Raw genomic sequence first — 288,358 nt, forward strand, 5'->3', positions numbered from 1 at the left:
TTTCTTTTCTAGCAACAAGCTTCACATTCCTAATCTATTTCTGCAGATTTTGCTACTCTCTACCAAACTTCTGACAGGTCTTAAAGACTAACACTTACCATGCTGCAAGCTGTTCCTCTAAAGTCTATTTTATCACCGTTTGTAACCACCTGGCTGGATTCCCTTGGTGGTATTTTTCACTCTTTCTCATAGACCCTAAGAGTATCCATATTGCCTGCAACACAGCCTTTATCTTCACCTTTTTCCTTCCCTCCAGCATCATCTCAGCTGTTTTTAACTGGGCTCCCTTTATCTCCTCCTGAGAGCTCCCACCCTTTCTGATTCCCATTCAAATCATTATATTAGTGAGACAGACCGACTGTGGCTTTCACCTGTTTCCTAAGCAGGATTGCATCCTCACCCTCTCCCTTAGCTTCAGTAAAACTTTCTTCTGTAAGAGCTTTAAAAATATATTTCTGTCCCTGATAAAATGATATTAGGTAAGGATATAAGGGGAGGTCTGTGAAAGGAGGGAAGTAGCAGTGACAATGAGTCGTCTTTCCCAAATTGCCTTTCTGAAAGCTCCAAATGGCTTTCTAACAGCATGAAAGTGCTTCTTGATTATTGCCTAGCTGAGGCTTAGGAAAGCCCTAAGGGTGGACAGGAGAGGGGTAAGGAATATATCAAAAATCTGCAGGAAGAAGGGATGTGGTAGAAATGCTGTGGCCCCTTACAGGCTCCCAGGGATGTTAGAGCTGCCCCTGCAGAAAAGTTTCAAGGAGAACTCAGGGCTCCATTTCTCCCCTGACACTAAAACCTTCAAGCTATTCCCCATGCAGGAGCAGTCTAGTGGTCTCTAGGTCCCTGTGGACATCCCCCTCATGATTTTCAGCAAGATTTCACCGCAGAAGTTTCCACCAGTATTCATCAATTTCCCACCCAACAGTCAGACAGATCTTCCTAATTTCCAGTGACTTGTCACTTCAGACCTGCCTCTCATAACACAAGGGGGGCTGACCCCCAAACCCAGCCTCCTGGGAGAGCATGTGGGCAAGATCTGGCCAGGTGCCACCAGGCCTGGTCACAGCCATCTCTGGAGCCAGTAGCTCTGGCTGCAGGAAGGAGCACAGTAACACAAACATCATGCTGTGTTCCCATGGCAACCAAAGTGTCATGTTCATCATCGTCTCATTTCAGGAAGAAAAAAGACATAGGTCCAATGAAGAAAAATCCAGGAGTCCCAACGGGCTGTGCTGAGCTTGGGCAGGTTTTTAACATCATTGCTGGCACCACCCACCCCAGGCCTGCTGGGAAGTGCAGCACCCAGCCCTGTGATGGCCCATGGGTCTGAACAGGAGGATGAGTGGGACTCAAACACATCCAGCCAGACACAGGCAGCTCATGTCTCACCTGCTCTGTCACTCTGAAGCCACGGATACACAATCCACTTACCACAGCTACAGAAGTTACTAGATGTTAGCAGGAGAGGTTCACCCATCCTATCTCCCATTTGACATGACCTGGGGACGAAGGTCCTTTTCAGTTATCTTTGCTCAGTGACTTATTAAACCCCAGTAATTTAAGAAGATGGCTGAATTTGGAATTGCTCTTCCCAAGAGAACAGAGATCTTTGTGTGCATCAAGTCCCCTCCTGGACTGGGTGAGCTGCCACCATCTCACTGTCCCATGCTTTTCTGTGCTGACATCTGTGCCCCAGAAACCAGATCCAGCTGGGATCCAACATTGGCATGGATCTGTATGAGCTTCTGTGCTGTGACTACAGACCAACAATTAAAGCATTGCACATAGATTTGTACGTGGAAATCTCTACCTTCCAGTTCCAAGACAAACATGCTAGAGACACATCACTGGACAGCTTTGGAGCTCTCTGATGGGTTCTTGCTTGAGGCATGAGAAGATGTAAGGCTGAAGGATTCATTTCAATCACTTTAAAATCAGTTCCACCAATTAGTAGTTCTTTTTTATGGGGAATAGAGGAACTTCCAGCCTGAAGAACACAGAAGGAAGACCCCAAAAATTATGCTTGGGAGAAAGCATCTTCCTGTAAAAGAAAATCATGCCTGTGCTTGAGGGGAAAAGGGAAAAGGGAAACTAGGAAGAGAACGACAGCATTCTAGAGAGTGCTTGGAAAAGGCAGGAAAAAGTTCTTGGAACACTCCAAATCCCAATGCTGAAGCCAAACTCCAGCAAGGTGCAATATTTGGATGGTTTAGTATCCTAAATCGCTGCAGATCAGGGGAAATATCCCTGGATGCTCAGGGGCAAGATATCTCTAAACAACACTGAAATCTAAAACATTAGTTAACTTGCTACTAATCCTTAGTTTTAACCTTTGATTTTATTTTTATTTTGCTTTTTTTCCCTCCCTGAGCAGTTTTGCTGGCCCAGCAGTGAAGGGTTCAAGTCAGATTTGTACCTGTAACTGGGGCAAACACCTTAGCTAAGAGATTGTCCATATCTGGAGCAACTTCTTCCTCCTTAAAGACAGACAGAAACCTCATGCAGGCAGTCTTTCATGAGAGGGATAAAGAGAAGCTACTTATAGGCATTCACTTGTGCTTTTATGGGAGAAGAAACTAGAGATTAAGTATGACAAAGGTTAAGGCAGATGGTTTCAGGAATGTGATGAAATTTCATTCTCTGCATGGCTGAAGGGCACCTAGGAAGGACAACCTACAGCAAAGTGCTCATTGTTGTCCCATGGGCCCTGGGCTTTCGTCCAGGGGAGCTGGGTTTTCTCCAGCTGATCTGGAGCACCTCCTTCCTCAAGGCACTTGGCCATTTTACACCTTTTCTCAACTTTTGGGAATCAACCTAAAGATGAACATTCCAGTCATTTCCAGTTCCCAGACCACAACTCTGAGCAGAGGAGAAAGCACCAAGTTTTAAAGTTTATTATTTCCTCTTTGGACCCACCCAAACTAGCATCAAGCAATCATCTCTTGTTAATACAGGTGGAAATACCTGAGGGGACATAAATGTTCAGCCTGGTGTCCTTTTATTCCACTCTGGCTGGGAAACAAAAGGAGTCCATCAGCCTATAAAGGCCTGAGGTTACAAATAAAGTAATTCTGGATCTCCTCAGTAAAACCCAGTGGAGTATTTAGTTGTGCCTTGCTAAGTGGTGTTCCTGCAAAGGGGATGAGCCATTCTGGCAAGGTAAGTGTACAATTCCCTCCTCTTCCCCACTGGAGCAGCCAAGCAGGGTCAAGGCAGCCCAGGAGAGAGATGTGCTGCCCATTTGCTTGCTCCTGTGACTGGCTGCCCATGCAGAAGCTGGCAGGGAGCTGGAGTGTGCCAGCCAGGTTTTTGCAAGCATGTGAAAATTAACAAATCTCACCCTGAGCTGGTAAGGGCAGATAATTGAGAGAATTGAAATTAAGAGAGGAAAAAAAAAAAAAAAAAAGGGAAAAATGAGAGAAAAAGAGAAAGAACATGGAGATGAGCCAAGAGGAAACACTTCAAAGGCCCATAGCCTGCAGCCCACATTAATGACAACAAAAAGATGGGACCCTTACATTTTAATCAAAGGCAATTTTTTTTAAAAAAGGTATAATAACTCTGCCATGCTGGCCCCCTTGTCCCCAGAGGTGCTGGCCAGGAAAGCTGGCAAAAAGAAGCTGTGGCTTCCTCAGCTGCCTTCCTTCTGCACTGCCTGTGAGCATCAGTGAAAGGAAAGCAAGAGCGAGCGGAGCCTTCAGGAGAAATGCCTCGAGGGGAGAAGCTACAGGAAACCAAAGGAATTAGAAACATGACTGAAATCTAAATCCCAGCTTCCTCTGGCTGGTCTCTATGAGTGCTGCATGTAGGATGTGAACTCGAAGCTGAAGGCCAGCTGAATCAGCAGCAGGAGGCAGCAGAATGGCAACCACAGGGCACTGGGGCACCTGCCTGGGTAGATCCGAGTGGAGCTGTCAGGGACAGAGATCATGGAGTGGCACATCTATAGAGATACACACACGTCTGAGAGAGGGTAAGTGTGACCTCAAATGCCTAAGGAAGATGATTTTCTGTAATCCCTGCCCTCCATTCAATAGAAACATCCTTGTCTCCTCTCCTCAGGCAGGACCCTGCAATCCGTGGGGCAAGTGTTCTGCACAAGAGACCAAAACAGAGCTTTTCTTTTTCTGGGGTGCTGGTATTGGGGTCTTTGCTCCTGGTACATCTTTGTGAAGGAAGGGGGAAAATGGAAAATAGGAAAAGGAAGCAGAGCAGCACAAAACCTGAGGAAGACCAGAATAAGGCTGAATGTGCCACAGGGTGAAGAAACTCTCCTCAGGAAACAACATGTAATTGTTTCCATTAGTCTGAAAGAAGAGACAGCGAAAAAATGAAAAAGGTTTACAAAAAAAACCCAAAAAGCCAAAAACCAACAACAAAAAAAGCCCAGAATAAAACCAGAGAGAAAGAATAATTCATGAAACACTCCTTATTTACATAAAATGAAGACAAACAATGGTGTATTTAGTTGTAGTCGGAAGCTGAAATTCTCCATGGGTTTTTAAGGCAGTGCCACATGTAGCCACAAGCAGCAATAGCCTGTGATTCAGCAAAATTTGCGTAACAGCATGAAAAAATGAAGGCCAGAAGGAGTCACACCTGGATTAAACTGCTCAGCCTACTAAAGCTTGTGCCTGGGTACCAAGACAATGAGGAGACATCATATTTGGGTAGAAGAGCTGTAACTTGAAGAAAAAAATAAACAGCCCTTCCAAAAATTAAGGGCTATTCCACCTATTCCAGCAGATGGCAAGGTGCAGTAAACTGTTTGAAAAAGAAAAACTGCAGTTTTTAATACACATTAGAAATTGTTAGCTTCTTTTACTTACAAACATCCAAGACATTATGCTACTCAAAAAACCCCCTCTAACGCTGAACAACAGAGGATATTTCACATGTGCTGTCTACACAGGTTGTTCAAAACTTTCAAAGGCACGTAGTGATTTTTGATAACACCTGCAGTGTTACTACAGTCTGGGCACTTTCCATAAACAAAGCTCTTGGATTGTTGCAATTGCAGGCTGTTAGGAAAAGCCAGCTCTCTGCAAACATCCCTTCTCAGTCCAAAATTTTAGGGCTTGCTGGAAAGTCTTATACAGCACGAAGTCAGAGTAAAGTGAGCACTTTATTCTCCCCAGAATCATACTGTGGGAAGCAGAACTTCAAGCTTCAAACAGAATATTCTTTTAGCACCCAAAATCCCATTTCTACTAAACTCCCTACGAAGTCTGCTAAGGATCTTTTGATCCTGGTGCCAGCATTAGGCCTGATAAAGCAAACAGTGCTCTCTGTGTAGGTACACAAAGGGAGGTGTTTCTGGAGTTGCAGCTGAAAGCAGCTCAGATTTTGGCAGAGTGTGCTAACATATGAGCCACAGGGGGTTTGCTTTGCAAGACCAATCTAATTCCATTTAATTTATGATCCTTCAACAGTGACAAAACTTGATGAAGGACTACTGTGCCTGAAAACTCGGCTGCCCAGTTTTAACAACCAGCCTGGTTGCAAATTTGAGTTCTCTGGCACCCTCAGACTGTCAGAGCTGCACCATCACTGCCCCCTGACACTTGTGACAGGTGGCAAAGTAGCTGTGTGATGCTGCAAAGGACAATAGGCTTTTTTTGGTTCTCTGTAGGTGTTTAACCAAGCAGCAGTGCCTCTGAGCCACTTTAAGGTTTGCTCACAGCTAGCTAAACTGGGAAGAATTCCGTGACCTTCAGTATATTAATAGATCCAAAGCCCCTTTGTGCCTGGGGAGTGGGCAGGGGACACTTCAGCATTTATGACCTGCAGTTACTCTCCCACCCAACAGAACAGGCTTTGTTGTCCGTGGTCTGCAGCAATTACCAGGGCATGAGTGGTGTCACTTCTACCAGGGCCAGACACAAACAAGCATCCTGGTGTGCCTCTGTCTCACTCTCCCTCAGTCCCTCTGCCATGCTCAGCCTGCAGAGCTCTTCCCATCAGTGGCGTGGAGTTGCCAAGCAACATTTGTCCTGTCCCTCCATGGGCCCTGCTCATGGCTCTGTGGCAGCGCAGGCTTTCAGGAAAAGGGGTTGTTGTGCAGAGGGAAATAACTTTCCCTCTCTCTTCCATCTTCCTACTTGATGAGGTGAAAAATTAATCATTCTGAATATGACAGATCAAATCCTGCATTCAGTTCCTCTGGAGTAAATCCCATTGAAAATTGTCTTTGGGGAATAAATTCACTGCCAGATACCAAGGACCAGTGCACCATACCCAGCACACACATCCAGGATACAGCAAATATTTTTTTGCATCATACACATTAGAAAAAGCAGCTAAAAGAAGTAAAATCATTATTGGCAAATAATTTATTCAGCCATAGTCACGAAGGAATTAATCTTATCCATTATTCTCAAACATGACTCAACCAATTCCTGGAAATAACACAGCTAAAGCTTCTAGCTCTGAGCTGCAAACCCTAAGATTTAAATTCTTATTTAATTCCACAGCTCTTTCCCTCTTGTTATTATGTTCAACAGTGTGCTGCTGCTGTTCGTGTGCCAATGATACAAGGTTAGAAGGCTTAGACAGTTCAAAATGTTCTCTCTGCATCAGTAAAGCTAAAAAGTACAAAGCAGCTCTTACAAGGGAGAGCACTCAGGCCATCTGGCACAGTGGCTTCAGTGTGAGCTCCCTGCTCCAGGGCCCTTGGCACCTACCTGGACGTCAGCCACCAGTGAGGGTGCCTGGTGTGATCCCAGCTCCCTCTGGGATGCAGCCCCCCAGATCACCAGAGTTCTCTGTATTCCCTCTGGGGCAGCCAGAGCGAAGGATGGGGTCACAGAGATGGGTGTGGGCAGCTCTGAAGCAGAGCCCTGTGCTGGAAGGCTGAAGGTGAGGTTGGCAGATGTGTTGACATAAATAAAGGTGTGAGAACATGGAGCTGAACAAGGAAAAGATACGGGATTTTTCTGTAAAAAGCAAATGGGTTTTCCATTGTATTGTCTCAGTTTTTAAAGTAAAATAATGCCCTGCAAGCATGACTGTGGGATTTTGTCTTGGGATGGGTTTAAAGCTAGGAGTCCTGTCTGATTTGGTAGTTTAACTTCATTCAGAAGTTAACAAGGCAAGGAATTAGCTCAACAAATGTTCCTTTCCCAATATCTTCGGATGTAGATCCTGTGGAGTGCCCATTTCTCTCCATTTACCCTGTACAGAATCATTTAGACTAAATCACAGAATCACAGGATGGGTAAGGTTGGAAGGGACCACTGCAGGTCATCTGGCCCAACCTCCCTGCTCAAGCATGTCACACAGGATTGTGTCCAGAGGGCTTTTGAATATCTCCAGAGAAGGAGAATTTGCAACCTTTCTGGACAAACTCTCCCTCACAGGAAACAAATTCTTCCTCCTGTTCAGGTGGAACTTCCTGTGTTCCAGTTTCTGCCCACTGCCTTTCATGCTATTTCTTGGCACCAGGAAGAAGAGCCTGGCTCCATCTCTGTGATCCTCCCTTCAGACACTGATAGACATTGACAAGGTCCTCTCTCAGATGCCTAACTTCTAGAAAGCTAAAGTTCATGGAGATGAAATCTGTCTCTCCTAAGTAATTCTTCAGCTAATGTGCACCTTCCTTACAAATACTTCATATAAAACATATTACTTTCATTCTTTATGAAAAGAAAGTATTCAAAGCTTTCCTAAAGCAAAGACATATGTTATCCTCTAAGCCAATTATCCAATAAAATAAAGGAATTAGATCAGCTTGACAAATCCATGTTGATTCTCTTTTACCACCTTCTTATCCTATAGCAGCTAATGAATTGTTTGTTTCATAATTTGTTGAGGTTTCTCTGTAGTGACTCAGCTTAGCTGGCTGGTTTAAATTTCCTGGCTCTTATTTTTTTTTCTATCTACACAAACAAATACCCTATTTTCCCTTTTCAACTCTAAAGAACCCTCTCGATATAGGAGAAGTTCTTGAAGTCCATTCCTAACTATTCACAGACTGTTTTCACTGGACAACCCGCAGGGGAATTCCCTCAGGTCAAGCAGTTTGAATTCACTCACTCAGTGTAAGGGTTCTTTAATTTACACCCCTTTGCTCTGGCCCATTCCCATACCCCAATCAATGTGACTTCTGCTATATTTATCTAGCACTGACTGTTTTGTGATAAGGGGAGTCAAATAGGCAATGATGACTCCAACCCTTTATATGTGCTCTCCTTCTGTGGTACATAGTTTTACAGTTTTATTCCTTCTAGCATATTTACAGAATATTTGTAGGATTTCTTTTTCTTCCCTTGTGTGTTTGTAGCCACCTCTAGTTCATTCTTTGCCAGGACCCTTCTGATTTCATCCACACGTGCTTTGGTATCATTCTCTTCTCATTCCTAGTTTGCTGCTGTTTGAACTTTCAAAAAACAATTAATTTCTCATTTTAAGGCATTAATGAGGTCCTCACACACTTTTAGTGTTTTTCTTTTGTTCTATTCTTCTCCCTGCCTTAGGAGATCTCGTCATTGCACCTCTGCTCTAATCTCTAAATCAGTGCTTGCTGGCCTGTATTCTTTTTCCTTGACTCAACCTACCAATTCCCTGATGTTTCACAGCCAATTAATCCTTCTTCTGCTGTTCCTACTTTCTCTTTTCCATGTGTCTGGGAAGCTGATTAACTCATATCTTGGTATATGTACTAAGGCTTTATATTCTTCCTGTTTAGCCCTTACACTCCTAGCCCTTGGGCAGAGACATTTCAGATGTTTACCAGATTGCTCCATTCTTCTCCCAAGTGCCTCATTTTCACCTCTATTAAATTTCCCATTTTCCTAACTCACTAACCAGCATGCTGCCTGGTTCTTGGAAGACTGCTGCGCTGTAAAATATCCAAAGTTTTTGTCGACACTGTCCGTGCTTTCACCTCAAGGATTTGTCTGGCCCACCTGTGCCACCTTCCCCAGAGACCAAAGGAAACAAGTCAGCCCCTGGAAAGGAGTTAGTGGTGATCCCAATAACGGGCAGGATTTTTATTTCAGTGATGGCAGATATATGAAGGAAGCCACAATTAATCCTTCCTGTTTCCCTTCTCAAATGGTGTTGTAAACACTGGAGATTTAAACCTCTCTGTGACCCCTTTCACCGAAAATAAATATTAATAACCCCACTTCACAGACAGGGAAACAAACACAGAAAAGCCAAATGACTTTTTATGGAAATGCCGAGGCAAAGGCAGGAGCTGCCAGAGCATGCACTGGAAACCATTCAGGGAAAGCCGTCAGTCAGGCCTTAAGGAGCAAGGGGGCAGAAAACAGGGTTGTGATTGCAATTACATCAGCTGGTGAGGAGCCAGCCCCTCAGAGCCCAGAGCTCAGCTAGCCAAAGGCTAGGGCAGTTTACTGACACTGGACTTAGTGCCAGAGCATCCAAATGATGATTGTTTTTAGCGGTAGATTTGTCTTCCCTCTCACTGGTCCATGCATGAGCTACAAGCAGCTTAATTAAAGGCTAAAAAAGCCCCTGATGCTAAAATAGCTGCCTTGCCATCTTTCTGGAGATCGTGCTAGACTCATAGCAGGGCACTTCATTCTGTTTTCTCCTTTCTCTCTCACTCCCTCCTGATCTCTCACTTTCTAAAAGTGAAATAATAAAAGAAGCAGGAAAAAGAACAGATGAAGAAAGCAGCCACAAACTGCTCCACCGACAATAATGTGCCAAGGATCTTCCAGGAGCTGTCTGAGGATGTGATTCCCTGGAGAGAAAGCCCAAGGCCAGGGATGATACAGGCTCAAGCGTCATGAAAAGCACTCACAGACCCCAGCGCCGAGCGCACAATGCAGCGCTGAGGATACGGACTTGGCTGCCGTTTATGGAGTGGGGAATACAGTGGCAGATTTATTCTACAGTAAAGAGGGTTGTTTCTTGGTAGCACTAATACTGACACATTATCTGGGACGGAAGAGGATGCACAAATAGGAACAATTATCCCATTTCTTTGCCTGTGTCTCCCCCAAATGCCCCCTACTCCTATTCCCTCCTGTTCTCTTCATTCCTCTCCTTGCACCGGGTCCTCTCCTTCCTCTTTGATTTATACCTTATTTCTTTAGCCTCGTCCTTCATCTTTTCCCAATGGGTTGTAAATAACATGGGTTTTTAGTTCTCCAAGATTTTGCATATTATCTTCAACTGGAGCCTTGTGTCCAGCCCTCTGCCTGGAAAACCATACAAGTGTTTTCAAACAGAGGGTCAAATCCTGCTCTCACTAAAACAGGAGTGAAAATTTTCCCACTGTAAGGGCCAGGCCAAGGGACAGATCTGCTGGTAACAAGCTGACAGAAGAGGATTTTAAAATTATCTAGCACAGCTTAAAGAGAGATGTCCTAACAAATCATCACTGCCCATCACTGAAGTGGAAACCAGTGATGGGAAGTACCACCACACTCCTGCACAAATTCCAACTCCCTGCTCATCAGCTGAAATCAGTATAGAGCAAACACCTGGGCACTTCTACATCTCTATTCTCCCCTCCTTATTCCAAAAACACATCTACTTTCACTACTACATTTGTGGTTCTACCTCACAATGGAACAGGAACTGGGAGCACAAACAAATTGGTCACATAAGAGATCTGTGGAAAAAAAATAAATATAGGTGTCCCAAATTTCTGCCAAACACTCTCTGACTCGGGCTTTGCATCTCTGAGGGATGGATGGGGGCAGTGGATCTTGTCCAAGGACAGATAAGACAGGAGATAGCTCTATCACCCACATCTCTGCTGTTTGGCAGGAGAGGAGTAGGGATGCTGTCTTTCCCCCTCCTTAATCTGCTTCCTGCCTGCTTCAAAAACAACCCAGTGCACGGTTGTTTATTATTATTATCACTGCTATTTTCCAGAGTGCTGTAAAACTAGGGGATAGAGCACTCTGACAGCCTCATAACAAACAGCAGATAAAGCTAATTAGATTTTGTTCTTCCTTCAGTTTGCTGACTTGATTCTTTTTTTTTCTTTTTATTGTTTAATTATTTATTTTTTAGCCCAGAGGTTTACACACACACACACATGTATTTCACTAGACACAGGCAAAGCATCCTTGGGATCACCTCTGACAGGAAAGGGCTATTGTGGCCAGGAGACCCAAGAGCTGGTGAGGGGCTGAGACAGAGGGTGCAGTGTAGTGCAGGGCTCAGCACAGCATCTTCCACCCACGTCATGTAAACTGCTGGGGGGAGGAAGGAGAGCACAGCCTTTCACAGCCTCTAAGAGAGTCAGTGTGAGACAAAAGGCATCAGTAAAAAAAGTTCATGTGCCTGGCAGGAGCCCAAAACTGCTGCAGCAGTAGGGACCAGACGAGTGCCTCTAAGACACCATCTCTTCTGGCCATTATGGGAATATTTGGCTTGAGTCTCAACCTGACAGCCTTGCTGACTCTTGAGGAACGACAAAACGGTGGGGAGCAGGGCGACTTCCCTCCCTCCCTCCCTTTCTCCATCGGCTGTTTCCAAATTCTTTGGGATTAGCTAGCAGCAGCAAGAAAAGGCGCTGCTCTCAGTGCTCAGCACTTAGCAGCCTGAAGTGAGGTGACGGGCCCGGCGCAGGGGACAAGGGCTTCATTCACTGGGGGATACCAAACCAGAATTACAAGTGTGCAAGAATAAACAAGGCTGGAGTTAATCTAAAGTTGTTTTACACTCTGTTTTATTACAGTCAATGCACTTCCGTTCCTCTGTGCAGAGCCTAGCTCTGCTTAATTACCATGACTCAGGGAGAATTTTAATAGCGCGGAGCGCGCACGGAGGCATTCTCCTGACCTCTAGAGGTCTGTCAAAAGAAGAGAAGCATCTGCTCCCTCTACAAGTTCCTGGAGGAAAAGGAGGCAGCCCACAAAACTGCTTGTCCTGAAGTTATCCGGGAGTCATTCCCAAGGGATTGGCCGCCCACCTCTCCGGCTGCGCTTCCTCAGCAGCAGCGGAGCATCCCGGGGCTGGGGGCTCCTCCTGCCCGCTGCTCCTGCAGCACCTCACTGACACCTTCCTGGGCACAGCCATGCCGTGCTGCCAGGGAGAGAAGATTTAACAGGTTTTCCACGCCACACAGCAGCATTCACACGGCTGTGGTTGATGTCCAGGGACACTGCTCCCAGCCCAGCTGCTGCCTTTGGATCCCGGACACTGCAAACACCCTGAGAGCCTTTGCCATCTCCCCACCTCCTGCAGCTCCCAGCACAGGGATCTCTGAACTGGTGGCACTGCTCATACATTTGGCTCTGAACACACATGGAAGATACATCTTTTATTACATTTTGACAACTCTTGCACAGTTTAGTGACCGGGGCAGAATTTTCCCACTGAACTGAATTCCCCCTATCTTAAAAAAATCATAATGAAACAGCTAGAAAGCCAAATATTATAGCCAAAATATTTGCATCTCATCAAGGAAAATGCTGATTTAAGAAGATGTTATTTTCTTTGCAATAGGGTTTACCACTGGCAAGCCTCCAGCTACAGTTGTGGCAGTGTTGGTATAGAAGGCAAAGTGGGTACAGACATGCACATTTACAGACACAGATATTTACAACAGTATTTTTTAACCTGTGTTCTGGGGATGTAAATGGTGAATATCCCACAGCCTGGCTTTTCTATGCTGCAGCCAGGACCTAGCTGAGTGTCAAGTTTTTGTCATGCCTTACAAGCACGGGATTTTTAAGCTAATTATGCACATACATTGTTTCTTTATTAATAAGCATTGAAGCAGTATTATACAAACTATTATTATGGGAACACCTGTTTCACCTCTTTTGTGTCCCTTCCTGTGAGCCACCCTTTTATTAAAATTCAGTATTGTGTGCAACAAGGTGCATGCTAAACCAAGCAGAACAGGACATCTGTACAGAGGCACACACCACACCTAATGCATTAGTCTGGGCTAAGAAGCTCAACTTCTAAGGACCCAAGCTGCCTGTCTTTTGAGCAGCATCATTGAGAGACAGAGACACAGGGAGCTCTTATGTGCTAGTGAAGACTTTAAAATACGTGGATACTGAAAACCGAGCAGGACAGGAAGAAGCTTTTTATCTAAAGAGCAGCCTCCTGCTGGAAAATATTGTCTAGGTAGTCTGAGGAAAGGTGCTCAGAAACACATCAGAGCATTTCTTGTTCTGCACTGGGAATCCTCTTCACAACCAGCATAAGAACCAGGAAGATGGCACAGTACTTTTAATAATGTATCAATATTAATAATAATCATCACTGGCAATCACTGGAGTCCTTGCAGGCTGTAATGCTACAACACATTGCACATTCATCCTGTCCTTGAGCCTCACAAAGTAGTGACAGAGTTGGGAGCCTCTTGCATCTTAAAATTAGCTCTGGATTCAGGGCAATTCCCCATTTACAGCAGCAGAGTCTAAGACACATGGCAAGATCAGGCAATATGAAATGTAAGCTAAAACGACACGGCTTCATGCTTTAGGGATACATAACATGTGTGGGTTCTCTGTCTGTGCTGGATTCTCAGGAACTGGGGGGCAATTTTAGGAGAAATTTAATTTTTCTCCATTTAGGGATTAAAGAAACTGTTCTGATTAATGCTTGGGCTAAATTCACTCCTGGATTTTGCCACAATCACTAATTTATTGGTGAATTTAGCCCAGGTTTCCAGAGGATCACTATGACTTGTCACTGCTCCTTTCCTTACTGTAGCACACTGGATTTCCCATGCTGCTGCTGAGATAGAACCAGCTTGGAAATATGCACAGCCTGACCCAACCTGTTGGTCTTGCACTGTAAAAATTCTGATCAGACAGAAATCAGACATGCTCTACAGCTCAGGAGAGAATGGCAATAGAGAGCTCTGGTGAAAGGCATCAATAACTGTCTCTTCTCCAGGCAAAGGCTGCCTAAAGTCAGAAAAAGAGAATCATCTCTGATTCCTTGGTCTCAAAATACTATTCCTTAGGTCAACTTGTATGAAACAATGTACTAGAGGCAGCCATGAAACTGGGGATTATGTTTAGGAATGGATGATTTCACACAGTACCACCAGGGCTAGTGGCCCCTCGCTCTGCCTCGTGTACAAGGTGTAAGGAATCATTCTCAGCAGATGTATGTATACAAATTACACAATCATACAGTCAACTATCCATTCAGATCCAGGAGCAACACATCTGGGAAGGGTGCTGAAGCTGGCAAACAGGCAAACATGAGCAGTGACCCACTTTCTTGCTGCTCTGCAAGTCACAGCCTTGCTCACACAGGACTGCTCTCAAACCCACTGTACAGCCCAAGTGCTTTTGAACCCAGAGGAAGAGCTGTGCTGTTGGGTGCTGGCTGGCTGGAAATGTAGAGGCCCCTCAGAGCCCTGGAGCTGCATGTTTCTCCTGTGGTCACTCCTTCATCTTCTGTCTTGCCTTCCACACACGAGAGGTACTCCTGGATCTCATGGTCTAGCTCCAAGAATTCCTCTTCACCATCAGAGCTACTGGCAGTGTCATAATCAATCTCTTCTGCACAAGGAGGTTCATCATCAGACTCCAGGCTGCTGTTACTGCACCTTCTGCAGAAAAACCACAAGAGAGACTGGACGTCACCAAAGGAGGGGGTGTTCTCAGGGGGAAGAGCAAGCAACAGGGAAATGCTTTTTCTGGGTTCAACCTTGGCTCTGTTAATAAGGAATGATGTGATACAAAGCAAGCCCTGGTGTGTCTTTGTGTCTGTCTCACCAATGAGAGTGATGAAATGAAGAGTGATACTCACTGACCTCTCAGGAGTAAAGTGTTATTATTCCCATCACTATTACTGCTATTGCTTATACAGAAACAGAGTGGTTTACATACAGACAATACCATTCTTGCCTTGAGGCACTTACAAATGTTACAGAAGCTGAAATATAGCAGAGAAGAAGGTATTCAGTTTCCAGAAGTTTGCTGATCCTCCCCCTTGCTGTAGTTCCACATTTAGTGTAAGACCTAATTAATGCAGGTGGTTGAAGTGTTTTGGCATCTTTTCCTTCTGTTCTATGCAAGCTCAGAGCACTGCTAACAAGAGGCAGCACAAACAAAAAACTGAGCCTCTTGGATCTTCAAGCACACTGGCTCCAGGGAGGGCAGAACACCAGGAGAGGCTGTGCTTTGTGAAGAACATGGAAAGGCTTTGATAGCATCACTTCCTGGGGAAGGGCCAAATTCAGTCAAGCCTGAATGGCTGAGGAAAAACTCTAAGTGGATGTCACAGCCACATCACCTGGCTCTCAGAAAGGTGGTTTACCCCACCTTGGCCCCCTGACATTTACTCCAAGGAATGGCCACAGGGGCTTTCCTTACATGCCCACTTTCAATGCACACTGCATGAGGTTTTCCTGGTGCAATTATTTATGGCAGGAAGTGACCACTAGATTAGATGGTTCTGGGGTTCCTTCTTCTCCCAAGCTGCTCACATCCCATAAGGCCCTCAGCCCATGAGGGCAACTGGATAATTTTTTGAGACCAGAAAGAAGCCTGTGATTTCAGTGCTGTCTGGGTCACAGTCTGGATGAATCAGGTGAAGAGATACTTCATTTTTCACCTCCAGGTCAATGTTTTCGATCAGACTCAGAGCAGGGGAATGTATTGCTTTGGGGGATGGGGAAAGGAATAATAATATTCCACCTCTGAGCCAGAGTTTCTAATTTGTCCCGAGCTGGGAAGAATGAATGGCTTGGCAGATGGAGCATACACAGCTTTAATGTGTGGTCTGCTCACTTACATGTCAGTAACCAGAATAATCTTCCAGCTTTCAGCTGTTTCACAGCAGTTCCAGCAAGTGAGGTTTCAGAACATACCAAAGGTGTAAAGTATTGCTTTTGGATGTATTGATGATCCCTCCCCTCTTCTGCACTCCAAGAAAGGTGTAAGATTTTCCTAGGATTGAGACTCAGATCTTAACTGCATACAGACTATTCTGCAGCAGAAACAAGCAGTGTCAGCCCACATCTCCTTCTCAGGCTGATCTCTGGCTTAGTTTACTTCAAAGGCTGGGTATAAAGGATTTTCTGAAAGCTTAATAGAGCTGTACAGCTTAAAAATAAATAAAAGAATAATTATGCACTTTTACAGTTTCTGGCTCTACTTCAGTCTGCTCAGAAATCTGGGTCAGGAAGAACTCATACTGAAAATGAGGATGTGACATGAAACAAAACAAACAAACCAGGACAATCCTCCCAGCACAAACAGCAACAGCAACAGTCCCAGCTGAGTCTGACCAGTGGGTTTGATTTCTTCCTTTATTTTTCATATGCAGGCACGGTATGAATTACCATGGTACTGAGTACCTATGATAATGTTCAAAGCTGACTAAACCCAGGGGAACCAGAATTTTCTTTTATCAGCCCTGCTCTTGCAGATTTGCAATCAAAAAGAACCAAAGCATACCTACTTCCAATATTTCACTTGTACATTTTGAAGGAGCTGCTAATGCCATTGGGACAGAACATAGCTGGTGCCCAACTCACTGATATTTTACAGATGGAACAGCTTGCAGCCTAGGAACTAAAGGTCAAACATTTGCATTAACAGGATAATTGGGGGGAAAAAAGGTTCCTATTATTACTTAAATCTGGAAAACAAAATAACAGGATCTTCTGAATTTTTCAATAATTTAAGTGATTTTAGGACTGCATTTCTGACAAAAAAGGGAAAATGCCTCCTACCACAAAAACATTTTGCTAATGAAGGGAAGTCTGGAAGACAACAAACAGAGAATGAAAGACAAAAAAAAATAAAAATACCCTGCCTTTTCTTTATATTGAAGACTGAAGGGATATTCCTTAGGAAGCAATCATTTATTCATAAAACATTTGTAATGGACTTCCGAAGCTCCCCCTTGTTGTTTGCCTGAACAGCACACAAAACACCAAGACCATGAGAGCTCAATGCAGGGGGGCAGTTGTGCTGCAGAAAGAGGCTCCCCAAGAGTGAGGATGTGCTTAGACCCTGTTTGGTGGTCAGGAAAGAAGATTTTCTTCCTCATTATTTTTGCCCTTTGCTCCTTTGCTGTGGCAGTGATGAGCAAGGCAGTCAGCACTGATCTTAGCAGTGGCTGACACCCCCTGGACCAGAGCCACCACCACCAGCCTCACACTGAGCTAGCAAAGAGATGGTACCAACCTTCTCCTGCTGCCAACACGGGCTGCAGTCACTGCTGACTTCAAAGTTGAGAGTTTATCACACTAACAGACTCTACAAACCAGTTACATCTTTGCGTAAATGGAACTTTACGTCTCAATAATTCACTTTCTGTTGCAGGGAGATTTAAAACACATTACAAAGCAACAGAAATAGGCTGGCTCCAAGCAGCAGGTTCTTCTGGAAGAGGAGAAGTGGCAGCATGTGGCACGTGGAGGAGCCAGCCAGTTCCACCAACCAAGTGCCAGTCCTTGCATGTGCTTCCCTACATCACAGAGAACATCTCCTTCCATGCAAATGGTGAAACATGGTAAGGAACAGGATTGCCTACATCTATTGACTACTGCATTCTTTCCCAACAGAGTTTTGGGGGTTTGATTGTTTATTTTTAATCTGATCTTTAAAAGCTGGAAAATAATTCACCTGACAAGAAATGAAACAAAAACCAAAAGCAAAACAACAACAACAAAAAACCTACCCAGGAGACATGAAACATATTTATCAAAGAATAATGATGTTGTCTTACAGAAGGTAAACAAAGAGGAAAACCAATGACAGTACATTATAGAAATCCAAGACAAATATAGACTGTGAATACCACTAAACATGAACACAGTGCAGCAGAGAAGGGGGAAGGCTGGTAATATATTCTACAGCCAGCAGTCCCCCAGCTTTCACAATAAAACATATACACATTTGGTTGATCTTCAAAACCTGTGGCCTCGTAGTCCCCATCTATTCCAGCTGATGGGAGCCACTGCAGCAATTTGCAACTTCATGATGTGATAAATAGAATTTCTTTGTTTTGATTTTTAATTTGCATATTTACTCAGATATGACTTAATCTTAATTAGTTCTCCTTTTCTATGTGGGTGTGTTTTTTTGTTTGTTCAGTTTTGGAAAGCAAGCAAGACTTGGTTCCCTGTAAAATAATTCTGGGGTTTTTGCTGGCTTAATGGGAGGAGAAGGAGAAGGGAGCCCAGGGCCTCTTTATGTGTCAGCATAACTGGAACTTTGTGATATGACTGGAAAACACTTCTTTCAGGTGCCTACTGTTGACTCCTCATTCAGAGTCAGCCTGCTAGGTCACAGCTGGACATAAACCTCTCCTGTCAGCTGTCCTGCTGAGCCACACCTCGGAACACACACTCTGGAGCTGTGGTGATAAACTATAGCTACACACTGCACATGGGGATGAGTGGCGAGCTCTCTTCCATACTTAATTTTCATCTACTTGTACATGCACTTCCAGGGAATGGAGAAAACTAGAGAATACCTAAGTAATTTCCTGAGATTTTTCCCTCACACTTTGCTTGTGTGGCAGGTCACTCACTCTCTGTGTGTTCTGCTGGCTGGCTGAAAATAGAACATTTCATTTTTTCTGCTGGAAAGAGCAGGCACTGACAACTGCCCCTCTTAAGGAATCTGTGACTACTGCTCAGGGTTTCTGGGTGACCTTCCCTTGACAGGCCTCACACTTGCAATGCATTACAGAAAGAAGTGGAGCATTTCCTTTTTTTTTTTTCATATTGCTCCTCTCACTGTTGAAATTTGTTGCAGCCTTGTCAGAGAGAAACTGGAAGTGGGAGGGTTTAAATGCATCACATTAAAAGGAGGAAAAAGCTAAGGCTGGAGACCACTGCTGGTCATGGACACACCAATGATTCTGAGGGATGTATCAACAAACAAACAAACATCCTCAGCCTTTCTCTGCAGTGAAAAAATAACCTGCCAGCATAATCACCCTGTCTGTAACCCTATTTTCTCCTTGTGTTAAACCTTCTCTCCTTCATGGTATGTCACAATTCTTTGGAAGCTGCCCAAAGCAGGCATGTGGCTGTGTATAATGAGCCAAGCACAACTCTGATACAGTTCATAGACTAAATAAGGCAGGAAATAGCTTTACTGATTTTTTTTCAAGAGATGAGACATTCTTGTGCATGAACAGAAAAGAGAAAAAAATACTTATAAGTGATTAAATAGGCCAACTTCTCTGCAGTTACATCATTCACCTGAAAGAAGGGTGTGGTTTTTCCTCATTCAGGCAGGGACTGGAGACCCCAGAAAGTTCCCTGACCACAATTATCACCTGCACAGGTGACAGAACAGAAGGGGAATTGCCCCTTCTTTTCCAAAGAAGTTTTACCTATGGTATGAACAGTTACCAGTGCTGGTAAATAAAGTGTCCTGAAGCTTTAAATATATGTTGCTCTCTCCATAGAATTGGAATTACCTCGCCCTTCTGGCTTTTTGACATTAAAATTCCATCTACATCACCAAATCTAAAAGGGATGTGTGGTCTTGCACAGTTTTGCTTTTGAGGAAACCATATGTTTTATTAAAAGAAAGAACACTGCTTCTGAAGGCTTGTAATGAATCTAAAATGAACCTTAAGCAGACACATTTGCAGTAATCCCAAAGTACAATTCTGCCTTTAATTGCTTCATAAAGTAGTATTTTAGGACATAAATGAAACAACTATGATGCTTGCAGGTAATTACACCTGTAAGAAATACACTACAGCAACAAGATGCCAGCAAAGAAGGGCTTTAATCTGCCCTTTGTGTCTGGATTCAGTTGCTACAAGATGCCTTGCACACCTTGTAATGACTTTCTAATTTCTTCTCTGCTGTTCAGCAGCTCCCCAGACAGCAGCCTGGCACCCTCCTGCCTGAGGAATGCCAGACAAGGATCTGTTTAATCCCTGACCCCACCAAGGGAGGGGATCAGCTCTGTTCTGATGCAAGATGACTCCAGCTTTAGGAGCTATTGCTTTCCCCTGCGTTGCTGCTACACAGCAAACATTAATGATGTTAACTCTGTAGACTCCCGGGGGATTTCCCTTCCCAAAGATTCTTTGACAAGGACTTTTACATCACACAACCTCTCCTGTGAAAATGTGTGCTCAGCCCAAGGCAGTGCCAGGTGCCCTGGCTCTCAGCCCACCATAACCCATCCTTTCACCAGCAATATGAACGTAATTAAACGTGGCCTTGAATTTTGTTTGCTATGGCTGAGAGATGTTTGGTCTTGTTTTCAATGTAGGTTGGGTTTTTTTTTTTCCTCCTTTTTTTCTTCCTGCTGCAAATAGCCAAGAGAAAGGTGTAATTCATCGCTAAGGCTCAAACTAATTAGTTTTTCAGAAGTTCCCAGGCTAATTGTAGACTGAAATATTTATAATTGATTTGGCCAGATTAGAAATGGGTGTCTGGTGCACCAGTTAGATAAGTAAAGGGCAAATGGGTTTTATTTAGAGGAAGAGGGAAGACAGCCTGTAAATAAAAGGAGAACATGAAGAAACAGTCTGACTCCTGGCCAATACTGTCCCCTAATGTTCATTCAGGCTTGCAACAATTTAGCCCTGGGTCAGCATTTCACTTGCATCTACCATAAGCTGTTCTTGTCCCCAGGAATGGCTGGCTCCACAGTGGTGGAAGGTGGCTGATGCTGCTGCAGGGGCAGGGCAGGTGCTGGGCACACACCTCCCATCACACGTGGTTAGGACATGGAAAAGCCTTGTATGAACACGGGGAGCTGCATTTAATTGAATTACACCATGCCATTGGGACAGCTTTGATCTGTCTGTGAAAGATGAGTTTGCAGAGAGGACAAGAAGCCATTTTTCTCCCATTTGATGGGCAGCTGACATTGCATGGCATTCCTGGATTCCAGGTAACTCAGCTCAGATCCCAGCATGCTTCTAATGCTAACCAACAAAATTCACACAAGCTGGTCCTCAGACATGCAGGATGGAAAAGCTGTTGAGGAGCCAGAGGCTGTGGATTCAGTCTTATGAACAATCATTAATTTCCTCCTAATGGAGGACCAATCTATATATCAGAGTAGGGCAAACACTGCATCTTTAGCATTCTTATAGCTGTAGGCTTGTAAGCATTAATAAAACCCAGTGACTTGAACAGATACAAGTCAGCCACGAAATGAAGCTCTGGCAGTTGCTGCAGACCCCAGACATAATGAGTTTTTCTTCTCTCACCCTTAGACTGTTCTTAGGTCTTGTATATTTATTTCTTTAAGTACACTTACATTTCAGCACAGGAAAGCACCATCCTGCAAGTACTTTATGAAAGATTTGTGAGCTGACATATTCACTTTGGTTTGTGATGATGTTTTCTTTCACATCCTACAATACCTGGCTTGGACAAAACATTAATAATTCTACTAATCTGCTGCTTGCAAGGGCAGATATGAACAGAACAGCTGCATCCCCATCACCACTGACAGGCTAAACCAGGGTACTGAGTAAAATTTCCACTTACTATGGTGTGAAGTTAATTATAAAAGAACCTAAGCATGGAAAACTCTGATTTTACCTCCACAGCCATAGCAAGAAAACCTGTTAAATTTCAGTCAAACAAGTTCAGCCACTCCACCCAAGCTGGGGGAACAGCTCATTCACCCAAAACTGGCACCCAGCACCAGCCTCTATGTTAATTCCTTGGCAATATGAGATATGTCTGAAGAAATCTGCCCATATCTGTACAGCTCTGTATTCCTGACGTTTGGGCCAAAATCCCAAGCACCAGGGCTCAAGCCCTGGAACACAAATTTTAAGCAAGTTGAAGATGTTTTTAAGAAGTATATGTGATATATTTGTGTGATATATTCAGGCCCTGTTGAGAAACAAAATTTTGGAGTGCCTCGGGAAAGCATAGGCCACATCTTGCTTTTTAGATCCACACTGCACTAAAACTTGGTGTTTATTTAAGGGATGGTTTAATATCAGGTCCACTGTGGTCTTGTTATACTCATTAAAAATGAGATATAAGCACAGGAAATAGAAGATGAGTGATGTAAAATAGATGGAATAATACCCATCCACCAGGCAGCACAATCAGTGGCTTGGATTTAGAGTTTAAGGATCAAAGGAAATGCTTCCAAAACAGGTAAATTTAGGCTTTCTACAGCCTAAGCTTCCTATGGATATATGAGCAGTCAAGGCCCCTTGTATGGGAAGATACTTAGTGAGACTGCCAGAACTCATTAGGATACTAAATAATGAAAGAGTTGCTGAAAATATGATTTTGAAAGTGTTTGGGAGCTTTTCTCACAGTGTCTCTATCTCAAGCAATTTCTTCTCGAAAAAGATAATCATGTTATTGATGATACTTAGCAGTCCAGCCAAAGTAATACAGGAAGATTATTGGAATCCTTGTAATTGCTTTTAGATGCTTCCAGTAGTTGAGATATTGGCACTGTGTGGGGGAAAGAAATGTGGAAAGATTTTGGCTTAGATGCTAAAAAATTGTACTGCTGAGGATAAAGAATGTAAAGGCAGGCAGGTTCTCCTGAGTTCTTCTTTCCCTTGGTGCTCTTTCACATAATGCCACTGACTCTATCCAAGTTGTATAATTGGTTCTATATTATTTAATTTCAAAAGTCCAGGTTTCATGTGTATATATCCCTTAGTTCTCTCTGAGCGACTTAAAGGATTTGGGATTTTGAAAGCAAAACGTTTTAAGATGGCCAAGACATGTCTAGACTGTGCCTTAGTTACTTATCTGTCCTATATACAAGGTATTTTTGGGTCAGATAAATACACATGTAAATATTTGTTCATATAGTAGAAGAGAAATAGATATCTAATTAATTGACTGAACTAATAATTGCTGAAAATTACTGACTTCCAACCACTACACCCTGTGAAAGAGAAAGAAACCTCTTGGTTGCTAGTTTGTCTTCATGAAAATGTATTTTTAGCTGATACCCACTCTGATGTTTCAGAGAATCTGTGGCAGAGGTGTATACACGTGTCTGTGTATGTAAATAAGTTTAAACAAGTGCATAAATACATCACCATCCCTTTTCTACCTTTCCTTAAAGACAGATAAATAATAGATATATACACACACCCAGACACCCACACATGCACACAATTTTGTGGTTTTCTCTGTATTCAGAGCACGATTTTCATTACAAGACATGGGAGGTCTCAGGAGATGCTCCTGCAGCTCCCTGAGAAACAACAATGGGTGATCACTGAACCTTGATGCTGCTGCATTCAAGAGGAAGCAACCTGAGGGAAAGAGCTGGCTGTGACCAGAGCAAAGCAATTCCTTGACTCCAGTCCCCAGGTGAGTGTTGACAAAGCAGGAGTTCACCTGAAAGGGAGATTAGACCATCTGGGCAGGACAGGCAGCAGCTGACAGAACCAGAGGACACAGCCTTAAACTGTGCCTAGGGAAATACAGGTTGGATATTAGGAAAAGGTTTTTTTTACAGAAAGAGTAATAAAGTACTGGAATGGTGTGCCTGGGGAGGTGGTGGAGTCACCATCCCTGGATGTGTTTAAAAGAAGATTGGATGTGGCACTTGGTGCCATGGTTTAGTTGAGGTGTCAGGGCATGGGTTAGACTCAATGATCTTGAAGTTCTCTTCCAATTCAGTGATTCTGTGACTTGAGATATGTTAGGATGGTCAAGAGGCAGTCAGAAATGGTTATTCTAAAACATCCAGTGTTGTCATCAGCTATTCAGGAGCTTAAAGTAAGACTGTGGCTAAAGTTAAGATCTTGGATTCTCAGTAAGGAAATCAGGACATTCTTATTCCACATGGACTTGACTCATTCTTGTACCTCTTAAAGTAAGGAATACCCATTTCAGAAACCCCTCTTCACAGATCTTTTTCTTTCACAATCTTGTTCTTCAAATGGGTAAAGAACAGGTAGGACTAAAAATACTCAAGTCTGGTAAAAAGAATGATTCTTGTTCTGAAGCACCCAGAGAGAGGACAGGGTATGGCAACACATGGAGGTTCAACAGCTGTTTTTACACTGAATTCTGCTTTTAAGGGAAGGCTTCAGACAAATATCAGATTAAGGGCTACAGAAAACAGTTCTTGGAGTAAACTGAAGGCAGTTAAGGTCGACATGATGGCAAAGCCCTGAAGCCTAAGAGGTTCCAGGTGATGAATATCAGTCAACACAGCCACCTCTCAAAGTAATTTTACCTCTGCAAGGTCCTATGTTATCACAGTCTTATTGGAAAGGATTCAATACAAATCTGCAAAGTCATAATCCTCCTAAAAGTTATACATCTCATTCAGAGATGCTAATCATAACTGATCTGAGAAACCTCCTGTATCATAAAAAATCTGAAACTAATGTGGAACTTTAGTTCTCTCATCCTTTCCTGAGGAGAACTAATATATTTAATCAATATTGTAGTTAGGGGGAGAGAGAGAGAGAGAGACTCTGTGTGTACCCATAAGAATGAAAGAAAACAAGGGCAAGGTCAATGAAATCTATTGTGCCTTTAAAGCAGATTGAAGTGGGGCTTATAGCAGAAACATCTGATAAAGTATGTGTGATCATAAATAATCAACAATAGATCCAGCTTAAAACTTCAGCCTCTGCCCTCATCCTAAATCTCTTCTCAGACATAATGAGATTCAGATAAAACACATCTGAATACCCATGTTCAATATATTTCAAAACATTCTGATCAATTATGTTTTTAACACCATATGGAACCAAATTCAAAACCTTGCTTAACCTCACTCATTACACAGCTGATTTGCATATGCTTTGGACTCCATTAAGGACAACAAAAAATGTCATCTATTGCATATAAAAGTGGCAACACTTGCTAATTCCCTGATCTTGCCAAAGCCCTGCCAGATGTTTCATGAGGAATAGCAAATATTTCATTATGTTCTCCCTGCTTCCTAAAATTTGTCTGTCAGGAACTGCAAGGATGAACAAGAAAAACAGGCATGGAGAGCTGACAAAAACATGAAGCATCAGTTTCAACCTGTTTCAAAGCTCAAACAGGGTTTTAAAGGGATTCTTTGTGCCAGAAGGACCTTCCAGCCAGGAACATATGACTCCCAGTAAACAGAGGAAAGGAAAAACAACGACCATTCACTCTGATCTAAGGAGACAGCATTGCCTTGCAAAATGAACAGAGTAAAGCACATAGAAGTTTCCATTGCTGTTTGTTGTACAAGAGATCTCCAAACTCTCTTCTGTGTTCCTGTTGTAGGTATTTAGTAATGTTTCACCTGTGTAACAGGAAGATGTAGTTTTCATATGAATCCATTTGTAGCTTGTAGCATCTATCAACTCCCAGCAGGGAACAATTTTTTAAATCGCTGTTAACGTAAGTATTTTCTGAATATTTTATAAAAATCAATTTTCAAATGCCTGCCAAAATATTCTATGTGTTTTACCTGAAAGTTGCAATTATATTTTTTTTTTCTTTTTTCTGTATGTGAATATATATGTCTATATTTATATATGCTTACATAAATTCTTAAAAGAATACTAGCTCACCATGGAAGCAAGCATACTCTGAGTGAAAGCTGAAGCAACATAAACTGACAAAAGTATTCATTTAATTATGATAAGACATGTATTTGGATGGATGGGGCAAATTATAGCACAGCTTGCAGAGCAGTGAAACAATCACTTTATAGAGAACCACCCTGAGCATTTAACGTCACTCTCTGATTTACAACTAAAAATGATAAAAGGTCAGTTCTTGTGTGCAGAGTAAGTGACTGAAAAAATATGTCAGGCTGTACATCAAACAAAAATTAAATCATGAGGTTAAAACACTTGGTTTTCAAAGATCCAGGTTCTGTACTCGGTGGGCTTGGAGTCACTGTGAGCAAACTGCTTTTCTCTCTTGCCTCAATTCCCCAGTTCTGTGGGCACAGAAGGCTCCATCCCTCCACCTGTCTGCATGGCAGAGCCAAGGGGTGGCTGAAGCCTTCCACCACCTGCCTAGTCCAAATGAGGGTGCAGAGCTCTTTAGTTTCCTCTTCTGTGTATGTGCCCTTCTCTCCTCTGAAAGCAGTGACAAAAAGGGTGCTTAACCTTGCTGAGCAAGGTCCAAAAAGGAGCTAAACCTTACTGAGTTTAGTCCAAAAGCTCCTCTCAGCAAACCATGACTTCAATAAAATAGCAAGTTTCCAGATCCATTAGGGACAGAAGTCAGTGTTCTTGATTCTGCCAGACAGGAATGAAGAGTTCAGCTGGAGGAATGATGAGGATGTAGGACTCCTGTTGACATCAAGAGTGGGCAGGGTTCTCAGTGACACCAAGGATTAGCTGCCAGATTGTATTTGGAAAGAGAAATACTGTAATTCTTGCAGCCCTGAAAACAAGTAATGTCATAAAAGTGAAGGGGAGATTATTTAGAAGGGAAAGAAACAGCCAAAAGCTGCCAGATTTTCTGTATCCAGGGTGGCCCTTGATTTTAAACTTTGCAGCAATCCTGGCTGCCAGATCCAGCTGAAGCACAGACTTGTGCACACTGGTTCCCCTGGACCTGAAAACCTCATTAGTCACTAAATCTTGTATTTCCTGGCATTTGCCTTGGTAGTTATCTTCTCCTAGCTCCTCATTTTGTCCCTGCTTCAGAAAGCTGCTTATTGCACCAAAATTAAGTGACATCTGCTCTTCTCATGGTAGATTCTGTCTTCCAGGAACTGAAACACCAGTTAAAGACCAGGTCCTGAGTTTTCTGACTCTTGAATTGTCACCAAGGCATGAAAAGAGCCCACAGAAATTATATTCTCCAGTGCAATCAGTGATCCAAGAATATACAAACATGCTTCACAGAGGGGATGCCTTTAGGAAGGTTATATTCATGGATATATCCAGGGTTCTTGATTGATGTGCTCTGTGACAGAATCTCTTCCTTCCCCACCAAATCATGATGGCCTCATTTTCTCCACAGACATTTCTGCTGCACTAGCAATAGCTAGGTACCCTCACAGTAACATTTCAAGTGCCAGTAACATACAACTCCTTAAAAACCCCTGTGTGCTGCTGAGGGACCCAGGCTCTTGGAATGATGGAGATAACAGAATGGTGGAGTAGCTGCAGCCAAGTCAGGCTGCTGCTGGCTTTACCCTGAGTTTCCCAGGTATACACTGGACTTTCTCCTTTTCTGCACAGCCAACCCAGAGATAAACTGTGTCAGATTTAATGGTGCATGATACAGGCAATTCAGTATCAAGGAAAGGGGAGGGGGGAAAGCATTTCTGAGGCAAGATGGGTTATCAGCTCAGCTCAAAAAGCAACCTATCAAGAAACACTGCCAAGGCAACTTCAGAAATCTATAATTTAGGTGTTACTTTAAGCCTGAAACTTTGTTTGAAAAACTTCATACTTCTCACAAGCAGACTGGCAAAGCCCAGGAGGATCAGACCAGCTATCAGTCCAGATGACAAAGTAATACACTTAGTGTATATCAAGTGCTGTGCACATGAAAGATACAGGAAAGATGGCAACATTATACAGTTTTATCCTGCAAGGAATCAAAGCTGTTATTACACAGCAGTTTTCCAAGGGCTATTACACTCCATTGCTTACCCACCAATCAGCTCACCTTACTGGGCTTCCCAACAGTATGAATCACTTTTAAATAACAATGCATTTACTTTACATACAAGCTTTGCAGCCTGAAACACCCCATACTGCTTTCTGAAAAGGGAAGCAGCCTGAAGATTTATCAGGAACAGGGCTGTTGATGTGCAGGAAGCTGCACCAGCATGTCCCAGCTGAGCTCCTGAACACCATCATTCACCACTAATTTTGCAGCCATTTCTAAGGCAAGGAGTGACACTTGACTTTAAATCTTGTCATTTTTAGAACAGAAGGCAAAGAAATCTAAAGTCAGTCAACAACCGGTACAAAAATTTTAAGGAATTGAAGGTAAGAGAAATATGCCCTGTGTCAAAACTTGGCGAAGGTGTAAGCCCTAGATCCCTAATTCTTAATACTCAGAGTATTTCTTGGTTTGCAAGTGAATAAGGATTTCTGTGAAGGACAATCATTTCATGGAATCACAAAATGATCTGGGTTGGAAGGGACCTTAAAGATAATCTTGTTCCAACACTCCTTTCATAGCCTGGAACAATTTCCACTAGATCAGGTTGCTCAAAGCCCCTTTCAGCCTGAGCTTCAACACTTCCAGGGAAGTTAGCTGATAATTCCAAGAGCAGTGAGAGCCTGTGAAACTTTTCATCCAGCCTCACACCCTTCCTGCACAGATGGGCACAGGGTGCGAGCTGCAGGCACTCCTGGGAGAGCTGTGCCTGCTCCTGTAGCTCTGGGGAAACCTGGGGCTTGGCAAGTGGCAGAGCCAGGTCAGGGATGCTGTGTACACTGATCCAGGGCACTCTTAGGCAGACTTTTTCAGCCATGCTCCAGGTTTCAATGGAAGACAGCACAAATCCTGCCAGCTGCCTTTCTCTGACACACAAGTATTTGCTGGAACTGTCCCCTGTGAGTTTAGGAGGAAAAGGCTCAGAATTAAATACACTTACTCAATTAGGGTCATATTAACCTAAGCTGCTAAGGGTGAATTTGGTAAGCAAAATGTGTAAATTATGTGTCCAAAGATCTGTGACTATGGAGAAGCCCAGCCAAGCACTCCAGAACAATAGTCTCACCTTCTGGAGATGCTTCCTGTTGTATACATCCCCTGTGCCAGAGAGGTCCATGAGGAGACAATCCAAAGAAAAGAAAATTTCCTGAGCTGTCTCTACTCCCTTGCTGCTTTCAAGGTCTCCCCATCCCAGAAGTTTCACGTATCCTTCTCCCACACTACTCCCTATAGTCAGGAAATGCCTAATATTTCTCTTCTTACAGAGGGTCTCCTTTGAGATGGATTAAACTAAAACTCCTTAAACTCAGACCTTTCAATTTCCTCTGTTGGAGTCTTTGTATTTAGATATCTTTGCTCTACTGGAAAAATATCCACTGATAAAAAGCAATTATTATTATGAGATACATCCTTAGAGGTAGAAACTGGCTGCTAGGAAAGTTTGAAATGAAAGGAAGAGGAGAAAAGTAAAAAATTCCCACTTACCCTGACAGGGATTTAATCACCTTCCCAGCATGTCATACCAAGAGTCCTTGGACAGCCTCCTGAACAAGACTGAATTGACACTTATAATGTAAAGCACTTGATTTTCTCACGATAGCATTAAGCATCATTACTAGAAATGGATGATACAGTTCAAAGCTAATTTCAAACTTAATTTGAAACCATTAAATATATATGTAATTGCCTCTGCCCAAAAACCAGCATTTGGGCCCCGAAGGCAGCATCCATAGTAAGCTAAAAGACAGTATGTGGAGTTCTTTCTGTGAGAATTTACAAGTGTGCACGAGATTAAATGATCTATAAAATACATACATGATGCATCTAATAGGAAGAATTGAAATAAACATTTTGTGATTAGGGCTGTTTTAAAGCAATAACTGCAGTGGGGAGGAGGTGCTGTAGGAGAGGAACAGAGGGTTAATGTGCTCCTCTTGCCAATGCTGTGGACCTGAATGTTCAAGTCATGGTGGAAAAAACTGAGCAAATCCACTGTGGTGTACTCCAGAAGGACTTTGGGGTGCACCATGAATCCTCAGAGTTCAGGGCACAAGAAAACTGTGCTGGACTAGCAGCAGTGGCTGCTGCCCCTGAGCATGAACCTGTCTGCTTTAAGGGCAGTGCTGAGACTGAAAGCCTCAAGATGAGCATCCCTGGCACAGAGCTGAGCAACCAACAAAAGGAGAGATCCTGCCAAAGCACAGATTAGAAAATTAGTTTTGGAGGGCAACACAACAGTAGCTGCTACAGAATTTCAGTGGGGGTACTAAAGTTCTCTAGAACACAGCAAGGAAATGAGCTCTCTGTAAAGCTCAGGAGAGGTGTGAGAGTGAGGCAGGAGACACAAGGAGGGTGGAAAGATGTAAAGTATTAAAGCACCTGCACTGCTCAGATGATCTGGACTCCAGCAATGCCCAGGACTGCTGACCACAGGAACTACAGCAGTGCCTGCCCCCTTGGAAAGGCCCTCAATCTGCCAGGTGTAGGAGTAAGCTGACAGGCTTGGGAGATGACAGCTCTTGCCCAAAGCCTGTTGCAGGATGTTCCATGCTCCTGCCAGGACACTCAGTAGCAGGACCTTGGATTGACCAAGGTCAGTCAGGCAGCTGAGGACAGATGGGGATGGGACCACCTACAGGGGCTTGTGGGGCTGCAGCAGCAGCATGGAACAGACACACCTGTAAATTCAGGCTTTGTCCAGGACAACACAGTGGTGGAAATCATTCTGAAATGTGTTATCCCTTGGTAAGCCTGGATACAAAATGGGGAGTTCATATCCGGATTGTGGCCTAATTCCAGTTCTGAAATCCAAACATTATATATTGCTATTTCCTTATCCAGTGTTGCTTCAGCACTTAATTATCTACCTGCTGGCCTGGCCTTTCGTGCCATACTGGTGCCAGACTATCATTGATGTGTCTATCAGGGTGAAATGAGCACTGAACTGGGTGATAAATTGTTGTTTTTGCTGCAGCTGCTCACATCTTGTAAATGTTTAAACAGTATAATCACACACATATCTAGTAGATGCTTGGTTATGTTTATTTTGGATGAGGTGCTATGAAGTTTCTTAGATGTGTGTGTCAAATATTCATAGATGGCAGGCTACTGAAATATTTTTCTTTAGTATTTATTTATAGACTTTATTTATCAACAGGATCAATCTTTACGTTCCCAGCTGCAGCATTACTTCTTGCCTTACCCATTTTTCCCAGACAGTGCCTGTCTATCTAACAATATCCCTCTTCCTGCAACATCTATTCACAGAATATCTGTGCAAGGTATCTTCCCATGGGTGCTCACAGCATCCATCTCTTTAATTCCAGCTATATATCCACTCCATCTAATGCTCGTCATCTCTCTGAAGCACTTGCTGTCTCTCTCTCCTCACCATCTTTAGCTAGGCAATGGTATCTGTCTCTCTGTTGGGATTCTCTATCCCTTTCTCTCAGTCACTCAGCACCAGGGCATAATTATGGATTTTGGACCACAAGAGTTTTCCTTGGGGTCTTCTTTTTTTGGTTTTGGTTTTTGTTTTTTTTTTTCTTCTTCCCCAAATTGGGCTCACAAATCACCAGTTAATTTATTTGTTTTTACACAGAGGCTGGATGTGAGAAATGAACCCTGGAAGGGTACAAGTGCCTTTGGGTCAAAGACTCTTTCCCAGTCTTATTTGCTTCCCTGCTGTGTATGAACTGCTCACTGCTGCGAGAGCTGCTGTTATCTGAGAAACTCATCTCCAAAAAAGATGCTGCAGTGACTACTGCCTCCCTGTTCTCTTCCCTTTTTCCCTTTTCAACTCCTTTATTCTCCTCTCATATTTCCTCTCTTCCCTTTCCCCAGTACTTTGCATCCACTACTCTCAGTTTTCCCCTTCCCTTCCTTTGCCTGCTTGGCATTCTGAGGATGACAAGTGAAAGTCCCTCCCTATTAAAAATTCACTGTCAAATAAATATTAAAGCAGGCAGGAAAATCCAGTTGGGCTCTGTGTGATTTATCATGATCTGCAACATAAGACCCAGGTTTCATGGCCTATTTACCCACTTCACAGGGGTATGAGGAACTTGGTGTCCCTCTGCTCTTAGAAACCCCACGATGGGGAGAGATTCCCTCCTCACCATCATGTGGTGGGTAGTGCAGGAGAGGAAGGATGTGAAAACTAAAACCTCTCCTTGCTTTTTTCCTCCTGCTTTTTTTCTCTTACAGAAAAATTGACACAAGAACAGTACAGAAAGTTATCAGGCTATGTCGCCCTGGAAATTGAAGCCTTCTGATAATGTTTTCATAGTTTTAGTTACCTTCTCATGAAAGTTCTACAAACATAAGTTGTTTATCACATTCCTTCTAAGAAACATTATTTGATGGATGTTTCTCATGACCAGTGTGCTTGGGAAGGTGGTAACTTAATTATCCAATCCCTGGTCATTGTTGAGAATCTATAAATACTGGAGTCAGAGAATAAAGGCACTGCTTTTTCTGTTCTGACACTGAGAGGTGTTTGTGTGAATCATTTCATGTCCTCTAGTGACAAGGCCACATGGAAATTATTGGAGAGGAGAGGACAGGAAAAAAAAGGAAAGAAAAAGAAAGCAAGCAGAGCAAAATCTGACAGGAAAAGAGGGAAAGAAAAGCTTCCACGTCTCTGGTTTTGGTTCCCTGTGCAAAGACCCCAGCAGTTCATAATTTTTCTTCAGGCAGGGCCAGTATGGTTCAGCAGCAGAATAAAAAACACAGTAATTAATTAATAGCTTCACAGTTTTATGGATAGGTTTAACACTTTCCCTTATTTAGAGCTGCTGGAAAAGACTGAGACAGATGCAAAACACAACATGAATTAACTGCTATTGATATGGAAGGAAAAAATAATATTTTCGCTGAAGTGAGAAAATTTGCTAATAGCTTATGGACTTCAGAGGGGAACCAGATTTAATTTGAAGAGTAAAGACATTTCCCCTCCCACCACAGTCTGCCATGTCTATGTAGGCTACCAGCTATGATTACTAGAGTGTGTCATAGTTCCTTCATGGCAGGGATGGGAATATCTGTGCTCCCAGGAGTGGCAATCTGCCAAATGATGACTAACCCTTAGGGAAGAGGAGTCAATACAGCTTTCAGAGGAGAAGGCAGAAGAATAACCCATCATTCCCTTTCCCTGTACTGGTTGGGACTGCTTAACAGCGTTTTAAACATGTAACATCCGTGAAGGAGACAAGAAGTGTGAGTGGGGAAAGCTCCCACACAGGAGCAGCCCATGAACACATCAACAGGTCCACAAGAGAGGCCTGCTGTGAGTGCTGGGCTCATCAAGAAGCAGCTACTGCCATGCCCACACCCATGCAAGGAGCAGGGCCAGAGGCAGCAGTGGGAGAGGGAAAATGGAGAATGATGAGATCAGGGGTCAGCTGCTCAAGAGGTTTTGTTCTCTCTCGTGTTCACCCTTATCATGGTGTGAAGACACAGTATGAACCATTGGAACAGGATGTGGAGGCACTCCAAAGGTAGAGCAGAAAGAACAATCCATCTTGTCTGACTTGCCTAATTTACTTATTGTGAGCAGATGGGTTATGAGGTCTGCCATCAGTGATTAATTATATTCATGATAAGTCATTCCCAGCTAATGAGGATCCATTATCATTATCTGCTAAGGAAGAGTAACGGCTTGCCAAGACAGAGTGGGGGTTTCACAGTTTCCAGGGAGAACATTCTGGGCTGGTAGCCACCTGGCTATTGAATTTTCAGGAAACTGAAAACTTTCCAAGATAGATACCTTCTACTTGTTTCAAATCTTGGCTTTTAATTTCTTTGGGCAAGTTCAGGAGAGGGAATGTAAAAGGAGGTGGAGGAGGAGGAGGAGGAGGAAGTGAGGGAAAATAGTAGTAACTGTGTCTGATAAGACTGTGATTAAATCAAGGTCTCACTCTAATTACACTGCATTTAAATAAATTTTGCCTAGTAAGTAATTGTAATTAAACTGCAATTAAACATGTATTTATATCACCATTTCCTCCCCTGCACAGCTGTCTGTTTCTACCTCCTGTTGTTGCTGTCTACCTGCCAAAACCTCTGAATTATCACAAGGGACTTTACATTTCCTTGGACATCCTGGAGGAGATGTTGTGGGGGGCAAGGTCTGAGGCTCCACAAAAGAAGCAAAAAGGAACTTCTGTTTCCAAGCTGTGTTGGAAGAATGGAGCAGCTGATTCTGTGACAAACTAGACCTGAGGAAAAGGTTGTGAGGGGCAAAAGTACGAATGAAAGGAAGTAAATGTCTTTTTGCCTGACAGAGGAATTTGGAAAGGGACACATTTTCACCTCTTTGAAACTTCTTCACATTTGGGACTAGAAATGCAGGTATCCTCCTTGCCTTCTTCAGAGCACCCTTGTTATGAGTTTCTTTCCTAAAGCCCCAAATCTCTGTTTACAACATCAAGTTTGTGCATTCTTTTACATGATCTGGAAGAAAAGAGCTCACTTACCCACACAGCAGCACCCGCAGGTGAGAGTCCAGACCTTGGAATACAACTCTTGAGCTTTGTTTTCAGCTTTTTAGGAGTATTCACTAACTCTAACTGTCTCAGTTTCCTTTATTTGCTGCTCTGAGCTCCCTATACATAACAACCCTACAGATGGTCTTTAAAGTTTACTGCAGTTCCCAGCAATTGGGTTAGGAAAGCCTGTTACGGAAAACCAGGAGGTTCTAGCATTTAAAATGAAAGTTAGTTCCTGTTAGGAACCTGAAGGTGGTAAGGAAAGGAGAAACAGAAGAAGAAATAAACAGCTAAAGGGAGAGTGATAAAAATGGGAAGGTGAACGCACATCACAGCAGGAAGAATGCCCAGGGCTAACAAAAGCAAACTGGTTTCTCTGCCTTACCTCCCTCCTCATCAGAGATGATGGAAAACATCTCCATTTGTGCCTCTGCTCTCACAAAGCTCTAATTAAGGGACTGGAGAAATACCAGCGTCACCCTCATCTGTTTGTGCTCAGTTGCTGAAAGGACACCATGCATCTCCCTGACAGGTAGTCATTACAGCTTGGTATGGGCAGCCCTCCTCCCAGCAGAGCTTGAGCCCTCAGTTAAATACCTCACACGAGATCCTCCACGTGTTTCTGGTGCTCCAGGGAGGTGAGTGAGCCCTACCATGGAAATCACTGCTGGCAGGGAAAGGGCAGCTGATGGAGCAGAAATTGGATTCTGGACATGTCGCTTCAAAAGACACACAGCAAATAGGAGAATCCATATATACAAATGTTTGGTATCCAGGAGTGCACATGGGTGAAAGGTATACAGTAATAATAATAAAAAATCATTATTATCCAAAATTAGTTAAACAAATCTATCTAGTTACTGACAATTCCCACGTGACTGCTGTTACATGCTGTGTTCATTCCCTCTCTTACTTCAAACATTTCTCTCTGATTAACTGGTCTCAGGAAGGTCTTTATGGCAGTGTTTGGTGAAAAAAAAAAACAGAACAAGCATCTCAAGCTTGATTTTCTGATGTGACCAATAGTCATATCAGAAATAGCCTGATCTGGAGTAATCTGTCACGTCAAAGAATAGAGATCCCCATTCTGTGACTCTCAATTTCTTTTCAAACCTTTCTTTAACCTATAAACCTCAGTTCTACTCTCATAAATAGGAGACAAAAGCAGTGTCTTTTTGAGCAAAAAGACAAAGCAGAATCACTGGAGTGACATTTATCAGAGGAATGATTGGACATTACTTTCCCTGCAGGCTCACCCTGGAATCATTGTTTATTTATTGTTTGTCAACAGCATCTTTCACTCATAAACTATCTGATCTAAATGGTATCCTTTCCACTTTCTAAATCAAAATGGGAGGAAACCCCCAAGGCTGTCTTCACCCACAGTCTCCCCACGTAGCATCCTTTTAAATCAGGAGCCAGGGAAAGAAACAGCACCATTTTAGGGTACATGAACTGGTGCCCTCTCCCTCTGGCAAAGCACTGCACACAAACACAAACCATCCAGTACATGACCACTTTCAGTTTGATCCAGCTCAACTTAGAGGTGCAGTCAAAGGAGGAAAATGACTGTCATAGGTCAAAGCCCAAACCTTCCTTTCTTTTTAATGGCTCTGTGACTGCTTCAGGCTTTTTGTTTTCACTTGCAGTAAACTCCATCCTGCCAGCAATTTTGTTCTGCTATTAGACAGATGGAATAATGTGAACAATTATCACTTCTGTGTGCATTCTGTCTTTCTCTTTTGATGTAAATACATTTATTTGCAATCATGGATGGCCTTCAACCCCTTTAAAAGAGACCTAAGACAGATCTTTTAGAAAGGAGGCTTAGACAAGAGTCTCCTGAACATTTGGGATCCAATGGAGATATTCAAGAACCATCTGGATGCAATCCTTTGCAACGTGCTCTTAGCACGACCCTGCTCGAGCAGGGAGGTGGACAGATGACCCACTGTGGTCTCTTCCAATCTCACCCATCCTGTGTCCAGCAGCATGGACTTCAAGAGAAAACCTTCCCACTTCTGCCTGTGCCTGCCTGTCACATCCATCAGCACTGGATCCAGGCTGTGCTGCCCATGCTGAGTGCACAACTTCAGACTCAGGCACTTCCACAACTGAACATTCACCATGAATCCTCACCTTGGCTGACTTATTAAAAATGGGCAGATTAAAAATGGGATCAGTGTCCCTTCCCTTGTGGATTAGTTGCTCTGGAGGGGTAGGCAGCACTATCAAAAATGTTTCAGTGCAGGGGCTATTTTCTTCTCACTAGACCACTGGACTGGTCATTTTTACACACTAGAGCACAATCAACATTCCTAGTCCTAGGAAATAAATGTTTTGCTGATTTAGCCATGGTAGGAAGAAGGATCTAGCTTTGAGCAAAATTCAGATATTCAGTCTGAAATCTAAGAGAGGAAAGCTGTGAAAGGAGGGGGAAAAGCAGAAGAGAAATCCTCAAAAGGTAGAGGCAGAATGCTGTGAGACATTATTCTTCATTCAGCATGCAGATGAGTTTGCCAGGCAGGAAGCAAAATGGAGAAAAGGTGTCTGAGACATCAGATGCCATCTCTGCTGTCACTCACACACTTTAATTACCCTAAATCAAGTGCAATATCTTTCCCAGCCCTGAAATGCACGCTGCCTGTCTCCTTATACACATAATAAGGCCTGCAGGGATTTCAGAGACTTTAGCCTTGCGCGTCTCATTGCTCTGATCCTCAGGTTTCTTTCCGCATAAAATCAGCAGAAAAACATTGAGAGGCACAACATTATTTTAACAAATCCCTATCCTGCTTGCCAAACCTATCTGAGTCATTGAATGTCCAGGACTGTGATTTGGGTTCTCTTGCACGGGGTATATTTGTGTACTGCTGTTTCCATATGCCATCCTCTACTTGTTATGCTGCTTGTAACTCCACTGGTACCTACACAGGGAAGGAGCCCCAGCAGAAAATCTGAAATATTTCTTATTTACATGAGGTTTCTAGGAATGGGCAAGACCTTTTGGAAGGGAAAAAAACCAAAAAAAACCTCTCCAAACACCTGTCCCCTTCCCAGATACAAATCAAAATTGGTTCCTCCTCGGGAAATGAAGGTCATGAAAATTTAGCTGAGCTCTTTTTTTTTATTTCCTATTTCTATCTCTGATTCTTGGCCTTCAATTTGTTAATTACTGTGGGTGATATCCAAGGAGGCATGTACAAAATGAAGTATTAAACCACCCTAAGAGGGGAATTAGCCTCAGGTAGTGCAGCTACTACAGTGGCATCTGGTCTAAACTAAATTTTGTGGCTACCCCTCAAATCTAAAAAGGGAGACAAAAGATACATTGCAACCATAGGTAAATAAAGTTAATAATTTGATCATCTTTCAGCATCCACTTCCTCTCTTCATGAACTACAGAGCAAAGCAGGTAACCAGCTCTGTTTAAACACCCAAATTTTACAGCCAAAGTCTATATTTTGCAAAGGTTTCTTCTGCTGAGAAAACATGCCCCAAGGAAAAGTTTTAGCAGAGAGAGATGAAGGATATTAAAATGGTCAATGAAGAAAGAGATGAGCCTAAACTATTAGATCCACATATTCCTGCAAAGTTCAGCACCAGGTCTGTGTGAATATTCTGTGTCCTGAAATTTGTGTATATATCACTGAAATGGGGCAGGTGTAGGACAGGTAAAAGATAAACAGAAAAAAAAACTGTGCAAAAACAATGAAAGCATCACACACAATGAAGAGTGAGAGCAATCCTTCCCCAAAAAACTTGCATGGGAGTGGGCTGGAATATAAAAGCAGTATGATAACATATTAAGTGGCAATGTAGTGTTATCCTGACAATTTCATACTGTTAGCAAATTATGGTCCTCCTAAGAACCATGATCTGTGGTTTGCTGGCTCAGCCTAGCAGGATATTTGTTGTCCCATCTGAATATAAGGAGATGATCCAGAGTCCAGGTTGAGCAGTCCTTGAGGAGGACACCTGGGATAAACATAGTTCAGTGGAAGGTGTGGCCTGGAGTTTTGAGTTTGTTTTGTGAATAAATGAAACCAGAAAGCTGCCACCTGCTTGGGATGCATTTGAAAGTAGGGAGAAAGATAAACATTGCAAGAGCTTATGATATTATAAATAACATATTCTGTAACTTAATTCCCATCTTGGAGACACCCACAGGAAACTCATTTACAGGAGGGATCTGAGAAAGGAAAGGGCAAGGAATTAGGGAATCTTTTCTACAACCACTAGAAAATAAAGTGCATTAGAAAGTGGGGAGTGTAAAATGGTCTTGAAAAAACTGCTTTTTAAAAAAATTAAGATTGTAGCAGCTCTATTGGTACCTGGCTTTTCTCTGTTGAACAAAACATCAGCCCCTTCCTATTCTAAATGTAGTTTAAAACTCTCCAGCCAGCTTGTTGACCAAAACACCCTCTTGCACACTTGGTCATTTTGTGCCCATGCCTGAAAGCTGAAGAGGAAGAGGCATGTTGGTGGAGGCTGACAGTTCTCTCACAGCAGTGGGGACAAAGTTACCACATTCACAGGCCACATCCTCATCACATCTATCTGGTGCTACCACCTGATAGCACCCCTCTGACCACGTTCTATCCACATTAAAATAAATGTTACTGTAATGATGAACAACTGCTGAGTGTGACATGTGACTGCTGACCTCACACATGCACCCACAACAGGGAGCAGAAGAGATTTCCATGAAATATAGGAAATAAGAAACATAGGAATAAAATGGGTAGCTCATGATGTGGAAAGTGGTCTGGTGTGGCTTGCAAGAACTCACTGAACCTACAGGCAGAATCCATCACCTGCAGTTGTGTGCTCAGTTCTGGTTCTGCACGTGCCCCCTGTGTGTTTCAGATCCACTGGTACATGACTCAAATATTTCCCTTCTTGTTTGTCTCACTTCTCAGAAATGCTGAGCACAGTGCAAAAAAAAATCAGCAAGAGCAAGGAATTCCCAGCAAATCTGAAAACAATGCCACAGGCAGGTAAACATCTGAGGCAGGAATGAGCTGTCAAACATCAGCTCCTTGACTCCTTTGAATATTTTGTTTCTTATTTTTACATATGCACATGCTGTAAAGCCTGCTTATCTGTTTGCTGTTTGCCCAATGAATCTCCCCAGCCTCCTGTGTCCCAGCTATGATTCATTTCTGAACGAATTCATGAAAGGCAAATAGCATGTTTCCAGATCCACACACTTGTCTGATATTACGGGGCACTTCATCATTTGGAGGAAATTTTTTCCCACTTGTCTCAATCTTCCCTTTCCCCCCATGCATGCAAAACCATTGCCCCTGTATTCTGACCGCTCAGAGATTACAAATCATTTTAAGTGGAGGAGAGGTTGAGCTCCAGCTTTGTGCTTGATGCATTTTGTTTAAGTTGCTCGTGCTGTTCCAACATCTGTCATACCCTGCACAGCAGTGCAATCAAACTGTCAGGGCTGAGTGAAGTTTTGCTGATCCAATCTGCTCCTTCTGTGATTCCTGTCAAAAGCATCAGGAGGTGGCAGATACAGTTGTGTGCTCTTTAAACAACAGATCTTTATTTTTGCACCTTAAAGGAGCTGTTATTGTTTGTTTCTCTTGGGCTCACAAGGCGTGCTCAGATGTGGCTGCTCTTCCCAGATTCTTCTGCATTCCTATGGCTCCCCAGTTTTACCTCCCACCTTCTTCTCACAGAACATATTTAAGTATCTCTCAGTCTTGCTGGTCTCTGTAATTCCACAACACACCTTGGGAGCACCCAGTAGGAAGTAACTTTGTGGATCCTGCATTATTATTAATGAGGTAATTAAACCAAAGGGTTGCATGAAAAGGGGAAGAGTCATATTTTAATATTTTAATAAGCTCCCTTCTGGATGCTGCACTGTGAGTTGCCAGATAAATGTTATTCCCTGTTAACTGTACCAAAAATGATCTGATACTAATTGATATTATTGATAATAATATAACTAATCACCTTGACTAAAAGGACAGGATGTTCTTTCATCATTTAAAAAGGATGTACCTTTGATGTACTTTAATAACCAAAAGAATCTGGAAAAAAAAAAATTATTCCATTTGGGCTCTGTTAATATGCAGCATGTATTTTTAATCAGCTTTCCAGCATGATGCACCTTTTCACATTCTGACTGAAGCCTTAAAGTCATGCTGTGAAATGGAAACTTATGGTTTTATCATTTAATAAAAGGAGCCTGAATCTGAGGTGAATCGTATGGTCCTGCCCCATTTCTGTGCTGGCCTCACAGCCTATGGCTTTCCCATCAGGGCAGAAAGTCTTCTAATTACAGCAAAGCACCAATGGAAAATGAAACCTAGGATGCCACTGTGCCCTCTTCTCTAATACTTATATTGGCTGGTGACTCCTGCTGGGATGAAAAATCAGTCTCAGAAATGCTTTGATTCATTAAAGAAAAAATGTTAAAAAAAAAGGAAAAAAAAGAGAAAAACTCTAACAGACTTTGTTCCCTAATACATTTGCTTCTTAAAAAATCTCAGTTTCCAAACCTGACAGGAAAACATATTCAACTGTCCATGATCTGTTTTTACCCCCTTCCAAAGCATCCCAGGCAGGGACTGGATTATTCTGCCTTGAACAAAGAATAAATCTGAAATTCCATATTTCTGGCAGAGAGGGATCCTGTGCTGCCTATAGGCATGAAAAAAGATTGTTTCCATCTTCAAGCTTGGATACAGAATTTCAAAATAGATACCAAAGTGTGATTAATGACAAATTAAACTCATGACAAATGCACAAGGTTCAGGGCTCTGAAAATCCCACATGGTATGTGGTTGTCATCACTAGGACCTGTTCTCTTCTACCTTCTTCAGTGGCTGCTCTGTAACCCACCTATCCCAGTTAAAGTTCACAACAGATCCCAAGGAGAGTGTCCCAAGGAAATGCAATTAAAGGAATGGGCACTCGGAGCATGCTTCTGAAAATCTATTTTACCTGAACAAATACTGCAAAATAATATTTCCAAGGTAACAGAAAAGTGAATGGCAGCACTTCCATGAGCTCCAAGCTTAGCAGGCTGGTTCTGCCTGGGAGGGCTTTTGCAGCTACTGATTGCACATCTTCTCACACAGCCTTAACAACTCAGCCTGACTCCAGTTGTTGATGAAATTTCTTTTAGATCACATCTGTGTTGTATGATGGAGTCCAATTGTGAGCTTTTTGGCAGCTGTATAGACTACTAAGTCTCCACTAATTTGATTTCTTGTCTGAGAGTATACATCTTTAGGGAATTTACTGCTTGCTCATCTCTGAGTTCCAGTAATATGGCACAAACAAAAACAAAATCCAAGGATGACTTATAACAAGAATTTTGCTGGTCACAGGACTTCTCCTTATAAACAGGATCCATTAGACCAGATTAAATGAAAAAGTAGTCAGGGACAAAAAATTGCAGTGTCTGAGAAGTAGCCACTCTCTGAGGAAAACTGTATTAACAATTTTGACTAAAAATTGCTTATCTCATGCAGAACTTTTAGCAGTGCACCCATCTTGCACTGTAAAGAAAATGGAGTTTGGAAAATGAAATAGAGAATGGGAATCTGTGGTTGACAAGGAAAGGGAAACAAAAACATCCTCAAACCTTTTTTTTTCTTTTTTTTTTTCCCCATATTGGAAAAAGAGGAAATTAAATCTGAGTTGGCCAATTAGCCCCCACAGTCCCCAAAGGCAAGACAAGATCTTTTTGAAGGAAAGCCTTGAGGTGAAGCCAATTCAATTAGTTTCCACAGCAAAACTGTCAAGATCCAAAAAACTAGGTGGAATAATGAACTGATTAAAACTTGTAATTGCAATTCAATGGATGAAACCATTAATCACAGAGATGGCAACATTCTCTCATTTCAACACTGTGCTTGGATGAGTTGCCAGCAAAAGGGGTTGTAGGAATAAAGGACTAAACTAAACTGGAAAAGGAGCATCCTGGACAGAAAATTGTGTGGTTCCATGACTGATCTGAGGAAAAGAACAACCTTCCCTAGACAATAAAAGATTATTAAAAAAAAAGTTTAGGTGTATTTTATTCTTAGTTCCTCAGATCTCAGTGGTTTATGCCACTCACAGTCTGAGTGTCAATGATGTACTGAACAACATCCAAATCAAACTCATTTCTTCCACCTTTAATTTCATGTGTTTCTAATACATTTCTCCTCTTTTTTCTCTTACCCAGCCCTCCACTGCAGGTGCCTTGGTCAAACTGCACAGCAGAGACAACCAGGAAAACAAAATCCACTTCTACTCAAAAAAACCCCCTGATTTTAATCAAAGGCATTATTTTTATCTAAGCTTTTGGAGATAACTCCCCAGCTCAGATGAGTCATGCCATGACTTTTCATCATCGAAACTTTAACCCAACTTCTTTCTCTCCTGCTACTCCTTCAAGATTAAGCCACCCCAAGCTCAAGAGGTCAGCAAAGTCCCTCACCCTGTCTTTTGTCAGCCTGGGTTTTTGCCTTGGCTGACACCTCTCTCTGAAGGGAAGAAGATTGGGGTATAAGTGTCAGCCAGGCTGGACTGAGAGCTGACAGGATGATAAAGGGAAGTGGGTGGTACCAGAGAGGGTGAGAAGAGGTTTAAAAATCCTGTATTATACCAAGTGTACATTGCATATAAAACGGATCAATAAATTAAATAAAAACCATGATAAGAAGGTACCACTGCATTAACGCCAAACCAGAATGGAAATTAGCAGAAGAGGGAAAAAATTGGATGTCACTTCATTTTGGTAATTCATTCGTCAGTGTGTAATATTTCCTGATGGTTGGATACAATTTAACTGGAAATTCCAATGAAGTCTACAGGTTTGGAATGATCAATGGTACTACTAAGTGGCTATTTTACAAGCAAGGAAGATTCAAACCAGGGACATGAAAATATTTCTGCTGGGAAGAAGGAATGTGAAGAAATAGGGTGAGAGTGTGAGTGAAAGCTCCTCTTAGCTGAGCAGATTCTTCCCCTGGAGAGCTCTGGAGAAGCAAAGCTTAATTAATTGTAGCACCATTGAAGCTCTGCAAAGAAAAAAGCCTGTTAAGTCAAGAGCCCCAGACCACAGCCAAATTCCCACTGAGTTATCCAGAGCGGTGCTCAGTTTCTCTGGGAATCCTAACTCACTGAAGCTCTTGAGCACTCAAAGCAAAAGAACCCTATCAACTTTGGGAAGGAAAAGGCCAAACTGCAGATCTCATGGTCTGCAACAGCCTCTCAAGAGCTGGGTCTTTGCTTAAGAAATAAAGTAGAAGACATGAGAAGAGTACAAGGTGAGAGAAGGAAATTGGTTTTTCACCTTCTCTTTGGCTTTAACCAAATTTATTCTTCCTTCCAAAAATATGTTTCCAATCAGAAGACTGCTCTCCACTTCAGATGTGAGAGCTGGAGGGAGTGGTTACAGATTTTCTGTCTCTCATGAATTATTGCAGCCAGCAGAAATGCAGCTTACTACAAACAAGCAAGATCTGAGCTGTTTGCAGTTTTTTGAACTCACCAGAGAGTACCAAGCAACTGCAACCCACAACACTTTAAAAGCAAATAAATGAAGCCTTGAATTAAGTGATGCTTTAATAGACTGCCTTTCTCCTTCTGCCTTTTTTAATTTTTTTTTTTATCTTGGAAGCCAGCTGCAACTTCCAAATCTTGCTCTTAATATGTAAAAAATCCATTATTAATTTATTATTAGCTTATTTTGCCACTAATGATCCAAATGAAGACTTGCCTGTCAATTAACCCATGTCAACAGAGATAAAAAAAATAACTTGATTTAAAGGCTACAGCTTCTAAGCTGTGGGACTAATGTGGGAGTTCAAAAGTTTTAAAACCTCCAGGCACAGTTTAGAGAAATGGGTGATTTTAGGTACCCATTGAATGAATGGTGGGTGAATTTATTCCTTTGCCATAGGGAAATGAAGAGCTGCATTGAGCAATTCACATTCTGGAGGACACAACAATGCTTCCTGGAACACCAGATGTGACAAAAAAACCCAAAAACCAGAAAACAAAACAAAACAAAACAAAACAAAAGTTTCACTGATTTCCATCTGGAAATAGCCTCCTTGGCACTTATCAGAGTGGGAAGCTCCCTGCCTCCAGCCTGCCTTGAGAAGCCACAGTTTTCAAGGTGTTCTGTGAATTCTTTATCCTGTTGTACTGAATAACACAAATAACTCAAAGCAAGCTCCCTCCCAACAGCAACAAAACTCATCTGACCTCATTTCTGCACAGGAACCTCTTTCAAGCCTTCATTTTTTCCCATGGTAAGGGTAGATGGGAACAAGCTACCTTGTGTTCATCAAGGACATGGAGATGATGCACTTTGACAGACTTGAGCTGAAAATCCAGTGTCCCCTCCACTTGCCAAAAACTTGTCACAGAGCCAGATCACCAAGGGTACAAGTCAAGGGACTGGTGATACTGGACAGGCACTGGGATGATTCTAAGATAGCTGGGGAGTGCATATTGAGTACTAAATGTGAAACTGTAGTGCTGAGATAGAGCTCTGAGGCTTCCACACCATTTACACACCCTGGACTCTCCCTGGCTTCACTATTTTAGGGTCCTGGAAAATCAACCAATTTGGAAGACAGCCAATGCCAAGATCCCTTTTTAGAGTCTCCAAACTCTGCTGTTCCCTTCCAGGTGACCTCTCCAGTCTTTCTGAAATCTCCCACACTCCTGCAGGTCCCCCAGAGATCATACTGAGATATGTTTACACTGCCTTTCACTTTTCTTTTCGAGACCTTGGCCATGTTTATTGATTTATGCTTTGTTTTCCAGCACTGTGCTTCTGCTGAAGGTGACCCTGTGCCTTCCCAGGGTGGAGTGTTACTCTTTGGAGGTCATGCTCTAATGCCTGCCTGGCTCCTGTAAAACATCACTCTCTGAACAGCTCCTGATGGATGTTTTGGTCAAGAGTTCTGCTTACTGCATGTCAAACATGGCTCTAAAATGAGCACAGACTGAGTGTCTTGATGAGGTGAAGCCAGGATCACATCCAAAGTTCTTTTTGTTCTAAAGGTCAACACATCAACTGCTCCAACAGGCTTTCCTATGGCTGTAATTCCAAATCTTTTGCTCAATGTAGTCAAACAAATATGTTTTGGAAAATCATGAGCTGGTGTAAAAAGGTCTACTAAATTAGCATGGGGGAAATAGAAATTTCTGCCTTCAGATCATAAGGGGAAATCAACTTTTGTCTTTAGAAACCAACTGATCTTGCCATTTCTCAGTTTTTCCACTGCCTATGGGCAACTGATAGAGCTCCACTGGAGCCAAGTTTTCGGAGAATGAGTCCCTACAGATGTCACCTTTACGTTTATTTAAAATTGAGAGAATAACCAAAGTTTTTTCATCTGAGTTCAAGATTGTCAGTGTCTCCCAGCAGACTCCACACCACTGTTACAGTGAGCTGTACGTACACCCTCTCCACACAGCTAACATCCTAATTCTCACTACTGAAAAGCTTCTCAAACCAGCTCAGACTCTTCCTTCACTCATCCAAACCACTGCTGCTTGTGCTACTACATTTAGAGAGAAAATAATTCCATTCCCCTAATAACTTGCATTGTTTTCCAAAGGTGTTTACAGACATCGATGAAATCTCCCCCAAGCTCTTTCTTTACTACACTACAGAGCTTTGGTTCCTCCCTCTGTTTCTCCTATCCCTCCAAGGCATGGAATTATATGTGGAGGACAAGAATCACACCACAAAGTGCTGCAAAGGAGAGTAAAGTAGCTGTGCTAACAGTGCCAGTGTTTGGGATGGTCTGAATAACAACACACAAGGTATTCCTGTGATACAAAACAGCACAGCCCTACAAACATGATAAAAACTGTCTTGATATATATCAGCAGAAAATCTCATCATAAACACATTTTTATACATCCTCACAATGTGTCATCCTATGCTTTGTTAAGGATTGGGAGGTGAAATTTATGAAGAATGACACTATTGTATTTATAAATTAAGGTAGAGAGGGCAGACAGAAGAACAGGAAAATCCAACCTAGATTTTTCTCCCAGGGAAAAAGAAAAAAAAAAGTATAATGGAGTCAGTGTGTTTGAGTGTATTTTCAGAGAGTAACATAACACTGCAAAATGGGATTAGATTATTCACAACAACACAATTTCTGCCATGAGGTAGAGCCATCCCCCTGCAATGCTGAGTCACACAGGCCATCATGAACGAGATCTGTGAGGTTCTCCACCTGATGAACTCAAAGATGGATCCATAAAAACAGCACTGCTTCATGACTTAGCTGGCAGCCCTTGTCTGTGTCCAGGGGAGGAGGCCAGGCTGACATTCAGGGGGGACAGAGCTGCATGGATCACCAATTCCCAACATTGTCCATTCCAGTCCTCCTCAGCTGCCTATGCTTTTCCTCATAAATGAAAACAACAAACTTCAATCCCCTCCCATCACCAGAAAAGCTTTCAAGTTTTACTTCTACAGGATTAAGAGCTGTTTAATCACCAAAGAAGATAAAGTTTAATGCTTTCCTATATTTAGTAACATCCTTAAACTTTCAGCGTATTTTGGAGTTTTGCATCTTTTGCATAAACTGACCAGATTCTGACTCTGCTCTGAAAGCATTTCATTTTGCCATATAGACCACAAATCAGCTCCAGTGTCTTTGCAGTCCCCTGAAAGTCTACCAAAAGTGTTTCCTGAAGACCCATGACACCTGAGAACCCAGACATCACTTTCCCAGCTTCCCTGGGACTGTCTCTACACCTCTCTCCTTTCCACAGAAAACGCTCCTGGTTTTCAGTATCTGCTGAAGTTTGAAACACAAAACAAGCCCCAAACAAGAATATCAAAATGAGACAAGTCAGTAATGCAGATAAAATCCTGCCATTCTGTGTAAAAGTAGGTTTCATCCTCTGCTGGAATAATGTGCTCAGGCTTAGTCACTAAAAAGGCCAAGCAGAAAGAGACAGCGGAGGCAGCAAAAGTAGGTTGGATTATTATGCATTATTATAGAGGGGGAAGAAAGTAATCCATTAGAAGGAAAATGAAAAGCTTCAGAATTATGAGGGGTAAAAAGTAAAAGAGGGAGAGTAGACATATGAGAGAGCACTGCTGATAATGTCTGGAAGGGCAATTACTGGATCCCTTTCTCTCTGCTCTTTCCCATAACACAAGACCTGGAGGGCAACATGCAATTAAGGGCCACCCATTGAAAACATACCAAAATGAAACAATATTTAGTGTGTAATTAACCTGTGGAACTCAGTCCCACATGGCATTCTGGGGACAAAGAACTCAGAGCCCAGGAAAGATTAGACACTACTAAGAAGTGGTAAGATAGCATTTCCCATTCCACCAGCTGGATAAAAATAAAATACAAAGAATATCAATCCTCCAGCTTCAGGGCCTAAGTTGTTCATTGTGATCAGCAGCAGGTAAAGCTCAGCAGGATGTGAAAGATGCAGTTCTGCCAGTGAAAGCTTTAGTGCACAGCCCTTTCCTGTGTGCCGCTTGTCACTTATCTCAGATGCTTATATGGCTCCTACAGCTCCAGTACGAGTTCATTACAATCAGTAACATATTCATCATCACAATAGCCTGAGAAGGTACAGAAGAACTTTTTTCCCTATTGTACAGACTGTGAACAAAAAGGTTAGGGACATGCTGGAGGTCACACAGGAGAGGAGAGCAGAGCACTGCGCTGGTCCCTGCATCCATCCTGATCACTGGACTCTACAGCAAGGGAGACCAAGGAGCCAGCTGGGAAAGGAGACAGCAGCTCCATTTCCAGGCCTCTTTCAAACACAGATGTCCCAACACTAAGCACAGCAGCAATTTAATTGCACAGCATCCCTAACAATCAACACAACATCCACATCAGCCAAACCATGACCACAGCTCCAGGCACCCAGCCCTCAGCTGGGGCCTCCCAGCAGGTTCCTCTGACCTTGCTGATACACAGCACTAGCTCAGAAGCTGGTTTCTCCTGTGGGATGAATTCCAGCTGGCCATGCTGATGGCACAGTGTCTCTCAGCATGCAGTATTTCCATCCTGCTGGGACTTATCTGTAGGGGTTTAGTGCATGCATCCCACTCAGGGTCAGCCCATGAAGCTGCTGCATTTTATTTACCTAAGCAGTGCCAGCCAGTCCAATGCAACCCCTCCCATGGGTTGCATGATCTACCAACCTTTTAAAGGGATGTTCAGAAACCAGGGCTTTCCTCCATGTGGAAACGTGTCACTTTCTGGTTTTTGTTTTTGTTTTTTTTTTACAAATGGCTATGTATATGCACTCTGTATAATTTTTAATATTAACATGTATTTTTAATATACTTAACTGAATGATTTATCAACCATTCTCTGATGATAACTACAACACTCCTTTAACATTCATATTTATTTTCTCTTTTCTTCTTTAACGTTTTCTTTTCCTGGAGCAGCTTTGCCCTGAGGTGGAAATGTAGAGGTCCACCACAATCTTTACTGGAGAAAAGAGTCCCATTTGAAGCTAATTCAGTGATACAATGAATGCACAGGTCATTCTGAGAATAAAACATAAAGACACACTAACCATGAAAGTTTTATTTCCTTCACAAGTGATAAGCATGTATGAAGGAAAGTCTTTTCTTTTTGCTACCTTTGGCCTGCAGTGGAACACTTGTTAAAAAATGTTCCTTGATACTAATCTCCAACTGGTGCTTGACTTATCTTGAACTCTCAAATGTCACCAGCTTTCAGGTGCTGTGAAAAGACCTAACTTACATATCTATAAAAGAACTCTATTTTAACCAAGTCTCATTCTTTCTTCCTTCCTCCCTGCCTTTTTTCTTTCCCTCCTTTCTTTCTATCTTTATTCTGCCATGACATTTCTGCTTTGATTTTGAGTTTTAATCCAAAAAAAAAGGGCAAGAGGAGAAGCTATAAATTATACAGAATAAAACTACTCTTAATTTGTCTAAGCCCCCTTTAAATTAAGAAATTTTTCCTTACTCTGACCTAGCACAAAATTTTTAACTAAATTTGCCTTTTAAGAGGTTGTTCTACTTCACCAGGGCAACAGCCAACCTTTCTGAGCTGGAGTGGATCCTGAAGAGATGCCAAGAGCACCCTGCAAAGGTGAGGAAGGTGCTTCTTCAGAAATACAGAGACATGGGATGGGAAGGGAAAAGCGGCTGCTCACAAAGATTAGGAATGGACAAATTTATTGTCACTTGTTCCAATCTATACAGCTGTATACTGAAGTGTTACCATAACCCAAAAATCTCTGTCAATTTGCTTGTATGTCCATGAAAATGGTAGATCTTCATTGCCCAGTAGATTTCCATGGGCCCCCCTTCCAAAGTCAAGTGATGCAGGTGATTGGGACACTCCTCAACAAGGGAAGCATCAAACAATCAAGGATGCAGCTCAGGATGTTACTGACAAAGATCAGGAGAAAATTGCTTCCTTAATGGGATCTTGTTGTGAATCAGTAGATCAAAAATCTAATCAAGCACATTCCACCACACAAATCACAGGGAGATCACAGGCAAGAGCAAGTCACAGATTCCTTGATCATTGGCTTGATGGGCGCAAAGATGATGCAAAGCTGAGTCATGCAGCTGAATAATGATGGTATTGACCCTTTGAGGAAAGGAAGGACTCAAATTCCATGTTCAGAAGCACTGCCAGAAATTGTCAGTGCTCCACATTATTCCTTAATCTGAAGCATCATTAGATTATTGGTTCTGAAGTTCACACTCTGAAAAGTAATTTGGTTCTCTAATAAGGCACCGAGGCACCAATGAGCCAACATGCCACAAGAGGATAATGATATGGGTAGTTCTCTCCTTTCTGGTGGTGTCTTATCCCTCAGATCTAAACACTGGACACACTTTCCATAGTACTGCTCATCTGAGCACATCAAAATGCTTTATAGATGTTCATTATAAGTAATTACCAGCCAGCACGTGTGAATAATTTACAGGACGGTAGAAGTACAATTTCTACCTCTCTCACCCTTTTTTTCTCTTTGCAGTTTTGACACATTTAAGTTTTGTTCTCCCTCTTTTTTTTGGTCAGTGTCAGTAATTTGAATATCTTCCTAAATCAGATCTCTAGGTGCCTATAGTTACAAATATCTAGCCCTAAATTTGGAATCAAATCTAAAGCAGCAGACTAAGACAGAGGTGCCTTCTAGAACCAGCTGTGCCAATGGAAGGGGTTTTGCCTCCAGCTGGATTTTTTTTAACTTACATGAGCTGCTCCATCAGCACTAACTTAGCTTTTTATCCAGGTAAAACACAATAGTAATCAGTAAGGAGGTGTGAGCTACAAGGCAGTAAGTGGGAGAGAATCTGACTCTAAAGCACACCCCACTAATATCTTGAGAAAGTCTGAGAAATTAACAGACCTGAACTCATTAAATTCAGTCAGAGTCACTTCTCACAGTTTCTCATTAAGACAAATACAGTTTAAGCATTTGAAGATCCTTTATTGATCAACAGGGGAAAAGAAGCCTTTTCTTTTCAGATTTGCTGGGGTTTTCTCCTCCATTTTCTGCAGAGATTTTACACAATTCTCTTAATTCATTCTCTGCCTTTCATTTTTCCCAGTCAGCTTTGGGATTCCATCTCCCAGGGCAGTCTACATTTAACAGTCACAAGCATTTAAAACATAACTGTGAATTGTCATAATTGTCATTTTGAGCAGAGGCTGGGATTTCTGGGGTTTGTTTCCTTTTTTCTTCTTTTTTTTTTCGCTACAGGATCTTAATTGCCTTTTTCATCAGAGATTTTCAAATAGAGTTGATGCTTGGGAGAGTTTAATACTTGAAAAAGAGAAGAATGGTGCCCACCTCAGACACTCAGAAGGGAAAGTGATTCAAAGAAGCAGAAGTAGAAAGGTGTGTCAAATGGCTAAAGGTGTGATACAAAGCCCAGCAAAGTACAAAGCTGAACACAAAGGAGGAAGGAAAAATACAGCAGCTGTCTACCAAGCCAACATGATAATGTTGAAAAGTTAAATAACCAGAAAGGAAAAAAAGGGGAGAGCTTTAATGGCAGGAAAAAAGAAAGGGCAAAAGAGAAAGAAACAGCACAAAGACAACAGTCTTATACACACAGAGGAAAAAAGACATGTCCAATGACAGAACATATGGACAAAGAAAAATAACCCCAACCACAGATGGATTTCCAAGGCAACCCACAGAAACCAAACAAAAATGAGACGCAAGAAATTAATTTAAAATTTCCACAAAATAATTAAAACCCCAAAGTATTTTTGAAAAAAAGAAAGAAAATAACCTTTTCCAGCTTAATAAAAATGTTCATTTTCTAAAAAGGCCATTTTCCAACACAAGTTTTTCCATTCAGCTAATGTCACCCAGCTCCAGTTATATATTCCAGGCCCCCAGGGCTAAACATAATCTATCTGTGTTTGAAGCAAGAACATCTTTGTTCAAAACTTTAGGCCAACAGCAACCAAAGGATGTATCAGTGCTCTGGTGAAAAGAAACAGGAAGGGAACAGTAGGGATAGATTTAAGCATGCTTTGAACATCAGACAGTGTCCAAGCAGTCAAGGATACCTGAGCCAAACTGTCACTTTTAATACTCATAACTCATTATGACATAACAATAAAAACATTTCAGAATGACTCCTACCATACAACAGCTTCTCCAGTGTGCAACCCTGTAGGAACTGCAGTGTGCTGTTTGTAGAGACCTTCCAGGATTTCCAGGTCTCTGGGAAGCTGTTCTTTAGAAGATCAGCCAACTCACTGCAGTGAGGAGCATGAACACAGGCCAGTAAATGTTCATTGCTGTGGAAACCAGTGCACTCATATCCTTCACTACTGCAGACCTCTGAGCCCAGCCAGGGCTCTTTTTCCGAGGTGCCACAGCTGTGGCTGACGGGGGCACGGCTCTGCAGGAGCTGCAGGACGGACGGATCAGTGGAGCCAGCAGTGGCTAGCACCGCTGGAACTGCCTGCCACAGCTGCTTCTGTGCCAGGGGGCAAGCCAGGATTCCTGGGGAATAAGCAGTCTCTGGCATGGGGACACTGATGGACACAGGGGAAAAAGACTGTTCACGTTGGAACATGAACCCCTTTTGCCTCCCGTTGCTGGTGTCACGGCCTGGAGTGACATCAGGTATCACTGCAGAAACATCTGATCCACAGCAGAGCCTGGGTGGCACAGCAGGCTAATGCATCTCTCCTTCATCTCTGGAGTTAGAGGTGGACCAAATTCGACAGTCCCAGGGTATTCCTACGTGGATTTCCATTTACTTCAGACCTCTGTGCTCACTTTCTTCACCCAAAGCAGATTTCATCACCAAAAGTCATGGCAATGTCCCGGGCCAGGATTTAGTAGAAAGGAAAATTGCTTGAGGGGCAAAACTGGAGAAAACAGATGTAAATCAAAGACTTGGATGCATTAGCAGAGCTACATGAAAAGGCTGTGATGAGAATGGCTGGAAATATCCAAGTTAAGAAGAAGATCTGAGGAGAGTTCTGTGGAGACTTGGGACCAGCACAAGTTGCCATTCAGAATGGCAAAGGTAGAAAATTGCTGTGGCCTCTGTCCAGCAGCACTACAACTTCTGTTCACCCTCACAGAAATCAGGAAACACACCCAGTGTTTCAATAATGAAACAAAACACCTTACAGCAAATGCAGATATTTAAAAGAGGGTTCTAGCTGTATGTTCTATCCCAGTTGGTTTCGATCCACTGGTTTTAGCTGTTTCCTGAGGCATAATTGCTTCCAGTTTTGGAATGCATTAGTGCTCAGCTCAGCTCCAGGCATCATTCTAAAGGAGAGAGGCAGGGTGAATTTTTAAAAGAGCCAGATAGCAGTATTATTTTTACACAAGCCGTTACTGTTCTTTCTCACTGGAACACCTCCCTGCTGGTACTGCTGATCCGAGCCAGCCCTCACCCTGAAGGGCACTTTACTTTCAGTCCTCACTTCACTTAGGGCTGTAAGAGCTCAGCCATGAAAGGAAGCAGTAGGCACATCCTACATCCCAGCTGCAGCGCTCCGCCTCTCCGCTCCTTCACCCAGCTGGAGAAGCCGGGCTCCACTGTGCCCTGACTGAACTAACCCAAGTTCAGGCAAGCTCAGCAGCAGCCATCTCAGTCCCAATAATGAGGCCACTGGGAATCATTTAGGACGATGTCATTAGTGCAACCACATAACCTTTGAGTTCCTGGAGGTAATTTCATTTCTGTTTCCATGGCTGATAGAGTCTGTTGTGCACAGGCTTGAGGAAACTGGAGCAGGATATTTCAAGTCAATCTCAGCTAAGCCTGGTAACTCCCCCCACTTCCACCTCCCTTATTTATAGCCAACAACTGGACACTGCAAGTCAATGACCATCGACAATATGACATGTGGATCTACAGACCCAGCAAGTCTGATATCAACTGAGCTGACACTGCTGGATCCTGGCTATCATCAGAGGAGAGACAAATATTCCAGCTGCCAATAGACATGCCCTTGCATGGACCTTATGTGAAGCACCCTTGGCCTGAGGGAGCAATAGAAATCAATTAAAATTCTTTGTTGTGCCAAATTCTGCATACCTTTCAGCAGCTCCCTCTCCTCCTTCCTCTGCTACAGGTGGACCACTAATCAGAAACCCTTTTTTGTGCAGCAAACAGCTAAAGCTTTAAAGAACTAACAAGATGGCAGGGGTTTTTTTGTTTGCTGATATAATCAGGGATCTCACCTCCTTTTCAAAGCCCACAGGACCAAATGTGTGAAATCTTTCATTGATTCTGCAGCTTCCCTTTCCAATCTTGTTTGCAAAAAGCTCTTGAAATTTATCCTGCACTTGAAGATGGCATTTATAGTTGTCACTTTTGCCTACTCTCAGCATCCATCCTCCACACAAACAGCTTCTCCCTGGAGTCAAAGAGGACATCTGATAATTTCCAAGAAGCAGGTTTGCAGCAAGGATCTGCTCACAGGGGAGAAGAGACTCTGAAAGAGTGCTCCAGCTGCTCTGCTTAAATGTCCCTTCAGGACACACTCCAGCCGAGTGAGAGGAGCTCTGGCCAGACCCTGGTTAACCCCAGGATCCAGTGCTACCATATACAGGGGAACAGCACAGCTGAGAATCAAGCCTGAGGTCCCAAAACAGCTCAGCCCTGTTACTTTTTAAACCCACATGTGAATTAGTAGTGAATGAAGACTGCTCGAAGTGATCAGAAAACAACAGATCATTTCCTACAGCCCACCCAAGAGCTGTACAACAGCAACAACAAATTCTGCATTAATGAGGGCCTGGGCTGCAGCTGGGACAGATGTCTTGAAGCACAAGGATCCCAGCTTTAGCTCCAGTGTTTCAAACCATGAAACCTCCCATAATTCTCTGTGTGGACTCACAAATTACTTGTTCAGACATTGGAAAGCACTGTCTTACTTCCTTGAGCTTCCAAGAGTCAGACTCAAAGTAAGGAAAAGAATGTGGGAGAAACACGAGTGTGGATGGGACAATGGGACAAAAGGCAAGGGGAGAAGAAATCTCTTCAAAATAACAGTAATAAATCAGGAAAGAACTGATTCTCTGTCCACACAGGTGGTGGTATTGACAAACATATCTCCTTTGCTTTTCCCACAATTACACTATCAACCAGGCTTCTGGAAGCAATAAAAACTCTTTATCTACCATCAGTGTACACTGAGATTTGAAATTACTTTCAATGACAAAATGCAGGCTTAAGTGCTCTCACTGGCATATAGTAGGTCTGAGACATTAGCATCAAGAGATGCTGTGAATGAGTCCTGCTCCTTCATTGCTCTCAGAATAGCAGATGATCTCTGCTGAAAAGTCACTGTGATTTGCTGGGCAGAACCTCAGCTTAATAGGGACAAAGTACCCCCAAGTTTGAGAATAGCTTCTGTCCTCATTACAAGCTCTTCACCCACCTTCACAGACACGGTCCTGTAACTAATGACTGCAAGAGGCTCACCACAGAGCAGAGCAGTGCTTCAGCATAACAGCAACTGCTCATCGCTGAGTGCTGATTATCTTGTCACACCAGCACTTCCTTCTCCTAGGCACACACGGTGAAGTTATCTGGAGAATGCCTAAAACACACATTTCTGAGAGGGAACTGTGGGGTGATGGATTATAGGAGGCTGCCAACACAGACACCAGAGCCATTAGGACTGACTGAGGTCTGATTACAGTTTTGCATAGTGTAAGGGCACATCTGAAGACGTGTAATTTAATGGCTCATTACTCGCTTCCTACTCAGAATTGTGCAAGAAGGAAAAACTGCCAGAGTCTGGTCAGTTTGAAATCACCTGTTTGTGTTCTACTAGGAAATAGTCTACAAAATCTCATGAAATACTAAGCAAGGAAAATGCTTGACTCCCTCTGAATTGCTTCAAAGTGATCAGCCAGCAATTGAAAAGTAGAGCTGGAATTGCTGGAACATTTCCTGATATTTGATTTTTGTAACTCCCTTGAAGTAGGAAGCCTCCATTTCATTACTCTCACTTTCCTGGAGAGAACTAGCTATTTTCTTATGCATTTCCTTATGTCATTTATTTCTTGCCCCATAAAGCTACTGCTGGTTCACGCATGCATTGCAATACAGGACCTCTATAAAGCAAGAGCTGCTGTAGGAAAATGAGTGTCACTCTGCTGCTGAGAGATAGAGGCTGGGAAGAAGCAGGTTTTCAATGACCTTTGTTTCTGGCTCTGCTCTCTTACTCCCATTCAGCCACAGCAGTCAGGGCTGGCAGAGCATGTTAGTCCTGTTAACTCAGATGCTGTCCCTGCTCTGACTCAGGTGAAGAGCTGAACACTGATTTAGACTTTCTCAGTTCTCACATGTGTCAGCCACCAGGCCCTTTACTTTAGCAATATATCATGAATATTTGTCTTCTGCCTTGAAAATGCAGCTCTTCACCAAGTTGTGATGAGGCCTTGGAGTGGCTTTGAGATGTCTACTTTATGTTTTTACTGGTGAAGCTCTTGTTTAAGAGAGACAATTTTTATTCTGGCTAGCTTCCACATTCCAGTGCCAAACAACACCCACTCTGACAGCATCACTTTCTTTTTTTTCCTGCCAGCCTCTGTCATGTTGCTGTTCATATTCTTGTTTTTCTAATCCCCGAGTCCCTTCTTTCATTCACCACTGTCAGACACCTTGATCAGGCAGCAACATACCTCCAAAAAGACCTCAAGGCTTAAACACATCCACAGTCAGGCCATCAGGAACACTACTGCACCAAATAAAAGAAAACTGACTTTGGGCATGAGGAGCAGGCTGAGAGCTACAGCCATCAATTAAAAAGGTGCACTAATTACCCTGAGCCAGGGAATTTCACATTTAGGCACACAGTATCATACACAGAGAAGAGCATACTAGAGAAAATCTGTGTTTGCATGAGCAGAGCAGGAAAAGCCCCAAATTTTGTGACAGTCTGCATATCAGTGAGCACTTTAAATCCTCTTTAGGGTGATTAGAGGTGCTCAGGAGCTGGCAGAGCCTGGCTCTCAGCAGAGGTGCTGCAAAGCTGGTCCTGCAGTGGCAGCCTTGGGAATACACGGTCTGTTCCTGGTGAGCACATTCCAGCAAGCAGGATATGCTCCAGCACTCACAAAATGGGGCAAAAATGACTATTGGATTTAGAGGAAGAGTTTAGGTTTAGGCTTTGGGGGTTTTTGGCTGTTTTGTTGGGGTTTTTCTCTTAATTTTGGGTGGTTGGTTGGGTTTTGTGTATGTGTATGGCTTGTTTGTTTTGGGTTTTTTTCTCATGAAACTGTTGGCTCTTTATTCTTTTAAAACTCTAGACTTCTTGCCTGCTGGAGGTGGCTCAGGTGATGAGAAAGATGAAGTAAGCAGATATTTTAAGGGTGCCATTAAAAAAAACAACTGAACTTTTAAAAATTCACTGTGTTTTGAATCATGCAAGTCCTGCTGAGATCAAGTGGAACATGCATCTAAAGAAACTGCAAGAAGGGGAGGGAGGCATAATAAAATAAAAATTATTTCATATAGGGGAACATATTCCTTAGGGAAAAAATAAAAACACCCAAAAAACCCCAAAAGCCAAACAGAAAGTCTGAGAGACACAGAGGAAACACCAAGCAATTTCACAGCAATTCCCTTGAGAACTGGTTGCTTTCCTGAGACTCCTAATTAATTATACATGCTAGTGAAGAAATATAATGTGGCTTTGAATAAAATAAAACTCAAAATTTAAAATGAAAGAGATAGGGAGAGGGAAGACAAAATGATTTTGTTAATTCAAGTTTGAACTAATTTAACTTTAATCAGAAGCTGACAGGAAAATGGTAAGCTCAGCTGCTTGTCACATTCAGCAGAGATGTCCCCACTGTCTTTAACAGATAAAACACTTCACTACTGACCTCCAGTGGGAGCAGAACATTGCCTTTAATGCTGTTGAGTGCAGTTTCAATAGATCTCAGTACTTATAATGTGCTCCATGGTCATCTCTCCATCAGCCCGAACAAATGGGATTTTTTTTTGAGTCTAAAAACGTTGGGGTTTTTTCAGGCAGTAGAAATATCTGGCTTCTATAAGCTGCAATGACCTCCATGACTCCATGACAAGGCAAGTCAGGGCAAATCTGAGTTAGAAAAAAAGACTTTGGGCTCACCAAAACAAAGGTGAAAAATCTTGTCAGTAACAGTAATTTCAAGTGTTATCAGATTTAGGCTTTACAAATCTCAAGTGTCCTGATCCCTCACCCTGAGTCATGTAGAGAGTTCCCAGAAACCATATTCATCCTCTCTGTGGCCTCTTCCCCTTCTTTAGACTTTCTAGAATGTAGCCATCTGGGGTTCATTTATTGAGTTTTATTTGGACTTCTCCAATTATAAAAAAAACAAAACAAAACCAAAACCAAACAGATCCTGGTTGTCCTTGACTCCAGTTATCAAAACAGAAATAAACCAGCAGCATATCCCAAGAGCCAAAAGGGTCCTCCAAGAAAAGCACGAGAGTTGTTGTGTGAGCAAACTCTGCCTGTCGACACGAGCAGATGTGCTCTGTGCCTCTCCTTGTGACATGATCCCAGCTGGTTTTGGCCAGGGTGGGAATTCCTGTCACTGCCAAGCACCCTGAGTAGACAAGGCTTCTCACAGAAGCTCAAATCCCTCCCCAGAGCAGAGCTCAGGCAGTAAAGCACCTCTCTCTTTTCCCAAGTAGGACATTTTCAAACAAAAGGCTTCAGGTGAGAATCAACTGAATGTGAATATTAACAGGCAGGGAGCTTGGGTCCTGCAGCACACACAGTGCCATGGAAAGGGATACCTTCTGCACAGTGCTGGACATACTCCTTGCCCACACATTGATGAGGGAGAGCCCTCAGCAAGGTCTCACTGCAGGGGGAAAAACCCAAATTCATTCCAAATCATCTTTACAAAAACAAAACAAAAAGGGTATAGAACCTCTCAACATGCTGCTACAGGTTCATGTGCTAACAACACAGGACCCAACACTCTTGTCAGACTGATCAATCGTTGTTTTAGGTGTCAAAGGCACCATGGCTTCAAATCCTTCCCACTTACACCAGGGCATTCTATAATCTGCCTTTATACTATCAGACATTTCTTACTTAGAGGCAATAGGTCAGTTGTTTTCTCACACAATGCCAGCCCCATCACAGGCTTGCTGGATTTTCAAGCAAACCTCTCTGAGACTCATCTCAGACTCACAAGGATATTACTGATATCCTTCAAATTCCTCATTAACCTCCTATTTTCTCTGATGCCTGTAAGAACATGGAAATGACAGGCCATAATTTTAAAGTATTCTCCTGATTAGTACTGGCAAATCTCCTCTCTCTTCTTTTTGGATGCCCCCCCATCTGTGCTCTTGTGCTGTACCCAGAAGTTGTGAATTCCTTGGGGAAGGAACAGCCCCTTCTGTTTCAAGTTTGCACATTGCCTAACACAGCAGGGCCCCAGTTCACAGCTCCAAGATGCTGCAAATTCCACTGCAAACAACAGCAACAGCAAACACCACCCATTTCTGTTCCTGCCCACTTGAATCTGGACTGAGCACGTAGCTGGCATGTTTGTCTACATCTCATTTTACAGGAATCCTGGGGGCAAGAGTCACGTCTCATCTGCAGAGATGAGATTCCTCTGCTCCCTGCCCATCTCCCCACGGCAGCAGACCCCAGCTGTTTCTCACCAGTTGAAGACCAGATGTGCCCCTGGTCTGATGCCAGTTGGCAACTATTATGTCTCTGTAAAATAAGGGCACTGAAACAAGCCAGGTTAAAACAACAGTGATTCTCTGGGACCAGCTAGAAATAGGGCAGTTGGATATGAGCAGCCACACAAGCAGGGATGGATTGAAACCACCAATTAACCTCAAGTAGGTCAAAGAGCCACTGCAGGCAAACACATCCCAGTCACAGATGACAGGGGCTGAATTTAAAGCAATGGCCTAAAAGAAGAAATCATTATATCACATATAGCCTAAACTCCTGTATCAATCTGCCTTCAGAATTAGGTGGTTTAGAGTCTCTGTTTTTATCCAGATCCATTTCCAGGCACAGCACTATGGCTCTTGCTCTGGCAGGACAGATCTGACATCAGTTAAATTTCACTTTCAAACACATACAAAGTTACGTGTTGCAGAGTAGAAACTCCACTTCACTTTCATCAGTTATTAAGAATGTTTCTGCTTTAATTTCTTCTGACCCTCCAAATAAACTTATTGTCTGGAGTATTGCTGCTTAGCAAAATTTTGTAATATTTAACGTTCTGTCTTAATTAATATCCCTGAATTTGGATTTTGGTAGGTACATCTCCAATTCTCCTGACCAGATTTGGGTTGGCAAAGTCATTTCCTCTTACAAAAACACTTGAATCTTCTTGTTTTAGAATGACTTTTCACTCTCCCATTTATGATTTTCTCATTTACGTGCTATAGCCTGGAGCTCTCTAAGTCTTTGTTACTACCAGCTCTTTAATCAATGATATACCAATGCTTTCCTCCTTTGTATTTTGCTCAATAGAGCAACATTTAAATTCACACCATGGGGTTTTTCTCCCTGTCATTTGTGATATGTAAATTGCAACAGAAGGATTTTGCTACATGACCCCATATATCTGCCAGGAGCAGCACTGCAAACAATGTCTAACTAGAGACACTTCCATTCTCCTGTTATCTCTGCACAGATTACACTGCTACTTTAATTTTATAAACACCAACTCCTCTGTACTTTTCATCATTTCCCATCCACCCAGCACAATTTCAAGAGCATGTCTACCAAGGTGTAGTTTCAGCCAAAGAAACAAAATCCTATAAAACAGAGCAGCTGTATTATACTCAAAAATAATGTCACATCCCATTCTTCCAAAACACAAATCAACCTCATGTTCACAGTGTTGAGAACACATTAATGGCTGGAACAGAAAAGAGCCAACAGGACAATGCAGAGTAACCTGTAGAGTGCACAGATTCACACAGATTTCCTCAAGGCTCCTTCTGCCTCTGCTTCTCATTCTGCCATCCTTCTCCCTAGCTGTCCCCAGAATTGTAAACCTGTCAGTAAGCATTTCTGCTCTTCTTTGCATGGCCCCATCTCATGGCCCTGTCAGGAGAAAGAGGTAAGAAGTTCAAAGTCTCATACAGACTCTGATGCACAAGATCTGTGCTTTGCTTCTTGCAGCTCAAGATAGGTAAAAAAAAAATCGAGGAAATCTCGAGGCAGACTGGTCTGTTGGAGAACCAGAAGTGCAGCAGGGATTTACAGACACTTTTACTCCAGAATCCCACATTTCCAGCACTGGACCAAGATGTGGATAATTGGGCAAGAGGTTCCTGAGGACAGAAGCACTCTTGCAACAGCTGATAAAAGTCAGGTGTAGGCTGCCATTACTTTCTCTTGCTCAAAGAACTCCTTTCAGTTCACCAAAGCAAAATAGCACCAGGACTAACACAGAGACACATTTTGATCATTCTCTTCTGTATTTCTTTCACTGTCTGACAAACGAGATGTTACTTCAAGTGTATTCTCTACTTATCAGCCCAGGCTCTTGTTTCACATTGGGCTTTGCAGACACTGTACCTGAGGTGTCAGGGTATGATGGAGTGCCAGCTAATGCTTGAATAAAACAGTTTCTGAATTCTAAAGATGAAATGGAGAAAAAGAAAGATATGTCTTGTAGAGATATGTCAAACTTTATTCTCAAAGTGGCACACTTCCTTCTGGGAAGCAGCTACAATCCATTTGAAAAAACCTTCAATCCGTGCTGCTCACAAGAGGAAGGAGCTGCTGCTCCATCTTTTCTCTACAGGCATTAGGTCACATACAGGGAAGCAAGGGAAATTTATGTCACTTGGTACTTAGAGCCAACTCTCCACATTTTCACTGCCTTCTCCCTGCAGAGGCTCCCCTAAACCACCACCTGTTGATATGTCCAGATTAGGATGGGAAAGTGGCAAAGAAAACTCACGAGGATGTATGAAAAGGAGCTGGACACACTTGTCAAATGTGGACTGGACCCATTATCCAGCAGTTTGAGCCAATGATGTTCCAGTTTTTCAGAAGCACAGAGCAGGGATTGAGCTGGTCCCTCTACATGGGATCAGAGTGCTCAAAGACATTTTCAGTAAAACACAGCACTGTGGACCTGCTGGCTTTCAAGAACATATGATTTTATCTTGAGCTAAACCTGTGTTATTTCATGGAAACCCACATCACTTCCACCTCGATCAGTGCATAGCTCACAACTTTACAGACACTTCTTTCCCCTGCTAGTTTTCTGTGGGAAATCCCATGCCAGAGGGAGTCATGCTGACCACCAGTTAATGTGATTAACTGTACAGGCAGCAAGTGACAGATGTTGTGTCTAAAAAGCAACAGGAGTTTGGCATGGGAACATCTCTTACAAGCTGCAAATACACATGTGAGCAGCTCCTGTGAGTATAAAAGAAATAAAAAATACCCCACTGACCTATAATTTGTTTTACAGTTACCCCAGAAGTTACATAAAAACAACAAAACCCAAAATTAATTAAAAAGACATTACATATAATTCTGGGAAATGCACTGGAACTCTAAATTTTTAAAATTTGCTCTTGCTTTTCAAGCCATAGCAACAGTGGGGAATCTGTGCAGAAGCTTGGATTACACAGAGCTTTTGTGGACTGGTGGGCAAGGGACAACTGATGGGGTGAGAAATGCTGGGAGGTTCATCACAGAGCTCTGCAAGTTATCACATGGCCAGCACACACCCACAGAAGAACCCAATCTCCCTGGCTGGCAGTCTGCAGGAGATACCACACCAATACATCAGTTAATGAAGTTAAAGATACTGGATTAGCAACACAGAGCAGAGACCGTGGCACCACTGCAGTCTCAGGGGGAAAAAAATATCACACTGACTCCTTAGGGTGAGGTTTTCTTCTCACTCAGGGCTGTGAGGGAGTTTGTTTCAGATCAAATGAAGACTGGCAGTGGAAGATGAAGTTTTGCCTTAGTCTTTGCCAGTGAGACACAGAGTTGAGTTATGGGTCCCTTATGAGCCATGCTGTGCTGGCTGAGCAGCACCACTTCTGTTTGACCTGAATTTTTAGCAAATAAATGTGACCTAATTTTTTTTTTTTCCTTTTTGGTGCCACTTAAGTGAAAAGCCTAATCTCTGATCAGTTTCGCAGAAATTAGATTACAATGGTAGATTGTGTGAAAGGCCATGAAATCGACAAAACCATAAATGAGAACATACAGGAGATCTAATAAAAAAAATCTTATTCTTGTCCATATTACCACTAAATCTTTTGCCTCTTTTTATTTGGTGGAGGGCACAGAAGTCTTCCAAGCCAGAGGTCATTTGTCATTTACCTTGGTACATTTCTAATTGAGAGGAAAAAAAGAGTACAGGCATGAAGAAAAGAAAGGAAAAAAAAAAGAAAACAAACAAAAGACAGGCACATCCTTCAGCCCTTTGTTTTCATAGCATCCACTGGTATTTCACCACTTCTGTGGGTTTTCACTGCATTTAGAAAGCCATTGAAAAATGTTAATGGTCTGGTGGCAAAGCAGCCATTGGGAATGAAGAATGAGCCAGGGATGGAATGAGGGTGTGCAGCTAATGATTTCCTACATGAGCTGATTAAACATTGCACTTCCATCTCTTGCCACCTAATTCCCTCCACCGCTGATTTATGGAAAAAGCCCCACCATCTATGGCTCCTGCAGTTTTATTAGCCAGTAACAATTTAGCACCACAAGAGGCTTTCCCAAGCTTCTAATTTTCTTATAATGAAGAAGGAAACGGGATGAATAGAAAGAAAAAAACAAAACCAAAAAACCAACATTACAGTGTCTTTGCTTAAAGGTGAGGGGAAAGGAAGTGAGGAAAGTTAGTCCAAAAAACTAAATAGAAATATCAGGGAAGGCACCAGGATCAGCACTCGGGATCCTGTTTATGATGAGAGGATCATTACTTCACAGAAATCATCATCTTTTTCAAGCCACAGAAGAAGACAAGTACAAGTTCCTATAAATGGAATTTGTCTGGTACTATTTTAGTGGGTTTAAAAATAGCTCTTCACCTCATTTTCTCTAATTCAGCCCTGCCTGCTGCTGGGTCCTTTCCAGTAAAAGATTCACGACATTTCTTGAAAATCTAAGCAGAGAGGATAGGGGGAATTTGCCTTATTTTTTTTTATGATTTTGACATCTGTATTTTTCACCAGCAGGCTCGATCCTAGAATCAGAAGTGCAAGAGCAGGATGCTTTACCTAGCTAGCTGTGCTCCTTGGAAGAGGAGGAGGAGAAGAGGTGTGGGACAACCTTTGCACAAGATGCTGTATCATTGCTCATGAGTGACCTGGGGAAAAGCTGCAGTCAAACAACATCATGATCACCCTCCAATTCCAGCCTGGGGGACGAGAATTTTTCACAGTGGGACTCAGAAAAGAAGTCACCATGGGTTTCAACCCTCTGGGAGGAACTATCTATGTATTAGCTATGAGTGTACAGCAGTTCAGATGCTATTTGCTCCATCTGGCACCTTAAAGCCAGATGTTTAATCTAAGCCAGTCAGTTTGGCATCCTGTATTTTAAACAGGAAGCTTGATCCCATCCCAGACTGGTCCTCCTGCTGTTGTCAGTGAATCCAGCACTCGGACATGTCAGTGCACTCAGCTGCTGGATGACTCTTCTCCTTCCTTTGTCTGGGTGAGTTTTCTGCTGGCCTGACAAGCTAAAGTGGTTGTGACAGCAAGACAAAATCCAGAGCCAGTAAAAGAGCAGAGTCAGAGATGTGCAGCCAGGAGTGGGCAGCAGTTTAGATTGGAAAGTATCTAGGTAGGAGTTATAATGTCTCAGGAATGCAGGAAATGACATACTATATCAAACCCATACATATCCTATCTCTGACATCAATCAGACAGGCATTTTAAAGGAAAATACAAGATATTGCCTTTAGTAAAAGATTATTTAACCTGCCTTGCTGCTTTTTTTTTTTTCTTCTAACTCCATCACAGGCAGGCTTGGTTTGCACCAAAAAAAAAAGAAAAAAAAAAGGGGGATTATTTAAGCTCCTTCCTAAATCAGTGCAATTTTAATACAAATTATTAAAGTTATATGTACTGCCTTAGAATTCTTATGCAAATCTTTCTGTTCACTGTGTGAAAATTTTAAAGGCACCACGGCAAAATTGACAGTGAAGAATTATTCCTCAAAAGTGAAAGATGTATTTTGCTTAGGTCCCTCTATTGCTACTGTAATGGAACAGATTTCAATCAAGTTGGTTTGGACTCAAGCTCTGTATTATATTACTGGTATGATGGACTTGTGACAAGAACTGATGGCAAGGTTCTCAGAAATTGGTTTAATATTCAGCTGTGGTACCTGAGGAGGGATCAGAGGCAGAGCTGGTGAGAGCATGGACTGCAAAGTGCTGGCTGCACTCACTGGTGCCAAGAAGACATAAGGGACAGGCTTTTCCTGCCTTCTGTGAGGGCAAGGCACATCCCAAGTCCTTCCTTGGCTGCAGAAACCTCAGCACTGCAAGGAGCACAGAGGCCAAGCCAGCTTTTCCCAGCAACCTCCCAAAAAACTGCTGTGCCTAAAGCTGCTCTCTGATTTCCTGACACTCATTTAAAGAGATGGATTTTTGACTCTGTGGCATCTGAAACATAAAGTCTTCAGAAACCAATCAAACTTTTTGTTACATTCCAGTAAAACAAAAAATAATAAGCACTCACACACAAGCAAATCTCCAGGATCAAACTGAGTCTCTGTCAGATTTGACCAGAAGCCCAACAACAGTGATGACTGTGCCAGCTGAGGAATTTTTTTCCTAAGCCTCCTGGTTTCTTGGAGAAAGCCTTTGTATCTGGATCACAGCCACAACAATGACTTCATCTTGGACAGGGCTTTAGCTACCCCAGCTACAACAATGAACCAGATCATCAACAGGAAGAAATCAGGGAATTCCATGAAAACTCATGGAGCTGCATCTATTTAAACCAGACATGAGACCAATAATTCCATAAGATCAATATAGAGCTGTAACTGAAAACTAAGATTCAGGAAGATGAGAGTTCAACTTTTCTTCTGACTTCCCTCTTGAGATTATCCATTTGGATTTCAAAAGCAAGAGAAACAAATTTGGCTGAACTGTCTCCTTAATTATGGATGCCAAAGAGTAATCATCTATACCTACATTCGTTTTTTAATTCTTCTAACTCTCCACGCACACATTTTTTATTTCCTTGGAACAGACACTGACACCAGAGTCCATCATTCTGCAGAAATATTTCCCAGTCTGCTTCCTCTTCCCCAGACAGATATACTGATGATGCAATTTCCCCTGACATCGTTTTGGAATGAAAATATTTTGATAAATCAAAGATCTTAAAGGCATTTGTCCATCTCATTCTCCCTGATTCGTGCACTGAGAATATGCTACAGGAGATTGAAATCCAAGAGAGAAAAGAGTGGATATGTGCAGAGGAGGGAGAATGATTTAAACAAAAGAAAGGACACAGACAGATTTCCCTGGAGATCAAAAATTCACATTGACCAAAAGGTCATCTTGGCATTGAAGGAGAGCTGACAAGTTCTAGAAGGAAGGCAACAAAGAAACTGTTTTGCATGAAGATACTAATTCCATTAGTAATTATGCATTGAAATAAAAGGTGCAAAACTGTTCTTCAACAAAAGGCTTGTGCTTCCTGCAGAGTATGCACACAGCTTCAGGGAATCGTGAGTTCAGAGAGACACGTTTCCCTTTGTAATTATACAATGTCAAACTATGATGTCCCCAAGTCTTAATTGGGGTCTGCAGGCCCTATCATCATCATAATAATAAAAGCAGCTATTTAAGTCACTGCAAATAACACACGTCAGTGTAAGTCAATCAAAAGTCTTCTCAGCTCTCTATCAGCAGGCTGTGTGCAAAGGTAAAATGAGGAAATACATGATCTACTTGCCTGGATTCAGTCTTGCTCCCACTGAGGCCAGCAGCAGAGCTCTTGTTGACTTCACTTACGGCATAATAGTGTTTATAAGAAAGAAGTATTATTTCCCTGTTGACAGTTCAGTCTTTGGGCAATGCCATAAATACAGACTCTGTATTCTCTTCTGTGCTTTTTACCCTGCTGCCCAGAAAATGCAATTTTTGGATTTACAGTCTGTACAAGACAGGTGAAACAGTTCTGACACAGAATGGCACAAGCCCACAATTCAGATTATTTACAAGTGACAGGCCAAATGACAGGAGAATGATTTGCACCAGCAAAATTTCACAGGGAAAGCAAGTAAGGAAACTGTATTTTGGCACCTATAATTATTGGAAGGCTTAAGAGAGCCAGTGAAAACTCCAAATTTACAGAATTGCACCAAACTAGAACATACAACTACTGTGATTTTCGCCCCCCTTGAAAAAAAGGTATTTTATAACAAAGGATGTATTTTGTATTAGTAGTACTAAAATAGTATGGAAAATTGAGACAAATGCTAGAAGGAATAGAAAATGAAATTAACTATTTTTCCAAAAAGAAAAAACAAAAAAAACCCACAAAGTAAAAAAAAAATAAAAGAAGAGGCAATTTCAAAAAGGATTTGTGTCAAGAAAACATGCTACAGGCAGATTCTTGGAAACTTTGATTTCTGAAAAAAAACCTATTTTGCTAAAGCTGTGTTTTCTCATGGAAAATGGTTTCAATTAAGTTTTCCTGAACAGCAATATGTCACATCCCATATGCAAGTTACAGCTGAGCAGTAGTGATTCCCATGTTTGCTTAGATATTTATGGCATCATTTATAGCTACTCCATTATGGTGAGAAATATTTTGATTTCATTCTCTGGGCACAGAATGATGGGGCCTAGACAGCTGACAAATGACAAATGAGAGCTGGTCTGTGCTCACATCCAGCATCTTTTTAGGATGCATTTCAATCACCTGGCTGCATTGCTTCCTCTGGCCTGCTGCACAGGGTTGCCAGTAATCACTAAAACCACAGGGCTAATTTGTAAACCAGGAAATCTCTCTTGACAAAGATGACAAATATCAATTGTATTAAAAAAAAAAGAAAAAAAAAGTAACAGGCTCAATGTAAATTCTGATTTAGATTTCCAACATGTCCTTGGAAAGTATTTTATCATCATATATCCTTCATATTGTAGGAAAAGAAAGATTGTGCAATTGTTCCCATAAATTGTTCATGGATGTCAGTTTACAGAACGTGCAGAGCTGTTTTCCTGTGGACCAGGTGTTCTTGAAGCCTAAGGTTATACAGCTAAAAGCCTACAAGACATCCAGATTCCAGATTCGTCCTTGAGTAAGATTCCCACAAAGCAGTGTGATAATGCAAATTACTGTGGTTTCAGCAAACATCATACTCAAAAGTGGCTGCTGCCCTTCCTTCTGTGTGTGCCTTCCAAGGGTAAGAAAAGTCTTTGTAGCAGTCAGCAGGTTCCTGCTGGCCTGGTGAGTGATGCTCTGACAGTCAGGTTCTCCAGCACAGTCATCCTGTGTGGCCTATTTCTCTTTCAAACATTACCTGTGGAACAGATCTTTCTTCTCCCCTTTCTCCTCCTTTATCTCAGCACAGCACTCCTTAATCACTTGGCTCCTGGGAATGTTTCAGACCAAGTCTGTACAGCAAAGCCAGGTGTGGCTGGAGCTGAGCAGATGCAAACTGTGCACTGTGCTGTTATCTCTTTGGAGGGAAGTTTTAAAAGGCTTCGCTGTGGAGACCAGGATTTATTGTTCCCATTTCTACAGACAACAAAACCAAAGCACAAAGTGTAAGAGACAGTACTTTAGGCACTTTATGAAAAATGCAGGAGCTGCTGGCTCCCAGCTACTGGATGTGGGGGACATTCAGCCTAGAACAGCCCATTAGTTTCACAAATGGTCATTGTTGAGTGGTTTCAAAAGCATTTTTAGAATGGCTAAGATTTAAAAAAAAAATTTCCAAAGAAGCACAAGTTCCTATTGATTCAACCAAACAACTTCTCCACTCTGCAGCATCCCAAATTCCCCAACAAAGTCCTCCATGAATACCAAAGCACTGAAACAAGTCCACATCAGTTTATACTGGATATGCCAACTAGCCAGGCCTTCTGCAGCCAGGAAAACTTACCAGCTAAGTTCTGCCTGCCCTCATCAGTGGGGCTGCAATCAGGACTTTCTCTGCTCTATCTTAATACCCATTTTAAATATACCTTTATACCCTTACTAAGATTTTTACTCCCTCTTCCACATTTGTTTGCAATTGGGTAACACATTCAACTGCTATCAGAGAAGGCAAACACAACTGTAACTAAGATTTTTCAAGCAAGTCATTTTCAAGCAATACTCTGGCATTTGCTCACCTGTACCTCTCATGGCTACTGAAGAGTCAGTGTATAACAGAGATCCAGCTGCATTCTGGTCTCTGATTAATAAAAATCTGATCTAAAGATAAAGATGATGCTGTCCTGATGTGCCTCTTTTGTACCAAGAATTTAGACTGTGGTGTCTTCAGCCTCTACTTTTGTTAACACTTGTTTAACCATTAACAATAAATTCATCAACATTTCCCTTAGTTTACAGAAACACACAACTCCAAACAACTGCTTCATTTATGCAGGAGAACATGTCTGACAAAATATGGCAGGAAAAAGAGATCCTGGGAAAAACACAAGAGGAAGCAAGGGATGAAGTGGAATGAAGATGACAACCTGATGTTTTCAGCTGTCTTCTTACCACCACACAACCAGCCCAAGGCCTTACTGCTTTTAGATTTGGCACTTGGGTTTTCTTGTCTCTATCCAGCCTTCATCTACAGTTTGAGATATTAAAACCAAAGCAGAATGATTGATGTTCTTGTGTTCTACCATAATTTATAGCTTAGTTTTTTCTCAAATGGTCCCCTCATTTATTTGTTCTGTAGTTGTGACCCTCAACTGCTCATTAGTCAGGAAGGTCACTTAGAAAGAAAATTTTTCTACTGGTTTTCACTATGTGTCAGCTCTCAGTTCTCCTACTGCTCAAAGGGAAAGCCAGCTTAGACCTCAGTTACTTGTTTCTGATAGCTACTGGATAAAGACATGCATGGATAGATAAATAATAGCATTTTTCTTAGTACTATTTTGCAGCAGATCTTAGCAGCCTGAGAAAGCAATGAAGACCACTCAGATAAATCACGTGCAAATATGAGAAACTTGATTTAAGAGCAACATTCTGCAGGGAAACCCTCCTGGTTCTGTGTGCATGCTCATGATTTCCACTCACTCGATGGTACCAACAAGATACTGTCCCTTTTTCACCCTCCAGCAGCTTCTCACATGATCCCACCTGCACTAACACAGCACTGGTCATGGTGGAGCAGCAGGTGTGCTCCAACCATCTGTGCTGTGCTCTTGTCATGTAATAACACACAGGACCTCTCCTCGAGCTCCCAAAGACATCTGATCTTCATACACCTAGTGCAGCTTTTGGCAAGGCAAAAAAAAGGCAAAGGTAATCCAGTTTCCTTTGAGAGTAGCAAATTAATACCTGCAACTCCTAAAGAGCATGATCTCATGATTTCTTATTAATCAGGCAAGTCTGAACCTGGATGATGGAACAGCCTCAAAGGAAAACCCAGATGCTGTAAAGATCTAGTAATTAATACAAGATGGTTTTGCTTGTTATTCTGTGCTGAACTAGTGCCCAACACATAGCTGTTTTTTGGATAAGATATAAAATCAAGGTCATGATAACCCATCCTTTTTTTTCCTTTGTTTGGGGTTTCTATGTTTTTTGTTTTGGTGGGTTTTTTGTTTGTTTCTGCAAGCACAAAACTTTTAAAATCCAAGATTCTGGACAAATTCCAGTTAAGAAGATTACATTCTGTCTACAAAAAAATACTACCGTTGTTTCTCTCTTTACCTGTTAACAAATTTTATGTAGTTCTTGATGGAGTAGAGTAGTTGCTGTGTTCCACCCCAGAAGTGTTGCAATTCAGCAGGGAGTGAGCAATCTTTTTGTATGCTGTGAGAAAAGCCCTCCGGGATTCTTTCAAATGAAAGGAGTTAAATAAATCTCAGTTATTGCTATTATGACTTTCTCCGGCATTTATCCACAGAATAAATGGATAGGTAAGTTGATTTTCAGGCTGCTCTTCATTATTTCCTGAGCAGAACTACCTGAAAGTGGTTCACTATTACTTATACAAAATTTAATTTGGTGACTAATAGAGCCAGGCAACTAAAGCAGGCAGAACTCTATAATCAACACAAGGAGACTTGAATTTATTAGGTGGTGACTGGTGAATCCCAGGGACACAAAGGTTCTGTGAACTTTCCAAATTACATACTGGGCTTTTATAAGTTTCCCAGAACTTATTTAAATTCACTGAACTTTTCTTCTTCTGTAACACATTCACAGAACCAGATCCTAGTCCTTACTTTGGCTGTTTTCAAATACAGGAAGAAATCCACTGCTGGCTTCTCTCCTACCTGTCTGCCCACTCTCACAGCTCTCCCATTGGGAAAAAAGCCTGAAGATATAGCTCATGTGGCCTGGATGTCTTTATGGCCTCTGTTGCTTAGCTACCAGAAAGGTCCTACATGGTTACTGAGCTGGCACAAATATGAGCAGCTTGACACTGCTTTTCTTTACACTGGGAACTTGCTGGATCCATTCTTCATCCTGCTGGTGTTTTATTTATATTTTCTGGGCTTACTCCTCTCCCTGGCTCTATTACTCAAATGAAAGCCAGTACAAAATCAAAGCACAAATAGCCCAGGTCTAGCTGCAGAAGTTTTGATCTTTGAGATCATCCAGAGGCAAATGAACACAATCCTCCTGCTTAACAGGAGAGGATCTGAGAGCAGCACAACTCAGGGAAGAGACATGTTCACAGTATTTCTCACACCTCGTTGTAGAAAAGTCTACAAGAGGAACATTCTGAAAGCAGAACAATAAGGATTTAATGTAGCAGGATCACATTACTGGAGTTTCAACACTGGCCTTAGGCCAGGCCATAGGTAGTCATCTTCCCAAACTCATTCATATCCCCACTATATTCCTTTCACTGATGCAGCAGGATGCAGCTGACCACAATAACAGGGAAATTGGACTCTTCCAGGCAGGAAGAGGTATATTCTAAACCAAAGGGAAAGGGTGGTAAGGGCAGCTGCTCAGGAGAGATGCTCTCACATCAGGGTACCTGCGGCATAATCACAAGGTGAACTTCTAAGGAAAAGAGTGTTTCTACTAAATGATAATTCATTAAATAAATTCCTAATTCCTGAAGAAAAAAATCCCTGCAGACTGATCCTGGGTCTGCAGATACTCATTCTAGCATCTTTTGGTGATTCAGAGGTCCCAAGCAAGTGCATGTTAATAATCCATGGACACCCTGCCTTTCTGTGTTAGATCCTCAGGTTACCTGGCATGGGGATGGATGAAGGTACACCAGGGCAGCCCTTGTGTATTCATTATGAACAGGCTTTGGACCACTGAAATGCCAGAAAGATTCTCAAAGGCCTGGTAGCCTCCTGCACTATAAAGGCTTATACTGCCTCACATAAATCCTTGCCAAGGAAGCAGCACACTCATATTACAACTCTTACTCTGCAGAGTCTGCCTGCAGCACAGTTACTGACTCAGCTCAGGTAGTTACCTATATTGATTAAAGAGTCTGTGCAAGTTCACTAATTAATTTTCATAATTAGCAGCTACCTTTTTAAAGTTTAACTTTATGGCTATGCATCTCCCTAAACAGGTAATGGGGGGTGGAGGTATCAAGCTTCTACGGAATAGGGCATCTTTTAAAACCTTATCTAGACTAAGCAGGTGGCAACAGACTGTAAAAGACCCATGTGAAACTTCCCCTTAAGTGTGGTGATAAATTATTTGCTGCTTAAAGCTCTTTTGTCATACAGTCAACCATAATTCTTCACATAACTAAACTTTTGAAGACATCTTCCCCTAGGACTGGGAGGTCAGAAGTGCCCAGAGCATCCCTCCTCCCTGTAGAATTTGATGTTGAGCTGTTCAGGAGAAATGAGGACTTGTGCTGCCAGGATCAGGTAGAGATCTAGATCCAGACACAAGAGTAAGAGAACATGGGCCAGAAGAGAAAGAGGTGGGAGCCTTGGCACAGGGATCCACCGTGACTCTGTGGCAGGTGGGCAACTGAGCCCAGAGGGGATGTGTGCACAGAGGGGAGCTTCCTCTGTGTGTACTGAGCCAGGCACAGGGAAAAAAATCACACAATATGAACTATTAATCTACTGCTCAAAACTGAAATGGAGAAGTCTGTGCATTTAATGACTAGACACCAGCTTCTATCACAGGTACTAAAATGACAGCCAGTAGATGGAAGAGGTCATAGTTTAATCAATTCTCCCTCTTTTTGTTTTACATAACTGAGGGTGATAGGCAGCTAATACATTTCACAGCCATGTGATAAATTGCACTGTCACCTGCACTTTGCCTGGTACTCCTTCTTTGTCAAGGCTGTTTCCACCATCCCTACTCCCACTCCAACGCAACTGCACTAAAAGTCAGAAGTGTGTCAACTTTTCCTCTGACAAGAAGATTTTTTTGCATCAGTCTTTCTAGTGCACAAGTTCTAGGATGGGGAACCTGTAGGGTTAAAACAGTGAGAATTTCCATGGCCCCAATCAGAAGCTCTATGGTGCTGCATAAAAAAATGTCTCAACTTTGCCATGTGGCTGACTCTGTTTCTTGCTGCAGAAGGGACAAAGAAGCAGAGTTTACAGTCATGAAATTTTCAAGTGAAAGTAAAAATATTTGTGTCTTTTCAGTGGTTATTTTCTCATTTCCAAAATCTTGTCTAAGCCAGACTCTTGGTGACCAAATCATTCATTTTTACAGGCTATGTGACAAAAGAGCTCCCTGGCATTTGGAAGAATGACTTTCCACACTCATTCATGTCTTTGCCATGCACTATAAAGCAGCTACCCCAAAAGCAGAAGTGAAATAATTTCAGATTATTGATACTCTCCTTTAAGCCCTAACAGCATAAGCTGTAGGGAGTTGTATGGCTGGTGCACTGCCTGTAGTCCATCCATCACTCTTGAGGGACATGGCTCCTTTCTGGCCATTACTCATGGATTTATGGAAACACAAGAGTGTGGTACATGCAAGCACTGAACTGGTACATTGCCAGGGTCCTGAAATTTAGACATATCCATATACAACAGGATGCAAACAGGACCAAATTCTCATTCCACTAAGGGCAATATTCTACTTATGTACTTGGCCAAATCATTACCTTTGGCACTGAAGTAATAAATCTCAACTGCCTCCATAAAATAAAATTCCCAGGCACTGAATTGAGCTTGGTTGAAATTGTGGATGAGTGCTGCACTATTTTTCTGCTCTCTGGATTCAGCTATCCTGAGTAAATATAGCAGCAGCATGATTGGAAAATTGCCCTCAAAAGTGATAAAATACAGGAATCATCAGATTTTGATATGTCCCTGAAAATGGATAGTTGTCCTTTCTCACTTGACAGCCTGGGAGAATCAGAACTTGGAAAAACACGGCAGGAAGGAGAATGCATTCCTGGAAGAGCCAGACTTCACCCCTACTTTCCCACAGCCATCTTTCTCTGACTTCCTATTTATCTCTTTCCTTCTCTGATGTGACACTTCCCTTTTTTGCTTTTTGCTGCTCCAAAGAGGACTCCAAAGGAGGTGTTTTGAATTGCAGCTTTGATCTAGTTAGAAGCCAAGGTCCCATGACCTCATCTCACACCAATATGTTCAGAGTGAGAGCAAAATGCAGAGCCAGAGAAGGCCTCCATCAGTCTAGGGCAATGCTGTGTAGGGTGAAGGCAAGCAGTTCCTATGTCTTTGCTTCTGTTTTCACAGTTTTGGTATCTCAGAGCAGCAAATCCCTTCCCCCTTCACCTTCCGTGGGAAATAATGGCAGAAAGGGAAAAAAAAAAAGGTTTTTTACTGTACTTGGATTTTACTTTAGTGAAGTTCCATGTGGTGGGAAGAAGAAAGCTCCAGGATGGCTGAGTAGGAGATGTCAAGTGCTTGCTACTTCAGAGTGGTATTCAGACTAACTTTAACAAATTGTTTCACTTCACTTTTTTTTTCCTAGAAAAACACATATTTTTAATGCTTCTGGATCTGACTCTTTGCTGAAAGAAAAGACATTAACAAATATGATGGCAGATGGATGTAGGGGACGGTCCCTTTCATTAGTCTGCTTCTCCTAATTGCACTAATCTTTCACCTGTGAAGATCAGGTTAGAAACATTCCTGATCTTCATTCATCCCAGCCCATCTGCACACAAGAGGATGTCCCTCCCCAGCATTCTCCAAGAGAGCCCAGCTATCAACACTGAACCTGCTGCCTGAGATGTGCTGAGTTATTTCAGTGCACTTGCACATGCAAACACTCTACTGGAATAAAGTCTGATTTAGCAAAATTGGAACATCAATTAATTAGCTAATTTAGTTTGCATCACTGCTATTGATGAACCCAAATTGTGCCAAAATCCCCAAATGGGCTATAAACCAAAGAGCTATTTTGTTGTTGTTGTTTCTTTTTTTTTAACTTCTGACTTAGGGCATGGACATACTTCTGTAAAGATGTAACTAAACTTTATGACAGGTTAAGGTAAAGAAAATTAAATAGCACTTTCAGAACCTCAGGAAAGGCAGGAAATCATAGTTTCATTTGTGACTCAGAGATGGGAACAATTCATTAATACATCATTTCTCAGGACACCGGACACAGGCTGTTATCAAGTCCTATCACCATTTGACACTTAAATAATTCCTTCTGAAACGATTATTTCTATACCTAGAAAAATTACAATGAGTAAGTTTATTTTGCAACCTTTGCCTCTCTTCCATTTGTGAAAATCTGGACACAAAACTATGATTTATCTCCACTGTTTTGCCATATGCACTGAAGTCATGGACTGTGCTTCTGTTTTGTTGCTGGAAAAGCTCAACTTTCAAATCAACAATACACACCACTGCAAACTCTGCATGTCCTTTCCAGGACTGTTTTATAATCTGTTCTTCCACCTCCCCTTGTCCCAGATCACCCCTAGCCCCAGGATGCTGGCAGAAAGCAACACAGAAGGAATGCAACTGAGATCAAAACAAGCACAAAACCTCACATTTGTTGGAGACATTTTGTATTATTTAGCTGTCTTTTCTCTCATGACACAAAGCCCTGGACACTGGGCAGATAAATACTAGGCATGATGACATTAACAGCATCAAAATAGTGGAGAAATATTCTTTGGTTGTAGTTCTTTACACCAAAAGCTCCAAGGCATATTCTGTTTCCTTTGTGTCATGCAGTAAAGAAGAAGGAAAAAGATAATTAGACATTGAATTTTGTTGGAGCTACCACAATGCTGTTATATAAGTAAAACAGTTACTTCACAAAAACAGACAGTTCTGTTCAGAGGTTTTTGTTTCCACATTCTCTGCCAGTGCAGCAGCTAAGAAGACAGCCAGTTTGTCTGGGAGATCTCAGGTAGTACATCTGGTGCCAGCATGCTCATGTGACAGGGGTGGGATAAAATATCCTTTGATTGGACTTGGACATCACTGACAGAGATTGAACATGACACCCAAAAGCTACTCTTTGCTGCCACTTTTCTGAACTGTAACTGCATTTCAGTGCTGGAGTAAAAGGGAAGCAGAAGTCAATGGAATAACCAGGACTCCGAAGAGTACAGCACTGTTCTGGCTTTGTCTCAGGCTTATCTGAGGCAGCCAGGTACCATTTTCTAGTCTCATTTTGAAACTAATCTCCTCTTGGATATGTGTTACAAATGCAGATTAGAAAGCCTTGGCTTCATATAAATATGGCTGGAACAGAGAGAAAAGCAAAGGCCAAAACCATAAATGATGAAACCATTAGAAATAGGAAGTTGTTTATATGGGATAAAGGAAGCAAAAGAAAACAGAAACAAATGGTCTAGGAACTTCCAAGTCATGTTCTCCAGGGTTTTCAAAAAATTTTTGTTTCAGAATTTTTCAAAAATACATGTGCTGGGTAAAGGCAGGTTCTCACACACACAGTAATTCAGCTCAACAATTAAGGCCTTGTTTCTCAGCACTGTTGGATTTATTCTTTGCTTTACAACACTGTACTTGCAAATGTGTCTACTCCTTCCCTGAAGGTGTAAAGAATAAGAATAAGAACCCAAGATTTTTTTTTGTCTTTCCCCTGTTATCTTTCCTTCCCTCTTAACATTCAGCTAAAAGGCTGAATAATTATTATTCTCCAGATTGCAAGCAGGACATCAGAGCACATTTTGCTCAAAAAAAAACCCCAAAAAACAAAAACATGATTAGAAACAAATGTGCTGAAAAAAATAAATGAAAAGATTGAAATTTTCTTGCAGACTGCATTCTCTCACACACTGACTGGGGTCTAATTCAAAGCTCACTTAGTTCAATAGGAGAACTCACTGTATGTATGGTGCTCTGACTCAGCCTCCTTCACCTCATGTCCACCTCAGACTAAGGCCATATTCAGAGAACAGTTTTCATCTCTTCAGAAGCATAATGGCATTTAGAAATGATGGAAGCTCATATTTTCATTCTTTCCACCACTGCAGGTTAGGTGCAGTTCCACTGAACACAGGTAAACTCACCTGGAATGGACAATTCCCTGAGTGACACCACTCCATACCCTCCAAGTGAAGGTTATTTAGCAAACAGTTGGTCCTTTAAACCCTCCTCTGAAAACCTCTGGTCTAGAAGACCAAAATACTTCAGAGCAAAGGGAAAGAGGTATGGTCAACATATATTGTCACATTTCCTTTTCTTTTCAATTTCTTCCTTTGGTTCCTCTGTATTTTTTCCAGCTCAGATAAAGTTGGTCTTCATTTTTCATTGGTATCTGTCCTGCCATATAAAACTGCACATCATGCTTTCTATCCTATGGGATACATGCTTTTCAGCAAGCTATAAATCAGGATGAGGTAGAAGACACTGCAATTAGAGGAGACACAAACCCAACAGAGTGCAGCTACAGATTTCAATCTTCAGATAATAAGCACTGGGGAAAATTGATAATACACTCCAAATCACTGAGGGAAGCACATTCTAGCACCTAAACCCACCCACCCCCATATATACACTCAGAAATGCTGTCTGTTCTATCCCAGTAAGCCTACAGCCTTTGTAAATGAAGTTATAGAAGTTTAATATTCTGGAGTGCTCTGTGAAACAGAGGATTATCACAGGGAGCCAAGAAGCCTTTACTGGAGAGAATAAACCTGCTTCATGAACATGAAGACTCTCGTATCAAAACAGGCTGGGGCTGTTCAGCCTGGAGAGGAGAAGGCTTCATGGACACTTCATTGTGGCCTTCCAGAATCCTCACTCCAGCACAAAGTAGGAGATGGCCAGTAACAAATGAAACAGAGAATTACATACACTTAAGCCAGAAGGAGAAAAAAAAAAGTGAAAATTGCTGACCCTGACCAGTGTCAAGGCTATCAAACTTCCTGGATTTCCCCTCATTCCACAAGGTAGACCAAGGGTACCCAGCGAGAGCTGAAAGCAAATCTCCCTGGGTTTACATTCATCAGGCACCCAGCCAATATAATCAGATGATTTGTAGGCCACTTCTGGGCTATTATAGAGCATCACCCAGACTAAAGGAGTAGCAATACACTGGAGTCTAACTCCAATCTACTTTTAACACCTTCAATCGATCAAAAACTCCTGACAATCCCTTCAAAGAATGAAGGGACCTTGGGAAACACAACTAGCAGAATAAGAGATAAAGCCAAGGTCTTTAGATAAAATGAGCAAAGGTTTTGCGTGTCGCTTTGCAACAACAAGCCTGTGATGAAATTTGCAATCTTTGTTTGAGCTACACTTTAACAGAATAATGTGGGTTTATTCATCTTGTAACTTTGTCTGACTGTGAATATGATTTCCAGGCAAAGGTGACTCTGAACATAGTTTCCTTCACAAGCAATGAACCCTGATATTGAGCAGATTTTCTCACTTTTAAAGACCTTGTCAACCCAGCATAAAACATGAAGTTCTCTAGCATTAAAGCACAAACTTACATTTTCCTTGCAAGCAGTGCTGTAAGAGAAAGACAACAAAAGCCCCAGAACCATGAAAGGTTCTTCCATGAAAGAACTCCACCAAAGCTTAGTGAAAGAGTAAGATCAAGCAGCCAAGGTTTTATGTAAATCTTTCACAGCCAACAATTCAATGGAGGTGGGTGGATGCATGGGGGAGGATCCTTAAGAATTTTCTTTCTATAAGAGACTGAAAAAACCCTGTACATTTCTGAGAAAAAGGACAAAGTTAAGCTATTTTACTACAAAAAAGGTAGTCAGACCAGCTTGGTTATACCAAAAGGTCTTAACTGGCTTCAAATACATGGCAAAAGTACAAAGTTAAAAAAAAAAAGCCTAATGAGTGTAAATGTACAAAAAGAACAGCTAAGAAAAGCATGAAAAATGGAAGTACAAAGTGAGGTGAGACTAGCAAAAACATCTCACAGCAAAGGATAGAATTCTTTAAGTTTCTTACTAGTAAAATGCAGCATAATTATTAGTCCACTTTTCATAGAAGGAAAACTTATTGACAATAAGGCTGAGAAGAGTGATTTTTACATCACAGCTTTCATAAAAGATCAGCTATGGTGAATTAACATTGCTAAGAACTAACAAAGGAGGCCCAGAAGACAAAAGGGATTGGTTAGAGAAGTTAAATTGCTCAGATTTTCCAAATGATCTGAATTTACTGTATTCCTTCTGCAGCTCTGAGGAACTGTCTCAATCAAGCTCAAAGCTGTTAATGATTACTTTTTTTTGAATTTAGGAAGGACTGGTGATGAACCAGATAACTGACACAATAGAGAAGCTGTCTTTTGAAGACAGGAAAAAGGAGAAGACAGCAAACGATAGACCTGTCAGGTTAGCTCCAGTTCCTCAGAGCAAAGAAACAATTTGGAAGCACTTAGAAGAAAAGAAGTGGGAATCAGTCAACACAGCTTTGTCAGGAAAAAATTATGATGGCCTGTTCTAATTTGCTTCTCTGAGAAGGTACCAGGGGAATACCCCATGGACAAGATATCACATTGGAAAGTTTTCTGAAATATTTTCAAGTTCTTGCAGAAAATAAGCAGCAGGGTCTAGGTGAACCACAGCAGAGTAACTATATGAACTGTATAGAAAATTGTACTCAGGGCAGTTCTCAGCATTTTATTCTCAAAATGAGTGTGTTGAATGAGCTTCTGCAGGACTCGGACATGTATTTGGCACAATTCAATATTTTCATTAAAGATTTAGACAAAATGCAAAGTATGTTAATTCAATTTGAAGATGAAACCAAAGTAAGACAAAAATTGCATTAAAATTCAAAGTAATTTTGACAAACTAGAGATGTAACCTGAAAAAAAAGTTGCAATTCAATAGGGTCAAGTACAAGTTACTTCAATTAGACAGGAATAATCAATGGTACAAACACAGAAAATGAGGAGCAATGACAAGGTAGTATTTCTACTGAGAAAAAAAATACTGATTTGCCTTATTGAAAACTACAAGCTGAACATGAGCCACCCATTCCTTTCTTTTACAAAAATGCAAACAGAATACTGTGTGCGTATAAAGAATTTAGGCTAACACATAAACTAATCTGCTCTTTCTTGATCCAGCACTACTAAGATCTCTGCTACAGATCTGTTTCCCATTTGGGAAAACCAGGGAGGACTTGGTTCAACTGAAAATGGTGCAGAAGACACATGGAAATAATTAATTCTCTATGTCTAGGCTGGATAGGCAAGAAAATGACTGTCCAGGGCTTCCTGTGGCAAGACAGGGCTCAAGCTAGATACCTGGAAAATATCAGGGTGGTAAGAGCTAAAATACATTATTTGGAGAAAGTCTGGTAATTCCATTATTAAAACTCTCCTAGAAAAGATTAAATTAATACAGCAAGAGTGGTACAGGTAAAGTTGATCCTCGCTGCAGGAAGCTGATGACCTGTGGAGATCTCTGCCAGCCCTTAACTCCTCCAACTTTATACAAACACAAATGAAGTTCAAAGTTCATTCCCCACAACGATAATATAGGAGGAATAATTTCCATACCAGCTGTCAGAGCAGAGGTAAAGGAGCAGCAGGGCTGTAAGAGCTCAGGCTGGGCAGAGCATTGCAGGGTGACTGCCATCCTTTTCCACCAACCACAGCAGGCATTGGTGCATATCAGAAATGGGAGGCAGGGAAAAGACTGCACATGGCTCACAACCAGGAAAATCAGTCTCTACTGGAGACAACACTATCAAAAGCCAATCACTGTCAGGTCAAAAGACAGGAAGATGAGCAGGTACAAGTCTACATCAACATGCCCTGATTAAACTGTGTGGTGTTAAAGGAAAGCTTGAATAAAATTTGCTCAAGCTACACCAAGAGAGCATCACAGGTCACTCCTCTCTTCCAACCTCACTCCTGCTCCTCCAAAGTCCATAGCAGATCAGAAGGAGGGGAATTAGAAGGAGCTTTCACTGATGAGCTTCTGGGCACAAATAGATTAATGAAAGCTGTGTACAATACATCAGCAGCAACCAAGCTTGGCAGGGCTGTTATCACTGGGTATTAGTTTACAGCAGCAGAGATGAAGGAGAGAGGCCACTCTGAGCAGAGCTGCCAAGTGAATCATGAGCAAAGGGCTTCCCTTCAGAAGACAGCTGGGGACATGGCACTGGGAATTCTTTTTCCTACAAATTTCATCTAATCTCTTCTCTCTAAATCCCTTTCCTTTTCTAGGCTTTGTTCCTCTGGAGCCACTTCCAATATTCCTTTGTTGTGCCTGAAGGAAAGAAACCAAAGAGGCAGCAAAGCATTTTGCTGTATTAAAAGCACAAAGAAGAAATATTTTGCTCCCTAAATGTGTATTCTGCATTCTTAACTGTTCCAAAAGCACAGAGAAGTCTTCAACTGCCTTGTGTCACATCCACAGAACAAGCTGGTATTTTATCAGCCTGGTGTGGATTACACACTGAACTATCACAGTGTAAACTCTGGATTGAATTCTGTACAATTGTATAATCCATGGACCTCATATTTATTTTCCCACCTGCATTTTAGCAGGGACTGATAGAGTGTGTTTTTTGACTGGGTCTGAGGAGGTGCATTTCCAGCCTTCACACTCTGATATGAAGAGGTTTAGACTTCAAAACAGAAAGGAAAAGAGACTTCAACCCAAGACTATGCCTTCTCTTTTAATTTTTTTCCTCTCCTGCTGGTGAGACAGCATTCCCCAGTTAGTCACTCTGCTATTACTGGAACTTATGAAAGGTGTGTAAGACAGATGGGATGGATTGCAAAGAAAGTGCTTGAAAACTGGCATTGTCAGACACAAGACTTTTAGATGGTTAATAAAGTTAATGAATCCATTTGGTGGGCCTGAAGGACTTGGGTATTTGGGTTTTTCTTTGTGTAAATGTATTTGCCCCTCTTCCATCAATTCCTGTATTAAGTGGAATAAACTTTACTGTGACAAGCTGCAGGTTGGCATAAAAATCCAAAACCCTGTGCCTCATCTTTTCTAAAACTGAATTAGTTTTGATGCTATAAAATCTTTATCATGTTGATTTCAAAGGCAAACTCCTCTAACAGTTTATGCACTGCTGCTGCTGCTGGGAGATTTATTCACATCACAACCAAAGTACTTCACGTGTCCAGGAAGACTAAGTCCTTTGGCTTTTACCTCTTGTGACATCCTCAATGCATTAGTTTTCCCATCCACGGGCAAGAGTATATTACGGATTAATACGGCTCAGCAACTCAAAACACACAGATTGTCAGTCTCAGTAATCAGCCTCAAGAATTTTGAGGACAGTTGTTATTTACAGAAGGTGAGAAGAGACCCAGCAGAACGCTTAGCTCTAAATAAACAATGTGGAAACTTCACTACCCAGGAAGTCCTAAGTGGCAAATAGGCAGCTCAGATGTTCCCAGCGCGGTTTGATTGCGTTCCTGCTGAGACTCAGCGAAAGCAGGAGACAGGAAAGGGTAAATGAGAAAGCAGGGGGCCTTTCTCACATGGATTCACTCCCATTTCAACCAGTGTTTAGCTCTGGTTTGTTAGCTCAGTAAGAAGGTGCTGCAGAAACCAACCTCAACACACCAATCCCAGCTGTGCAGCAGGGCCTCGCTCCAGCCCAGGGACAGCGACCTTGTGGCATGTGGCAGCAGCAGGTCTGACCACAAGGGCTGGCACACATTCTGCAGCACAGAGCAGAGAGCAACAGCAGAGTTCTGATCCTTTCTCCTGCGTTCCCCTCACCAGAGTATCCCTACTTGGCAACACAAAAGGAGACTTTCACCTGCACAGCAAGCAGGCTGGTGCTAAAGTGCAGCAAGCAAGACAGGCAGCATAAATCTTGATTCAACAAGAACAGGGCTGTGTGGGTCCTAAATTAACCCCGAGTTCAAGCTACAGCCTAAGATTCATGGGGACAACCTTCCCATTAGAACAATTAGAATTAGAGTCCAGCCAAACCCCATCTTCTTGGAAACAAGGCAGGAATTTACCTCCATCCTACCCTGCCACTGAGAACTGGAACAAAGAGGGTGTGCTGGGGGTCCTGGGAAGTGCCACAAGGAGGATGGTGTTGGAGCATGTTTTTACCTCACTTAAATCTGCATGTGGTTTCTGCTCACCCTCATGCTGGCAAGAAAACTCACCAGCAAGCAGCTGCTATTCACTGGAGGATTTGCAATCAAGCTCTAAATTTAGCAAGGTGCCATAACAGAGAGGGCTCCCACACTGCTCTTAACACCAGGAACCAGAGTTTAGTGATGTGAAGGGCTGATAATAGCTTCTGTCCTCACACTTTGTGGTTAGATGATGCCAGCTGCTGAATGCCTTCCTGCAGCTTTTCTGATATACCATTATAACCAGCCAAATGCTGGGCTAAAATAAAACCTTGGCAGAGTTCTGATATAAAATTTTGTGTACCCCAAGATCAACTCTTGCTGAACTTTGAACTCGGTTGTTATCTTGAAGAAAACCCTTTTCTGAGTTTTGGTATGAACTTAATTAATGAGTTAATTCCCTGATAATCTGTTCTCTTCTTTGTGCCTGTTTCATGATTAATTTAGATCCAGTGAATTTCCTTTACCGACTGCAGAGTAGAAATAAATTTCCTGTCTTATTAATTTCCACTTTTGACCCGTCATCAGGGACTAAACAAGGGCATATGTCCCCATGTCTTAATTTTCTTAATTGTTACAGAGCACAGGGAAGTTCTAGAAAAGCAAGGTGCAAAAAAGGGAAATTCTCCAGCTTTTGCTATGACCACAGAGAAGATGGAGGTAGGCTGAACACTCAGAAGGTGTAGAGGCTGTGAAGTAGTTGAAAACCCTGCCTGATTACATTACTCACAGATCCAGCTGAGAGGACAGTCCTGTAAGGCTGCAGAGTGCACAGGAGCATAATTCAGTGACAACTCCCCCTCAAACTAAACAACAGAAATCCCAAAACAAAGTAATAAAAAAGCCCACCAGAAACTACAGGGATGGAAAGGTCACCTTCCTGGGATCACAGCCCTACCCTCACAGCTGTCATATGCCCTTTGGGGAAACTCTAAAAAAAAAAAAAAAGAAAAAAGTAGCAAAACCAAGCCAGCCTCCCTCTCTCAATATTAAAACAAAATGTACTAGAGGATGTCTGTGTAACATCCATGCTAGAACAGTGCTGCCAGCAATTAGCATCACAAGCCTTCCTCCTGATGCCACAGTGTGTTAAGGACATTTTTAATGACAGATCAAGGGCACTGCTCTCTGTGAGGTGTTTGAGCTGTGTGAACAGCAGCCTCCTTGGCACACAAATCCAGTGTCCCACAAGGGAGGCAGTAAAGGCAGGAAGGGATCTCAGGGCAGGAGAGATCTCCATGCTAACAGGTATGCTGCTTTCATGGCTGTTCCTGTCATACCTGCAGGGTTGCAGCTCTGAGGTTTCACTGAACATCCTTCTGTTGCTTCTTTCCCAATAGCTGGTTGCTATTAGAGTCTCTCCATGAGTGGATGGAAATGCCAGAAACGAGACATGAGGAAAAATACACTGAAAAGGGCAAAGACCTCAACTGTTCCTATCCATTATCCCTTCTCAGATAAATTCCAGCCTCCACACCAGAGTATTCAATTCCTGAGAAAATTCAGGAAATCAGATGTTGTGTTATAGAAGAGCCTTACAGAAAACCTGAGCCTGGTGAGGCCAAACTCCTGAGGGCCCATGGCCTCCAGAGGGAGCTGGGCTGGCAAAGGATGAAAAGTCAGGGAAGGACATGGGGTACACTGCTCCCACTTCGCTGGATCAGTAGGTGCTGGGTCATGCATGACTGGATTTCCCAAACAGACTGAGATACAGCCAGCTGCACTGCAGGCTTAGCCTTCAGGCCTTGCTCTCCAGGGACTTTCTCTGCTCCGAGATAAGGCTTTGATCATGAGCAGCACATTTGCACAATAAGAGTTTGGATATGATTTGAAAACGTGAGGGAGAAAAGTGAACAAAAGCCATGTTTCTGCATCTCATGTCTCCAATCTGTTTCTCCTTGAAAGGGGCAAAGACACCTCAGAGACATTGTCAAAGTGCCTAAACCAATTTTTCAGCCTAATCCATTATTTATATTTCCACTCAACCCTTTTTTTAATCCTGAGCTCCTGAAATTAGGTTCTGTAATATTGAGAATCACTCCCATGAGCTGAGGGGAAGGCAGGGACAGGGCTTAAGTCTTGTCCTGCCCTTACCCTTCCAAATCCACCTCTGACAGGGACTGTCCATCTTTTTCTCTCTGTCCTGTACCTCTCACAAACTACCAGCATCACATCCTCATCCGCTTCTTTGTCTATTTTCTGCTCAGTCCTTTCTCTCAGGGATATTTAGGTAAGAATGAGCACTATCTTCAGGCCAGACACATTAACACTGAGATCTGAAAGGTCTAAAAAAAGGCATCACTTTTTATGGGTATGCACATCAGAGACTCTGATGTCCTTCAACCCCATTTGTGGCCAGTAATCCTCCAAGAAAACTGCTTAACAGTAAAAGGGTTTCTCCAACACAGTTCATCAGACCAAGTGAGGATAGAGCTGATTAATCCAGGAAAACACCATCCCTCTTGAAAATAATAAACCTCAATGGCAAGGCCATAGACAACACTAAAAATACTACAAAACTGTTACTTTAAAAAATGCTACACTTTTCCTAGAAAACCCATTCTGAATTCTTGGTTTTCTATATCTTAAATATACTACATAAATAAGCAGGGTCCATAGTAGGTGATAAAAGTAGTTAGAGGCATAAGATTTAAAAAAAAAAAAATTATCCTCTTTGATGACTAGATGCATGAGAAGGAAGGTGATAGTTGTTTACAAAATGCCTGGCAATTTAGGCACTCCCAATTATTCTGTTACAGTGGAGGAAAAAGGTGCGTTTGCAAAGGTGAAAGAGCAGCAGATGAAAGGAAATATTTTCTTTCCTCACAACATGCAGCTAATCTATAAAACTCAGAAGATAGCAGGGTGCAGCGAGGAGCAATGCAAAATTCAAAAAGCATCAGTAACTTATACAGAAAATGAGAGCACTGGAACATTTCATTAGATAAAATTATTGTTATTACAATTATTCAGAAATGTTACAAATTCTCGTGTTCCCAGGTATAAATAAATCACTGTCTGAAGATAGAGAATCATTCCCCCAGGGGATAGTGGCATTCTGTACTTGTCCACTATGGCAAGTGGTTGCATCCCACTTTGAAATCTGCAATGCTGAGCACTGTCAGGAAGGACACTTAACTACATTAAAGTACTAAAGTGCATCCTCTCTTATGATTCACTTTTTCATAGATGGAAACACAAGTTGTGTACTAGAACAAAAAGTAAGTATTAATTCCAGGAAAAAGCCTGACAAGATAAATCCGGGTGGCAACACTTTACCCAAATTCTTGGCTGCCCCCTGCAGCTCAATGAAGATGAGGCACAGCTCTATAACTTGGGAATGGGTATTTGCTTTTGCTTTGAATTGCATGGGACTTTTATCTTTTAATGAGATGCTGGTGCTTTTTTGGAGAGTGCTATAAAATGGCATCTTCAGAAAAAAAATTCTCAAGTACAGAGTGTGATGTAAAAACATGTTGGGTAGACTAGACAGAACAAACAGATTAGACAGAGAAAGAAAGAACAGATGCTTTCTATTCTTCCCCTTATTCCTAATTTCTGATCATACTAGCCTGATAGCAGAATCTTGTTCTGGCATTCAGCTGCTTTTATTGCTTATTCTTCCTTCCAAATCCTCAAATTCATGTTTAAATAGGGATTTAAGGTAGTAAGTAACTGTTAACGCTTAAAAGGAAGCCATTATGGATTAAATGGTGAATAATGGGCCATAGATAAAGCTGCTGATTAAGTATTTTTAAATGGTTAGGGGTATATTTGAAAGTCTAACCAGAAATCAAGATACCATTACTTTGAAAATGAAATCAGACCTTCCAGAAATTTAATTTTTCCTCCAGTTAAAAACAGGTTTTAACAGGAACAAATAGAAATAGGAATGGAAGATGGCCCAGGAGGTGGAAACAGAGAAAATACCCCCAGAGACAAAGGGAATGCTTCTTCTCTCCTGTTACACTGTTCTGAGTCAGTCTCTCCCTGCTGCTCTGACAGCAGCCCTTGCCCTGGCTTGATGATTCCTCTAGCAGTCATGGTCCAGGCAGCAGCAGCCTACAGCCTCAGCATCTTCCCAGAGACACAAGAGCAGAAGGAAGTGACAATCTTTCCTTGAGAAAGGAAAGTTCACAAGAAACAAGTGTGGTTTCCACTTGGAAAATTTCCACTTTTGGCCATTATATCCCAGTGCAATTCTTGTGGAGTCACAATTTTCCAAAGAGTTCTGCTGATGAATCTTGGCTTCCTTTCCCACTATCCCCATCATCCCCATGTGCACACTGAGCCCTTCCAGCACATCACAGGTCCAGTAAGAATGTGGCAGTGCTCTGTCCTGGACTTGTGGAGATCCCTTCAGCTGGGCTGCATTGCTGAGTGCTGAGTGACCAGAGCCAGAGCCAGAGCCAGATGGGGCTCCATGCTGAACCTGAAAGACAATTTTCCCTACATTCATAAGAATGGGATCTGGGATGTTAAGCTTGAGTACATTTCTGCTCTGCAGACAAAAAAAAAAAGCAAAAAAAAAGCTAAGTATTAATTTCATGTGCATCTTCCCTCTCACATCCTTCTACTCTCAACTCCAGTCTAATTCTCCTAAGTTCTTTTTACCAACATCACGTTAAACATACACATCCTAATAAATCTATATGGTTTCTGAGAGAATACAATGAATTATCAGGGGCTAGAGGGATTGGCTTTCACACTTGCACCTCTGTGCATAAGCACTCACCCACTCTGGTGCACGTGTGTGCTGGGGCCTGGAACAACAACCTGCACTATTTATCTCCTGTCTCACACAATACCCCTGCCTGTCTCTCTGCACAGTATCTAGTGAGGCAGCAAGAGGCAGGCTCTGTGTGTGAGTCACAGCCACAATACACTGAGCAGCCAGAGCCTCTGAGAGAATACATAGAGCAGCTGAGATGTCAGTGGAGGTGGCTTTGGAGTGCTTTAAAACGCTGTTCAAGTGCCAGCTTTCACCTGCAAATATGACACTTTGCTCGCCCACCCGCTTTCCTTCCAGGCTATGCGCTCCTTTTACTGCAACTTGACAGCTTTAATTATGAATTTCTCTGCCTTCTCTATCCCTTTAATCGTTTAGTCACATTTGTCTTGCTAAGTTTTTGATATGCTCCTAGATAGCAGCTGCACACTGTCACCACAGTAGAGGAGACCTGGTCAGACTCTCATTTGCAGGCTGGGCACCAGACCAAAAGGACTTGCAACACGGCATTTACCTCGAAAGCAGAAATCTCTGCTCCTGTTTTCTCTCTGCAGAGAAAGGATGCAGCAATGGGGACACAGTGAGACTGTGAGCGCTGTTAAATCAAATCCATTTGGGACTCTGTAGCTATTATTGTCTGAATAATTTATACAGGTACAAACTTCTGGTGAAGAACTGGATCCCACTGGTGGTTTTACAGGGGATTTGGCTCCTTCTAGCCCTGTATTTCACCCATGACAGGAAAACCTACTTCAGACAGTGGCAATATATACACTGCTACTGTCAGCACCACATCCTGCTCTGCAGGACTGGAGCCTCTGATGCTGCTGGTGGCTGGGGAGACATTCTGCTCCACAGAGGCTCACAGACCACTGGCATTCATTCTGGTTTGCCTCTAAGTTCTGTGATACTTGGACATCTGAGCCACTGTGCTGGATTCAAGGGGTGAGAACACCACATGGTGAAGCCTTTGATCCAGATAATCCAGATCAGATCTAAGTCTCTTGTTCCTGTGTTCTATGCCACATGATTAACTCTCCAACACATGGGATAGAAAAGTCTATTTTGATCCTCAGCCAGTCTAATTTTCACCTACATGACTGTGTTCCTCAAAAAGCTCTGGTGAGAGCTGTGGACAGATTAGGTAGAGGTCAGCTGAAGTGACAATTTCAATGAAAAGGGGAAAAATACACAACTTCCCAAACAACATGCTTACTTCTAAAGGGTTGGAAGTGCATTTCTACAACCATCCTACTCGCTCCTTCCGTTGCTTTGCCTGCCTGAAAGAAACTACTGTAGCATGTACTGGTGTGAAAAATCTGACTGTTCTCTGGTTTTCACAAGTCTCAAGTTATTTTGGGACTCTGGGAACACCATTTGGAAAAGTTCCACAAGGAAACACTAAATAACCAAGGTCCTTGAAACAACCTTAATTTAAATTTAATTTAAACCTTAATTTAAATTTTCATTTAAACACCACAGTGTTTATCTATGGTTCACCCCCACATGAAGACACCAGGACTCCCACTACAGTTATGCCTTGTGCATCCACACCCTCTGAGTAATGTCAAGCAGATGAAAACAAAGGACAGGGATCACCAGCAGAGTTGCACTGACAAAGTTTTCTCCTCCTGATCTTGTGCCAGAGCTCTAAATCTAATGCAACTGGTGTTCAGCTGCTGCTGCAGTATAGATATATTCCATATAAAGGCTACACATACTGCTCTGAACCTGCTCTTCAGCACTAGACCTGTGACACATTCAACCTGAAATCCCACCTCTGCCTGCATTCAAAATGATCAATAGTCTAAACAGACTGATTCTCCCATTACCCTTTGCATCCTCTTAGAAAAAAACAACAATGAAACATCTATTCTGCTCTGGTGTCAGCAGTGTCCTGGGGCCACCTCAGAGAAAAGAGTGCACCCCTCCCAATGCATTGCTTTGGAGAACACTCCATAAATGGGAACCTCAGAGCCCCTGATAGCCCTCAGGTTTATTTTTCTATCTCAGCATGTGAAGGGCCCCAGTGGCTTTCATATTTCAAGTTACATCTTCAGGGAGAAAGACTGCAGCAGAGAAATACAGATGCTCCTAATCAATACCAAAATGTCTAATGCCAGACAGCACCATAGCAATATGCCTCACAGAAAGGGCACTGCAGAGCCCATTTGTTCTGCTGGGTATATACAAGTTCATTATCTGTAGTCCAGTCAGATCTGTGTGAGTATGGTAATTTGAATAACCTCAGACAGATACAATAGCAAGCAGTGCTTCTGTGCATGTTTGAAGTTCTTTCTATGATCTCTTTCTCTTCCCATTTGCTCTTTTCCTCTCCTTCCTTTCTGCATCTATTTAAATTGCTATTATTAGCTAAAAAAGGATAAATTAATTACCTCTGAAATGAGCATGAATACTTATACCCAGCCTGGCATAACTGGAGCTGGCATTTGATAACAGTCAACAGAAGCTGAGCAGCTTGCAAGGCATTTCAGAATAATAATAATAATAAAAATCAATAGGAGGAAAATAGGGACAGCTCTAGAAAGTGTTAATGAAAAGTTGCTGAATTCCAACGGCTCACCTGTGAACAGCTACATGAAAGCCTTCTGAATACCAAATATATTCATTATAGGATGCATTGCTTGGCTGAGCCTCCAAAGAATTCTCTGGGCTTCTATTCTCTCAATAACAAAGGAGAAGCACAGAAGAGAGAAGGATAAGAAGGATGAAGGGGTTGACAAAAGAAGGTTCACATTTTTATTTTGAAAACAAGATTATCGACACATATAAAAACAATAAAATCTAAAATCTGTAATAGATCCAAACTTGATATCTGAGTTTCTTCCTCTCAAAGCAGAGGCAGCAATTCTTTAGGTCAGACCCTGGGAGTACAAGGAGGTACCACTTTTGGAACACCAGTGTGAAACATTGCTGTAGAGTGTTATAAAACAGTCAGGAGTTAAAGCATTTCCTGAACTGATCCTAAATGGTTACAGCAACATAAGACTGCTCTGAAGCCAAAGCCCAGCTTCAGCCACTCTCACACCTGTCATACTGAATTAATGTTAGACTGTGCTCTCACAAGTGTTTTATGAAATGCATTATAGAAACCCCTTTTGCCCTGTGTTCTGCACCAAAGTGACAAAGTAGTTTGGCTTACTTAGGTAAATGCATTCCCACAGCACTTTTCTCTCCAGCATCCAAATACAAAAATACCTCACCCAGAAATGCTCATATAACAGTAGAATTTTCAAATTCCTTTACCAGCAATAAAATTTGTGACTAAGCAAAAAACAGAATCAATAAACACCCTCCTCTTCTGAAAGCTGCCACAAGGTATTTAATGTCTACAGATGATCAAGGTTAAAAATGCACCAAATCTTTACTCACAGGAAAATGGAACTCCAGTCAAATAAAAACCTGAATTAAGTCTGGTCAAATAATTCCTGCTGTGGTTAGATTCTCTAAGTGATGAAAGAGCATTTTCACCTTGAGCCCTATGTCAGAGGGCTCCCCAGAGTGCAGCTGTCCAGTCTGCCTCGGGATGGGCACTGTGACTGCTGCTACACCCGAGCTGGGAGGGGATGGTGCAGGGTCTGTCTTGCACCAAAACCCTGTGCTGTGATTTGTTTCAGTATGTATAACCAAAACAATGTAACACTGGCACCCACACTCACCTGTAGGAATACATCCCACGGGGCAGGGGAACCATTTTCCATCACTGCACGTGGGTGTAACAACACATTTCTGCTGTTCAGAGATGCACTAAGGATGCCCCAAATGAAGTGAGCATGCTTTGCTTCAGCTGCCTTTTTTGTTGCTTGAACTTTCCCTTTTTTTGTTTGCTTCATTTTCACAAAATCACTTTCATTTGATCTGAATCACCTTTCGGCCACACAGTTTAAAAGATGGGTGAAATTGCTTGCATAGCTATAATCAGGGGAAAGTGCATTATAGAAAAGATGGGAGATTCAACAGTTCAATACTATCCAGGATCATGATGGTGCATCAATGTGGTGTAGAAGAACAGCACAACATTTCCAAATGATCTGCAAATCCCTCTTGTCAATTCCTGGTTTTGCCATCCATACACTGACCCATCCAAGTCTGCTCCCTGTATGGAAGATGAAGAGATTACATCTGGACAAAGAAACAGAGCAATGATTAAGCCTTCTGTTTTTGATTAATAGCACAGCTAGGCATATTTACCATCTGGGGTGGAAAGAGATTTGGCTCTGCTCAAGAAAGGTAAGAAATGATGAAGAAACACAGGAGATAAATAATGTCTGAGTCAGCAGAAAATGACTGCACGAAAATCTGCCTCAACACCGGAGATGTCTCACAACAAATGCCTGCAATTGCTGCAGTGTATGCAAAACATTTCCTAGCACAACTTGGAGGCCTGGGGAAAAAAAGAAAATTAAGAAATGTGCCATCAGTTTAAATCACAAGAAAGAAGGGGAGGATGCTGGAGAGGGACAGGATTGCTCCTTGTCTCTCTCAAACCTGCTTTATGTCAACAGTCACTTCCCATTCTCATTGTGGTCATGACAAATGTGAAGCTACCTGGACAGCAGTCACTTAAAACTTAATTACTTTTATAGGAAATGAGGCATGAAAACTATTATCAAAAAACACGATGTCTGAAGTACAAGCCACATTTTGCTTTCCCCACAGAAAGCTTCTGAATGCCAGAATTGACTGTAAGGCACGGTGGGATGCTGGAAACATCAGTAATTCTTTCTAGGGCATGGCAATACAAAATGTCTTATGAGGCCAAGTTTGAGAAAGAGCAGAATAAATTGCTTGTATGAGCACCTGACACATGGCTTTGTTTGCTGAAAGTGGTTGCAAAGCCCAGAAAATTCTCCACATACGTGGCCTTTGATCTTGGCAGAGTGGTCCCTAAGATCAAACCCATTCAATGCTGGTGGAAAAAAAGGCTATTTCTTCAATACAGAAAACAACCCAAATATCACTGGTGAAAAGAAAAGGCACAACAACTGAGTCCCTACAGAGATCTTGTGTAACAGGAGGGTGATAGTGCCTGAATTGAGTCAATATGATGTGTCCCAGAAGCACAAGTTGATAATTAAAAGAACAACTACTGCCTGGAGCAATTTAACCTTTCTTCCTCACCATCACACATTGTAGCTCTAATGCATCTTCTGTGCTGTACCTTGTACTTTCTCCATTTTTGGCAAGTTCCTGAGATAGCTGCCACGTGTTGAAAACAGAGACACAGAGCTGTTAGGCCAACTTCATGGTATCCTGGGACATCCTGTGTTCAGGGGAAATACTCTATTTATGTGTCCCATTAACCACACAGCCCCACTGGTGGAAGCTCTCTAGTTTATTCTCAGAGGTAGCGCTGCCTCTGCTGTGAACTTACTCCAGATGTTGCCCCACTCATGTCTGTGAATGATTCCTTTTGCAGTAGACAGTTAAGGGGAAAGACAGACTGTGAAGTAGGAACAGGAAGAAATTCTTGTCTGTGCACCAAACCGTGTTTATTTAGGTCTGCTAAAGGTTTCTTTCACCTTTCCTGGGCTCATTAGAGACAGCACACTGAGCACAATGGATTTGATCTGGTGTGAGAAATCCCCCAGTCTCCCAGGATGCCTCCATCAGAGCAGGCACTTCCCTGACAGCTATTACTGCTCCAATTTACTGACCACTGGCTCTGACAGAGCTCCATAAAGTGCACAGCAAATAGTTTATTCCAGGGAAGCAGGGTCCAGCCTGCTCCTTTATCCCTCTCACAGCAGTGGTGAGAGAATAAGGCTGCAGCACACCCAGAGCACAGAGAGCCTGAAGAGGAAAATTAAAGGACACAAACAATTATGAACCTTGACAGGTGAAAATGTTTGCTGTCGCAGGGAGATGCTGAGATGCCAAGTCAATGCCACGCACACCAGACACCAGGGCAAAGAGAGACAAATGCAGGACATGAACTGCAGGGATTTCACAACAGAAGAGATCTCTGGTTCCACAGCTTTTGATCTCTGTACCTTTGCAATGAGACATTTCATCTGGGAGTCAGCTTTATCCAGTGCTGGATTAACTTCTTGTTCCACAGCTTGACCTGTCACCCAGAGTATTACAGAGATGGGCACTCAGAAACCCTCACACAGAAAACACATTAGATTGAGATAGATGTATTTAACATCAGCACTGTGCAATACTTCAGACTGCTCACAGCTTAATTTCAGCTTGATTTCCACAAAACAAAACCGTAACAACTAAGAAAAGCTTGCCTTTTCATCCAGGCTGAACAATACTAATCTTTTCTTTTAATATTGGTGAATACTGCTATATAGAAAGCTTCACTCATATTTGTATCTTTTTCTAGACACATCAGCAAGACAGTCTTTTGGGACACATTTTACTGTGAAAACATTAGCTACAGTAAAAGCTATTGCCTCCCACTTAAATATCTGTCATGCATATCATTTCCTGGGACCAGGACACTGCAGACTTCTGGAACAGGGATAGCTTGTACGCTGTTAAAAAGTCACTGCTGTTCACTATTTAAAGCTTTTAAGAAAAAAAAAAAAATCACCAATTGACGACCCAGAACTTTTCCTGTGTTACACCTGAATAATCCCCAAATCTGATTTTGCTTTGGCAAAGGTACACAGAAATGTGGGTATTTTTATCCACACCTACTCACGCTTTCTGAGGTAAAGTATAGAAAGCATGTAAGGATACTGTGCATTTCTGGTAACCACACAGGAAAACACAGCTAATTTTAAACTACAAACATTTCACTCAAACCCACAAAGGTGGGTCTATCCTAGGAAGCAGTGGAGTATAATTTCCATTGATGTCATGATATGCAGTGAAGCTGCAAGATTTTGGTGCTACCTCGCAGAACTTGATTAGACTTAATATGTACAGACTAATATTAAACTGTCACCCTCAGCTTCCTCCAGAGAAATGTTTTGATAAAGAATAATATTTTTTTTATATTTTTTTTTCTAAACCTGTGAGGAGAAAGAGGGATGTAGGAATAGTTGCCCTCCTGTCTGTATCAGTGAGCCCTCTGCATTCTTCCATTGGTTCCAATATTCCCACTAAAACCAAACCATGGTATTCTCTTGGCTAAGCTCAGAGAAACATGGGAGGAAAGTATTAACTTTCTGAATCAGAATCAATATGCTGCACAAGCATTTTCCATGAATTCTTTTTTCTTAAAGAGAATATGCTAGCGAACACTTTGGTCCCTGTCTCTTCCTTCACCCAGCCTTTTGCAAGCAGCTCCTGCAGTATGACACCTCTGGGTGGGTTTATCAGTTCAGCTGCTTACCTGGTCTGCAAATGGTAACAAATTACATCCAAGCTAGTAAAATTTCACAAACCTGCAATTACACCCAGTGAAGTGAAAATTAACAACAACCTATCAATTGCCTTTTAACAATGACATTCATTCCTGGATGCCATGGAGGTGCTCACCACCATGAGCACCTGAAGAGGTAGAAGACTTTGTTTTCAGCTACTGAGAACACATGGGAGTTTTATAAAGTAAGAGAACTTTTATCTTTTTTAACTTCTTTAAAAATATTTGTCACTAGAGATCTTCCTTCTGTACTGATCAACTACCACACAGTATTGGATAAATAGCATGAATTCCCATTAATATGAAGTCAGGGAAAGGAAAAAGTAACAGAAGGCTACAGAGATCAGAGAAAATGCTCACTGAGTTACTGTGACCAGATGGCTTTTTGTCAGTGTGTGAGGGAAGTCAGGTTTGATGTTTTTCTTCCCATACAATATTTTCATGTAAAGGCCCTTCTAGCTGCAGTTCAAAAGTAAGAGTTTGATTTATATCCCCAAACCATCCACCTATCTAGGCTCCAGCAGCTCTCTCTAATGACACAGCAATGATTTTTTGGATGGCTATCCACAACATGGTGTTTAGCATCCACCTTAATTGTTTCATTTATATGTTCACACTAGAAGTGAGCACAGATAATCCAAAGGAATGTCTCCACATTTTATCCCTCTTTTTAAACTGTTCCTCATAAACATTTAAAACTGTGAACAAGCTTGCAAGAATGGGTTTTGGCATGAGGAACAGGTGGTGCTAATGTTGGGTAAATGTTCCTGCAGGGGAGAGACTAGAAGTCTGCTATAAATTACAGGGGTATTTCTGCAACTAAAAAACTTGATGTTCATTGATGAAGCTGAGAGAGCTCTTTGATAGCAAAGCCATCGGGGAGCTTCAAATCATGTCACTTCACTAAATCTTCTTTCTCCATTTGTCTTGGAAAAACATTCTTGCAAACATATGTGATGCACATAGCACTATCAAGAGAGGATGGCCTAGAGAAATTATGTATTTCTGCTTCATCACAAATTCAAGCTGAATAATCTCCTACTCAGACACTTTTCCAGGTCAAATTCCTCTTGTATTTATAATGGGGAAAACTCTCTTAAATACCCCCCACTGAACATAGGAAGCAAATAAATTAATTTTGAAATTTGGAAAAGCATGTCCTAAATAAGCAGTGGGACCAAAACTTATTTCTGTCCATCAGAAAGTCATAAATCTATGCTCTAAAGGATTCCATGCAGTGAGGAAAGAATTTATAGGAACATACCTGCAGTATGAGGCCCACAATTTCCTAATCATGCTATCAGTGTCATTTTATAATCTGCAATACTTGTTCCCTACTGTGCAGCACTTAGATGATGCCTTTCTTATAAGAGATCCTCTCCGTGGAGGACAGAATCCCATGTCACAGTGCACAGGAAAGTGTTTCCTGCTGATGAGTTTTTCTGGGGCAGTACCATCCCCATGTTCCAGTAAGCAGTTTTGATAGGAAAATGGAAAATCACTGGAAAATAAAGAAGAGGTACTTCTCTTTCACCTTTTTTCTCCACATGGGTGGCTGCAGGGCATGGACCCACCTTTTCAGTAGTTTCTTTGGGAGACAATTACATCAAAATTCCAATTACTCTCCATACACTGCAGCTTTCAAGATGCAAATCTCAGCCATAGGGAGAGTACATTTCTGCAGTTTTAAGCCCAAAACATACACCCACCAACTCAATTCCCACAGCAGAGCCCTCTGGACACGACAGTCACTGACCTTTGTGCCCGGTCTGTGATCTCCTCCTCCAGATCCAGCAGGAGCGCTGCCTGAGCCATCAGCTCCTTGCTGCAGGGCAGGGATTTGAGGTGCAGAATCAGCAAACCAAGGCAAAACTTGCTTCCCATCTCCTCCAGCTCCTGTGTCCCCAGCTGCAGGCCCTGATGGAGAGAGGAACAAGGTTCCATGATTCCAACACGTGGAAGTTTCCCCAAAGAATCATCTGTAAATTAACTAACAGCACATGGTCCACAGAAGCTATCCTAAAATAGCCTCTGTTTTACAGCAGGGCAAACAGAGGCAAATAGTTTAAATGTCTCAAATAAATTTTCAGAAGTCATTGTAAGAATTAGACTTGGACCCCAGGAGAATCTGACTGCAAATCCACTTTTACAAATCATCCAGTTTTTTTCTTTTTCTCTGTAGAGGAGCTGTCTACCTAAGTAATGGAAAAAAATAAAGTCCTGTGATTATAAACATTAGGTAGTGGCAAAGATAGAAAAGGGAACTGGACACGGGGAGAAAAGAGAGGAAGAGATCTTTAACAAGTTATGAATTGTTTTTTAAGAAAATCAATTGCAAAGTAATTGCAAAATAACAAACACCTCTAAGGAATTTCTCAGTCTGTTAAAAGCTGGTGGCACAAACAGGTTTTAGATTATCAACTCCATCTTTTAAGAGAGGAATTCTCCAAGCTGTGGATCCTTGCTGATTGTGAATAGTCTGTGTTTGGTTTTACACCAAGGGCCTGCATCAGAGTAAGTCAGTGTTGTAACTGATGGCTTTTCATGCATCTGGTGAGAGGAGGGCAGGAGACAAACAAAGCTCAGATGTAGCAAAAAGAAACTAAAACTGCAGACTCCCTTATCTTTGGCACTTAGAGACCCCATCACCCATCGGGGCTGGACCATCTGCCTCTGCCAATAACAGTCCTGTGTGTTTTTGCATCAAAAATCATCTCTGCAGCCAAGCTTCTGTGAGATTTCCAGCTCCATTCCCAGGCTGTTTCCTTAGCAACTCTCAGGAGTCCAGAATAAGCCCTGGCCTTAAGCATGGTGTGAGCTCCACATCAGCACAGCCTGCACATCTCTCTCCTCTAGATATTTGTTAGTGAGCAGCTCATGGGTACTGAACACATTATAATTTATATTATAAAATATAATGTGTTCAGTAATCCATGACAGGGGACAGAGCTCTGCCCTTTCCCTATATAAAGTTATATTTGTAAAATGCTTTGGGATACTCGGGTCTGAGCACCTCTGAATAACTGGAAGATTATTTCTGAGCCAAAACCACACAGGTGGATGGAAGGAAGAAGAGATTTCACACATAAATGTCTGCAGCTCTCCTGAGGAGTTGTTTGGTACATTTTTGTAAGAAGACAGAAACTATTGCACAGCAGCACCATAACTTCCTTCCTAGCAGGTCCAGCATATGCAAATATCATCTGGCATTAAAAACTCCCTCTCTGATCACAAGTGCATTTTCCTATGGACAAGATATTGTAATTCAGTTTCTTTCCTGAGGCCCTATGAGCAAAGCAAGAATCCAGAGTTATGATGAACATAATCCAGAACTCAAACATGTTCTGAGCATCTGGACAGGCAAGGACCTGCTCAGAAGAGCACACACAGTCTGAGGAAACAGCCTCAGTGCTAGGCAGGCTCTAGGGCTGCAGGAAAATTGACTTTTGCCCTCTGAACAGTCTCTTAAGGGTTTTTATCACAGTGGGAAAATGTCTTACATCATTTCGACTCTACTCCTATTCACTTCTACACAAGCTTTGTCACACAAAGTTGCAGCAATAATTTATAAGAAAAACAAAAATGGAGGGAAAAGTTTATGGGAACTGAGGGTCATTAACACAAAACAATGTGAATATTCAGTTATGAAAAAACTCAGATGTGAGAATCTCTAAATAGATTCCTAAATGTTTTATTATTTTACTTTAAAAGACTTAAGATATTTTAGTGTGGCAGAGTTACAACCGGCAGGCAGAAGTGGTGACATTTCAGAGAAAAAAGTTGTCATTTCCACAGCAAGACAGTAATTTTCTTAGGGGCAAAAAATACAAAGAACATCTCAAGGCTTTCCCTGGGGTGCATCTCAAGGTCTTGCTTCTAAGATAAAGGCAACATACTAAACAGCTATCAAGGAGATGCAAACAGTGCCTGAGCTGAAACTCAGACTGTGGCTTTATGACTCCCTAGAGCTTTAGTCAGAATATGGAGAGGTCTTAAGAAATTATGAGCAAAAACTAATAATAATATTAACACTGCAACACACCTCAGAAGGCTGAGACAGTAACTGCTCATGCACTGAACCCAGCTGCTGTACAATGGACCCGTATTACTTTGATATTAGACAGCTCAGGAGTAACAGCAAGAAACTCAGCCAGAGGACTGCCTGTTAGCATACTTTATTCACTTCAAACACAGACATTTATTTATTTTAACTCAGGCAATTTTCTCTCTCCTTCCTCCCTCCTCAGTTCTCAGCAGAGGGAGAAGCTGGAGGTGCAGAACAGGACTGCTATTAAACCAAAGCTGGGACAGGGCTGACACGTTGAGCTAATGTAATTGATGGCATCTGCCAGCAATGCCAGGACCTGGTGTAGTGCTTAATAATCAGTCCTGCATTACTGAAAGGGAAGCCTGACCTCCAGGCATTCCCATGTGGCGCAGCCAGCTGCAAAAATTTTGAGATTGTGCTTATAACTCTATGAAAATATCCTGTAAGAAACAAAGAAAGAAGAAAGGCAGAAGCGATGCACTCAGCTTTGGTTGAGAAGCTGGTAGGAAGCACAGCTCCATGGCAGGGAAGCTGTCTGGGTGTTACCAAGTGACAATACATGGTCTGTTTGTCACAGCTGTGCAGGAGGAAGCTGCTCTGCCTGCCAGCACCTCCCCTGCAGTGTCCTGCCAGCCTGCATTCTCAGTGACCCCATCTTCTCTGGCACAAGGCTTTACAGCTCTGTCCCCTCCTCTGTCACATCGCTGTGGAGCATGGTGCAGTGTCCCACACCAAAAGGAAGGAGGAAGCAGCACCCCTGCACCAGAAAGCTTCAGACAAGCTCATCAGTCTTAATTAGTCCAGCCTCAGAAACATGCTAACTAAACCTACTTTAATGATCAGCTCAAGGCTCCACACAGGTTTTGCTCTCCATTACATCAAAGTACAAGTCTGGACCAGCATTAGCTTCATGCACCACATTCCACTGCACAATGCAAATCGGTCCTTTGGGCCCTGTCATGAAATAATCTTCTGCAGACATCATGTAAAGGGGTAACAGGTTAATTGTTTCCTGGCTATTATAGAGAGTAATGGAGCTGAAAAACTTTTCTTAAACCCTTTTCACATTTTCATACTGCAACAGACAGAATGGGAAGAGGTGATGCTTAATAACAGTCCAAGTTTGAGATATATTTATTTTCCACTGTAATACAAAACAGGGGAACAGGAATAAAAGACTTATCATTTGGCCTCAACACTGTCAATACAAATTCTCCTAAACAAAATTAATCAAATTGTATTGGAGAAACAGTTCATTCATGCTCGGCACTGGTGCATCAAATGAATATCCACAACTAAATATTTCCAATATCTCTCAGCTTGCCCTGAAAATACTTCCCAGGCTAAATGACAATGTAATGGAAAAACTTTATTATTCATTACTTATGTGCTTTAAATACTCCAGGAGGCAAAGACAGCGATAGTTTTGTAACACAGATATTGTTGAAGGAGGTGGAAAGACTCCAGAAGTTAAATTAGAGATTTCTCCACAAGGGTAATGAGAATTACAGTAAAATCAGAGCTGGGAGATACTAATAAATACAAATAGACAGAAAATTTCAGAGGGATCAATTTTTTCCTAAAGGAGATTTTTGACACAGAGCACGGCCACATCAATGACCTGAAGCTTCTCCTGCTTTAGGTCACTGTTCAGTCCTTGGGGCTACAGCTTTTCCCTGCAAACCCACTTCCAGTCAACACACACACCCACACTTACAGATCCTCCCTGCATCTCAACAGCTCTACACATGCACAATGGCTATGCCCTAAGGCCGGGTATAAATAAATTGACAGTCTGGTTTCTCACTAATTCCATCAGTGAGCTCTCCCTCAGAATACTAATCAAAACCATTTGGAAGCTCTAGAGGACAAATTTAGGGAGCTGAATGAAACATTTGCTGCTTGGTGTCTGCAGCCTTAATTTTAGCTTGGGCCAGCCCTGAAGGTTACTGCACTTTCAACCCCTGTGAATGAAAATACACAGACACCTGCTGGGGAACTGGCTATTTGGACAACTGGGACAGCAGGGAATAATCCAGGTTTTCTCATTCCCAAAGATCCCTCAGCAGCAGGAATGGCATGCAAAACAGACGAAGTGAAGGGGATGGGAACTGGGGCCAAAACATTTTAAGAGGTTTAAGCAAATGGAAAAGGCTGAAGATGCAAGGAAAAGAAAAGCAGGCTAGCAGAAATTTCTAGAAAGAAAGATGAGAGGGACTGGAGTCAGAACCAGGAGATAAAAGGATGGGAGAGATAAAAGGATGGGAAAGAAGGAAGGGTTGTTGAGGTCAATGGATGCTGATACAGAGAAATTATAACAAGAAGAAAGCTAATGGCAACCTTGACCACCTTGGCACCCTTGGGGAAGTGTGCCTTGCTCTGCACATCTGTCCTCATTACATCTGGTGCTCTGCCCACATGGTGAGGAGAAAAGGCCTGACTTGCTTTGAATCTCCTCACAAAACTTCTGCTGAGCTCAGCTGGTGTTTTGGCTGAGCAAACTTGAACAGCACAGAAGTAATTATTGTTTTAATCATTCAAATGGGCTCTTTCATTATTAAAAGTTATGTATGTTATAGGCAACACTGTTCAGGGAACAGACTGAAAGGGAGGATGAAATACCTTCTCCTTCCAGTCTGCTGGAGAAAGTCCTGAACAAACTGCTCATTGAAGAACTGGGGATTTAACAAACAAAAACTTGCTACCAATTTCTCTAGAAAAACCAGTTGTTTAGGTTATGAATTGTCCAGTTGTGTTGTGAGGAAAGGCTTTTTCCTTCTTTCCACTGACTAGCTATTTGTCTGACATTTCCATTTCCACACCTTTCCCCTTTCCTTTGCTGTATTTCCATAGCTGTTTCCTCCATGCTTTTCTCCTTCCTGAACTTCTCCTTCTCTGTTCCTTCCTTAGCATCTTTTCTCCTTTCCTTAATCATTTCCCACAAATGACACAGTACATGTCAAGTTCATCATGTGTCAGAAGAGCCAAATTCTATCAGTGTTGCACCTAAACTCTGTGTTTTCTTGGCCACTCTACCCCAACACTGTTACCTTTATGCCAACAATTTGCTAACTACACAGGATGGCATGTGGATTTAACTTCCACCTCCTCAAAGACTGCACACACACTGAGGTAGTAGTTGGACAGGCAATAGCACAATAACATTTTTTGGTTTGGGCTCTTTTTGTGTGTGTTTTTGTTGTTTGGTTTTGTATTTTTTTTTGTTATTGTTTGTTTTGTTTTCTGGTTTTTTTTGTTCAGTTTGATTTTTGGATTTTGTCTGTTTTTTATTTGGGCCATAATTGTGATGGGTGGTCATGTTGGAAACCAAAAGAGAATGACAAATGAGGGTATTTTCCACCGATGCAGACAAACCATGTAGAAAGATGCTATTCTTTACAGAGTTCTTGCTTTCCAATAAAATTGAGCAGTACATTGGTTTTCTGTCCCATTCATTTCCTTGTGACATGCTGGGGACCTATTTTAGGCCCTGGATGAACCTGGACTAAGCTTATCCCTCTCTGCAGACACTGAACAGCATTTCTCCTTGTCCCACAATGTCATTTCAAACAGCACTGAAGAGGCTGAGTGAAGGCCAGGCCAGAACTGCTCACTTTAGTGGAATCTGCAGTGTTTCCCAGCAACAGGATCAGGAGTGCCTCAGGTTCCTATCTGAGGACTGCAGAGAGTTTTGGGGAGGAGAAGCCTGCCTGTACCATCCAGTGAAGACATGACAGTCCAGAGAGCAATCTTTTCACAGCAGACCTAACCAATGCCATGGGTGACACCATTATTTTAAATAATAATAATAAAAAAAAAAAAAACAAAAAAACCCAAAAACAAACAAAAAACCCCAACAAAATAAAGAAAACAAAAATTTAAAAAAACATCAAACACCCCAACATGCTAATTCTAAAGAAAAAAAAAGAATACTGCTCCAGGATACTTAAGCTGCCAAGAAACAGAACTAGGGAGTGTTCAAGGAATTCTGAGGCAGTGCAAGGAAATAAATCAATTACCAGTTATTGGAGGCTATCAAGTGCTTTGTTCAAGAAAGCACCTTTCTTCCCCATGCTCCCAGTATTTCCAACAGGCTAACTGGTATCTGATGGTGCCTTAAAACCAATCAGTAGTCTCATCATTACCTCCTCTCACACATGTTCCTTTCCCTGCAATCTGAACTCTGTGGAACGTGGAACAAGTCACAGACAGGTTATAGCATGAGGTATCTGGAGATTAGGTGTGAGGTGGGGTTGTAAGTATGTCTCAGAATCTGTGTCAAATGAATTAGCTTCTAAAAGCAGTTTGGGAAAGCAAGAAGCTGAAATTTTTCAAATCCTAAATTGGCAGCCTAATCCCTGGATGACTTTTCTTCCCCTCTTCTTCCACTTAAAAGTTTGCCTCCATAAATAATTCTGATGAACAGAAAAGCAAGCAGACTCTTGGCCCACCCCAGCCCTTTCATCAGCTATGAATTTACCCAGTTTGGCCATATTTCATTATGGGTGTAAAATAATTTTCTAAACACGGCTGGTGATCATCACATGCGTTGGCAAAAATGATTTATTACACTTATCTTGGCTAATGTAAACCTAGATGCTTCTCAAAGTGTCAAACCCACTTTAAAAACTCTCAGTAAGGTATTTATCTTCATAATGCCATTCACAGTGGGGATCCCCAGGTTAACTGTGTGTTATACAAATAATCAGCTGTTGCATCTTAACTTCATGGAATGGTGACACACATTTTTTATTACATTACACAACACTTTGTTATTTTTTCCGCATTTTTCAAGCATTTAAATTGACAAGTACATTCTATTGTTCCCACCAGATAAGAAATATTTATTGACCAAAACGACAGAGTAAGGTTAGTGTGCTTCAACTCCCCATCCAAAATGAGACACCAGGATCATGGAACCTTTCACTTTTGCACCAGCACAGGGACAGAGGCACCAGAACAGATTTAGTGACAGCCAAGACAGCACGACTCAGAGAACAGCCCAGCTGCTCCAGCACGATACCCCACATTGTCTCCATCCCTCTGCTGCCACACTAGATCACCATGGAGCCTACAAACCACTGAGACTGTGTTTTAGCCTGGCAGCAATGTCAGGCAGAGAACTCAGGTGGGTTCTGCTCCCTGCTGTGCTGCCTCCAAGCATCCCCAGCACTGCAGAGCCTCCCCCAGCCCGGCGCTCGCTGTTTCTGCCACACGCTGCTGTGCTCCCTGCACTGCTGAGCTTTACTCCTTCCCTTTATAACTCAGCAGCTCCAGCATCCCCAATGCTTTCCCCGGATTGAAGCTGCCTTCCAGGCCACTAAACACTTTCATCTCTTCCCTCCAGCCCATGTATATCACTGCTTTGTCTCTTACAAAGGAATGACCCATAACACACACAGTACTCCACAGGAGGTGTTACCACTCATGTCTACAGGGATATTAGAACATCTTCCAAGGCTCCCTGTTTCTTCACACACACAGGCATCTTACTCACTTTTTTTCTTTATTGCTGCTGCTGCTGCACATGGCACAGACATCTTTATCAAGCTGTCTTTGTAATAGCTACTTATGTTTTCCTGAATGGTTAGAGCTAATTCAGAGCCCAGCCATGTGTCTGAATGCTTTAAACTATTCCTTCAAACACGCTGCACCCTGCCACTGCCTATGTTTCATCTTCCATTCTAGTACCCACAATCTTTCAGCCCTTCTTCCCACGGTATAATTTGCATCAGCTGCTAGCAGCAGATCTTATTATCTTATTATCTCCTTGCCTTCCAGTCATTCAAATTATAAATACTGACCAGCACCCATTCACAGAGTGGTAACTGGATTCAACTTACATTTCTTTCCATCCCAGTGTTGCCTTTTCCTACCCACTTTTCCCATGCTTTTAACTTGGTTTTGACTGCACAGAGACCCTTTTAGTTCTCATTCCATAACTGGCAAAATTTGATTTTTTTTTTTTTCTTTTTGTGGAAGCCTCTTCTTTCACCAGCCATTGCTCATCAGGGAATGCCCACTGATACCATTCTGCATGAAAATTAGCCTAGATTCACCCTTGAAAGCCATGAATGAAACTTTATATACTAATTTCTCATTTTTCCTCTAGCTCCTGTATTTAAAAAAAATAAAGATCATATTATCAATGCCCTATCAATTCTATTAATATTCTCAGTCATTGCATTTCCTTCTGCCGGTGTTAGTCCAGGTCCTGTGGCTGTGTTATTGGTGGTTCTCTCATGACATCAAGTTTTTAAACATAAAGTATCATAATTATGATTATTTACCTTATTGAACCTGGTTTAGACAGTCAACTGCTGAGTCTGCAGGCCAGTTTTAAAGATTCCTTTTTAGTAGTTCAATATCTTAATTTCCTTACAACTCCTACAGGAAAAAAAACCCTGGGCTTCACCTAATTCTGTGAGTTACAACCTTAATCAAATACTGAGAGCAGACAATGTGCAAGCACTGATTTGTGTACAAAGCAGCCAGCATGGTCCCACAGCATCCTGCTCTGTTCCCATCCTGGCTGCCTACAAGCTCTGCCAGGGAACCAGTGGCTCCAGAATGCATCCAAATCTCAGCCTACACAAATTCTTATTATTCCAGTCCTTGGAGTCCCTTATTATTTTCCAAATCACACCTTGAAGCATAGAAGCTTATTTCTTTCTTCCAGGTCTGTCTGCTTTCCAGAAAATCCTTCATATCCTTCTGCCAATGGCCTCAGAGCAGAGCTTCCACCTGGGGGTGGCTTTTCTGGGCACATCAGATGGCACACAGCAGCTTCCATGGTGGAATAATTGCATGCAAATGTCCAGAAGAGATTATCCTAAGGCCTTCTGTGTGTCTCCTTAAAAACTTACTTTAAATAGGCCTTCACACAGACCTTCACAGGTGTGAGGTAGGGACACAGACCAATCCACAGCTCTGCACCTTCCTCTCACGTTTCAGTTTTCATTACTGTAACCTTTCATGCCTTCTATATCCATCCCCTTATTCTGATACATGTCAAGAGCTACCTGAGACTTTTTACCTAAATTATAAATGGCTCCCCCAGGCTAATTTCTTTTTTGCATATCACAAATTCTCTTTGGTCACCTTCAGCAAACACCATCAAAGCCAGCCTTCCCACCTATCCCTCCCTACAACCTCAGCATCAGTGACAGGAAGCAACTATGATTCTACAATTTATTGTATTAGCACTTCTAAAACAACAAAGGAGGCATTTGATTTTCCAAGCCAAAGGCACATGGGAAAGCACAAAAAGCATCTCTGCCCCGCTCAGATCAGAGGAAAGAGACACAGCAGAGGAGAGGGCTTCCCCCAGCCTGGTGCCTGCTCCCTTTGAAGAGGGAGGATGGAAGTACAAGCAAGGAGCTTGCTGGCTGTTCTCTTACAGGTGTCAGTGTAATCATTCTGACACAGGACCCTTCTTGCTGCTTGTCACATTTAACAGAGAAATAGACAATAACAGGGAAAATATGACCCTTTTTTTTCTTTCTTTCTTTTGAATAGTCTATACTAGTCACCTGGAGAATGGCTGATAACACTGAGGGTAATTCAGGCAAAAATACTGCAGGACCCTCTTTGATGTCTGCTCTGATTTAATACAGGTTCACAAAATGAACATGTAATACAATAACACCATAGAAAGTTGCAGAATCCATAAGAAAGCTGTGTCAGAGGGAGATTTCACCAGACAGTCCAAGGGCAAGTTACTAATCATTTCATTCAGCAGCTGGGTTGGGAAGGACATCCTGCAATGAGCCCAGGGATGTGATATCCACAGTCAGAAATCAAAGATCAAGAAGGTCCTTTCAGGTGAACCAAGTGCCATTAGCCACTAACAAGGGTCTGCAGGCCTTCAGAGCCCAAAGGCTCATTTCATCACAGCCCACATGTCCAGTGGCACAAAGGAAACTGAGAGCCACTAAGACACAGATGCTGGATATTTATACCTTACATTTTACTGGAAGAAATTATTACTAAAAGGAAAGCAAAAATGAGTATCAAAACAAAGCTTCTGCTTTATTACAGGAGATAGGAACTTGTGGTGCTTATCCACGAGGAGCTGATGTGGAGCATGAAGATATTTTACACATCTGGATCTATTTGCCAAGGAGAACATCAGTCAGAACTGGCAGCTGGATAAAAACTTTTGCAAACCACCTGTCAGTATTTCCCCTTCTCTAATACTACCAGCACAGGGTCAGTTTAATTCCTGCACACTCTACGTTTTAGGAGAGACAGAGACAAAGAAAATCTTTGAAGACTGTGAAGAACAGACTGAAGAAAGGGAGACAGGTTCAGAGCCACAGAGCTATGGTGAGGAAAGGCAGCTTTCTCAAGTGGGGTAATTGATGTGACCCTCACATAAGCACACAGTGCCCCTTGTTCTGACATGGACATGTCCACATTTACTTTTTCAGAGATGGAGAAAGCAAATGAAAAATGTTTCACCTCGAGAGAGCATCAGGTGAGAAGCACAGAAGACTTGTAAAAACAAAGTACAAGCTTCTGAGTCCTTGAAAATCCACTGGCCGTTCACAGCAGAGCAGACAAACCTTATCAGCAGAGGAGACGCTGACTCCAGATCACAGGCTCTCAGGATTTTTCATCTTGCAGATGTGCTACCTGAGAAAATTTGCATAAGAACATGCTGCCTTTTCTTAGAAGTCCTTTTATGATTTCTACTGAAAATGATAATCCTCTGTTTGTGACATTGCAATCATTTCTGCTACAATCAAGTGTTGTGTCCAAAAGGAGGATTACTGCTTCCATTTGGACTTCCAGAGGAACTGAGGAGCCAGTTCTCAGGAAAATAACCTTGGTAATAGAGAACAAAGAAGACAAAGATCTAAAAACAACACTATATATGATCAGAACTGCCTCTTCCAAGAGGCATCTGAAGCCCTTTAAGTTCACAAAAACTGATATTCCTACAGATGAGGAGATTGAGACAATGGAGATAAAAAAAGCGTCAAGGCATTCCTCTTTACTGTGCTATTCCAACATTCACTCAGATTTTTCCTTTGACAAGCTATTAATGTTTTAAAACTAAACATCACAGAGACATATAGAAAACCCAGAGCAGTTTTCAACTCCATCCTTTCAGCAGCGTCCTGTGGGGAGGAGCATCACTGCACGTGGTGCTGAATGTCAAACAACTCTCTTCAACCTGTGCCTCTGGCAGCTGCTCAGAAATCCACAGAACAAACAGTTAAGAAAAGGGGAAAGAAAAAAAAGCCTTTGTTTTCATGCCTTTTTCTTCCCAAGAACATAATTTAGCACGACTTTGCACAGAACAATTTGCATGGGATTACCCACCATGCACTGCATTATGGTAATACATTTCAACCTCTGATGCATATTAGACTGACAGTGCTAAGACTCTGTTAAAGCAAAAATAAATGATACAGGATAAATGATGATGTAAGACAGGACAGTAAACATTCCACACTTGTGTAATCTGCCAAAATTCAGTCTAAAACTGGCCTAAGAAAGAGAACAAGACTATTGTGCACTCTGAACAGCTTTAGGGAATGTTCCCAACTCAAGCAGAAAACAATACCTGACTGAGACATGGATGTAATCACAAAGGAATGGAAAGTACAACAAACCAGAACTAAGAGCTGAACAGAAGACAAGGAGAGATTTTCTTCATTTCTTTGATTTCCCAGTGGGAAGCACTGGGGGGAATATTCCTTCTTGCCCATCCAAGGATGGCTCGCTTCACCACACACGTTCACTCACTCTGCCTTCTGCTCCTCTCCAAGCCCTGCTGCATCTTCTGATGCTGGTAGCGATCCCTAATAGATCCTGGGCAGACTCTGTGTTCAAAAACAGCTGTCCCAAAATGCTGAGCCTCGGGGCTATGTGGTCATAGAACCCAAACTACTGACAGCTCCTTCCTGCACTCACAGATTGTGACTCAGCCCTTCAGCTGGGGAACAAACACTTCCTCCTAATGTTTTCCAGAATTGGTCTTGCACTTCCCATAGGAAATAGCCACAGGAAAATAGGATAAAATATTAACTCTCCCCCTTCAATCAATTCCACACAGTTTTCCTAGTAATTGAAGCAATCAGCTATCACTCCTCAGAACCTGAACTAAGTGATAAGTCTCTTTTGGTATGCCATGAAGAGCCATTTAACTGGCCAGGGGACTTTTCTGCAAAGCCCTCAGACAAACAGGAGCAAAAGGTAACAAGGAGGGAACAAGTGATAGAGCTGGTCAAGGGGAAGGTATATGCTAAAAAGCAGGATTTTTCCATCAAGGTCTTTTCATTAGTTCTCTCAAAGCTAAGTCACAAAAAAAAATGAACAAAATAAGGGTTGAGGCCAAATTATATTTGCTGAAGAGGAGTTATAGAGATTAGTGTATTAATTAATTGAGACAACGATGTCAGCAAGGGCCTGACCTTTATTCCTGCCCTAGTAACAGCTTTGTCCCTGGTGACTTTCAGCCTGCATGCTAAAGCCGTTTAGATACATCCCTCAATTAATCTCAGGATACCCTCTGGGAGGTAGGAGAGCAGCACTGCAAGCTGCAAGCAGGGATGTTGAATCAGAGGAGGAGTAACCTAGTCAAAGGCACCTCGTCAAGGGCACTGGCAGAGCTAGGGAGAGAGCCCACAATTCTCTTTACCTCTCACACTTCACCTCTCATGGATAGGAGCAAAGCTGTTTGAAGGTATTAATCTGGAATTCTGCCATATTTTATTAAAAAAAAAAATAAAATAAAATCAGAGACTAAGAAGAAATAAAGATTAGGTTTCAAAAAGCCCTCCACTGTAAAACCACAGTAAAGAATCTGGTTTAAAAAGAACTTGTATCATTTATGTTCTGTAATTAAAAGGCAGCAGTACATGAAACTTGAACAAAATGACAGATACTACTGAGGCCAGGACAGCAGGAAGGTCTTCAGTCACATCCTGCTTCTCCCCTTTGCTCTGAGACCAAGTCCTTCCCTCAGGTAGATGAACTCCCCGTCCCCTGAGCCACTGTGACAAAGGATCTCCAGAGTCCACAGGTGAAGCTGGATAGCAGGATACGAGGTAGGATGAAGAGCTGGTGCTGTCCCACACACCAGGGATGGACAGGGGTGCAATCTGGATAGGCTCAAGAAGACAATGAGCAATCACAGTTTTTCAGAGGCAGTCAGGGGACCAAAAAGCCACATGAGTTGAGGAGAGAGTGGTGATGCTCAAGGATGTTTGTAACACTGGAAGGTGCCTGCTGCTATCAGAACAGATGTTATTACAGTGACTGGGAGCCTGAATTTGTTTTGCCTCCCAAGCAAAAGCAGCAGACACATCAGCCCATTGATCGTGCCCACAGGCTTCATCAGTCCAGACTCCCGTCAGACTGAGTTCCTGGCTTCCCTTGGGAACCCTCCTTGTCACTGCAGACCCACCAGAGATTCCTAGGCTGATCCAGTCACCACCACTGGACCTGATCTTGATTCACTGGTTTGCATTCCTGGCTTGACCTGGTTCTGCTTCATCACCACGGACCTGCTTAGTGACCTGGGCTCTGGGTTGAATCTGCCCATCCTTCACAGGCCTGCTCACCCTGCTCAGCTGCAGGCTTGGCTGGCAAGGAGAGATATCTGGAATTAACTTGATTTCTCCCATTGCTAGGACTGCACTTAACTCTTCTCAGTGCAGGCTCCAAATTCTCACCACTACAGATGAGCAATATTGCCAAAGCTGTAACTTGGACAAGAAAAACTCTTCCCTCAACATGTCTGTCCATCCCTAGCTGAGCTGAACCTGCCTGTCCTTTCCACTTCAGCTCTACAGTCCTTCACATTCAGTCCTGATGCTGAAGAAAGCTCAGGCAAGATCTCTGCTGTGGATGGAGCCCAGACTGGCACATACCCAGCTTTGTTCCACGCTCCTCCATTTAAAGGTTACAACATCCCAAACCACAGCCCAACTTCACTGCATTGCATTGCACTCACTTACCTGGCACCTTCTTGTCCATAAGGAGCCAACACCTGTCACCTCTCCACTGTCAGATTTGAATTTGGTCAAAAAAAATTTCCAGTAGAAATAAGCCTTTAACTTTAGGCACCGAATTAATTTTCATTAAAGCCTGCAGGGTTACCTCATGTTAGAACCCAGATACAAAAATGGATTTAGTTTTCTTTTCCCTAGCTATTGTTGGCAAACATTAGTAATAGTGAGAGAAGCTATTTTGGGACTTTTATTGGCAAGTCTTATGTTCAGGCACTAAAGGAAATAATTGGCTGACAGTGGGAAAAAAGCGCTAGACATGGCTTTCAAGAAAATACCACTTCTGCCAAGCTCTTTACACACAACTTCTCTGGGGAAAAACCCCAACACCAAACCCCAAAACAACAGAAAACCAAAAGACTTTTTTAACTGCTACTAATAGAGGACATATCAGTGGGGATGAAGGAGAGAGAAGGGCACACATGAAAAGTTCTGTCTCAGACTGACAACCACCAATGTTCAAGGACACATTTCTGAGACACAGGTACCACAATTAAAATAACATGTTTGCCATGTACAGACACAGCAGTGCACATTTGCATACTTGGAGGTGTGAGAGAAAGTGTTTTGAGCTAGTTCACTCATTTATGTGCCCACATTCAGTCACAGTCTTCAGCAAAGTTTGCACTCACAAACATTTCCTGCACACAAACACTCCACCAGTACAAACACTCACCTCCTGTGAGTCAGGAAAGTACAGGCAGGAGCTAATAGAAGTACACAGATTCATATCTATTTCTCTTGTAAATTGTGCTCACAGTCTTCACTCATTTATTAACACTGTGCTAACAATTTCTAGTGATTAGTGTTAAAAAGGGAAAGCACGATCATGCAGATCTCAGTCCTTCACAAGTGAATTAATTACACTCAGCAATACCTGTCACCCCTAATACATACAAAGGAGTAAAACAGACTTGTTTTTTTATTTCCCAGGCATTTGCTTCAGTGTAACTATGATTTATTCATCAATGACCTAAGAAACAATACAATAAAATTCACTAAATGGAAACATAAAAATTAAGCCCTTTCCCACAAAGCCATGCTGAGCAGTACAATCACTCAGACTCTTTCAGACTCCTAATGAAAATCAAAAATGATTGGCAAACGATTTAGGAAAAATATAACCTGTTCTTTTTCACTTCTTTGTCTGGGTGTGGAGACAGTACATTTGTCAGCAATGGATGATGCATCTGATATCATGCATAATCATAAACTTGTGCTGTCTGGTGCCACTAAGCTTGCTGTGCATCCAAAACCCAATTAGGATTACATGCAATCAGTGAAGGTAAAGACTTTATTCAGTCCCCAAGTGTTCTTGTACTAGGTTTGCAAGAGCTGTGGGCACAGCTATTCACAGGGACTAAGCACCCACTCACAGACAAATTAGCTCATTACATGGGTTACACCTGGAATTATTCTCTCCATGTACCCTACTACCGATTTTCCCTTCAAGTGGAAAGAAAATTCTCTACAATCCCTATATAGAGAGGCTGAGTTCTGTATATATAACAAATAATTTTGTGCTGTTGTACAAAAAATGTGCCATGGGCAATGGAATTAAAAATTCTTAAGGCTTTATTTTTTTCTTTTTCTTTTTTTTTTCTTTTCCTTCTAAATTCAAGAACATATACATAAATGAGATGAATTTTGAGATTATGCCAAGGCTCAATAATATTGACAGAGAAATATAGGTAAAACATTTCTGGTTGTCTTGGGAGCATTCTGGCTGTCTTAAAGGAGAAGGCCTTCAATTACTGACTCTGCCTTTTTGGAAGCTCTTTAAGGTGTAGATTCTGGGTGAGGAGTTATGAGAGCTCACATTTAATTCAGTTTATCATAGCTGTACACTCTCAAATGAAATCAGTGGAACTGACTGGAAAGAGAGGATATTTAATGAAGCACCTTGGGGCTTGAAATATCTGTTATTCAGTCTTCATGAAATAAGCCTCTCTTCAGAATTTTACATTCCCTTATTTCAACCAGTCAGGATCTCCAGCAAAGCCAGCCTGACCTTAAATGCCATCTGGACTGTAGTTATGTATTCCAAACACACCGAGAAGAGCCACATGCTTCTCATTCTTGGGCTATATGAGCAGATAATAAGCCAAATCTCTACCACAATAATTTGATCCCTCTTCAGGCTGTCCCTCTTTTAAGAACTTTTTCACATGGATTCATAAATCTATCCAAGCATTTTCTTCCTCAGAGAACGTAGCAAAAATGCTTAAAAAAAAAATAAACATGAGAAATCCTGATAAGAGCTCTCTTTTCTAACAATGGACTCACAAAAGGTCCCATCCACACTCCACCAGTCAACATCACATTCATTACAGCAAGGTATAGCCTTGTAATTAGGAACAAGGGCATGAACCAGCACCATTTACACATCTGTGGGATGCTGAGCACCTCTGCATCAGCAGACCTTCAGTTGGGTCTGACTCCACATCTCCATCTCCCATCTGAAATGGTCTTGCTGTGCCCTGTATTCCCTGCCACTAAATCTATCCACACAATTTTAAATCCTACAATGTTTGTGCTGAGAAAGAAGAAGACATGTTATTTCATGTTAAGAAGACATGAAAGTTCCTTTCCACCTTTTAATAAACATCGCATGAGCAGTAAGGAGGAAACATTACAAGGGATAAGCTGTTCTCCCTTGCCCTGCAAGCAGCAGGTAACAGCTCAAAGCAGCAGATGTGACAGGCACTGCCCGTGCTGGTTTGCTTTCCACCACCCCTCACGTTATTGAACGTGTTATTGAACAGGATTGTTCAGTGTGAGGGCACTGCCCCACCCTTCTGCTCCCATCCTGGGTGAGGAAGGGATGGGACAGGACCTCACAAGGCATTCATCTCCTTTGCTGTGCTGTGGGCTCCACAGGCAAGCAAGAAGTGCACAAATGGCAGTGTTGTGAGCATGCTGTCCTTCAGAGGCTCTGCTGCAGTCCTGTGCACTGCACACCTCCACTCCAATTAGTTACAAATGGAAGGGAACTGAGAGACAGAATTCCCCCCAGCTTTGCATTTATTAAAAGGTCAGCAAGGAAATGTGTTTTTTTTTCCTGTGAACAGAGATATCAGAAGCTAATGAAATCTGAACTCAGTCACTGCTGTGTGCATTTTCTCTTCAGTCTTTAGAACTGAGCTTCCTTTCCCTTTCACAGGCTACTACAGACTCCCATATGTGCTATGGCAGGAAAGATGTAACAGGAAGGCTGGGGTTATTCACCTCTGCCTTCTTCCCACCCTACCTGCAGGTGTGACAGTGTCACCTGGCAGCAGAATGACACAGAGCTCATCATTATTTTAGTTACACCTTTCCTGGTAGGGACCCACAAGGAACATCTGTGTGCATTCCACATACCCATACAAGGTACATGCACTCATGTAGTAGAATTATAAAATAATTTAGGTTGGGGAAGAGCTCCAAGATCAAGTTCCATCTTTGTGTTAGACTCGGGCAATGCTGCTATCAATTACCTGTGTTTCATGTTCTGCCTATAAGCAGAGATAAATGTACACTCACACACACACAACCTTGTGCACACCTTCTTCCAAGCACAATCTCTCCTTTGCACACAGCCAGAATAAGCAAATCCAGGGGCAAGTCATAATCATGTACATCCTGTCACTCACCTGTGCTAAAACCCCTACAAACCTGCATGCTCTGTCCCCAAGCACACAGCCTTCCCGACCCCCTTCTCTAGGAATGCAAGAGATCTGGGAATCAATAACCATTTACAGACCTTCAATCCACCACTGTCAAGTTTGTTCTCCCCTGTTTGCAGTGACAGACAAGCAGAGTAAAGATGCAGGCCATCAGTATGCAGAGCAGGAGAGGTGGGCACTGTGTCAGCATAAAAAGCAGGAAGACACAGCTAAATCCAGTTGAGGTTGTTCTTGCCTCCTGCAAGCAACTGAGCAGAGCTGCCCCTGTCCCAGAAATCTCCTGCTTTATTCCCAGGACATCAATGCAGAACAGAACAGGGCAATAACCACAGGCCATTTTCCAGAAATAACATAACTGTACATCGGAAAATTCAGACAGAATCCCATTCACCTGTTTCCAAAGCCTGAGCAATGACCTTACCCACATAAAATGTGCTACATGTTCAATATAATACAAAAATGACTTGATGCCATATCCTACAGAGGAGACAGTGTGAAACTAAGCACACTTCAGGAACAGCAGAACCTTTAGAACTCTCAGGATGCTTTGCTGATGTCTTAAAAAGAATGAACATGCAAATGCAGTGCACCTCAAAGCAGTCAATACCAGTGGATTTCAACCAACTTTGCAGCATCCAGAATAACCAAAAATCTGACAGCATTCCCAGAGTTTGATATGAGCTCTAATCATGTGCCTCTGTCACAGCCCACAGCCTCAGCTGCAGAGCCAGCATCCGAACATCCCAGAGCTACTCAAGCTCAGCTCACAACATGGCCCAAAGCCCTGAGTTTATCACTGTATCTATATTCAGAGATCTCAATTCTGCATTACAAACAAATCCTATTATGCCAGGCCTGAATCTCTCTTGGGCAGAGACTGGCATTAATATAAATATAATTATGGTTGTTTAATAAATGTACAATGTCTGCTGATCTATCTCGTTAAATTAACCACAAGAGTGAATTTTGTATTAGTCCTGACAAGGCCTGCTTTCAAAGCTGACATTTAATACCAGGCCCCAGTACAAATCATACTTCAGGGCACAAAAATCAATTGATTTGGTGAGAACTAAATGTGTGAAATGATAGAAGCAGTTTTGGTGGTTTGTTGAAGGTACCCAGCCTGTGCAACACCTTTACCTAGAGCTGATCAGTCAGATAACAAAATCAAGGCATTTCTGTGCATGTGGAGTTTGCAGGGTTGCTCCTGACCCAGAAAAATCTTCAATGCTCTGACCCCTGGAAGTCCTTCCAATCACTGAACATACTGGCCTGATCAGAAAAGCGACCTTTCTGTCGTTCTTTCCAAGCCAGCCTGAGCTCCACTTTCAGATCCCATTTATTTCATTCTCCCTCACTGGAAGAGACAGAAGGGCTGCTCTTAAAAGGTCATTACAAAATTGGTGTCCAGCTGCCTACTGCACATTCACAGTTTTCATCTTTCTTTGGTGGAATGGCTCTGGTAGCACAGGCAACAGGGCTGACTTCAGGTGCCAATTCACCTGGGCACAGGAGAGCTGAGGGTTGTGAACAAGTCACCAAGCAACTCAGCCTTGTTTGTTTATGTTGTGTTCCAGGGTTGTCTCTCTTCCTCCCCATCACTGCCAGCCAGCGAGGCATTCATGCTCTGGGCCATCATGACATGGTTATGCAGCCCTTCTCCCTAACTCACACTACAGATCCAAGCCCATTCCTCCTCAAGGCTAGAAAGAAAAATATGAGAAAGGCAGTAAAAATAGAATCGAAAGTATAATATAATTTTTTTTTAAAAAAAGAGGGCTAAAGTAAACATCAACAGAAATGCTAGATTCATACTCCATTGTTTTCATGTAGAGAGAGCAATTCAAACCAAATAATCTCACTCAACTCTCAATTATCTTGCAAGATAAAATTATTTTATCAACAATCACCTTTCTCTCCAAACCAGAACTAGTCTCTGCACAATCTGCTGAGCAGTACCTTTTAAACAAATGACCAATTAAAAAAAAAAAAAGAACCTATGAGCAAATGCAAAACTGTCCTTATGGATCCTGTGGCAAAACAAAATCTATATATCTGCTTTAAATTATATTTTATCAAATAAGTGATCTCCAGCAGGATTAAGGTACTGTAAACTGGACAAAATTTCTAGGCTTTTTTTAGCCCTGGTAGTACACAGCTGTACATCTCTCCCAGAATAATTTTACAGTATCTTCCTCAAACTCATAATATCTTTTTTTTATTGCTGCATTGTATGAATCTCTGATTCAATTTCATTGTAGAATTCAGTCATTACTTCCAGCACCCCAAAGGAAACTTCCTGCTTTATATATAAAGCTAAGAGGAGGTAGAAAACAGGAAGAGATTTGGTGAGAGATGTTTTGAGAAAGATGCTTTGTCTGAGACAAGATTTCCTTGTGAGTCTGTGACAGGCTACAGGTGACCTTTCTCAGGAAGAGCTGCTCAGCTCTTGGCTGATGTTTTTGATCACACCCCACAATAAAAATATCTTTGCAATATATTTTTCCCTTCTGCCCTACAGGAGATTGGGGGCTGTTCTATTTTAGGTGAGTACCACTGCTCCTGGGATGTACAATTAAGGCTCTTTCTGGCTCAAGGAACCTCTCATTATTTACACAAAATATTACATCTCTTACATGAGAAGCAGGGACAAGTTCAACAAAAGACCTTCTAGCAATCTAAATCCTTGCTTTGAAGCAGGCAGACTGGAATCTGAGTTTTCTTCAGCCAAAAGAGTGTAGTGACCTGCTCTGTGATCAGCTGTTTTCAATTTCTGCAAGTTATTTTAAAAGGCTGTGTTTTCACCCAAGTGCAAAATGGGAACATTGGCTTGAAATATCAGAAGTTTTCAAAGACAACACCTACTTTTCCCAACTACATATCAATATTTTTATCTTCTGTGGCAAAAGGTGCTGAGAAAGTGTTGACTGTGGTGATGATGACGACAATAGAAAACGAGGCAAAGCATCTTCAGAGGCATAAGTCCTAGCACCAGCCTAGTGAGAATTTGGTCTCTTTAAATCCCTAAAGCAAAAATGTTGTCCTAGGACAAAGTACACAGTCAACAGAGTAGAAAGTTTCCCATTTCTGGGTCAGAAGAAACAAACTGAATAACTCTGTCTTACAGATGTCAATCCATAGTAAATAGAAAAGGTTGTGAAAGGAAACAATTTGTTCCCTTTGCTCTTAGCCCAGTGACCTAATAAATCCCAGAGGAAGAAATGATAAGGGCTAAGATAATCAGCATTTAATATCATCATTATTGAAAACACCCAGACAAGAACCATAATCTTTGAAATGATTAACATGGTAATGGGTAGAAAAAGGAAGTACTCTAACAAATTAAAGGCACTACGTTAATTAAGGCATCTGTTTAAAAATCTTATCCATGCAATAATTTCTATAGTAGTGTTCCAGAACTTATTTTTTGGTGATGGTCACAAATGCTTTCTTACTGTTCTAAGGACTGACTGCCATGAATTTTTACTCTTTATCTTCTTATATCCACCATTACAATGGCTTGGGTCTTTCTTCCCTTTTTTCCTTTGTTCAGGGACAATAAATCTGTGCTATTATTCTTCACAAGATTATTTTCACGAGCCACATTTAGGGAAATGACCTCTACTGTTGTTTACTCATTACATTCAGAAGTACTAGTAAACAATTAGTGCTAACAAACAAGAAACTGAGACTGAAATAACAGAGACCTGTCTCACTATAATCAATCACGTAGATTTTTCATCAGTATTATGAGTCACTGTCCTCTACATTAATTATTACTTTCTTTTTGCTACTCAACCAACATCATTTTTAACTGAACATGTCCTCAATTCTTGATTAGAGAATTGTGCCTTTTTGGATATGTAGCAAAATCCTTTTTGGAAAAGGACTCAATTTCTATTCATAATACTTCCATTTTTTTCCCCCCTCTTGTGGTCTGCTTTAATTCTAATATTTCTTCAGCTCTGAAAAATCACCCTTATTAAGGAAAAAATATACAAGCAAACGTGTTAATAGGAACACTGTCCCCTGCCCACATTAAATGTAATTGGGTCATGATCACTGGTGTCTAGGTAACCACAAACTCCCACAACAAAGATTAATTCATCATTTCCTGTTACAAAGTAGTCCAAAATAGAACTGCAGTGCATACTACATCTTTTGTGCTACAAATTAGTCATCTGTAACGTTTGGAATCGTTAATAGTATTTACTGCTGCCACACGGAATCTCAAGCAGATCTCACCCAAGCTGAAGCCCATGGCTACACATTTATTTTTCCTGCATGGAACACAAGTGCTTCTGAGGTAGCTTATCCCATTTTCTGCTTTAATTCAGTGTACCAAGGAGGATCATTTCCTTTGCCATCCTACCTGCAGTATGTAGACCTGAATTATCAGTAAATGAAGATGCAGCACACTGTCATTCCCCTCATCCCAGCCAAACACCCTACTGCCTTTTGTGTCCTCCCCATGCAGGGAGCAGACCAGGAGCTGGATGTGTTTAAATTCAAGAATTTCCAAAGTTTTCCCAGCAGGTTCTAATACAGCCAATTAAATTACAGCTTATCAACAGAGATGATCTCTCAATTAGTGTTGCTCATCATTCTTTAGCAGTAGTGTGGAGACATTTGAGAACTTATTGCATCTGCAGTTTTTCCTGCACTGGTTCAGTTTATTTATGACAAGCTCTTTGAGTTTGAACTGCATTTTTTTCCCTTTACCATTTCATGAAAGGTTAGTTCTCTTCCTCCAAAGTGCAAGGGACCTTCATCCATGTTCTCTCTGAGCACTGGAACATGGCTCACTTCTCGAAAAAAGGTCTGCTTCAGATCAGTTTATGCATCCAATAATCATCTTTCATTCCTCCCTTGATTTACACCTTTAAAAACTCTCTGGTAAAATCCAGATTTTTGTCTTTTCATCAAAAAGGAAGAATCCTATCATACAGAACTCCACGTATTTCTCTGCCATCTGTTCCCAAAACACATCATCCAAACATGCCTCTGCATCTCATACTTCTGGTCTAGACAGACAGTGCAGTGTCACGTTGTACTTGTGTTTACTCCTCTGTCCACTCTTGCTAAGTGAGCCTCATTTATGACTACTTGGTTGAAAATATCCCAGTGCTTGTTTGCTTTGCAGCAAAAGACATTGAAAGATATCCTTCTAATTCTCTGTAGAGAAGAGTATCACACATCATCAGCGTTGAATGTCTCTACATTCTCTTTCTTCTCTTGGCTGTAAGTAACCAACCTAACAGTAGAAATAATATCTTCAGCCTCATCAGGTCTGAGCCTTCCCTGTTTATGACAAGTATGCAAATGATTTCTGAATTGTCCCCAATATCTGCATCTCTGTATGATGCATGCTGTGCCAAAATGTCTCTTTCTAGACCACATATCTTCACTTGTAGATCTCCCACCATCTGGCAGCACAAGTATTCCTCAGACAAAAATTAGAATATAACACATCCAAGGCAGATCACAGCAGTTTTTTGGGTTTTATTTCATCATCCATATGCAGTATGCAATGCAGGGTCTTACTAAAGATAAGCCATAAAACTTCAAATTCCACCCCAAACTCTCCTGCTAGGATTATCAACTTCTGTGTCTGAGTTCATCTGGCATAAGAATACCCCGACTTTACAAGTTTATCACACACAGAAGAACATATTTCTGCTCTGGTATTCAAAATGAAAGTGTTTACAATTTAGTTTGGTTTAATTTACTTTAGAAATGAGTTAAGCCAAATTTAATTAAGGCCACCTTAATTCTGCTTCAGAGTGTTGACATGTAGCTTAATGTGGTTTAGCACAAGAATTTCCACTTGCTCCTTTAGCTAATTCAGAGGCACTTTCCTGCATGTTCTGATATAGACAAACTATTAAAGAATTAAGCATGTTTAATTAATTATCAAAAAAGACTGAAAGGTTGCTTAGGTTGCATTGTGTAAGTACCTTCAGGAGAACAAACTCTAAGTTACTGAAGGTCTCTCTAAACGAGCAGAGAAAAATAGCACAAATACAGCTAAAACATCAGGCAGATGAATTCAAATGAGAATAAGGCAATAATATTTAACAATTACTGACACCTAGAAAATGCCAAGGGACCAGACAGATTTCCAATGCTGTGATATTCTCAAATCCAGCCTGGGTATTTTTCTGTTTACACAAACACAAGTTAACGGGCTTTGTACAAAGCTGCCTGGGTGAAGCCCAAGGGCTTATGATGTACAAGAGGTCAAACCAGAAGAACTAACAGTCTAATCTAAGCATCAAAGCTTCATGAATTTGTTATTAAAATTCTGTTTTCAGTGCTCAATGCCTTTCCCAGCAACTGCAGCCTTCCCTGCTACAGGACAGGCTGCACCTGGACATGGCAGAGGAGGGCAGGAGCACAGAGCTCCCTTTGCTCTTGCTGTGACTCTGGAATATTTGTCAAGTCTTCAGACTTGAGACAGAGGTACAGAAAGGCAGAGAGGCTGTGGAGCTGCACAGGACACTGTTATCACACACCAGGAGCTGCAGTAGGAGCAGAATTTCCAGATGTGGTCTTGTGAAATGCCCACCTTCTCTGGCTGGCAGACCTGAGTCTTACTCGAGGACAAGCCCACCACCCAGCACAGTCTGCAGACACACAGGCATTATTTATCATGTCTAAAGTACCAGGCAAGGACACAGGTTCTGATTCAAGCAAAAAAAAATGACAGCACCAGGTCAGTAAGGATTTAGTACAGTAAAATTTAGTACTGTCAATGCAGAGAAATTATAATCAGATCTGCTCTACTGGGCAACTGGAAACCATTTGTGTGGTAGAAGAAAAATAGAGAAAAGGTAACAATTAGTAAAAGCACACCTAGAAAGAAAATAAATCTGAATTGGAAACAAAACAAGGAAATGAACCAAACGGACAAGAGGTGGGTAGAACAAGGATGTATCTGCAGATCTGGAGACTGAAGAGAATGAACAGACCCTCTAGTGTGATTTTAGGGGACACCAGAGCAGGGGACCTGGATAACACAGTGGGTAACAGAGGCATGAGGATGGCAGTGGGTGTAGATACAGAGCTGACAGACAAGCAAACTGGGAACTACTGCAGCTAAGGGAAGCACATTTTACAAGGACACAGAAACCAGCAAAAGGAAAATTAGATTTAAAAATATAGTTTATGCTTCATAACAGACAGCACATACATATTATGGGCATCTGGTGGAATGTGCTGCTGCAGGAAGCCCTGTCTGATAGAAGATTACAAAAGAGAATGAAAAAGTGACATAATTATTCACAGAGAACATAGTTCATTATTCCAAGTTTTGAAAATGATAATCAGGGCTCATGGTGAAGTGTATGAAGCAGAGGAGAGGCAGGTTGGGCTGGTAGGATTATTTCCTTTCTGTGTCTTAGTGTAATTGAATCAGTTGCCTTACAGGCAGGTTTTGTTTTCTTCAGAGCTGTGAGGAAACAGTGTCTGCATGAGGCAGGGTACCTGATTATATGGACCAGTGATCTGATCCAGCATGGCAAATGTTATGATCCTAAGAGGAGAGAAATTCATCTTTACAGAAAATCCTGTAATCAAAATCTTTGAACTTTAGATGCTTCTAAAAATCCATGCGTAGTCAAAGGCAAACACGGCTCTTTCAGCCTGTGCTTTTCCACCTCCCCATTCTTATTTTCCATGCCTGAGGAGTTCATGATGAGACTAGGAGCTTCATCAAAGGGCAATTTTCAGCTGCCAAATAGATTTGTACAATAAATCCACACGGGGCCAGATTAACAAGCAAGAGAGACATCAGAAATCAAAAAGCTAGCTGCTGTAATTCCCAAGAAAACTTGAAAGGATGATGTGCAATGATATTTGGGCTTTTAAAGGGGCACCACCGAAATGCTGTGGGGTTAGTTTTCATTAGGAATGTTGCTTTTCTGTTCCTTACCCTTCCCAAGAGGTTTTTCTTTAGAAGACTGAGATCCCATGGACATTCAAGGTCATGCCACACGAAATTTCTTAGAGGATTTCAAATAAAACAGTAGCATTTCATCAAGAAAAATCACATGTGTGTGTGTGACTGCAGTTGTCTGATTTGTCAGTGTAATATTTTAAACAGAAAATGAAAAAAATATCTTTAAACATTGAGTTTGCCCTATTTTTATAGTTTTTCTGTTTGTTCTAATAATTTGTACTGTGAATGTAGTTAAGGCTCTAACATCTGATGTCAAACCAAGTCCTCAGCTATGCCCATAAACTGAATAAATACAATTCAGAGATTAGCCTGACCATAAATTGCTAGGCATTTTCAGCCTTCTGGCACTACAAAAGACTGTTTGACTTCTGAGTATGACAGCACTCACTTTAATACTAGGAGAGCTTGTTCCTCCTTACAGCACATGGACAAACCTATTCCCTCAATCACGAGGTGACAGCATTTGTTGTTTTTATGTCTCCACATGACTACACTGGTTTTGTTCATTTTCAAATGGGGACACAATAGCAGTCACTTGTCAGCAGGGTGAAAATACAGAGGTGAGCCATTGATTCATGTCTTGTTCCCTCACAAAATGCAATTTCTTCTCCATTCAACCCCAAGTGCAATAGCAAATAGCTTTTTTTTGCTTCAAGTGCCTGGGCTGCCCAGATTGGTAATGTCAAAACCTGGGATTCTTCCATCTAGTCCTGTTCTCTCAAATGCTGGAAGATGGATATGACAGGACACTTGCACTCCTATGCAGTCTTGTTGTAGAGAAACAGTTTGATAGCCCCTGTCAGTACCTATGAACTCCTTTGTGCAGTACAGCTTTGGAATATGGGAAGTGCAAAAGCAGCTGAGGGGGGGAAAAATGGAAATATGAAGGAAGATAAACATTCAAGACAAGCATTATTCAAGATGATGCCTGTTTTCCACTCCCCAGCCCCATGGAGGTTGCTATGTCCCTAGGTTTAACAAAAAGCCAACTCCCAGCTAGGACACACCATTAACATTGCTAACATCATGAGCAAGTGAAAGGAATGCAGGAGATTTTCAGGATTTGTTAGAGCAAGCTGTGCAAGGTTGAGTCCCAAGCAGAAGGGGTTAGCAGCAGAGCAAATACAACTGAATGACAGTGGACAAGGGTGGGCCAAGAAAAAGGTACATGACAGCTCTGCTTTTCTATTCTACATGCCATCCATGTCCACTGAATCTCAACAGGGCTGGACAACTCCCAGCTTTGCAGAGTCAAATCTATTATGAGCTCACTTCTGTTGTATTTTATTGTGGTGTAATTTAACCATATGGCATGGCATGTCTTCTCAAGGTCATAGCAAGTCAGGGATACAGCTGGCTCAACATCTCAGGAGAAAGAATTATCAAAATCAGAGGTGAAAAATTAATTTAGTATCTTCATTCATGATCTGGTTAACACCACTGACCACCTTGTGTCATATATGCAAAAGGAAATTAATTCCAATATATCTTTCCTTGGGTGCTCAGCAATAATGAGAAGGAATAAAATACTGTTTCCCAGTGCCCCTGATAATTCTTGCATTGGCGTTTAATTCTTCCTGGGTGCTTTGGGGACAGGGAGGCTAAAGAAAGCTCTGTGCTCTTCTTCTCCAGCATCTTTCTCCTCTGTTTTGAGTAACAGCGAGAGTTCAAGCACACGGGAACATTCCTGCATCCCCCAACACTCAGATCCTGCAGCTCAGGAATAGCAAAGCAGATGGCCTGAGCAACAGCTGAAACCCACTGCAGCAGGTGCTGGGAAGGACTTTTTCCAAAATGTCTTTCAAGGCAGCATCCGTGGGACACCTCACCAGACGGAGCAGTGCAGGCAGCCACCCCTGTACTGACTTGAAAGGGTTAATAAATCATTGTTTGTACAGCAGCAAACTCTGCCTGCTGGACTAAGGACCCACAGTTTTTTCCAGATTCATTCAAAACACCAACGTTTGGCTAACGTGGAAAGAAGGGCTGAGTGTTGTCAGCAGAAACTTTAATACATTTACACTAATGCCAGAAAATGGGTTCTAACCCTATATAAGGTTAGAAATCCCCAAACCAACTCCCCAGTCAAAAAACAAAAACAAAACACCAAAAAACAACAGGAAACCAAACCAACAACAAAAAAAACCCAGAAATAAGCCTTCTTCAGATGAGATAATAAGACAGATGGCCCTACTCAGTGGCTGATCTTTTCCAAAACAGCAAGGTTAAACTGACTCTGGAATGGATCAGGAAATGGGAAAACAGAGTATGGAGACCAGTGTTACCTTCTTGCAAACTTTACAGACTGATTTAAATGCATATAAATAGCCCTCCCATATGGCAACATTGAGCATCCTCAACAAAAATCAGCAGATGGCAAAGGCATTCATGACTTTTGGAAACAGAGATGATATTTACACCTCATGTAGTATTTGTCACATCTGCCTTAACACAACTGTCTTATTCCCCATCAAGAAAGATGGGATCTGCTGGGGTGGTCCTACATGTAAACTCTGGTTTTCATGTAGATATAAGGCCCAAAGAATCCCTACAATGTTCTGTGATTTGCTTTTTCCAAACAGAGAGCCAAAATCAACACACCTTCAAACATATCTGAGCACAGTTGTGATTTCTTAGTTAGCATCCTGTCAAATAATAAAACAAACCAATAAAAAACACTTATCAAGGGGAAGTATTCCAGCAGTTCATGTAAAAATTCCATATAAGAACTTCATGTAAGAACCTTGTAGATTTAAGTGTCTACAAGAAGGACAAACACCCACCATCTCCCTTTGTTTGCTCAGAAGCTCCTTCTCTCTTCTTCCCCACTTCCTAAATACCATTAGTCCCTATAAAGCTCTATGAAGTGAGGTCCAAAAGCCTAAAAGGTACAATTACAAAATCTTACAAAATGAATCATCAATCAATTAGCACAAGGGGTGGGAGGAAATAACGGAGGCAGGAAAATAAAGCAAATAGGAGGCAAACTTTTGCTTTGGGTAACAAGAAAAGGGAAAAAAACAACACCCTTAATTTGAAACATCTGTCCTTAGATTAATATTAGATAACTATTTTTTTTATACTTTCCTTGCTGTTACATCTGCTTCCAATTTGAGCCACTTTGGAGCAGAACTGGAAGCAGACCTATCAGAAGGAAAAAAATATTCTTTCTTATTCTCAGCATCTGCTTTAGAATGAGATCTCTAGAGCACTGAGGGTCAGCTAAAACCACACATTTTAGAGATGATTTTTTTCTTCTTTAAAAAGAAGCTTTTGAATGCTTTTGAGACTTACTCATACTCAGGAAAAGTATAAGCTCTGGGGCACAAAAGAAATCAGAATTGGGAAAGAGTCTGTAAGACTTGCAAAGATGATCTAATCATTTTCCAGAAATGTATGCCAGAAAACATAGAATATATCCCATTTTCTTTATTTTTTCTGTCTTCATCTATTTATCAAACATGCTTTATGGCAAGAATATTGCTGAAATCATTTTTGTTGGTGGCTGAATACTGGCAACAGGCCAAATTAAAATTATTTGCAAGTTTCTGCACCAGACTTCCAATTACAAGAACAATATAGATTTTATGGGAGAACAGAAGCAACATCATGTGACCTGCAAACTCCATCAAAACAACTCAATTTCTGACTATTAACTGTAATAAACTGCTTATGAATAAAACATACATAAAAATTCCGCACAGAAATTTGGTAAGTAATCTTCAAAAGTAAGGAAGATAAAGAAAATATTTAATTGTGTACTGATAATTATGAAGAAATAGTGTTGCAATCCAGTGGTCAATCATACATGGGTAACAATTTGGCTCATCTAGCAGAAAGAGATCAAACCAGAGCAGGTCTCTTCTGAAGGATGAGAAAGAGGGGAGGCTTTCACCTTGGCATATTGCTTTATTTCAGCCACTCTTCCATGGAAAATCACTGATTCATCACTCATTTAAATATGTCAGCCCATGCTGGTCAGGCTAAAAGGGATGGATAATATTAGATCTTATAATTAGACTAACTCTCACCACTTCTGTCCAGCAATGATTTTTTGAATTAAAAATATCAAGAGTGTCTTATGAACTGTATGACCACAGTGCTCAGTGCTGAGGTCTCCAGCCCCAGTGTCTCTGCAGAGGGATGGCTTTTTCCTCTAATTGAGCCATAAGAGAAAATTTGGGTTATTCAATTCCTCTGACTTAGAATTAAAAAAAAAAATCTTATTTCTCAGCTCTTCCAAAAGCTCCCTTCAAAGAGGGATCCATACCAGCAGTAAAATCTCCTTCATAGGATTTTGTCAAGACACCTGCTATGATTTGAAAACTCATTTGTTACTCCTTGTTGTTTATAATCCATTTGAAGCAAAAAGCTAAAATCTATTTCCATTAGTACTCCAACTCTTCCATCAGGCACACCATGCCAAGGAAACTGCTTTTCCAACATAACATGTACACACAGAGCATGGAGCCAAATTTTTTAGCTGCATTACCAAGACATACAGTTTGGAACTCAGCTGTACACCCAGGCACTAAAGGTATTAACTTGGAGGATAATGGATGCAATAATGAATGGAACAGCACAATGGAATATGCTACAGAAGGGTCCTAATTAGCAGGAGAGGTAACAAGGAACCAGGAAGAATGGTGAAAGAGTGAGAGATGACAGAACAGTGATTCTTCCAGGGTCATGGCTGTACCTGTACTCAGAACTCCTCACAGCACAGCCTCGTATTCAGACTTTTCAAAACCGAAGATGAGAAGAGGGCTCTGCATCCCACAAAAGGGAGGCAGCAAATGAAATCAATTTGAGCTGGAGGGGTAAAATCTCCAATGAGGGACCAATGCAGACAGTCATCACATGAGCAAAAATGATAAAGGGAGTTATTATTTTACTATTGATATTTTCTGGTTTGACCACCAGGCTGCAAACCAGCAGGAACAGGAGGGAAAATTCCGTGTGAAACTTCATTACTTTGTTTTTAGCAACTTTCAAATGGAGATAGGGCTCCTCGAAGAGTGATTTGGGTAATCCAGACAAGATGAAAAAGAGTTTGGATATTTTATCACCTTCTTTTCTTGTTCCTAGGTTGAACAAAACCTTAGATAAGATCAATAGTTTCTTTAGTTTTATGTTTCGCTTCCTTAAGGGTAGTTGGCTTATTGCATTTCCATTGATCACACAGACAAGGAGATTCGTCAGACAAACCATCTCTTTTCTCCTTTCATTTCCACCCTCCTCTCCATTTGAAATCAAATGACTTTTAAAGGAAGCCGAGGTCACTACTGTTTCTCATTTACATATCAATAGTACCCAATTCCTGCCTCATCTTTCAGCCACTAAAGTATTTTAAGATTTCAGTCTAAGAGAGGAGGGCTACACATTCCAGGAGAAAAACTCACAGCTTTTCTATTAGAAAAACAAAGTTCTGGTTTACCTCAGCCCTTCATCAACCTGTGGTGAGATGAAGTACACTCACCAGCCTTGTGCAATTAATATTTTAACCTCTTGTAGCCTCTCTACAGTTTTCTTGTTCTTCCTAAATCCTTTGGACAATACCCATCAGATGCCTCTGTGCAGCTCCAAGTGCTGTACCTGTGCACACAGCCAGCAAAGCAGCTGCTTCAATTAATTCCTTGCTTGAGTTGAAAAGGAAAAAAAAAAGCTTGAAAGCTGGAAAAAAAAACTAAAGACCAGGTTTGCTGCTCTCTGATAGAAGTCTGACCACTGATTCACTGAATGATACTGGATGTGGGAGCTTCTGATGCATTTAACAAGATGTTTTAAATCCTAGCTGCTGTTTCTACTGTACATCAAGGTGTAAAAGTAAAAAAAACCATAAGGTTGTGCCTGTCTAGGGCAAATTCTGGATGTATCTGTACAGGGAGATCAGTCATATGCAATTAAAAAACTGACTCAGTGATCCACAGTTAAACAAATCTTCCAAACCAAATGTCAGAAAGCCCCAAAGTTGATATCTTCTGCCTGAGCATTAGTTTCATTCTACTGCTTAGACACACGTCCAACTTCAGGGTCCAAGAAGTGAAGAACTCATGTTGAAGCCACTAGAAAAACATGACCTCTTATGTGATTAATTTCCAGTTTACAAGAATGATTTTAGGGCTCCAAGATACTGATGAATTAGCTTTGGCTTGATAGATGGAAGCTGAGGATTAAATGGTATTTATGCAACAAAATATTCAGTTCAGTCTGTCAATTCCACACTCTTACTAATCCACTTGTAAGAGCAAGCAAATAGGACCAACTCTAAAGACCACTAAAAAGAGGAGGAAATAGCTTACAAGTATCTATTTTCTGGAAGAGATACTGGATGTATTTATATGCAGCTCCAGTATAATCAACATAAAAGATTATATTCTATTTCGACACTAACAAGTTGGGTACTGAAGGCATTAGGAAAAAAATAGTGGGAATACTTTAAATCTGCCTAAATCATAGAAGCTGCAATAAGTGTTTGTATTATCCTTATGACAGAGAAATGGTGAAGGAATTCTTTGTAATGGGAATATTCATGTATCCTCCTTCTTTGAAATAAATCATAATCCTAAACAGAAAAACCCTCAAAAAACCAGACAAGAATATGTGACCTCACAAACACAGCCAGGTGATCCAATTAAGATTCAGATTTTCAGTGCATTCATAATGGAAATTTTAGAGCTGCTTTACAGCTTTCAGACTTCCTTGAGAGTCATGGGAGGACTGGATTCTCTCACCAGTCACAAGCCCTCATTATGTGAACTTGCTCTTGTCCTCAGTGCCTGGTGCTGGCCCTGATCTGTGTCAATGAAGAGGACAAGAAAGAACATAGAAAATAATTTCACACATTTTAAGAGATTTCTCTTCCTACTATTTTAAGCGTCTAATGACACACATGAAGCAAGTTTGGTTAAAGACCTCACAGATGCTGATGGAGAACCAGTCATTAGATATCAATAAAATCTGATGTGCCACTGGTTTTAGATCTTACTGTGGTTATCTAAGAAATCAGTGAAATTCTCCTCTACAGAGATCATTTGGAGCTCTGTCATTGATTTCAGTCAAAGTAGATTTCCCCCCACTGTCTAAAAAGATTCAAACCCACTGTCTTGACCTGTGGTGCCTATTAAAAAGCCATTAGCACTTCTCAGGAGTAGAGAGTGTTAGATATAATTGCCCTGGGCATTACACTCTCTTGATTTTAACTGTCTGCTGTTTTTTAATTCTGCCTTTCCTGTCCTGGAATTGATGTGTGTATAGCAGAGCATGGTTAAAACAGCAGTGAATACTGCCTGCTACATTCTACAGAGAGGTAAAAGGATTAGTATAGAGCTTACAAAGATAATAATTTGAATGTCTTATTAATTAATTGTTATTTGTAATAATGGCTCTTTCCTTAAGGGTCTTTCAGGATCCTTAACTGCTTATTAATGTTGTACAGATAAGGATTGCTCCCTAGTGGAAGAAATGAGGTGGAATATAGAAGCCTTTCAAATAAAAGCAACAGGTTTGGAATAAGAAAAAGCAAAAAAAATTAATCATTTGAAGGAATGGAGAATTATGATCACTCAAATACAATTACCAGACTTTATCCTATATTAAAAATTGCCAGGAGATCTCTCAGACTGATGCCTGGTACAAGTACAGCCCTTCCTACCAACCTCATTTGGGGTGGAATTTGGGCCTGTCTAGATCACAGTCTCAGCCATAGCTTAAATTCATTGACATCTGTCAAAATTACCCTTAGATTGGCTACCTCTGCCTGTCAGAACAGGAAACTCCAAATGCTGGATTCTCAGTGGAGGCTCTTAAATGTAGCCATTTAGGTGAATGCTCAGGCAGTGAGCCTGTACCAACGAGTATTACAGTTAATTACCTTAGAATTAGGCTCAAAAATGTCCATATGACCTGCCAGAACTTTTACTACATGACTGTGAAAGAAAGCCCTTGTAAGGATAAGTCCCTATATATGAAACCTCACAGAGGGACTCTACTTTCTTGGCAAGGAAGCTAAAAGAATGATGGGTAAAAGAATGAGATTCCCCTGAAAACAGATTCTGGCTTACATGGGTCTGGAGAGAGCACACAGTGCTCAGCAATGGCCATCTCCTCCACCCAAGCTCGTGAGATGTGCATCAGGAGGGTGGCAGAGGGTTTTTTGGAAGGTTTACTCACTCTGTAGAGTCCGTGGCTGCAGCTGCAGTAGGTGCTTTCCATGGTGTAGCTCCTCAGCACCCCCATTTCCTTCCACACCACCACACGGGCTGTGGATGCCCGGGACTTCTCCACCAGGAAGCTGCAGCTGTTCATGACAAATGCTGGGGCCACTTTATCCAGGATTTTGGGAAGAGTCTGTGAGAAAATGAATTGCACAGATGTGCACATGTTGGTGTCATACACACACATACAGAGAGACTTGTGTTTTAGTGAGTCAATAATCAAATTTATCCATGGATACTGAGAGCTCCAACCGGTGCATTACCCCTACCACATGTGAAACCCTCAGATTCTAACATTTGTTTCATTCCAAAGACTAAAATGCAAAGATCTTGTAGAATTGACATATCTCACTCAAAACCAAACATTTGTACACCCAATAGTTTGGGTGAAGTGCTGAAATCAGTTTTGTTCTCAAGCTGCTTCAACCAACCTACACCTTCCTGTTGAGCTGCCAAGAGCTCAGCTCAGTATCTGACTTCCCAATTCTCCCCTCCACAGTTCTATTTTATCTCCTCCCACCATAAATCCAGGGTCTGACAAGGGTTGAGCCATGGGAGGAATTTTGTCTGAAGCTGGTATGGAGCAGAGAAAGGGGATCTGTTCTTGCAGAACATCACACATAATTATGTGAAAACAGAGCTTAACATTTACCTAATGTGCACTGTGAAACAAACCAAAATAGTCTCTTCCAGGTCAAAACAATGTATTTTATACAGTTCACTTAAAGAATCAAAGAGTAATAAAAATACAGACAATAAAAAGTAATAATAAAACAAGTAAATATTACATCTTAGCCCTGAGTGGTTTTTTTTACTCTCAAAATCACATTTCCCGACAAAGTCTATAAACATGCCTGAAGAATCAAATATTCCATCAATGAAGAGGCAACAATTACTTAGTCATTACAGAGGGCTAAATGTGTTATTTTTACACCATAAAAATAGGTAACAGCTACATAGGGCACACCTAGTGCTAAAGAATAGGCTGGACTGTCATATTCACACACACACACGTGGGTTATGTCTGTGTGTGGTTGAACTTCAGTGCTGCTACACCAACCACAACATGTGCCAAAACACCATCTGATCCACCTGGAGGAGTCTGAGCAAAATTAGAACGTTGGTTATTTCTTTTATGACAGTTTTCTTTAACACCTGAACTGAATGAAATCCTAGCAAAGGCATTCCCACATATTGCTAGTGGCATTTACCCTTCAATTTCGTTCAGTTTGGGTAGTGAGAACAAACCAGCTACTTTACTTTCCAGTAACCATCAGCTTCACCAACTAATTCTGAGGAATTGCAGTTCTGTTCTTTTGGGCTTTACTTCACATCACTGTATGGGAATATTTGGTTTGAAAGTTTTCTCCTAAAACATGCTTGTTGTGAGTGATACATATTTGGGCAAAGTACTTTGCAATATCTCTTGCAAACTACTTAACCGTACATATTTTTCATTTATACACATTTAATTTTTCAGTATATTTTGGCTGCAGCCATCACTGGTCTCCTCCAGTTCCATAAGGTCCATTTTCAGATGAAAAAACTGAGATAGAGAAAACTAGAACAAAGCAAGAAACTTCACTTTAAGTCTGAGACCACCTCAAGACTCAATCTTAAGTCAAGATCTCCCATGTTTTACTAGGAGCTGCAGCACTATCTTTTCTGTGGGCACACTGAACAGAGAAACCTTGAAAATTCACTTTTTGCCTTTGATAAAGCATCCAACATTTCTGCACTGCCTTCAGCCTGCTACTTGCTGCACAGACTTAACAAAATTGTACAGCTTCATGCACAGCTTCCAGGTTTTCCTGGATTTTGACTAAGAAGGAAGTAAAAAAACCTGCAGCAGAATCATATAGCTCAGGTATTTATAAGCCTTAGCACAACCATGAGACCCAGTTAAAGTATGTGTGAATGGTATATGCTTTTATCTGAACCCACACACAAAATTTTGTAAACTTATCACACCAAATACAGGAATCAGAACCCTAATCCAGTTTCACTTTTTAGAGCAATTCAAATTATATGCATAATCAATCTTTTCCTTTTAATTAAATAACAATACTGGCAGGTAACATTAATGTATCTGTACACAGCACTCATTTAGAAGCATTAGCAAACCTGAATTTAATATTCTTTTCATTTTACCAGCTTTCACTGGTTTTCACACTAATGGCTCTTTCTTTTCTATTGATTCTTCTCATTAATTATCTTTCAATAATATATTTTGCGTGAAAACACGTCCCTTAAAAGGATGCTTTTATGATCGTGCAGCAGTGTGACTGCTGGATTTATCATGTGTGACAGCAAAGGAAGCTGCTCCACTTACACTGGACCCTGTCCATAAACCTCCAATCCCATTCAAAAATAATGGAATTATATTTCTTTACTAATGTCCCTACAGAGATTGCTGTCAAAGGGGCCTGGAATGTTTATCAAAAGGTTGGGATTACAATGCCAATGCTGTGCAAGTCACCCAAGGCCACCAAATATTGAAGGTGAGGAGGACTCTGACTGTACATTGCCAAGGGCTACAGCTGAATCTATAACATATGAGGCAAAGGCTCTTCCAAAGCCCATAATTTTCTTCAGGTATTTGGTTTCTGTTCCTGTGGAGAAAAATCAATCATGGAGGCCAGATTAATTCCCATTACCTAGAGGAGGCAGGAGAGAAACCAGTGCAAACAGTGGAAGGCAGCAGGTCTGAGGCAGGGCTGGGGATCTGCCAGTTGGAATTGTGGATGTGTCCTCATTTCCCAGCTAAGCAGGGACAGTGTGACCCATAGGCTGGATCTGCAGCAGGCACCCACCTCTCATTTTGTGCAAAAACAAGGATTTGAGCCACAAAAGCCTTTCTTCTGGGCCACTGCAGAGTATTCTTGGATAGCCTTGGAGCCTTTCTTCATTGCAGATTCAGGTCAGGCTCCAAATGCTGACAGGAACATTTGAATTCTGTCTGTGCAGCAGCGAGCCCTCCTCAGCCCTTGCAAGCCCCCGGAATTCAAACACAGCCAAAAATGCCCTGGCTGTGGGAACCCTCCCTGCTCTCCTCAGGAATCGATGTTTGCCACGGGGACCCCTCACAACCAACACTTTTTCCTCCTGTAAAGTTTCAGTTTTTTTCTGTGCAGCTCCATAAGATGAACATAGAAAACATGACAATCTCATGGAAGAATATTGAATATTTATGCTGAAGTAGAAAAAAATATACAGAGGCATAAACTGACAAAGACTTTTCAACCTCTTGCAGGATTGACTGATCCAAGCTGTAACTCCATAATCAGTTTGATTGGACCTTATAAAATTCTCTTTTTTCCCTGAAAAATCTTATTTAATAGGAAAATATAATTTAAACCCATTAAAAAAAGAGAGAGAGATGAGCAGGAAATCCAAAGAAGACTCTGATGAACAAGACATTCCCATGAAACAGAAATAAAACAGATTTTAGAATTTGTTCTAATTAAAAAAAAAAAAAAAATAAAGTTCCTAGGTATGACACCAAACATTTGTTCTGGAGATAGCTTCACTATGACAGGTTTTTTTGGCATCCATTGAATTATCTCATTTTTTCAGTGGGACCAGGAGCATTTTGTGATGAAGACATTCAATTGAGTAGGACTGTGGGACACTATCACATTCTCAGTTAACATTACATAATTCCCATTTATTTTCATATTGTGGGTAGGATGGTGAGGACAAAATTGTATGTATATTTAGAAATTATAAAACACACAAAAATATGTCTGTCCTATTAGCTTGTAGCCAAATATTATAGCACATCATTTTATTGAAATTAAATAAATAGCAAATACACCATCAGTGGATTGGTCCCTAACATCTGGTGCATTAAGATATTACATGTGACTCAAAATTCTCTGGACCATTATTCCACTAGAACAAGGAAAGTTTGTACCCTATCACCAAAATTTCCGAGGTGACCTTATCTTAAATATTTTAAATATATTAGCACATACAGGCTGCTAATTAAGGAAGGAACCAGGTGGACCTACCCTGTAGCCAACATCTTCTGTGACAACTGCTGTGTCAACCATGCAGCCTGCCTGCCACAAGGTCTCTTTAATGCTGCAGCCATAGAGAAACACATTCTTTTTCTGGGAGTGCCCATGGTAGTCACAGAACACCTAAAGAGAGGAAAAAACAAGGCAAAATGTTGAACACTGGAAAGGTTTCTTGGTACTTTACAATAAGCAGTAGTTAGACTATGGCAGGGAGGTGTAAATCTGATTTTTTTTTTTCTGGTCTCTTCCGAGTAGCTTAGACTCTGGGCCGTGCCTTTGACCTGTGTCAGACTTCATTAGTCTCTTGTATCTTGCTTTATTTATTTGATCTGACATGATCTCAGGGGTCCAGAGTCAAGCCTAGTGCACTTCTGTCTGCAGCAGAAGTAAACATGACACCTGTGCAAGAATCCATGGCAACCCAGGAACCTAAGGGTTCATGAGAACTCCTAATACCACAACAGAGCAATTTGTCAGGCTCTTTGTACTTCCAAACTCCTAAACTCCAGCTTTATCCTCATGAGATTTGAAATCTATGCCTTCCCAAGCGATTAATCATTGCTTTGTCATCTTTAAATTAAAAACCCATGCTACACAATTTTCAGGAAACTATAATTGTGCAATTGTATTGTCAGATCTTTGCATGAATTCCTGCAAGTCAAGCACAGAAAATGACCCATATTCAAGGCAAATAATCTCATTCCACACTAATCTACCTGTCTATCCAATCCATCTCCCAAGTCAGCTGTCATATAAACGAGGTACAAGGCACATTCCCAGTTTTAGCGGAAGTTTTGATTGCCTTTATAGGCAGATATTGATTCCCATGGAAATGAAAATCACAATTTAATGACCTGAGAGGTAAATATTGACCCAGGTCTTAAAGAATAATCAATCTCAGTGCCCTCTGAGATATGAAGTCGATGTACACATGGCTGTAACATATATTCTCCATGTCTTCATCAGGAATATTCAGAAATCTGTCAATGAAAAGATACAAACCTCTAAAGAGAAGGTATTATTTCACTTTAAACCAACAGCATGCACAGTAAAGTAGAAAGGAGTTTCAAGATTTCATTGAAATGGTTTTCCAGGACTTATGCTGGAGATGAATGTGTGTGGGAAGGTAGAGAAAAATGATGGATCCACACAGAGATGGGGGAGAAATATGGGGTGCAAAAAAATAGAATCATAGAATCATTTAGGCTGGAAGGTATCTCTAAAATCACCAGGTCCAATTATTAACCCAGCACTGCCAAATCCACCACTACACCCTGTCCCCAAGTGCCACAACTGCACATCTTTTAAATACCTGCAGGATGGTGACTCCACCACTGCTCAGAGCAGCCTTCTCCAATGCTTGATAACCCTTCAGAGAAGGAATTTCTTCCTCATATCCAACCTAAACCTCCCCTGGAACAACTTGAGGCCTTTTCCTCCTCTCCTGTCAATTGTTGCTTGGGAGAAGAGACTGACATCCACTCACTGTCAGCCTGTCCCTCTGCAGAGCCCTCCTACCCTCCAGCAGATCAACACTCCCACCCATATTCTTACCTAAATACATGCACAAGAGGGGAGAAACAGATGGAGAACATGAGCTTCTTCCACCAACTGTTAGGGCAAGACTCACCCTAGTTTGCTTATTTACCACAGGAACTAAGTTTAGCTGCAGCACGTCAGGGAGTTTATTTATCTGGGAATTGAGCACGTACATTCCTTCAGCTCCTCTGACACCAGAGAGGCTGAGGAACAGAATAACCAGTCAGATGGACAACTGTACACATCCCATATCTTACATGCTGCTGATCCTTTGCTTTCTGACCTGCCAGCTTCCCTTCCCACACCACCACACACCTCCAGATCTTTGTGTGGGGCTGCAGGTTCCACACCTGGAGCTTGTGAACAGCCACCCACCCAGAAACAACTCTGATCCACACACAATTATCCAGGAATGCCTCCTTCCAAAGAGCTGCATTGGTTAATTCTCTTAATGACAGACATTTTTCCAGCTAGTTTTTCATCTAAGCTATCAGCAATACACAGTCACATCTTAGGTTAACCACAGTTACCACCTAGAATGTATTTCTATGAATATCAAAGAGGATTTTACATCTTTTGTCTGATTTCAAGGCAGAGAACTCAGCTCAACTGGGTATCAATTACCTGCCAATTTACAGAATTACAACACACGAAAGACAATATATTATCTGCCTAAAATATTATTTATCATAAAGCACACAGGGATGATCAGAGAGTGGGGCTGCCTGATAAGTAGCAGGTCTATAATTCTGCACCTCAAGAAGCCTGCAGACAGGTCCTTAGTGACAGATCTAGATTGAGATTTCTTTATTGGTAAAGGATTAGCAAAGCCAGGTTCTGTAATTTGGCAGCTGCTTCAGGCCATGGAATCTTTCAGAGTGTCACCAGCTTCCACAGTAGAAGCATCAGTGCCACCAAAATCATTTATTTCCATTTGCAAGTTGCAGAGTGCTACATTTTAATTAATTTAACTGGATACTGCAGTCACTCCCAATGTTTATACCAAATTATTCTCTATAGCACATCCTTCTGCCTGATTTTCACACCACAGGGTAGCTTATGTCTCACCATTCAGCCAAGGCTAAGATATGTCTTGAAGTCTGAGCACCCAACACAGAATTCTTCCTGGGATATGTCTGGGCAAACACTGAGCAAACTTGGCATCTCCTGTGCTTTTTCTTCAGCCTGTCCTTCCATATGGCTGGGACACTGAGACACACAAACCAGTCAGACTCCCAAGCTTGCACTCACTGGGATATGACTCAAAGACATGAACAGTTTTTAAATCTATTTAAAGTTATTTGCCAGCACTGATCTGAAAGGTAAGGACTGCCTTCTAGCTCAAAAACAACCCTCCTCATGAGTCACAGAACCAGGTACCTTTTAAAATAAAAGAAAAGCAATTTATAAAGTGGAAAGCAAGAAAAGCTGTTGGAAAACAGAACTTTTTGAAATTTCTTCTCTTTTTTGTGTCAACTCTCTGTCTTAATAACATTGTGACAGGACATTAAATGCCAGTTTTGAGGTAGACATGCTTCTAACCATGTTTTTTTTCCTCTCAATGACTACATTCTTGCAAGCTGTACTTGTTTCCAAGCTTGATTTAACGCCTTTGAGAGGCAGCAAACTCTGCTCAGAGCCTTCTGGTCCACTGGAAGTTCCTTTCCTCTTTTGGAGCATTAGAGATGAGATTCTCTACAATGTCCCAGTGCCCCAGTCCCTTGGTCTCATTAGGGTTCCCACAGCCAACAAGGTAACCAAAAAACCCCCATCATTTAACAGGCTGCTTTCATTTTAACAAAAGAATTAAAGTGGCCTTGCTTTGAAGTGGCTAAAGTTCTTTTCTCTTCTCCTTCTAGCTTTTCAAGATTTCTTTGCTTCAAAGAAAATTGCTTGCACATCCCTAGGATAAATTAAACCAAATCAGTTCACAGAAATCATTTGGTTATCAGTGAACTTGGCTCCATGGGATCTTAGTGGTTAAAAGAAAACCCAATAAAAACAAACAAACAAACAAAAAAATCCAAAACCCAAACTCTCTTCTGAAGGAGGGAAAAGACATTTTCAATGTATTCTTCAAAGGAAAAGTAAAATCAGTTTATGCAGTCTGTGAGTGAGGGAGATGGCAGGATCAATAGTCTCCCTTCACTCAACAAGGATGAAAACTTGCACTGAGTATTTGACATTATGCACCTGAATATGACAAGGAGGGTCATGTATTAAAGGAGGCCAGGCAGCAAATTACAGGGTAAAGCAGGACATCCCACACTGCTCTGAACCAAAGGAAAATGTTGGTGATGCAATTTGCAACTCTGAGCTGAGTTTTAATGATACTTCTCAGCCTACAGAGATACATTTCAGGGCTTAGACAAAAACTAAATTACTTCAAGAATTCTTTTAGAGAAGCTCACAGACATTTTCACCTTGTCTGGGGCTTTTCTCACCAAACCCAGAGGGACTTTGGAGCACTTGGACATTTCCTGCCTGGTTGTAGCTATCACCAACAAACCTGCCAGTCCATGTATCCCCATATGTCTGTCAATTTTGAAGTTCCTTGTGGTTTTCCTCCTGGGGTCTTAGAACTATCTTTTCCTTCTGCTAGGCAACTGAGCAGATGGGATGGATCCCAGAATTTCTGGTAGCCCCCAAACCCAGTCCTTTTCTTCCCATTACCAAAGCAGCAGGGAAGTTCACATACCCTGTTTTTGTGATTGCATGGCCTTTAGCACAGTCTATTTAGACTAAATCTTCTAGGAATTTCTCCTAATGCTTCCATGAAGATAGCAATAATCTGCTAATAATATTTCGTTTAGTTGGAATATTTTGAGGATATAAAGAGCTTTAAGAAATTAATTTTCTCATTTTTATTACAGGTATACAGAGATTCTGAAATTTGGAGTTGCTGGTTAGAAGATTCAATAAGTGATAAATGCTCAAGAGTTCCAAAACAATCCCACAAGATGAAAGTGTAACAGCACACGATGCTCCCAAACCACTCCAGCTCTGCAGCAAGACTCTTCACAAAAGTAAAACAATCCATCCATTCACAGAATCACACAAAAAACCTGGAAGAGACTCACCAGAGGAGCCCGGCCAATGCTGCTCAGGTAATAGAGGAGACCTTTGGCATGGTAAATGGTTGGATGCAGCTGGGAACTGGGTGTCAGCCACTGCCTGTTGAGGTCATCTCCACTCAGTGAACAACGAAGGCTGAAATCAGGAAGCAACACATCACAAACTGGCAAAGCAACAGCTGATTCCACAGCATTTCCAGTCCTGGCAAGCCGTGACACAAGGACAGGGAATGTCCATAGAACACAGATATAATGGTTTGGAGCACTGAGCAATGGTTTGGAGCACTGAGCAATGGTTTTGAACACTGGGTTGGAACGAATCGCTAATCCATATTATACTTTTCAGGTTCTTATAGTATATTAATTTTACAATTTCCTTCTAAGGTTCATATAATTGTTGTCATGCAAATAAATGCAGTTTTTCACTTAACTAAGAAGGCACAAATCAAAAGACCACATAGAAAAAAAGTCTTCTGAAACATTCTAAATTCTGTGCTATGAAATTCGTGCAGCTTGCATAGAGCACAAGCTTCTCAAAGCCCCCAGAGCAAACAAGCACATCCAGCTTCTACTCATTCTAATTGAAGACATGCACTCAAATCTCATTGACCAGTGTGAAAAATGAATGCACTTAAATGAGATGTGCTGGGTGTCTCATTTAAGCTTCTCTACTCACAAGAAATGTCTCTATCTAAAGCCCATCAAGGAGATCATGATGCCTGCTAGAGCATTATGTAGAACAATTACCCAGCTTCACTGCAAAGACTAGATAAAAAGCTAAATAAGAATCCCAGGTTTGCACTGAGGAAATGTTACCCTTAGTTAGTTAAAACATATTCTGTTACTGACTCAATGATCAGTGGAAGATTGTGCAGATACTTGACCATGTGGAGCAGTACAGCACTGTGCAATTTTGAAAAGTTCAACTAATCTCCCTTGTTAGTGACTGTGTAGATCAGAGCCTTACACTCTTCAAAGAATTTGCTGGAATTTGGTTGATAATTTTCAACTCACAGTGTGGTGATAAAATTCAGGAACCCACCCTCCAGCATATGAGATATTGTGGTAGGTCCTCACCATCTCCAAACTATCCACTAGAATGCCTCCAGTGGCACTGTAAAATTGGGGTTCATCTTCTTCAGAAAAGTTTAAATATCCTCTATGCTGGATGAATTTCTAGCTACAGAGTTGCATCCAGCTTGCCTGCATCAACCTCTTAGAACAAATTAAAATGTACTAATAAGAGATGGGTTCTGCTGTTGTATTGACAGAGGTTAGGGTGTGCTGCATGTGGCATCTTGGGCATTATCAACGCCTTGCAAAATGCTGTAAGGAAAAGGGCCGTAAAGCAGGAATGTTTTGGGTTTTTTTAATAGGTGGGAATAAGGGAGAACTGGTTAAAAATGGAAGACAAAGAAATAATGAGGTACTAAGAATATTTCACTTATCTTTAATGCAGAAAAAAATGGTCTTTAATGACATCTTGGGGTTTCTGGCAACACCACAAGATCCATTCCAGATTTACTCTAGTTTGAGTTATCTGAATTCCCTTATTTCCTCATAATCCATACTCCCCATGTTACTCAGCAAATCAGAAAACACTAGCAAGAGCTAACACTTGGGAAATCAGCAAATGCTGCTGGGAGGCTTCTGCCAAAAATTCTGCATGAAAACATGGCATCTGTTGTGTTTCTTAAGGGCTCTTTGGATCAAGTTACCTTTAGGCTCACCTCTCCTGATCTTCAGGACAACAGCTGCTCAGCTGAGATTAGGAGCTGTATTTCTGCCAAGAATTTGTGTGCCTACAGATTTTCCCTTCGACAGGTACAATGCCACAGAAGGAGTCACTGAATTGCATAAAGAAACTCATATTTCTCCAATATGACCAGCAAAAAAAATAAAATCAAATGCTTCCTTGTCATCAGGCTGTGATGTCTTCCTCCATCACAGTTATACATACCAGGGAGAAAAACTAATTGAGAAAAACAACAGAATTTCCATTCTGAAGGAAAGAATGATAGCTGGGCTTGTATTCCCATGTTTAATTTAATATCAAGAAGAAAAAATGTGAGCCTTTTTGTTTCAGATCTACAGAACTAGTTTTTCAACATTGTCATTGGTCACACCCCAAACCTCTATACCCCCTTTCCTGTGGGAATTGACATTAGTATATGCCTGCTCACACCATCCACATTTCCCTCTGCTAAAAAAATGCCTAGGTACACACTGGACAAGTTCAACATAAAGAGAGAAACAAGCAGGGGAATAGAAACATGACAGCTGAAAATTACTGCTAAAAGGATTCAGTAAATACAGAGACTAATACTAAATCACTGCCAAACTCATTTTTTATTTTTTAGACTGAACTAAAAGCTTCTAAAGATGTTCATTATTCCTTCAGCAATTATATGGAAACCCCATGATCTGTCACATAAGAAAAACTCCTAATTAAGTCCATACTGCAATTTGCCAGTTCTGTTGCTCTTTTTTTTTGACTTCCTTCAGAGGTGACTGTGACAAGACAATCCTCAGCTCTGCAGTTCACAGGTGCTGCTGTGCCTAGTATTAGTTTAAGAAGTGTAATCCAACTCTAAAACAATAATTTGGAAGTTCTTATGAACTGTTTGGGAAGCAGGTAACATTTCTACATAAAGCCAAGAGCCAGGAGACAAAGTTCAGCTTTGTCCCCTCAAAGATTAACATCTCTGCTCATTTAAAGGTTTAAATATTAGCCCTCAGCTTGGCTGTATCCACAGCTCTTCAGGACATGCAGAATTTGAATTTAATGACATGAGGCTGATTTTTTCCACCTTGCTCTGTCTTTCCTTCATTCTGCTGAAATCTGTTTACTTTTGAACGTGCCAATTCCCTGCCAGTCCTGTTTCTCCTTATGCCTTCATTCCTTCTCTCTCTTTCCTAATAGTGATAACATGGATAGATAATGGTTTTGCCTATTATGCTCTGCAGCCAAGGGTGAAGGTAAAATATTAAGCTGATTTCAAATGCTGATAGCAAATAAAGGGACTGAAGAGCTGAGACTGGCTTTGAATGTTTGGCAGGATTTAATGAAATTCACTACTCAAATCAAAGGCCTTTCTTACAACACAGTTCCAAGCTATTATATTTCCTTTAAATGCTTTACATGTCTTTTGTCTTTTGCAGCATTAGCGAGACTACATTCCACCTTGGATGGGACTAGTGGCAGCAAAAACCATTGCCAGGAAAAAAATTCCAATAAAAAACACCACTTCTGTGGCTCTATATACAGTACCTGAAATTCTGCTAATTGTTACATACCTTCAACCCAAGTGCATTGCCCAGAGATATCTCAAATAATTAAACTGTGACTCTATTGTTAAAAAACCTGTTCTGCTTGTTATAGTCCTTCCCCTTCCTCTACTTTTATATAGCCAAGACATTTTGGCTTTAAGGGCAAAGTAACCTCAAATAGTGCACAAAAGTCAGCACAAGCCATGTGTATGGATGGAGAGATCCTGCCTGGTCCTAGCAGGAGGCTTGATGAGGCCAACAGAACATTTCAGTTGACTGCAGTAAGTCTGTGTCCCATGAAGGTACAAAAATGGCAGGGGATGAGGAACACAGAAACACTGGAAAAACAAAACTGAACAGGGTTTTGTAGTAAAGAGATTGGGGATAAGAATAATACACAAGATATTAGACAAGGAACAATGAAATGGAGAGAGAGAAAAGTCACTTTTTAAAGAAAATATGTTGCTGTGCTTGGAAGATAAAATGTTTCCCAGTCTCCTGTCCATAATAGATAAAAGGAAAGACAGGAACCATCATATTGAATGAATGATGTCAGGACTGATAATAACAGCACCTGGGGCACAGGGAAATATAAAATCTAAAGGGATGCATCATGTTTGATATGTAGGGAAAAGCATCACCATTCACTGTGCATCTTAAAAGCAGACAGCAGTACCAGTGTAGGATGAGAGTAGCTGTATAAAAGGCAGCAGGCACAAGTAAAGATCAAGATTCCATTGAGCAGCAAGAGGCAGCTTCAACCAGACACAGCATGCTGGACTTTATAAATAACAGCAGCCTAGGATGAAAACTGAAATATTTGTATTAAGGTGTTTTGGTCCTGCCATTCAGAAAACTCAGAGCAACAGGGAGGGGAAAAAAAAAACAAAACAAAAAACCAAAAAGCATAGAAAATCCTTTATTTCTCTTCATTTTAAATATTTCCTGAGATTAATATTTGGTGATATTAGGAAGCAGCAGCAGCAGTAAAGCCCTCCTTCACACTGTAATGGAGCGTGTCAGAAATATAACCATTATTTTCTGGCTTTGTTCAAGTCCATGGGCTGAAATCATAATGACTGCACTGCATTCCTGATATGGCCCTGTGATGCCAATGATTATTCTAGAAATGGAATATCACCAGAACAATGTAAAATTTGGAGGCTTTACAATGAAACAGTTGTCATCAGCATTATTGCAGCAAACAATTTATTTCCCATCCTTCTGACTGCAACACGAATGCTAAAATGTGTACCATAGAACCAGGCTCAAGAGCAGTTTACCTTCCCAACATTACCAAAACATCTGGGAGTCCAGGAGCTACAATCCCTATTCCATCTCTCTTTTCTTCAAGCATCTATTTCATTAATCCCTAATCACACTCCCATCCTTACTTATGCATGACCTACTGCAATGTTAATTGTCCTCAAACCTCATTTGCACCACATCTAACTGCCAAACTGGTTTTTATCAAGATTGTAGACCACAGTAAGCACTGGAGCACCATGGCAGGCTGGGCCTGTTTAACTGACCAGATGATAAAAACAAGGCCAAAACGTCAGCTTCTCCTAAGAGATCCCCATAAAGTACCAAACAGTGGTGGTTTTTCAATTGCACTGTGAAATGCTGCCTATTTATTTTATCACCAAGCCTTTAAGAGGAAAATTTTTACTACTCTCTTCTCTTTTATTTTATGGCACCTTACACACACACAATGCCAGCCTCACATCCTGAGTGACACTTGTGCTACCTGGGTGCCGACCAATTCAAGGGTGCCAGTGAAATGACATGTCCCATTTCAGCCCACGGCTGCTGCACCACCCTCCCCTCCCAGGGCTGATAAATCCATGATGCACCATTGGACAAACACTATCCTGAGCTATCACCCTGCCAGTTTTCTCCTGCCTCCCGACAGCTGAGCACTGATACTAATTAGTGTAATGAACCTGCAGCATTTGACTCGCTGCATCTGACTGATTTTGTCACAATGGACAATTCCTTGCTTCCCAAGATAAATGATGCAATCTGTGCTCTTCCTGTTCTGTGCATGTACTGTATCTCTATCCTTGCTCAGCTGCCTCTGATGGAAGGGCTCCTTTTCTCTCTGTGGACACATTCCATTAAGTCACACTTGGTCACAAATCACTTGGAGATGCAGAACGAGACCCGCCTCACCCCAGCTAATGCTGCCAATGTCATCATCAAATAAGACAAGGAGTTCACCTGATCTGCTGGAAAGGTGAGCAAACAGGATTGTCAGGGAGGAGCCAACCTCCCTCCCAGTTCCACAACAAAGGATGCCCAGCTCATTTCTATTTCTTCTATTTGTAATAGCTGTAATTATTAAATACCAGATAATTCATTCACCTGCAGTTGCCCACACTTTGCAGTGGCCTCTATTGAGAAAAGTTCAGGTAATAAAACTTTTGTGCTATTTATGAGGGAGCAAATGAGGACTCAGGGAACAAATAAAAACTAGGTTCTCATCCACGACATGGGGTCATCTCAAATCTCTTCTGAGGATCTTCAAATACTTTATTCAGTAAAAAAAGCCTTAGAACAGCATTTCTTAGACACTGAGTTTGGGTGGAAATTTCACTTTTCAGTTCTTATAAAAAGTATCGACTTTTTGCAGAAAATATTGACTTTTCTTCACCAATCCAACACCAATTCCCCAGAAAACTGAATTTTCTGTCAAAACTCCAGATTTTACTATCCAAAACATCAGAACTGGTTACGGAGATGTCTCAGAAAACCTGAATTTGAGGTTTCTTAGGCACCTGTTCCTCTCTTTCAGAGCATGTCCTTGAGGGGAGCACATTTTCTCTAAATGCAACATCAAGACTCTGTGACAGCACTCAGTGAGATGCAGAATCATGACACAACATGGGAACTGCAGTTTGGCTGGAGGAGCCTGGACAAGGGCAGCCAAACAACTCCCCCAAAGGGCACCGTGATGACACTTCCAAATAGAAGGACTGTTTTTAAATGGGAAGATTTGGCTCCGGTTTTGATTATCCATTATTCATAGAAAAGCTTAAGCCTTCCATGGGGGGAAAAAAATAAACAAAAAATCCTGAAAAATATTTTCCCAAACAGCCCCACTTATATCCTCCTACAAGCCATGTCAGCAAATCCTAATTTTGCAAGCAGGGATATTGAGAAGTGAAGCCACTCATGCAGCAAAGCTGTAAATCAATGAAAAACTAGGAATAGAACCTGACAGCTGATGAAAGCATATCACATCAACTAAAACTTTACTTTTAAATTTATGTCCTTTAGCCTGTTTCTAATTCCTGTAGCCTTTCCTATTTTAAATATGGCTTGTATCCATAGAGCTGAAGAGGATTCTTAACTGACTTAAGTTAATTGCACACATATGGGTTGCATCGAATTAACTGAGTTGATTTAAAAATCTGTTAAATCAGTGCAATCTCTGCATATAAACGAGCACTAAGAATTGCAATTTGCAGATGATTGTTCTAACACTTAAACCAAAACAAACAATGCATAAGGGCAAAGCGTGACATCATAGAATTAAGTGATAATAACAGGCAAGGTGTGTGGAGGCCAGGGGGAAAAAAAAGAAAAAAAAAAGGAAAAGAATGTACTCTGGTGGCTTCAGACCTCCAATAGTTTTTCATATGATCTACCCTAGCCAAACAGTCCAGGAGGTGGTACCTTGGCACCTGCAAAGTTTTGTATGGGAATCAGGCTTGTTTCAGCCAGCTGACACCTCACAGCAAAGCAGGACAGTCAGCTGGCAAGGAATAAAGACAAAAAGAAAAGTGAGAAAGAAGCCAAGAAGACCTCAGAGAGATGAAGGTGAGGAAGCATGAAGCCACTCCTCGCCAGCTGAGGTGCAGTATGTCCCATTCTCCATCACCTCAGCCATCTTCAATAAAAACAAGCAGCAGGGATAAATCTCTGCAAGTCACACCTGCATAACAATGAGGTGGTGGTGTTCCAAAATGAGATACTTTTGAGCACATATATTTTTGGCCCTGTAGGAGGCTGAAAGGTTGTTTTGCCAAATTTGTTCTGTTGATTTCTGAAGAGAGGTTAATAATAAACTTTACAAAAAAAGTGTTTAAAACGCGGCTGATCCAGATTAGGCAGTGTTGGCTGTCCCCTGTAATGCTAAAAAGTAGGCTCACATAATAATTCTTCAGTATTAAATCTCATTTGTCAAAAAAGATTCTGTTTCTCTTTTCTAAGAAAAACCTGGCATGGGATGGGTTTACTGTGTCACCAAGTCACTTCACCAAGTCACTCATTTCAGTGTAGGAGCACAAAAAGGAACCTCAGTGCACAAGAGGCTGCTGTGATTTATGGTGGAATTCGCCACAGGCTGACATAATTCCTCCATTAGTAAATTATAGTTCTGGAAAAGCAGAATTAACTGAAATATGCTGATTTGTAGCTTACAAAATAACACAAACCCAATTATGAAGTTTGCTAACTCTTTCCTTTGCAAGGCAGTGGGCTGGCTAAGGAAGATAACAATGGACTGTGTTGCTCATCCTAGAAGGGTTTCTCCTCTTTTTCCCACCTCCACTCCACCTTTTCTTTCAGCTCAATCAATATGATTATGAAGGCATTACAGCTACATCTTTAACATCACTGGAAATTCCTACTATAGGAGGCTACAGCATTTTAGGACTTGATCCCTACTAACTTCACAGGCTGCCTGCACAGCAAATATCTCTCTGCAATATAGTGATATTTCCTCACAGGTTACTCAGTGATGATACATATGAACCCAGGCTTTTTATACTTCTCCTTTGTGACATGGGATTTCTAACTCTGCCTGTGAATTCCACTGAGGAGCCAGGAGCTCCTATAAAACACTGTTTGCTTTCTTTTCAATAAATGTTCCCCTCTGTGCAGATGAACAAAATTTATGGATCAGACCTATTTGCAATCCAGATTCCATTTCAGAAAAGGCAAGCTGGAAATAGATGATCTTTAAGACCCCTTCCAACCCAAGCCATTCTATAAGAACAAAAAAAACCCTCAAAACAACCAACATACATCACACCACCAGAAAAAAAAAATCAACCCCCACAAAAACCTAATGAAATTCTTTTGTTATACATTCCACCTGCCTTTGAAAGGATGTGGTTATTTTCCATTTTACTGGGCATATATCCTTGAATTCTTTCTTTGTCAGCACATTGTATCTTCCTTGCTGATGTTCTACTCCTGCACAATACTTCTCTCCAGTGTTGTGAACTCTTGGCTAAGTGTGCCTGGCTCCCTCACATATTCCTGGAGACCATTAAAGCTTTGAGGGACTTGAGCTGTGAGTTAAAAATACTATCACTACCACAACTGGAGACTGCTTATTGCATCAGCTAAAAAATGATGCCTTGCAAGTGGTTTAATAAGTCACTGCAGTTACTGAAAAAAATAAATAATAATAATAATAATAAAGAAAATCCCCAAATGCCACTCTCTTGTGGAACCTTCTGCTCACAAATGTGTGCACCATCTCCCCTACCACATCCCTTCTGTGTCTTGGGTAAAGCAACAGAGGAAAGACGGAGCTCCTCCAGTGCCCAGGCAAAGGAAATCATGTGTTTTAGGAATGCCAGACAAATGATGACTTTGAATTGTCCCTGTATGAAATCTGGAACCACCACAAGGGCCACACACTCAACCTGTAGACAACAAAGTGTTACCAATAAAACATCCGTTCACCAGGGCGGGCACACAAGCAATAATTATTGAATAATGATAATGGCAAGGAGACACAGAGAGATAACAGTTCTGCATCTGGAATTCTCTGCAAAACAAATTCAGCCTTCTGCTGGCATCAATCTACTCCTTGAGTGAAACCTCAGACATCAGTGCAGCAGTGCTGGAAGGGCATTTGGGGGACTGATGAGCAGCAAGCAGAGCAGCACAGGGAAGAAAACCCACACACACAGGATTATGTGTGTAGATGCAGTAAACTCTCCTTTACTTGTTTGCTTTCCCCCACAAACATGCACTGTGAGCCTTCAAACCTCAGCTGAATCCTAATTCTGATACTAAAAAAAACACAACAAATTGCACTTACATAACTGCTCATCCAAGCATGGTGTCTCTGGGCACTTCAAAACAGAGAAGTTAAACGAAGCATTCAATACACACTTATTAAAATAAAGTATCCACTAGAGAAACCTGATGGGCTTGCAGAGCACTGCAAAACACTCAGGAAAAAAAAAATAAATTAAATGTACACATATAACAAGCAGCAGCAGATAGAATTCCTGTCAGAGAAAAAAAACAAAATAAAATTCTCCAGAAAGCTTCACAAACCCTTTCAAGATTTGGACAAAGTTTTAAGATACCTCATTTAAGGGCTAAGTAAAGCTGGAACTGAGAATTCAGGATGCACAGAAAGATTTAAAATTCCTAAGAGGTGCTATCACAATCTCAGGGGAGCTGAGAGACTTGCAATGGGTACCTTGCTGAACATATTAACAGTCCAAGCCTTGCTGGAAGTTTCTAGTAAAGAAAAACTAGGGCACTAGATAGGAACAAATGCATGGAAGTGGTTCATATATACTCATGTGAGCAAAAAATCTAAGCTGCTTTTGCATAGCAATTGACAAATTTTAATTGGGGACTAGTACGATCAAAAAATTCCCTCTTGAAACAGATTTGTAAAGTGAAGTTACTTGAATACTGAAATAAATGACCTGATTTTTCAAAATATGGAGCTATTCATCATAGCCTATTGAAGTTCAATGGAGTTGCAAGCACTCAGCATCTTCCAAAGTCAGGAAATTCTTAACTGGCTTCCTGAAAAAAAAAAAAAAAATTAGATTGGGTCAACTAATTTATGGTCCTTAGCATTCATTTTTAACTCTCTCCTTAATATGAATCAGGAAGCTTGAAGCATCAGAAGATATCAGCAGAATTTTCCAGAATGGAGGACATGGTGCTTTATCCAAACATTTTGGGCTGTTTTCCCATAGCTCTTCCCTGCCAACCCCTCCACACACTTGTTTTTAATGTAACATAATGGAAGAATCGTCTTTTAAAGAGGTACAAATTGTGTATATGTGAATATATGGGGACAGATGGATAATCATGACGACACTCACGAAGAAAACTGATGATCAGCCTTCCCACTTTGGTAACAAAAATAGTTTAAAATCTTTCAGATAAGTGGCACTGCCCTTTTTCAGTGAGTTAAGAATATCAGGTCCTGATCAAAAATTGAAATATTTCATTGGAAAACAGATGACAAAATACCAGGCTGACAGAGCCCCTTATTTAGACAAGGAGAAAAGGAAAAGAGAGGAGAGCTGTAATGCAACCTCTATATCACTTATTATAAGACACAGAGAAGGGTAATCTACAGCTATAGCTCTCCTACTTGGACAGCCCATGGATAAAAATTGACACAGTGTCACTAAAAGCAGTTTATATCTCCTGGCTGATCCAACTCAGCACACTCAAATAGCAACCAAAGAATAGGCCCACGTTGTTTTTCTTTATAGAAATCAACAGCCAAGGGCTACAGTTTTTTTCTGTCTGTCTAAGAAAACTCATTTTAACCTCCTTATAGAGAAAAAAAAAATATTTAGCATATCCATGTAGAGGAACTGAATGCATTTTAGCTGTTAATACACAATTAGGCCCAACAGGTGGATGACAGCACTGATGTACTGCATTTACAGGGCAGCACAACATCTGCCTCTAAGGAGAAACAGTGCTGAGATCCAACTTAGAGCCAAGAGGTCTTCAAAATTCTCTGCCAAAAATACAATATTCTGTCACTCCTAGGAAACTTCAAAATATTGTTTTCTGTGCAGATGTAACTATAGTGTCTCTCTCAGTAGAATCACATTAAAACAGCAGAGGAATAAAATTTTCTCAATTTCAAGATGGAGTTGAAAGAGAAACAGGCACAGTGCTTGCTTAAAATAACAACAAAAGCCTGACAAAGTCTCTAGAATCATTCTGATTATACCCAATAGTGTTTTTCCTTTTTTAATTTCTTCAGCATTCCTTGTTCTTTGAGCTAATTCTACCACTCAGACCCAAGAGAGAATAAAGACTCAGCTGCATAACATTTAGTCAATACAGATAAGCTCACAGAAATATCCCCTGCAAAAATCAATGTGCAAATTCAAGCAGGCCATTCTGATCAGGTGGAATAAAGGTTGTACAAGGTTGCCAATTATTTTGGCTTCTCTTGTATTTCTGGAATATTTATAAGCAAGGGAAGTCACTTGCAGCCTACAAGAAAGGATCTAGTTAAAACTCTGACCACTGTTCTACCCTTCTTGACCACCTTCATTCCAAAAACATTCTATAATTAATAATGCCATAGATAGGAACAAATGGATGGAATTGATTCATATATACTCGTGTGAGAAAAACAAAAAAAAATCTAAGCTGCTTTTACACCTCAATTAATAAATTTTAATATTTTTAATAGCTATAATTTTTGTTAAGATATAGCAATGTTTAGAACCAGAGAAAATTACAAATAGTTTTCCAAAAAGTTGACTTTTCTGAGCAGTTGGAAAGTTTGATCACAAACATTTGCTAGTGAGGGGAAAAAAGTACACCAAACCAGTCATATTTTTTGCCATTTTGAATGCCCAAAATAAAATCTACCCTCTTTAAAAAAATTAAGCATCCCTATCCTCCCTCTGAGTGCAGTGAATGTACTTTCAGTGTGAAATCTCCATTTCAATAGGACCATCTCTTTTCAGACTATCACTGGGACATTTCAAACAATTATATAATCATTAAATTAAGCCCAAAAAGCTTCTTTAAGGTATTACTGCCATCACTGTATAGATGGCTAAAGTAACTACAAAACAGTTTAATGACTTGCTGGAGATTGCACAGTAAACATTTGAGAAAAATGGAAAAATGATGATTCAAAGAGAGAAAAACATTCATAGGGTTTTTTTTAAGCTGTTCACAGCCTGAAAAGCAATTACTTAGTGGTCCTCAAAGGATGCCATGAAGGATGCTTATCTCTATTCCTGAGCACTGAAAATTACCAGTGACAGACAGCAAAAAGGGATTGCAACCAGGAAAAGAACAAAAAAAAAAAAAATTTATTTTTTTAAAAAAAATAGGCCTATAGAGCTCATTTCTCTCCAGCTCACAAGGCAAATTTATTGGCCTGAAAAGCACGCTCACTGAATTGCAGCTTTGAGTGTATTTCTCATGGTGTGACTCCACAGCTGCAAAATCCCAGCTGCAATTAGGAAAGCGTAGGGCTGGATCTGGTGTCATCCCACACGCGCTGCGCTCCAGCGGTGGCAGCCTGCAGCTGGCCTGCCAGCCCCAGCTGCTGCAGAACAGCAAGGCAGGAGCTGCAACTGTGTGCAAACAGTAGTAAAACACCGATTTCACAGGTGTGGAAATGGGCTCAGTGTGGTTTCAGTCCAGCACTCCCGTCAGGTGAACGCGACTTCCTCGGGAGAAGTCACGGAACGGGTTTTACACCACCAGACGGGGAGGGCTGATGAGCTGAGTGCTAAGTCTTCAAACAGCCAAAAACATAATCACTGAATTTCAAAGTAAAATCACTTTAGAGCCATGAAAAAACCCCAAAACTCCTCATGATTCCAGCCATTCTCCAAAGGTTAAAGATTAGGGTGGTGCCCTTCTCTCACATTTGTCTGAGAGGATTCTCCTGTCTTCTGCAGCATGATTTAAGAAAAACACTGCATCAAATGGTTCACAGATGCCAAGGATAAATTAACAGCATGATAGTTTACATCCAAACCCACAAATTCATTCCTTCCTCAATATTCAAGTTGACCCTAAATGATCCATTTTGGTGAATCCTTCTGAGTCCAGCCTCTAAAAGGTACAAGTAAAGCTCTCACTCAGCTGGTGTAAATCTAAGATAATTGCACCACTAGAAGACACTGCCAAAATTAAAAGGACTTAGTGCTTAACATCCACTCAAACAATCATTTATTGCTTAGTTTTGTTTGACCTGTGGTATGTGGGTATCCTATCTCCCTCCCTGGGTCCCCCAATAAAGCCAATTTGACATTTAGAGAAGAAAAAGGCATTGAGACTCAAAATAGATCTCATGGGTAACAACACACCAACACAGCACACATCTCTCCACTGCAGGGTTTCATTTCAAGCTTCCAATGCTGCTCAGGAATTTCACATTTCATCCTTATGTAGAGAAAACCATCTCTCCACTTCCCCAAGAGTTAAGCAAGCCTTGAAAGAAAAGAAAAAACCAAACCAACAGTACCCAAAATGTTGAAAGCTGTCACATCAAAGACAAGACAAAAAATAGTCTACCAACCATCCTCTGCAGATACACCTCCTCTCTTCCAGTTTGTTCCAAGTGCAAAGCTCCAGAAGAAGAGGAGCTGCTCTACTATAAACTGTTGTCTAAGTAATATAAAGACATTGACTAGGCCAGGAGGTCTCTTGTAAAGATGAGGGTAGTTGAGGAGCTGCCAGTTCCCTTCCTGCCTCTTAAAGGTCTTTACTTGCCTAATTGGCAAAGCATTGAGGAAAAGTTTCCCTTGGAAAGGGTTTCCCTGCTCTGACACAGTGCTGGCACACATGGCACGAGAGGCATTGCCTACTGCTGCAACAGTTGGGAAGGAATGCCAGCCCCATCATTGTGAGCAGATTGTTTATCACTGACACCAGAAAGCTGCTGGAATGGGAGGACTTGGGCCCAGCACTGCCAAAAGGGGATGTTTGGCCTGGCAGTGGGAAGAAAAAGGGATGCCACAGGGCTGTCCTAACTTATGCTACTGGCACTACTCCTTGGGTAGAGCTCACTATCTGGAATTGGCAGAAAGACCTCAGAGTTCAATCCTTCTCTCCCCAAACAATTCTTCAATCTGTCACAAAGCACAACTAATGGACATTGAAGGGAAATAGGTGATTTTTTTTTATTATTTTTTTTCACATGCTAAGGAGATTCTCCCATATAAATTTTAAATTTCCCCTTTGGAAGAGAAAAGGAATCAGCCTAATTTAAAGATCTCTGCTGTTGGCCTGCAAAAGGAACAGGATCATTCTGTAGTCAGAGACTGATTTGCTGTCACCATTTATTCCAAGATCCCTGTTTACTCTAATAAATCCTTATGCTCTTGCCTTACTCCAGAGGACAAATAATCACCAGGTCTTCCTCATCTAACAGGGTCAGGAAGATAAATGCCCCAAAGCCACTCAGCCTTGCAGACAGCAACAGCTTTGGGCTTTCATGGTGCTCCTTACAGCTACTTCTGTTCATGCTATGGGGTCCTCCAGGGATGATTTGTCATAGCCCATTGCAAGTTGCCTAACAGTTCCCCACATAATTCAGTGACAGGTTACATCATTGTTTCTCCTGGAGTGCCTCAGGGGGTCTCCTCCCTCTTGCTTTTCCTTTGCCAACTTCCACTCACATCCACCATCTCAGCAGGGATGTTATTTGAAGCAATGACAATGTTTTGGAACAGGTTCCAAGGTAAATTACTTTGCATCCGCTATGAATTCTGCTGTAAATTATACTTGCATCCCATAAAAAAATCTCCAGGACAGAAAACTTTTAAAGACAGTGGAGGCTCAAAGATCCCAGTGTTTTATTATTGACCTAATCAATCCCTTAAGAAGCTAAAGTAATCTTGCTGCTGCAGCAGTTTGGGAGATACCATTTGAATAAAATAATAATAGGAATAAACTCAGAAAAATACCTTTTCTTACAGGTTATTAAATCCTCCTGAAGCAGGGGAAGTGTCAAGAATAAAGCTTAGGAAAAATGGCTGGATACAATTTTTTTACTTTCATATGTGTAAAGTAACTCAAGTTCCTTGAAGGAAAGAATCACTTCCTTGGGTATTCTGATTCAGCAAGCTAAGTTGAAAATCATTCCAAAACATGTTTCCCATCATTACAAAGGGGCATTTGAGTCAACTATGTTCTCAAAGTATTATTTACATTTACTTCTCAAGATTTCATCAAATGCAAAGTGACTATGCTGATTGAATGGACGCAGCTCCTTAATTGCATTCAGGTAAGAGAGCTGCCTGAATTTTATTTATTTACTTACTGATTTATTATTATAATTTAGCTGTCTGCTTCCAAATGCAAGTATGTCTTTGCTGCTCCATTAACCTGATCACATACCTGTGTTTCAAACTCAGCCCAGAATGTCCACACAGGAAATACCTCTGCCACACTTGGGGAAGCCATGCCCTGCATTTTATGGCCAAATCGTGGGTTACATTTTTAATGAACACCTGCCCAGGTTTCCTACACAGTAAATAGATATTCTCCAAGAGATTGTGTGTGCACATTTAACATCAGGTCCTAGCAAGAGCTGCAATGGCAAGGGAGCATCAGCACATATCTTCCTTTTATCTCCTCTTTTAATTTTTCCCCAAATAAAGGTTTCCTTTCCATCACAATCCTAACACAGTGTTTGCTGCTTGTTACATTGCCAGATGTTACATTCCTGTTTGAGCCAGATGTTTCACTGCCAATTTCTGATTGGTTCACTAAGCAGACAGCTTGTTCTTAAGACAGAGGGATCAAAAACAAAAACAACAACAAAACCAAAAACCACAGGAGACATTCACACAGCACAATTGGGTTATGCTTCCAGTTACCAGCAGAATAATTGTGAATTTCCAGCTGGGTGTAGGAAAACAAGATCCAGTCATAAGATACCTACATTGACCAGTTTGCCCTTTAAGCTAAAGGCTGTAGAACTGCTTCACACAATATTACTCAGAAGACCATCTAGACAGCTATTTACCATTTCCTGAAACAAGAAAATTAATCAAACCACTGTTCTCCTATTCTGTATGACTGGCCAGCAGAACATGCATTTTCAGAACATTCACAGGCTTATATTCCAATGCCAAAGATAGCCCTGTTAGAATTCAGGGCATTATGCTACACATTAAAATAAGCTCTTTAGAACAAGGTAATAACAATTGCTATTCCTTCTGCTCCTGGGCATTACCTCAGCAAACTTAAAAAGCTTTTTCCTTACCATCCCATCATCATTAGAATGGCCTGCTCAGAATTCAGTATTGACACTTGGTGTCCCCTATTTGATCTGATGATGACTACAAATGTCAGGCTTTGTCCACTTGGACCAGGCTGCCGTGTGATGCCTGTCAATTCTTTACTCTGCTTTCTTACCTTCCTTTCATCTGCTATTACACTGCATGGTGAAAAATAAAAGATGTTTTCTTTCTGTTGCCTATAAACATCTTCATTGCACTTCAGAATAGCAGGGGGGAAATAATTACAAATGGTGAAAAACAGCACAAAACAAAAAAAAAAAAAAGAGGAGAAAAGTGAACCCTGCTCCTCAGTGAATTGATGCATCAATACATATATTTGATACATGGCCTTTCTATACCCACATACACTGCAGATATGTCACAGATCATTTTGAATAAATAAGGTGATCTTCCTCCCAAATGTATCACTAGCAAGTCTGACACAATATTTTTTTAAAAAATCCAGAAATTATACACAACACTCATTTCTGTTCCCTACTAGACACTTATCATTTTTTACCTCCAGGTAGGACAGTTTATAAAGGCAACTCCTTTCCCAAATCCCTACTGGAAGCAAAAGGAATAGTATTTTACAATCAGCTCCACACAGACAAATGTTTTATTCATAGCACAGAGCTAAAAAAAAATAAATTATATATACCAGTTAATCTTATCTAAATAAAAACCACAGTGTGGCTTTCAAATTATTTCAAATTCTTTTCTTAACCTGCTGAGGTATTTTTTTTTAATTATTTGGGATCAGTGGCACCAAATGCAGATACAGAGAGTGGAAACCCAGAGATGTTTACTGTAAGTCATGGAATCCTGGGGCCCTCCCATATATGTTACAGATAAATGGATTATTACTAACACAATTTTTAAAACAAGTGATTAAAACCAATTTCATTTCACTTAGCCAAAATAATTTCAAGGAGAAGAAATGGAGAAAACTGCTTCCATTTTCAAGTTTGATGGCTACTCTTCTCTTGTAATTCTTCCCCACTACCACCTGTTTCATGCTTGTCATTAATATCATAATTACTGAACTGTTAGTCAGAGAATTTACAAGCACCACTTATTATTTCTTGGAGATTAAGGGAAATTGCCATCGAAATGAAAGCTGTGGTTTGGAAGATATAAACCCAGGAATCTTTTTCCTGGGATTTGAGCTCATTGCAGATCTGAGGAGAGTTTAAGCTACACTAAAGATTCTGAATGCTATTAATTTGACCATATAAGACTCTCTCTTATTTAATATAAAACAGTCTACATAAGTAATAGGGGGAAATATTGTAATAGCACAGGCCAACAGGGAGCAAAGCTACTTAATGAATTGAAAAGGAAGAATTATTTTAAAAATTCAGGAGAACTACTAGGCCAAAGTTTCCCCAGATTGAGGAATATTGTCAGAGCAGCAGAGGGAGGCCAGAAAGGGAAATGTGACATAATATCCATCAGAACAGAGTAAACAGAATAGCTGACATAAGACACACCCTTTTTCAACAAGTACTACAGCTCCTAAAACACACAGAACCCTAAATTACTCCTGGGATCTTGGATACCAAGTCTAGGTAATAATTAGTCTACCTAATTATTAATAATTAGAACAGCTCCAGAACAGCTAGAGAAACCTTCTTACATACTGTGTGGAACCTGCCCTCTCTGAGCTACAGTGTTTCGTGATCATAGAATGGTTTGGGTTTGGAAGGGACCTTCAAGGTCATCTCCCCACAGGCAGAGACACTTTCCACTAGAGCAGGTGGCTCCAAGCCCTATCCAGCCTGGCCTTGAACACTTGCAGGGATGAGGCATCCACAGTTTCTCTAGGCATCATGTTCCACTGCCTCACCACCCTCATGTCAGCATTTTTTCCTAACATCTATTCTAAACTTATTTTCTATGAGTTTGATGCCATTCCCTTTTGTCCTGTCACTCCAGGCCTTGTAAATAATCTTTCTTCTTGGCTTCCTTCAGGTACTGAAAGGCCACAATTAGATCATCCCAAAGCCTTCTCTTTCCCATTTTTCTTAACCTTTCCTCACAGCAGAGCTGTTCCAACCCTCTAATCCTCTTGGTGGCCTCCTCTGGGCTCCAGCAGGCTGATCTTCCTGTGCTGGCCCCAGAGCTGGAGGCAGCTCTGCAGGTGGGCTCTCACCTGAGTGGAGCAGAGAGCACAATCCACTCTCTCCCTGCTGCCCACGCTGCTCTGGACCCAGCCCAGGATGTGTTTGGCTTTGTGGGCTGCCTGAGCACATGGCTGGGTCATGTCCAGCCTCTCAGCCACCAGCACTTGTCCTTGTCAAACCTCATGTGATTTCCCATGGGCCGCTGCTCAAGTTTGCCCTGCTCAATGTCCTCTTTTGAACCCATCTGACAAAAATGAACTATTTTCAAGCAGTCTCTCTACTACCAGGAAACAACACTCAACAGTTCTCTGAGCAGCCCTCACCAGCAATGATAAGCAATGAGTGTGGAGCTTCCAAGGTCCTAGGTCCACATCATGCTAAAGAGGAATTTTAAAAAAATCCCAGTGGATTACCAAAGCAAAAATAAATAAAAATGAAAAGTGGGAGATTGGGAGACAAAAGCCAGAAGGAGATCTGCATGGGGAGAGAGACATTCACAGAGAAGGAAAGGGCAAAAGTGTAAGACAAAGAAAGACAGATTCTGAACTGAAAAAAAATTAGGATCTAACTCCCTGTGGGGGTAAAGCAAGGGAAAAAACACCATATGCTGGGATAACAAGGAAAAACAAGCAAAATATTTACATTTCTTTTCACATAACTGAAAAGGTATAAAGCTTAAGAAAAACCAGCTTGGTACTCTGGAGGTTTCTCAGCATTGTTTTGTTTACACACAGAGACCCAGAACTTTGCTTAGAGCATCTTGCATTAGCCCCACAGAGCAGAATTACAAATGAGAAACTAGATCATTCTCTGGAAATGTTGCTAATATCAGTCTCCCATGGTTAATAAGCTTCTGCACTGTGGAGGTTTTGGCTGAAAGTTCAAGCTGCAAATCCAAATAGCACTGAGCAAACATCAGACTGGAATCCTGGAAAAAATGCCAAACACTTGCACCAAAAACCCAGAAAGATGAGAAAAACAACACTCTCATCATCTGACAATGTTGCTTTGCCTGCCCTGTCTCCTGCAAATACTGAAAATAATCTAATTTTCAACACACTCCTTGTTACCAAAAATTCTAATACAACACAATTTGTAGACTATAATTATAAACCAGACAGTGAAACATGAAGAAACTGAGGACAACAGCTGTTCTCCAATCCAGAGCTAAGAATACAACACTATCAGTCCGAAAAAGTGATTATAGCCTATAGGACTTTTAAACCAGAAAAAAAGCAAAAATCAAAGGCTGAGTTTCACTACCCAGCCTGAGATGCCAGTCCATCATTTGTGACTGTAAGCTAATCTGTTGACAGATTGCTCCATCAGGTTACAAGACACTGGCATCATTTATCTGTTACTGAAATGCAGTTAAAACATTCAAATACAATAAAGTGACACCTCTACATCATGTTGGAAGGTAAGCAAGAAACAGTTATCAACAAAAATTAGTGCTCCAAGGGAGGGAACAGCACAAGTGTTTGATACATCATCAAGGATTACTGCCCTATTTAACAAGATTCCTCTGATGACAGGTAATGACAGAAGTGATGGCTCATAGCCTGGGCTATAGATTTTGCAGACCAAAGCAGAAGATGCCACATGGCCTTGCTCCTTTTCTGAAGGCAGTGCACAGGGCTCACACTTTCAAGGGTTGTCTGAGTTTAGAGAGAATTCAGCATCCAGAACAGAATAATTCAAAAGGTGCCATAACTGGAGTAAACATTAACCTTCACAATATCTGGTAAAGTATGTTCTTGTCATAGCTGCTCTGGATTTTATTTAATTGTTGTGTGGTGTTTTGTAACCTATTTTGTGTTAAGCATGCACACTGAAAGCAGAATACACTACAGCATTCTACCAGTGCTCACTGCAGTGAGTTAAAGGATCATGGAGAGATGCATGGAGGGTACAGAGATGCTTTTCTTCACTCTATTGTTTCTTATGACTTCTTATATTAAGTGAAACTGGAATTTACAATTTCTCCCTGCTTTGCTTGTTCACCTTTCTCCCAGCTTAACTTTTCTTTTTCAGCCTTACCCTTTCGATTTCTTAACCCTGGCTATGCCATTCCAAGCACTTCTTTTCTCTGTACTCAGCCAGGTCTGCCTCACTGTGACTTCAGCGATAGGAGTTAGCAAAATTGGCTGCTTTGATTAGAAATGTGTGAGTGGAAGGCAGATAATAGCCTGGTTCTCTACACCTGATCTCCCAGTGAGGGGTCATTGATAGGGGTCAACATCTGAAATAAGTGTCTCATCACATGAAGAGTTTGTGAAGGAAAATCTGTACTGTCAAATGAAGTGGAGCACAGTAGCACTGGGAGCTAGAGGGGCCTGACTTATCTATGTATTTGGGTTGGTTTGTGTTTAGCAAATTTTATTCTAGGAAGGAGCTTCCAGGAACTGTAGAACCTGAAGTCCTGCACTGAACTGCAGCACAGATGCACCTGAGGGACTGACAACTCCATCCTCCCAGAGATGGATTTGCCAAAGGGCTAAGGAAGCTGTAGCCACCCTTCTCCAAGTTTATGCTTTCATCCCATATGCAGTCAGGCTACTCTAATAATCTCGAAGCAAGGGGATTTCCTTAAACCAATACACTGATGGGCTCTGATTAAATTATCTCCAGACTAATTAATTTGTTGATTGACACTTGTAACATGAAGACCATGCCAGATAATTTGACACTGGCCATTGGTGAATCATCAAGTTAAAGCCTTTCCTTTAAATGTAACTGTTATGAATGAAATGTCACATGGTGACATTTGATATTTTGCAGCAATTACTACTGTGCATGTGGGCACATAAGTACCATTTAAGCAGAGTCAGACTCAGGCTTTTAGGAGTTCAGGGATCAAAAGAGACAGACGTCTTGTCTAGGTTTATAGACTACATAGCTATTGAGAGTCCATTAATCATGTAGAGGAAAAAACAGCCATTATGGCTAATGAAAAAAGAGAGATGGACTCAAGGAGGTTGAAATGGACAGGTGCCTGTTATGCCATACATCCTTTGATCCTCCTGAGCAGCCACTGGTCCGTCTTGCAGTCTGAAATGAATTTTAAAAGATAAAGACCTACTATTGGGCTAAATGTGACACAGAGAGAAGAAGTCTGAGATCAAACCACACACTTTCCAACAGTGGGAGACACAGAGCTGCAAAAGCTTCCCCCTTACTGCTGAACTTGAATGGTCAGAACAAGTAGGAAGTGTCCTACAGACAGTGTTCCTGTGTCAGATGTGTTGAGAGTCAAAGCCCTGTTCCTTCCCTCAAGACTCTTTTATCACCCTTACCTTCATAACAGCACTTGTGCCTGTGTTTCCCATGTCCCATACATTTAGGAAATCACAGATCAGGACTCCCATTCCACTGCATTTCAGACTCAAACTACCAAAGAGAGCTGAAAGGAAAAAAGAGAGGAAATCTGAGGAAAGAGGGCAAGTTTGAAGACGTATCAGGGGTCAGAACCATATTCCAGTCCAAAACATGGTTCTAAACAGGCTTTCTTTACAGAAAGCTTAGATGTTTGGGACTTAACTTGGTGGCTTTTTGAAAACTTTTGTCTTCATGATTTTTGAGACAACTGTTGAAACTGAGGTTTATTCTTGACAAAGATGTAAACTTCGGAAGTTTAAGCAGAAAAAGACTTTAAAATTCTCAAGACTCAGAGGCTATTATGCCCATGAGAGCATGCACTTCCAGCTCTCATGTGCTGTCTTTTGAGCACACCATTGACCCTACCTACAGCTTCCCCCAGCTGTTTGTGTAGCTGCCTTTCCTTTTGGAGAGTGTTGAGAAGAAGCCAGCATGATGGATAACAGGAGTCCTTTGACATACCATGTCATTTATCACATAACAGCCTCAATCCTGCTAAGGTGGCCTTCTCCATATGTCACTGTCAGCTTCTGTGCCACTGCAATGCATCAAAAAGAAAAGTTTGAATATGAAGCACTGTAATTCCTAAGTCACAGCTCATTGCAGCTTTCCAGACATGAAGAACCATTCTGTCTATCTGCCAGCTTGTTTGTTTAATTTTCACTGTCTCACATATGTGAGAAATTAAGTCTTCAGTGTGGAAGAAAACCAGAAAAAGTCAGAGGTCTAGCAGAGGGAAGGAAGATAAAAATCTCTAATTCCATCAGGAATCCAATGTGACATTTTGAAGTGGAAAAAGAAAAAGCAGCCTATAACCAAGAGTTATTAGGGAATTAAGAGTAAGAATTCTTCCTTCTTCCCACTCAAGGAAAGAGGTTCTCTAATGGGCTGAAAGGTTCTCTAATGGGCTGATGTGAATGAAGCAAGCTTAAAGCAATGCAGATAAGCTCCTGAACTCAGCTGTCTAATGGACACCTATCTCATCTCTTGCACCCCTTGAAGGGTACAAAATGCATTGAAGGCTTCAAGGAAAGCCTCTTGAGATTATCCAGCAGGTCCTGCTTTGGGCTACCTAAATTAACCAGAACTCACCTGCCAGTGCAGGATTTCAGCAAGTTCCCAGGGGACACCTGAGGGCAGAGGGGAGGAGGCTGGAGCCACTGCTCCTCTCTGTCCCAGTGACACAAACACAAAACTCTCTGTGCAGTCTCATGAGCTTTACCACAGATGGCAAAGGAAGTATGAGCCACCCACACTTTTCCATGACCCTGATGGGATGCAGCCTGGCTCAGATTAATTAAGTTTAATATGGACTTTGGGCTGCCTGGAGCACTCACACTTCATCCAGTGTTATCTGCCCCTCTCCAGTGTGAAATAGTCAAGGCCACAACTCTTCATTTCTAGTCCCAAAACATTCCTGCAATAGGGTAAGACCCCTTTTCTCAGTTTGCTCTAACAAACCTCCCTCATCCTGCCCTGCTCATAGCACAGCACACCCAGCACCATCAGGGCATCCATGACTCCTCCAGATGAGTCCAGAACAGGCTCAGTTTTAGTTCCAGTGTCCTTGAGTGATCCATGACTGAGCACAGCTCCCACATCCAGACAGGCAAATTGTCCTACCACCCATCCTGTCTGTGAATCACCATTTAGAAAATCTAAGTTATAACCTTCCTTTTCACGTTCTTTTAGCAGGTTACAAAGCTTACTGTCCTGACCCAAACTTACATGAATCATAGACCCATAAATTTGCATATCACTTCCAGTGATTCACAGACTCCCCCAGCATGAATGGTGTTAAAACTCCAAGAATTAAGATGTCATTTTGTATCACAATAAGTGACTTAAAATATATGGTTCCCCACTTCCATGGGTCATTGTCATATAGTCTTAATATATTTCCATTTCACACAGTTTCCTTCCAAAAGGATCACAGGCAAGCTACAGCTTGAAAATTAATCAATGAACCTTTATTATGCTAACCCTTAATAGGATTACTAATATGAAGGAACTTAAACATGAGTTTTTTCCTCAGGAACTGTTTACTGGCAAAGCCTCATCCTTCTGTGACATTCACATTGCTACTGTCCTTTCCCAACATCTACTCTTTCTTAAAGAACAGAAGGAATATTAAACACAATCTTCTTTAAAAGCAGTATTTCCACTTGTCATAAGTCAGATGACTCAAAAGTTCCTATTTTTGGTGCAAATGTCAGTGTGCTGAAGATCTTTGAGCAGTTTAGCTTCAGCCTAATAGCCTTCCATTTCTGTGTCAGATTGGATATCTTCATCCTCTCTTGAATATTTGCAGTAGATGCTCTATATAGATATATTAAAAATGTGAAAAAATAAGAGCCTATTGAGCCTCCAGAAAGCCTATGAGCTAAGTCACTAAAAAATCCTTTAAAGGCCTTTGTAGTCCTATAAGGCAGCTCACTCCCTGAAGCTGCAGGATGGAGCTCTGAATCAACAAGATTGCTTCTGCTTTCCTTTGTCTATCAGAGTTTGGCATAAAGACAGACTTGTTTATGTGCATGTAGGGAAAGGAGGGAGCATAAGAATGATAATTCAGCTAGGGGCAAGCCTTGGTCATTATTTGGGCCACTAGGCAATGGGGTTGAATTATGGCTTGCCGTGACAGTATCCTAAATAACTGTTAGTGGGAAATATTATCTTACATTACAGAAACAATTACAAGAGTTAACCATTTGGAAAAGGAAATCATGCTGCTGAAGATCTGCCATTCAGCCACCACAGCTCACATTCCTCAGATTAAAATAGAAATTTCAAAGGGAAAAGAAGAGAAATCAATCCAAGTTTATGTCCAAGTAATGCAACATGTTTTTAGGGTAGCACACACCAAAACATATGCATATTTGTGTTGCTGATTTGCACAAACCCATTCTCGTAGGATGAACATCATAATTGAAAATGAGAGCACAAATGGCCACTTAAATGCCTAAACCCCAGCTTGAGTAATTGTGCATGCACACATATATCTGTTTTTCAAGCACAACTGCATCCTTTCAATCCTGGCAATCTGGATCAAAATGGTTTCTATTAGCATTATATATGCATTTACATGCATAGAATACTGTATCATTTGGACCTCAGAGTTTTTGGCAAACCTCAAATCTAACTCCTTATTTAGGTTTCCATGAGGTTTAAGCAAGAATTAGCAATGACAGAGTTGTACCTGCACCATATCTAGTTTGTGGAGAATTAGATATCTGCTCTTTAGGGACCAGCTCAATCTGAGACTGCATGGAAAATGATGGTTTTGGAGCTGCCACATGTGTTTCTCAGAGATTAATAAAATACTCAGGGAAAAACACAGAACAGAAGGGGGTTGATTGCACCTAAGTGATTTATTTTCTGTGCTTTGCAACATCTGCTGCAGACCTGGTTGTCACAATTTCTACCCAATGGCCTGAAACCAGAAACCCACAACTTTCACAAGGCAATGGGTCCATCAGTTATGAAAGAGCCAAGTCCAAAGGAGGGGCAGAAAGCAACGCCTGAAAATAAAGCAGGTGCTTTGTCATGGCACTTTAAGAGCAAAGATAGAACAAATAAACTTCTGTCATCAGTCCACACTGTCAGAACAGACACTCATCAGTTAAAACAGAGAGAGAGCAATTAACACTGTCAAAGACAGTTCATTAGAGAATGGTCCACTCCAGGTGGACTCCGAAATTGTGTGGGATCTGCTTCTCCACCTGGATCTCTAAAATCTATGGGGCCTGATGGGATTCATCTGAAGATCTTCTAAGAGCTACTGATATTGGAAAACCCTTCTTAATGATTTCTGAGTAGTCTTGGGAATCCAGAGAGGTTCCAGATGACTGGAAGCTAGCAAAAAATTGTCCCAGTTTTCAGGAAGGGCAAGAATGAGCATCCCAGAAACTCCAGGTCTGTCAGTGTCACAGGTTTGGGTCAGATAACAGGAAAACATTCTTACCCAGAGAGGGGCTGGGTACCAGAACAGGCTCCCCAGGGAACTGGTCACAGCACCAGCCTGGCAGAGTTCAAGAAGCATTTGGACAATGCTCTTTGGTACATGCTGTGACCCTTGGAGTGTCCTGTCCAGGGCCAGGAGCTGGACTCCATGAGCCTTATGGGACCTTCTTGGCATATTCTGTTATTCTGTGATAAATAACAGCCGTGAGCTGGGCTTTTGTTTTGATAAGAAATTGTGTAATGAAAAGATACACTTGATTTGAAGTATTTCTACTGTTTACAGCAACAGAGTCTTTTTCTTAATATTCTTCTTTTTATTTACATTCCCAGCTGTATCACTGTTATGAGCCTGAAAGCTCAAAGCCATTGATAGGGACACTATTTGATTTTTGAATAGACTACATGCTGGATGGGATTACATCCCATTCAAAGCTGTCTAAAGATAGACAGAGAAGTAGCACAGTTCAAGGGTGCCCTCACCTGCATGTCAGGGAAAGCAACAGAAATTATTGTGACTTCAAACACTTAGCTGTTCTCATCCTGAAATCCAGCACAAGACCAGACAATGAAGTTATTCAAAAGCAAACTCTCTTTTATGTAACATGCATGTTCTGGAGGGGAAAACAACTGTTCTCTCGCTGTCCTTGAATTGCCAGGCTCAGCCTCTACTTGGGTTTACAGCAGGACACTTGACAGGTAATCTGCAGACTTTAGTTTGGCTATTCCATGCAGATGGTTCAACCCACAAAGTGTCAGCTGCCTTTCCAGAGATCTCAGTATAACCCAAAATATAACCCAAAATGGATATCTAAAAATATCCATGAGAAGTATAGCTTAGTCCTAATCTCCCACAGCTCCTTCTACTTCACGTTCAGACCTTGTGTCACCTCTCTGCTCTCACAGATGTAATCCAGCCCTGCTCTGGCTAACATTATATCCATCTAAGCATAGAATTCACTGCTACTCAAACGAGGTGCTAGAGATTTTGATTATATAGACCAAGATCTGTTAGAAAATTGGATGGGAGATCACCAATTTTTTTTCACATCAGTGGAGCAAGGACTTCAAGTCATGATAGTGCACTGTAGAAATGACTGATTAGTGCAATAAACTACATGGCTACATAAAGCCTCTTTCCCTGGTTCTTCTCATTTCTGAATGGTATTAAAATAGTTTATGAGTGTTCAGCTGCTTTGCACTTTACACCCTCTTATGTGCCATAACTGTTAGAGGGAAGACAGAAAAATCATCACTTTTTTAATCTTTGCCTTTTGTTTTTATGCTAATGACCTTTTGTTATCCAACAGACAGTGAATACAGGAAATATTCCTCAAGAAGTATGTTTTCATTAATGTAATTCCTGTTACTGCTGGCAGAAGACACCACAGACCAGAGCTAGAACTGAGAACTAAACTTCTGCTTTAGGTAGTGCTCCACGAGAACCAGAGTCCCTGGGAGGACTGGTACTTCCCTCTCCTTTAAAACATGAGCTTATGGGCATTTTGGGAGAAAAATGGGACAACATGTGAAACAGGGAAGGAAACTGCTACATGTTGTCATGGAATGTAGCTGGAAAGAACTCTTGCACTCACACCTTGTTACTGCCTCATAACTTAAAAAAACCCCTCCCAACAAAACCACAAAACTGCATTACATGAAGATACTGTCCTGATTAGGAATTGTTATGTGTTTATGTTTAGCAATAAATCCTTTTTCCTATTGGAATTCTATGACATATACATATATACATGCAGAGTAGAATATAGCAGCTCTTCTCCAACTGATGGGAGTCCTTAAGTCTTTGTTATTTGTGGCAGACAAACAAGAGCAATCAAAAAGGTGAATTAGGACCTAGACTACATTGTCCACTACCACTTCTCTGTGTTCTGCTTTCCCAGACACTGAAGGATCCTGGGGGATATCATGCAACATGTAACAATTTCAAATAAGGACACATCCACTGGTAAAATTCAATAAGCCAGTTCGAAAACACTATGGAAAAGTTTCTCACTTATGCACTCTGAATACAGCATAATTTCCAAGGAATTTTACATCATAAATCACCCCTATTTCCATACAGAAAACACCAGCACAGTTACCTGAGAGTCCTTACCAAGGTTATGGTATCCTGGAGGTAGGATGTGTTCAAACACTAACTTCAGAGCTGTGTGCACAGACCCAAGGTGCACCACCACTGCAGCTCTTTTCCCTGCCACTGTCACCCCCTGCTTCTTTATTTTCTCCCCTTGGCTCAAACTTGAGCTATACAACGTCAAGAGCCCTTGTTTTTCTACCCCTTCAAGACTCTGAGCTACTTTGCAGGATTAAAACTGTGCTGCACCTTTTTCCTGATTCCCAGCAGTGCTGCTCATTTAGGCTGCAGAGAAGGTTTTGATTTCTCACCCTCTCATTGCAGTATTGACTCAATTTTCTGGTTTTTATTTTCTTGATGCTTCTGTGGGACATTCAGCTGGGTTTATAAAATTAGGATGGCAATTTGCTGAAACCACTGGAGCAAATTTTGTCTGTGTAATTACCCAATTGCATGTGCAATCACACAAGCCATGTGCACAGGTAAACAATTCAACTTCAGCTGGACCTCTGTAGGTACATTTTTGCACAGCAATTTTGAAAACATGAGCTCTCAAATGAAGCTTATTTTTCTAGATAAGGCTCTTCATCACTTTTCTACAAACACCATTTCCACTTGCCAGTCTGTTTCCCCAACCCAAGGTCATTTTACATCCCCTCTCCTATCACAGTATTTTGCTAGCTTTTAATGCTACATTTGAATAACAGATTCCAAAGAGAGGGAAGGGGAAAAGTGAGAGAGAAATACACAAATAAATAAAAAAGTTAAAGAACAATATTAGCCAAAACACAAAGCTAACCCAGCACAGAATTTTTCAAAAGCAAAGTCATGGAAAATCAGCTTTACACTTGCAAACCTAAGCTCCTGATTTTTTTGTTCATAAGCTTTCAAAAATTTCAGTGCGTATTTCACAAAAAAATTATGTGTTTTAATACTTAAAAGGGCCAAATTGCCACATAAAATGAGAAATGTCACTTGGAACTCCAGGGATGTCCAGTTTTCATGGCGAAAGAAACTGCCTGATTTATTACACAGGGTAATATATGAAGGTATATTACAGGAGACAATAACCTTCATTCCCAGGCAATTTCAGCTTTCCAGGTAGTGTGGATATTGCAGTAAAGTACTGGACATTCTTCATTGCATCTATAAAAGTGAAGTTTTTACAATTTCATTTTGTGGACTTCTCTTTCCCATCCTATGAATAACAACTCCATCTCTACATCTGTAGCTTCCAACAGTTTTTAACTCAGATAAACAGACTTGATCTTCAGATGGGTGCTCAAAAGAGCCCCTTTACTTGTGATACTAGTTCAATTCCAAAGTATTCAGTTTTGATATTGGTGTTTGATGTCTACCACAATCAGCTACAGGATACCATCCAAGCTCAGCAGCAATTACACCTCAGTGGAAATTAGCTTATGCAGCCAGCCAGGCCAGGGTTTGCATGTATGTCCTGGAAATCCCAAAAAAAGGTATAGAGAGACTCCTGATTTTTAATACCTTTCCCCAATTCCTGCACTGGTGATACTGAGGTATCCTTCACAAACTCTCATCAGGTGGTTGTGGGAGTCATTGCAGCAGGATGCTTTCCCTGTGCCAGGATGTAAACCTGAAGAAGAGCTGCAACTACACAGCTCGGAGCTCCATGAAGTGCCAGGGCTGAGATGCTGGGTCAGGCTGCATGGAGCCAACAGCCCAGCATCCTCTTCATTCCCACCAATCCCTCACTGCAAAGCCTGTGGCAATAATGCACCAGGCCCTAACAAGGCAGCAGCTGCTCCTTGCCTGTCTCTCCACAGAGCCCAGCACGGGCACAATTGTGATGGGAATAATATCCCTCAAATGGGACTCAAATAAGCACAATAACAAACAAAAGGGATAATGACACACAATCAAGCTAACAAGAATTATAATATAATTCAATCATCTCATTAACTTTACTAAAAGCTAGCTTTGTTCACCAGTCTCCTGGCTCCTGAAAATGTCTTCAAAGGAGTGCACACATCTGATTACAAACTCACATCATCAGTTAGGAAAACAGACACGAATGCAGAACAAAGGGATTCCTTTCTGAGCCTGTGGAACAACCTATTCATATCTAATATTCATGCTAACTTCAAAATGCAAGGTAGAACCTATCCAAAAGTAAACAATTCCCAAAGGCTAGAAGCTGAAGTGTTTAGTAGTCCAAGGCAGTAACTGAGCCCACACCCAGTGATTTTTGTAGTAAAATTTCCAGGTGACCTTGCATCAGCAGCATGAATTGTACAGGAAAGAGCACAGGGACACACACACAACTCATTGGGCACCTTTACTGTTTCAGAGCTTACAAAGACTGCACACGCTTTAGCAATTGGCAGCTGGGGGACTGATGAAACACGGAACAATGCCTTGGATCCTCCAGTTTTTAATATGGCCATTAACTAATTAGATTTCATGACCATTTAGAAGACAGATGTTATTGCAGTCTCCATTCTATTAGCAAGAAAAATATGGTACTTCCATGTGAAACCTGCCAACATAGGAATGAGGCCCCTGAATTTAAACAAACCCTAGATCCTGCCCACACCACACTCCTTAGTCAAAAGGCAGCAGTTGTGTTGATCAGCTATTAGGCTGGACACTGGGACAAGCAGTTAAAAGCAACAAATTGTGTTCATTCTCTGGGTCAAACTCCTGAAAGCACATGGGATATGCTGAAGATAAAAGGAATTGTAGCAAAGCACCCGAAATTCCAGCTATACAGCTTCTGAGGTACAAAAACACCAAGCAATAAAGCCAACTACTGACACAAGGCTGGTGCTGAGTCCCACAGACAATGATATCGTACAGGATCCTCTTTTAGAGGCTCAGGCACACTATAAATTAGGTGAGGGTGTTAAAACAACAGCTGGCTGCTAATTAGTCACAGCCCCCCTCAGCAGGGTATCAGCAAAGTGGCAGAGAACATCTCAAGTAAATTAAATTTTAAAAAATCCTACTGCAATCACTCCCCTGACAGACCCTTCCTCCATCTCCCCTCTCAGCTTTTTATTTATTGTAATTACTTTAGTAATAAGATTTGTTTCCTTGTTATTATATATATTACCATGCAGGGCAACAACAACAACAACAAAAAATAATAGCTGGGAAGAGTTATGGAGCTTATTTATCTCCTTGGCTGTTATTGGGCCGTTGGGTGGAGAGAGCAATGAGGAGGTGGGGGCCTGGGAAAAGCAGTAAATAGAAAAGAAAGCATATTCCTCGGGAGCAGAGACATATGGGGGCATATTTACGAAGGAGGAAACACTGACAATGAATGAATAGAGCTAATAACTCAAGGGGCCCAGCAGCCCTGGCTGATAAAGGAAGGAATAAACAATCCTGCACTGGAAGTGCTGTCAGAAGGGAGAGTCCTGGGGTGCAGCTGTCTGCAGGGGCACGTTCATCACAGGAGAGCCAAGGATGGCCTGTCACAGCAGCACAGCATAAACGGCCTTGGATGAAACTGGGACACCTTCCACAGCAGAGAGGAACTCAGACAAGTGTGTGGTGCAGGGCCAGACACTGTTTCTGGTTGTTCCACCAAGGAACAATTCACAGAAATGAGAGCTAAGAAATACTGCAGCTCATATTTTATCTCGTGCTGTGCAGGCACTAGCCACATTTGGTACCCTAAGCTCTCAAATCCATCACTGCCCTCTCAGAGGAAGGCAACAGAAGCAACACCCGAGGCACCAAAGCAGCCAAGAGCTGTAAAAAATTCTGCTCCAATTGAGGAAAATTAGCTGACCCTTCATCTACACCTCCCAGAGCCACCAAGCATTCCAGTACAGATATTCACAGAACTTGCACCTTTGTAATCTCTGAGGTTTTAAGGAAAGCACCAGTGCACACTCTTGCCACCATTCCATGTGTGTCTCAGAGCACAGCAGTGTACTGAGGGTTGAGTCTTTCACAATTTACAAAATGCTCCTTTTTTATCCAAGTATGCCTTGCCTTCCATATATGCCTGCCCAACTACTTCTGGCAAGGTGGTGACAATTTAGGTGCAGAACTTCTGAAGAAAACATGGGGACAGACTCATAGAGCACGTCAAAGAGCAGCACAAGACTCCTGTAGCACCTCTCTCCTAGAGAGAGATTCCTTTAAATCAAAACCACTCCTTTCCCAGCCTTCTCACATCTCTGAGCTATCCTTAGAGGAAGAGACACATCACAGATTAACCAGTCTGGAGAGAGCCTTTGGAGTGTGTTTGCAGAGTGCATGGCACCAATTTAGAATTAAACTTCTCCTTCATCCCTCTGACCACAGAGAAGCAATAAAGAGAAGGGGGGGTGTCTGCAGTTGTACAGCTTTGTGTGACATCACCTCAAGATTTAGTCCTTAAGGATGCAGCTCAGCATCACAAACTGACTCCTCAGACCAGCCATTAGCTTTTTTTTTTCCTATCCCTGATCCTTTCTGCCTCTTATTGCCCAGGGAACACGATGTGTCCATTCAGGAGAGTAAGCATTAATACAGGAGAGAAAAAGGTCATTTATACAAATAGTGTGTTTGGGTATAGAGACAAATGTGCTGCTTCTTCTCCTCTCAAGATCATCCTTCCAAACAGAAGGCACCAGGTTCCAAAGGTTAAGTGGGAGCACACTCCTGTTTTCTTTTGTAGTTTTTGAGAGTGTGCAGAAGAAAACTGTTCTAGAAGGGATTATAGTGGGCATTTCTCTCTTTATTTCAGTAATTGTCAAAAAAACTGAAGCTTTTCTCTGATAGGTTTGAGGAGGTAATGAACAAAGCCCCTGAGTAAACAAGAAACAGGATAAATTCAAGTGGGGGAAGCATCAGTGGAGGGACAGAAAGCCCTCACCTGCCTCACCTTGGAGAAGCAAAGCTTACTCAGCCTGTGCTGGGGGAGGGCAGGTGCAGGAGGGAAGAGGATGTTTTTAAAACAGATAAAGACCAGTCCATGACTATATTCCAAAAGAAAAATCAGGATTTCCTCTACCTAGCTGCTAGTATGGTTACCCCATGGTTTTGAAGAAATCATGCAGCTTCCAATAAATTCCCTTCATCTGAAAAAGACTCACCAGCTCCCATCTCCACTCATTGCTTCATTAATTTACAAAATTCATCAAGTCCTTTTCAATGAAAATCCTCTTTGATTCAACAGGAGGGAAGAGTGAGAAATGGGAATCAGATGAAGAGAAAAAGGAAACATTAAAATCAGGTAAAGGAAGAGGAAGAAGGTGGCAATTCTTGCACACTCCCACAAGCTCTTACACACACACTCTTGCATGCTACCACTAAACCTGAGGCCCAGAACAAAACTATTTATTTAATATAGAAGGCACCAAGGCTACTAAAAAGCATACATATAAAGAAACAAGAATATGTGGGCCATGGGAGGCTTCACAAGAGAGATTTATTTAATTAAAAGCATGAAGGAATTGCTTAATCCCCTCCACAGGCCTCATGATCAGTAAAGGAGACGTGGCCAAGTCCTTGTTTTCCTGGTCCTATCCATTTAAGATTCAGTAACACTTTTCGTCATCACCAGATTTAACAACTGTTCATCTGCACCACAGAACACAAAATTCCCTCCTGTGTGACACAGGCCTGGGCCATACCCTTCATTCAGGGGTCACCAAGAGCCACATTCTCCCTCCTGAAGGTCCCTTCTCTGCTACACTTGATCGTGACAGCTGGAGGAAAAGGTCAGCCATTCCCTGCACTCCTGCATCTGATGGGAAATTCAACTAAGTGTACTGAGAGGAAGAAATAACGGGGAAAAGACATTTTTGGAAGAAAAACAAGAATTGTTTTTCTTTTTCTTTCTGTCTGTGAGGATCAAGAAAGCATTTGGTGCCGAGAGAGGCTTTGAATACCCGGGGCAGTACCCAGCTATTCTGAACAGTCCTGGCAGACCCAGGCCCTGGGGAGCACAGCAGCCCAAAAGCTGTGACTTAACACACTAGAGACTATCAGAAAAACCCAAGTTGCTTCCTGGTGAAGCACTCACCCCAAACTCAAATGAGTTTGAAACTCAGCTCAATGCAGTTGTTACTCAGGATTTGCTTTCCTGTACCTGCAACACTCAGCACAACCCAGCCCCAAAGCAGGTGTGGGACTGTAGCTTAAGGAAAGTTGTTCCTCTAAGCTTTGCTGTGTTCTATTGCTTGTTTCAGCCCACCTTTCAGTTCTTACATTTGTCAGCTGCAGTAAGCTGGGGACACAGTTGTTGCAAACCCTGCAGGGCCCCATGCCAGGTCAGGACAGCAGCCACTGGTGGAACTTGATCATGATGTCCTGCCCTTGCATTGGGCAGGACCAGCAGTTATTAACTCACTGCCACTCCACAAACACCCTAAGTGAACAAAGTCCACTGTCCACAGAGAGGAGGAGATTTGTTTTCCAGCAAAGTGCAAGCCTACCTTAGCTTAGTGTCTCTTCAAGGCTTCCCACAACATTTATTGCAGCTCAACGTATTAGAAGCAGAGTTGTACCTTTTTCCAGTCATGTACAGGGAGAGGGAAGTTAGTGTGGGTGGAGAGGGAGGGTATAAGGTAAAGAATGCAAAAAGGAATCAATATTTTCCAAGATCAGATTCAGCATCTCTTAGGAAACGTGGGAAGGAAGATTGAAAAGAAGGTGGGAGAAGGAAGAAGGTTCACTATACAGAAATATTTCTGTGAAAATTTAAGAAATCCTTATTCATCCTCCCCCCACCAGGTTATACAAAGCATTAATTACAGCCAGTTTTTCCCAAGCATATCTGCTTTGCAGCTGTATTCTGCCCTGCTGTTTTAGCAGAATGGATAAACCTCCATTTGTCAGTAAAGATCCTGTGTCCCCAGCACCACTAATACTCCTTCCATGGAATTGCAGGATCTGGTGGCCACAGACAGTGCAGAACCACACACACCTGACAAATGCAGGAGAGTACTCCAGGCCATGTCTCAGATTCCCATTTTCCATACAGGACTGATAACAGGATGAATAAAACACGGGGCAAAGGGAATTCTCCCAGCACAAACGTTGAAGGTGAGACCTGCTGGGTGCACAGACAAACCCCAGAAGCAGCACCTCACAACTCACTTGCCATTGATGACCCCATCAGGATTAAGCATGGGCACAATCTTGAAGATGAAACATTTCCTCAGGAGCTCAGCAATGGGATCACTGCTCACCAGGAACTCCAGGGTGCCCTTCATCACCCAGCTGGCGTTGCTCTCACCAGGGTGAACACGGGCTGTGAGGAACACGTAGGGACGGCTGCCTGCAAAACAAAGCAAAAACACCCCTAAACTAAACAGGGCTTTTCTTTGAGAGTAAGATCTCTGCAAGTGGATTTTATTCCTTTTGAACTTAGGTAACAATCCAAAACTCATTCTAAGGAAAATGCATCCCTAGATACTCCAGATATTTTCTCAAGGTGCTATTTATAAGCTGATCACAGATTTGGTCCTCAGAACCACCACAGAGCCTGTCTGATCCCAATCTCTCTGCTTATTCTGTGATGACTTAAGTCTTTACATGCACCATTAGAAAGCATTCTGCAGGTGCAGGTTACTGCCTCTCCAAATATCTTTACCATGCTTTTTAGCAATTATTGAAAGTTTGATCCCATCAAATTCCATTAAGGTTTAAAAGGCAGCAAGAAATTATTTAATTTTCTAAGGTACTGCTCCACTTTCAGTATTTCACCATAAACAACTCAGAACTTCCTAAATATCTAAGCAGATTTGCCCACCCATAAGGGGCTCCAAGGACAAGCAAGCTGCCTGATCTCTGGAAATAATTTGTGCTGTAGGGTCAAAATCATAATTAATTGAACTAAACTAATATAATTAAAGAAAATGGGCTAATATGTTCACCAGAGCAGCAGAGGTTGAGTACTCAAACCTAACCATTATTTCATAACAATACAACAAAAGGTAGAAGTAACAACACACATAGCTAAGGCAAGCTGTTGCTTTTGGTGGAAAGACTTTTTCATTTATATAAAATTTAGATGCTCACTCAGATTAGAAAGGCTGATTTTCAGAAGTTGCCACTAGAAGAGTTCATTTGTTTCTAGCACTACTTTCATGCAGGGGAAACAAACTGTGCCAATCTGAGGAAGGGGAGGGGATTTGAGGGTGTTGCTTTTAAAAAAAAAAAACCAACACAAAAATAACAAAAAAAACAAAGAGTAAATTGAATTTTTACTAAACAGTTCATTGATAATCTCTACTGAACCTATTTCAAAACAGACTTGCAATTTAACAGCAAAAGTTTCCTTGTTATCAGATATGTTATTTGCTGTTCCTGTGAAAAAGCCACTAAACACATTTGGTCTGGTTGCAAGTCTCCAAAAACTCTCAGCATACATATGCTTAGAAAAAAACCAAGTTTGACAGCAGATCCTTTGAAGATCCCATCTGTGCTGAGCACGCTTCAGGGATGGGCCAAAGAAACAGGAGAAGGCAGAAGGAGACACCTGCCATACACAGAAAATAAAAGGAAAGGAGAAAGCAATTATCTGTCTTTAAATGATCCTTTTGTGAGCATTCACTATCACAAGTCAGCCTGACAGATTTACTTCAGTGGAAAGTTTTATCTGTCAGGGCATCACAGCCGTGCCAGGGCAGTTTGTCCCACTCAATCAGGCAACATCAGAGCTCAGGCTCCATTCCCTTCCAGAACTGAAGGCTCCCAGTGACAGAACTGGGAGAGGCAACAGGGCAGAATGCAAAACCAAAGGCATCAGCTGAGTGCCCCTGTAAATAAATGCTGAATTAGCACCTTACATACCTTTGCCCTTAGCTCCCAAAGCCATCCTTCAGTTTCCAAATGCTTTACAAATCATTAATCAATCATAATAAAACAGGGAGGTAGAAAACCATCCCCAAAAATATAGATGGTACTAAAGAGCTGTTTAGCTGTTCATCTGACCAAGAAAAGGCTGTGTCAGAGCTGGGAATACAGGTGAAATTTCTCATTTCACATTCAAACAAGGAATAAGCATTAATTTCTCTCCTTTACTGTATATTCTGCACAGTTCTGCTCAGTATATACTTTACAGCACAATTTAGTCACATCATGCAGGGACACACTCAGATTTGGAAATAATCCCACATCCATGCTTCCCTCTTAAGCACTTGGTGGGCACTAGAAGGGTGAACTGCTCTCCCAGCTCAAAGAGTTCATACAGAGCAATCCTGTTCTGGTCCAGTAAAGCAACTGGGACTCTGTTTCTCAATAGCCACATATTAGGCTTTTATCATTCTTACACCTCACCATACTGGGGGGAGTTAGTGCATTTTCATCAGTGTGTACTCATAAGTTCCTTAGGTATTTATGGACTGCAAAAGACTCCTTTAGCTCTTGCAGAACAAGCCATTCTGATTTTTTCCCCAAAAAATTAAAGTACACTAGTTCTATTCTTCTCCAGCTAATTGTGCATTACCATCTACCTTAGTAATGCCTTATAATAGCAACAAACAAAAACCAGATTTCACAAAGACATCAGCTGCATTTTGCTATTTCCAAACATTTTCTCCTTTGTCCCATTCACCATGATTTAGTGCTGTTTTGCAGGCTCATTGCTGAGCTAAACTTACGGGGCTGTGCAGTTTGAGCTGGGAATGAGGCTCCTGAGGACTTCTAATGGACAACAGCTGTAAATAGCACAGAGCAAAATAAAATGTGCTCTCTTTTGCAATTGGTGAATACAGCTTTAACAACTCTTACCTCTTCTGGATATTGGTACAGAGCTCAGCATTTCAATTGAGAGGCTCATTCCTCAGTCAAAGTAAAAAAAATTAAAAGAAAACCTCTAAGCAACAGTTTTCTCATGTCAAAAACCCAGGACAATTTGCCATAATTCTACTAATTGCAATAGCACGGGGCTGGCAGAGACCTGAGTTCTGCTGTTTCTCTCAAGGCTCATCAAAGTCAAGCATGTCTTACTTAGACTCAATGTTGGAAAAGCTCCTGGAGCATCCAGATTTTAAACCCCAGGAAACATGAAGGCAGGGAAAGAGACCAGAGATCACCTACACTGTTCTCCTGTGGGTGACAACTGGAGGGCCCCATTGCCTGCAGGTCCAGCCAAGGAAATCTCTCTATTCCAGTGAAAGTTTCCTTTGAAAGATCCCCTCCTGCCAAGCACATCCGCAGCTCTGACATCCCACCCACAGGAGAGTCATAAGGAAGCTTTGTACAAGCAAGGAAACCACAGAGCTTGTTAACTGTCTGTTCCCTTCACAGGAGCCATCACAGCCAAATCCCACATCCAAATGCTGCTCCCCCAGAGTGCTCCCAGCGTGAAAACTAATGAAGCAGCAAATAGAGCAAAGAGCTGATGACATGGCCATAAAATTTGCTACTCTTGAAACACCTGGAAAACAGCAGGAGTGGCCCAAACCTGTTTTACAGCATATCCAGTTACTTTGGAAATATTGTGCTAACTGCTATTAACATAGCTCATGAAAGGAGTAGACAGAGCACTGGCCTGTCATGCTCCACGCTCAACTGGAAGCACCAGTGGAGATCTCTGCACTCAGTTCAGCTGCTTCCCTTCATTCCTGACTTCCAGCACCCCCATAGCTGCAGTCCGGACCAGACCAGCTCAGGACTACCCAGTACAGCTTACTGGTTTATACTGGTGCCCAGCTGTCCTCCTCTCTCTGCTCTTTCAGAGCCCCATGGTGCAATTTCCCATGCCCTGCTAAAGCTGTCTTAAGGACTCACAACCCCAGGTTCTCTCATATTCCTCCTCCCAGGACCAGAACTGAGCTCAAGTCTTCAGAATCCTCAGGCCAGCACTTAGGCAGCTCATTTCCAGGTTCTGAGGAAGCTGCCAGAAAGCTCAGGTTAGCCATTTATCTCTGCAATGCTCACATTGCCCATAACCTTCTGTGGGAATGTAAATAATAAAAAGGGAAAGTAGAGGAGCCTTTTTGTGCTACATAAAGCCTTATCCAACAAATCATGTCTCCTTACACTGTGTTATATTTCGACATGCCCAGAATATAACATGGCATCAACAATACCCAAGGTGGGAGATTAAAGAACCACTGATTCCTCTTGCAAAACTTTGAGCCAAGAACCTTTGAATGATAATTTTACTAATGCATCACCTAATTCCCATCCCTCCTTCTCTTCACTCATTTTTGATTGTGGATATATGAATGAAAATGAGAGCTTTGTTCTTCCAGTCGTGCTAACTTGCTGCTTAATCTGCTGCCTCTCAGGGTCCTCCTCTAGTCATGTCATCACCAAGGTTCACTAAGAGGTGACTTTGATGTCACTAATCGTGACATCAATTGGGGAATGAGAAGCCTGAAAGAACAGCACAAAACCCCATTAACTCAGCAGTGTCCCTCATCAAGGGGACCACAGAAAGGCAATGAAAAGCAGCTCCAGATGCCCTGACTTGGGCTGCTCTTCTAAATTATATCAGGTTGAGTTTTGAGCCATGCCATTTGTAAAGGGACAGGGCATTGAAATGACACAGGGCTAGGATTTTTAAAGGAGTCAAAGGGAATTATGTACACAGCATGTGAAAAATTCACATCTGGATCTTGGGCTGAAACTTCCTGGCTGTGCCCCTGCATACCCCTCTTTCCTTTGCACAAGCCCAGGGCCATTAAGACACAGGCTTCTTTTTCTCCTTTATGTCTAAGAACAGCATGACTACCCTGAGCACTACACAGATCAAAGGGCCAAGTTTACCCTGGGATATAGTAGAGAAAAATCAAGAAAGCGAAACTTTTCCTTCCAATTTAATTAGCTGTGCCCACTACAGGCTATTCTGTGAGTAAATGATGGGTAAACAGGACCATCACATAGCTCTTCATGCATGTCACAGCTGCATCGTGTCCTGGATACATCTGACATGCCCAAGGCTGCAGAGTTTTGCAAAGTCAGAGAGAAGAGAGGATATGGTGCAATGTACAATGAATATATTAAAGTATATTTGTAAAAAACATGAAATACTGAGATCACAGAAAACAATGAGCCTGATCTGAGGCATAATCTGTGACAGGTATTTTTCTCCCCTCCTAAAACTTTTCCACCAGTTGTCAGACTTTCTGTTGCCTTAAGATAGAATAATTCTTCCCTGCCCATCTCCCCCTACCCCAGATTGCTGTCTCCTTGCTGTGCCTGTTTTTGGCTAAATGCTCCAAAAATACAGAGGCAAAATACAGTCTAGCAGGATCAGCTGTTGTTTTCCAGAATTATCAATGTGATATTCCTTTCTTAAATATTTCTGTATTATATGCATTATTACTGTTACCTATGGCAAAGAGGTGAACATTACAAATCATCTCAGCTGCCTGTTCTCTACCTTCATAGCTTGATGGGAGAGTTTCAGCCTCCAAGTTGCTTGGCAACCTTCCTTTGTGTACATGTTTTATGAATTCATCCACCTCTGAATCAGAGATGATCAGGGAGCTGAATACGGGTACAGACTGCTCAGCCTCAGTTCTGCTTGACCTACTAACACTGGGTTTCAACTCCAGGAACTTGGTAGTCAAGTTGTCAAGCCTGTTTGGGGGAAGTTTCCAAAATCCCAATCTCTTAAAGCAGCAGGAACCACCATCATTATTTAGCAGGACCTTCAGTATAACTGAGGACAAAGGAAACCCACATGAATTAATTCTGCTTCAAATAGAAGCATACCTCTTAGGGAAGGTTGGGGAACAACTGAACCTTATTTTCAGGACTTACAACCAGGGAAAGCCTGCTATAACTCTCAGGTTATAACTAACATCCCCATCCCAAGTGTGTGCACCTGCATTAGTCTAGCAGAAATTTCCAACCACTGCATCATCATCCAGTTCTGGATGCATCCCCTCAGCATTCACTGGCACACCCAGTGTCCCTCTGCACACCCCCTGAGCTGCTCAAATATCATCAGACTTCAGAACTGAAACCATGCAGGTACCTTATTTACCTGCTCTCAAACAAGTTACCTGCATTTACCTGCTCCCAGGACTGTCACCAGCAGAGGAATTCCTCTGCCTGGCTGCACGTCCCACACCTGTGCTCACTGCTGACATCCATCTCTGCTCCCCACAGCCAAGGGCATGAGACCAAGATGGGGCACAGGGGACAGCTGGCTAGGAAAAAGTACTGCCCAGAAGGATCAGGGGATTACAGCAGATGGGACAGTAATGCACAGCAGTTACAAAAATGGCAGCTCTCCTGGGAGCCACACCAGGCAGCGTCACAGCCGAGGCCAGGAACACGCTGTTACTCCCCTCTGCTCAACCCAGTGAGCAAAAACCAAATACCCCCAGTCCTGTGCCCACTGCTGCCCACCACAGGCTAAAAATACTGATGAAAATTGAAGAGATCATTTGAAAATCATAAAATGTTTAGAAGTCATAGGCTGAAAAATTGGAGAAAACGTGTTTCAGACACAGAAAGAAAAGGTGAACAGAGAGGAAGGAGAAATAACCTTTAAATTGCAAAAGGCTGTTAAAAAAAAGATTGCAATCACCTGTCCTCCCTGTCCACTGGGACTAGGCTGCATAAAAATAAGCACAAGTTACTATCAGCTAAGCCAACCTGTGGTGACCTGACTGCCCTCACTGCTGGGCCTGAATGTTGGCCCTCCCTCCTGATGGGTCCTTGTTCATAAAGTCCTGTGCCAAGAATCTCCACTACAGTACCCAAAACAGTGCCAGCAGAGGCTTATAGCCACACAAGTCAAGGTAGCTCCTTTAGAAACTCGGTCCATGATTCCCCTTATTCCTCTGGAACTAGCTCTCTTTTCTGAGGGCTGCTGGAATTGATATTCCAGTCCACAAGGCAGCTCTGACACCTCCTGTGTTCTCTTTGATGCAAGGTGTCTGCTTACTACTTAATGTTAGCCATTTTAAGCCATGTTAACCATTAGCTACTTATTAGTGGCTAATCAGAAATATCTCATGAAATATTTCAGAAATATTTCACCATCATATTTTGACATCATTAGGGCTTCTTCTGACATACAGAACTGAATTATTCATGGAAAATTCTGTCTTACCTGTACATTTAGTCTTGACACTTCAAAATTGGACTAATATAATTTCTTGGATTTCTCTCATTAGTAATGATCTTCCAAAGCCTCTCTATTACCCTTAAGATTACCATTTCTCAGCTTCTGCTTATATGTCCCTTGAAAGGTGTGAGCAGCAACCACTAAGATCAGTGCCAATGTATGATCTAGGTGGCTGATGTAGGGAGCTCCAGATTATCTGTCAGAAGGCCTGCTAGGATCTATCACCCCCTGCTTCTATAACACACACATTATGGCTTTAATTTGTTCTGTGGCAGCAGGCAATTTCAGATACTCAAGTATTTTGTACTGCCATGGCCAGGCCATCAATTCACGTGTTTTTCAGTCAGCATGGGAGAAATGTAGACTGTCTTGCAGAGATGCAAGGCTTCTGAGACCTGGCAAGCAGTAAAAAGCAGTATTTTCAAGTTTGGCATATAGGTGACTTTCACCTTTGGGGTTTTTGCACTAAAACAAAAAAGCTGAACTGAGAGAAGAGCTAGAACATTGCCCTAAACTGTCCCATGCCTAAAAGAAGGTGAAGGCAGGAGATGAGTACACAGAGACCTGAAGGACAGCTGCTATAACAGGCAGAGTGCAGAGATCCATAGAGCTATAAAATCCATGGGCTCTTTTCCGAGAGAAGGATTTCATCTGAAATGAAATCAGGCAGGAGGAGCAGACTGAAAAAGCTTCCATTGTCATAAAAATATCTCCCTGGGTAATCCACAGTGATGGAAAAAGGAAACCCTGATAATTTATGTGACAGTTTAATGGGATTTTGGTGACATACACTACTTTAGAAAGAATTTGCCCAAATAGGACAGACAGGACTTTAATAAGGCTTCAGCTCCAAACCAGCAATATTTTCACCCCTTGCTTTTACATTTCATTCTATGTACCCACTGCTCACTCACAGCTCATCTTTCTCATTTGCAAGGCACATTTCAACACCCTGAGAGCAACAACTGCACCTTCTGGTTAGATCCCCTGCCTGAGAGGCTCCTGAGTATGTGATCCCTAAAGGGATCAAGCTGCCTTTGCACTGACAGGGCAGAGCCTCATGGAGCTGTGAACTCTGAGGCATGAGCTGCCCTCTGGCCATGTCCCCTGCTCTGTGGATGGCACTAATAGCTTCTGTGCTGAATTTAAGGGCGGCAGATGGACATCTGGGGCAGGAGCTGCTGGCAGAGGGAATGCCCCAGAACACACTCCAGGAATAAATGGCTTTCACACAGTGAGTAATGCCTCGATCCCCACCTCCTGCATGTGGAGCACACAGCCTTTAGCCCCAGTCCAACACCCTGTGCCCTGCACTGCCATGGCTCCCAGAGCAGGCTCAGTGCAAGAGGAATTGCTCAGAGTGCCAAACCCAGGTGAATCCGGGGTTAATGGGATGAAACTCCACAAAGGAACACTTAGACTGAGTATCAGTGAGTTACACTAAAAAGTCTCCCCTGTGGAGAGGTGGAAGTTAACATTAAAACCACATTGCCCAGAGCACAAGAAGTCATTTTGTACACAGTAATCTTGCAGTGCCTGGGGACAGAAATAACCCAACAGGAATTTGTTTTCTTTGCTAACTTCAATGGATCCAGTTAAGAAGCCCAAATTTTGCTAAATTCTCCTTCTGGCAAATCCAGGCATGAAAGGAATGGTAAAAAATTGGGTGAAGATCTCAATATTTTGTCCATTCTGAGATGAACTTAGAACCTGCAATGAGGCCTGTGAGCCTAAAATGGGAATAAGAAATGGAGCACCTGCCAGTGTTTCTTTCACTGCTGGGAATAAAAGCCAAGTTTAACAGTTTAACACAAGTTTAAGTTCTTCTGCTTTAAGTAGCACTTTAAGCTGTTCTGTTCTACAGAAGACAAACTCTATAGTTTATTAAAAAAAAAAAACTCTTTACTCTTCATGCAGAACATATTTTAAACCCACCTATTACCACCTACAGTGTAAAGTAATGTTTATTCTTATATGTGTTGTGCTTTCAAGTGGCACAGATCCATCTCTCCTCGACTTGAAGTCTTCCTCAGGGAATGACTTGAAAGTAGTAAAATATATTAAAAGAATGTGCAATCAGAGCCTCTCATTGTCAAAGTGATAAAATATCAGTTTTTGTTAAGATAAAAAGCATCACAGATTGCCTCTGATGGTAAAAATTAAATTTTTGGTCTTCACTTGATTTGATATTTATCACTCATTGCTCCAGAATCAGTCAAGCAGGGAATGTTTCTTAAAAATATTATTCTGTATTTCTCCTGGAGTAAGCAAACTATGAGAATTTTAAAATGTGTGTTTTCTTACATATAAAAAACTCAGAGGAAAAAGAAAATAAACAAAGTCTACAAAAAAGTCTTCTAACACTTCACTATGTCAACAGCTTCACAGTAAAAGAACCTTCTGCAGGGTGACCTCATTTGTGGCATCACTAAATTGACTTTTAACTTGAGGCTGTCTAAGTCTGTCCTAAATCTTGGAACTGCAGTGTCCAGAGCTGATCCCAAAGGAAATTCTTGCTTTCCACAAACAAGAGATCAATGAGGTAAAACTGTCTCCAGATTTTGAATAATGAATCTTGTCTTCATGGCAAGGTCTTAGATGAACTCCCCAAATACCTGAGCAAAAGAACACAAATAAGGGGTCAACATAAAAGGTCTTTCAATCAGATCATCAAGAGAGCAGAACTGATGCTGGCCCGATGATCTTGTATCATGACACAAGCAGCACCATCCTTCATCTCCTGGACTCCATGACATGTGTGGCAGACCACAAGCAGAACATAAGTTTTCCAAGAAAAATAGCAGAGATGGGCCCTGAAGTTCCCAACTAAGCTCATACTGTATTTTTTTTAAAGCAGCTCTACTACTGAGATATCCTAAAGAAGAAAAAGGAATCAGGCTCATATAGCATCATCTGAGTCCCAGAGTACTTGACAAAACTAGGTGGAACAAAATTTGCCACTGCATAAAGCAGGTAACATGCAGAAATTTCAAACAGTCTGTGGGGAAGACACACTAGTTCCTGTCTCAGGTCAGCAAGTTCTTCCCTTCAGATGCCAGCAAAACCATGGCTAATGGATGATGTCTTCCCGCATCAATCACTGCAGGGAGCAGAATGTCAAGTTAGGAAGAGTCATTTGTTCGAGGAAATAAGATGGTAGGGAGACTAGGGTGAGGAAAAATGTTCTTTTTATCCCCACAAGTTGCTACAAAGCATAGAAAAAGGTTCTCATGAATAAAGGAGTCAGGCTGCAGAGCAGTCCTGGCAGCCCCAGCAGAAACAGAGGTGGAACATGTGATGTCCTTCCTCAGCACTCCATGTACCACTGCAAAAGTGGGAGCTTCCATACAGGAGAGCTTTCAGTTCTTCATAGATTCCTAAGTGATAAAATTTATCTTAAAAGCATTCTTCAGAAGGTTCTTTTAGGCAAGTAATTTAACAGCACAACTGATAGCTCCTAATCAGTTTGAAATTCTGATGTGTAGTACACAGACTGACTTCATAAAGCTGACACTGTGATGTTTCCTCAATCCCAGTGCCTTCCTGCACTTTCACTCCAACACTTCCACAGCAGAACTTTCAACTTTTCCAGCTGACCCTGCCCCAGAACCCTTCCACTATAGCTCATTCACTCTATACAGCCTGTACAATCCACAGCATGAGCCCTCTCTTAATGTGCTGTAAGAAACACTCATATCAAAACCATTGTATTCCAGAGCTTTCACAGCCACTTCATCTCCTGCTTTGACTGCTTTTAAAAGAAACACTTATTTATATAGAAGAAAATCCCTTAAATCATGGTCGTGACAGGCTAATGGCTAGCATTGCAAAGATGATTTATCTTCCTGCTGTATCTAACAAAGCTTCTTACGTTAATACTTTGTTTTCAAAATACGAAGAGACTTCTAACTGGTATTTTCTAACTGCAAGGATATGCAGCTAATGAAAAACGCCTTACATCAAAAAAAAACCTTCACCTAACACTCCCATCAATTCTCAAAATCAAAGGACCTCCTTGAATTTTTTCTTTCCTCTGTGTTACTCAGGGTGCTTCCCTCATGGATGAAGAAACCAACCATTCAGTCTCACTGCCTGTTTATAATCTGAATTCATTTTAGGGTTTGCATGCATCACCTGAATGTTTTGATTTATTTTATTTGATTTCTGATTATTAAATTACATTTGAGGCAGGTTATATGGCCTCATGGGGAGCACTACCCTTTGTGCAAACAGCAATTTTATCAGGGCTGAGCCTAATTTCACATTACATCTTGATAGGCTGGTAACAAGGTTGTGGTGTCTGTGTGGCAAGTGATGCCCCAGCTGGTGGCAGAGGCTTTTGATAAGCTAGAAGGAGGATCCTGGGAGTGTTCTGATTTAAAGGGTCTGATGTAGAGTATGAAATTAAGGAGCAAGCCATCACTGATGGGTGTAAGTGCCATTTCAAGTCCATTGACTATGGCATTTTCCATAGCTGGCAGGGCCATCACACCTTTGCCAGCACACAGACTATGAGCACCTCACTACATGTTTATTACTCATTCATAGATAGTAATGGCTAAAACCAGGGAGAATAGTGACAGTGGGGACACCACAGCCACTGACATGCCCAGAGCCCTTCATCTGTCTCTTGCTTACTCTTTCAGCCCCTGGCCAGTAGCTCTTTTTGAAGCTCAATTCCCATGAGCTGAGTTGTGCCTCATGGTGACCCTCTAGCTGTTGTTTCTGTGCCCTCTCAAAACGCTTGACAGAACTGTCACAGAAGGAGCTTGGCATCTGGAAGCCGTGGCAGACACGATATGACCTGATTCATAAAACACAGCTAAACAGCTTGGGCTGCCAGAGGCCAGGATTTACAGGACTGCACTTAAAAACAGCCTTCAATGCCTGCTCTGCTAAATGCACTTTCCTACTCCACACAACAACAATTCCCAAGTTGTGTGAGGGTGACCTGCAACACTGTGAAGTGACAAAGCCGACAAGACACTAGAGACACTAATCTTGTTACAGCCCACACTGTCCACTGCTACTCAGGACAGGAAAAGAATGACTTCAGCTCTGGCTGCACCTTCTGTTCGTGGCTACAGGGGTAGGAAAGACTTAAAAAAAAAATAAAAAAAATCAGAAATTTTTCAGAAATTCCCCCAGCACAGCAAGCACAAAGGAAAAAAATTAAGCCAAAGATAGTTTCTTCTGAATTATCCACTACAGCCTCATTTTTACAATAAAAGGCTCCCTGGATTTTTATTTCCAGTCAGGAACAGCCTGATCAGCAAGGAATTTAAGGGCTATTCTGCCCTCCCATCCATCTACTTATTTTCTTCATCTCTGCTTCAATCACTAGTTACAGCCTTCTGTTAGGTGCTTGCCATGGGACCCAAACATCCTCTGGGAGACCTGTCAAAGTCACTCTGATGCCAGTGGTAATAAATTCCATCTCACTCATCTTCTCTTGAAGCACTTCATAGACTGAGATTACATGTTTCAAGTGTGTTCCAAGTTACAAAGGTAAGGATTTACAGAAAAAACAAGTTGCCCAAGGATAAAATACAAATCAGTCAGAGCTGGAAGCTCAACAGCTGTTTCCCAAGCTCCAGTCAAAGAATTCTGTGCCATCCACACTCACCCTAGAAGTGATTTCCTACATAATCCATTACTTCAAATCACTTCCTCCTCTTTTCATTAGCTTTGAAAAGGAATTGAATTGTACACTTAGACATAATCAGTAGAGCCCCCTCTCACTCATGTTATTTGTCCTATATAAAGATCAGCTCTCATTTTTATTCTGGAACCCATCCACCCTTCCCAAAATTTTCAAGCACACACACACATTTGCAGAGTGCTATGGTATACCTTTATCCATCACTATCATGACATGTTTTCAGACTAGGGGAAAAAGCAAAAGGTTATATGAAAGTGGTAAGGGGAAAATGAGAGAAAAAAAAATAGAGTGTTGTAGTAGGTCTCTCTGGTTTTCTTAAAAAATCAAATAAAGTCCCTAAACTGTCCACAAGTCCTTCCTTATCTGTGGGCCAAGACATTCCTCCAACCCAGAACTCGTCACCTCTGACCACATCATGTTTTAACAAAAATTTAAACCAATTTAATTTAATCTCATTATTTCAAAGTACCCAGGCTAAACCAGAAATATCTTCAAAGAGTTTGTTAAACAAATTCAATGGGAAAAAAAGTGAGTAAAAGCTTATAAAAAGAACTGCCAAGTGGCAAGGAAAATGACTTTCTTTTCCCTACCACAGCTAAGTAGCACGACAATTGCAATTGATAGAGCAAATTAAATTCTAAGCGCATTGGTGATTTGATAGATATAATTTTCCAAGTGTTACAGCCACACAGTAAGGGCCCTGAAATGATACAGAAGTCCAAGTTTAGCTGTCTGGGAACACTGGTGCACTTTGCAGTATCCACCGTGTCACTCGTCAACTCGTTGATCTTATCAGCACATTTGCAGTCTGAGCAGAGCAGCTGTCTCCGCCTGGTTTTTATTTCTATTTCTGCATTAGAAACAGGTGGGCAAGCTCAGAGAGCTAACAAGTTTCTTTCTGATGTAGAGATGGACAAATCCTCTCATTAACAGAACGGCCTTTTAAAAATCATTATGGGGTATTTTTAGTCCCATTTCATTTTAGTATTTCTGTATAATTGCAGCCCATTAATCACAAATACTTGTTTCTACAATCTGTCAGTTATAGGCAACAAGTAGTATCAGCCTGTGGCGTCTGCAAACTACTACTTTCAACATATTGCTAGCTTGTTTTACTGGGATGAGATTGGCTGCATCAGTCACACAGGAATGGATCTCATTCTCCAATTACAGAAATTAAACTCAGTTAAAACAGGTCAGGCAGAAATCCGCACAGACCCTCCCTGCAAAATCAACTTACAGGTGGGAATTAGAAATAGCAGGTGTTCAGAATTCCAGATACAAAACCCTGAGAAAAAACAAATGCAAACCATGTATTGCAAATATGCCTCCTCACTCAGTAATGCTCTTGGATAGATTAATATTAGGATCAGCACATAGAAGTAGCATTTGATTAAGATCAGCACATAGAAATAGTGTTTGCTACATTTCACAAGACTGTAGAGCCCCTCACATGGATGTGGGCAGAGTAGCTGAACAAACTATCTGTTTGCAGCTCTGGCAAACATGCACTAAAGCTGTTCCACACAATCCAAACAACTCCAGGCATTTGTAATACATGACTAGCTAGGTCAGCCTTTATCAGACAAAAATGCATAGCTTGGAACATTAAATCCAGAAATGAGATTGTTGTTTTCCAGAAAGTTTTCAAAGCCTTGAGGTATCAGCTGAATGACTTTTCTATTTTCAAGTCAGATGCAGTAGACAGTCTCTCCAAACCAGTCATCCAAGATTTAAAAGCACCAAGAAAGTTCCCAGTTTAGAAAGATAAAGGTGAAAGCAACATGAAAGTTGTAACGCCACCCACACTGTTTCCCAACAGTCTGTTAGTTCTGGGTGTTGAGGAAGGGTTTGCCTGTGCAAGCTGAAGCCTATTGTTAGAGTGAGAAATTCAAGAATCACAGGATCATGAAAAATCTACCTCAGAGTAGCAGAGCTCCCTGTTAGCAGGACACACTCTGGGTTCTGTCACAGCCTAGCAGTTCTTCAACACAAACCGTGCAAGACTTGACAAACTGTCCCTGAGCTGAGTTCCCAAATAAAAGCTATGGTTTGCTACAAGAGTGGCAGACCCTGCTTTTTTTCCAACTCTGCCTAATCTTGCCATCCAAAATAGTTTGTTCCCACAAGACAGTCAGGCATCAGAAAGCAGTGTGTATCTACCTCAATCTGTGTATCAGCACAGCTTTTCTGGAACAGAAAAGAAAAAAAAATACTGAACTAGAAACAAAAACTGCTCTCTGAGATGGCAGGAGTGGTTGTGTGGGTCTGACAGCAGCTGGTACATGTGCTACACCCCCTGGGATTTCCAACCACAGATTACTCTTCCACAGGGCCAACCTGCCAGCTGTCCTGCTCCCAACTCTCGGATCACAGCTTGCCTAGCAGTTATCAATGAGGAGATACAACCAAACAGAAAGGAGAACAACTGGTCACATTTCTACTGTTACAAAGTGCCAATTTCTTACCTTATAGAAGGCTTGAACCTGAGGAACTTCTTACTGAACTTTTCATTCAAGGAACAAGAGCGGTCCACAGACTGCCCCACCATCCACACCTTCAGCACTACTGACCAGAAGGAATTATTTTAACACAGGTGTCCAGGGACAAACCCAGCTGCCTTCAGACAACCCATTTTATCCATCAGCAGGTGCTCCAGACCTTCTGACTCGTGAAGAACAGCCACTCTGTGTAATAGGACATGTGAACAACTGGGCAATATTGTGACCAGATGAAGGAACTCCTTCCTGACCTTGGCATTTACCCTGAGGTACCAGCATTGACTCTCCACACCTTAGTAAGCACATTTCTCCTATCAATATTCCATCTCCAGTGACAATCTGACCCTAAAATTATGTCCTCCCTCTCACAGCCTATCTCTGCCACGTTGAGGAGAGATTTACCTCAGTTCAAATGCTTCTCTGGCTGCCTTACACAGTACTACAGTGACCTTTTAGCACACACCCCACAGGACTGTACATGACTAGAATTTATGGCCAGGCATGGGAAATGTGCCACCCACCAATACACACTAATTTGGGGGGTTTTTTTTGCCACACCTTAATTTGAAGTTGATAATAGAAACCCAGTTGCAGTTTAATGCTTGTTCACCATTTGAGGGAGTAAAAGCAGCCTGGGGACTCTGCTGGGCTGCATTTCAATACCTTGACTGGCCATTGGAAAAACAACCCCTGCAGGCTTCTCATGAACTGTTTCTGCCTAAGGGAGAGATGATTTTTTCCCCCTTCTGCTAAGGCAAGAATTTGGGCAACCTAGCACTCCTATAGAAGCTTGCAGGTCCACTGCAATGAGAACTGGTCCTGTGGTGTTGTAAGACTGGAATATTCCAAGCAGCTGCCTATAAATTTCCAAAGCAATGTAAGAAACACATACAACCAAACCACTCTCAGTTTCATTGATAATTTTCAATGCCTTGTAGCAAAAATACAAGTAGTACCACACTCCTGTGAGAAGACCCTTCTGAGGCACTTGACAAACCAATCAAGAAATAAAATAATTATGACTAAGATATGCTAATTTAGATTTTCAAGATGTTTAATTCATTAGTGTATCAGAAAAGGCTGTTATGTTCTGGAAGTCTGGAGCATTGCCAGCCTTAAGCACTACTGAGAGAATCATAGAATATCTTGGGTTGGAAGTGACCCACAAGGATCATCAAGTCCAACTCCTGATGTTCTAGCCCAGGTCTATACCAACCAAGAAGATACTGATAACTTATGTTCCAGAAAATTCTGCCTTTAATCAGGTAATTTGTTATTTAGAAAGGACATGTAAAGGTTATAAGTCTCTTGGGGCAGAAATAAGACTGTTATAAATCAAAGAAGGAAAAGAAGCTGAACAAGTGCAGAAAAAAGTGCTACAGAATTTCTCTGTCCCCTAAGCAGAGGAGGGCTTAAAAAATATCCAAATCTCAGAAGGAATTTTATTTTTAAAAATGCAGAACATGGCAGCTGAATGAAGAACACTACAAATAATCTCATTTAAGGTGCTTATTCTGCCATCATGCTGTATTAGGCAGAGGGTGGGACGGAGTGAGAGATTACCCTAATATTTACTTTCTCTCTTTGCTAAAAAAACCTGTGATTGTCAATGCTTCAAAGCCCAGTTTTAGCATCCTTGTTCAGTGTTTTCTGTCTATTCTTGCTGCCTTGACTACTGGAATTCAATATATTAATAAGCATTTTGCAAGCTGACCACAGTGTCAAAGCTGTGCTGGCAGAGTCCACTCCACCAAACTCTGGGATTCAAAGAGCATTTGATACATCATGGAAAATATTGGCCTCAGCCAGCAGACAGCCATGTGTCTGTCTCACAAATTTCATATTCCATTCAACCAGCTTCCATCTTTATGGCAGCAGGCTGGATACTGAAACAGGAGCATAGTTTTGCAGAAATTTGTCTGCTTTCTTTGCAAGGAGCTGCCAACGCTGTTGTGACTGGGATATCAGAAAGAAAAAGTAGAAGAGATGTTTGAAATTGAAAGACAATCTTGAAAAAATTTCAGCACACACCATCAGTGTTGCATAACTGCAGAGCATTGCTTTGGCTTCAGAAGCTTGAGAAACTGTCTATTCAAGTGGAAAAAAAACATATTCTCAATTCTGTAATTATTTAGCACTGTAGAACACATGACAATTTTATTCAGCCTTTCTTCACTGCTGCATTAAAACAGGATAACAGTTTTTACAACAGCTGACTCTTCCTGTCACCAAAAACAAAGTGTTTGGTACAAAGTGAGAGAGAAATCAGCACCTCTGCCTGGCAGCCCTGCAAATTAGGAGAAAATCTTCAAATCAAAAAAATACAAAGACACAAACCACATTATTGCAGATGCAAGGATAAAGAAAAAATGTTTTTCTCCAGTGTTCTATAATCATCTCAATCAATTTCTATACACAGTAAAATCCGTTCACTTTTAACTGTAATCACAAATAAGGAGAAGAGATAAGGGAACTGATGAAGGGAAAAAGCAGAACAGGTCTGTAAATGGAATACTTGAAGGAAATGCAATGCTGGTGGACACTTTCTGTCTAAGATCACAATTTGGTCCACATTAAGTCCCTAGAAAGCTACAAAAACAAGTCTGTCAGAGATAACATCTCCTCATTCAGTGGAGGTGCCACCTAATGAAGGACCACCCAAGGAGCAGGGGCTTTCTTCAGTTCTTGGTTTCTCTCCTGAGATTATCATCAACAGCAGCAATGGTTCTTTCTTCTTGTGTGACATTAGCACTGTGGAAATGTCATTATAAAAGCCTATCAGAGGTTTCCACAGAAACCAGGCAGCACCCAGACAGTGCAGGGGAGGTGGACTGGTCCCTTTTGGCAGACAGGTGTGACCTGAGGGTCCATCAGCATGGATGCTGCAGGAGGAGCACGTGTGGTGACAGTGAAGAGCAGATGTGCTTGCTGGGGTGAGCTGCTTCCAGCCAGCACAATGCCAGGTGAGCACTCCAGATGAACTGCCACAGGCAGCCCTTCTGCCTGCTGAAAGGATCATTACCAATCAAAGCAGGTCATTCAACCTCCTTATTTACACGTTATTAGATGAGAGCTTCCTTTAAGGAGTGCAGTTTCCTTTGGGGCAGACTGACTCCAGTAAGGTGTTGAACTAATTTGATCCCTGTTTCACTAGGAGATGTGTCCTCTCCAGGTTTGAGAAAGTTATTCAAGAGAGCTTGAGCCTTTCATAATTAACATGCAACACTGGTTGCCACACGGGGAGCAGGCACAGTTATAACAACTCGGAGTCAATAATTCATAAACTATAATGCATTATTAATCAATTATTGAGGCCTGAATTACATTTAATGAGATTAAGCTGATTGGAGCACTAAGCTGTTTGAGTCATATTGATTTAATCAATGTGCTTAATTAAACTGTGTACATTTTCCACATGATCATTATTTCCCAGTATCCTGCATAAGTGGCCCCTGCAATTCACATCCTCTGCTGTTCTTTGCTCAGGAATTGCTCTTTGCTGCAATTTATATTTAAAGGTAAAGGGCTTGTTTCTTCCTGAGAAAAGATCAGAGTTGCAAAACAACCATCTAAATAGCTTATACAAGCAAATTGAGAAATGGCAGAATAGTTTTTCCCAGCAACTGTGTCTTTTTTATTCCATAGGTTTAAGATGAGACCAGGTAAAGACACCTCATTAGTCTCACTTTATCCCTCATTCCAGCTCCAGGAGCAGCTGCAGATTCAATGGTCTGAGCATCCAACCATATCTATCCTGAAAACATTACTCTATCCTTCTTCAGAAACATGCCTAGACAAAAAATGTGCTTCAAATCCCCAGCAGACTACATTCAAGATAAGCAGGTGTCATTATCTTTTTTTGACAATATTCATAATGGTTTCTGCATAAAGAGGACATATGATGACAGAAGAGCAACTCAAAGTGACAGGTATTACAGATGTAAATCCATTTGCTAGTGTCATTTTTGTTTCATTTCCCTCACCTCTGCTGCTAATTATCTGGGACAATTTGGGTAACTTTAAACCACGAAATTCAGATCTATAATGCTACCCACGGCTAAAAGGACACACTCATTAGGTGTGTTGACTCTGGAATACACGTAACACACTGAATAATCACTATTATTAATGGGGATGACAACAGTACAATCAGCCAGGAAGAGAGTTGTGCAATTCCTTCAGGACTGTTTGAGTCATTACTCTGTGTTAGCCAGAATGGCATCCACACTACATCACATCTCAGAGGTGTCCTGCCCCTTCCCTTCTCTAACTAAAGGTGAGAGCAAACTCAGCCCAACTCAGCCAGGAAACACTTCCTGAAAACACTCCCATGGCAGTGTAGAGTGTACACTGCTCTTTTCTGACCAATCATTTTGCTTTTGGTGGTTTTAATTCTACCACTCTGCTAATATTAGCAACATATCAGAGTCCTTTACTTTCTTAATGAGAAGACAATTTTGTCATTGCCTGTGCATCAGTGTTTAGATATTTTCCTTACACTTCTTTGAAGAGTTAATCTGTCCATTTGCTCTGTCACTTACAACAGTACCCTACTGCTTGCAGGGTCTACTCAGCTGTCTGCCAGGGAGTTCAGTGGAGTTACACACTGCACACATGCATAAATAATACTGTGAATTAAGAGTTTGCAAACTATGACTGAGTACACATACATGCTGCTAACACTGGGCTCTGTGTGTGTGCCAAACTGAAGAAAATCAGAGCCCTGAAAACACCTGTTAATTCATCAGGCAGGGAGTTGGCAACTGAGATTTGGAAGCTTTATCATTCTCCTTGTTTCTGTATCATTTGAGAATGCCCTGAAAGATGTTGGGAATTGCTCTCCCTTCAAAAGCCCCTTTAACTCTCATCAGGCAGACTTAACATAGCCACACACAGTCAGAATGATTTTACTTTTACCAGAAGACCATGGAGGATATCACACTTAGAATGGGCATTAAAGACATCTGTACCACCTGGCTGCTGAGTCTTCTTCATCTGATGGCAGGAAGGGCAAGTTTAAAGTTAAACAGCAACCACAAAAAACAAGACAGACCCTCTCAGTTTCTATTTGTTCAAGTCTATGGAGCTGCAAAACCCAGCAGGGACCATTGACCAGGCCCAGGTACCCACAAACATGGATCAAGTTTGAGTGGAGGTTGTGCTGAATGCAACCAAGTGGTTGCATGAACAAGAGTAAAAGCACAGGAAGCCAAAGATCTCCCAGCTCACTTCTTTCTGTCTTCGTATCAATTTCAGAACTGAACATTTAATAGAAATTATTCAGTGCACCACTGTCATATAAAGGGCAGATATAAAGAGAGGAAGGATAAAGAAGCCTAAAGTGAATATCAAAGCCTCACCATAACAAGTCATAATGAAGAGAAGAAGTAGCCCATTTTTCTTCCCTTCAGCATGGCTTGTGCTTCATATTAACAAGGTGCACATTAATAAATTTAACTCAGACAAATTTAAGCATCCTAGGACCATGTTAATCAAAAGCCTGACAAGAGCAATCTGATAGAGTTGAGGAAGGGAAGTAAAGCACAGCTGACACAGAGGATGTCATGCATTCACTCTCCCAAGGAACTTCCAATACAACTCCTTCCCACTGCACTCCTACCAAGCTGACCCTGCTGCCTTCCCAGCACTCCTCACCCACCCAATGCCTCTTTATCTGTGATGTTTCCTTAACCCTGCATGTCTATAATTGAGAAAGATTTAGACCATTTCAGTAGGATCACGTGCAGGAGCTACAAAGTCCTGGTGAGATTTGTGCCACTGGCATTGCTAAAAAGAAACTCTCAAGGTACAGATTAACACACGTAACAAAGGCAACATAAATTTGACAGGAAATCAAAATGACTATAGCTTATGAAAACTGTGCATTGGCCTGAACCAGAAGGAAAAAAACAAGGGCTGTCCATTTTTATTCATTATCCATGTGCCAAGTTCCCCAGTGCTGGAGCTCCACGTTCCTTCCCAAGATAAAATACCCATGCATGGAGACTGCTCCAAGCCACATGATTTATTGCAGAGAAATCCTCCACCTTTTGGTCTGTTCATATTTAGCTCTAAGTTGCTGCTCTTGAGTTATGTTTTTTAGCATGGAAAACATTGACAAACAGGTCCTTCCATCAGCCAAAACACTTCACAGAAAGATGGGTATGTCATACAAAATGAGGAAACTGAGAAGTAACTGCTGATCAAAGCCACACAAAGCAGCACAAATTAGACTAAGTGCATCCCCAAAAGCCATAATTATCCAAGCTACTCAAACAAAATAAGCACATACATGATTATTCAGATTTGCCTACAGGCATCCCCACAGCATAAAACATGGTGTGCTGCCTTGCTGTTCTTCCACTAGATAAAACAATAAATATTTTCATCACTTAAGAGTATTGGTGTTTACTTTTACAGTCTTGAAAACTTGAGGGAAACTGTGTTGCCTTGACAATGTCTTTCCCCCAAAAAAACTTATTTTTCAGTTGGACAACTGGAGTTTCTACATGTTTGGTTTTGATTGGGTTCCATGGGCTCATGGATAGATGTAGGAAGCCTGCAAATCTTATTGTAGTGCAAGGCTTCAGAGAAAGGGTTTAGTGGCACAGGATTTCATGGCATTTCAGGGAGAACTATAAGCTCCCACTGCCTTCATGTACTACCACAAGGCAGGAGATAATTATTTCTATTGAAAATAAAGAGGATTTAAGCCACATAATTGGGATTTTAACCTAGATGCAGTATATTAAATAGTCTGCAGCACTCAGAAAAATTATCTGTCAGAACTTCATAGATACCATATGAACCTTTCAGCAGATGGACTGAATAAGCAAGCCAAGCCTTGTCTTTGCAGACAGGTTAACAACCTTTGAAAACCTGGCAGGCTCTGTTCTAACACTGCAAGAAGCAGTCTAACATACTCAGAGTACAGTGCTCCAGAAAATGGCCATGCCTCCCAACATGGCCACATTTATATCACAATACTTTCTTGAAATTGTTGGTTAGTTTGTTTTGGGTTTGTTTTGCTTTCCTATGGCAAAACACTTCTTTCAGAAAGTTCTTTCAAAGCCAAAAGAGCAAAAGTCCAACATTTAGGATATTGACTCCTCATGTGACTGACTCATTCCAAGCCCTTGCTTAGATAAATCCAAACATTAGCTCAGCTTTTGCTTTGTAACACCACTGGAAAGGGCATCTCACTTGGGCAGAAGATTTGTTCACTGCATGCCTCTTCCAGACGGCTCCAATCCTCAGATAAAATACTCCAACTTACTTTACTTGCCCTCTTGAGAACTTCTGCCATGAGGTGTCAGCAAATAACACCTGACCGGGTGATCACCTGCCACGTGCCAAAGGTGCTTTAGGTAACCAACCTCCCCCTTCCCACCACTGCTTTTCTGTATCAGCATTATCATGAGAAAAAAGTGCTTAAGGGCAGGAACTCTTTCTTCAAGCCAGGCATGGACAGCCACAATTAAACCAGTGCATGTGCATGCACATTTTAAATTCCCCATGTAGCCTGTACTTAGCTATTTTGCTTTAATACTTCAACCAAGGAAAGAATGTTCATGACAGAAATTTGCTAATCCAGGGTAAAAGCTGAATTTGTAATCAAGTCATTACAGTAAAAAGGTATGAGCTGTGGATGATTACACTGTAATGTCAGCATAGCTGCAGTCACTCTGCTCTAAACCTAGACAAAAAAAAGATAGCAATAAGTTTCACCAACTCTCATATTTCAGCTCCTTTTTAGTTTAGAAGGAGAAGCCTGCAACGAGAACTGCAGTTCATGTCACAGAATCCCTCTGGATTCTTCCAGCCTAGTATCTAGGTGAGGTAATGGAAAATATTCATTAAACATCCAAAAAGATCTTAAGACAATTTAAATATTCACAGGCCTCAAAGGTCTCAACCCATGTTATATTTGAAGACATAAAAAAATTCACTGTATACCTTGTTTCTGATTTAAAAAAAAAATAAAAATGAACCTACATGTAAGTAGTTAATGATTTAGGCTCTAAAATCAAAGCTAACCCACATGATGCTAAGCAGAATTTTATCACCTGCTGTTGAGTTATAGAAACATGCATATCTTAAGGCCACTGAAGGTCTAAATCTTTGGCTCTCAAAATGAAAAATAACCAGTTCCAGATATAAAATGGCAATTATAATATTTACTATTAAACAGTACATCATTGGTATGGTCTCAAACAGAATGCAAAGAGCTATATTGTGTCCAGATGGATCTACTGGGCACACTGGAGGAGCTGGAATTTCACCAGAACACTTCAATTGCTGGTCCAGCTGGGAATGAGTTATCTTGGTTTTGAGGGGTTTTTTTTCAAGCTTAAGACTTCAAAATACATAAATGATTTTAATAGAAAACATAAAATACAAAATAAATAATATACAAAAAATAATCTTGTTGAATTAGTTATTTCACAGTTTTCTGCTCTAGGAGATATTTTATTTTGAACTTTGCAAATGCTTTCCATCATTGAAGAGAAACTAGAAGTACAAAATGGCATCAATTCTCCTCCCTCCTCTATGCAAACCTATAATTTTTAAAAAGCATCATAATTGGCTATTCCTCATATTTATATTCCTTTTTCCAAAATGAGAAAGACAAGAAAATCAGCATGTTCACAAAGAGGTTGTTATTGTCACTGCTGACACGAGCACAGCTCACCAGCATCTTTTTTAACGCTTCATTGGGCTACTTACAGAATTGCTCCAGGTCATCTCTGTTTTTAGACTCAGGCATGGCAGTGATTGTGAGCAATGGGCATGGATTTCCTCCTAGAGTCTGGCAGAGCGTCTGCTGCCTCCAGTAAACCTTCTTAGGGTTCCTATTTCGTTCCAGGATATCAAGATGGGACTGAAAATGAAGCATGGAAGCAGATTCATAAAGGAGTTCATGGTCTATAAAACCTCATTTTATTCCAGTAGCTGTATATTATTTTTGATACTAATTTCATATCTTGCTAACTTCCCAGCTCCTCTCTTCGCCCAGTTAACATCACCACCTTTTACATCCCACAAAGATGCACAAGCCATTCGCAGTGCATCCCAGCTCACTGAAGCTGCACAGAATATTTATTTTTATATCATGATCTACTTGAGGGTGTCCCTTTTTGTTGCAGAGGGGTAGGACTAGATGACCTTTAAATGTCCCTTCCAGACCAAACTATCCTATGATTTTGCCTGAACAGTTCCTAGGTGCTTTTGTTAGCATAATGAAATTTCTATGCATATATGAAATGCAAAAGAGAAGCATTTACTCTTCATATTTTAATAAGGGTTTTGTAGAAATGTGAGAAAACCACCACTTTTGAACATTTACAGAATTGATTGCTTAGCTGTCAAGCACATGCCAGTGAAACTCAGTGACAACTCTGTATCAGAGGCAGCCAAAAAGTTTATATCGAAACAACATTTTGTACAATCAGTAGTGGGAAATTTGAAGAGTGTCTTTCCAAGAAGCTATTTAAAATGGGAGATCTTCTCCCCACCCCCAAAGTTTATGACAATTTTTTTATGACAAGTTTTAAACAATTCTAAAGTCCAACAGCTTCTTGAGAAATTTGAGAAAAAGAACTGGCAGCTTAGAAGAAAGACTCTTTGGAACAAATTACGATTGCCTCATTAGACACGGAGCCACTTGTCACCCACACAGCAGATGAAGTGTGGTTCTCTGTTTGCATTGCAATTGTGAGTGTGAGCAATGCCACTGCGGGGTGTTGCCGAGTGTTGTGGAACACCACTTGTCTCCCAGTTGGCAGGAATAGGTGCAGTGAGCACACTTGTCCCAACAATAACTAAAACACATCAGCTCACTCCATGTCCCTCACAGGGTGATATTTGTCTCTGTGTCAGGGTTGAATTTTAATCCACATTTATGGGTCACCACATTCCTATTCCTCAAACCTTGAGAAAACCAATGTTTCAGACTGCTTTCCCAGAATCCAAATGGAGCCATATAAACACAGAACCGAAATTTACAGTCAGCTATGTTATAAAACAATTAAAATACAGCTCTATAAAGTAAATTCAATTATTAGATGCATTTAACAATCTCATATAGATACAGAGAACTCAATATCACCATTTACTTATGTTCCTCATACCCAGTGAAACTTAATTGGGTATAGCTACCACAGAGATTTCAGCTAGATATCAAAACAATTAATACTGTGTTGTAAAAATAGATAAATTACTGTTTATAGAAGAAATGTAATTACTAATGGACAAGAAGTAATGAACTGCAGAGTGCATCCAGTTCAAATAGGATTCTGCAATATTTCCTGCAAATATGCCTATAACCATTAAATATATATGATATTTAAAAACATTTTAAAATTGTTAACTCCATATACAAATTTTTCTTCTTCCCCAAAGCACTATGTATTTAATTGAGCCCTTGGGTTCATAATCATTTTTAATTTATTATTGATATGTAAAATCAACAAACTTCACCAGTGGACAACTGCTTTAAAATGCAATCTACTGATGCACAAACCTGATTTAGTTTATTTACTGTGGAAATAAAAGTAAAATGGAAATGTGTATTGTGCATCACTTGACATTTTAAATTAGCCCAAGCAAAGAAGCCTTTCAGAATTATTAGAAGTAGTGATTTTGCTATGGATAGAGCTGGACATGATAATTTATCAGCCTTTTCCACCTATAACTCCCATTTACCAAACTTTATGGTCCTTATTGTGTCTGAGTTCATTTAAACTTTTCCTGGGGCAAAATTCCCTTTAACTTCAATGAGCATTTTATTTAAAAAGACAGTGAAATTTTAAAGACCTGGTCCTGCAAGCCCTAAGAATAACATCTTTTTCATCTCCATTCCATTCATTCAGGAGCAGGTGAGATATTCAGTGATTCCCAGTGCACACAAACTCTCCAAGTCTCTCTTGCTTTGTGCCAGCAGAAGATAGAAATCAATAACAGTAAAATAATGATGAGACACTGCATTTATGTGAAATGTATGGAGGTGAGTAAGTCTGACCAATTCTTCAGTATCACTTTTGGTTTTTACCCTGCAGACTGTAGATATTTGTGCCCTCAGGGCTAAAGGTCAGAGCCCACCACAGGAGCGCACACTCCTCCCTGTGGAATTTTAGGAGTAACTGGTGAGGTACTGATGAGAAGTGAGCTGACAGACATGTTTTGGACTGAAGGCTGGACTGTCTTTCTTCCAGATATTAGAAGCAGTTTCTTTGAATGTCTAAAATGGGATGTGAAACAGTTGACAACAAAAGGTTGTGGGGTTTTTTTGAGGGGGAATCAATCTAAGCCTAACTCTAGCGAGACCTGTGGAGGACACTGCTCCCTGGAAAGCACAGCCTCCAAAATCTGGTTATGGCAAACTGATCTCATTATAAAAAACACAGTGACCTCAAACTCCCACACCAGCATGTATTGCCCAAAATAAAATGTGTTTATAATGGAAACTGTGTGAGAAGAATGGGAAACTGATCTTCTGGAACTGTGTGGTTTCATTTGCACCAACACCGTTCTCATCTTTCCCATCAAAGCAAAGATACTCCCAGAACTATTCATTTCACTCCTTTCATCCTTTCTCCCCTTCAGACCCTGGTCTCCCCTACATCAATTATAGAGGAAATACATTGGATGCATTTCCCAGAAAATTCCCTTAGCATCCACCCCTTTCCACAGAAAAGGCTGTGGAAAACAAACCCGTGCCCAGCAAAAAAACTTGGTACAACTCAGTAACTACATTTATGCTTTGGAGTTGTATTCTTTTAGTTTCTGTACTGCCAGCACTGGTGGGAGTGTAACAAATTCCTCCTGACACTCCAGCTGGCACTGAGGCAAGAGCTGGTGAAGTGTCAGCTGAGGTCCAGCAGCCTGGTAACTCTGGGTGTAGCTCTGAAAGCTGGGCTGTTACCCTGTGTCAGGAGGAGGATCAGGCAGCACATCTGAGTTGTCATCAGCTTTAGGCCCCTGCTTCCCAGCCCCTCAGGAGGAGGATGCTACCACCCCAAGTGAGTGGAGACACCTTTGGTCTGTATTGTGATTGGTATAAGCACTAATGGTTTGTGCTCAGCTTATTCCAAAGATAAATTTCATTTCTTCTACAGCCTTTTGGGCTTTGCAGGTGGCAGGAGCTGCAGCTGTAAACAAGGCAATTGCACCATCACAATCACAGAGTGGTTTCAGTGGGAAGGGACATTAAGGACCATCTCATTCCAACCCCCCTGCCATGGGGAGGGACACCTTCCCCTATACCTCACTCAAAGCCCCATCCAACCTGACCCTGAACACTCACAGGGATGAGGAGGTGTGAAAGCAATCCTCTGTGCCATCTCAAAACCTACACATACCCAAGCAGCTCCAACCTGTCAGGGCCATTATCTTATCTGGGGGGCCATGTCAGTATTACCATCATTGTGGAGTAGGTGTAGGGGTAGTGGTAGGCCAGGTAGCAGACATCATCTTTGTGAGGGAACTTGATGCTGAAGGTGAGTGTGTAGTAGAACCTTCCCCTCACACCTCCTCCTGCAGCTGCACTGCAGCGGTAGTGGTTTCTGGAAGAAGAAAAAGAGGAGGGAAGTAAATGCTTTTCACTTCTAGATGTGCATTAGAAGCAGCCATGGGAAAAATGAGCATTCAGAGAAAAATCCACACAAGAGGGGACAAAGCCCAGCAGGGAGTCAGGAGGCAGAACTGCAGCTGGCAGTGCAGGACACAGCCAGTCAATGTGCTGCTGGGGAATGGGAGCGCTCCCCTAGGAAAGTAACATCCATTAATGCTTCGTTTTGTTAAGATGCAAATAAAGAAACAGCTAATAGTAGCTCATACAGCAGAGTCCAGACATATTTAAACTATGCATTCAGCTAAAACTGCTGCGTTTCTTCAGATACCCACATTATATTGCTCAGAGATGCAGGTTCCTATTCATAGCCCTGAACAATGCCATGAGAAAATACTCTGCAAAAAGCCTAGAGATTTAGAAAATATGAATACCCTACCAAAGCAACTGTTCAGTTCCACCACAGGAAGAAAAGTGATATTCCAGGAATAAAAATAAATAATAAATAGGACATACATAAAAATATTTCATACAACAACAAATGCACTTGGCTGAGTAGGAAGAAGGGGAAAGTGAGTTTAGATAGAGATTGAGCATGAAGGAGAAGTGACCTCCTACAGATTTGACAGTTGTGACCTACTCAAAAATTTCTTTGTATCCCTCTTTTTTTAAGAATTGAGCCTCTCCCTCTCAGGGAGCAGTGAGGACCAGTTTCTCCCTAAAAAATAAGGAGCTGAGCTTGGTATGGAAGACAGAAGAGCAGGGAACTCTCAAGGCAGGGTCATCTCCCACAGCACCTGATCAGGGCATGCCTGGGGACAGCAGAGGGGTTCCACCACAGGTCCAGATCATCAGACAGGATTGTGGTGGTGAGGCAGGTCTGGGTCCAACCAGCAGGTCAGTTCACGTGTTGGGATCCAGATCAGGATGTGTAACAAAGCAGGGACACAGCAACAGGGACACAGCAGCGACTGAGCTGAAACCTCACTGCAGCACAGCTCTGGTCAACACTGGCAAGGTCTGAGAGCACATAAATCCCTGACACTGCCTTCAATAAAATTACAAAATCTTATAGCAAGCTCCTCAGTCTAGTGTCAGGACTTGATCTCCTGCAGGAGACTTCCCCTGATGAAGAGATGACTTCAGGCAGAGTAGGGAAGTTTTCTTTCAGCAGAGATGAAGTGACAAATCATGCACTTTAGGGAGAAGCCTCAGAGCATATTGCATCCATAAATACATTTCAAACAATATTTTTCCCACATTGCACCAATTATGTTGTTGCCAAACCTTCTGATTCTGAAGGACTGTGAGGTTTCTTTGACAAATGTTATCATCAATGTTGCATTAAGATGCAAAATAGAAGAGGCAACAAAAAGATGCAATTTCAGCTCCTGAATTTTACAATACTAGTTTATTTTGCTGCTGTTCATTTTTATTCAAAGGGGTGGAGAGAAAAGATAATTATTCTTGTCAAATTCTCCAAAATAATCAGCTCTTTTTCATAAGGGAGAGACAATAAATGCTGCTAGGTTTTTACTTGAATTCAATAGTTAGGAACATGTGGGGTGAGTGATACCGACTGGATCAATAGAGAGTGCAGGAACACTGAGCCACAGTGGAAACCTGAAAAACCTATGATTTTATTCTCAGTTGAACCCTTTACCCCAACATATCCTTTGCAAATAAAGGACCTTAATACTGGACAAGGAGACTCAGAAAAAAAATTCAATAAACCCACAAATACAGAAACATGTACTTAGCATTTATATATGTATTTCATTGGATTGAGGGTTAAAGTCTGGTATTTTTTGAAGTCAGAATAATGACATATATTTCCTGTTAATTTTGACAATGAAGGATAATTAAGAATCATTTCCTGCATGGTGCAGAAGGAAAATGCTTATCTCCATGGCCTCTATTATACTCAGTGTCACTTGGAAGGTTAGACCACCTTATCCATAAAGAGTGGTCACAAGAGTGCTGAACTCTTCCAAGTCCTCCCCTCCAAGTTCACATGTGTATTTAGAGGTGTGGGAGGAAGCAGGTCTTTGCAGGCAGGTACTGCCTAAACATCTCACATGAACATCATTCCCACCTGTCCCTAACGCTCCAGAGTAAAGGCTTCTCCCTCTGTAGTCTGATTCTGCAGCCAAGTGTCCTCTCCTATGCAAAATGGCCACTTGAACCCAGGGGTTTTGCAGCAGGAGATCCCTCTGACCTTGATGCTACACTGGTGGCTCAGTCTTCCTCACTCCTTCCTGCTCACACCTGATCCTGAGGGCAGGGATGCACAACTCCCTCAGTGCTGCTCAGCAGCATTTCATCCTTGTTCCAAGCATCTCTGCTGTTCCACCTAACTACCCACCCAGAAAAGACATTTCCAGGCTTTTGAATCACTTCTTGACATCTGTTTCAATCTATAGCAAGCTAGCTGGCAGTAACAGGAAGTTTACAGGCTTTGGGACGCTTCATTATTCTTCACTCCTGCATTAGAAAGAAAAACCCCCTGTGTGTAAGCAGTGTAAATGGCCATGTACTTTTACTGTATATAATCTGGTCTCCTCACAATCCATCACACAAAGCAGTGGCTCTGAATACTTTTAAAAGAAACCTAAAAAAAATAACGTTTTCCTCTGTGCCTCCCTCTCCTCCTACTGCTGTCAAGGCAAAAGAGCTCTACTGCTTCCTTTTTCCTCCACCAGATTGATGTTCTTTAGTTCCTCACCACTTTTTCATCACAACACTCTACCGTATCAGCATGGAGCATAAAGTAACAAGCAAGGAAAAAGAAAGGAATAAAAGACTCTGGAAACATCTGGTCTCCACTACCTTATTTTTCTTCTCTTTCAAAAACATGTTGAAAGTCTCTCATGCTTTCTAGAGGCCAACACAGTGGTTATTGGAAAGAAAAAAAAAAAAAGTGACCAAAGTGTAGTTTCCTCAATGAAAATGTAAGCTGTAGCTACTCTGCCTTTCAGTCACCTTGTACTAGTGAAATCATTTTGCTTGCTGCTCTCCTTCAGAAAAAAATACACAAGTATTGTATTTCCAGCATAGCAGTGATGAAGAGTTAATTAATAATAATTACAATACTACTTATCTTTGACTCTGCAAGATAATTTTCTGGGCTTAAAAAAAAAGTCATTGCAAACACTATGTGATTAAAACACGCTTCCCCATTTATCAATTCCATTCTTTGGATGGCAGATAAGTGACTCTAATTTTCCACCCTTTGTAGGCTGGGAAACAGACATAGGTGAAGCAGCTTGGATAAAGATGCAGGCAGGAAAAGAAGCTGGGTTGTAACTGAGGAATTCAATAGCACCAAGTGATTCAGGAACAATATCTCTTGGCCATCTGATCTTTCGACTTCCTATCTGCAGCATTTGGTGTCGTAAAAAGCACTGTTAGGTGATGGAATATGGCATTTTCAGCTTAGACTGAAGTGGCCAAAGAAAGTATCAACATCCCAGACTTTTGGGACACTTCAAAACAAACTTCAAAGGGAAAATATAATGTTTCTCTCTTCTAATCCATTGTTGCACTCCCTTGGTCCAAAATACTTCCCACTTGGAAGTGGTATTGGTGTCCTCATTTTCCATGTCTTCCTTACATCTCTAAGTGTGGTTATTAAGTACAAGTTGCTTTAATAACACTGGTTCATACCATAAAAAATAGGATTTAACAATTTACTGGGCATGGCTGCTACGCTGGGCTCTGCCACATTGGAAAGCAGAAAATGCACAGCACAACTTCCTTTCCAAAGGGCAAATCCATGATAAGGTATTTTTGTTGCCAATATTCCAGGCAGAATCCCAGCTGAAGTAGAATAAATATTCCCCCAGCCATTGTGCCATTAAGGTGTTCAGTCATACTGCAAAGGCCAGGTGCTCTCAGAGTGAGACTGATGTCTCACCCTCTCACAGATATCATTAGAGCTGAGAAGTGACCTGGTAATGTTATGATGTTTATTTCATCTAATGTGATTATAAAGATGCTGAAAAGAGAAGACCTAGTTTTGACATCATTATGATCACTAAACAGCCAAGTTTTTAGTGCTGATGTGAGAACAAAACACTCCATGTACCTCATTACTATCTGACCTGACTACTGTCTGAAAAAGCTGGAGGTTAGATAATATGTTTAGAATGAGCCATGAAACCAAAGGCACAAGCACACTGTCACCAATTCAACACTCAGCTGCCATTGTTCCTTAGCTAATTTGCCAGAACAGAGTATTATTCAGTGCATAAAAGCTGCCAAGACAGCAAGAGAATTAGATGATCTTATTGTAACTGCAACTGTTTATCATGGGTGTATCCTGTCACTTCACAGAGAGGCAATAAAATAGAGCAGAAGCGTCACTCAGCTACTTTTTGACGAGAGCTCTGCTAGTATTCTCCACAACATAAAAACTCTTGTGAGACATATGAGAAAGGTACACAGTGACACAGCTGTGCCACAACATTCATCTTTATGAGTGAACTACCCCATCCACAGGGAAGATAAATGCCAAGGATCAGCCAACCTGCTTCACACAGACATCTCACCAGTGAGCTTTTCCTCCCACTGTCCTTCAGCTCAGAGGTGTCTCTCAGTACAGGCCCTGCTGCAAAAGCAATTAAAGGCATCCCTGGGCTCCTCTGTATTTTTGAAAGTGTATCACTCTTTTCCCATACTTATTAAAAATTCCTGGTAAAAATAACTGGATGAGGTTCCCTTCAAAATATGCAGCCCCATCTTAGGATACCTGTGACCAGGGTGAATGGGACTGAAGTGAGCTCTTTCCCCAAAACACTGACACTGTGATATCACTATAGCAATCCCATCTCCTTTCCTGAGAAAAACCCTGAGTAGCCCCAACCACACTAGTTTGACATTCTTCCCCCCCTAGAACTTTTAAGGGCTGAAAATCACTTTTATAATCAGTTAAATGAAAACACTGAAGTTTCAGTAGAGGTGAAAATGTATTTATGTGTGTGCATGCACATTCTTGTGTATACAAAAGTATGTGAGAACCAGGAACACACAGTAAATGAGAGACAAGTACTTATCCTAGATGATTATGTTGACATATAATTCAATGTACAGCTGGAAAACACAGAATATTCCAAATCAATAAAACAATTCTCTCATACATTCTGAACGAGAATCTGATTACTGGCTTAATTGCACAATCATGGCTTAATCTTGGAAGTCAGCTGCTGTTTAATCACTGCACAATAGCTGCCTTGTTAATGATATGGGAAGCTACTGTAATGGTATCCAGCATGAAAAGTCTGCCCAAACTCAGAGAAGTCAGAGATGACAGGCATGTAAAGAGAAGCCATTGCACCATATATGTGAGTTCTTGAGGAAGAAAAGGTTAAGGTCAGGTGCATGATGGTTAGAAAAGAGTACTTAAAATAAAATGCAATAGCGACTCAAATTGCTGTAGACAGATGCCAGACTGAGAGAAGATAACTTGTGCCTTGAACTCCCCCCACACCTCAACCCTGAAAAAACAAAAAATTACAGTAGGAATTGGGACAACTTGGAATTTTCTTCTGAGGCTCTGGCACACTGCAAAACCAGCGTGAAACGGAACTTGCACAGGTATCAGCACTGGGCTGGCCAGGATTCCTTTACACCACTGCTGTATATCCAACCCATTCTTTAGCTCCTCAGCTCCTTTATCTCTTATAAAAGTCAGCATATGCAACAGAAAAACAACGATCCCATCCAGATCTTTTCCTCCCAGACAGGGGAAAGAACAACTACACTACTTCTCCTTTCCTTCTCCTCCCTCCTGGGCAAGGGAATTCTGCATATTCCCTGGCATCTAATAGTGAGATCTCACTTGTGGCTGTTTTCTGAGAGTGGAGGCACACAAGACATTGAGCCATCACCAATTCAGAGACATTTGATATAGTGGGCACTGGTGGCAAGAGGCTCATGACATCAGTGAACTTAACAGGAGAGAAACAGTGGAGAAAGGAAGGCACAAATTATTGACCAAAAGCGCACTTACTTGTAATAGCAGATCTCCTGGCCTGCCCGAATCCAGCGAGGCCTGCCCTGGAGAGCTTCCCTCACCGAGTACATGACCAGCTGCATGCCTACAGAAAACAAGACACTTTCAGGTGATGGGACTTGCCTGGCTGGAAAAGGAAGGAGTGGGAAGGAAAATGTCATCGTATCTAATCCACATTTGCCTCATGTTGGGCGCCATGAACTGTCTCCGCAGCTAATTTTGATCAGCCCAGGCTAGCCCCTGGCATGGCAGCACACGTGTGGCATCCCCAGAAAGCCACACAATCAGAGCTACGGCTGGTGAGTTGTGTGGGTCAGGGTGGTACATTCTACAGCTTTTGATATTAGTGAAAGCGCCGAGGACATGAATAAAGAATGGAGAGGAGCCTTTGGTGTGAGTCCCAGACAGGTTTATTCCCCAGAAGGATCAGGCACCAAAGAGCGCCAAGCGCGGCTGTGCTCAGGATTTTATACAGCAGCGACTCAATGGGCGGGTAGCAGCAATCAGCCAATGGGAACTCCAGGAGGGAGGAACAATGGGAGGGGATTACAACACAGGGACCAACAGGGACGAGGGGGAGGAGAGGACTGGTCACATAGGCCAATGGGACCTCGAGGGTTAAGGGATTAACAGCAAAGGGGCCAGAACAAAGGGCAGGGTTTACAATGATGGACAGGGAAGGGTCTGGAATAAGGAGCAGGGCCCATCATGATGGGCAGTCAGGAACTTAGGGTGATTGGTAAAAGGGGAGATTGACATAGACCATTCTGGAAAATAGGGAAGGGTCTTGGGGTGAATGACATTAAGGGAGGAGGCGATAACCTGGGTACAACCATTCGCCTTTGGAGGGGAATAACCGGGACAAACCATATGTGAAGCATATTAACAAAATGCACCACCACAGGAAAAGGCTGAAGCAGCACCATTATTTTGTCAATGTTCTCTGCTGATAGTTTATGCAGAGTAAATACATTCCCAAAACCCTGTGTTTTGTTCTGTGACAGCCATGTCTGTACAAAAAGCCCCTCCAGAACAAATTAGCTGAATGGCGTTTATTAAAAAAATAAATTATCCTTCTGGCCTTTGCAAACCATTTTGTTTACAAACAGAGGAAGGGAAAGAAAATAATATGAATCAAGGCATCAACAAGATCAGTAATTTGGTTAGTCCAATATTTTATGCTTGGGTGCACAAATATTGAACTCTTAATCCCACACAGCATCAGAGATCTGTGGTGCATCCAGTACCCTACCTTCCAAAATCAGCAAGCAAAACTAGAAGGTTTTAAACTTACTAGACCTAAATAACATTTATGTGTCATAAATACTGACAACAATAGCATCCATCGTTGTACTGCATCACCCCAGAGCATGACTTCTTCCTGACCTCCCAAACATTACCATTTCACGCCCTGAGGGACAAGGCTTTCTCTGATCTGAGCTGCACATCCCTTACTCGCAGCTCCATGAAGCCAGCCCCTCTGCAGGAAGTTTTTGTATCAATTTCCCTTGCTGTACACACCTGCCTGCCCTTTAGGGCAGGGTGGGGATGCTGCCCTCCCCAGCAGAGCTCTCTGCACAGGATGTGCCTGGCCAGGGGCTGCAGGGGATGCTCCTGCCAGCAGCTCCAGCAGCCCTGCACAGCCACAGCTGAGCCCAGCGATGATGCTGGCACCACTTCTGTGAGAGCACATTCAAGAAAGAGAAAAATGCCCTCCCAAGTATTTTTGCATGTTGATAAGTTGCCCCCGGAGCCTTCTCTTGGCTGTTCTTGTGCTGGGGGAGGTGATGCTTGACAATGGTTAATATTGATGACACATTTGCATTAACAGCTATTCAGTTCCCTGCTTCCTCTGGGTTTCTCTGTTGAAGTCTGCAGCGCTGTCAGAGCCAGAAGCATCAGCAGCAATGCCTTTCCAGCTCACCTTTGGCTGTGCTGTGGGGCAGCACTAACTCACCACAGCCAGGAGTGGCCTCTACAGTGCTGTTTTCTGAACCAGTGCTGTGAATTATGTACAAGAGGCAATTCTGTGTTTGGTACCAGGACACCATGAATTTTGAGAGATACAGACCTGTCCAGATGCCCACCTGATCAGAGAAGTGATGGGCTCAGAGAGTCTCCAGAGGGGCTCAGGAGTCTGCAGGGGTCTTGAAATCCTGAATGCCCACTCCTGCCCTTCTCTCTGAGTCCAAAGGATTCATACATGAAACTGTCTCAGAGCAATGGTTGCAACTAGTCTGCCATCTCATTTTAATTAAAAAAAAATAAAAATAAAAAAGATCAGTTTTTCCTCTTTACTTCCCCTGTGGAAATGTTCAGTTTTAGAAAACAAACTGAAATCAGGGTTCTGATGAAATCCTATTATTTCCCATGGTAGAGTAAGTTAGTGCAAGAGTGGGAAGGAGAGAGGTGGAGGCTGTGCCTCCCATCTTGCTCTGCTCCTGGCCACAACTACTTCATTAAATATCCTTTCTGCTGATTTGAAAGTCACACAGTGACATCTAACCAAGAGCAAATGGGGAAAAAAAATCAAACCAGACAAGTAACCAGGAGCTGTAAAGAATTGCCACCCAGGGCACTTTGGCATTCCATCACAACTGGAGGCTTTTTGTCTCAGAGTGTGGGCATTAGCCCAGGAAGGTGCAGAGGGAATGTGACAAATAAACAGCATCTCTTACCACTGCTCTGTAAATGCTATGCATGTGCTGGAAGGGGTAGCAAGCTTTGTTCAGCCAAGCCAGAAAAGCTGGAGCTTCACTGCCCGCTTGGAGCAGCATAAGGAACCCACAGAGGAATTGTTTAATAGCCAATCCCGTGAACAAGCCATCCAAAAGCCAGCCATGGCTTAGCCTCCCTCCTTAGTCCAGATGGTATTTTCACATTTCTCTTCCAAATATATTTTTCATTGCATGCTTGAACATGTGAGTCATGTACAGTTTCAGGTACACAAAATGAGATTATAAATGCTGACAACAGCCAAACTAGCAGATAACAACCTTCCACCAATAATAGGCTAAATCTCTGGCTACAAGAGTGAAGGCATTAGGGGATATATCAATTGCATTGTGGTTGAGAACAGGACATCAACATCCTTCATTTTCAGGCTTCTACCACACACCACCACACTGAATTGTTTGGTAATTCAGGTAAGCAGTATAAGATGACCAAAAAATTCTGTTTGGGTCTGTATGACTATTTTAACTTCATCCCTTTGTGTTAAAGGGTAAAGGCCTTTCATTTGTCATGTTACTTATCCAGCCAGTTTCACACATACAAGCAATTCCAGTTCCTAATGCTGTATGTTACAGGTGCATTGATCCTCAGAGAGTTGTCCTGGTGATGCTAGAGGCTGTAGCCACAGGGGTTCAGAGTAATGCAAAGTCTAATACTATGGACTTATTAAACATTCTGAGTCAGGTCTTGAGCTGGTGTAAATTAACAGAGCTCCATGGAAACAAACCAAAAAAAAAAAATCCCAGCCTATGCCAGCTAAGAATTCAATCCACAGTGTCCTTGCAGAAGAAATAATTTTCTTCTAAAATGAGTATTGAAAGATGGGATTTGCCCTGCCTGTTTCTGAACAATTCTGCCTTCCTCCTGAACCATGACAGGAGCTCAAAGACCGCAAGGAACAGAATTTTTTATCATCATTAATATCAACAGAAATTTCAGTAGGTCTGAAGATGTCTTACTAGATAAAGCCAAATAATCATGAATATTTGTTTGAGGATTATCACATTTATTTAAATCTTAGAAGTATTTTCCAGTCCTATGCTGCTCACTCAGTTCCAACAGATTGTCTTTCGCCCCCAGCTCTCATCCCTAGTGCCATTCTTTTTCAGTTCTGGTCTATAAACTCAGCAGTGACATTTATTTCCCCCCACAAATCCTCTCCCAGGTCTCAATATTCAGTTTCCTCCTCTCAGTTCTCCTGAGGATAGACAAAGGTTCCTTGACAAATCTAAAGTGATTTTTTCAGTGGACTACAGGGCAGATAAGATTGAATTTACAGTCTTCCTTACAGACAGAGAGAGTTTGAAACCTTTATGGCATTGAAAAGACATTCTTGTGAAGAGAAGGCTACCCAATTCCCCAAAGGCTCATACCATAATTAAACTGGCTGTTGAGCTTCTCACAGTTGATGATGTTGAAGCGATAGGGAACTGCAGACTTCATGTCACGGACCTCGAAGTAGAACCACTGGTGATGCTGGTTGCTGTTCACATCTGCATTCATAATTAGGTCATACTCAAACCTGTAAAGGAAAATAATAAAAGCAGTGGCCTTGAACACCTCCTGTCTGCCACTGAACATGCTGACAGCAGGCATGCAGTCAAATTGATTGATATTTTGTGAGCATCACCATCAAACACCATTAAACACTCACACTAAAATAATCAAAACATTTTGAGCTCTGTTTTCTAATCATGTTCCTTCCATGACATCCAGGTGTTAGAAGGCATAATAAACTCCACATCATCTAACCTGCTTCCCTGGCTGACCCTTTCCAAACCCAGGAGAAGGCCACCATCCCATGCTGTGGGACCACAGCAGCAGCAGCAGCAGGCTGGGACACTCTGTGCAGGGGTACTTACTCACGCACTTGGATTGCTTTCCGAAGGTTTCCCGACTCAAACTTGGAGAAAAACGTCAGGCAGCCTGGAGCAGCTGGGCTTGAGAGACTGCTGAAAAGCAAAGCAAGGACACCTGTACCAGATTCCTTCAAAAACAAGCCTTCCCCAGAACCTTTTGTATGTTAAAATTTGCTTTAATATTTTTTTTAATGAGCAAGACCCTGGGAAGGAGGAGGAGGTGAACAAATCCATAATCTTTCTATTCAAGGCAGCTTTTCTGTCTACTGTTGCTTAGTACTTCTAAATCACATCTTTCCTTTTCCCAATACTTTCTTTAGTTGCTGTCCATGTTTGCTTTCTTTATTCCAGTTGTTTTCCCACTGGACTATTCCCATTATATCATTAGTTGCAGAAGGCAGCTTTATACAATTACTCTATATTTACTCTTCCGTCATTTATAAAGTTTTTCTCCAACTGCTTAGAAACCCTTAAATTAATCTTAAACAACTTCATAACTTTCTCCTACCTCAAACTCTCACCTCTTTTTTATACCAAAGAATGTTCTCCAAGTCACCTACCCTTCCTCTGAATGCAATTTCTTTAAATTTGGGACCCTCTCAACTGCCCAGTGCGACATCTCACAGACCACAGTTAAGCACTTAAAGCATTCACAAGGCCAATGTTTGTGGGGTTTTTTGGAAGTGCTGTGTGAGTGTCACACTTATGAAACAGGGTACATCTACAGCCTGTGACACTGGCTGTGCAGACACTCAATGGGAAATGCTGCCTCGGGGGTGGAAAAGATGGATTTATAAGTTCAGTTCCCAGTACTGCTCTTCGCATCTCTTCACATCTTCCAAATCACTGCATGCAATGCAGAGAGATCCAGGGACAACCTACTCTCCTTGGTGTATTTTCTTGTTCTATTTAAAAGTTATGATGCTCTCCTGTCCCAGTGACATCCACAACAAATCCTTTCCCTGCAGTCTTTTACAAGGAGTTTGCTCCTCCTGGATATTTTCTCTGTTAGGCCTTTACCTCCTGTGTTACTACTTCTTAGTCTGTGTCAGAGCTGATCAAGTAAACTCAGCTCACTGACAGCGCTGATCGTGCCCCTGGCTGCATCACTCAGTCTAAGTGACCCACCTGGGATCATCTAAATCAAACACAGTTCTTCCTATCACATCTCCTGGCTGGATTAGGCGGCGAATATCATCAAGGACTTTGTCCCTGGGAAAAAGAAAGCAGCAAATCAGCAAATTGTAGTGATAGTGTGAGAAATATTGATATAGAGTATTCTTCTAGAAAGAGTCTTAGGAAGTCCTTTTTAAGGACTGGAAAGGGCCTCCATGTGCTAATTCCAGGTGAACTTTTTTTCTCCATCATGAGAACACTTTTGCTCCATCCCCATTACAACAAGTTGCCTTTTGGGTTAAATGACTGATTCTGGAAGGTTTTTTATTCACTACTGGATTGTGTCAAGTTTGATTTATCCCCAGTTCTTCCCATTCAATGCCAACCCCCAAGTGGCCAGTCTTACCCTGTGGGGAAATATTTTCCATAACTTACAAATCTACTAGTCTGACTCATAGTGAATATTGACTTTAAGTCAAGCTGATTTCTACTCATTATTAAACAGAGCTTCTCTGATCCCTGAAGATGGTCAAATGTGGAATATCAGATTTTATTCCTGACCTTTGAAGCAATCATGTTATGCCTTGAAGCATGATATGATTAGTCCCATTTTAGCCATACAGTTACACATGTTGTTGTAGCCATAAAAAGAGCTTTTAGAGCAACAGGGCAAGAAGATGGTAGAGGGATTTTCCCTCTAAATAAGATTTCTAGCTTATATATTTACTGCAGAAAGAATCATTCTCCCTTGCAGTCAGAAATCAGTGGTCTTAAACACCATTTATTGATCAACTCTAAAGTTTAGCATAGAACCCACCATCTTTGCTGCCTGTTTATAATCCTCTATACCACTGAAAAGAAATGTAAAGTCATTGAATACAGCACTACTTGGAACATAAAAACCTGTAGTTATAAGAGCTTTCTCTCCCAGCAAAACTTCAAAACACAACTTCCCACTCATCTGAGCACTTAAATAATGAGAGGTCCTTCCTGAAAGGACAGGATTTTTCCTGACAGAAGCAGATGTGAAGCTGCAAGAACTAAAACTGGATGAATAAAGAGTAAGGTTGAAGGTAAAAACATATCCCCCAAGAACACAGAAACTTCTCCATCTCTAAAATACTCTTGTTCTCATTTGTGTTCTAACAAGGTCACAGATTCACAACCCAGCTTAGATTCCTATCACAAATATAGGTATATTGATGAATTTACCAATCAATGAAGGCAAATAATTGGGTAGCAAAAAAATTATTCAATAACTTCCTTAAGCCATTCAGAGCTGTTAGAGCCAGAACCTAGATAAGCCAGTTTTGAGCCCAGGAGCTCTCAACGTGGTCACTGCATCGAGGCACAATCACCTTTGGACCCCATGCTTGCGCTCCAACACGGGTTTGCTGTACGGGGGTGGCTGGTGACCCCAGAAATCCGGGAATGCCAGCTCTCTGTAGCCTGGGATGGACTTCACACATCTGGCCCTGGCTGAGTAGAAATGAGGGCTGTGGAACTGGATATCCCCTTGGTGTTTCTCCAGAAGATTTCTAACCGCTTCTGAGCTCTCCAGCCTCCCTTCAGGACTAGGATTGATCGAGGCCTCACAGTGAGGGTAAAACATTTTTTTGTACCAAGAAGCATCTTTTGGGAGAGGGCACAAAGCAAACACATGACTCCTGGATGGATCTTCCTCCTCACAGAAGTCTTTGTCCTGGACTTCATCAGCAATATCTCTCTTTTCATCATTCTTATCCCATATGCATTCCTCCTTCTTTCTCCAGCTCTGCAATGGGACTTTGAAATCCTGTTCCCCTGGATCTGGTCCCATCTCTGAGACACTTTGGTTTCTCCATCTGCAGTTTGGATGTTTCACAGAAGTAGCTCTTGGAATGAAATGAGAGGGAGTGGAGGGAAGATACTCAGTCCTGTCCTCCAAGCTCTTCTTTTCCTCAGACTCAAATTCAAGATCCTTTAAATTTAAAAAGCAGAAAAAAAATTAAAAGAAACTACAGACAGATTGTGCCTCCTTCCAGAGGAAACCTTTCAAGGAGGAAAAGAGGAAATATTTACACATCTCCCAAAACTGTACTCAACCAATAAAACAGCCAGAGCAAAATCAGTGCATGAACCACCTGGCAGCATTTCTTTATCCACAAAGCTGTTTCAACAGAAATCCTCAGAAACCAAAAGGATTTGATTGGAGATGACTCGCCCAGATGACTCAACCAAAACCCATCATTCAAACAAAGAAGGGAAGATATTTTACAAGGCTTTTTTTTTTCTTTTTAAATATAAATATTACAGGAGGGTAAAGGTGGCCAATCTGTCATGTAAAACTCTACCCCATGCAGGAGTATGGTTTTAATCCCATTTGGCTACTTAGGGTCACAATCAATATCACAATATTGTGTGTACAGGAAATATATTAACCCAGTGATCTTTTTTAGATTCAGATTTGAAACAGGTTTTTCAGCTCTCCTAAATTCCAAAACTTGTATTGAGTGCAATGTTCCTTATTTTTTTTGTCCCAAGCATCCCTAGAAAAAAAAAAATTTAAATATTTGAACCATTCATTTCACTCAGTGGCAGTACAATCTCCTCTTCCTTCAAACCACTAGTTGACAGTATTTACTTTTCACATCTCATTCTGATTTTGATATTGCTGTTGAAATTACCAGCAAGGATACAAATTATCTGACAGATTTCTCATGTGGCAATTGATTCAATAGTGCTTGCTTAATCTACACCCAGACAAATATGCCTCAAACATCATTCCTTTTATCACTCACAATTCACACCAATAAACTACCGCAAAAAAGTCATAATCTTTGACTTTCCAGTCCTGTAATACTTATGGATTCACTTTTGAAATACCCTTGTCTAGCTATTACTTGTCAATACTCCCTTTTGAGCACTGCTTAAATTCTGAAATATTCACAAATAAAGGAATCTGCACTACAGTCATACCTGAAAATTCTGGGAAAGTTCTGCACACAGAGCTTCATATTTCTCAAGCTCTTGTTCTGGCCGGTCAAGGACTGGTCTTGACCTCAATTTATTCACATCTGTCTCCAAGTCACAATCCTACAAAAGCAGAATTAGAAAAGCACGTGTATTACACCTGCCCCATGAGATGATCTCAACCATCAGTGAATTGAGGATAAAAATAGTACCTGAAACTTTCACAGTTGAAGGCTGCTGTGCATTAATGTGCAGCCTCACCCATATCAGATGTGAGAACCAAAGCCAAACTGTGGCATGTGTTCAGCTACTACATTAAAATAAAAATCAAACCAAAGAAAAAAAATGAGAAAAACAAAGCAAAACAAACAAAAATAAAACCAAAAACAAACAGGAAAAGTTGGAGCAAGAGAAAAGGATGGAGACATGGCACAGATGACTGGGCATTACACTACAGCATTATACAAATAATTCAACATGACTATGTCCCACCAAATTCCATTAAAGAAATTATTTGCTCCTGACAAACAGATTCATTTCCAAAGCTGTTCTAAAAAAGAAAAAAAATAAAATTGCCTGAATGCACCAGTGCCCATGGCATTTCAAACCCTGAGCCACACTTGGGTCAGAAAGCAGAGTCTGAAGTGTTGTTTGGGCAGAGATGAAAAGGCAGTGAAGACCTGCCTGGAGCATGAGGTCAATTGAAAAGGATTTGCCACTGAGAGCATACTAATGCATAAGAAGCTTCAAATTTCAGATGGAAAAGAATAGATGGTTGATGTGGTGCTTTTTATTTTCATAGAACTCTCTGAACAGTTCCTGATGGGAGGGTAGAGCCAAGTTTCAGTTTGGTTGGTGTTGCTAGCATACATGGATATGTGTTATGTAGCTGTGAAAATGTTTATAAATCACATCAATGCCAGCAAACATTGTGCAAAAGATCTCATACAAAAAAAAAAAAAAAGTGGGTAAGCTGAAAGTTCATTATCCATTCCCTGCCTGCTTTCCCTTTAGCAAGGTTTTTTTACAGGAGATATATGACCAGCAAACCAGACAAACAGTATTTAAAACTCATATTCAGAATAAGCTCTTAGGCAAAAAAACCCAAAAAACAAACAAAAAAAAACCAACCCCAAAACTGCTTACATCTACTTGGTAAATCCTTATGAATAATGAAATAGTTCAGAAGCATAGAGGAGCTTTTACTGAATGAATAACTAATTAAAGAAGGAGATAAATCCACTATGAGCCTTATTCCTAATGAGCATCTTGACGAGCTCTAATATTCAGATAAAAACAGACAGACAGGGCAAGTTAGGACACTCAGATAACATGGGGGGAGGGGGGGGGTTAACTTCCTTTTCTTTTCACTGAGTGACATCAGTTTAATATTTGAGGAGAAAAAGACACTCCCTTTTACAGAAGTCTCAATCATTTCTAATTAGACTGTATTTGCAACTTCATTTCTTTAATTTGCTTTCCCAAGCCACCTTATGTGGATAAGACTTATTAGGAGGATTCACTACTTCACATTTGCATATGAACTTGCTTGTATTTTCACAACAAAAAAGTTTGCACCCTCATCCTCAACTGGTAGGAGGTTTTTTTTTTGCCAGTTAGGTCACTGCAGGGAGAATGCTAAGGGAGAATTCAGAGAAGTGTTGAATAATTCATTGTATTATTTTTCTGTGTGCAGCAGCAAATAAAGGAGGAATATAGGTTCAAATGCACCAGCTGTGGCTTAAAAGAACTAACCTTTTCCTCAGGGTAGGTGCACAGCCCAAATATGCTCTGATATGGGAATAAAGAGAGGGTTAGCCTTTCCTAGATGATAAATCAGTTTTCCCTAAGTGCCATTTTCCTGGCATATGCCTAGTGGATCAAAGATCCACCATTAATCCCTGACTGTGTATGTGATTCTGGGCAGTCTCTGTGCAGGAACAGAGAAGGCACCAAACCCCCTCCAGCCTGGGTGACAAGCATGAAAGTGAATAGAATAAATGCAGGGTGCTTTTTAGTGAAAGTCAGTGCATTCTCCTTTCCTTCTTTCAAGTATTCTCCTATTATCCATGAAGTGTGTTCACATGGCACCACATGCACATCTACATTGTCTTCTTAGATTGTCTTTCAGGGTGTCAAAATGGACAGTGAAAAGTTTAATTTTCCAGTATGTAGATAATTATGGGAACTATGGCTCATATACCTACTTCCTCTTTACTCTCCACATCCTCGTTCTCCCAGTCTTTTTCAGCCTCTTCCTCTCCCTCACTTTCACTGTCACCTGCAGAAGTAGGAAGAGAGACAAAGGTGTTCAACCGAATATCCCTCTCACACCCCACAGAGCTAACAGTAAATTCTCCTGTGTGCCACACAGTCCACAGCCCACCACAACCCTGATTAAAGCAAATCCCATTTGTTAATCTCATATAAATGAATTTGGCAGTAATTCTCCCAGTTTTTAAAGCTCTGTTCTCTTGGACTCAAGCGCTGCCTTTCAAAACCATGACAAATGTCCCCGTGATATGGATCCAACTCATTTTACAAAGCAACACAGAGATTTTCTGCTTGGCTGCAATGATATTACAGGATGCTCTTAATCTGTATTATCTAGATTAGGGTGTTTTACTGCTATGATTGTTATAGTATTTCAGCATCTCCCGCACTAAATTGAATGTAGCAAAAATTGCTTCTGTGTATCATGGAGCCTTTTTCTGCAGAGTAGCTGTACTGCCTGTGCTTGAGTTCTGTTTTCCAGCAAGAGCTCCCATCTTTTACTCATGCAGCATGACTGCTATCTGCTTTTACTTTAGAAAGGGAAAAGGATAATAATTCTTGCAATTTTTTACTGAAAAAGCTGCAGGGCTTTTCACCCCCCGAGCAGCCAATGCACAGGCACAATTATATCTCCATCTGTTACTGGGGAGCAATGGCATCTCCAGCCTCTGCTATACTCACTCTGCTCCTTTATTTTTAATAGATAATAGAAGAATTTTTTTTCTTCCTTTTCTTTGCTCCTTTCCATCTTCTCTCATTTATTCTCCAAACAGACTCTCACAGCTCAAGAAGAGCTGGGAGTTATTTCTTCCCTACTGAGTGACACTGTAGTTTATCAGATTAATTTTAACTGTAAACCTCAGGATTATGCCAAGTCTCCCTTCCCCAGATTAATTCTCATGTCATGCTCCTTTTCCCCCCTTCTGAACTCACCCTTTAGCCATTTACCTTCAGGTCCCTCACATGGAGGTTCAGAATTGGCATTCCCAGGAAGAGGGAAGGAATAGGAACTTCTTACAGTCACCACAGGCAGATGCTCCTTGGGGTAGCACTTTCTCAGAATATGAGTTGCAGTAGTTATGATAGGATCCAGATTTTTACAAGATAGACAGTCCTAGAAAACAAAGGAGAACTATATTAAGAACAGTCTCTTACAACAGTTCTCCCTGTCACACATAATCCCCCAGAGCAAGCCACTCTTCTGGTGAGAACATAATTCCCTTTACCACTCATGATTCACACCCATAAACTACAGCAAAAAAAGTCATAAACTTGGTTTTCCAGTCCTATAAGACTTACAGGTTTACTCTTGAAATAGTCTTGTCTAGTTGTCACTTTCCAATACTCCCTTTCAAGTATTTCTTAAACTCTGGAATATTCACAAATAAAGGAAACTGCGCTGTGATTGTACCTGAAAATCACGTGAAAGTTCTGGGCACATTGCTTTATACTGTTCACATTATTTCCCCTTCTCTTTTATCACTGAAGAAATATGACTGGAACAGCAAGGCCTGGAGTTCCTGCAGTCCATCTCTTACAGACATACAGGCTGGAATGGACCTCAGGGGACTTCCATCCCTGCATGTCATTTGGGAGACACAGCTCCCCCAAGCTCTGCTCCAAGACATTTTAGTCAGGGTACATTAAAGGAAACTGGCACAGGTAACAATATTGCTGAAGCAATATAATTTTTAATGTGGATTAAAAAATGCTTTGTGGAGCCCATGCATATGTTTTGTCTGCCAAGACATGCCAAAATCTGTGCTTCTGCACCTTCAGCACAGCTATAACTGAGTCACCATGCCAAAACTCAGAGATAAACACAGTTAACACCACTATTTCAGTGTATTCAGGATAAACAATGTATTCTCAAAGAGCACTCCCTCTGTACTGAACAGAATACTCTGTTCTCTGTGGTTAAAGCATTAGGCCCAAGAGCTGTTCTGAAAGATCACCATATATTACCTAGTCATAAAACAATTAATGGTTGCAGTATCCCACAATTTCTGGTGCTATAATCCATAGCAGGAGATAGAAATGTAAGGATTTTTAGAGCCCACGTATACTTTGAAGGCAGAGAATATTTTGTATTTTTGTTGTACTATTGTGCAAGTGAGCTCCTCAGACTTTTGTTGCAAAGAAAACAAACCAAAATCCCCAGAGAACTAAAGCAAAAACCCCCTGGGACATCATAGAAATGATGCATGTCTTCATACATCACAGTGTATGTCTTCAATGTGACAGGGGCAGGGAGTTTGGATAAAGGAATGATAGTGCTGCACAAAGGCAAAGTCATTTAAAAACAAGGGGTGCAATTCTCAGAAAGCCCAGGCCCTGGATTTGCCCAAACAAAGCTTCCATCAGAGCAGCTGAGTCATAAGTGTACTGTCCTACCCAAATTCACAATTTTCACTCTGCCTCTCAGCATGTTTTCTTCAGTGGTTTGGAACTAAGACTGAGCTCAGCAGAACAGGAATGCAACTTAAATAAGCAGCAAGAATGTGCTATAAGGCAAAAGAGAAATACTTCAATACCTTCTACTACCATTTCATAATTTTGCATCCCTGTGGCAGAGATAAAACAGAACAACCAAGAGGGAGGAACAGATACTTCATGCCATTGTCTGACAGCCCATAGCCAGGATTTGGGCTGGAGAAAAACACCTCAGATAATCCAAACATTCAGCAGAACCAGGCAGAGGGCCAAAAGAACTTAACAAAGAACAAAAAATGACCATTGGAACACAGCTCCTGCCTGACTAACCTGATCTCCTTCTAGGAAAAGGTGACACTGTTTAGCGATGGACTTGACAGTGTTGGGTTAATGACTAGATTTGATCTTAAAGGCCTTTCCCAGTCTAAATGATTCTGTGATTGTAAAGCACTTTATTATAAACAGGAACAGGAAAATGGCTGTATTTGGGTTCTTTTGGTTGTAGAGGATTCTTTGCTGTTTTCTCATGTATGATTGAACAGCATTATAAGATTCAGTGGGATTAACCAGGATTCCTGTAGGGAGGCTAGAAAAAAATCATCTAAAGCTGACATGCTTACAAGACTCACTACAAGAATCTTAATATGTATTTCCAGTTCTCTGGCTGTTTGGAACTAGGGGGAGAGAAAATAAAATTATGAAAGTGTCTCTGAGGAAAGTTTTATTATGGGTAGAGCAAACACCAAGGAGAACTGGTTGCTATTTCTGTTTCACTTTATTCACTCCTTCATATGGTTGTCTTTGTTTGCTTATTATTAAAGGAAAGATTAAGAAAGTTTGTCTACATGTGGGAACAGGCTAATATTCTTAACATTCTACTAGTTTAGTTTACTAAAACTGATCTGTTTTTGCTAAAACAGTGAACACAGAACTGTTTAATTGCCTGCCTTGGGACAACCATCTTAATTCAATGCCAAGTAAATTTAAATAGTCAAGAATAAGGCACGTTCATCCAGACAATGAACTTCAACACATGGAGTTACTCAATGATGTTATTTGAAAGTCATATTTTTCTGTATGGCAAATTAGCTCACAAGTGCAAACAAGCCTTCAGATACCTTAGAGGGAATTTGTGGGACTGTTTTCATTACTGCTCATAAAGTGCGCTCTGATTCTAAGGCAACACTGTTTACAAATGACTGAAAATTATTACATCAGTGTATTGGAAAAGCCCTTTTTACTGGCACCTGGGAAGCAGACAGTAGACTGCTCTGTATGTGTGTAAGCTATCCCATTTATTTTGTGGTGGGATAATGTGAATAAGGGAAGAGCAAATCCTTAGCTCAGAAAACTCATGTAAAGCTAACCTGGATTCAGATCTGTTTTATAATCTCCATATTCAATCTTTTCTCCACTGAATCTGGAATAGAACATGTTATGGTATGTGATATATATTTTTTAAAAAAGGAGTTTTCTATATGGCAGCAAGACAAAAGATAGTGGTACTGATGGATGCTCCTTACTGGCAAACAGAGAGTGGAATATAGGATAATATTATCCTAGAGTAGCATGGGACGGCAACAAGGCAAGCTTAAGAAACCAGATGGAAAAGTGATAAAATATCAAGATAACATTCCATGCAGCAGTCTCTCCTAAAGCACATACAAACCTGTTTTCTTGTCTCAGAGTAGGCAGCTCTGCCACTGCACACAAAACCAGACAGTGCTAATGTGAATATACCATTTAACTGTCAGGAAAATCTAAGTGCAGGTAGGGAAAGGGAATGGGAACAGAAGGTACTTCCTCTCCATGAATGATTTCATTATCTAAAATTATTTTTTATTCCATGTAGAAGTAGAATTCAAAATACCTCTAAATTCCCCTATAATATCTCTAAACTCTCCTCAAATAGACTAGCAGTCACTTCTAATCTATGTGAGGTGACAGTTTTTGAACCATTGGCTCCTCCTGTAAAGAAATAAGCTTAAGGGCTATTAAAAGCTCAAGTATTTCATCTGTCCATCAGCCCAGACAATAGGCAGCCAGAGAGGTTTCAACTGAAAACCAGCCTTGTAAGTAGAATTTCCACTGAAGTTTAAAACAAACCCATCTAGGCAATACGGTTTTCATTTCAATAAATGTGTCTGTATAAGAAAAAACAAACAAACCTTAAAAAAGTTCCAGCAGAACTTTTCTAGCCAGATTTTAACACCTTAAAAATCTCATTAGCTGCTCAGAGTTTGGTCCAGGTTAATCACCAAAGCCAGCACATTCCCTAAAGGCACTAAGATATTGTCCACACACAAAGAGTCATTGCTTTCCCAATCAGGAGCTGTTTGGCTTGTCTTGTCTTCATCACATTCTCTCTTGATACAGCCTGTTGTCCACCTCAGGAGACAAGATTTCCCATCTTTCTATCATGAAAATGATGAAGATTTTCTTGGCAGCAGCAGCCTCTATCTCCGGTTAGAGTAGGGAAGAGCATGAGTGAGACCTCCCAGGGCTGCCAGACTCCTGCCAACACTTCATGTCTTGGAGAGACACTGCAAGACTGACAATATCCCAAAGAAGCACTGAGAGAATATCGAGCTTTGAATTTATTAACCTTGGTTATTTCTTGTCCAAGGTCTCCCTAATAGCACACACTGGGTAAAAAAGCGAACTGGAGGCCCCTGGAGCTGTCATTTCCGCTCCACTTCTGACCTTTGGAAGGATTAACATTATCAGTGTTTACTGTAGCCTTGGTATGTCATTTCCTGTTTGTTCACCCAAGGTGACCCCACATTTGCACTTCCCATGGAGTTGCTCCCAGGCTGAGCTATCAGGAGGCGTTAGCTCAGAAAGCTTCCTGGGCTGTGGAAGGTTCTTGAGAGGGAACAAGCCAACATCCACCCTCAAGCAGCTGTTTCCATCCACCCTATTCACCTTTCTTCAGACCAGGGACTTCTCATTAACAGAGGTCATAATCCCTTGGGAGGTTCTGCTGGGTCTAGTGGGTCTAGCCACCTCATCCTAAAGAAAAGGTCAATTCTTCATGAGGAAAGTGAAGTGAAAAAATTCCAGAAGTCTCCCATACACCGCTGGTAAGAAATGACTCACAGTAGAATCCTTCATGACAGTGATGGAAAAGGGGAAGAAAAACACACTGAATCATAAGGCAATGGATTTTTTTAAGGGAGAAGAAGACAGACATTTCTTTCTGATGATTCTAGAGTGAGATAATGCATAAGCCAGTGAAAATGACAATGGAAACACTCCCATGGAATCACACAGGTGATTTTCTCTAAATTCAAAGCAAGCTAAGGAAGCATTTTGCTGAGAGACTGAGGGATCTCTCAATGTACCTGCCTTTTCTATACCTTATAGGCATCCCATCTGCAGGACCATGTCATCTTTCTTGAGCTTACACAAACGTTTCACAAGATTAAATTTTAACCTTCTGAAAAAACTGATGATAGATGTTTCTCATTAGGAAAGGCTTGGCAAAATGAGCATTTTATTTAAAAGGCTGATTGAGTGGAATTATCTGGACATTATAAAGGAAAAACTTGCAAAATACCTAAGCAATTCCTCTGCAGAGATATTGTATTACTCTTCATGAGAAGATGTCCAAGCAGGCAACAGGATGCACAGCAAAACAGAAAAGAAGCACCAAAAGCATGAGCTAGAATTCCCATGCCTCTCATAGGAATTAAGATTTGTTTTAAACTGAAACATTTTAGCTTTTCTAAAGTACTAACTGTGTAAAAGCCAATAATTCTTAATGTTATCAGTTTTTCATCTGTATGTCCTATGCTGAATTTCGATAACAATGGAATTTCTTGCAGTGGGATGTGGAACCCAGCCCTAACCACCAAATCACCTCATTTAAACACAAAAAGCACAATTTACCTGCACACTTGTGAAGAGAATCTCCATTCCCCGGGAACCAAAGAAAGTCTCCCTGCCCAGCTGGATGTTGGTGATGTATTTTAGGCAGAGCAGAAGACCCCTACGTATGTAAATGTAGTTGTTGGAGACATCATTGCGATGCCAATCTTGGTAGAGTCTCAGCAATTCGCCCAGGTAGCCTCTGTTCACTGCCCGGCGGCTGTTTGACTCTGAAAAGGAGAGAAAAGGCTGAATTAAAACTCCTTCCTCTTTGGTAATTGTGGCTTCTCAGTGCTTGAACTCAGACTTTAACACCTGCTCATTCTGGCTTAATGGTCTCAGTTAAAAAAAAAAAAAATATATTTTTATCTTTTTTTTTTTATTATTTAAAATGTTATTTGCTAAACATGAGCTATGTTCTTGGAACAATTCATGAAAAAACCACAAAATAACACAACATTGTGCTGTCTGGAAACAGGAACCCTCCAGATGAACCAAACCATAAGTATCTCCTTCCAAGTGCTAATAAACCTAATTCCAGCTGCAGCACCACAAGATTTCCTGAAGCTACCAAAGCTCCTGAGGAGTGAGAAAAGCTGAATAAAGTAAGAGTAGTCAACAGCATAAAATCTTCACACAGTGCTGCACTTCAGTCCTGAGAGAACACCTTGCTGAGATCAACAAATTCAAAAACCTTATGGCTGTACAGTCCTGTCACAGCCACAGAAATTATGTTTAACTTCTAAATGCATTCCCACAAATACCTGTATAGTGAAAGCCATGAATCAAGTGATTCTGGAAACTCAGAGTATAAAAATTAACACAACACCAACATGAGAAATAGCAGTTTGGGCTTTTTTTTCTGTTGCTTTCAGGTTTCATGATTTTTAAGGTTGCATTCAGATGTTTAAAGGCTTTACTTCATGGACAAGAAAATTACAAAAAAAAATATTTTTTAAAAAACAAAATTTCTAAGAACGTAAAATGAGATCTACAATATTCCCTTAATCATGTAGCTCCAGGATATCAGACTGAAAGGAGATAAAGATTATGATCTAATACAAATACTGCAGAGGTTCTAAAACACATCCCTTCACCTACTGCATTCTTTGCCCAGGCCCTCAGGACATAAAAGCCACATCAGACTCCAGGCTCCTTCCCTTCAAACCAACCCTGCCCAAATTTTCCTGACTGCTGCTGACATTCCTTGCTTGACACACATGAAAAGCTGTCAGGAGCTCAGTTATGAACTGGGGGCCCAAGTAGCATATGTAAGGCAGGAGCTCAGCTCTCTGAATGCCAATCAGTGCTTGCAGCTCTCAGCAGATGGCTCTTGCCACGGCTGCTCCAGAGCTGGTGGGCTCCAATCCCTTTCCACTCCATTAAAGTGCCACAGCCTCTCACACCGGCACCTCTAAAGCCGGCAGTGGGGACTCACGGGACAGGAGAAGCAGCTAGAGGTTCAGTGAGAGAATAGAAAGATGCTGCCTGAAGAAAATCAGCAACAGGAGAAGCCATGGAAGGAATAAGCAGGAAGCAGCATGGGCAGCAAACCTCAGTCCCAGTGATGAAGTAGATGGAGACATTGGAAAGGGAAAGTCACCTGAAGTCATCTCAGTCTGCTCTCTGCTGTAGATTAGCAAACCCTTACCTAGAGGTGGGATTGAAGGGTTTTTCTTCTACCTGGCCTGGTCCTGCAATTTTCTCTACCTTTGGCACCAACCAGCACCCCCAGCCCAGGTTGCCAACTCATTTTAATGCTGCTCTGCATCTCCACAGCACCGTGCTGTCACAGCCCTGCACTGACCTGCTGAGCCCACAGCAATTCCAGTCCTACATGGCTCTGCCCAGGCTCCCACACCTTGGCCTGCAGCTCTCCAGCTCTGCCTCCCCTTGCTGGTAACCACCTACACTAACTCTGCATTCTGAGGCTCAGTGGTTGTCAGCGTGGAGCAGGTCACCCTCCTCCTCTGACCTTCACCCTGAATTTCTGTTTTCTGTTTGACCCTGTGAGAAAACTTTAATTGCTCGAGAATCCCTTATCAATCCCAATGATTTTATTCATGATTTCCTGTTAATCCTCAACCAGCTGTCATGTTTACTAACCTGCAAGATGACTAACCCCTTAAAATCACTCAATCTTCCTTGAAGAATTACTCAGGAAGCTCTGTAAAAGTCAATAAGTGTATATAACATGACAAGAAGAAGAAGAGAGTTGGGGAGCATAAGGCAGGGACAATTTAGATCAGACTCAGAGCTTCCCTGAGCTGTTCAGGGACAGATGAAATTGGACTAGATCTAGGGTTTTATAGCCTCTAGCACTCAGAGCTTGAAGTCTAAGCTTTCTGTGTCAATGTCAATAGGAAGAGGGAAAAACTAGGAAGCACTGTGTGTAGAGCTTCTCGGGGAATTTATTGAAAAAAAAAAATTCTCTCAGAGTATGTTTGTTTTTGAAACAGATTTCCACATTTGAATCTCAGCTCCATAGGGACCAGAGCACACAACTGTCCTATGCTTTAGTTTCAATACTCACTGGAAAGCATGGAGGAAGGTGAGCAGAATAATTTTGCCATTTCCTCACATGTTTTCTGTAGTACTTGCCACCTTCAGGATCAAAACAGTCTCTTTTTAAAATGAAGCTGAGAGAGTCTATTCTGTGAGAAAGAGATGGAGAGGCAGGACTGGAGTTTCCTGAACCCTTTGATCAGAAGCAATGAGAATTAATTGCTGAAGGGGCAAAAAACACATTAATTTTGTTTCTCCTGTCTGATTTCATTGATTCTCCTCTGCTCTCCTGTGCTGTCAGTGTTTTTCTTTATTTTTTCTGCCATTTTTTCAGTTCTGCAGTCAATAAAATAGTGAATAAATGAAAGAGGAAAGTATGCCAAGATCTCCAGAAGGCAGAATGGGGAAAAGGAGGCCTCCCCACCTGTCTGTGTCTGCTGGTCTCTCCATCTAGGGATGCACCAGCATGGGTATCTATCTATATTTTGGCACAAATACAGATGGTGAAAATGAATCATGCAGGTACAAGCAGCACTGCACAGATTTGTAGGCAGCAAGAACCACCCCTCCTGGAGTGAGTGTGTACGATCTGTGTGGTAAATGGCAAAATGTCCTGTCTTTTGACCCTCTTCCTGATATTCTTTAGTTAGGCCCCTTCCTTCTCCCTGGCTATGGCCAATGGAAATGGAAGTTTTCCACACAGCTTTCGGAGGTGCCCAGGGATGGTGCTTTCAAGTGAACAGAAGGGATTCCTATCTTGTGAGGCCAGCAGTGGGAATTCAGCACCAAACCCCAAAAAACCTGATTTGGCTACAGACTGGGCTGATCGGTGCTGCATTAACAGCAAAAATCTGACTATACATCAAACACTTTAAGCTATAAATATCTGCAGCCATCAGATGAGCTCTTCCTCTGGAGCAGCTGGATGTGTGGGACTGACCTTCCCTTGAGCAGGGACAGCTCTCAAGGTTACCCCTCAAGGCTGAGGGATCCCTTCCCTGCCTGACACCAAACGTGGATGGCTTGGTAAATGACATTTTTGCACATGTGTGACATTCAAGACATATAGTGAACTTATGTGCTCATCTTTGTATCCCATTCTAACCTCAAGTGTAGTAAATAGTAGAGTGTTACCCTCCAATCCATCTGTACTTAATAAATATTTTACCTAACCATGTTTATTTATTAAAACTAAACTAACTACTAGATCAGATCCATCAGAGCAATCTTTGGCTCTTCCCCTGTGACAGTCTGTCTTCCTAATCTTATTCTGCCACCTCTGACAGGGCAGCACTGTCTTTGCCACCATCCCAAACCTGTCCCTGCAATCCTATTTTTTTTGCAAGAGTTTCACTTCTGCCTGGTGAGACCAGGGTGAAAGGAAAACTTTCAATGCCTTCTTAGTTTCTCACATTTCTAGAGCTGCCCCTCCATTTGTAGCTTCCAGAGCAGTGCTGCTCATCAATGAAAGTTTGACCCTGAATCACCTATTCTGCTCCCCAGAAACATCTGACATGAATCTCCAGCCAACAAAGAAGCCTCAAGTGGTTAAAGTTACATCTAAATTAGCAAGGGGATCTCACTAGAAAGAAAGCCCCGGTTTTGATGGAATTCTTGTTCTGTGGTGGAGGCCTAAAGTCAGGTTTTCAGTCTAGTAGATGAAAGCCTCATGACCACCAGTGCTACTGTGGACAATTCTGAAGCCCTGTTTGCAATCCAGTCCCCTCTGAAGTGTTTGCCAAGAACACGGGTACCACTGGAAAACATGCAGCATATTTAATCACAAAACTGAATTACACTCAACCTGAAATATGATGAGCAATGCACTGCTTACCAGGCAGAACAAAGAGATATTTATCTTTCTGTCTATCTGCTTGAATCTCTTTGTTGATGCCACTCAGCTGATTCATTATGCCAAGAACATACATTGCTACGGCTTGGAGATAAGAATACTCTGCTAAATTAACCCTATGGCCCCTAAAGCAGTGAAAAGAATAAGAAAAACTCCCCACTCTGCTCTAGTGATTGCCTCTTGGGAATGAAAAATGCAAGATATCTCCTACAGCAAAGAGAACACAGATGTTTTATTCGGTCATTCAGAGGCCATTTTTGCAGAGAAAAGCACAAGGGCTCTCTATACAAACAAAATTAATTGTCCCCATGAAGAAAGAGTTACACATGAGGTCCTGGGATCCCTTCAGACCCAGTGGGCACTGCAGCAAAAAGGTGCTATTAGCTCAACTCGTGTTGGAAGCCAGAAGACTGCCCCATAGTTTTGCCCTAAACAGTTTCCCTTTTTACATTTGCTTTCAGTCTCACAGTATCTTCTGGTTGCAACTCATCAGAAAACCAGAAATAAAATTAAAAAAAAAAATACAGTTGTACAAAATCTACAGTATGATTTTTCTGACTGAAGTGGTTTGAAAGAGTTTTAATAAGGATACCAGAATTTGGAAGACTTCCTCAAATTCAGGCATTGAATTTTCTGAAGCCAGATCATCACTGAATGTACAAATACTGCCCATGCCAAGACAAGGAGGTAAACAATCATTATTAAGGATGTAAACAGAGAATAATGCAGCTCCTCAAAACCTGGTTTTCATTACAGCCACCCTGAGAGGCAAAACAGGAAGCTGCCATACCCCAGGAGATAAAGCCAGTATTTTGCTCTGGAGCACTGAGTTACTTTCAGTTTTGGATATGTCTATGAATGAAAAGTCTTGGGGAAGGAATATAAAGGACATAGGAAAATTATTTTCTTTCCCACAAAGTGGCTCTTCTCAAAGAGATCAAAGTCTAGAATCAAGACTGTTTGCATTCTGAAATTCAGGAAGAAAAGACAGACACAATGCTTGGTTTAGATTATCAGGAAAGGAACTGCAAAATTCAACTCTGATCACAATACCCAACAAGGTGTGATCATGGATTTGGAGCCAGACTGACACTGGAGTTTGAATCCAGAGAAGGATAATAAAGACTTAAACTGATGATGAGAGATGGGTAGCTGGTGCAGTATGAGGCAAATCCCAGACATTGTGCTGTTGGCTACAGGAACTGGGATGGTTTAACAATGGGGTATTTCAACTTGAGATCAAAGACCTGCCTCACTAGATCTGTTGCCAAGCAATATGAATTCAGTTGTAGAGAGTGCAGGCCTTTCACACACCCTAATCTGCTTCTTTGCTAGAGCATCACTTTCTCCTCCTCAGAGTTACTTGCTCCTCCTTGATGCCAACATAAAAGGGAAAGAATGACAATGATTATTTTATCCCAGCAGCCACAAAATGTAATTCTTATGGTTTAATAAAAAAAAAAAAAGTGGGTGAGAGGTTAAGTAAAGGTTTTTTGCTGATGGAAGATGGGGAGGAATGAGTAGGAAATGAGAGATAAAAGGCTGTGGGGGAAGGCAAGAAGATAAAGACAGCAAAAGGAGGAAAAGAGAAAGAGAGAATGGAAAGGTTATCAGCAGTAACTGCTGTTAGCACACAGAATTGCCTTGATGAAATAAGCACCATCAGGGGGCCACCACAACCTGTCTTTTTTAATTGCTCATCACAATTTTACCAGGCAAGCATTGCACCATGCCCATGCCCTGCCCATTTCCCCAGCCTTTTCCCTCAATATCCGCTCAGCCAATGCCTCTGAGACCAGCTCTAGCTAATTTCCTTAAAGACATGCAAACCAGTAATTCTGGGAAGCACAGATAGTCGGGAATAACAAACACGACCAAAATTAGATTAAAACAACCTGCTGATAAATGAATTACTCACCCAAAATGCACATTGGATTAGGTGTGGAGGGGATCCCTATAATCACATCGCCACCGTGTGGCTCCTGCTCCCTCACATCCCCTCCAGCCTCAACACCCCTGGCATGGCTTTGTGCTTGGAGAGCAGGTGTCCAGTTTTATTCCACTGCCCCCAAACTGGGAATGGTTTTCCTGGTTTATTCTGGGGTTTGGGTTCACTAAAAGCAGTAGACCCCATGGCTGTGAGTGCCCTGGAGAGCATCCCACACCTCTGAGCACTGCTCAAACAATCTCCAGCCCCTCCACACCAGGATCTTGGAAGACACAGGAGTGCTTAGCAATGACTTCTCCAGTCCTTAAAACAGAGCTGAATCAAGACATGAAGATACACGTAGAGGGAAGAAGTAGAGCAAAGCCAAAGGAGTCAGGAAAAAATAGCATGCTCACTCTGGGACAGAGAGAAGAGACTTAGGGAAAGTTGCAGTGCCTCATCCCACCTCAGTTTATCTACAGCTATCAGGATCTGCCTCCTCCTCCCCACCCTGGCCTGTAGTGAGCATCTAGAAATTCAAGAAGGAAGAATGGACATGAGTAACACTGAGAAGTTTGACTGTAACTTCAAAGAGAAGAAAAAAAAATAAAATCTTGTGATGCTCTCACAGCAATTCAGCACCACTATAGATATTTACCAATCAGAATGTTCAACTTTATCATAAAGTCAGAGTTAACATGGTGGAGAGACAACAGATATTAAAAAAGCAGCAAGGCAATGGAGGAAGAACTTGTTGCAAGCTCCTTTGCTGCATGTGGGCATGGCCATAAAATACTCCAGGATATTTGCAAAGAGATTAGTCAGGAGTGAGAGACTAGCTGATGATCAGACAAGAAATGTCTTCTCCATATCAGTAATCTGAGCTTTCACTGATAGAAAGGTGCAGCACTGCCATTAGAAGGAAACTTCTACTCCTCCATTATTCACCATCTCTTTGATTATCTCCATGTGGCAATCACTGGCTACAGGGACACAGGACAACCAAAGTCTCTCATCTCTCACTGGGTTGCCCAGTATTTCTTCCCTGTTAGGGATGAAGCACAAGTTTGTTGTGTTCCATCACTCATTTCTTTAGACTATCTTATACTTCCCCCTCAACAGCAACAATTTCCCAGGTCCATCTGGATTGGTAACTTTTTCTTACACCCATGTCTCTTTTTCAGGCACATCTTGCTTTGTGCAGTTATGCACCTGATAAATGAGCATTTAGCATCAGCTTCTGTTAAGAAGGAGACAGAAGCCAAACAGTTTCTAGCCAGCCCATGGCTCTGCAGGTGAACAAAGTCTCAACTAGAGCCTGTGGAAGCCCGAGATGAAGATGGATGTTTCTGAATCCATCAGGGAGACACACTGCCATCTGCCTGCTCCCTTTAAAACTGCTTTCTCAGCACAGCTCTGCTAAAAGCAAGAGGGACACTGAACCTACAGCACAGCCCCGTGTATAACCATAATCCCCTGGATCACTTTGGGCTGAAACACTCAAGGACTGGCCTACAGGGATAACCCCAGAACGACCATGTTCTTTTCCTGGCTTGTTCTTACAGCCTTCAGCACCATCAAAATGCAATCTCCCAGCCATTTCCCAGCAAGCAGGTTACTGAAATTCTCAAAAAAACCTCACAATCAGTCCACCACTTCACTACTGTATCACTTGCCAAGATTCCTGCCTTCCATTTAGTTTATATCCCAACTAAAATATGCTCAGGTGCTTCTGGGTGTTTTGCTGTGTACAGCTTTACCCTCTGTTTTCATAAGAAATTTTCAAGTTTTATAGCATTCACCAGATTTGATCCTTAACATTCAGAGAACCCCTGCACCACTTAAATGCAGTGAGGCCAGGGCCACAAATATGTTAACTGTGACAAAGAAAGATGTCCTGGTGCAATCCTGAAAAATAATTCATCGCTCTTCCAAGTATGGTGAATTTATCTCAAGGAACCAGAGCTGTTTCTCACATCTCCTGACCCACACTTCCCAGAAGACACAACCTGCTCATTTGTATGCAGCTACCAGAGCAGCCAGCTCCAAAAGCCTGGAGCTTCTCATGCCCTGAACCATGGGACAAGGAAAAAACTAGAATACATACTTGGCCACTCAGAACTGCAGAAATCATCCAAAAAGCACAGTTCAGGACAATTTCTGGTATGTGATGCTCTATTTGATTTTACAGTATCAGCATCATATCCTAAATACCAGCTCCATTACCTTTAAAAAATAAAAGAACAACTGAAAATAGACCAGCTGAAAATATATTTTCCTAAAATCACTTTACCATTCACAACCAGTGCTGTTATTTACATCCTTTTCTCCCTTTCCATGAGGGAAACAACAAATTGGGAAGGGCAGTTCTCCCATAGCACCAAGCCCCAGGAAAACCAATGCTCTCTAAATACTCAAAATAAGGGTCAAGCCTGGCTCTCTGGGCACCATCTCCCACAGGGCTGGGGGTGCTCTGAGAGTCAGAACTGGCAGAGGGAACCCCTGCACTACTGCCTCTTTCCTATGCATTGCTCTTTGGGACCAAAGGATGAGGGAATAACAAGGGAGAATGAGGTTCAACAGGATCATTCTGACCAGCAGCACAGCACAGAAAGGAAAGTCAGAAAGAATATGAAGAAAAAAGCTTACTTGATTTCAGCAGAGCTGCCAGAGCCCCAATGGCTGCCCTGGGGAAAGAAGAGAGATGGAGAAATAGTGTCAATTTCTTCAATAATTTTTGTAACCTTCATCTTCACAGTCTTCTAGGCCAGGCTTCCCAGATGGTCTAAACCGACAGCTTATGATGGACTTTGACAGAACTGCAATGTTTTACACCAAGAGAGGATCCAGCCTCTGCAGCTGACTCAGTTATTCTAAAAGACTATTAGCCCTCTAGCTTTACTGTTACACTGATTTGTAGTGACCATTAAAATTTAAAGCAACACCCACAAAGTGATCTAACAAGGTTTTTAAACTGCTGCCCCAGAGCTTTTTCTTTGTACCAGAGACTCAACACTTGCCCATTCCAGACACAAGTGCTTCTATCTGCATCAGCAGATAACTTCCATATCAGGCTGGGACATCAGTGCCAATATTTCCAGCAAAATCCCACTCCTTTTTCTATTTTCCCATAACAAGCTTCACCCCCTATCCTCCCTCCCAGCTTTAACTGAAAACCAAATTGAATTTATTTTAACTGAAACCACATCTGGCATTGCAGGGGTATGTGGAGGGCCCCACTCAGAGAAGGACTAGTAGGAAAGGCGCTAAAGCTCTGTAGTAAGACTGCTTTCAGTGGATAAAGGCAAGGACAGACATTTCTGAGGATGTTCTGTGTCATTTCATTGTGCAGGTAAGCAAGTGAACCAGCCTGAGCCAGCACGGCACTGGTTTGTCTGGGATCTGGTCTCCAGCATTTGCAGCTTGAGAAGCTGAACTGAGACATCATTGCTCCCCAACTTCTGGAGGCAAGTTCCTTCCTCATGTGGTAAAATCTCCATCCCACTTGTCTCATAGAAGATTTTCTTTCCCAGTTGTGTTCTGCTGGAGCAAGATCCCTGTCCTAACATGACTTACTGCTGTGAAGTTTCAAGTGCCCAGAGCTGGTTAAATAATACAGCTACAAAAACCTCCATGTGCAAGGTTTCCTTAAAATGTCATCTCTTTACAAACCAATCCCCAAATAAAATTGTATTAAATTCCATACTGAGACAGTTATCATCCTGCAGTAAACAAATATTTTTTGTCACCAAGCTCGTGTTCATAGTGTGTCCTAACAGCAGCTGAGACTAAGATTCAAAAGCTGGTTCTTGCTGATACTGGGTCAACATCTCTATCTAAAGTCTTTCTCTCATAATGAATCTGTCAGAGTTCAACAACAGCTTTACAAACTGCAAAGAAAATGCACTCAAATACAGACAGAAGAGGAAATCAGTAGCTAAAAATCTCAGCAGTGGAAGCACAGTCATGCTTTCATTACTTCAGCTCCAACTGAACAGCAATCATTCAGATGGTGGAGGAGTAATGTCATCCTCGAGCTATGCAGTCTGTTCAGAAAAGGAACACTCCACAGCCACTGATCACTCAGTCTCTCCCCAAGTTTATAGTCTGGGACAAAGTAAACAACTCCAAGCAAGTTAAAATTCCACCCAGAGCATCTCCCAGAGCTCACACTCCAGTATGTGTCCTTAAAAAGAGACTGCTCTGCATACCTATATTTTACTGGCCTAAAATGATGTCTCAATCACCTGCCAGAGCAGCAGAGCAATGAAGGAATGACCAGAGTATCTCTGGCTCTAAGCAGAAGAGTTCTCAGAATTTCCTCTAAGCATTTGTTTTATGTTGGGGGTGTTTATGAGCATTGCTAAGAGTTTCAGCAAAGCTACACTACTGTCATAGACAACACTGACAGTAAACCTCCCATCAGAAAATAAATCAGAAAATCTGGATCTTCCAATACTTTTGGGGGGATTCTGTGCACCACATTGTATGCAGACAATTTAATTCATCCTCAGAGGATCCCAGAATTCTCAGAGCATGTTCTCAGTCTAATCTCCAGTTCCAGCTGTCTGGGTAGGGCCTAGGTGCAGGCCCAGTAGACTGACTCTAATGATATGCATTGCTTAAGAACAGATTTTGAGAGGAAAAAAACCATAAAAGACATAAGGATAAACTGCAAAACAGGTAAAATAAGTTTAAGGGATAAAACAGACTTGCCAAGGATAGAGCAAGCCTGTCTAACTTGGTATCTTTCTGTGATAAGAAAACCAGCTTCCTCTACACAAGGGAAGTGTGGTAGATCTAATTTTTCTGTACTTCTATAAAGCATTTGATATGGTGCCACATTGAAAATTATTAGCCAAGCTGGAGAACATGGGGATTATTGTAAGAATTACAGTGTGGGAAAAGAATTGGTCAAAGACTCAATGACACGAGTTGTGCTGGAAGAGGAGTTATTAGTCTAGAGGGAACTTGTGTGGAAGTCCTCAAGGATCTTTTCAGACTGATCTTATTTCAGCTTTTCATTAATGACCTTGGCACAAAAAGTCAGAGTATACTAACAAAATCTGCTGACCATGTGAAGTCAGGAACTGCTGCCAATAGCAGAGAGTTCAGAATATCTTTCAGGAGTAACAAGATGTTCTTGAGTTCTGAAGGAATAGAAATGTGATGAAACGTAATAGTCAAAGTGCAAGGTTAGGCATTTAGGGTTTAATAAGGATTACTGTTATGAGCAGGGGCTCATAATTTGGAAATGAGTAGAAGGACACCCTGGATATATGAGCCCATTAAGGTATAAGGACAAGCATAACCAGCAGGGTGACAACCATGAAAAGGGACAGATCAGGTCTCAGAAAACCACTGCCAGTGGAGAAGAGAGCATGGATATTCTCACAGAAGGCTTCACCTGAACAGCTGTGTGCAGAACTCAGAAGGAACCATACAGAAATGTGCCAAGGCAATCATTGTGGCAGTGGAGACATAACTCATTAGGAGTCTTAAAGATCACAGTTTAGTCACCTTAACAAAATTATAGCCAAGAGACAACTGGATTGTCCCCCTCAGACACTCTGGGTGGCAGAGAAGTAAACACTAAGGAAGGCAAAGAGATACTTAGGCTGAGGAAAAAATTTGGCACTAGGACAAATGGATATAAAATGGCCATGAATAAATTTAGTTGGAATTGAAAGGATGGGTTTTAAGCACTGGAAAATGAAGGCATGAAACATCCTCTTGGCAGCAATGGGACAAACAACCTAATGACTTTGAAAAGGCAGCCTGGAGTGCTTATAATGGGACTGCCAGACTCAGTTGCCAATGAGGAAAGGGCCTGAGAAAAGTGACCCAGGAACGACTGTACCCCTATAGCCTTACATTTTAAACATAGCTATAATGGGAATGAAATGAGAAACATGTATTCAAAGTGCAGAGTTAATCAGCCAGCCCAGAAAAGAGCAGCTGCTTCAGCTTAAGATCAGCTTAAGATGGAAGTCCGAAGAATCCAGTGTCCCATGGCCAACAGTGCCAAGGAAAGCAGGCAAGGCCACAGCAGATACACAGTGCTAGGACTTGCAGAACAGATTCAAACTCCAGCAGGCTTCAGTCCAGAGAACCCAATAAGCTAGAAATGGTGCCTTTGGGTCTCAGCTGGCAGCTGATTTTACTTCCATATATTTGCCTGGGAACTTTTGAACTTGTATAAAGTCTTAGCATTCACAATTATCCTGGAAAAGTACTTCACACCTACATTGTGTAGAGAGACAACTACCTGCATTTGTTTTAAGTTTGGACTTTCAATCAGCATTGTAATTTGCACATTAAGTCAGGTGTTAGCCACCCCCAGAATATTACCTGTCTTTGATGCTGAACAAAATCAAACACACAAAACACCTTATGGGAAACATTAAATCATAGAAGAAGAATAGAAGCAGAATAGGCTTTCACTGAAAGCAGAAGCATTGAGGCATCAGCAGGGTTACAGCAAGCCAGGCAAACAGTGTTTGTGATAATAGCAGCACCTCTCAGCACCATATGGCAAACCAACAGCATCTTTGCTGCCATCAGGAGATATGATGAGATGAGCAAGCCTGGGACAGGAAGACAGAGAGAGGAGTTCATAAATTGTGCACAAGAGCAAGGACAGGGCAGGAGGAAGATGAGAACAGGAGGAAAAGTTTAAGAGCCCAAGAAAGATGACTTGATGAGCCATATGCCAGACCAGAGAATTTGATAGCGTGCCCAGAGCAAATCTCTGCATTTGTCTCAAGAAGGAATAGAGGGGAGATGAGGGGGGGAAAAGGGATTAAATCATTTTAAAAAATGTGCCAAATCTTTCCAGATGCCTTCCTCTGATTTTCTGTTTTCTGTGGTAATACATTAGCAAAATCTTAGCTGTTTTGTCAAGTCCAGTGTATCCTAAAGGAGACTCATTTATACATTAACAAAAAAAGAAGTACAAATAAAGTTACACTACCTTATAAAGCATAATAATAAATGCTGCTTCATAATCAGGAAACATTAAAAATTCCCTGTAGTAGAAGTCGAGACAGCCACTCTGAAGAATAGAAAACTTTGAAGTGTTTCCAAGTCAGCAGCTTGGATATCTGGGCAAGAGTACAACTTGCAGACAGATAGACAAATGCAACTTCCAGATCCCGTGCTTAGGAACCAGGAGTAACAACAAAGAAAAACTCCATGTCCCAAGCCAAAGCACAATTGGATTAGCCAGTAAAACCAGGCTGTTAAAGAGCCTGGACAAAGGAGCCCTGTGCCTAGGTCACCCTTTAAAATCTGAGCTGCCAGGATATTTTTTGCTGGAAATCACTTCAGACAGAGGAACCTGAAAACCACCCTCTTTAATTCCAGCTTGTTAGCAAGGCATTAAAACTTACAGGAAAGGCAAAGTCTCTTACAGTCTGCAATGTCCCACACACTGCTAACAGGTGGAGTTTGGAGATCCAGCTGTTGTGTACAGATGTGCTTTCAGTGTAATGCTGAAAGATGAGGGTGGAAAAACCCACACACTCCTTTTCTAACAGATACATCTATTTCAGTGACCAGCATGTCTCATTTCCCAGGTTCAGCTCAAAGCCTTCATTGCAGCATCTTCCAAACATCTCTGCCTGCTCTGGAGCCTGTCAGATTAAAATCAGTGAAAAGGTACAGCCTTCCAGCCTCTTTCATCTCTGCCTTCCAGAAAGAAGAGTGACTCCAGGCTTATCCTCCAAGCATCCTTACAAGTATCCTACTTTTTTTACAGTGTGTCCCCTACAGTGGGGACAGCTGTATCCTAAAAAGTCATGCTATTCTTTAGAGCTCTAAATTAAATTAGCTTCAAAATAGAAACAAAGAAGACCAGGGTACATGAAATACACTTAAAACCTTGCCAAAAGAATGCCCAGGTGCTTCTCATAGTGCAGTGCAGAGCTGGCAGTGCTTTCCCAGGCTGAAGCCATACCTCAGAAGATTATGTCAGATCCCTCTCTAGGGTCAGATGTCACCAATGTGGCTGAGGCAGGCTGTGACAGCTTGTCATTCGCATCAAGATAAAGGGGCTGGAAGGTTCACAATCAGACAGAATTCTTAACAAATTCATCACCCAGGCAGTTCCAGGCTGACAGTGTGAAAACCCAGCTCTCCCACCCCAGGGACACATGTGAGGGGATGGGGAAAGGGGCTCAATACTGGGAAAGGTTTGATTGATTAAGAGGAGAGGTGAGGACACTCATCGAGGCCATATCTGCTAACAAGCACCAGCAGAGCCCTGTAGGACATCTCATACACAGCTAAAGTGTCAGGAAATGTGGTGAAACCCCTCACCTTCCCCCAGGCAGCTGTCTTCCACTCCCAATCCAGTTACTACACAGTTCGAAAGAGCCTGGTGCCCTCTTGGCTCACTCCTTAGCTGTTGTTTTATTTGTAGCTCACCCATTCCCAGCAGCTTTTGCTCTGGAAACCACAGGGATTGACATGAAGACTCTGCTGACAGAAGAGTGCGTGCTCCACATGTGGGGGAAGACGCCCAGCCCCATTTTTCTTACTTCTGAGTCATTCAGCCTTTAACTTTTCTGAGTGTCCGTCCAGAGCAAGGGCAGGAAAGGGACCCAAACCCTTGCACCCTGCTTAGGGCATGGTGAAGTCAAATGACACTTCTTGGTTAAATACCCAGGAACCCTGGGCTCAAATCTCAGCAGGACAACTGAGATTTCTTTCATTAAGAGAAATCGAACTGCAGGTGCTTTGCCACTAGGGAGTCTCTGATAGTGAACAATTCAGGGAGAGTTTGGGAGTACCAAGGGGTTTTTGATGCCAGAAAATAAGGCTGCACACACACCACATTGCTGGAAAACCACTGCAAGATTTTCATTTTATGGATACTCTCAATTACTGGCAGTGAAATATCCGAGAGCAGCTTGTGTTGCTGACAGTCCAGGTAGAGAAGTATCTAACATGTCACTGCTTGTGCCCAGAGCTATTTGAGAGCAAAAAAGGGAGGCTGGTTTCAATGCAATCAAGGCTAAGAGCCATAGCTCTTCCTGACTGCTGGTTAGCACAAACCATCTCTAAGGCAGCAGTAATCTCAGGGTACAACATCTTTAAAAAGCACTTTGTAGTGAAAGGTTCCCTTGAGCTGTGTTTTAAATAGTCACCTTGCCTGCATGGAGCTGCTGCGATGGATGGAAAACCTGAGTTCTCATTTCAGCTTTTCTTGTGGTTTTTCAGAATTTTGAGGTCTGTTTTGTTTGAGGGTTTTGTTTGGTTGGTCTTTTTAACCAAAGAAATAAACATCTTTCAGAGAAACTAATTTAAAAAATGTGTACAACATAAGAGACTTGAAAAGGACATGAATTATGAAGCTGAAGGACTGAGAAAGCATAATCTTCCTTGATCTCTTCCAAGAAAGAAGGCTGACTTGTACAGAAGCCTTTACTTTAAGCACAAGTCAGATGTTTCAGAATAAAAGAAGGAATGACTTATATTGAACACAAGATAAAAAACTCAGTTCTTTTTAATCTAATGGTACTGTTTCTATTTTACAAGGCCCTAGAATAGATCCATCAGTCTGAGTTTATATTGCACTTCACTTCCCCTCTGGTCCTATTCAGATGAAGCACATCCATAAAGTACAGGCAAAGGAAGCTCAAAGTTTAAAATCTCTTGGGAAGAGGGCTGGATTGCAGAGGGTTTTTTGAATATGCCAGAGCAAGAAGCTGTTTCATGCAGCAGGTGCAATTGCAAAAAGATACCTATGAAATTAATCTTCTTGCATGCAACACATTTATCAATCCCATGTGCTTCCCAAGGAGGTATCACTTCCCCTGTTGCACACACAGGTCAGGTTGTTTCTGTCCATTACTCTTACCAAATACCAAAGGATGGTGGACAGAGTTAGACCTCCCTGAAAAGCTCATATGCAAGTGGAATTTCAACAAAACATGCAGAAGAGGATGTGCAGAGTAGGTCACCAAATCTTTCCTGGTTTCCAGCTAGTCCCACTTTTCCAATGACTGTGGTCCCTAAGTACATCCACACGTAGTCCTCCAGCAATTAAATTTAGTGTAAACTGGGCACTTCACAGTTTGTTGGTCCTAACTGATGCTGCCAAACAGGAACATGCTTGGAAATACCGGGGTATTCATTTGTATGCCACGTGCACTCAACACTGAGCTTAATTGGCACTATTAAATCAGCCTCAAATTGAGAACAATGCATAAACATGCTCAAGAATCACAAAGTAACATTCTCTTACAGACTCACAACAGGCATCTTGACCTGAATTTAAAAGGCATTTTTATGTCTAAACATGCAGGTAGCACTCAGCAGGATTTTTCAAAGCTCCTTTGTATACTAAGGTCAGAACTACCTTTTAACTGTACAAGTTAATCCATTAACCTGCTGAGAGGCTTTCTTTTATGGTTACATTCCCTTTCATCTTCACACATTTAAATATCTCCGAAAATCTGGACATTCATTCAGAAAATTCAGGTCTCACCTAAGTACCTTCAAGCAGCACCAATAGCCAATTTTAAGATTTTTTTCAAATGTGTCTTTTTTGCTAGAAAAAAATGCCCACTTTGTCCACCATGTGTGCCAAAACAGAGGGCTGCAAAACACACATGAAATTATATTTATTGCCATAAATGTATAATACTGACTAGTTTTGCCACAGGTAAGCATGAAGTTTTAGGGGGGAAAATGTTGCAAATGCAGAGGAGGGGAAAAAAGCTTAATTTCCCTAAAAAGCTTAATTTCCCTGTGATTTTCAATAAGGATTTAGCAGAAAAATCCATCCTGCTCTTCACCTCCCTGTGCCATTCTGTGGTTTGCCTTGCTGGATGGTGAGGGTGGGGATACTGCTGTATGGTGCAGTATATCCAGAGCTACATCTGCAGGAAAAGGAGCCAAGGTGTGGAATGCAGACAGCTTTCCCTGCAGCAGCTTTCTGGACAAAAGACCACCATAGGGAAGGCAGCAGAGTCACCTGAGGACTGATCAGGCTCACATCAAACAGGATAGATGCTGCAAATGAGGATGTATCTGATGCAGAAGCTGTCCCTGCAAGCAGGCTGAGCCACCACCCCAGTGCCTGCTGTGACCCTGTCCTTGTCCTGTCCTCATCTCCTCAGCTCTGCAGGACACAAGTAGGACATCTGACTGCAGGGAAGGCAACCTGCAGGCTGCAGGTCAGAGATGAGGCTCTCTGCAACCACAGTACATCGAGATTTTCAGCATTTCAAAGAACAGAGTGTATAAGATAGCAGTGAGAATGGCATAGGTAGGGTCCTGAGAAAGAATGTTTGTTTATTCATTTCACTAGAATTTACAAGAGTCAGAGAAATAGGTTTAACTGCTTGATCACCCATGTTGCCTTCCACACAGCACTTTGTCCAGCTGGTGCCTGAGGTCCAACAAGCAGGAGCAGACTTTGGCTCAGACTCTGAGAGGATGGGCTTGAAGGCTTCCAGGGGCAGCCAGAGCACAGCCTCAGCTTTCCCCCACACATCTACAAGGAAAGGGATTGAGAGCAGGCAGTTCACACCATCCTAGACTGCAACACAGGTCACTACAGCTCCGTGGAACACGTGAGGCTGAGGCTAAGGCAGCATCTGGCTGCTGGAGCTGATCCAGCCTAACCCTAAACCTGATCTAGCCACCCACAGACTAATGAATTTGTCCAGTTGCACATGTCTAACTCCTTATTAAGCAATAATCTGGTCACATCCTAATGCCAGTGCCTGTTCTTCACAACATTTAGCTAGAATATTTAAAGGGAAGATAAAATCAGTAAATGTCAAAATGCAGCACATACTGGGTCAAATTCTCCTGATATTTGCTGTTTAAAAGCTTCAATGTCACACTGGCATAACTGCAGGGGTTTTTTTAAGCAGTAATTTGTAGAAGCCTAAGTAATGAAATTTAGGGGTTGGGTTTGGTATTTTTCCCTTCCTTTCCATGTTGATATAATCCAGCCAAACTCTGGGATCTGAAAACAGACCATATCAAAGCCAAGGCTGGCAGAACTTAGGGTGTAAATATAATAATGAAGCAACAGGGATAAAGAATTAAAATTCATAGGAAAAATTCTGAGCATTATTGGGATGGTTCTTCCACATGCATTTTTTTCTACACAGTAAAATCTGGAAGGTAGTTAAAACTGGAATCATCACAAACTTTTAAGTGCAATTTTAAATAATGAAAAAACAAGGAGGAAATTAAGCTTTTGTCTAGACAGTGACAGCTGTTGTGCCATTGCAGCATATGCCCTACGGTGTACACAAAGCCTGAACTGTATCCCTTTAACACAGGAAGGAAACACATGGAATTGGTGTGCTGAAGTTATGGGACAACTCTCTCTTTTCTATTCTGCAGTAATCTGGCTTTTGCTATCTCGAGTCCATGGCCTTTCCAAGGTTTGCACTTCGGGGGGAGTTTCCATTCCCGTGCCCAGAGCTGCAGCCATCCAAGTTGGGAATCAGCAGCCCTGTTCTTCCTCACCAGCCACTTCCTCAAGTCTTCAGGTTCTCCCCTCCACATTCCAAGCCCTGCCTCCAAACACCTCCCACAGCAACTCAGCTCTGGGTTTATTTACAGGTTTTACTGGCACTGCTGCAATTCCAAGTGCTGCCCTGCAGATAAAGAGATCGAGAAGAGCCGTGCCAGCATTAGTGAGCCAGAGCTCTGTGCTGAATCTGTGCCACTGCTGTTACAAAACCTTCTCTCCCTAAAAAATTCATTTCACCTTCACTGGCAATCACTCTATTATTTGCTTTTATTCTCTGTAATAATTGTTTGATAACCATTCGAAAGAGCCTGAAAGACTGAAGACTTTGGAGCTCTCCTTCACCCACTGGAAATGAGTCTCTTGTGCTGCCTCTGTATCTCTAAATCCAGTTACCCTGCTGCTGCTACAGCTGGTGAGGCTCCAACAGTGCTATCAGGACAGGGAACCCTGCAGCAGAAAGGCTGTTGCTAAGGCTTTGACACTGTGTCATGTAACTCTGCTCAGGGCAGGTCTAATCACTGCTGCGCTTTAAAACCACTGATAGTTCTAGAGACTGGCTCACACCCCACCTGCCAGCACGGATGGAGCTGGGGAAAAGCCTCAGCAACCACAGGAAATTCTTGGGGCTCGTTCCCTTGTAGGGACTGCATTGTGCAAATTGTTTCTGCAGAAGTTCTGTACTGACACTTATTGGTTCTTTCCAAATTTCCCTTATCTATCTTTGGACTTTAAAGCTTCTGTGGGGAAGATGTCACAGCTGCTTCCTACCCTCTTCCTAAGGGTAAGAGGCTTCTGGGTGGGAGGAGAAATGGCAGCAAATCAAGTGAAAGGCAAAGAAGAGGAGATTCTGAGCTCTCACATGTGCTGACACACAAGTGAGCACCCTCAGCTTTATCTGCTCACTCTCTGGCCTCTATCAGAGATTCACGTCATTACCCAACTCTGTGATTTCCGGGGGGAAATTCTTTGTCTCCTTGACACAGGAAAACCAGTGTAGGCAAACAGGCAGGGTGGGCACCTATTCATCATCTCTACATGCACATTCAGATAGGCTTTGCTTGGAAATCCCTTCCCTACAGTTCCCGTGCCCCAGGGCTGCCTGGCTGAGGTTTTCTGGAGGCTTTAGCACTTGACAGCCACCTCAAACGTGATTACAAGGTCACATAACCACATTGCTCAGCCCTCTCCTCACTGCACCAGCTCCACATTGACTCCACAGTCCACTTCAGCCTCATCCCACCTGAACATACATCCTTCCACAAATTCACTACTGTTCTTCCCTCCCCTTTCTCATTTCCCCCATCTATGTTCCCACTGAAGGCCTCAGAGCTCAGTACCCTCACCACCCTTTGTAAGGCATGAGTTTAAGTGTGTTAAGGTATGAAAAGTCTGATCTCAGGTGACTTGCCCACAGCAACACACAGTGTTTCAGGTTAGCACTTCAGACACAAGAGATTCTTTGTCTCCTAACATGAGACTTTTTGCTTTCTTTACTCTTACAGCCCCACCACCACTGGTGAGAGACCTCCCTGCACCTCCAGATCAGGACACTCCACATCTCACAGATAACCCACCCACTTCCAGAAGTCATCCCAACCCTTCATTTCTTCCTAAATCATGAAATAATTTATAATCCTCCTAATTTTTTTAAATATTTAATAATCCCACTCCGATTTTGACATGCCACTTACAAAATGCTTGGCATAACCAGTTCACACTAGTCTTGGCCTAACCTCCTGTGGTGGACTATCATATTCACCTTCAAGACATAATTATCAACATTAATAATTCACCTAACTCTGGGAAACACTCCGAGATGCAACTGATGTATGAAATCAAGTCACACCTCCCATTTGGATGGGAGTGACAGTAGCTTCCATGGTTACAGGGGACATACACCTCAGAAAGGTCCTAGGAGGCAGTGGGATTGCAGTGAGGCACCCAGGTGTCACTTTTAATCCAGTTACAATGAACACCAACAGCAAGACAGATACAGAAACATGAATAACACTCCCAGAATGGATAACATGGCCTAGCAAGCTTGGTAGCCCACACTGGAGGCCCTGCTGCAGGCCTGGGTATTTGTTAGGAGAAGGAGGAAGACTAAAGCTCAGGCAGAGGGAATCTCCTGCCCAACAAACCCAGAGCTGTCTGCACTATGGGTGTACCCAAAGCCATCACATGAAACCAGCCATGAACTGCATCTGCCATAGCCACTGGCTGTGAAAAGCCAAGAACTTGAGAACAGCAGGGACTTGCCCTCACAGCATCTTTCCAAATATAGTACTCCAACTCACCAAAGGGGAGAAATAATGAGCAGGCAAAGAAAGGCCTTAAGCTGAAAGCATTGTTTTTCTTTCAAACTCTGACCTGAAATAGATGTAAAACATAAACTAGATCTAAAAGAAAAAGGCAAACATCTCTTTCAAAATAACAGTCTCACTAAGTTGCTCCATTTATAAATCAGTTCCTCCCTTCCCATGACATAAAAACTTAATCTCAGAAGTAAATTTCTCTCCATATAATGCTCATTCACCCATTCTTAGTGCCTCAGAGGTGGGTGCATCTGTGGGGAACATGCCATTCCAAAGGCTACCAAGAGATGGCACCAGGATTTCTGTGTGCCACGTGTTCATCCAGACCTCTGGAACAACCTTGGGGGATGTTGTTCCTCTCTGCCTCATCAATTCCTCATCTATTTTCAAATCTCACCTGAAAACATCTCTTTTCCCCTTGTCTCTACCTCTTAATTTTTCAATTTCTCTCATCTACTGCTATTAACAGTACAATGCCAGGAAAGTGTAATCCTGAAATGCAACTCAATTTGTTCTGCAAAGCAGCACTGACATACCACCAGTCTGAAATGAGATTTTGTAACTGATTATTGATATTAGAACAGGTCATTCCTTGAGAGAAACCATACAGACCGTAAAAATAATGAAAGAGAAGGAACTGCATGAAACTGGGACACCTCTGGCTCCAAGATCATTTCTTCTATTACAATGGCTCATTGCAATAAATTTGCACAGTAGGGTTTATTTACTTATCTTAGTGATGCAACCATCCCTGCTTCATTTTATCTGAGATTTTAGTCAAGTCGAAGACACACCTTATAGAAATAAAAATTTTCAAGAAAACACCCTTTCCTTTCTTGCTGGCATCATCTCATTCAGAATGGTATTTTGTAGTTTTATTTAACAGGACTTCTAGGATAAATCCCATGTAGATCAAGGCCAGATGGGAAGCAAGTCATTTATCTGTGATATAGCTCAACTGAAGTGTTTCTTCCCTTCCTGTGAATTTTCTACACGGATCAAGAGAACCCAATAGTGTCTGTTTATTCTCAAAATGCTAAGCATTGATTAATTCTGACCACATTCCAATAGAATCATGTGTTACTTTCCAATTAAATATCCAGACTGCTCAACATGATTAATGACAAAACACAGACTAACAAGAGGAATTAAGAATGATTTGCTTTTGATCTACTATCAAGAACCATTGCCAAATAAACAAAGGCATAAAGCTGAACCCATCACAACAGCTTCCCTATCAGGTTGAAGAAGAACTAATCACCATGTCGTTGCCTTGAGTTTCTGCTCCTTCTCAAAATACAGTCTGGCAGTGGCCAGATTTGCCACATATTCTTCTGTTCAAGAAGAGAGCAACTGGAAGTTTAGATCAGCCCAGGAGATGGAACTGCAGTAAATGTTTATGATGGTCCACCAGCAATAACCTTGTCCAGCATCAAGGATAGGGAAAAATCTAACTACCTGCACTAAGGTCCAGGGCACATTTGCAGTTGGATCGCTTCCATATGCCTCTCCATCATTCTCAGCAGAAGAGATAAGTCCAGTATTCAGGTCATGCCCAGTACACATCTCTATCTTTGTCTAAACCATACACAGCCCACTGCTGTTTCTTCTGTCGGTGTTAAGGTCAGGAGAGCACCTGTACAAGCATTTTTGATGTGGCACCTAGGTCTCTTTTCAACACTATGGGCTCAACACTTTGACCTTGCACTGAAAGCACCAGTTTCAAGATGAGAAAACAGAATCCCAGTTGTATGCAAACAAAACAGGTTTTATAAAAAATCAGAGTAATAGATAATCTTATATTCAAAGCTTAATTTGCGGCTATGTACAGCCTCAACTTATGTCTGCAGGATTTCCAGGGTCTTCATATTCTCCTTGGTCAATCTGAAAGAATATCCGATTAAATATGGCTTTTAGCTTTAGATGTGCTGTCCTGATCACCTCAGAATTTCTCTTTCCACTTGCATGAGCTCTGCTTCCTGTAGTGAGTAAAAATCTCCACAGCTCCCACTATGACAGAGGCACGTGATACAGGAATCACTCCATGGCCATGGCAACAGTGCCATCAATATTCCTGCATGTTTCAGGCTCATGAATCCCCCCCCACCTTAAATCACCCCTGAGCACTTATCAGCAAAGAAAAGACACCTGTGGTATTCTCACTCCTCCTGGGTTTTGAGCCCTGGCACCAGATGGATCTGACTCCACTTTATAAATCTCTTTCAGCAACCTTCTACTTGACCCAGCTTTGAATGCCCATTATGCCACTTACAGTTTTCCCACTGCAGACTCATCCTCCACTGCACAGAGAGAAATAAACATTTTCAAGACCCCAAGTTTCTAGAGGCAAACATTTACCAGAGGTGAAGAGAACTTGCTTCTTTTTCTCTTCAGTATGTGAGGAATCCAGATATCCTCCTCAGGTGAAATAGAGTTACATGGGAGGATTTCCTCCCTTTAATGAAAAGGGAGATTAAGCATTTGAGGCACTGGGACTATCCAATAAGCACCAAACATAAGAAGAATTGTGATCAAATGTCAGAAGTGGGTAATGCTGGACATGAGCAAAGGCAGATAATTTCTGCATATCACATTTTCTAGTGAATTAATTTGGCGCCATTCCCAGACCTTTTTTATTCACTTTCCACTTTTAATTAAGTAGTCAAACTTTACTGGAATAGCCCAATGTAAAAAGCCAAGTATTCTGATTACCCACAGAAAGAGTTTTTATTTCTGATGAATACTTGCTCTTGTTGTAATCTTTCATACGAGGTTTACATGAACACTTACTATGAGCCAGCTCTGCTCAGTATGATAAATAGATGTGCTCACAGAGGTTTGAAAAACAAAGGCATTTTAAAAGACTCTCCAAATTGCTTTAATCAAACTGTGCACCAACCTTTTAACAGCAGAAAAGGAGAACAGAATGAAGGGAACAACCAATGCACCAGTCACCCCACCGTTTGCCATTTTCTAAAGCACAGGTCTTCCTCTTATGAAAGGAGAATAAATTCTGAGTGTTTTGTTTTCACCCTCTTTTATACTCTATCTTCAACACGAGGAGTCCTAGAAGAGCCTGCACAACGTGTAACTCAGAGGTGAGGATAGCTGGTGTCTGACAACCTGGACAGTCATGCAGAAGAAACCAGCACCTGCCTGACTAGAGAGCAAACGTCTTCCATTGTCACACTCCACAACACACCCAAACACTCCTCAGAACAAGTTGGGAAAACAAGCAACAGTGCTGAAAGGGACACTGGAAAGTAGGAGGGGGTAGAAGCTGTGGAACATACAGGGAATAATAAGGATGAAAGGTGAAAGGAGCAGTGATCATTGCACTGTGAGAGGCATCGGAGATGCTACATTAGAGAAGGTGTTGATGGAGTGAAGATTTGAGCATCCCACACACACACATATCAGATATCCCAGCTACTGACATAAACAGAGCTGAGAAAAGCAGAACATCATCTGGCTTTATTTTAAACTGTCCCTGTAAGAGGTATCAGAAAACCTTCTCTGCAGCACAGCATCAATAGAGATGGGCAAGATAGACTTAAGTCTCTGACTCTTGGATTTCACAGTGGTTGACTCAAGAGTTCCCTACACCTCAGAGAGTTGGTGTTTTTCCCATGCAGCATTTACCTCAGATATGGATACTTCTGGAGAGATCCACAGTCATGGCACCAGCAAGCTGAAGACCTCAAATGCCTAACTAAAGCCAATAAAGCCCATGAGTCACAGTCTCAGGGGAATCAGAGCTACTTGGCACATACCCAGAGAAGGTCAATTGGAGCATGGGGAGACTATTTCTAAATACCCCAGAGCTTCGCCACTGGGAAAAATAAATAGAACTATGTATCTTGTTTCCACATCTTAGCAGGCTAAATAAATAGCTCTCACAGGGCACTCTCCAGGGCAGATTCTTAAAGTGACCTTGGCCCTGCTGCTGCCCAGGACAGGGGAACGCGGGTGTGCCCACCAGAGAAGTGGTGGTGCCTTCTCAGTGCTGCATTCCTGGCAGCTGATCAGAGAGCCAGGGTAATCTCAGCTCCCACAGTTGCCGGCTGTTCCCTCCCAGCAAAAAGGCAAACCATGGTGGCACATAGTTATGAGGTGGAGAGAAGGTATCAAGAGCAAGTACAAAGTAAGGGTGAAAGGATTTCTGGGACAACATTGGAGTTTTCTTGTGTAGGCAGGTTAGAGGCTGATGCTTGCTACAACTTCCATACAGGTCACCAAAAAGAAGCAGAGGACGTCGTGACCAAGAACCACACCAAACTACCACATCCCCAATTTCAGCATAGCCACAGCCACTTTGGGAAGAGCTGCACCAGTGTCAGATAGCTGGGAACACATGCTGAGCTAGACAAAGCACATTTTATCTTTTCTCCCTAGCTCAGAAAATCCATCCATAAGCTCCATGCCCCAGTCACCTCACAAATTTTTAGCTAGACCAACTCAAATCACAGAAGGACATTCTCCCCACATGTACCTACCTCCACTGATGAACTACAAAGCTGCTTAGGGCTTTCAGACTGCAGCTATTCCAAGCATTTGCTGATGGAGATGATTTGATGATGGGAGAGAAGGTCTGTGACCCACTTTACAGTCTGCTCCTCTGGACTCAAGACCCAAATTCTTGCCAACAATATCGCCTAAAACCACTTCCCACAATGAAAGCGGCACTTCCAAGTGAACTACAAACAAACAAAACCTCCACCAACTAACAAGAAACTAGTGCCTTTTAATGGGTTGCAATTGTGTTTCAAAACAAAACAGGGTGGTGTGGTTCTCCTGGTGTAAAACCAGCTGTCTCCACTGTGCCATTGAGCTTCTCAGCTGCCCCTAGCTATGAAACAAAAGGCACAGCTCTGAGCCCTGGGCAGGCCAGCAGAGTGGCCATCAGGCTTGAGCTGATTTATGGTTCTTGTTCATCAGACCAAGAGCAGGTGGGAGCCAAATCAACTTTTCCTGCCAGCTGGGTGCCAGAAAAGATTGTATGTGACATTTTCACATTCATGAAAAGTATGTTTTAAGAAGAGCACAAATGTTTTAGGAAATAAAAAGAAAATTAGGAAACTGAACTAGCAGTGAGAAAGCTAAGATAGATAAAAAATAATGCACAAGACACATTTTTTCAAATGAAAAATAAGTGCAAGCTTTTCTGTAATAAATAAAAAGGCTTATTTATCTGTTTATATTTATATATTTATATTTACTATAAAATGGGCTTTACTGAGGGCAATTTTGAGTTTGCTTTTCTGGTGTTTGTGTTCCAAATGGAAAAAAATGTCCACAGAAGAATTCAAAACAATCCTTGTACGCCAAACAAAAGGAAGTAAAAACTAAATGTTGCATATTGACAATGTGGAATCATTGAAATCAAAAGCAGCATGTTTCTCTGGTTGTTTCCCTTAGAAGTGAATATTTTAGAGCACTTTACAGACTGTATTTACAGCAACACTCCCTGCATCTCCCAGTGTATCTCAGAAAGAAGCCAGGCTAGAGAGGTGTGACAGATATCAAGGTTTCCATTCCCCCTGTGGGAAAAGGTCAATGGAAAATAAAGCACTTTTGCACAAAATTCATTTTAAAAGCCTTAACTTAACTGCCTAGCCAGTCCCACTGCTTAACAGAAAACTGGTACAGGCCCAAGTCCCATCACACACAGATCCTGGCCTATCACAGAAGCAGAACACTGGTCTAAATACAGCCAGCACTTCCACAGGAAGCAAAACAGGGAATTTAGTGGAATTTACTTAGCTTGATTGAGCATCAATCACTTCTGGTTGCCTCAGAAGCCAAGTCCAGCTCTGGGTCTAACCCAACCCTTCCCTACATAAAGCTGTTCTCCAGGCTGCCTAAATCTTTATCACATGAGGCCTGAGGGGAATGTTAAAGAATGCTCAGATATCTTAGGAATAATATCTTAGTGGTAATATTCTTTGAGTTGGGTAATATCCAAATGTCTGTGTAGGAAACATCCTAGTATCCCCATGTGGAGGAATCTCAGGTTCTTTGTCTACAAGAGAACTGAAGCTGTGAAGCCATACCGGGTACCTGGCACTGAGCTAGAAAGCCAAAAGCACGGGTAAAAGTGAGTTGGCTCCCATTCACAAGGCAGCTGCAGGAAGTTGTGCATCTGCTGGGTGCCCTCAGTATCTTATTTAGAAAAGTAAACTGTCCAAAAAAATTGTGTATTGCCAGACAAGAAGGCAGAGGAACTGGAAGAAAGCTACACTTGGCAAACAGCATTATTGTGTGGTGATGTGCAGCTTCAGCACTGGTGGCAGGTGGAAATCAATTGAAATTCCTTCCCAGTTATTGTGTAACTCATGATATTGAGAGAACTGGTCTAGGTCTTTGATGGTAACAGCAGGGTGGACATTATTTAATGCATCCAGGGTGACTGGCCCCCACTTCAACCCCAGCTAAGCTAACTGTGGCCAAACTGCTGTGCCATGTCTATCCATCCTTCTCACCTCATGCTCTACCTGAAGCTGTTTCCCCAGTCATCACCAGCCATGGACCTCACCCATGCCAGGAACATGCAGAACTGGCTGAATGCTGCCATGTCCTTGCTGACAAGTGCCTGAGCAAGTAGGGATGGTGCCCCAGAAGCCACTGCATGTCCCAGCAGGAGAACTGCATGGTTCTGAGACGTTTAAGCAAACAAGATTGTGTGGGCACAGCTCACAGTAGGAAATTCTTCATCCTGCTTTTAAAGAGCAAGCCAGAGATATGTGTTGTGCTCTTATAAAATTTGCCTTGAAAGGCATTTGAGGAAATGGTCAGAACAGACAACTTGGGGACTAACATTCAGCGGCAAGATAAAGATATAAAATGAACTTGCTGTCTTCAGAAAAGAACTATTTGAAATATGTGGGATGGGCTTAAAAGCAGACACAGATTAATACTAGTAAGAACTGTCATACTTCAAAAATATCATGATGACCAGGTCATGACTCTGCAAATGGAGGATGAGGCAGCACTGCCACAATTTCGCTTCACCTGCCCCCAGGCTGGTGGTGGCAGGAGGTTCTTGCTGAGTGGGAGGCAGGAGTGGCTTGTCTGCTACCAGTACAGGCTTCTCAACACCCAGTTGTGGCTGGGAAATGAAGGAGGGTACCTTGCAATCAAACTGCCATTGCTGTCTAGGGCACACTACAAATAAAGGGCCACCAGCATGAATCATATGATGAATCACAGCATTAACGTGTCCTTCGGGGAACTATTTCTGCCTCTTAAAAAACCCTGCAGATTTAAAGTGAGTGGAAACTGCATACATTTCTGATTTCTTTGCCTCTTCAAGTGGAACCAAAATTTTATTTCTTGCTGTCCTGGAAAGATGAGTACCCTTGGGGCTACTGCCTACCTGACCGTCCTGACGTGTCTCTTGCTGTAGGGAGTGATGACTTTGAAAAGCAGCTCCATGGCTCCATTGATGCCAAGCATAGTTCCCGTGGTAACTATGGCAATAAAAGGAAAAAGCAGTCAGCTCTGAAGCAGGCAGCTGGCAATCACTGCTTAGAAGAGATGTGGGGAAGAGTAGCTGCCCCTGGGGCTATGAGCTCTCTGGGCTCCCATCTGGACTCCACAGGTCCCCTTACAAACACAGAAAGTGAAGCACAGAGCTGTCTGTGGACACAATCTGAGCCAAAATCAGGTGCAAAAACAGTCCTGCAGCTCTTTCCCAGTTTCCCCAAAGCCCCTGTTCCTGTAGACATTGTACTCTCCAGAGAACAAACCATAATTAAACAGGGTCTTCTCCCAGAAAAAAATGATGGAGCTCAATTTCATCCCACATTTCCTACATGCAACTCAGTGAGGACAGCTCATTTCATAGGAGCTTACAGGGCAATTTTCTTTCTGTGCTATTATTCAGCAGAGTGGAAGTGGGTTTGGGGGGCTTCTGAATGTAGTTTAATTTCTCTAGGCAAATTTTCCATTTAATCCTTCACTTTTTAACACACTAGGAACTTTTATAGACAGCTTTTGCAATCATTTTCAATACCTAATGCATAGCCTAGGTGTTTAGCCAGACCTCGTCACTATGAGACAGGATATCTCTGTGTAATGAAGGAACAAATACAGCCCTGAAATATTAAATGGAAGCAACCAAGGTGAAAGGATCAGTAATCAACAGCAGCCAGAAGGAGCCCTGGCTGCCTGCCCACTGCTGGGTTTTGGCTGTTTTGTAGATATCTCCCAGTGGTCATCAGAGAGCTGCCAGAGGGCCCATCATCTCCTGCTGTCCTACTGTGTCCCTGCCAAGCTGTCCTGTGATGGAAAGTCTTGCAAGGCCTGCCAGCTACATTCACACTGGCTGGAAATTCATTAGAGACAGGGTGGTGGACAAGGCTGCTCAAACTCATCCTGCTCCAGAGCAGGATGTGAACAGCCACAAACATCTGGTGGCAGTGAAAGGAGCAACCCAGAGTGGGGCATGAGGTGAGATCAGGACTCATCTTTACCCTCAAGAGTTTTTATGGCTCTGCTTCCCTTAAGTTACACTCGATAATTTTTAAGGTTGGGAACATATAATCCCTTAGTTTGATATCACATCCCCACAGATTTTCACCTAACTTCCCCTAAAGCCTCCCACTTGGGCCACAGAACCCACAAAGTCAAAGTTGCTAATGGAGAGTGCTGGAGATACTTGGAGAGTAACAGAGATGCTCCAGCAGAGGTGCAGAGCTGGGGTTCAGGGGTCTGACATTAACAGAAAGGCGTTCAGGCTGCCGTGTGCATCCTAAAACCTCTGCAGAAACAGCAGCTGGACTGAGTGCAGGTGCACTGAATCAGGGAGCAGGGAAACGGGCAGATCATCATTTTGGGTGAGAGGCAGCACAGGGTCACTGCACAGCTGTGAAACCCAAATAATGGCACCTTTCATCTTCTGGCTTCGGCTGCATTTTCAGCCACACTCAGATTTTTCAAATGCTGCTTATCACGGGGAGAGGGGTTGAGTGTTGAGGCCTGGCTGCTTGCCTGAGGAAGCCCAAAGCATGAAGCCAGCTCCTGCCCAGGCAGAAGGGACCTGCAGGGCTGGGTGCCAGGAGAGCTAAATCTCAGGATGCACATAGCAGACCGCAGACAGCATGGCCATCAAGAATTATCTGCTGGGTGAGGGATGTAGGCAAGGAGAGGAAAGGGTTAGAGTGAGCAAAGGGAAATTTGTGCTGACGAGCTCAGTGCTTTATAGCACAGAAAGCCTGTATGAATCTGTAATGATCCCAGAGAGAATACTGGAAATCCCATTGCTTGAATCATTTAACATGAGGGCATTGCCAAGCAAGAAAAGCTGGGAGAGTGCACATCTGAGGGGATAGTAGTCAGAAGACCAGGATCTAATATCTGCTTCCTGGGGGACCTCAAATAAATAACAGATTTCTCTCTCCCTCTGCTTCTCCACCTTCATGGAGCTACTCTGAGGATCAATCCAATCAACAACAGTGAGACATTTGGCTGTTATGGTAATGGGAACTGTATAGGAACTTAAGGTACTCAAGTCTCAGAGAAAAGGAATTGACTGTCTATATTCCAGAATAGGAGATCTTTGCCGTGAATATTTTTTCACTACAGCACTTTTATTTCCATAGCTCGCAGATGAAATGCACTGTAAAGGCTGCATAGGCCCCTTGAGGAGCACCTTTTTCTAAGGTTTTTCCGGCTTTTGTGCTTTTCTGTATATTAATAGTGCATGCAGGCACTAACCCTACCAGGAATGATGTTTCTTTGCATTAAAATGGCTAAAAAAGAACCCTGGTGGCTGTCACATGGAAGAAAAGAGGAAAATGCTGGCACTCACCATTAGAAGCACAAACCCGCAGGACCCAGAGGCAGTGGGTGAGGTGCAGGTGGTGGCCCAGGTCTCTTCTTGTCAAGCTCAGTATTATATCTGTGGCTTCTGCCTTCTGCACTTTAAGGCCAAACTTCCTATCTGTGAAAAGCAAATGAGAATTAAACTATTGCAAAGGCCAGATCATTGCAGCTATGATGCTAAACATGTGTTTATTAAGCCTTGTAACTCAAAATCTTATAAGAAAGGCATTCAAATGTATCAATGAGTTAAATCAATATTAATCTCACTGAAAACAGAAAAACATGGGGTTTACTTTTACTCACCATATACAAAATACAGAATAGTCTGTATTGAAAAAGACCTTCAAAGGCCACCTAGTCCAAACCCCTCACCATGAGTTGCACCAGACAAGATTGCTCAGAGCCCTCTCCAACCTGACCCTGAATGTTTCCAGGGACGGGGCATCCACCACCTCTCTGGGCAACCCGTGCCAGTCCCTTACTGTCCTTACCATGAAATATTTCTTCCTTACATCTTATCTAAACCAATCCTCTTCTCAGTTTCAAACCATTACTCCTTGTCACGTGTCAACAGGCCCCACTAAAATGTCTGTCCCCTTTAGCTACTGGAAGGCCACCATGAGGTCATCCTTATTTCTGGCCCCCCTCCAGCAGCCCCCCAGCCCTCAGCAGTACCTCTGTGGCCCACCCTGGCCAGCAGCCGCAGCAGGGGCAGGAGGATGTCATGGTCAGGTGGCTCTGTCCGGGCGGCTGTGGCCAGCGCCTGCAGCAAAGCCTCACTACCCCCCTTGCTGACCACGTAGTGAATTCTCCGTCCAGTGCCTGGGGAAGAGAGAGAGGAGAGACTGCTCAGAGCATCCCTTCCCTGAGCCACAGCTGTGACATGCCCTCAGCCTGCAAGGAGCACACGGAGCTTCCATGGCCTTCGGGCAATATTTGAGTGCCGTGGACACACGAGCATTTGCAGAGCTGGCCCTGAATCTCTGGTGACCCCAGCGTGGAGACATGGATGGTGGCTGCATGGTGGAGCTATGTGCTCTGCTGCCTGTTACCACCACAGTCGTTGTCTCTCCAAACCCACGTGCTGCAGAAGCTTTTCACTGTGCGTTGAAATGTGGCAGAGAGGAATAAGCAGAGACACCGACAGGTTTCAAAGCAGCAAAAGGCTCAGTGATCTTTTCTTAGATACTGGAAATTAAACAAGGAAAGAACTAAAGCTGCACTGGGCTTCTGCCAAATGAAAAGGAATCCTAGGGAAGCCTTGGGGACAGCTTTCAAATAAATGTAGGTCTCCAAAGAAACCGCACTCTAACCCTGGGAGCCTTACCGTGTTAACAAACACTGATCCAGGCTCTGTGGCTGGGGGATGCTGCTCGTTCTGTTCCTGGGGAGAACAGGACCCCCTGTTCTCCATGGAGACCACCCTTGCAGCCAGCTGAGGAACAGGCCTGCAGGGCTCCAAAAGACATGTCCAGATGGACAAGTGATGTCTCTGGTGAGGCTTCCAGGAGTGGGGGACCCAGGAGGATCCAGCACTCACCCATATAGCCCCCACAGTCTGGCAGCTTAGTTGGGTTGGGAATTATCTAGGAGATGATATTTTTGTGGTGGAGCAGAAAAGAAAAGGAACTTGAATATTTTTTTTCAGTTCTTTTGCTAATACACTTATTTTCTAGCACAAAAAGCAATATCCATTCCCTGCAGCCCCAAGGTTGAAGTGCCTTTTGGAGAGAGGCTGAACCCTCTGCATTAGAGGCTCCCTGGGCTCTGGAAAGTCAGGTTCCTTTCCCTGTCTCACAGTCCTCTCTCCAGTGGCACTGGTGAACATTTCCATGGTTGACTGCCAGGGATTATGAAACACTTTTCAACCCATGGGCACCCTGGAAACTTAAAAGAAAAAAAAAAAAAAAAGCTTTCTCTGAGTCTCTTTTTGTAATTTTCTTTAGCACACTGAATAAGCTCTGTTTTCCAAACACAGGAGTAAGGACTGCTGATATATAGGTACAATTCATATTTTTTTCACCTTGCAAACACCTGGTCAAGTTTGAATGCAAGTATGAATTCCCTTACTTACCTGAGGACCCCCTTTCTGCCCTAGCCCACACCCATTGCCCCAAATCTTTGCTTCCTTACCCAAAGACAGCAAGTCAGTGAGGACACTGAGAATGTTCAGGATGACATCCTTGTCACAGGAGCTCTGGAATGGAAACACCAAATTTACAGATCAGTTTAGAACAGGACACTTTGTGCTGCACAGGGCTGCAGTGCACCATGCAGTACAGAGACACTGAGATCCTTGTTTGGATACTGAGAATTTTTGTGCCATCTGGACAGTGAATATGTGGAAACATATTGATGACACATTTTAAAAGCCTCTCACATATACTACACGGTATTTAATACATGGTAGCATTTCTGTAGAACTTACATCCAAATTCCAAACTAAAGCTCTCATTTTTTGGTTTGATCTGCCTATCCCAAAGTCGACAAAATTCTGTATCACACAGAAATGTTAAATGTGAGGTGGTCTGTGAGCACTGATGGCTTTCTCAAGGCTCAACTTGCTTTTGCTCTTAGCTAAAATCCACAGGCAAAGTGCCTGTCTCATCCCCACCTCAGAGCTGGTCCATGCCCAGAGAGAGAGCCTGCTCCTTCTATTTGTTACTAACTCAACAAGCAGAAATCTCAGCACTGAACATAAAAGTTCAGCCCTTTTATGATCCATGTTGAAATCAAAAGGCTCGGTGTGATAGGATTACTGCTCCTTTCAGAGCCAAGACAAACAGAGCACGTGGCTTTAATGAAATCCAGTAACTCATTTCACCAACTATTGCCACCCTCACCTTAGAGGAACCCAGATTTGTGCCACTGGCTCAAGAGACCACATAGTGAGGTAAGTCTGCAGCAGGGTCAGAGCACTTCTGAGAAGCAGTACTCTTGGGTAAGATAAGTCATTTTAGTCCTATGTTAATCTTCCTAATTCATGTCTTTGTTCATTTGAGCTGGCTCAAGTCTCCCAGGCTAAACAAAGAACATTCAGAGCTCTCTTCCCAAGAGTTTCTTGGCATTTTTTACCATAGGGACTTAATAGTCATGGGCAGGTTGTCCAGCATGATAAGTATCCATCAAATTCACTGACTCCAGGAAGACTTACTGTTCTCAACACCTTTTTAAATCTCAGGATTGCCTAAATCAGACTGTCCTCTGGTTTTGTTTTGCTGCCTCTCAGTATCCCTTTCCTCTGTAGGTGGATGGATTGCACATTAAGGTTTCAGTAATGAAGTCTTCATTGATTTATGCTCCTATTACACTGGGTTGTTTATTTTAACTGATTGGATTGTGGGTTCCTAAGCCATTAACACAAATAGTGATGACATAAGATATCCTCTGACTTTCCATGCACTTTATCCAGGGACTCAGGCAAACAAAGAACTTGAGGGAACATGAAAGATCAACCTTTAAAATGTGAAAATTAAATCTGGGTGATATTGCCAAATATTCTACCTGAATGTTCACTCTTGATATTTTAACACTAAAATTCTGTGTTGGTGCCTCATTGCTCCCCTTCCTTCTGCACACAAAGGAAGGAGTTGGCTGAAACAGGAGATAAAACCCCAGTCCCATTACAAATTCTAACATATTTTCCACTAACTTTAGTGGCACCACTGAATAATACAGACTTCTGCAGAAGAGCACAGCTCCCATTTATAATAGCAAGACAACACAGAAAAAAAAACAAACCTAAAGTTGCTATTGTCTTGCTAGATGACAACTTGCCTCTTGAAAAGAAACATCTCAGATTTTGACTAATTAGCTTCAGGTCTTCAAAGTCATCAAAGATATTTGGACATTGAAATCCATTAGCATCGATTGTTTAAATTAATACACATAACAAACCCTTTGTGGATGGATTGCCAACATATTCATTCATAAAAAATATTCAGTAAATCTTTTTGAACAGTAAGTACAAATGAGAAAATCGCAACTTGTGCCTGATCTAAAAAAGATGAATAGAGTAATTTCTTTAATGTAAATTTCTTACCCAGCTCTGGTAAAAAATAAACACATTAGTTATTTTTATTGAAAGAGATGTTTGATGGTTTAAGAACAAACCATAACCAGAGAAAGGAGAAAAGTAAAATTCCTCTTGCTAAGTATTTTCCATTCCTGACAGCGCTTACAAATGTTAGATACAACATGTACATGTGCACAGACTAATGAAGATGCATTTGTTGTATATGGGTGGAATAAGAGCAGAGGAAAGTTCCCAGAGGCTTAAGTTAGATTACAAAATCACTGACCTCCTTCAGGATTTCACTAAAAGGATTTAAAGTTAGAGCCAAATTGATACCTATTAACAACAGCCTGTAGTTGCCTTTCACAGCTTGTGGCTCGACAAAGGTTAAAGTAGCAAAAACACCACTTTAAATATCAAGCATGGCTGTACATTTTGGCCAGAGCCCGTCATCTCTCTTAGCCTTACTCCAGCAAAGCATCCTGTCTTCCTCACCCAACCAGGAGTATCACAGGGCTGAGCTCAGATGCATTTAATCAGCTCCTGGCTGAGAGCTCCTCTCTGAGCTTTTTCTGGGAATAAATCCCTGAAACACTGGGGTTAGCTTGGCACAAGCTTCTCAGAGATAAACAGCAGGAGGATGGAGAAAGCCAGGAATAAAAAAAATACCCCAGCATCGTCACTGATACATTACAGGCAGCAAGTGATTAATTGGTGACATTGGGCTTGGAGGACAACAGCTCCATCCCAACATTTTGACTGGCAGCTCAGATTATTTCACTGACCCACAATTAAGCAGGAAACAGCTCCTGTCTCCTTGTTCTGCTCCTGGGAACATGCCAAGACAGCTGCTATTTACTCAAGACAAGATTATAAAATTGCTGCGAAGGCACAGTAACAGGTAACCTCAAGGAAGTCTCTCGGGATGTTTTCCACAAGACTCAGAAACCCAACAGAGGTGGGATTTTTCGTGTCCTGCCTGGAGGATAGCAGCCACCAGTGCCATTCCCCTCCCAGCACTGCCTTCAAACAAAAACTTCCCATAAACTCAGTCTTTTGGGCTTTTGTGTCTTTTGCCCAAAGGCAAGTATTTCCCTGAACGAGACACACAACCTACTGAGAGGGTTTGTTGGGAGTCTAAGCATCAATGCTGAAAAAAGAAGGACACCCAGAAAGAAATCAAACAGCATTAATTTGTGTGGTGCGAGATTTACTAATAAATATTTTATTTGGGGGAAGAAACACAAGCAGTTATTCCAATCACAAAAATAATGAATGCAAAATGAAAGAAGTCGCTCTTGCAAGACAATGCATAACATTGTTTCTACCAATACGTCTTTTAAATTAATTATTGAATTGTCTCACAAAACTCTGTGACTGCTTAGGAAAAATCTCCCAAACAAACAACAAAACAAAATGGTCTAATTTTGCAGAAAAGGTAGTGCTGCACTGGGCTAAAAAACTTACAGACCTGTTTGTCTGGGTCTCTCTTAATAAGACTAAGGAACAGGATATCCAGTTCCAGGGTTTGTTTGTTTGTTTGTTTGTTTGTTTGTTTGTTTGTTTTAAAATAGCCTGTTTCTAAATACGGAAGCGGGGTTTGACCTGTCCAAAATATATCCTCCTCTCTTCTCTTTCCCTTAATAAATTTGCTCACACAAATAGCAGTCAGCAGCCCAGCTGCCTGTGTAATGAGACTTACATCTGCAAGTCAGATTTCTCACTCCCTGCACTTGAAGCCTATTGAAGAGAAATTCTGGTGCAAAATTAATACTGGCTAAAATCAAGAGCAGGTTAGAGGCTGAGCAGCATTAGCCCTCACTGTCTCTTGAGACCTCTAGAAAATATTGGGTTCTAATTACCCTCTTAATGCTTAAATCAGAGAGTCCTCTGCCAGCAAGGTAGAGGTGCCTACCAGCTCAAACTGCTGGGCACAGCCACTCACCACTGGCATTATGGATTTGCCAGCTGGATATCTCCTTCCCACAGCTGACAATCCAGCCTTGCAATAACTGTGAAGCCAGGTTTGGTGCCTTATGTTCTGTGCTTTGTCAGAGTAAATTGCTTTTTCTAATTTAAGAGGAGCTAAAAATTCACACTTAAATAAGAGAGCAAAATACCCTGGAGAGTTTCTTGTCTATATGCTCCCATCCTCAGCCTCAATATTCAGCCAGCTAAGCGTGATAACTTCTTGTTGGAAGGCCCATGGTGTTTGTTACATGGAGGTTTACGGGGGAACAAAATCATTATTTCAGAGGGGGAAAAATCTGTTCTGAGACCTCTGAAATACCAGTAGGCAACAACAGAGTACGGGAAGATTCCAATTAAAGTGATTATAGCCTGAATTTTGGCACAAGTGGAGCGCCTTCTTAACAATACTACCATTATCCAGCTTTAGAAGGATCCCAAGAAATTATGGTCAAGCTTCCCCTGCTCCCAAAATAATCATCCAAACATCCTCAGCATCACCACAGGAGTCACCATCCTCTGTGGTAAACAGTACGTGCATTTCTGAGTCCAAATCTGGGTTTCCTCTCCTCAGGAGTCAGATAGGCCTGAGCAAGCCAGGAAACTCAGAGGAGACATGGAAGGAAAAGGGGCTATTTAAAGCCTCAGAGAGGAGGACCTTGCAGCTCTGGGAGTGTCCTAAGTGACCTCTTTAATCCTGGGAGAAAGGCGTCCGCAGCTGTGGGGGATCACGTAGCCCTCAAACTGTACCCGGGGCAGCCAAGGGCCCTCCAGGGACAGGCCACGTGGCCCGGCCACTTCTTGCTCCTGTTCCCAAGCCTTGGAGACAAGTCCCTGTGGCTGGCCCTGGCCACCCCTGTGAGCCATGGCAAGCAACCCACTGAGCTAAGAGCCAGACATTTCTTTTCCTACTGGTGCTTCACACCACACCAAGCCCAAAGTAGAAATTATGGTGTTTATATCAGAAAATATAGCAAAGACTCATTAAAAATGTCCCTCCCTCTGGCCTGCTGCATTCAGGTGGGTTGCTTTTTTCATGGCTTGCAATGACCTGAAAGTTTTTTCTCATCTTTCTTTGCACTTGAGTGTGATAACCTGAAGCATCTTTTTCAGTAACTCATCAGATCACTGCTCAGTGCTATAATTCCAACCCTTCACAGAGGGTGGCAGCTCATCCAGGTGAGCAGGAGTGGTGCCTCAAAGCAAACTTCTAATGTGTGAATGGACAGGGCTTTGCTCCTGTTCACTGAGCTCCAGGACTTCTTCTCAAAGGACACAGGCTACACTCTGCAGGACTGAACTGCTTCAAGGCAGAGATGGGAAAATTCCAAACTTACATCTGAATGTCCTCAAAACAATGAAGGTGTTGAGATGAAACAGCTTGGCTTAAGCTGATCTCTAGCCAAAATAACTTGGTGAATAACATGGTGAAAATCATCTGTGTCAAGGAATCTTACAAAATTTAATGCAATAAATTGCACTAACATAACACCTTGCATCAGAGAATCACAGATTTCTTCACAAATGCTAGCTGACACCTGCCCAATAGCATGCCTCATCAAGATCAGATTGTTTCTTATTTTCCTGGTGGGAAATATCACCCTGTGGTGGGAAATGTGGAGGATAGATGGCAGAGCCAGAATAGCTATTACAACAAAATGAAGCAGAAACATTGTGTGCACAGAAGTAGTGTGGCCCTCAACCACAAACTTACTTCCATCCTTTTGTGAGGAGTTCAGGATTTTCCTTCCCTGAGATCAGTCTTCTCCTCCCAACTTCCCAGAAGTAAGTGAAGCAGAAAAATCTATCCCCTGCAAGGAGTACTGATGCCAGACTGGGAGAAGAAAGAGCTACTCCCCACCAGTGGGTTCCAGAGCTATTTAAAAAGACATCTTTGTGCCAAGGGACTACATTTAGTTAATCCATACAGGAATTAGGAAGCACATGAACCATGACCTGAGCTTTTTCCAAAGGATGTTTTACCTACTGTGCCAAAAAGACTCAAAGGTGTTTCCCCTAACTTCAGAGGAAGGTTGTTCATCTCAGTGCCTTGCTATTAGTGAGTCTCTCCAATAAAATATATTCACACTCAGATATCTGTAGGAATTATGCCCTGACAGATAGCAATATCTTGGATTCTGTTGGCAAAGTACACCGCTTTTTTCCTCTTTCTTTTTTCACACCAAAGTTCTCTCAGTGTTTTCAAAGAAAAGCTTGTCCTTGTGCAGAAGTTCCTCCTGATACAAAGTTCCTTTGTGTCACTTGTTCCTCTTACAAATGCACCTCTAATAGAGCAATTACTTTATTATTCAGAAACAGTGGTAAAACACATTATTATATAACCCTCAAATGCTTCTGTCAAATTGGAAGTGTTAAAAGAATGAGGAAACTTTGAGATAAATCAAAACACGTGATATTCTGCAAAAGCCTTTTAGAATTTCTTTTGAATATATCTAATGTTCTTTCTGTAATTTCTACTGCAGATAAATCCTCCCAGGTTTTATCTCTTATTTTACAATAAGTTACCTATGACACCTAAAGATTTTGACTGGATTTGTTATATTACTCTCTTTTTTGCTCTTTTAAATCTATTTTTATTTTAATGCCAAGATTATCCCAGCATATGCCTTTCATACTCTCTTATTAAGCTTCTATAAGGCATTAACCATTCTTGCACAGTGAATTCTATATGCATGCCAGCACCTACTGTTTATTGCTGTTTCTTGGATTTATTCCTGTTTTTACATTACTTTTTGAACTAATTTAAAATATTAACATTTCATTCAAATGCCACTCTGTTACAGATATTTAACACAACTGCCACCCTAATTTAATAGGGAGGGACCTGCTTTCTCCATTCATTTTTAGTTTCATTTTCCCCTACCAACGATAAAAAAGCAGCATTTCATTTTTGTGAGATTTGATGGGTGTCAGTCCAGAGAACACTTTGTCTTTCAAAGATAAAGCACATTTGGGAATTGACAAACTTTTTTACAAGCAATGGCATTTCTCAAAGTGCAAGTGAGTCTGGAGAATCTTGGAAAATTTCCAGATGTACTCGCTTTTTGATGAAACCACGGATTTTTGAATGCTATAGCAAACGTGAGTATGTGCATGTGGAAATAAATAACCATAATGAAGGTGCTGCTATCCTTGCCTTCTCTGGCATGTTCCTGCTTGGACCACACACAGCAAAGCCCAAGAATCTCTGTGTCTAATCTCAGTTTGGCCTAGCACTTGCCTGTGTTCAGTCCAGGCTTCTCTCTGTATTCCAGTGCAAACAATCCCACTTGCACGTTGTTGTCACTGACTTGTACAGGCCGAAGATGAGGATCACTATAAATTACACTCTGCTGTAGAAAAACACCAGTCCTTTCTCTTGCCAAGACAAGTGTCCTTATGTGTCAATCTACCCCACTTCCAAAAGTGTCTCCTGGAACAGCCATGCAAATGCTTTTAATCAATCACATTTAATAACGATGATCGAGGTATGGGCAGCGGAGACAAGCCACTAATAACTATTGTTAGTCACAGCTTATTTTCTTCAGAGATGGAACCTGAAAGTGAAAATGATGAACCTATTTTTGCCATCCAGTCTAAGTGAAAAATCAAACAATAAACGAAACTCGGCATCCATAATGAATAGCAAACTGTGTTTTGAAATTCTAATGATTTAAAGTAATATTACCAGTAATACAAGGCAGAACTTCCATTTAACTGCATTGCTGAGACCCATCCATCTAGATTTAAACAGCAATCTCTCAACAGCAAAGCCCTCAGTTCTCTAAAAGGCTGCCAAGCTTTTAAGAGGTATGATAGGGGTATGTCATTTTCCATCCAGAAGGTAACAAAGATTTTTATCTCCTTTATCTTCAGTCTACACCCCATGCAAGACACTCAACAGCAGCAAGCCAATGCCACTATGCCAAAACCAGATATGTTTGGGGGTTTATTCCACCCTTGTTACTTCATCCAGTTGCTCAGAACCACCTACAAACTAAGTGTTGGTCAGTCAAGATAAAAGTAATTTTATTAGCTCCATGACTGAGCCCATGTCTGTGTTTGTGACCCAGGAAAAGGGACAGGAGTTATATTTAAAAATACCCAGCTCTACACATTCTGCTGGGATCCCCTGTGGAGTTCACCCAAGCAGACCCCTCGGGCTGTCTCTTCTGAGACTCTCTCAGATGAGAATGGGCAGAACATGCAATGGCACAGTGAGCTGATCTCTCAGAGAAAGGTGAATTCTTCAGTGAACACCCACTGGGAGATTTGATCTATGTCAGAATCTACCTCTGATGCCTGCATCCATTGCCAGCAGGGAGAGATCCCCAAAAAGTTGTTGTAGTGTCCTGTTTTGTTTTAGCATGTTCCCAAGGAGACCTGTTGGTGTAATAGTGCTCTACGGGCTTTGTTGGACATAGCAGGGGACTCTCAGCTAGGGAGATTTCCAACTGTTTGATCACCCAGCCATGCAGACCTTTTAGACAAACCCCCCAGAGTTTTCAGTCAGTGAGGTACAGCTGCTGCTGCGAGAGCTTTTGAAACAAGCTGTTAATAATCATGGTTTTCATCTCAAAGAGAAGTTGTTTTAATGCATGTCTGCATCCAGCTGTCCCCTTGAAGTCTCTGTGCATCGTGGGGAGATCAAATGACCTTAGCCATATGGGAAGAGAAATTGTCAAAGAAAACAGAGCCAGGCACACATTTTCTTTCTCTTTTGTCACCTCCAGCTCTCTCTCCCCCACTTGCAGAACTTTAACATGGAGCCAGAAGCCGTTCAAATTGCAGAAGGCTGTCCCAAAGAGAAGGTCAGATAAACCAGGGCATTAATATTGCTTTCCCCTAGCCTCTCCAGAAACTCTGCATATGGATGGTGCTGGTTTATTCCTGGAAGAATTGAAGATTGAAAGAGGCAGTTCAGTTTGTTCCTCTGACTTCATCAGATCAGCATTTTAATCATAGGGAAAGGTCAGGTGGTCCATTCTCCCTCCTCCCCTCCTTTGAAGTGAGACAGGTGGGCATTCACCATGCCAAGCAAACTGCTTATGGGAGGATATCTCTCTCCCTGTCAATCTTCTGCTTGCCAGGTTAATCCTGAATAAAATGGAGGGCCAGCTTTATCTTCATTGTAAATCTGCTGCTTTGGCCTTTCATCAGGAATCCCATAAAAACCACAGAAGACGGCAGAGGACGACAGGCGCCGCACTGATTTCACCCAGGCTGCATGAGTGTCATCTGCTCAGAGAGTGAGTTGTTCCACCCTTTGATTTGGGAAACAATGTGAGCTATGATTCCCTTTGCCCTAACTTGACAGATGAACCTGATCTCCATCTACTGTCCAAATGAAGAAAGCAGAAGGCACAGACATTGAATGAGTTTGATGGGGTTTGTAACAGTTCTGAAATAAAGCCCAGCACTCCTGCTTTGTCCATCAATACAGCATCATTCCCTCCTTTGAAAGGAAAGAAATAGGTACCAGACAGTGCACTGAGCTGATGGGCCATGGGGAGAAGAGTCTGTCTCAGTTTACTACAGGGATCAAATTCCCATTAGGCCCAGTGGGAAAGCCTTTGCCTGTAAATTACACCAAAAATTAATGTGCATAAAAGGCTCTCAGAAGTTGATTGCAATAAAACACAATGCTGTGGTGTTTCCATGTCAGGAAAAAAACCCATATGTTTTGGTTTCAAAGCATCTCTTGATGAAAGGCTGGGGGAAAAAAGCCAAGAATTCTTCGGTAGAGTGGTTGCTTCTCCCGCAGGATTTTGAATTGTGTCAGAATTACTCAATTTTCTAATAAGAATCATCATGAAAGCTTTGCAGTTCTCATTAATTCCACCTCAACCTGCACCACCTTTTGAAAATAAGGCTGTGTTCTTCCATAAGAAGAGACCATGGGAAGAAAAACCCATCCTTGTTCTCTAAACCCCCAAAGGAAAGAAGATTTAGCTTTGCCCATGTAATTTCTTATCAAGCAAATGTTATTCTATTAATCAATAGTTGGTCTAAAACACTAATTCTCTTTTTTGTACCTTAGTAGAGCCTGCAGGGAGAAGAATCTCTACTCTGTTATCTTTGTCCTCTCTAGATGAAATCAACCTTATGAAATCAATGAAAAATTCTTGATTTCTGAGACCTTGATTTCTGTACAGTGTGTTTGGTTCCACCTCAGTAAGACAAAAGTCATAACAGCACACAGATCAAAAGGAAATACTACGTCATGGACATGAATGGGCTCTGTCTCCATCAGCCTCTGGAGGAGAATGGCAAAGTTTCCCTTATTAATAGATGATCTTGAATGCATTAGACTTTCCTTCCCAAAACTGTATTAAGATAAATTGTCTTGCCTGTATTAAAAGGAGGAAGGTTATTCAGTTCTTGGAGATTTGAATCTCCAAGATTCAAAGAACCTACCTAGATTATATTTAGGTCAACTTCTCATAAAATGAAACAATCAGGGGAATAAACCCAGATTTTTAATAACAGAAAATGCCTACAAATATTTTATTGATTTGGATTCATGTTCTTGCTTCTTAGTCATCTTAAATTAAACTGTATTTTTGTAATAATCTGTCTCCTCTGAAGCAGCAGCCCAGTAATGCTCTCTGTGGCACACAAAGCTTGCAGGATTGCAGGCACCAATGTCAAGAACTACCACCTTGCTTACCCCTAACACTCACTCCTCACCTCCTGCAGCAAACCTGGTTTAGCCCAGGGGAGAAGGGAGGCTGGCTGCTACTGCTTCTGGTCTCCTTGGAGAAGGTTCTTACTCCCTCTCACAGAAGGTCTCACCAATTCCCTGGAGCATTCTGACCTCAGAGTTCCCTGGGGACCAAAATCAGCTGCTTTTCCCGGGAATCACAGCTCCCCATCCTACAGCTCCCCATCCTTCCCTGTGGAGATTCCCGGAGCGCAGAGCGGCTCCGCTGATGGATCCGCGCCTCTGTCCTGGGGCCCATTGGGCCCTGTGGGCAAACAGGTGCAAATAGACTGTCCGTGAGACAAGTGCTTATTAAAAGAGCAGGGGAAGGCAGGAGGGAATTATTTTCTACCCTGGCCTGGTGAGAGCAGCACAGTCACGAGACTGGAGCCTGGCAGAGCCCGGCGACACGTGCGGGTGTGTGGGGTGTGCGTGGATTTGGCATTCTCAGAGCCTGAGGGTCCCAGGTGTGCACACACCAACGCTGACAGACACAGGGACACCTCTGCCCAGCAACACCACCAGCTCCATGAGGAGCTACTGGCAAACATTGCCTTATTCTGCATTCCCACTGACTGCTCTTGGAGCGCTGAGGAAGGAGAGGCTTTTACCTGCACTCCCAGAGGTTTAAATCCCCCCAGATTTCATTGCAAGAGTGATGATGGTACGAGTTGTGTTATCTATCCTGGCACAAACAGGAGGGATCACACACAAGCGGTGTGTCTATGATAACAACAACTCCAGGAGCAATTTCCAACCCTGCTATCCCAGGCCAAGCTACACAAAAATCCCTCCCCATCTCTTAAACTCCCAGTATGCGTATGAAATTATTTTCTTTCTGTTAACACACATCAGTAATATCTCTGCTGGTGCCAGTAGACACTGCTGGAGCCAACCACTATCAGCCCATATGTTTTTCAATACAAGCAACTTTTTGTGTGTGCTTTGCTGAATGCAATATAATAAACTTTAATTCAAAATGCCCATGAACACATTTTCTACTACAGACATTTTTTCCCTATTATAGATAAAACCAAGAGGACTGGACCAATGCATTGGACAGAAAAATGTGTCTAAGCCATCACAACAAATGCAGCATAATATACTGAAAATAAGATTATGCTACACAAAGAAACACTAGCAAGACCTATTCAGGCAAACATCTCTCTGTATGAAAACATCTCTTCTTATATTTCAAAGAGGGAAATTATTGAAACCCGAGGAAAAGAGAAGGTAGAAATTTTCTATTGTCATAAAAATATTGATGTAATGTATAAATACATCTGTAGGCATACAAAACAGCTAGGGAGGCTAGATAACTACCAATAATTATCCTCAATTTACAAATAGATAAACAGATGTTTTAAAATATATTTGCATACTGTATGTGAAAGTCTAAACAAATCCATATACCTCCTTCCATAATGTGGTTTATTCTATTAATTTGTTTGTGTCTATAATGCTGTACCAAAATACACAATATTGAGTTGCATGACATGGCATAATGTGCCATTATATTACATCCAAATAGTCTAAGTTAAACAGCTTGGCCATAAGCATAAAGGCAGCCCCTCAACAGCACCAGTTTTAAAGCATTCCCGATATTTCATTTGGTCCCCTGGAGTAACTGCATTTTTTAATTTCCACATGACAACTTGTTAAATTTCACAAAACCTCTGCTTCAGGATGAGCAGTGCCTCTTGCCTGGAAAATCACCCCATGCAGCATTTTGTCCTCATCATTTAGCATTTGGTTCTGTGCATTATTTATTGTGCGGGATCCAAGCCCTGCACAAAAACAAATTATTAATTTGCTTCTCAATTTATTCTTTTTTCCCTGTGTTGTCACCAAAACTTCAGGGCTTTTTTTTTTTTTTCTTTTTTCCCCAATGTTCATCACCTGGTTTCTCAAACAGTGATGTGAGGCACGGTGGGATTATTTGCCATGTTCCATATGATTAACTCAGAAGTAGAGGTTTATAATGCATTTTTCCAGACTGGCACCCAACTGATCCAGTAACGTGGATACCCTGTCACATTTGCATTGCTGATGGAAGGGAGAAAGGGCTCTCCTTGACCATTCATGACACACTCTCATTTGTCCTCAAAGCAGAAACCATCCTAGACAAGGATGAGGGACAGCAGAAGATGAACAGAACTTCACTCTCCTGGTCTGACACAGAAAGTTCTGCTGAGGCTCCAGCTGAGGCTCATTCTTGTGCTCAGCTCAGCCATCACTGCTGCTGCTCCAATCGGTCTCTGGGTACATTTTGCACCCTGAGGTTCTAAATTCTCTTTTTTCAGCCACAGAAAATTCTGGGTAGCCCATCTGGAGGCATTTGCAGAGGAGCTGGCAGTGTGCTCAGAGAAACAGCTGTGGCCAGCCCAGGGACAGAGAGCCATTCTGGTCCCAGCTCAGTCAGTGGAAGGATTTCAGCAGAGTCCAAAAGCTGTCACAGCTTCCTCAGAGTGCTCTGAGCTGGTTCATGGGAGTAACAAACCTCAATATTTCTTCTGTGGCCTGCCAGGATTTTGGGATTAATGTATGGATGCTAGCCTCTTTTCTTCTTTGCTGCTTAGCAGTGTCCCATGGCAGGGAGCCAAAGGTTATAGGGAAAAGCTCTGGGATGCCTTCAGGTTGTCCTTGGACAGGAAGGAGATGACAGTGGAGGTGGGAAGGAAAAGCAGTGACCCTAAAAGTAGAGGTAGGACCTGCTCTACCTCTCTAGGATTGTTTATGGAGGATTATGCCTTTTCTTCAATGGTTAAAGCCAAAACCAGGCTCATGCTGCCCAAGTCTCATTGGAAGTCAAGACATGAAAAAGTTGCACCCATTATTTCTCCTTGAACCCTCAAGCCAAGTGTTTCCATGTCCTAACTGCACTTCTGCTGTTGTAAAGCTTAATCAGTTTTTATAAGGAATAGCAGGAATAAGTCCACTGCTGCTAACTTTAAGTACAACAATCTCAGTAAAACTCATTTAATGAACTACATTAAAATGACCATCTGGTTTTTGAGTTGACTTTTGTTCCCTTTAAGGCTATTCCACTAAACTCAGCCTGCCAGGCTGCCTCCCAAAAACACAGATCCAAACTTTGAGCTCCTCCATCTCCAGCCCAAATGAGTGGCCATTCTGCTACCTGAGCAGTTCCTGGGCTTTTTTTGTTTCTCTCAAAACCAGGAATCTCAGCAGCTCTGCTGACAGAGTAAGTGCAAGGATGCAGAGGAGACAAAATCGTTTTGCAAAATGCATTTCTATTCATTGTCACTGGAGCAGCACAGATATCTTCCCACTTGTCCTTAGGATAACAATAGCTCTGCCTTGTCAGCCAGCCAGCACGACAGCTCGGAAGGGGCAGCGCAAAGAGCTGAGAGCTTCAAGTTAGCAAACAGCAGATCCTGTGTCTGTTCTGCTGGACACTGTGGCCACTCACAGATAAACCCCTTCCCAAAAACAACATCCACCACCGATACATAAGATTTGCATATTTTCCCTGTCAAACCGTAGCATTTGGGAACCTGTGAAGTCCAACACAGTAAGACACAGTTTGAGCCAAAGATCTGCCAACGGCCCCAGGGGCTGCCAGCTTTGCAGAATATGTGAACGGGGACTGTGGCTTTGGGAAACATGTGAAAATCATGCTGAGAGCCAACAGGAAATCTGGGACTCCTCAGGCAACACGATGTGTCCTGCCATGGAATAAGATGTTCTTGGGGGTAACCAAGGCATGGGCAGTGAGGAGGAGAGCAGGGTGAAGGAAAGGGAAGAATCAAAATGTTTCTTATCTGTCTAAATGATCCGAGGGTGGGGTGAGATGAAGGCCAGGGCAATGAGGAGGAGGAACTAAAATACTCTACAGTCTCAAGGGATTCAGTAGTCTGGATCACAAGGCAAGATGTTGGCTCCAATTTTCTATTGCTCTTCTTAGCAAGTACCAGCTGTTTTTAACTAACACCCGGATACCTCCTCCTGGCATGAAAATAAACAGGAGATTTAATCCCAAATCTCTTGGGATTTTGCATTGGGGAGGCTTCCCGTAAAATGGGATGTCAGACTTTTTTGCCTGGTCAAAAACCATACATGGGGGAGGGTGTTTACTTCTGCCAGGCTGTGGCCAGGGACCAGGGTGAGAGTGGCAACCAGCCCAGCCTTGACTGAGGGACTGCATTGTCTGGGTATGAAAGACAGAGAGGGGCTGGGTCAGGGCTGAGGAGCTCGATGTCATGCAGTGAGAGATGGGAACAGAAACAGGGAACAATATCCAAGCCAGAGGGATGGGAGGTAACAATTGTAGGATCACACTGGAGGGAGAGTCAGGAAGAGAGAGCAAAGAAGAAGGTAGCAGGCTTAGAGAGAAAATGAGAAATGACAGTAAAATCCTCAGAGCTTGGCTCTGCCATACTGACACAAAACCTGTGAGACGGGGGGAGGGTTTTCTTAAATCTGAATTTCACATTTTTAAAGCTGAACATTGTAAGCAGTGAAGCACTTTTTACCTAGAGATCTGAAATGTCACGTCTTCCCTGCAGTGACATTTTGGTGACAAAATGCAGCTGCGCTTTGAAAGGAGTTTTTGCTATTCACCTTGTCACTTTGCAGAACATCCGTAGCACGTTGCACTTCCAGGGGTTTGAGCTGTCTTTGGAGGATCACGCTCCTTCACAGCACTGGGAATAGTTTTGAAGAATTAAAAAATGTGTTTCTTTCCGTGACTACAGCAGTTGCTCAGTTACAAAGTGCACAGTGTTCTGGATTTGTGGATTTGTTCTGCATGATACTGCCCTTACTAGAGCCAGGCTGTGAGTCTAGGAGTGAAAGTGTCTATGCCAGGAAGAAATGGGGGAGATCCCTCCCTCAGCAGAAGGTGACAGACCCTATTCAGGTCTGGACATTCCTCCAACTGGGAATAAAAATCTGTGCCAGTTCTTGGAAGGGAAATTTAGCTCTGTGTGAGTGACTGATGGAGAAAGGTTTTTTTTATTCTGAGTTTGTAAAGACTGGCTGAATGTTCCCTCTTTCTTCACCTGAAAGCTTTCTGCATTCAAAGCAATATTATGTGCTAACAGAAATGGAAAATACCCAGTAATACCCTGCAGAATAGCCTGCTGTAAGCAGTAGATATGTTCTTCATGCCCAATAAAAGAATATGAACCAGCACTGACAATCCAGCAGGTCACAAAAACAAAGCAACCATGTTTTGGACAGCTGTTGCAGAAAATAACAAAGTGTGGAGAGATGTTATCAGCAAAGGCAAACATCAACCAAAGTTATTATTTCCCAGGCCAATACTTTCCAACTGTGTCAAGTAAAGGTCTTTTTTATCACCTGATCTTTTAGCAGAGATAGGTAATGGTATTACAAAGTTATGCTGGTAATTTTTTGGCTGAAGGTAGAGGAAAGAGGTGAATCTGAACATTTAATTGTCAACAACCCCTTACTTTCTGACCTTCAGCTCCCAAGCCTCCACATCAAATTGAAGATAAAACAAGAAAGATTTTTTATGTCCTCCAAGTGAATATAGAATTTTTGGTAATAAGGGTCTTGTACCAAAGTGAGATTTTGTGGCACCAGGGATGAATGCTGTACTACCTTGTGGTTTTACCAATACCATGCCTGCAGTGCTCCTAACCATTTCTAGTTTAGACCTCTGTGTAGCTTTGTCAGTGAACTGCGTATGTGATTTTAAACTACAGGTTACAGTTTAGGTCTGGGACTTGTCCAATTCTGTTCCCAGATTATGCAGAGAACACCAGAACTGTTATGTTAGAGAGCATAAGAAAAAGCAGATGTACACTCAACTCTCAATTATCCAAAGAAAGAGGGAGAGAACTATAGCCTGGATACAGAACAAACATGATCTACTACAAAATATGAATTAAATAAGCTGTAACAACATAGGCCAAACAAGTTACACTGCCAAAACGCAGAAGGACAGCAGGATAATTTTCTTCAGCATGCCTGAAGAACTCACTGACATAAGGGGCTACAGAGGGCAGACCAGTGTTTAATATGAGAAGTAAAAGTTGTTGACAGTTACATAAGCTTGGATAAATATGTCAAATCAGCCCCCACAATTATAGTTTCAAAGCCAGTTGCCATCACTGGGTTTTATAATCTTCTCTGCACACTTGTAGCTGAGACCTCCCGAGACACAGGGCTGGGACACATGAATCCTTGGGCTGACCCAGGTGGGTCAGTGTGTTTTTGCACAGCCTCTCCTTCATTTTCTGTATCTGCAATGTGTGAGGCTTTGATGGCACATGTAGCAGTCAGAGGATGCTGTTGCCTCAGGCATGAGACTCCTGTCCCCACCGGGCTCTGGCCCACATCAGCACAGCTGCACACAAGGGCTCAGGGCACCTGAGGAGTGCACACAAGTGGCATTTCATCATGACTGTCTAAAAGCTGTTCTATATACAAGTAGCTTGTCTTGGCAAAGCAGTGCCTACCCATCCCTCATGACAAAACAAGGCTTAAAAATGCACAGGTTCCCTCCCAAAACACGCTCCCTATTTCATAGGGTAGCTCATGCCACAGCCTGGGCATCTTCTTCTGCCAGGAGGAATGCATCCTTGCAGTGGGAAAACTGAGAGCCACAGATGCTTCTCCTTCATCCCATGGCCAAATTTGTCCACCAAGTATGATCCTGGACTGGGACACTTCCCTCTAGTCCTCGGGACCATTCACTGAGCACACCCAACACCAGCACCTCACCAAACTCTAGAGTTTTTGTCACTTCCCTGGAGTGCTTGAGGGTCCTGGTGCAGACAATTTGACAGGGAGGAACTTGCTTCTCACAGGCAGATCTGTTTACTCGTGCCCCTCAGCCCTGGGACATGCTGAGCTCAGACTGACAGCGCTGTCAGGTCCCATTCATTTCACAGCAGCCAGTGCCTCACACCTCCCTGCTCCCCTGCTGAACACAGCGAGACCTCGGGAGCGGAGCCTCTGCCCTCAGACGGGGCCCAGAGATTGATGCATAGCAGTAATTGCCAGCACTCATCACTGAGCACTGAAACTTCAATTCATAAAGGCTTCTCAGGGCGGGAGGTGCAGGTCAGGGCTCCCACACACTGATGCTGTTAGAGCCAAGGCAGCCAGGAGCTCGTACCAACAGCCTCAGCCCAACAGGTCACTGATGGGGAATTAAAGAGGAAAACAAGCCCAAGCGCCTCTCATGTTAGTTCAAGCTGTTCTTACCTGGAGGGTGGAGAGAAGGACTTGCAAGCCACTGGCTTCTTGTTCTGCCATGCTGCTCCCCACTCACACTCCCTCCTTGTAGCAGCAGACACAAAGCAGCTCGAAAGCCAAGCTGCCAACTTGCCTTGCTGCTGCCCCTGCGTCGTTTAAGAAACGAAGAACTAAACACAGATCCCCAGACACACGCACACTGCTCCCACCAATAATCACAGCAATGCAACTCTAGACCTCAGCAGGAGAGATAAATGTACCCCCTCCCTCCCAGCTCTCCCACTGTGACCAGAAGATTAATCCCTATATAAAGAATCCCGGGGATTAAGTAAAGAGCCCAGGAAAGGTCTGGGTGCTTGATGTGTGGTAGGGGGAGTGTGGGGAGGGTGGCAATAGCAACAAGAAAGCAGAAGAGCTACAAACCTCAAAGAAAGCCAGGGAGAAGGGAGGGAGCAGCGCTGGCTGCCTGACAGGCATTCCCAGCTGACCTGCTGATCCGTTCCAGACCCTGCGTGGTCTCCTCTCCGTTTGACTCCGTTCCAGTGAAACCGGAGACACGGAGAAGGCAAAGCGGGCGAGAGAGAGATGCCCTCGCTCTTAACGAGCGCTGACAACGAACGGAAGATACACCCGGCATGAGGGACAGGTGGAGCAAGGCTCGGGAGGGTTTTTGGCTTCCAACCCCGATGATTGTCCCAAGTGGCAGCTGCTGTGGCCACAGGCAGAGCCCTGCGGGTCAGGGAGTGACTGCAGAGGGACATCCTGTGGCTGCACAGGGAGGAAAGCCACCTCTTCAAGGTGTGGGCTGGGGAAAGTTTGCTCCAAGGGCCCCCACAGTGGTGTCCACACACCTATAGCTGTCTATAAGCCCAGCAGCTCGGGGCCTGGCTCGCTCCCCACTGCACAAGATGCTGTAGTACAGTTGTAGTTGTGGCTTGAATTCCTAGGAGGGCACGGAGTCCACTTTTAGCTTTGGCCCAGTGATATCAAAGGGCTTGGTAAACAAGAAGGAGCAGATAAAGAAGTTGAGTAGAGGGTTAGATGAGGATTTTCCAGCAAAATGCTCTCAATGTGAAAAGGTCAATTAGCCCTACAACTGGTATTTTTTTCAGCTTTCTCAACACCAGAATAGCATTTTTGGTCCTGAGAGGCATCACTCTGGGATGGTTGGAAGGCTGTCAGTGGAGATAATTACTGGATATGAAGAAGACAAAGGTTAGCTCTTGTCTTTCCAGTTTGGGGATACTAATTTCAGTCTTTTACTGCTGGAATAACTTTATTCTGGTGTGGTTCTTTTTAGTTCATTCTTTTTGAAAGAATAACAAAGGATTTTTGGAGCAGTAACATGAACCTGGGTCCCTGGGCACAAGGCAGATGCTTACAGAGCTCAGTGGCACACAAAGACATACCAGACACTCAACGTGCACACACTTTCCTTTGCTGATGTCAGTATAAAACCCTAATCTTCTAAGAAGCAGTCAAATGAAGAATAAAATGCTCCAGTCTTGGCCAAGAACTATTTTCACATGATGAACCTTCATTGATAAGTGCTTTATGCAAATGGTAAGACTAATCCTCCCCAACTCATCCCAGCAATGTGTGAACAAATGGCCCAAGCATGACATTCCTCAGTTTCTGTGTCTGCCAGCAGGGTCCCAGGATGTCACTACCAGGTTATAAAATAAAACAGATTAAAATGCCTTTGTCATAACTATGGAGACACATCAGTGCCTTCAGAGAGAGTGCTGTGAAGATCATTCATTGATGGACAAGATACTCCACAGACAGCTAGGTAGAATAAGACAAATTTCCTTTCCTATGAAAATTAATGTTTAAAGATTTTAATTTTTTAAAAAACATGTTTTCTTGCAACTTAAAAAAATAAATCTCTCACACTTCATGAAACACCATATTTTAGATATACAGCTGGTGTTCAGCAATTGAAACACTAAATTTTTGGCCATTTTGGGTACTCTTCTGGCAGCTTCCCACTGGAGTCACTCCTGTATTCTCTCATTACCAAAACTTTGCCACACAAACCCAGTACAGCTTTGGGGGTTCTTTCCCATCTGCAGGATTCAATAAAATCTGATAAGAGGCCACAGATAAGTGGGGGGGAGAGAACCAAGGCAATGCAGGCAGTGCCCCCAATGTGCTGGGTGGGAGGAAGGTGGGTATTGGGTTTGTGAGCAGTGCCAACACACATCACTTTTGCAAATTATTACGGTGACAGAAAACTACTTCAGAGCTAATTAGGAGCTGTTTAAAGAAGCTCTTCCACATTGTCACTTTGTTCTCTTTCTTGTGACAATTGTAGCTGTCAGCAGAGCTGTGTGGAACTATTAATTCCTGCTGTGTGGATTTTCAGAAGGCAGCGAGAGCTGATGGATGTAAGCAGGCAGTAGCTGCAGGCAGCCTGGACGCCCTGATTCCCTACCTAAAACACAACTTTGGCCTCTGTTATAGGATTCTGTAACAGATTCTCCAACTCACCAGTGGTCTGGTTCTTCCTCTCTGTGTGAGCTTTAGAAATAATTGCAAAAATCACACTGCAAATACGAGAACCCAAGAGGAAAGGGACACCAACATCAAAGCTTGGGGGTGGGGGAAAATCTCTTATGTTCCTTAAAATGTTGGTGTGTTCAGGTTGATTGTACTGAGACAGTAAAATAAAATATTGTACACAGAAACCTCTGGAGCTTACATTTTATTTGAAAAAAAGAGACAACTGAGAAGAGTGATTAAAGAATAAAATGCTCATTAAAGACCCCAGCAGTGACAGTGATGTTTACATTGATGTATAGTGTACAGCAAAACTCCTTTGAAACCAAATTTTAAGCTATAAATCATGGAGACTTCTAATTATTCACCATTCCCAAGCCATTTCCTCCAGAAGTTGTTGAATTTCCAATGTTGTTGCTTTCTAAGAAAAGGAGGTCCCCCACCTCAACACACAAAGGCTGAATGAATTAGGAAACCTACACAGAACTAAATGCCAGAATTAAAGCATTCAGATTCTCCCATTCATATTGCAAAGCAAACTCAGTTTGAAGATTAGCTTGTTAATTTATATCGATGGCATTATTGCTTCCCCTGTGCCCTCAGGATTATGTGATCCTTAAACAAAATGAAAATGAAATTCCTATCTCCAGCTTTCTGCTAGTGCCAATGTTCTTGTGGGGAGGACAGAGGGGATTAGAAACACAAAGGCAGGACCTCTGAGCTCTCTGCAGGTGCTGCACACGCTCAGACCAGTAATTTTCTTTCCTTGTGCTCCAGGGCTCAGACAAACAAACAAACTAGAGATGTCATCTGATCTCCTGTAAATGTGTACATACATTCAGCCCATAGCAAAGGGAAGGTAATTCAGGATCATTTTGCCTACATTAAAAGAGCACTCAGTCCAATTATTTCACATTTTATGAGCATATGCAGAAACCATTACCATGGAGCAGCTGACATTAAGTAATACATTCAGCACAGAAATTTATTCCTGTGACTAAACCCATGTTTTCCCTACCTGTGAAAGCTTGAAATTTTCCTCATGGAGATGTTGCACACCTGTAAAATTGGCAGACCTTCTTCCAGAATATTTTTTATTTTTTTTTCAGATAGAGCATTGCATTAGAGTGATAGAAGGTCAGAAATCTTCCTGGATGAGATAATCTGAAAATTGATGAGAGGAAGACAGAAGTCCTCTGCCAGGTATCTGCAACCATAGTGTTATTGGTTTGATATTTATTAAAAGTAGAAAAACCATAAAAAGACATATAGCATACTTAAACAACATCTTACTCAGTTATTGTCATTTTTCTACTTATTCTGTCACCTCCAAAACAGAATTCATACTCATCCATCTGAACCATGCAGAATCACATTTGAAAGTAATTTACAGGCTAAATCAAAATTAGCCTAAAGAAGTCTTAAGCACTACAAAAGCAGCACCAGAGCCAATACCAGCAGAATAAAGTGACCAGCCACAGCCAAGCCTCACATTTCCTGTCCAGAGTCTATACCAAGGAACAGCAGAACTCATTCATTTTTCTTGACATTAGCATTAAATGAAGTCCAAATACCAAAATCAGCTTGGAAACCTGCGATTAACCTGAGGATATTTTCCTCTTCATTCTCAAAATATTGACAACACTTTTGCACTCACATTGCCCACCCAATTTCTAGTAGGATTATTTGAATTTTTAAACCAATGAGATAGATAAGAGAATCACCAGGTTCTATTAAAAATGTGAAGAAAAAAAAATCTAATTGGATAAATTATTCATTCTGAAGCCAGCCTGAATTTTATGAAATGCAATTGAAATATCACTATGTAAAATACCCAGTTAACCGTCCATATTTCATTTATATTAAATAGAGGGTAGACTTCCCCTGTCAAAATTATGTGTAGCCAAGAAATATATATATTTTAATAAAGGGATATTGCTTTTTCTATTTGGATGCTTTTCCCTCTAACAAACCCTTCATTTTCATTTTCTTTCATTTAAGCACAATGCTTATCGTAAGTGATTGCCAAAATAAATTTAATATATTTGAATGTGGAGCACTGGTGATGTTCCATTTGTGAATGACTGAATAATGTCATGCTGTCCCCCCTTTCTGGAAATAATTTACTCTTCTACACAAGGGAAAGGGTTAAAATCAAAGTGAAAACACAAGTCATGACAGTGAAATTTGTTTTCAGAATCTGCTGGAAGTGACTCAAGGCTCCTGTAGCCACTGGATGTGAAGATAACATCTTCTGGGTCAAACCAGACCACTGGAAACTGCTGGAGATAGTGATTTAATGGGAGGCTGGGACTGTACAGAGCACCAGGGGCAGAGAGGGGAACAGGCAGCCTTGGTCAGAGCTTTGTTTCTCTGGGAGCATCCCCATCCAACCTGCCTTCACCCTGCCTCTGCCCACTCTGGGGATGGGGCTCTCACAAGGGGATCCTAAGGACAGGACAGGCAATGGCTTCAGACTGAAAAAGGGTGGGGCTAGGTTGGATATAAGGAAGAAATTAATCCCTGTGAGGGTGCTGAGACACTGGGACAGTTTTCCAGAGAAGCTGTGGCTGCCCCATCCCTGGAAGTGTTCAAGGCCAGGTCAGACAGGGCTTGGAACAACCTGCTCTGGTGGAAGGTGCCCCTGCCATGGCAGGATGGGATGGGATGACCTTGAAGGTCCCTTGCAATTCTATGATTTTATGACTCTATGAAATGCCTGTCACATCTTAAACACACATACACAACTCACCTTGAGAAAGGTGTGTTTAATCACTTGACTGCTGTGAGATGTTCCCCTTCTTTTCCCTACGGAACATCTTGCTGTGTCCTTCAACGCCTCAGATAAAGCAGGTGGAAAATACCTGCCCTTTTCCTGAATGCTGCAAGTGTGTTCCAGTCAGATCTAGCCAGGGAGCTGCTGACTGCACCCAGTGCCCTGGCAGAGGAGACACCTGAGTCTGTGAGACTGAGGCAGGCAGAGCCCTCGCTGGGCTGCTGCTCTCCTGGCTGCTGATGGAGCCCTCACAGCATGGGGCTCCCTGTCCCAGCCCTGGCCAAATAGCCCATAATGCCACCCCTTGTTGAATGACAACAGTAAAGATGTACTAAAGAAGCAAAAGAGGAGGATGGAATTATAGAAGAATACTTAAATTAAGAGCTTTGATGCTTTAATCCTCTTTGGCAAATCCCTGGGTGGCAGTACAAGGCAAAGCCCACTTTATCTTGATTCTCAGTAAATGTTCCTGCTGGACAAAACATCTTTTCCCACAGACATAAGTATATCAAGTTTTTGTATTGTTTATAAAAATAATACATTTTTTTCCTACCTTGACAGCCTTTCTTTGCCACTTGTGACATCATTTTCTTTTCTGCTAAAAATGTCTCTGTTCTAATTTAAAAGTATTCAGCACTCCCATTGCAAAACTGAGCACAAATACATGCAGGAAGAGGAAGAATCTGTTTTGTTGAATGTTTAAGGAAGTGGACTTTACATCAGCCAGATGCAGCAGTAGACAAAGCTTTCCAATTAGCAAAACAAATTGTGTTATATCTGTCTTTTCTGTTTGTCTCACATTTAGCATCTCTGACAAACACAGTATGCAAAGGTGCCAGGAAAAAAAGGTGGCTCTGAAAGAGTAAGAAACAAAGGAAAAAAGAGAATTCAACCCAGATAAGCAAGCCCAGAGTAGCAGTTTAATGAGCTCTGCATGTGAAGTAGAAAATGGAAAGTTGGGCTGGCTTAGGTGATACCATATTGGGACTTCGAAAATTAACTCCAAAAGGGGTTCCTCACCACAGTTTTTGTGCAGCACATCCTCCTTCTTGTTTTGCTTTGAGGTGTGATGAACATCAGTCATCTATCTCATGACAAAGCAGTGACAAAAACAGTGATGGTGGAGAATCCCTATCCTGTTTTCCCTAGGTCCATCAAAACTGGCTAAATCTGGAGCTGAACTCTCCAAATCTGGAGGGGTGTCAGTACATACTCTGAGATTTGGCTAAGACTGAATATGAATAATGGTTTGTGACCTAATAAATTTATCAGTTCTATGGAGGCCTTGGAAGGAGCTGTCATCGATAGAAACACAGCTGGAACTGAGGATGGCTCATTATTTGCAATACTTCATCATTAAAATCCTCTCCATCCTGAATGATGAACGGTTCTCTATAGGAATACAAAACACAGCAAAATTTAAAATGCAGAGACATTTGTACTGTGGGGAAGTCATCTCAGAGACAGAAAAACTGCAAGACTAAGGGACAGTGTTTGTCTACATTTTGCTTTGACAGATTGAAAGCAGGTAGGGCTCCCAGAGACTTGGCTCTGAAAGCACCCAAAAGGATCTCTTAGGACATTAGGTCCTTCTAACTTTCCTCAGAAATACATATTTACACTCTCAGCCCTTTGGACCTGCAGAGCAGTGGCTTTTTGCAAACACTCCAGGAAGGAAGTGGTTCAGAAAAGCTGTCCCAATTTCCTACATCCATGAACCCAGTGAAAACACACACTACTACAGACCTACTACTACTTACACTACTACACACCATGTTATGTGCACAGATTCTGTCTCTGGTTCCAGCTTCTGCATCTTCTCCCCATCCTAGAGGCTTTTTCCCTACTCTGCCTCCCTGGAGGAACCTCTGAAGACCTGCTGAAGAAGATGGTTTGGTACAATTTCAGAAGAGTCTTCTTGTCAAAGAGCAGACCCTGTGGAAATTATCCTGGGCAAAAGCTGTTTCCAGAAGCAATAGAGTCACTGAAGCTGGGCTTCTTATTGAGTTTCACAGCTGACCAGCTGCAGGTGACAGCACAAGCTTTCCAACTGAAGTGCTTGGGGCAATCTTTTCCACACTTTCCTGATCCACAGGGCCTCCAGAGTGTACTAGAAAAGCCTTTTCCTCACCAGTGGTACATCACGCATATCTCACAAGTACCCAGACACCCATTTTTCCTAAAATCCTGGGAACTGCATTATCTTTGGGATTTCTGCTTCTCTGTAAAACTCATTTTGAAAAAGGCCAATGAGCTTGTAAGTTTTTAGGGCAAGACAACAAAATCAGAAAGGGAAGGATTTTCTCAAACATGTTTCCAAATGAAACTAAATTAAAGAACAGCAGTTAGAATAATAATAATCGTTCAATGCCATTTTCACATAATGTCTGAACACCTCAATAATGTGACCCACCAGTGCTGGTATGTTCCAGACCTGTGGTGGTTGCTATGAACATGACACAATTGCTAACAAACCCCTGGCTGCTCCTCTTGTTCAAGCTGTGGCAGCTCATCCTTTTAGCTGTGGATGTGCCTGGTACATTCCCTGGTGTGCCTGTCAGTAGCTCTTGACACATGCAAAATGCAGCAAATATTAATCCATCAAGCCTCACAACCTCCTCTTGGGGAGTGAGACAATTTTTTTTCCAGCTTAGACTTTGCAAAGCCAAGGGAGAGTCTCTCAAAGACACATCCAGCATCGGTGGCAGGGGGACTGTTCAGGTCACGTTGCCCCCAGTGCCACCACAGGAAAACTCAAAGCAGTAATACCTGGGATGGAAAGGAGAAGATGTTGTCATCTATTCAGCTGTTGCATTTTTCTCCCAAAAGTCAAAAAGGCTGTGGCCAGGTGCATATTTGTCAGTGTTTCAAGCAGGCAGAGCTTATTTTTGATGCCTGAGCATTCATTTGAACATCTGCACCCTTTTGTCCTTTGGGCAGCATTTGGCGAGCCCTTGGTTTGTTCCAGCAAGCTTCTGTGTGCATCTGCCTTGTTCCAGAGACAGGCTCAGTGAAATCATGAGGGTTTTGTCTCATTTCTAATGAAAACTTGCCTCAGAGACCAGCTTCAATTAAGAGTGGCCACAAAGGTTCATACCTCCACCTTTCTCAGCACAACGTGGAGCCAAGTGTTGATTATTCCAGGACGTGTCCCTGCTTGGGCTCTCAAGCTCTCAAACCTTGAGTCAAAACCTTGTGAATTCAGGCTTATCCTGGTGGAAGTGGGGAAACAAACACAGAGTGAGGGAAAGCCACAGGAAACAAACTGCCTTGCAACTTCATTATCATAAGTGTTTCTTGTTCAGCTCATTATGTGAATCCAGTTCTCCATGTATTTCCTCCAAAATTTGTTAGGGGAGGGGAGCCCCATGGCTTGATATATCCACTTCACCTCCCTCCTCCAACCAAAAACTCGTCAATCACATCTGACTCTTTCTCAGTAAAACCTTCATTTCATTAAAATTTAATTATTGGTTTAATTAAAATAGGCAAGCAGCAGTGTGAGATGTGTATGGTTTTTTATGGCTGAAGGAGATTGTAAAGTCCTCATTCATTTCCCAAATGAGCTTCCTCTAAAAATTGGGCTGCCTTTTTATAGGCCAATTCTCAATGCTGCTTTCAAATGGATCCCACAGCCATTCATATAGATTAATTCGGGCAGTGAATCAGATCCTGCTTATTGGCTGTCTTTCAGAACACACTGACGATGCTCCAGGAGCCCTGTGGTAGAGCCCTGGGAGCCCATGGGTCTCTCCAAATGATTAATTAATCCACATACAGGAATTTTTCAGTTCCATCTTAATTTATTCACATTGCAAAACAAATTTAGTCTTGGTGAAATGGGCCAGATCGACAAGCCTTGTGTGACTGACAGCTGCTCTGTTATCCCCCCAGAAGGTGTGACATGGGAAAGGTTCTCCTATACTGGTGAATCATGTCCTGTGACACAGGGGACAACAATTATCTTTTTCTTTTTTTAAATACAAAAATACAGTGATCCTTGTCTCTTCTCTCAATGGCTTCTCCAGCATCCCTTCATCCAGCATCTTGGGAACATGTGTCTGCACACAGTGAGAAATCAACACAAAGCAGACAACACCAAAAAAAATTGGCCTGGGTTACGATACAAGGAGGTTTCTAGCTGTCCCATGGAAAAAGTGGGGAAGGGACAGTGTGTGGATGTATTTCTAGGGCTAGGGACAGCACCAGACAAGCACAAGCAATGAGACACCCTAGTGCAGTCATGGCTTCCTGAGAACCAAGTCCATGAGTTGCTAATGATTTTCAAGTAATAAAAGTGGTTTTCACCTCACAATAGAGACGTGAATGTTTAGATTCTCTCGAATCCCCAGACCATCTGGTATTTGGATTTGTTTTAATAACTCTTCTCTTTGCACCAGTGAATTGGGTTTCAAAGAGTTGTGTAGCTCTTTGTAAATGCTGGTTGCAAAATAATGAAAACAAAAAGAGGAATATTGAAACTTTCAAATAATTTCAGCTCACGCTCTTGGGCAATGCTGGGCTGCCTTCCCAGGGCTTTGCAATCTTCAGATCTCTTCGGCCATAGTCCGTGAGGAAATGAGAGAAGCAACCTTTCATTTTGAAGCAACCCCCCAGACACTTTTGCAAGTACCTGCAATGACCTTCAGGTACCCAACCCTCTCCAGCAACACTGGCTGAGAAAGCAAGTTAAGTACAGGGCTGGGAACAGAGCGTGCTGTTTCAAAAAGCTTTTACATCTCTTTTGTACTCGCTCTAGTCTCATCGTTTTTCATTTTAAATATCTTCCTACATATGCCTGAAGGTTGTGGATCTCTTTTTATAACAAAAAGTATAGATCAATCTGCAGGTAGAGGTCTAATTTTCAGCATTGTCACTGAGTTCCTGGGGAGCCTGAAAGGACTTGAGAAAATCAGGTAGCACTGCTGGCACCCTATATCTTTCTCCTAAAGAGAATTGTATGATGTGAAAAGCAAGGACTTCTTGTCCTCTTCACCCGGCCTGGCTGAGCAATACCTCACAAACTCCTTGTTGTCGATGATAAAATGATACCTGGCTCCATGGATCCTGTTGGATCTTTGTGAATACATTAATAGGCTGCCATGGCTACTCTTTGGGATAAACAAAACCACAGACTGGCTGTGGGTTTGAAGAAAAGAATACTTGGGGGATCAGAAAGTGTTTCAAATTGTCATGCCCACAGGAGAAACAAGGCTGGGCTAGACAGGCTTTGATGTGAGAGAGTAGATCCATAGGACATGGCTTTGTGCTGTCATGTTCAACCTGTTTGGGCTCTCTTGCCTTCTGCAGTAGCATTAGATTCACATCACAAGGTCTTGTGAGGCCTTGCAGCTTTGAGCTCCTCAGCTGAAAGGAGCCATGTAAGTGTGGACATAATTGTATCTTATTGAGGAATGCTGCTGTAATAAACAGCCTCTATTACCAACTGTCCAGCTGTAATATTTGTGTTTATGTCAGCACTTAAAAATCATTGATCTGCAATAAGCTCAGTGTGGGGAAAAGAATCTGATCCAGAGGTCAGAGAACAGAAATTCAATTTTTCCTTATCAGGCTGGAGAGCTCAGCCAGGGAATGTGGGATTGCAGGAAGCTTTGCTGCTGCTCCCTTCCCTGCTGCTCGAGCAGCTCTCAGGGAGATGACCCCAGATCAAAGCTGCTTGCAGCAGCAGTCAGGTTGCAAGGCTAATCATCATTTCTCTGCTGGGGCTGCCAGGCTGCAGGTAACCACCCACAGTGGAGTTTGCTGCTGTGCCAGAGCTGCACAGGCACTTCCCAAAGCCAGAGCCTCCCCACACCCCTGTGTGTGGCAGCAGCAGGGTGAGCTCCCTGGATATCTGCTAGCAGGTTTTGCTCCTCACAGAACCTTTGAACTAGGAAGTGCCTCACTTCTTTTCTCTGGGAGCAGGAGGGTGGCTGAGGGTGTTATGGAGAGCAGCAGCCCAGCTGGAGCCTGCCCTGGGCACACACCAGTGAGCACACAGTAGTGTAAAACTGCTCTGCAGTGCAGGATGTTGCACACTTTTAGCCCTCGAGTGTGTGTCTCTCCCCAAAGGCAGACCCATTATCCTAAGACAAACCTGAAAATCTCCTCCTCAGGCAGCTCCTGATGTGTACATCCTCCTTGTTCACAAGTAGCAATGACCATCTTGCCCCATCCAAACAATCTGGGACTCTCCTTTCTCCCACCTCCTGCAAGTCAGCTTCCCTGCTTGACTCCCCTTCCTCCAGTGAGGGAATCAGGAACCTGGTCCTTGACTCCCCTGTCACCAAGCATCTCAACACTCCTCTCATTGACTGTCTCCTCCTACCCCAGAAAGGACCTGGGACCACCCATGCTTTTCCCCACCTACCCTCGATGTCCTTTTTTTCCCTCACTTTCCCCATTCTTGTTCTTGAAGGCATTAAAGTCACTTGAAAGGGACACCACCTCCCAGTTACTGGGCACTTTGGAAATGGGATTTCTGTATTGCAGAGAGCTCCTCCCATCTGATCTCCCTGCTCCATGCCTTGCCACCTCTCTCCTCCATGGGCTGCAGGGAGTTTTCACCAGGCCTCAGGTGGAAGGGGACAGGAACTGCCTCACTGGCTCTGTGGCAGCTTCAAGGTTAATCAAGGATGAGCAAATCTGCACTTAGAGGTCAAGGGATCTGAAATTCCTCTCTGATCTCCATTGGCAGCTTAAATGGGATGAGAAGTTGGTCCTAGCTTATTACAGAGAAACTGCAGGAAAAAAAATG

The 288,358-nt window shown here is 42.0% G+C and overlaps 1 protein-coding gene across 1 annotated transcript; it reads right to left on the reverse strand.

The window, feature by feature from the left end:
* Positions 1-11,639: 11,639 nt before the first annotated feature.
* On the reverse strand, positions 11,640-235,439 carry AGBL1 (ATP/GTP binding protein like 1). Its single transcript, XM_033517031.1, has 19 exons — positions 235,381-235,439; positions 234,454-234,491; positions 225,542-225,750; positions 220,166-220,331; positions 219,151-219,224; positions 216,950-217,066; positions 215,350-215,951; positions 214,004-214,087; positions 212,879-212,965; positions 212,390-212,538; positions 208,281-208,368; positions 202,121-202,265; positions 198,430-198,583; positions 174,600-174,780; positions 139,699-139,828; positions 135,071-135,202; positions 131,014-131,190; positions 96,899-97,059; positions 11,640-14,512 (listed from the first exon to the last, which is right to left on the reverse strand). Exons 1-19 carry the CDS (start codon positions 235,437-235,439, stop codon positions 14,206-14,208), a joined length of 3,060 nt encoding a protein of 1,019 aa, XP_033372922.1. The 3' UTR covers positions 11,640-14,205.
* Positions 235,440-288,358: the final 52,919 nt, after the last annotated feature.

This window comes from Parus major, chromosome 10 (genome assembly GCF_001522545.3).
Source record: "Parus major isolate Abel chromosome 10, Parus_major1.1, whole genome shotgun sequence".
Taxonomy (NCBI): domain Eukaryota; kingdom Metazoa; phylum Chordata; class Aves; order Passeriformes; family Paridae; genus Parus; species Parus major.

What these genes read in the sequence shown, in the direction of transcription:
- AGBL1 (XM_033517031.1), bottom strand. Translation starts at nt 235,439, where the DNA reads ATGGAGGTTTTTGTAGCTGTATTATTTAACCAGCTCTGGGCACTTGAA. An exon ending in TTCTCTTCACAAGTGTGCAG is followed by an intron (nt 220,332 to 225,541) that starts GTAAATTGTGCT and finishes TTTGTTTTCTAG; the next exon opens with GACTGTCTATCTTGTAAAAA. An exon ending in AGATGACCTGGAGCAATTCT is followed by an intron (nt 174,781 to 198,429) that starts GTAAGTAGCCCA and finishes TTTGTTTTGCAG; the next exon opens with GCAGCCGTCCCTACGTGTTC.